This window comes from Lagenorhynchus albirostris, chromosome 1 (genome assembly GCF_949774975.1).
Source record: "Lagenorhynchus albirostris chromosome 1, mLagAlb1.1, whole genome shotgun sequence".
In the NCBI taxonomy this organism is placed as follows: Eukaryota; Metazoa; Chordata; class Mammalia; order Artiodactyla; family Delphinidae; genus Lagenorhynchus; species Lagenorhynchus albirostris.
In genome coordinates, this window is record NC_083095.1 from 182,357,679 (window position 1) to 182,634,815 (window position 277,137).

General features: G+C 41.0%; 2 protein-coding genes across 2 annotated transcripts; both read left to right on the top strand.

The window, feature by feature from the left end:
- Positions 1-12,600: 12,600 nt before the first annotated feature.
- On the top strand, positions 12,601-197,339 carry MYO3A (myosin IIIA). The gene is made up of 35 exons (XM_060164931.1): positions 12,601-12,623; positions 13,493-13,579; positions 26,941-27,125; positions 29,736-29,870; positions 44,415-44,519; positions 45,124-45,223; positions 56,668-56,744; positions 60,527-60,672; positions 63,408-63,473; positions 66,759-66,914; positions 94,927-95,026; positions 96,584-96,700; positions 97,927-98,031; positions 98,139-98,222; positions 102,390-102,592; positions 114,353-114,451; positions 114,558-114,672; positions 121,190-121,316; positions 125,000-125,210; positions 126,985-127,132; positions 138,786-138,939; positions 140,315-140,403; positions 142,395-142,524; positions 147,907-147,986; positions 148,432-148,509; positions 151,063-151,268; positions 157,244-157,355; positions 160,136-160,298; positions 161,899-162,022; positions 163,937-164,849; positions 166,603-166,747; positions 184,825-184,931; positions 191,156-191,196; positions 192,549-192,692; positions 197,222-197,339. Exons 3-35 carry the CDS (start codon positions 26,958-26,960, stop codon positions 197,337-197,339), a joined length of 4,866 nt encoding a protein of 1,621 aa, XP_060020914.1. The 5' UTR covers positions 12,601-12,623; positions 13,493-13,579; positions 26,941-26,957.
- Positions 197,340-202,172: 4,833 nt separating this feature from the next.
- GAD2 (glutamate decarboxylase 2) lies at positions 202,173-268,070 on the top strand. The gene is made up of 16 exons (XM_060121388.1): positions 202,173-202,248; positions 202,872-202,931; positions 203,127-203,276; positions 204,303-204,536; positions 209,120-209,210; positions 209,747-209,859; positions 213,718-213,833; positions 226,987-227,066; positions 241,857-241,911; positions 243,267-243,383; positions 245,554-245,618; positions 252,201-252,279; positions 255,403-255,552; positions 261,863-261,970; positions 262,285-262,374; positions 267,897-268,070. The coding sequence occupies exons 1-16, from the start codon at positions 202,173-202,175 to the stop codon at positions 268,068-268,070; spliced, it is 1,758 nt and encodes a 585-aa protein (XP_059977371.1).
- Positions 268,071-277,137: the final 9,067 nt, after the last annotated feature.

The window sequence follows — 277,137 nt, forward strand, 5'->3', positions numbered from 1 at the left end:
ATGAAATTTTGCCATTTGCAAAAACACGCGTAGACTTGGAGGTATGCTAAGTGAAATAAGTCAGAGAGAGAAAGACAAATGTTGTATGACATCACTTACATGTGGAATCTAAAAAATACACACTAGTGAGTATAGCAAAAAAGAAACGAACTCACAGATATAGAGAACAAACTAATGGTTACCAGTGGGGAGAGGGAAAGGGGGAAGGGCAAAATAGATATAGGGGATTAAGAGGTACAAACTACTATGTATAAAATAAATAAGCTACAAGGATATATTATAAGGCACAGAGAATATGGTCAATATTTTATAATCACTATAAATGGAGTATAACCTTTAAATATTATGAATCACTATGTTGCACACCTGAAATGCATATAACATTGTACATCAACTATACTTCAATATAAATAAATAAATAGGTAAGTAAAATAAATAAGGAAATAAATGGAAATATTTCGCACGATTATAGAGTCCTTCAGCTACTCCAGAACATCTTACTGCTATAGTTTTAAAACCTCTCTCTCTCTTTCACTTTGGTAAGCTTGCGACTTACAAATCTGTCACTACAGGAAATTTAGTATTGAGCTAAAGGTCTACTTTTAATTCAATAATTAGGATGTAAAACTTAAATATACCTTTCTTTCTGAATATTCCTTGACTCTGTATGCCAGGGATATGTATGTACATATTATGTAATGTGTTTTGTGTCCATGGCATTTTAGCAGGAAGCGTGGCCAAGCAAACCTCCTATTTCTGGTATAAATACGAGTCTCAGAGAAGAAAATTTGGTCCCTTCCTATTTCAGGATTGAAGACCAACAAAATGGTCTCCTGGGGAGACTATTTGTCAAGTTTCCATTTAATTTCTTGGTTCTTAAGAAATCTTCAGTTTCCTCTGAAGTTTTCTCTTCAGGGCAACCACAATATATAATAATGTTTCACATTTTTTATTGTGACTTTGAGAATGGTTTCATAAATGCTATTTTATTGGGTCTTCACAAATTTCCTGCAAAAATATGTTATGACTGGGCTTACCATTTTCATTTTACAGATAAAGAAACTGGGTCTGTGTGCCCATGTTTAACAGCCAGTAAGTTATAAATCCAGAGTAGAACTAGAGTCTTGAAATTGCATCAACTTAAAAAAATATATACGTGTGTATGTATGTATATATACGTGTGTACACATATACATATATGTATATATACATACCTATATGTATGTATGCAATATAAATATATTTATGCAAAATAAAATATATATTTATACATAAAAATTATATATACTCATATATAACATATATACACATGCATACATGCAGACAGACAGGATTAAACAACTGCATTTGAATCCTGGTTCCATCAAGAGCTCCCCATAGAATTGTTAGAAGGAAAGAAATAAGAGATTATGTGAGGAAGCACTTAACTGTAAATCACCATAAACGACAGCTATTAAGTTTTTCTATCTGCTGTTCAATGTGACAGATTAATATTAACCACTTGAAGACAGGAGCCATTCCGTTTGCTTCTTTTCTGTTCATCAGGGAACCTAACACAGTGTTAAACCCATATGGGCAATATTAATAGGGCATAAATAAATAACTCCTCATTGAGAACAATCACAGTATTAATAAGATGACAAAACATTTTAAAGAGAAAAAAGATGGATAAAGTTTAAAGAAGAGGGAAAAACAAATGGGACACTGAGGGTTATGCAGGATGGATTGCCCATGGAAAATGACCTCTGATCAGCTTCACTTTGCCTTTCTCAGATGCTCATTCACTACCAGTAATGATATCAATCATCTCAGACCTGGGCAGCAGCTGGCATAAAAATGATTTTGAAAAAAGTGGGCTGTGGTAACCTGGATCAAAGCGTCAAGTATAGTTTTTTCTTATATTTACTTTCAAAAAGACTCAGATGATCAGATACTCAATGCTCAATGTGTTTAAGAATCAGGAAGATGGTTCACAATCACAGAGGAAGAAGAAATATGTCACCCGGATAAGCATATATAACTATTAATGTTCACTTACGTGAGGCTCTGTGTTGGACCATCATGCCCTGTAGTGACCTCTCTGGTTGTGTCGACAAGGTAAATGGGCAGTTGACATTCCCTAGTGGGAACAATAATAGATTTAGCTGAGCAGTCTTTTGTGAACTTTGTTTGCTATGTTTTTCTGTTTAATTCACCCAAAGTGGAAGCCAGAAATGTCCTCACTGTAGGCTTCTCCTAATTCACACAAAAGGAAGCCTGGGGGTCCCAGATCATTCTTCCTCCTCTTCTCCCTGTCTTTTCATCCAGTCATTTAGTCAGTTGCCAAACAGAATTGCCACCCTGTGCTGAGGCATCGAGGACACAAAAATGAATAAATGGTGATTTCTGACTTTGAGAAGACACATAAACAAAAATCCTAATGCAATGGGCTCAGAGCTGTTTTAAAGGTACTCTATGGGAGAAAATAAGGTTCATGCTTCAGGGGTGTTCAGGGAAAACTTATGGAAAGCCACTTGCACAGGGCAAGACGTATGCGCTTAACATCTGCTATGTATTTTTTTTCTAAGGTAGATTGGCACGTGATCTTCAGTATTTCCTCTTCTATTGGCTTTTTTCTCTTGCTTTAACTCTCCACTAGCTTAAAAAACGCCTTTCCTACACTGCTGCCTCTCTTCCTTTTTTTTTTCTCATCTGACTTCTTATAGGAGCCTCTACTGGCTAATTTTTCTTCTTTACTATCCATTTATTCTAAAAATATTTGTGACCTTGAGTGAGATAGGAATCATCCCAGCATATGCGCATTTGTTTACATATACACACACACTGTGAAATACATCAAATAAACAAAATCTTTTGGAATACCTACAATTGTGTATATGTGTAAGTAATTTTAGAGCTATTTAGTGAGGACAGTGGCAAAGCATTCCCGAGGACTTTCCTGACCTGCTTTGCAGAAGTACTTTAATCAAACCATGTTCCTTTAGGACCTTCTTGATCAAGTATACTTTTAAAGATGTCAAACTCCCCGGCCTTGCCATTACCAGAGTCAGTCCCCTGGAGACAATCAAAGTTTATATCTTAATTTCCAGGACAGGTCTAGAATTGGATCTCTTTCCAGGAGCCAGAGAGTCAAGTAACATTTGCTGTGGCACTTGTCCAGATGAGTATAATGGGCCATGGAAATAATCTTTCATATCACACTCACCAAAAGATATGCTATCTCTTTTTTTAATTTAAAGACTTTTAAGTTAGGCTCCATTCACAATCCTTTTTGGAACAAATGTGTATCATTTCATTGGTGATATGCTATCCCTGCAGACAGAGCATGACCCTAGTAGTTTTAAACTTATACTTAGCAGTCATGTTGAACGTGTGAATTACAGTCACCACTGACACACTTCCATGTAAACTAAGAAATACTTTGAAATGGGTAAAGCACTATTAGGACATGATTTTTATTAGGGACACCTGGTTGTATTAGACTATTCTCAAGCTTATTTCCACAGCTTTTCTACATTTTTTTCTGTTTATTCATATTTCTAATTTTGTCTCATTTCTGAATTCAACATATTACTGTTACATTCTTCGAAATTATTGAATGAATAAAGTTGGTGGATTACTAAAAGATTATTCACATTTTAAAGTTCTTATTGTTAAATGATCAGATGTGAACAAATGAAAGGGTCGTAATGCCTGATCTTTTCATTTCTTAGTCTCCCATTTATCTCAAAACACTGGTCTTGAAGCAATTTTTCAAACTGCATTATTAGAATGTCAAACATTATTACAGGTTTATTTTTTAAGTGAATGGGGTCCATAGTCATTCTAGAGCTGTAATATAGCAAATTCTGAAAGAGTTTAACACTTTCATATACAGTGTTTTGTTTTAAATATTCAAGTTCTATGTTGAACAGTGAAAGAAAGTTTATCTTGTCATTTTCAGAGTTAAATCAAGGAAAGAAAACATAGTAAACGTTTGTTCTCTGAGAAGCTTAGAACATTATAGAATCAAATACTTGCTTTTTCCTATAAGAAAGATAGTGATCTCCATTTTTCAGGTGGAAAATTGAGAAGGAGAGACACTTTTGCCCAGTGTTTCTAGGTTTGTCAGCAACAAACCCCATCCTCTGCAAAGTAGTGAAACTGGTTATGGTTGTATTTAGTTTTCCTCAATTTCTGCCTCAACATACTTCTCTTTGGAAGGCTCCGCAACTTCCAGATCCTAGAATCGTTCACTTGAATTTAGGCTCACTACAAGCATCCACGTTTTTCAACCCTTTTCCGCTCCCAACCCCACCATGAAGACTAAGCAGTGCTGTGTCCCACACCCTCTCAGGTCCTGTTCTCTGCTAATCAATCCAATAATTTTTAATCAGTGATAACAACTTCCTCTTTAACACACTTCCCAACAGCCTCCAGTTTCTAGCAGTGTGGAACCATCCAGGATTTGGAGCCAGAGGATCTGAGTTTGAATCTCCTGACTCTTGAATAATCCAGACCTCAGTTTCCTCACGTGTAACATGGGGATAATAATACTGACCTCACGGAAAGGTTGTAAGGATATGTGAAATGAATTACATAACTGCTCTTTACCATTAACAGCTAATATGCATTCTATTGAGAGCCTGGAATGACTCACACATTGCAAAGAATTTCGGATGCATTTATAAGTCAGTGGGAAGATATTTGGGGGTATCTTGGAAGTTTCCTCCCTTTCTAGGCAAAAGCAAGCCTATGCATTAAAAGGCAATCAACCTCACCTCCCGTCCGTGGGGATGGCTACTCAAAAAACCCAGCACTTAACAAATTTTGGAGAGGATGTGAAGAAACTGGAACCCTTGTGTACTGTGGTGGGAATGTAAAATGGTACAGTCTCTGTGGAAAACAGTATTGTTGTGTCTCAAAAAATTAATAATAGAATTACCATTTGCTCTAGCAATTCCTCTCTTGGATATATACCCAAAAGAATTAAAAGCAGAGACTTGAGATTTGTACATCCATGTTCAGAGCAGCATTATTCACAGCAGCCAAAAGGTGGAAGTGTCCATCAATGGATGAATAAACAAAATGTGGTATACGCGTACAATGGAATATTATTCAGTCTTAAAATGGAAGGAAATTATGACATGCTACAACATGGATGAACCTTGAGGACATAATGCTAAGTAAAATAAGCCAGCCAGGAAAGGACAAGGGCCATATGATTCCACTTATCTGAAGTAACTAGAGTAGCCAATTCATAGAGACAGACAGTAGAACAGTGATTGCCAGGGGCTGGGGAAATGCGGAATGGTAGTTACTGTCTAATGGGCACAGAGTTTCAGTTTTACAAGATGACAAGAGTTTTGTGGATAGATGGTGGTGATGGTAGCACAACAATGTGAATGTACTTAATGCCACTGAACTGTTCACTTAAAAATAGTTAAGATGGGAATTTTTATGTTATGTGTATTTCACTATGATTTTTTAAAAAAAGGACAATCAACAAATCTGGCATGTCAAAGTCCCCCATTTCTTATCTAAGCAACTGTTTATAAACAAAGTGTCTAAAAACAAAGAAATGCCATTAGAATTTATTATTTTAGGCAACTTTTTTTTTTTTTTTGCCGTACGCAGACCTCTCACTGTTGTGGCCTCTCCCGTTGCGAAGCAAAGCTTCAGACGCGCAGGCTCAGCGGCCACGGCTCACGGGCCCAGGCGCTCCGCGGCATGTGGGATCTTCCCGGACCGGGGCACGAACCCGCGTCCCCTGCATTGGCAGGCGGACTCTCAACCACTGCGCCACCAGGGAAGCCCTAGGCAACTTTTAAAACAAGGCAAGTCAGCTACACATCTCATGCTCTATACCTGCTCAACTACATATACATTGCTTCTCACTACCTGGGTCCACGACTTATAAACAGTACAACCTTGGGTTAGTTACTTAACCTCCCTTTGCCTTAGTTTCCTCTTTTGCAAAATGGAAATGCTCATTTCTTTACAGTTGGGTTCTTGTGAGGATTCAATTAAATGGTGAATGGAAAGGGCCTGGTAGGCATATGGCACAGGGAGTGCTTCCGATGTTTGTTTCCTTTTATAGATAAACTCATTGGAATGAGAATTAATTATACCCTGAGGGTCACAATTTAAAAAGATCAGAAGGACAGATATCTATGAAAGGGAGTGAAAAACCACATATTTGGTGGACTTGAAGGGAAAAATACGTGGGAGGACCTGGAAACATTTTTAAACGTATTTCCAAAGGTAGATTTTGTTCTTTGTTTTTGTTGTTTCTGTTGTTTGTTTGTTTGACATTTACTCTGCTGGTTTTCCTGCTTTCCAAAGCTATCTTGCACAGAATCTACTGCCCCCATTACACTAATTCGTAGTGTGAATATTTTAACAAGCTCTGTGGGGTTACTTTACTTCAGCTTTAGCCAAATGTATAATTTAACACCACCAAGACAACCTGCTTCACCTCACCATTTGAGGCTTCTCCGCCTTGAATTAATTACATGACAAAGAATTTTGCAATGTTCTGAAATCAGAAATTAGTTTGTAATGCAGAAGACAAGGCTGTGTCTACATTTCAGCTTCAGGAACTCTCAAAAAAGAATGACATTGGGATTTTTATTGGGGTTGCTTACATCAATGGGAACAAACTTCTTCCATAGATGTGTGCATTCTGAACTCCTGGCCCGTTCATTAACTGTTGTAATCACAGGGAAGGGTTATTATATCACTAATCAGGAAAAGCTCACCCTGAATCATGTTTGCCTAAAACCTCTATTTCACGGTCATTAAATGATACTTATGTAATCCTTCCATGCCATTTAAAGAAGAGAGCTGTTGGAGAGATCTGTGGACCCTGTACTATGTGTTCTTGCCTGAGAGGGTCACCACATGGGTGTGCTATCAATGTAAGGAGGCTTCCTCCGAAGGGCTTGAGTAATACAGCCCATAGTTTAACTTATTGTAAAGTTGGGGTTGCAAAGCAGAGGCAAGAGTCAGGAAAACGCCGGAATACCCTAGGGTGGTGAAAATCTAAATGAAGTCAGTACCAGTGTGATTGAGGTAAGGCTACGTTTGAGAACTAATTTCACTGGGCTGCAGTTCTTGCACAGATGTTTCAGGGAGGTGTTTCTGAGGCTCTGAATGCCGGCAGGAGCCCTGTTCCTTCCCTTACCTGCTCTCCTGAATCTCTGCACCAGTTGTGCTGGGTTCGCTTACAAGGAGGGGTCTGCCTCTGTCACGTCCATTCAGTTCCTGCTTCCTCTGAGCCCCTTTGCCCGGCACTGGACAGGTGGGTTAAAACTGGAATGAGAGAGAAGAGGTGGGGCTCATTCTTTAATTTCTGTTTGAGAGTAATAAAGATGACATTCTACCCTGAGCCACAGCTCTTTATGTCTTGTTTCTAATTGGTTGGAAATAAAAGTCCCTAAATCTCTGGCAGAGTCTGAGCATCTCCTGCATAAGAGGGGGGGAAATACAGGGAAAAATAACAGTAGAGAACATATCGTGAGATGGCAGAAAACCAGTCCAGTAAAAAGAGCTTACGAGCAGAACAAAGTAACATAGGAGACAAAGGAAAGTAAACCCTGCCCTTTCTGGAGGTAAAAGAGATATGAACCTATTCTAAAAGGGAGAGACTTTGAACATTCTAAAAAAGCTGTATCTTATGCCTAATAATTACTTACATGTCAGACACACCATGTGGAATTTAGAATTGTTTCCATCCCAAACCCACATCTCCTTCTGTACTTCGGTTTCTGGGACCACAGCTCTCTAACTAGTTGAGGGATAGCACTGGGTCTATGTGAGTCACCTTGAGGCTAGACTTAATACTTCATCTTATCTCCAGCCTACACCATCCCTCCTGTGGTTTTACTGAAGGCTTCATAGAGAAGAGGGTTCTATTCTTTCACCCTTTGGCAAAATGTAGTCAAATGGCTCCTGAGCTTCTTAGTTCTTTCCCCAAACATTTCATTCTACTCCGCAAAACAAAACCCTCAACTGACCGAAATCAACTTTCCTAGAAAACAGTTATGCAACCATTTCTTATCACTCAAGCACACTCATGGCGGGGGGTGGGGGGGTGGGGGGGTGGGGGGGTGGGGTGGGGGGGTGGGGGGGTGGGGTGGGGGGGTGGGGGGGTGGGGGGGTGGGGGGGTGGGGTAGCAGTGGTGGGTAGTACGTGTGTCCTACGCTTATCAAGGCATTCCTTCGTCAAAAATAGATCTCTCAGGGAGCAAAGGGGAAGGTGTGGACTGCTAACAAAAAGAAGATTCCCTTTTGTGTCATCAGACCCAAGGCAAAAACCTCAGTCATTCCAACTCTTTTGTCTTTCTGCCACATTCAGTTACAAAATCTGGCCATCAAAAATCCTTAGTAGCCCTCAAAGTCACCTCTTCTTCTCTGTCTCACCTATCAGATTGTGGTATTCACGATGGAAATGTCTTTAATTAATTCCCATGATCAAATACATCTGTGCTCTTTGGTGTAGCATACGGGGCTTTTGGACCAAATGTTAACGCAACTTCGTGTGCCCGACACACACTGAGGCCAAACAAATTGAAACATCGGAGTTTGGGGCAGAGAAAGGTTCACTACAGGGCCATGCAAGGAGACAGGTGGGTCATGCCCTAAAAGCCCCGAACTCAGTGAACGGTTTCGGCAAAGCGCTCTTAAAAGCCAGGTGAAGGGTCCCGTGTGTGTGCGATCAGCTTGTGCGCCACTCTGATTGGCTGACGGTGAGGTAGCGGGGCGGTGTCTCAGGGGTTAACATCATCAGTCCTTAGGCTCCAGGAGGCCTGGGGGCTGTGTGCTCTTGTCAAGTAATTAACATCTTCCACTTGTTGGAGGTGTGGGAGTGTGGGGGTGGGGGGGGAGGGGTGGGGCTGGGGCTGGGGGGCGTGGTTCACATCTGCAAAACCACTCAGGAAATGTGCATCACACACTACCATCTAGGTACTTCAGAGAGGAGCTCCAGCAGAGGATGCGGGTGAAGGCCTGCCTCCTGTTCCCCCCCACCCCCGGAAAGCCCCATGGGGTGCTGCTCCGTTACACAAACTCCTCCACATTGCAGCTTTATCTGCCATGCCTCTCCAGCCATAGGCATTTTGTTTCCCCCAGGACTTTTTATTGCTGCACATACTCCTCTGTCTGTCTGCTAAGATCTCCTTTCCTCTGTCTACCTAGTGATGAGCTCCTATGCAGCCTTACGCCCCAAACCCAATAACTCCTCTGAGAAGACTTCCCTGACTACCCTCCCTTCCCCTTGCCCTTATTCAACCCCTCAACCCAGACCCACATAGAATTACCTGCTTTCTCCTTTGTGCTTCCATAGCCTCCTACCTATCCCTCTATTGCAGCACTTACCTATATATGGTCTTCTTTAACCATTAAAGTCCTGGTTTCAATGCACTTTTCTTTTATAGATTAAAGATATGAACGCTGTTTGATCTGTGGCACCTATTTTTTCCAGAGTATAGTTTCCCTTTGCAGGTTTGTTGTTTTTTCTCTGTTTTGGTTGATGGTTTTAAGGGACATACCAGATTTCTCAGTTAAAGTTACCAATAATTTTCCCATAAAATTGTTTTTAAACATAAAATGTTTTCCCATCCAAATATTTGATAGATATTACATTTAACTTTAACTAGGCTTTTGATTTTCTAACTTTAACTTAAAAATATTTATTTTTGTCTGTGTTGGGTCTTTGTTGCTGCACGTGGGCTTTCTCTAGTTGCAGAGAGCGTGGGATACTCTTCGTTGCGGTGCGCGGGCTTCTCATTGCGGTGGCTTCTCTTGTTGCGAAACACGGGCTCTAGGTGCGCAGGCTTCAGCAGTTGTGGTTCACGGGCTTAGCTGCTCCGCGGCATGTGGGATCTTCCCGGACTAGGGATCGAACCCATGCCCCCTGCATTGGCAGGCAGATTCTTAACCACTGTGCCACCAGGGAAGTCTCCTACATTTAACTTTTTAATCCTTATGGTATTTATCTTGTGCATGATATGACACAAGATCTAATTACGTATTTGCCTAAAAGCTAACCAACTGTCCTAAAATCATTTACTGAACAAAGTTTTTCTCCTATATTGCTTTTTATGGCTTTGTATCATATGTAAAGTTCTCATATCTGTTAGCAAGTGCTTTTGGACTAGTTAATCAGTTGTGGGGTTTTTTTTTTGAGACCGAAAAAAAAAGCTCAGAGTGAGAGTACAGAATCTGCCTGGCTATTCAGGATGAATAGGAAACCATATTCATTCATTCATCTTAATTCATTCATTCATTCATATAAGATGAACAGGAAACCATATTCCTTCCCAAGGGCACGTGTAGCTGTAAAGGGTCACAAAAACCATCTCCTCTGAGTGCCTACTGTTTTCTTACTCTTTGGAAAATCCTGTTCTCTGAAGCCAGAGACTATCAGAAAATTCGATTTTTGAGATTGTAACAGTAAGAATGAAACATCCCAATCTTGCATGGAGGTTCTAACTCACTCTGACACAGAGAAGCAGACTTGATTACAATGTAGGTGCAGAGCTTCAGGTAAGGTGTTTCTGAGTGCGACATTCTACATTTATCCACGGAAACAGGACCCTGAGCTCATTTTGCAGTCCAGACCTCAGGCTGGCCCCTCTACTCCCAACCCTTCTCTGCTTTGAGCCGATCAAAACTTCATCTCATGGTTTCTCTGGTGGCCGGTCTCCACTGTTGGTGCCCAGTCTCCACTGTTACAATGAATCAGTCGTAGGGCTACAGGTTTTGTCCTTGATGGTCTTAGGCTGCTGACTGCATTAGACACACTGTTCTCTTCTTGAGTTAGTGCCCTTAATTATTATAGTTTAATAATATGGGTTTTTTTCATTGTTATCAGAAGGTTCTCAAACTTTTGGGGTTTTTCAAACCCTCTTTACACTCTTAAAAATCATTGAGAATTCCAAAGAGCTTTTGTTTGTGTTATATTCATCAATATATACCATATCAGAAAATTAAAACTAAGAAAATAAAAAATATTTGTTTCTATATTAATTTTAAAAACTAGGAAACTCATTACGTGTTAACATAAATATCAATAACATTTTTTATGAAAAATAATTATATTTTCCAAAACAAAGGAAATTTAGTAGGAGAAATGGCATTGTTTTAAATTCATGTTAATTCCTTTAATGTTTGGCGTAACAGAAGACATTTCTGCTTCTGCATTCAATCTGTTGTGATATCACATACTATGCAACCACTGGGAAACTTCACTGTATATTTGTGAAAGAATGGGAGTGAAAAAAGTGAAGAAAGTCTTAATATTGTTATGAAAGCAATTTTGATCCTGTGAACCCCTTGAAAGAGTTTCTAGGACCCTAGATACCCCCAGACCATAGTCTGAGGACCACTGGTCTTAGCTATTCTAGCTTGTAGTTTCTCAGATGAAGTTTAGAATGTTTTGTCTCTTAATTTGGGAGGCAGTAATTATGTATTTAAAATCTTGTCTTCTCACTGAAGGATATTCTATGACTCTCCAATTATAAAATACTTTACAGATGATTTCTCGATTTCAGATCTCCCACCTTTCTCATTTTTTATCATCCCTAGTTATTTTGTATTCTTTGTTGCTATTGTGAACGGGATCCATTTTTCCCACTGTATTTTAATTGGTCATGGTTGGCCTCTTACAATTTTGTATGTGGCCATTTGCTTACTCTTTATTAATTCTTATGTTAAATCATATATTTGGTATGATCTAGTTTTTAAAGAAAGAACTAGAAAATTTGAATGTTTATATAATGTTAGTATTGATACGATATTCTCAATACTCTGAGATATCATCACATATTAGATGAAATACACGATATTCTGAGAAAAACCCACTGTTCAAGTTCTAGATTTCAAAGGTATTTTATGAGGAAAATATCATAAATATGCTGAATGCCCTTTTGGCATCTACTCAAATGATCGTGTTTTTTCCTCAAGACAGATGCATTGATTAAGACTAGATGACGCCTGTTCGGTCTTCTAGAATTCTTCGAATTTTGGGGCATCGCGAATGACAGACCCATTTAGATTATTAACAGAATCAAACGCCATTTTTGTCGTTCTCACCTTTTGAAGGAGAGGAAGGCATAAGCATGCCCCAAATGTCCCTTAGGCTGTTCAGGGAACCTGGCCAGCACAGACCCGTCGGGTGAGCTCAAGCTCAGACAGAGAGGACCAGCCAGAGGGTTGGTGATTTAACAGGCCTCCTCCCTAAGGCAGAAGTTCCTTCGCAGGCCGCTAAAGTGACCTGGTATCTGCGGGGGAGACCTCATTAGTCATTCTCCCTCTCAATTTCAGGGTCTGAGCCCGCTGGCCTCGAGATGACATCCTCGTGGCACGAGCCCCACGGAGTTTGGGGTCCAGGCCAGGGAGGCGCGGCCGAGCGCCATGAAGCCCCTCGCAGCCTCGGCCGCCAGTCCCGGGCACTGCGAGGAGCGCGAGGCCGACAGCGCGGCCTCCACTCCCGGCGGTCCCGCGGAAAAGCGGCACCCGCGGGCGGGAGGAAAAACGCTCTTCCAGAGCCTGGCGAGGGGCCGCCCCCTCGAGCGCCCCGCCCCCGGCCGTCCCGCCCTGCACGCCCGAGGGGTGGATGGAGACGCCGGCTTCCGGCGCAGGTAAGGGTCTGGGCCTCGGCGGCGGGGAGCCCCGGGCCTGGCGGCGTCGTTTCCCCGGCCACTGGGGGCGGGTGGGGCGAACGCGGGGCTCCGAGAACCCCGCGTCCACCCCGGAAAACCGGACCAGGAACGGGAGGGGGGCCCGTGGGAACCGCGCGCCTCGTCCCGACCGAGTCTCGGGAACCTGTGGCCCGCGCCCCGCCGGCTCAACCCGAGGGAACGCCTGTTCAGGGCTGATTTCTCTGGCAGCAGGTCGGTGGAGCTGGGGTCCCTGCCGCTCCAGACTCATCTCTAAAGTTTCTTTCTTAAGGAGAACGTGCAGACAGGAAAGAGCATTGTGAGATTGAGAAGTAGAGAAATCCTCCCAGAAACGATGTCATCTCGACTTGCTCGCCAACAGCCCTGTTCGTAGTAGTTTCTATTTGCACCTTGCTAGAATTTTCCTACGAGAAATTAAAAAAAAAATTAAATAATATTGTATTATTGGGATGATTGTTGGCTATAAGCCTTTAAATAGACACTGTAATGGTCCTAAAATGAAAAAAAAAAGATTTTTGAGAAAATTTGAAAACCCAAAGAATCCTTATGGGTTTTGTTGTGTCTGGAGTTTTCTTGATTGAATGCGTGCCCTTAAAGCCTCTTAATTTTTTTTTTTTTTAATTCTCATTGGTCCGTAACTTTAGAGTTATTTTATGCCTGTGCAGAATGTGAGGTGTTCCGTGTTACTTGTGCAAATAATGCTACACCTGAGGAATAAATTATCGTTGAGCCATACTACCTAAACGTTTCTAGGTTCAACTTCTAAATACTTTCCACGGATCCTTGATGCTTATCCTGTAACACCTTGACTTGTTTGTTGTGTGTTACAGGCCCAGGATCACAGGTGCAGTCTGGATACTTACTCTGTGTCATGATATCCGAACATTATTATGCATTCTTTTCAAGCTTTGCTAAAGGTAGGTGATAAAGTCGACAAGTTTTCTGGATTTGCTGGAGCCTAAGTGCCAAGTTTTGACAGATAAATGACGGTGCATGTTATTCATGCCGTATTGATTTTTATTATATTATAAAAGATAATTGTTTTCAAATGGGGAAATTTAGAAATGTATAAGATTTCAAAGATAACTTGTTCTTTATGAGTATATTGATGTGATGTCTAGGCATGTGAAAAATTACTCTCATTTGTCTTAGTCCTTTTTTATTATTATTGTTGGGAACCAAAAAAGCACAAAGTAAAAGATTCAATGTGGTGATCTTTAATACCAGACTATATCTATTTGGAGAGATTTTGGTCAGTCACATAAGGAGTAACATTGTTCTGCACTTCCTTTTTCAACTGTGTCTTTACAGCTTATTTTTTTTTGTGCAAATATTCTTTGAAAAGTAACTTTTATCTGTCAAGTCCAAACTATTTGGAAATCCATTAGTTGCTACTAATAGTGTGATAAACAAACAGATATTTGAAAGTGCAGATATACTTTAGACTATATAGACGTAAAGTATGTACAGTTTTGATGTAAGAATGTTTGATCATTTTAATAATTTCTGCAATGTCAGTGCTGTAAACTACTTCCTTTTTTTTTTTTTAACCCAACAAATGAGGGTCTCTTCATCAATTTTTTCCCTGGATTTATAATTTGAAAGATTGTATGTAAAAAACTCCCTTTCCTTTGCATAGGAAACAAACTCAGTTATTCTTAGAGGGTAAACAGATTTCCATTAGACTTTCAAACTAATTCACGGAAGACCCCTTACCACTTTAAGGACACACAGGGAGTCAGGAACCTCAAGTTGGGAAGCATTACTCTTTAGAACTGAAATCATCTATCACTGAACAGCGAATTTCTTTTTTTTTTTAAATAAATTTATTTATTTTATTTTTCGCTGCGTTGGGTTTTTATTGCTGCACGCGGGCTTTCTCTAGTTGCGGCATGCGGGCTTCTCATTGCAGTGGCTTCTCTTGCTGTGGAGCATGGGCTCTAGGCACGCGGGCTCAGTAGTTGTGGCGCACGGGCTTAGTTGCTCCGCGGCATGTGGGATCTTCCCGGACCAGGGCTCGAACCCGTGTCCCTTGCATTGGCAGGCGGATTCTTAACCACTGAGCCACCAGGGAAGTCCTCAAATTTCTACTGTGGACTTTGACCTGGTTTGTTTCTTGACTCTTGCATTTACCAGCATTATGACCTTAAAAACTCTCTAATCTTCAGTCTTCTTTTCTGAAAATGGGGGTTATAGTAATGCCTTTCTGAAAGGGTTTCTTATAAGTGTTAAAAGTTAAATGACATAATGCATGTAAAACTATAAGCCCTATAGGTACCTGGCATCTGATACACAGTCAGAAAAAAGCTAGACATTGTTGTTATCTGTTTTTCCTGATGTCCCAGGGTGATTGCATCACGTGGATAGGTTCTTGTTTATTGGCCATTTTTAACAAAGAACACAAAACAAACCTCATGTAGAAGTCACAAGCTGATATAGGTATAAAGGCTGAATTTGGCTGAATTTGCTATATTTATCTGGGTCAGCTTGGTACTTTAAAATAACTGACTACTTTACGACTATTTACCAATGGTTTGTAAAATTTACGTAAATTCCCAGAGTCCTCGCTTCTCCTGAAAAACAAGAGGACCAGGCAGGGTGGGGCTTGCAGCTGGCAGCGCTGCAGCCAGGATGTGGCCGCCCACTTTGGATGGGGCACACACTTTCCACTTTGCCACGATGCCTCTACTCCCTGCTTTTATTTCATCCAGGCGTGCTTCACTCATATATTTTACCTGCTTTGTCCCTGCAGACATCTCAGTTTGTGATTGCTGACTCAGAAGATATCCCTTACTAATTTGAACAGGTAATTGTGTGGCCAAAACTATAACCCAGCTTGCATCCTTGAAAAAGGAGGCGAGTCATCCTGTATTACAATTTAAGAAGCATCATTTCCTCATAAAACTCATTTGATACTTAGGTCAGCTCTGAGAATTAGTTCAAACATGCATTATTATTCCAGTTTACAGCTGTGGACACTGAAGTTTATAGGTTTGTACCAAAACTTAAAATTGTGTTTTGATGACTTAAAGTTTTTGGGGTTCTCACTAATGCCACTTTTTAAGTAGGGGGAAATTTTCTAGGAATTGATAGCCTTTCTTTTGGTTCTAGTGTTTAAGCACGTACTTTTATCCCAGTAATCGCAGAATGAGAAAATGAGTGGTGGAAAGCAGGATACATGGCTAGAAGTACATCTTGTTTCCCTTCTCTACAAAATGCTTTTAAGCAAATTGAAGGGAATAAAACATGGGTTATGGCTCATTCAAAGCAGACCATACATATAACTGGACAAGGTTTGTTTTAAACCAAACTTTATTGCCTGTGTTATTGGAAAGCTGGAAGGGATGTGTGACCGATTTATCTGGTCTGTAGTTCAGCGAGCCCAGAGATTTCTGTGAGCCTGTGTTTTAAAGTTCTGTGAAAAAGGAAATACTTGAAACTTGCTTGGTGATTCAGCCTGGTGTCTCTGGAAGGTGAGTTTACATGGCAAACTCACTTTTCTCTAGGCTGCTTTTAACCAGCAAGGCTTTATTGCTTTCATAATCATACCAGGAGAATAATCTACACAATAAATTAAAATCATGCACAGTTCATTTGTGGGCATAATAACTGATGATATGTGACCATGGCTGAGAGAAGTTCAGCCAGCCATGCACGTGGTTGGGGAAGCATCTCGGCAAAGACTACAGGAGGTCCTGCAGCAGCAAAGAGTCTACAATGTTCTAAGACTTGTCAGAAGGCAGCTGAGGCTGCAGTCACTGTGAGTGGTGAAGAACATAGGTTGAGTTTAGGGAGGTCAGAAAGGATCCGAAGGACATGGTAAGAATGTGGATTTTGAAGGATTTTTAGCGGGAAGATAATGTCGTCCAGCTTCTGTGTTGAGATCCTTCTGGCTGCTGTCTGTGGAGAGAGACAAGTTCTGCAGCTGCCCTGTTGATGTTCCAGGATTTCTCTTTCATCACAGACAGGGGCTGCTTTTGACTCTAACTTAAACCATATGTGATGCAGTTTAAACAGCTTGGCAGAAGTGCATGCATAACGGGAAGGATCTTCCAGTAATATTCTACAGAAAAAAGTGAGAATCGCAGTGTTAAAATGTTGCTTAGTTTTGAATAAAGCCACTTGCTACTTAGTGTGTTTTCTCTCATGGGTGAATTGCATTTTCATTGAGAAATGGAGTTCTCTGTCTATATTTTGGAAAAGTTAGCAATTAAGCTGATTAAAGTTTGTGTTATATGAGAAGAGAAAATGTGCTCATGTTCACTTATGAAGCAATTATCCCTAAATTGGGTTTCTAGCCCATTCTACTGATAAATTTGATCATTACCTCTAAAGTATTAAAAGATACTTAGAGTGATTTTCTGGTGTTTAAGAACTTAACGTACTCTCCTTAGTGATTATATGAGTTAGGAATTGAGCGTTAAGAGTTAGAGTATGAAGGCCCATTAATGCAAACATTCCAAGAAAAATAACTTATTTTTCTATTCTTTCCTTCTCTAATATTATTTCTAGGAAATTGTCCATTTAATCTGTTTTTAAGTTTCTTGATATAAAATTATATCCTTTTATGATCTTTTTAGTCTCTGCTGTAATTTGTTAGTCTTTCATCCTTAGTACTGTCCATCTGTGCCTTCTCTCTTGTTTGGTTTTTTCTTGATCAGTCTTGATAGAGGCTTGTCTATTTTTAAAAAATTCTCTTTGAAGAACTATTATATTTATCAATCCTCTAATTTGTCTTATTCTTTTTCTGTAATGTCTTTCTTTAATTTCAACTCTTATCTTCCTTTTTTCTACACTTTTTGCTTTTATTTTGTAATTATATAATTTTTAGCTTTTCTTCCTTTGTAATAGAAAATTTGAGGCTGTTTTCCTCTGTGTACTGTTTCAGTTGTATCCCATACATTCTCATGAGTAGTATTTTTATTATTATTCAGTTCTAAGTCTATTTTAAAATGGTCATTACATCTCCTCTTTGGCTCTTAAATTGCTCCTTTTAAAGTATCCAAGGGTATAGGTTTTTAAAAATTTATCTAATAGTTGTTGACTTCTTACTTAATTACATTGCAGTCATATGTGCTCAGGAAGCGTATTCATTATTAGACACAGGATTTCATGTGTATTCAGGATATCCATTCAATTTTCTTTGTTAATTGTTTAAATTTTATTTATTCTTAAGAAGCTTTTTCTCCACTTGATCCAGAAATCACTGGCAAGGTGTGTTAAAATCTCCCACTAAAATTGTGACTTTCTCCATTTTTCTTTGTATATCTTTCAGTTCTTATTTTACGTATTTTGGGCCTCTGTTTTGAGCGTTTATATTTTCTTGGTGAATTAAGTCTTTGATTATTATGTAGTGATCCTCTTTACCTCTAATAAATATTTTTCCTTAGAGTACATTTTGTCGGATGTTAATCTAGCCACATCACTTTCTTTTGTTGAATATTTACATGGTACCATTATTTTATTTCCAGTCTATCTCTGTCTGTAGTTTATGTGAATCTCATGCAAACAGCCAGAAGCTACCGGTTTCTGTCTTTTGACTGGTGAGTTTGGTCCATTTACAATTCTTGTGATTACTGACATATTTATAATTCTTTCCACAGGGCTATCTTATGACTTCTATTTCTTCTGCTTTTTTAATGCTTCCTTTATTCTTTTTTCCTGAGTTTTTTGATTGAATGAGTTTGTTAATATCACTTTTTCTCTTTTAATATTATGCGTAGTATTTTGAGGGTCTAGTGTTTAAATATTTGACATGTATATCTTAAAGTCTAAAGTTATTATTTCTAATTGCCTCTTTAACTATATGAGGAACTTAACATTTTAAATTCTATCACTCTGCTTTTGATTGTTATTGTTCATTTTTGTCTATTATTGTTTCTTACGGTCAGTGTTAGTTTAGATTTACACACATGTGTAACAATTTATTTACTGTTTTTGGCAGTTGAGACCTTCCTTGTGAGACCATTATCATTCTTCAGAGACATCCTTTAGAAGTTCTCTTTCTTAGGGGTCACTGTCATTAAACTCAATTTTTTTTTTTTGGTGAAAAATATCTTTAGTCTGCCTTTGATCTTGAAGGATACTTTTGTTTGTTCTAGATTAACAGTTATTTTATTTCAGCATTTTGAATATTATACTACTGTTTTCTATTGAAATATCAGCAGTCACTCTAATTGTTTCCTTCTATGTGTAATATATCTTTTCTATTCAGTTGGTTTTAAGAGCTTCTCATTGTCTTTGGTTTTCTGTAGTTTCATAGCAGTGTATCTGACTGTGGATTTTCAAAAAAATTTACTGAGCTTCCTAAATTTGAGTGTTTATACCTTTCACCTGTTTGGGAAAACTTCCAGCCACTGTCTATTGCTTTTTCTCCATTCTCTCCTTCTCAAACTGATTAGATGCCTGTTAGACTGAATCAGTCAGGAAAACAGAATTAATACCAAGTAGTTCGACAGAGGGAATTTAATATGGTGCTATGGTCTGAATGTTTGTATCCTCCCCAGATTCATATTTTTAAATCCTAACCGCCAGGGTAATGGTGTTGGGTATGAGGCCTTTGGGAAGTGATTAGGTCACAAGGGCAGAGCCTCATGGATGGGATTAGCATTGTATAAAAGAGACCACAGAGAGTGAGCTCCTCCCTTCCACCATGTGGGGTTACAGCAAAAAGACAGCTGTCTAGAAAGAAAATGAACGCACACCCAACACCACATCTACCAGCACCATGATCTTGGACTTCCTAGCCTCTAGAACTGTGAGAAATAAATGTTTGTTGTTTATAATCCACCCAGTTTATATTGTTTTTGCTAGAGCAGCCTGAACAGACTAAGACATATGGGGGATTAGTTACAAATGTTTTAGGACAGGGGTCCCCAACCCCCAGGCTGCACAGCGGGCGGGGAGCGACAGGCTAGTGAGCGAAGCTTTATCTGCCGCTCCCCATTGCTCCCCATCACTCGCGTTACCGCCTGAGCCATCCCCAGCCCCGTGGAAAAATTGTCTTCCATGAAACCGGTCCCTGGTGCCAAAAAGGTTGGGGACTGCTGTTTTAGGGTATCTGAAAGCCAAATGGGACCATGAGGCAAACTAAAAGTTAGCAGTAGCAAAAAACTGTTGTCACGCCTCAGGCTCTAGAGTTACAGCAAGGAGATAGTCTTACCAGAATTCAGAAGCTGAGGCCATCTAGAACCATGGCAAGTCTGCTCTACAGGAACAGAGACCTCTGGGGAGATACAGCCACTGATGGAGACACCACAAAACCCAGAGGAAGCAGAGGAGAAATATCCTCCTACCATCCAGCCTCCTGCCTGGCACTCTCACTGACAGCATCTAGCAGGGGAGGAAGCCAGTGGGACAAGGAGTTTGGGAAATACAGTTTTGAGATGTCAGCCCCCAAGATTCAGGACACGGAAGGTCATGCGTGGATCTGAGAGCAAGCAGACCATTCTGCTCTCCCTTCCATATCTTTCAGTTTGGCTCTCCTGTTTTTCTTTACTTTGTTTCCCTGTACTACATACGGAGTAATATTTTTATTGTGGTGAAATGTACATTACATACAGTTTACCCTTTTAACCATTTTAAAATGTGCAGTTCTGTGGCTGTAAGTACATTCATGTTGTTGTACAACGATCACCTCCACATCCACCTCCACAACTTCTTTTATCTTCCCAAACTGAGACTCTACCTGTTAAGTAATAATTCCCATTTCCCTTCCCTGATCTCCTAGCAACCACAATTGTACTTTCTGTCTGTGAATTCGGCTCTTCTGGGTACTATGTGTAAGTGGAATCATACAGTATTTGACCTTTTGTGACAGGCTTTTCTTTTCACAACACATAAGGCCTTCTAGGCTTTTCCATGTTGTAGCACGTGTCAGAATTTTCTTCCCTTTTAAGGCTGAATCACATTCTATTATATGTAATCAAACATTGTATTTATCCATTCATCCACTGATGGACATGCAGGCTGCTTCCACCTTTTAGCTGGATGTACAGATAGCTCTTTGAGACCCTCCTTTCAATTATTTTGGATATATACCCAGAAGTGGAATTGCTGGATCATGTGGTAATTCAGTGTTTTTCTGAGGAAGCACCATGTCATTTTCCACAGCAGTTGCACTATTTTACGTTCCCACCAGCAATCACAAGAGTTTCAATTTCTCCACACCCTGAACAACACTTGTTTTTTGTTGTTTGTTAATAGCCATTTTAATGGTTGTGAAGTAGTATCTCTTCATGGTTTTGATTTGCATTTTCCTAAGGATTAGTGATTCCATATGCTGATTGGCCATTTGTATATATCTTCTTTGGACAAATGTCTGTTCAAGTCCTTTGCCCATTTTTAAAATTAGGTTATTTTGTTGTTGTATTGTAGGCGTTCTTCATGTTCTGGATATTAACCCTTTATCAGGTATATGACTTACAAATATTTTCTTCTATCTTGTGGGTTGTCTGTTCGCTCTGTTGATGGTGTCCTTTGAGGTACAAGAGTTTTTAATTTTTATGAAGTCTAATTTATCTATTTTTTCCTCTTACCTGTGCTTTGGTGTCAGATTCAAGAAATCACTGCCAAATTCAGTGTCATGTAGCTTTTCCCATATATTTTCTTCTAATTTTTATGGTTTTAGCTCTTATATTTAGGTCTTTGACCTATTTTGTGTCAGTTTTTGCATGTGGTGTAACATGAGGATTCAAATTCATTCTTTTGCTTGTGGATTTCCAATTTTCTCAACACAAATTGTTAAAAAGACTGTTATTTCCTCATTGAATGGCCTTGACAGTCTTGTTGAAAATTACTTGACCATATATGTAAGGTTTTATTTCTGGGCTCTCTGTTTGATTCCCTTGGTCTATGTGTTTGTCCTTGTGGCAGTAAAGCACTGAGTTGATTACCATAGCTTTGTAATAAGTTTTGAAAGCAGGAAGTGTGAGAGACCTTTAACTTTATTCTTCTTTTTCAGTATTGTTTGGGTTATTGGAAGTCCTTTGAGATTCCATCCGATTTTGGGATGGATTTTTTTTCTATTTATGCAGAAAAATCTCATTGGGATCTTGATAGGGAGTGCATTGAATCTACAGATTGCTTTGGGCAGTACACATAGACATCTTAACAATATCATCTTACAATACGTGAACACGACATGTCTTTCCATTTCTTTGTGTCTTCTTTAATTTCTTTCAGCATTGTTTTCTAGTTTTCACTCTACAAGTCTCTCACCCTTCTTGGTTAAATTTATTCCTAAGTATTTTTTTGGTGTTATTATAAATAGAATCACTTTCTTAATTTCTCTTTTGGGTTCATTGTTAAGTGTATAGAAATTCAACTGATCTTTGCATGTTGATTTTGCATCCCATAACTTTCCTGGATTCATGTATTAGTTCTAACAGCCTTTGTGGATTCTTTAGGGTTTTCTACATATAAGATCAAGTCACCTGTGAATAGAGATAATTTTATTCTTCCTTTCCAAGTTAGATGCCTTTTATTTATTTTTAATAAATATATTTTATTTTTGGCTGTGTTGGGTCTTTGTTGCTGTGTGTGGGCTTCCTCTAGTTGTGGCGAGTGGGGGCTACTCTTTGCTGCGGTGCGCGGGCTTCTTGTTGTGGGGGCTTCTCTTGTTGCGGAGCACGGGCTCTAGGCGCGCGGGCTTCAGTAGTTGTGGCACGTGGGCTCTAGAGCACAGGCTAAGTAGTTGTGGTGCACGGGCTTAGTTGCTCCGCAGCATGTGGGATCATCCCGGACCAGGGCTCGAACCTGTGTCCCCTGCGTCGGCAGGCAGATTCTTAACCACTGCACCACCAGGGAAGTCCCATATTTCTTTTTCTTGATTGCTTGCTCTGGCCAGGACTTCCAGTACTATGTTGGATAGAAATGGCAAAAGTAGGCATCCTTGCCGGGATGATACTTACAGAGTATCTCCTGTGTGCCAGTCATGGTTTTAGAGTCTTTGGGATACATCAGTGAACAACCTGGATAAAATGTTAGCCCTCGTGGGGCTTACATTCTATAGCATAGAAAACATAATAAATAAAACATAATAAACAAGAAATAATATAATGTGCAAAGAGGTCATAAGTGTTACGAAAATAGAGCAGGGTAAGGGGGACCAAGAGTTGGGAGGCAGGATGGAGTGGAGGACAGCAGCTTGAGATTTTAAATAGGATGGTTAGGGTAGGTCTTATTGAAAGGTGATGGCTGATGTAAGACTTGGAGGAAGTAAGCCATGTGGCTTTCTGGAGAATGAGCATTCTAGACAGAGGGAAGAGACAGCCCAATGCGAGATCATCCTGTGTATGCTGTGTATTAGAATGAGCCTGCAGGCAGTCTGATTATTTTAGTAAAGAAGAATTAAGTGCAGGTTTACAAAAGCAGTCAGAATAATTGTTGAGATGAGTGTTAAGATCCTGAAGTAAGACACATTTTTATTGTATTATGGTCTTTTTTTCTATCATGAGAAAAACCTCAGTAGCTCAATATATAATAAATCAACTAAAAAAGGTGATTTTTCCTTTTAAAATGTAGCTTTGTGAGTACCTTTTCAGAGTTATGGTAAATACATAGATCAAAATACAGTGTATATATATATATATATATATATATATATATATATATGTCAAAAGTAATTCTTTAGATTACATGATCATATAATTAAGAACAATTATATGTTTTAGTTTTATGAGGTAGAGAATTATTTTTTTTTTATTCTTTGGGTGCTGAAGACTAGAAAAAATATAAACATTGCTATGTTGAATGCAATTTACTGTAATCATTAAATAGTTGTTTACTAACTGTGACATTTTATTTTATTCTTAAAGAATAAACAACTGTGTATTTGAGAAGTGTAGTTTAGGAGTCATAAGGCTTGTTTCTATTCTAATTCTTGAAATTCTTTACTGTTTAATTCTGGGGAAGTCTTTTTAGTGTTCTTTTGCATAAAAGTTTTGTTTGTTTTAAGTGGGACTTAACTAAGTGCATTCAGTTTCCAAAATGGCTGTGCATTTGTCATTTTGTGATTATTGTTTTATAATGTAGCAGTGCACTGCTTTAAATATTTGTCTTATTATGAACTGTTAAAGAGGAAATTCTATTTTAGATAAATTCCTGTTCTTGTTTAATGTCCAGCTCTAGTACTGCTAATTTCTGTATCTTTTCACGATACTTCAGAATTAATTGCTTCTTCACCTGGGCAACCATAGCACTTTATGCCTATTTCTGTTACCTATCACTTTTCATAATATAGTTACATATTTATTTATCTATCCACAAGTTACCTATCTTTGTATCCCCAAAACTCTAAAATACTTTGCACACATTTGGTGTTCAGTCGATTTTAACTGAATTCATATGCCTGTATATTTAAAGACCAACAGTTAATCCCTAATATTAAAACAGCAGAAATTAAACTAGTGTTCAATAACATTGCCACTGAAAAGGCAATATTCCATAAAATGAATGGTTTTCCTGGTTGAAAACTCCTACTTCAGGCATTTAATAAGACTTAATTTGGTCTTTTGGTCTAAATTTTACCTTATATGGATGGCATAAATGCTTATTTGCATGACTCAGGTAGCTAGATGTAAAAAGTAGTTATCTTGCGACTGATTATGAAATCACTAAAGTGGATGATTATTACTGATTACCTCCTACTTGTTCCTTTGCATTTCGGATCAAAAGCACAAATTTCTTAAGGATTAAGTGTTGTAAGAACTATTCATAAGTGTGTTTTTATGTAGTGATGTAAGCACTGTTCATAAGTGTGTCTTTATGTAGTGGTGTAATTTTCAGCAGGCATTCATAGCCATTTACTGGATGACGTCCCCTTAAATATAATGAATCAGAATATGATGCTTATTTTGTTTAGATTTTCAAATTCTTTTCAGCTCCTCCTAATCCTTATTTCTCTCTCCCATTTAACAACTTTTTTGGAAGAACCATATTGATTCATTTATTCTACAGCTATGTATTTAACATCTACTATATGCCAGGCACAGAGTGAGGCACTGTAAGATTTGTAAGTGCACAAGAGAGATAAGATCTCAGTTCTCAGAATTAACAGGTAAACAAATAAACAGGTAAACATTTGCCCATTTAGCGAGCATTTACTCATTGTCTGCAATGTGTTAGGCATCATTCTGGGAACTGTGGATACAGCGGTAAAAATAACAAAGTCTGTACCCTCTGTAGCGTACATTTTGATGGAGGAATAAAATATACAGGGAAGACATTTCTAAAAATGTTATATTTGAGCTGAGATATGATGGATGAGATGGAACAGAAGAAAAAGACTGAGGCCAAACAGCAATTACTGATGATAAATAGAATGAACTCCTCGTGTTTGATGCGTGTTGGTTTGTAGTTTCTGAGATAAGATTAAGTTTAGTAATGCTTCCATTTTGTCACTTAATTATTATTATTATTTTTTTGCGGTACGCGGGCCTCTCACTGCTGTGGCCTCTCCCGTTGCGGAGCACAGGCTCCGGACGCGCAGGCTCAGCGGCTATGGCTCACGGGCCCAGCTGCTTCGCGGCATGTGGGATCTTCCCGGACCAGGGCACGAACCCGTGTTCCCTGCATCGGCAGGCGGACTCTCAACCACTGCGCCACCAGGGAAGCCCTGTCACTTAATTATTAAATGAGGGCGTCAGTTGGGAAATTTTGTGGGAGGCGATGGACAGCAAAGAGGGAACAGTTTGAGGAGAGAGAAATTTGAGGACACAGATCACTGTGAAATAGTTGATCACCCCAGAGAGAAGAGAATATACAAACCAGGGAAGTGCAGTAGAATTGCTGGGCAGCATTGAGGGTCTACTTGCAAGTTTCTTATCCTGAATTTAAAGTGAAACGATACAGCCTAGTTGTGTGGTTTTCTCTAGCTACAGGCATAGGTGTGAAGAAGATGCAGAGTTTAACCAGAGTTGGTTTCTCAACCCCAGGAGACTGGTGGCGGAGAAAGAGAAGAACTAGAGTGCTGAGGGCATTTGCAAGGAAGTGATAATAATTCAAGCTGTAGAATTTATGCTGGGGAAGGAGAAAATGAAGAGGGAATGAAGACTGAAGCGATCTGATGGATATAAAGAAAGCGAGGAATCAATGGATTGGTGGATTAAATGAAGTTGAAAGTTGTGGTCAGACAAGTGAATTTCATGGGCTAATATTAGTATGTAATATTAACACATTTATTAATAGATGTGTTTCTATGTGTATGCATACACATACAAGCACAACTGCATCAACTTTTTTTTTTTTTTGGCATCAACGTTTTAACATCGAAAAGAGGGAGGTTTTGCACAGATAATTGAAAAATTCTGAGGACCGCTACAAGTTCTGGTTTCTCCTTCTGTTCCTTTTTTTTTTTCCTTTGTAATTTTATAGAAATGGTTGAATGTAGTATAAGGGGAACATGAAAGGCTAAAAGCTTTACTTGGGAGATCTTATCTTAGGTTATGTATAAAATCTCTTCAAAAATCACTTGACCTTATTGGCCATATTCTCCTAATTATTTCAGCATTGTGCCAGGTGCTGGGCATACAGTCATATCAGGTCAAGGTGGGTTCAGAGTGGTCTTGGAGTGCAGAGGTGGGCACGCAACCCAAATGGGATGGAGAGTGGGCACCTTTGGAGGGAATGACATCTAAGCTAACATCTGAAAAGATAAGTAGTAGCAAAGAAACCACAGAAGTGGGAGGGAATAGTGTATATGAAGATCCTCAAGCAAGAAAGAAATGAGCTGAGGGATCCCAAGTGGCTGGTTTGTAGTGTCTGAGGGAAGAGGTGTTGAGACATAGGAAATTAAGCAAGGGCCGTATTTTAAAGGACCTGGTAGTTTATATGAAAGAAATTTCATCCTAAAAGCAGTGGGGACCGATCATTGGGTTTTATTTACATAGACCAGTGATACAAAACACAATCATTTTAAAGTGTGGGACTTGCTTTGATGGAGAGGTGGAATTTTATCATCTCTAAGGTTCATATAAAGCAGTAAATCAAAATGATTTAAATATGTGCCTCTTACTTTAATCTGAAAATAATTAGTAGCAATTAAAGTGGAACTGTGTTAAACATGGAAAGCCCTGCTTACAAAGCATTATTAAACTCATATTCATTTGTTTGCAAAAAAGAATTGAAATTAAAATTTTTCCATGACTCTCAGTACATTTGGTTACTGCTGTGTGTTTTCCATATCAGTGAAAATATTAGATAATTTCCCGTGAGTTTATGTGTGCCATTTAATATCACCAATCAAATGTAGATGAAACTCTGTGCTTTTTCTCTCCAGTGATTTAAACTTTTAAGATGCTTCCATTAATTGGAAAAACGATCATCTTTGATAACTTTCCTGATCCTTCTGATACATGGGAAATCACTGAAACAATCGGCAAAGGAACTTATGGAAAAGTTTTTAAAGTGTTGAATAAGAAAAATGGCCAAAAGGCAGCAGTCAAAATTCTGGATCCGATTCATGTAAGTCACATTGTTTTTTTTTTTTTCCTGCTGAGTAACTTTTAAAAAAAATCTGTATTAAACAGTTAAAAAGTCTCTAGGTATCTTATCTTGATTTATTTATCACAATGTCAGTTACAATTTGAAGAAAATGTTTTTAAAAAAAAGTCTACTTGTTAGAGGTTCCTTGTTTATATGCTTAACATATATAATAAGGTACAATAAATACTTGATATAAGAATAAATATGTAATGCAAATAAGTATATAAATAATACAACTCTCAACAGCTCAACAGTTGATTTAATTTTATTTTAGATTTCAAAGTGTTGTCAGAATACAGATTTATGGGTCTAGAAGTAATCCTAAAATATCGTCTGTACCAGATCTCCTTTTCTTCCTGTGTTCATTTAGGCTTCAGGCAGAATTCCTCTTATTCCAAACCAGAAATATTTTTTAAATTAAATTTCATTCAGAAAAGGGAAGTTAATTTTCAGGTTTACTTAAGTGTTTCCAGAGCAGAAATGATGTTCCTTTATAACCAGGGTGAGGTTCCTTGTGAAAAATTGAATGTCCTGGTCAGTCCACATGGCCTCTTTTTCAGCAGTGCCCCAATGGGCTCCTCCTTTGCTTTTCTGGGGAAATCCAGTTGTGATGAGGGAAACTCGTCTTTCTTTGCCTTTAAGAGCATGAGGAGATGGATGAGATTCTTCTTTCTGGGAGTGAGAGCTGGACATTGGGGAGCATTTTCAGCTACTGGGACATACGTAGCTCTCCCCTAGCACCTGGGGGGAGCTAGAATAAGCTCAGTGATCCCATAATCCCCAAACCTCTACTGAGAGCAACTTCTCCAATTACTCAGCTCTTGCACACATGATGGGAGTGCTGTGTGATGGAAATGACGTGATGTGTGTGGGGAGGGCATCAGAGTCCTCGTCACCACTGTTTCGCTCATAAACTGTAGGACTCTGCAAAAGGTCTGCCCCTGGGCCTCTGTTCACCTTGGTGTTGCTCTTTCTTTTTTGATAGTTTATTTCTGGTAAATCCATGATAACTACATAGTTTCATATATCTTTCAGCAGAGGAGAGGGAAGGTGGGGTTTCTTTTCAAGTAGTAAATTAGATACACTGGAGGGAAAAAAATGAATAGCACTGTGACCAGGCTTCACTGATGCTTCATGTGTTCATGTTCCCCTGTTGGAAAGTTCTTACCATTCAAACTGAGGGAAGAGAGACACAAATTAGGCTGTACCAAAGTAACCGTACCTCTGGTCTTTGCAATTATGGGTCTGTCCTTTGGTCTTCACTGTTAAGGGTTGAGGTCCATGGTGGCGAGAGAAAGGGCTCCAGACTGATCCCAATGTATCGCCCCATAATCAGTGTCTCTCTCCCATTCCTCTGCTTCTTTGTGGACAAGAACAAGTGGCTTGTGAATACATGTAGCCGTTATTCTTTCATAATCTACTCGTGTTTGGTAGACTGCTAACCTTATACATCATGTCTTGTTCTATTGCTTAAATGAAACATGTAGATTCATAACTACAGTATGAAATGTGTTCTTTTGCTGCTGTTATTCTTGTCACAGTACCTGTGTATTTCCCTAAGAATTCTTTATTTACTCTCATTCATCATGCCACAAGTCAAATAAAAAAGATTTATAACCAGAAGATTATAATCTTAATAAAATAAATTTAGATGCACCCAGGCATTTTGCAGAGTGGCTTTTTTAAAACTTTTTATTAAAAGGGTCTCACTGTTATGGATTTTGAACTAATAATCTTCTCTCCAAGGTAGGGAGGAAATGAGCAATACTAGAAGGCAGTAGGCTAGTCCTGGATCTCACACAAACCAGCTCCTGTGACCCTGACTGCCCTGAGCTTTAGTTTCTTCCTCTCAAATTAGAGCTCTGGTCTGAAATTCTTTCCAGCTCTCTGATTCCATGATTCTGTCTTAAAACAGTGTGGACATTAAATGTTACCGTAAAATATTAGAAGTCTTTTTCTTATTTATGACTCTGTGACTTGTTTCATGTATATGTGATTTTCCTAGATACATGACTAAGTACCTAGTCACGTTTGCACTTTTACTGATGGGATAACAACCTATTCTACTTCTGGGGAATGGGCCTTTAGCTAACTAAAGGCTGTATGCCAATTTATGTAACTTTACTCTTTCACTTTTTTGGAAAGGTAGGAGTTCATTGCATGTATGACTAGCTTTTGATAGCCTTCGAATATCCTGTACTTCAAAGAAACAAAATGAACCAGCTAAAAGTTTTCATTTCAAATGAATGGCTTTGCCATCGAAATAAAGTTAACACTACAAAGAAAGGAACATCATCTTAGGTGGTTCTCCATATGCGTTTCTTTCTCATTGCACACAAAAATAGCCTTTTATTTATTCCTTTTCAACGAAATAAATGTAATTAGAGATATATATGATTAGCAGGAAAATCACAATCTCTCCCCTTAAGCAGTGTAATGAGAAGTTTCAATACATAGTACTGAGTGCAGTAAAAACTATTCTGACCTTGCTTTGACAAAATAAAATTCTACATTTGGTAGTCTAAATTATTTCTTTGACTTCATTCATGTTTTCCTCACCGTTCTCTCCCCATGACTTTTTGAAACTAGGATATTGATGAAGAGATTGAAGCAGAGTACAACATCTTAAAAGCACTTTCTGACCATCCTAATGTGGTCAGATTCTATGGCATGTACTTTAAGAAGGATAAAATAAATGGAGATAAGCTGTGGCTGGTTCTGGAGGTGAGTGTTTCAACATTATTTTACATGTGGAAATTTGCAGTGTGGTCTTTTTTTTAAATAAATTTATTTAATTTATTTATTTATTTCATTTTGGCTGCGTTGGGTCTTGGTTGCTGCACGCAGGCTTTCTCTAGTTGCAGCGAGCGGGGGCTACTCTTTGTTGCGGCGCGTGGACTTCTCATTCTGGTGGCTTCTCTTGTTGTGGAGCACGGGCTCTATTCCCGCAGGCTCTAGGCGCGCAGGCTCAGTAATTGTGGCTCGCGGGCTCTAGAGTGCAGGCTCAGTAGTTGTGGCGCACAGGCTTAGCTGCTCCATGGTATGTGGGATCTTCCCGGACCAGGGCTCGAACCCGTGTCCCCTGCATTGGCAGGCGGATTGTTAACCACTTCACCACCAGGGAAACCCCTGCAGTGTGGTCTTGGAATGACTTAATGTTTATGTAACATTGACCCCGTAAAGCAGTTCTAATATGTTCCTGGCTGGTCATATCCTTTGTAGAATGTTATGCCCAGTTCTGGTCTTGCCACCTTTAGAAACATGGGGAAATGAAAGAAAATTAATTAAAGATTAAAAGAAAATGTTTCACGACTTCCCTGGCAGTCCAGTGGTTAAGACTCCGCCCTTCCACTGTAGGGGGCACGGGTCAGATACCTAGTGGGGGAACTAAGATCTCACACGCTGTGTAGACCAAAAAAAAAAAAAAACACAACAATAAAAGAAAATGTTTCCACAATAAAAGACGAAAGAAACCAGGATTATTTTTCTTTCAGAAGAACATGTTATAAAGGGACTTCACTATAATTTTTATTTATTCATCCATATTTTATTCAACATAACACGTGACAGAGGCTCAGTGCCAGGTGCTATGATATGAGAGAAAATTAATGTACCTGAGGCTTCATTAGACAAAAATGGCGAGCTGCTGATTTCTTCTTCTGGCTTCACTGAATACTAATGACATAAACTACAGAACCAGGTACGGTGGGTCCTCCATATCTGTGGGTTCCACGTAGTTGGATTCAAACACCGTGATCCGTGGATACGGAGGGTCAACTGTATTTACATTTATAGGGAAAAACCTTCCTAGAAATGGTGTTGAATATTGAATAAGTTGCCAGAGGGAAATTATGGAGTCTGCCTTTTCAATTTCTGAGAATAGGTTAGGACAATTCTCTCTAATGCAGGAGTACTGGAAGGTGCCCCACTAAGGTAACTGCCAGTCATAGAAGAATGTAAGAATGTGTTTCTTCTGATTTTCATTGAGTATTTTTATTCAAGGTGAAGTAATCACTAATTCCAATAAAATTTATAAAAATTTTTAAAAGCTGCTCTTGTCAAACTCAGGGCTAGTAAAACCTTTATTTGTTCACCTTAACAGCATCTATTTATTGTATTCACATTATTTTATTTTTTTAATTGAAGTATAGTTGATTTAGAATGTTAGTTTATGGAGTAAAGCAAAGTGATTCAATTATATCTATCTATCTATCTATAGATAGATAGATACACTCTTTCTCATATTCTTTTCCATGTGGTTTATCGCAGGATATTGAACATAGTTTACTGTGCTGTGCAGTTGGACCTTGTTGTTTATCCATTATATATATAATAGTTTGCATCTGCTAATCCCAAACTCCCAATCCATCTCTCCCCTGCACCCCGCTTCCCCTTGACAACCACAGGTTTGTTCTCTGTGTCTTGTATTCACATTATTTCATTAACATTTGATTTATTCTGTTTCTTTTTTAGAATGTGCCATTGATTTTCCTGCACAGTAATCATTTATAAATTATATTGTCTCCATACTTTATATTTTTTCTCTTATGGTTTTTAAACAAATCTATAAGTAGTGATCATTGTAGAAAATACTTGAAACTATAAAAAGAACCACTCTTACCTCTGAACATATTTCCTTCATCGTTTTTTTTGTATGTTTAAAATGATTGACAATATTATTTATGAAATTAGCGTATTTTTCCGGTTCATATAATTTCAGATAGACTTAATCATTTTTATCTTTTTAAAAATAAATACATTCACTTGATTAATAAAAAGCAAGTAGAACCAGAGGGCTTATAATACAGAACAATATTAGTGTAGATCCAGGTTAGTGGTGCCACCCTGTCCTGAGCAGGTAGGTCTGTGCTTTTGCTGTGTTGATCGCTGTACCTGGAATAGATGGCCGAACTTCTCTACTCTTTCATTTCCTAATCCATATTCTGAATTTTGGCACGATTATTAATTGCACCTCTGGAACCCTATGCCCTCCTGCTCCATTCTGGAGGTCTGCCAGGTATCTGACCTCTGATATCTCTCTGCTGCTCACCTGGGTGTAATCCACCGTTTCTGGATCCCTTGGCCTCCTCTTTCCCAGGTTACTTCTCTGTTTCACACATCATGTAGTTATGTGCCTTGCTCCCGTTATCCATGCTACTGATGTCACCAGATCTTGAGTCCATTCAGTTCAGTTTTTCTAAGGAACAAAACCCCCGTGTGTGTGTGTGTGTGTGTGTGTGTGTGTGTGTGTGTGTGGTGCTCAGGCAGGCTCCTGGATGTTGATATTTTGTATGTTGGGTAAGAGGGTGTCAAGTCTTGATGAGAGACCTCCAAGGGATCCCTTTTTTCTGCCCCTCCCCTCCCATCTCCTCCACTTTCACTCTTACCTTGCCCTGTCCGGGTTAATCTGCTCAGATGACCTCAAAATAGCCCCCAGCTAGCACTTCAGTTTGTGGCTTCCTCTGCATTGCTCAGTTACCACTCAGTCATCTGCACGCCATGTTGAAAAATTTTGTTGTGATCTCTTCTCCACTTCTCTCCCTTTTTGTTCTGTTTTCTCTTGTGGTTTTATACTTTTTTATTCCTTTACTAGCATTTTAATGGAGATTCACATGTGAGAGGAAATAAATGTATATGTTTAATCTGACACCTTTAATTGAACCAGAGTCTTTCAAAATTGTAAAATAGAATTTTCAAGAACCTTCTCAGCTGTGCATTATTTTATAGAAGTTTAAAAAAAATTTTAAATAACCAGTTGTGTTCTTCAAAGGTAGGCAATTTATTATGATTTCAGAATTATTTTGTATTTCTCAGTTTAGTTCAAGATAGCTTTATAGTTTTAGTTACATCATGCATTAAAACAAAGCAAAACTTTTACTCATCTCAACATAATTACCTAAGTAATAGAATATAAATTATGAACTTAAACCATTTTGCCTTAAATTAATGGTGAATTGTAAAGAATTTACTTCATATTTGTGTTTGTGTATTTGAGATGCGATGCTCTGCAAATCCTTAATACAGTCTTGAATAAAATTTTGTATATTTATATCCTTCAGAACATTTTCAGTAATGCATCTTTAATTTTTTTCCTTGTTGAATCATTGGAAAATTAGCATTTGAAGATACAGGTGTTCTGCCTAATGTAGGCCTAAATGCGCAAGGACACAAGGTACAGATCTTTGCCCAGAGTTTAAAAATATTGAATGAGATCATTCACTGTCTTTTATGCCTAACAAATTCCTATTCTAATTATATTGTCATTTCTCAGTATAATCACTTGGAGTTAGGTGTGAGTTGGAGACTCCAGATCATACTTAAATGTTCTTTTGAGAGAGCAGAAAAGATTGATTAAAATACTTTTGGAGCATCAGGTACAAGCAAAGTGGCTTCCTGATATAATGAATCAGCAGAGACTTAACAGCTTCTTTGAACTTTGTCCTTATATTTTATTATCAGATGGAGGTATTGGAAATATCCCTAAAAGGCTTGAGAAAAAAGAATAAATGGTAATTTATTAAAATAGTATTTCAGGAATCTGACCTATTTGCACTCACAAAGTGGGGGAAAAACACAGAGAAAGCAAGAAGTTGGCAAACTGTATGTAAGGTAATTGATTTGCACATATGCAAATTAGACTAATTATATATACACATAAGTGGCTAGATGTACAATTACCTGATTTATAAACATGAATGGTGCAGGTGCTGCTTTAGAGGCACTTTCAGAAAATTGGCTTGTGGCATAAATACTTTATTCTACAAAATGACTACTAATTATACCTCTTATCATAATAAAGCCCCAATAAATTATTCTGCATGAGGGTAAGGATGGCCAAAGAGGGGCTGTGGTGTTACCCAGAGAGTCATGCTAACAGTGCTAGACTTCTGATGTGACTCTACATAAAGAAGGTGTGTCCTGGAGGGGCTGAGCCATCAGTAATATCCCTCGTTATCATCCTGGCATGTGCCGGGGGCGCCGTACCAGCTTAGACAAACTCCTGCCCAGAGGTTTTTCATCTTGAAAAATCATTTTATTTATATTTCGATCCAGATTTGAAATTCTAAGAAGGGGATTACTTGCTCAGATTTTACTGGATAGTCTGTTTTTTCTGTTATTTAGTTGTGATTTTTGAATTACTGCTTTCAGTTTGATACAATTTTTCTTCTTCCTGTTTTTTTTCTTTCATTTTGTTACACTATAAATTTTTGAGCATTAATGATATACAGGCCTCTGTTTAGGAACTATTTCCTTCTAAATTCTTTGTATATTCATTTTCAAGACATAGAGAAGAGCACTAGTTGCTAGCTCTCTGAAATTCCAGTTACACATTTGTAATGAAACTACCTAAGAAGAGAAGGGGTAGAAAGTTTTCTTTTGTGGGAACTGATTTTTTTTGCAAAATGTCTCTGGGAATTTTTATTGTTACTTAGTATTCTAGGTTTTCCTAATGATGTCAGCATAAAGGGAGAACTGATGTATTTTTTTTTTTTTACTTATGCTTCATTTTGAAATACCAGACTTATATTAATTTTTGCTTATTGCTGTCATATCTCTTGACTGACCTGCTTTGTAAAATGTACATACCTCTTTTGCTTAGTGTTTCCGTTAATTCCTAGCATCTCCTGTGGAGGATCAGGGGCTGGATGTAGGCGGGGCTCGGGGGAGGTCGCTAGGTTTCTGCATCTGATTATCACTAAATCGGGAGACTAAAAAACAGAGTCAAAATTGAGTTAAATCAGTCTGGTATTAAGCATTTTCTACTGATGAGCTCGAAGGGCAAAATTGTAATTTACCCTTTCTTGGTTCGCTGGACAGCAGCACCTTAAGTACTTGAGGAATACAGTCTTCTGTCTCAGAGTCTATTTGTCTAGTATGTCCTCAGCCATAGTGGCTGTGAAAAGATGGTCTCTGTCATTGTGTGTGTGTGTGTGTGTGTGTGCGTGCGCGTGCGTGCATGCATAAGTGTCTAGGACTAAAGTTTATTCATCCAGTCATTTATTAATTCCATAAATATTATCTATTACTTTGGGCCAGGCATTTTGGTAGGTTCTGGGCATTCAGTGGAGAACAAGACAAACTGTCATCCTGGGGCTTAGAGTCTAATGGTGCAGAAAGACGATTTAAAACTAAATAGACAAATTAAATAATTACACATTGTTATTGATACTATGAAGAATATAAATGGGGTGCTAATAAAGAATGAAAAAGAAGACGCTTTACGAAAAGAGAGGCGAAAGAAGGCCTAGCTGAGTAGGTAACATTTTAAGCCTCCACCTGAAAAAAAAAAAAGCAGGACACTTGTGGTACCTTTGTTCTTTAATATATATTCCAGATACTCTGATAAGGATCATCCCCATCTCAAACCCACTGAAGCAGAAACTCCAAGAATGAGTTTTAGGAAACTAGTTTTTTAAACAAGTACTAAGGTGATTCTTATCAAAGGAAAGTTTGGAAAACACTGCCAGAGCTTCTCAGATTTCAGCGTGCATAGAAGTAATCTGGGACTTCTGCTCTGGCCATGACAGTAACTTGTATCATTGCGTGGCTGTACCATAAATAACTAGAAAACGGCATAAAATATATTTTTAAAAACACAACAATTTTCAAACACTGGGAAAGAGACAGCTTAAGACTGTGACATTGAGAAAAGGAAATAAACAAGAGGAACACTACAATTATCCCATCTTTAATCTTGGAGGCAGTTTCCAGACCACGGGCATAAGGAGGACATTCCCAAGGAGATCACAGCTATCTTGCTGAGCTGAAAAGATTGGGAAGGCAGAAGTTGCTGGAATTTTCAAAGAAGGGAGAGTTAAGCAGGAAAAACGCTCCAGAAATCTGCATAGGGGTTCCCTTGAGTCTTTTACTGAAAACCAAGCTGGAAATGTATAGGGCAAGATTTCAGGCAGTTGGGCAAAGAACAATTATTAGGGTAAGAATTACTGAAAAGCAGTAATCTGAACAACTGCTGGAGTTCGTGCAGGGTTGAGACATGCTTGAGTTCTGATCAGCCAAATTGGGGAATCTTTGTTGAACCCCTGAGGCACTTAGTAGAGACCCTCCAGAAGGGTTATACGTTAAAGGAAGGGCTAGACTCACCCTAGAATAAGAACTTCCCTTGGCCTCCCATAAGAAGTTCAAAAACAGGGCTTGAAATGTTCAGGTTGGTCCACAAGTAGATTAACTGCCTGACAGAACAAAATTCAACATTCATTAAGGGAAGACAACAAGATCTGAACATTCAAATGTAAAATTAGTCATGTCCATCATTTAATAAAAAATTATTAGATATGTAAAGAAGCAGGAAAAGGTGACCCATTATCAGAATAAAAATCAGTCAAAAGAATCAGACCCAGGAATAACCAGGATAATGGAATTAGCAGATAAGGACTTTAAAACAGCTATTATCACAGCGTTCAAGGATTTCAAAAGGAAAACATGAACATAATGTTGAAAGAAATGAAAACTATAGAAAAGAGTTGAATGGAGCTTCTAGAATAGAAAAGTACAATATCTGTAGTGAAAAATATATAGTAGTGAGTTTAACAGCAGCTTAGACATGTGGAAGAAAAGATCAGTGAATTTGAAGACCGGAAAATAGAAGCTGTCTAAACTGAGCACAGACAGACAAAAAAGGGAGAAAGACCCCTGCGACTTATGGGACATTATCTAGTATTCTAAACTGTGTGTAATTTCAGTCCAAGAGCAGTACAGGGGTGGGGTGGGGGGGGCAGAGATACAGTATTTAAATAAATGATGGCTGCAATTTTTCTGAATTTGGTAAACACTAAAAAGTCACAGATCTAAGAAGCTCAAAATCCCTCTTGTAGGATAAACAAAGAAAACCACACTAAGATATGTCACAAACAAGGTGCTGAACACTAATAATGAAGAGACCATTACAAAAGCACCAAGAGGACATGTAGGGGTCAGAGAGAAGCGTGGTCACTGATCTGTCCTCCAGTGCAGTGGAATGGTATATTTAAAACATTGAAAACCTTTCAACTTAGAAATCTGTATACAGTGAAAATGTTATTCATTAATGAAGGCAAAATAAAGACAGATGTTTTCATCAAAGGAAAAGAATTTACCGTCAGAGACCTGCACCATAAAAATGTGGAATAAAGTTTTCAGGCTGAAGAAAAATGACTTCATATAAAAACTCAGACCTGCAAAAAGAAATGAAGAATATTATCCATGGTAAATATAAAGATAAATAAGAACCTTTGTATGTTATATTTTTTAGTATCTTTAAAAGAAAAAAATCACTGTTTGAAACCATAATTATGATTATGGTTTGTGGGGTCATTACATGCAGAATTAAAATGTATAACAACAATAGCAAAGGGACAGGAGAGGAAAAATGGAAATGTACAGTCTTAAGGGTCTTACATTACTTATGAAGTGGTATAATATTATTTTAAGGCATACTGTGTTAAGTTAAAGATGCATATTGTAAACGCTAAAGCAACCACTAAAAATAAAATGAAAAAGTATAGTTAATAAGCCTATAGAGGACAAAATTAAATACTACAAATATTAGTTGTGTTCTTAAATGTTACTTCATTTGCTGTACACCCTTACAATTTCCAAAGACTTTAACTCATTGTTTATTTTTATAATTTTCACCAGTTATACTGGGGAATGAGTCCACAGAGTTCTTCACACTGTCATTCTGGGGAAAAAAATGAATCCTATGAAATCTTTAAGAAAGAAATAATCAGTCTTGTTGACTCATTTATGAGGGCAACATTATACTGACGAAAGAAGACAAAGATATTACAAGAAAAGAAAATATATTCTGACATTTCACATGAACACATTTGGAAAAAATCTTTCTCAAAATATTAACAAATTGAATCCAGTAATATATAAAAATGTTAATATGTTATGACTGAATGGGATTGATCCCAGGAATGCAATTTTATTAAAACATTAAAATAAGTTTGTTAAACATTAAAATTTATTGCATCATAATTCACTGTATTAATGGAATCAAAGAGAAAAAATCAATAAAAACGTGTCAAAATTCAACACCCATTTGTGATAATCTCAGCATTCTAGGAATAGATGGAAATTTCACCTAACAAAGTGCATCTACCCAATTTCTTATGAAGTATGCAAAAAAAGTTTGGACTCCTTGCAAAAGCATATATATAATATGTTTAATATCTTTTTTTGGGGGGGAAATTCAAATTAAAACCACAATGAAGCTATAGTACACACCCACTAACATGACTAAAATTTAAAAGACTCATAATACCCAGTATTGGTGAGGTTGTGGAGCAAATTGAACTTTTACACATTACTTCGGCAGTGTGAAATGGTGCAGTTACTCTGCAAGCAATACAGCCGTGTCTTATAACATTACACCCACAGTTACCAAAAACTTCACGTGTAGGTGTTTGCTAAAAATTGGTTTCTATAAAACGACTCAAACGCTTTTATAAAATGAGCAAAGTAAAAACTAGAATGAGTGTTAGAAAATGAGAGTTTCTGCTTTTGTGGCCTCACATGGGATATGGTCAGACTAAGCGAAGCGTCTTAGAGCATTCTTAGAATAAACAAAAAACAATGAAAAACAGCAGAAGTCAGAAATGCCAACTGCAGAAGTCAGTAGTCCTTTTCCAGAAATTCGAGTAAAAATCTCGTATCTCTCCTAACACAGTGAAGACAGAATACATTTTGAAAACTTATAAAAGCTGTCTTTGGAAGTGAGTTGTAATGATCTGTTCAGAGAATATCATCCCTTTTGATTTAGGTTATTGGGTTTTTTTTCATGTTTGACTGCAGCCTAGGGAGAGGATTCATTCTCACTGTTGCTCTGTCCTTTCATTAGTGTAGCTCTGGCTTAAGAAAATTATGCTTCAATTTTGTTCAGTGAAAGAACGTTAAGGCCCTGTTGTAGCATTGTGCTGCGAAGCTACACTTAAGGGTTTTCTGGTCCCCTATTACAAATCCCCCTTTTAACCTATCTTGGTGATTTAAGAATTGCATAGGGTTAATATGATGCAATTCATTTCTCTGGGTGCAGTTCTTTTTAAATGGAAACATAATGGTCATTTTCATTTTTTATGATCTGTTGCTTAATTCAACGTTTGCATTTCCTTTAATATATTTTAATCCTTCACATTCATTTAAAAACAAACGTACTAAAGTTAATTGTTTTTCACTTTATTCATGTATGAAAGGCATTTTATGCTAATTGAACAAAAGTAAATTTCATCCTAGAGCATATTTGAAATGTTGCTAATTCTAAACGAGCATTTAGAATATTCATGGTGATATCTCATCTTGGGCATCTTTAGGAAGAGGTCAACCACAAGTTAACTTGTGGTTTATTGACATTTGGTCCCTATGGTCTGTTTAATAATTTCTTTTTCGTTTTAATCTACCTCTTCTTGAAGTTTCATTCAAAAGACCCCTTTCCATTCTGAAAATTAAACCACTATTCCTGCTTAGGCAGCAGCCAAATAGTAGAATAATTAGTTTCTAAGAAGACCCTGTAAGGGGTCTGACATAACTTGGAGTAATTTTCTTTGCTCCTTCATTATTAGTTTAGGACCTTTTCAAATATTCTTGATGTTAGCAGCTAGATTTTAAAAAATTAATAGATTTTATTTTTTTGAACAGGTTTAGGTTTATGGAAAAAATGAGTGGAAAGTTCAGAGAGTTTCTATAAATGCCCCTCACCGAGTTTTCCCTGTTATTAACATCTTGCGTTGGTATGGTACATTTGTTACAGTTGATGAGACAATAATGATACATTATTGTTAACTAAAGTCCATAGTTCACATTAGGGTTAATTCTCTGTGTTGTACATTTTACAGATATTTTAAATACTTTATTTTTTAGCATAGTTTTACAGTCACAGAAAAATTGAGAGGGAGGTACAGAGATTTCTCATATGTCCTCTGCCCTCACACATGCATAGACTCCCCCATTATCTACATTTCTTACCAGAGTGGTACATTTGTTACAATTGATGAACCTACATTGACACATCGGTACCATCCAAGGTCCACAGTTTACATTAGGGTTCACTCTTGGTGGTATACTTTTTATGGATTTTGACAAATAAATAATTACCTGTATCCACCATTACAATATCATATGGACTTGTTTCACTGCCCTAAAAATTCCTCTGTGCTCCATCTGGTCATTCTTCCCTTTCTCTTCCCTGAACCCTGTTAATCATTGATCTTTTTACAGGATCCATTGTCTTGCCTTTTCCAGAATGTCATATAGTTGGAATCATACAGTATGTAGTATTTTCAAATTGCCTTCTTTCACTTAACAGTATACATTTAAGATTACCCTATTCCTTGTGTTGGTAACTAGGTTTTAAACCCAATTCAGAGTCATATTTTCTGTTTTCTGGGTACCTTTGAATAATAGAAAAGTGTTCTGTAATAATTGGGCATCCATATATAATCCATACCTAACACATGTACAAAAATTAACTGAAAATGGATTATAGACCTACCTATATGTGGAACCTAAAACTATAAAACTTCCTGAAGGAATTGTAGAAGAAAAATTTTTTACCTTGGGTTAGGCAAACATTTTCTTAATATGACATAAAAAACACTTTACGTAAAATTTTTAACATGATAAATTTAGAACTTCTGCTTTTCAAAAGACACTTAAAATAAAAGGTCAAGCCACAAACTGGGAGAAAGGACTTGTATCCAACATATATAAAGAACTCTCAAAACTCAATAATAAAAAAAAATTAAAAATGAACCAAAAATTTGAACACTTCACCAAAGAAAGTAAATGGATAGCAAATACATACATGAAAAAATGGTCAATGAAATTAGTCATTAGACAAACTCAAATCAAAATCACATGAGATCCATTTAGAATGGCTTTTTAAAAAGTCACAGTGTCAACTGCTGACGAGGATGTGGAGCAACTGGAACTCTCATTCACTGCTAGTGGGAATGCAGAATGGTACAGCCACTTCGGGAAATAGTTTAGCAAATACCTAGAAGGTCATACATGTGACCGATAGGACCCAACAATTCCCAACAGCAATGAAAACCATATTCATGGAAAAGCCTATTACGCAAATGTTTACAGTGGTTTTCCTTATAATTGCCAAAAACTGCAAACAACTCAAAAGTCTTTCAATTAATGAATGGATAAACAAACAGTGGTTTATCTATTCAGTGGAATACTCAGCATTAAAGAAGGAATGACTAACATTAAAATAGCATTAAAGAAGGAATGTATAGCAACAAAGATGAATCTCAGATTCATTGTGCCAAATCAAAGGAGCTAGACTTAATGGGCTAGCTCCTTTGATTTGACTCAATCCGCATGACATTCCTGCGAAGACAAAATCATAGGGGCAGAAAAGAGATTAGTGCTTGCCAGGTACTGGGGAAGAGGTTTGACTACAAAGAGACAGGAGGGTAGATTTTTGTGTGATGGAGTTCTATATCTTGACTGTGGTTGTGGTTACATGACTAATATGTTTGTCAATACTCAGAATTGTATGCTAAATTGGGTGAATTTTATTGTATGTAAATTATGCCTCAACATACCTTACTTTAAAAAAAAACTAAAGTGTATATCACAAAGAATCCTGTATTCTCAACTTTACTAGTTAGGGAAAATAACTATGTCAAAGAAATATCGATACCAGAAAGTGGTATTTGAACTTCTTAGTGCAAACTCTATGATCGCATTAGTTCTTTTTCCAATTTTTATTTTATTTCCTGCACATTTCTTTTTTTAAAAATAAATTTATTTATTTATTTATTTTATTTATTTATTTTTGGCTGCGTTGGGTCTTCGTTGCTGTACCTGGGCTTTCTCTAGTTGCGGTGAGCAGGGGCTGCTCTTCGTTGCGGTGAGCAGGGGCTACTCTTTGTTGCAGTGCGCGGGCTTCTCATTGCAGTGCCTTCTCTTGTTGCAGAGCACAGGCTCTAGGCACGAGGGCTCAGTAGTTGTGGCTCGCAGGCTCTAGAGTGCAGGCTCAGTAGTTGTGGCGCACAGGCCCAGTTGCTCTGCAGCATGTGGGATCTTCCCGGACCACGGCTCGAACCCATGTCCTCTGGCATTGACAGGTGGACTCTCAACCACTGCGCCACCAGGGAAACCTTGTCCTGCACATTTCTTTATGGCTCCTTTATTCTCCCTGTAAGATCCTAGCTGTTTACTCTTGAATTAACATAATAGTCAATCACAGAAGATGCAGCAAAGAGGCCACACTTTGGAGACATAGGAAAAGCCAGTCACCCTGCAATGAATTTTGGAAATTTAAAAACTGGTCCTAAAACTTGGTTCTTTTAAATAAGTGCTCTGCAATTTAAAGGACTCAATTTCTTTGCAGTCAATTTTTTAAAAATTAATTAATTTTTTTGGCTGTGTTGGGTCTTGGTTTCTGTGTGAGGGCTTTCTCCAGTTGCGGCAAGCGGGGGCCACTCTTCATCGCGGTGCGTGGGCCTCTCACTGTCGCGGCCTCTCCCGTTGTGGAGCACAGGCTCCAGACGCGCAGGCTCAGTAGTTGTGGCTCACGGGCTTAGTTGCCCCGTGGCATGTGGGATCTTCCCAGACCAGGGCTCGAACCCGTGTCCCCTGCATTGGCAGGCAGATTCTTAACCACTGCGCCACCAGGGAAACCCTCTTTTCAGTCAATTTTGAATAATTTTGTGAACTAATCTTGCTGGGCCACAGAGGAGGCAATGTGACCCTGTATTCTGTTGTCAGGACAGCACACTCTGCTTCTTATCCAGTTAAAAGGTGTTCCCTTTTCTGCAGAAGAAAATGCTGGTTTGGGAGTGCTAGGGCTGCACAGATTCCTATAGAAGATGAAAGTTTTCTTTGCATGTAGAAAGACACCAGTTACAAAAGGAGTTGCATCTAAGTGTTCATTTGTGATTTCGTGTTTAGATTTTAAACACACTTACAAAAACAATATTACACATGATGGCTAGATCGACCAGCCAGCCCAGACCTCCTTTTGGGGGATCATGACATGTCATGATTAAATGTAAGACTGGACTCTAAAGTCAGGCTGTCCAAGTTGAGATCTTAGCTCTGTCACTACTGTGTGATCTTTTCCAAGTTACCTTAGCATTTTGTGCCTCACTTTCCCAATCCTTAGTACGGAGATGCTAATAATTCCTATTTCACAGAGTGGTGAGATACACAGATAATGCATGTAAATGGATTAGAAATGTGCTAGCTTAAAAAATGTGCCCAACACAGCTGTTATTATCTAATCTATAATGTATCAGAAGTGTTAAGGCATCCAATAAAATCTAATCACTGTGTTAGAAAAAAGTTTGAGAGAAAATGTGTTCAGTATTTTAGATGAGGGTGTCAGGAATACACTTCCTCTCACCTTTGTTTTCTACCTCCGTTTTGGTCAGTAGAGTCAGGGAAATGCCAGGCTCTTAGTTTGCAGGCACTGAGGTGTCAGAGGAGGCCCCATAGTTCAGGGTAAGGGCAAGGAGACCATGGACCAGAGCCCTGGGGGGAGAGACAGAGCTGACAGCAAACGCTAATGGATCAGACATTAGGGGATCACGGGGTCAAAGCTTTGTTGGGACCATTTACCTAGTTATCTCCCCTCTCATGTTCCACTGCTAATGTCAGTGTTTGTCTCTTCTGAGAGTGCACAGCCTGTTTGAAAGTTTACTGTGGGACTTCATGTTACCTAACTTCAGAGAAACCTGGATGTGAAAAATTCCCCTACCATGCCCCTCCCTCTTGTTTGTCTCTACTCTTGGGAGGTGTGGAGGGAGGAAGCTAGGGAACATGACACTTAAAACAGTTTTCGAAAATAGTATTTGTAACCCTTACTTCAGCACACTCTGAAGTTTTACCAGAAGGGAGGTATGTTTTTAAATTAATGCGCATATGAAACAGTATATAGCCATGGATTGAGGTCACATTGCACTATTAATTAAACTATCAGGAATCAAGAATGCCTTTAAGCACTAGATCTTAAAATTTGAGACTGATTTATAGAATCATAATTCGTTTCCTTAAATTTAAAAGCCAAGCCCAGTGCTTCTCCAGATTCTCGTCTAAAAATTAATTCAAATGGAAACTGTGTTCCAGTAATTAATTGTACACTAGTACAAGTTTATATCTTCATTTCATTTATGAAACCATAAAGATGATGGGAATAATTGTTCGAAACAAAAAATTAGGACAGTTTTGTAAAACGTTTTGAGAAAACCTTTTATAGCAAGTACTTAAAATGGCATATCATTTTATTATCTATCTTGAAATATTCTTTTATAGCTGTGCAACGGAGGATCAGTGACAGATCTTGTGAAAGGATTTCTGAAGAAGGGCAAAAGAATGAGTGAGCCCATAATTGCCTATATTTTACGTGAAGCGCTGTTGGTAAGGCGGTTTAAATTGTTCGCGCATTAATTAGGAGGCAGTTCCAGTTAAATAAAAAGTGAGGATCCTATTTTTAGCAAAACATCACTACATTAGTATTTATCGATGCAAGAGTAAGATGCAAAATGTGAAATGTTTAGCATAACTAATTCCTTTTTTCCATTAGAGATCTACCCTCCTTGTGTCAACAGAAACCTGAGTTTTGATCTCCTAGGTATATTTCTGAGATTATGGTAAAGGTAGATAATGTGTATTTTTGCTAATAGTTAGGTTTTTATTTGCCATTGTTTATTTATTTATTCCTTTAAGAGCCATTATTTCAAATGAGTGTATAGAATGTTTTCTTATGTTGAGATCAGCACATTTTAAATAAACTATTTGCTAAGGGCTAAGGGGTATGCACTGGTTTTCTTGAATTTTTATATAGTCCAAAGTGGAAATGATATACTTTGATTTGACTAACTCAATGTGAAACATTTAAGAACCTTTGTTAATTTTAACGTGTGGTGTGTTTCCTATTGATTTTGTATAAATGCATCCATCTGAAAAATGTGTTTTTGATGCTTTCTCTAAAAGTCACTATGTATTTATTTCCCACTTCTAGGGACTTCAGCATTTACATAACAACAAGACTATCCACCGTGATATAAAAGGAAATAACATCCTATTAACCATCGAAGGCGGAGTTAAACTCGTAGATTTTGGTAAGTTTTGTTTGAAATGCATGGATTTGGGCCGCAGAATGACTCGTATGATGTGATTTGATCATTTTCCGTCAGCCTTGCTTTGTAGGCATTGAAAGAGAAAAAACCAGTATCTCATTGAGGTAGGAAAGTTGCAGAGATTTGAAAAAATTTGGCAAATGAGAGATTCCCAGAAGAAAGAGTGACTTCTTTCAAGTCAGCCATCGTGTGCCTGTAATGCTCCTGCAGCAGTATGTGTGGTTGATCCTCTGAAACAGACGGGCTCCACATAATCACACTGAGTCTAAATGGTAAAGCCCACGGCCCTTACTACTGATTGCTTTCCCGATGGGCAGGTGCCCAAACCCAGGATTTTGAGACATGAGGAGAAACCTTCAAATGTCTCTGGGAAAATGTTTTCCCTCCTAAGAGGGCAGCACAAGTAAAGATGGTCTCTTTCTTGTTTTCCCTCCTAAGAGGGCAGCACAAGTAAAGATGGTCTCTTTCTTACTTACTTCTCTTTCTTACTTCCATGTCTTATTGTATTGCCCGCAGCCACCTTGTTCTATCCTGAGGTGTTCCATCCCAAGTGGAAAGGCAGCCCTGCGAGACGGGAAGAAGGAGGGTCCTTGGTGACATAGTCCAGCCACTACATCAACTGACTTTGAAACCTCCCCTATCTCTGGACCTTCTGTCATGTGAGATAATACATTTCCGTATTGACTGAGCCAATTCGGAGTGTCTGTGTCAGAGCCAGAGGCACTGTAGCTGATACCTCGGCTCCTCCTTTTCCAGTTGTGACAGTGATATCTCCCCCGTCTCACTGGATCCCCACTAACACACGACACCCGTGAGAGCGGGTAGCATTATTCTAGGACATCTCAGTATCCTTGCTGTTCTCCCCTTCCTGCACTCAGGCTGGGTAAGGTGTCTCTCCTTGTGCTTCTGTACCCTGTATATTTCTCCATTTCTGTGTTTATCACATAAGATTATGATGGTCTATTTGGTCTTCCTATGTAGATAAAGATACTTAGGCTCACGGATAGACAGGGTCATTAAGAGGCGGGACTATGTCATCTTCTATTTTGTAGACCTAATACTTTGGGAATAGTAGCTTAGTGAGTAATAGTTGAATGAATGAGTGACTCTTCCTTCAGTTTGCATTTTGGAAAATGAAGCTTAGGGAAAGTAATCGACTCACTTTAGAAATTCATTGTTTTAATCCCAGTATGTAGCTCTTTAGTGATCTGTCTTCACCCAGGAATGAACTTCAGAGCATCTAGACAGGAACAGTTGAATAGCGTATCTTTCGAACGACCACGTATTTTTTCCCCTCAGCTGAGCATTTGAAAACTACGGAGCAGCAGTGAGCTTGGCAATGAAGTCCTGGTTAATAACTGGGATGCAGCTAGTGTGTGTTACTAGTTGAGTTCAGAGCTCTGCATTTGAACAATCTGTCCGGGTTAGGATGCTAATGAGAACTTGTGCCTGAAATTCTAAAAAACAACAACAAAACACTCTTCACTGCTCCATGGACAGAGCCATGACTCTCTTCAGACAATAATTTTGGCTCCGGTCTTAACAGACCCAAATGGAGAACTTAATGTTTAACTTGAGATCTCATAATTCTCTTGCTCTAAAAAGTGGCTACAATATATAGAGCCCAGATGAAAATTGTTAAAACAAATGTAGGTAAACGTCTTCTTCAGTCACACACAAAAAAGAACTTGATAAACCAGTAGCTCTGAGAAAGGCAACTTCCTGGGACACCCTCCAAAGTAATCCAGAGTAAAAATATACACCTAGGTAATAAATAAAGTGGCCTTTATTATGATATCTTTAGAAAGTAGTCATAATGTAGAAAGCCGACAAAACGGGAGCTTTGGTTTTATATTAATTAACTTAAAGACTTTACTGTCAGCAGCAATTAGAGAAGAGGGTCAGTTGCCTATTAAATGTGTCCCTGGTGTCTGATACTAAAATGCTATTATTTGCATATGAAAGGATGCTTATATTTCTGTTCTCCATGGTAAGAGGACATGGATTCGATTCACCTAGGATGGTTTAAGGTTTTCATATGAATTAAAACCCGAGGATGGGGGTTCATACATAGTGGAGCTTCTCAAGGGCATAAGGAATACAGTGTACTGAGCCACCAGCTGCAGAGCCAAACTGAAGATCAGGGTCCTCAGTTTATGTTTAAATCAGATTTTCAGAGAATGCCACAGCTGGGAGTAACAGAGTTTAGAATATATTTTTATTTGGATTTCTCTCCTCATAAAATGTGCAGTGGGCTCATTATTGGGTACTGGAGATCTGTACTCGGATGGCTGCCAGTCCTCTAAATGCTCAGATGGAACCCCAGCATCTCACCCATTCCCGGGGATCTGCTTCATATCGAGAGTTTCTTGCCTTAGAAAAAAGTCCTCGGTGTCTGTTTTGTTGCTCAAGCTAGAAATCTTAGCTTTTCCTTGAGCTTTCCTTTGTCTTCACCGCCCACATCTACCATGCGTCACAAGGCTGTGTCTCTGTTATAAATTCCCAGGCTCCATCTTTATCTCTCTGCCCCAGTCCTCACCGTCATCTCTGACCTGGGCTCCTGCGGCCACACTTTACTAACCCCGCTGCAGCCGGTCTCATTCCTCTCCTTCCAGACTGTTCCCCGCACCGCAGCTCTGGCTCAGCTGACCCTGCCACTCTCTCGCTCAGTATCTTGTCCATGGTTTGTCAGCCCTCCTTGGGGAGGGCTGTGCGCCTTGTGATCCTGTCTGCTGGCCCAGAGTAAAGCACTGAATGATTAACACCTTTTTTTTGCCCCTTGGCGCACAGCAGGGACCCCCTCTTCCTATTACCTGTGAGCCAGGTCAACTTCTTTCAACCTCTTAAATGTACCACCGTCTTTCTCAGTCAGGGCTCTTAACACATGTGTTGGAGGAAGTTCTTCGAAATTGGTTAACATGCTCTTCTCTTGCTTATGCAAGAATGTGACCTTCACCCCAGTCTGCCAGAAGCATCTCTCTGTTTGGGGCGGGGGGGGGGGGGTTAAGATTTGTTCCAGAAGGAATGCAAGAAAATGACTGAGGTAATATTAAAAAATAGGAATGTGTAGCAAGACCCGGGTTATCTCTTGAGAAAGATCTGTCTAAATTGCTTTATCTTCTCTTTAGCTTATGCAGAGGGAAATTCCAGGGATCCATCGTAGGGTTTTGCATAAGAGAGAACAGAAAGAAGAGGGAAACCCTTTCCAGTTCTTGGGTAATTGTGGAAAGGTGAAACAGAGAAAGAGGCGGGACAGTGAGATGAGCTTTTAAAAAGTGAAGGTGACAACGAGGGTGGAAAGGAACTCTTACCCTCACTCCTCCCACCACCATCATTCTGAGTCCCAGACAAAGTCCCCGCAGAGTCTGCGCCAGTCCAGACTGGTGTGATCACATCGTCCTGACGCAGAGGTGTAGAGTGATTAGGTACAGGAAGCACTCAAGCTAAGCTTCTCCAAACCCCTTACCCCCTGCTCCCGTTAACCCCCCAATAACTGAAAATCTGTCTGGGGAGTTTCTAGAGGGGGCTGCTCAGGATGGGCGGCGAGGGGCAGAGCCCAGATCACCTGAGCCAGGTCTGAATAGGAGTCACAGCCAGACCTCAGAGCATTGTCAGCCCCAGCTGAAGCCACCCTGAGCCTTTGTCTGCCAGGAGGCTCTACACAGGTAGCCCTGCCTGCGTGAGAAGAGGCCACAGGCTCACTGGATGCAGACCCCATCAGGAGGGCCAGGGGGCCCCTAGCAGGCAGGCAGACAAAGGAACATGGCCCCAGAGACCAGAGACCGACCACACCCGAGGACCCTCCCTCTTCTCCCCACCACAAGGTCTTATAAGCCATCCCTCATCCTGTACAGACAGTACCATCTTCAGGAGAGAAGAAGGAGGGGCTCCATCTGAGAGATGGAGCAAGCACTTTCATTCAAGAGAGACTGAACTCTTTCTAAAAGGACTTACGGTTTCGATCTGACTAAGCTTTACTTCTCCCAGCCAGTGGGTAGGGACATAGGAGAGCCCATGATAGTTAGAGGCAAAATGAAGAAATCACAATGACAGTTCTCTTTATGTCTCTAAGATTTACGTCATTGAATTTTGTGACCGGTTACAAACATGATGCTTTCCCTGCATGGAAACCTCCCCTCACCCCTGCACCCAGCTAACTTCTGTCTGCCTGGCTGAGAACTTCCCCAACACCCTATCCTTTCTTTTTTAAAAAATTTGTATTTTATATTGGAGTACAGTTGATTAACAATGTTGTGTTAGTTTCAGGTGTACAGCAAAGTGATTCAGTTATACATATACATACATCTATTCTTTTTCAGATTCTTTTCCCATTTAGGTTATTACAGAATATTGAGCAGAGTTCCTTATACTGTACAGTAGGTCATTGTTGATTATTTATTTTAAATATAACAGTGTGTGCATGTCAGTCCCAAACTCCCTAACTATCCTCCCCCTACCCTTCCCCCTGGTAACCATAAGTTTGTTCTCTAAGTCTGTGAGTCTGTTTCTGTTTTGTAAACAAGTTCATTTGTATCATGTTTTTTTAGATTCCGCATATAAGCGATATCATTTGATATTTGTCTTTCTCTGTCTGACTTACTTCACTTAGTATGATCATCTCCAGGTCCATCCATGTTGCTGCAGATGACATTATTTCATTCTTTTTAATGGCTGAGTAATATTCCATTGTATATATGCACTCTGTCTTTTCTTTAGCCAAACAGTTATCACACTTGGTTGTAATCATGTGTTTAATCTGACTACCTTCGCTGCTAAGCTGTGAGCTTTGTGATGGCTCGGTCTCTGTCTGGCCTGTCGCTCTGTGCCTGGAACCAAGCATGGCACTGGCGCATCGGAAGTGCTCAATAAATACTCTCGAATGGGTGAGTGACCGGGAGGCAGGATCTTCCATGTAGTTGTGTGACCTTGAGAAGGTCACTTGAAATCTCCAGGGACATCAAGTATGAAAAACAGTCTCTACCTCATACGGTTGATCACTGTGGAGAGTAAATGGGATGATACAGGTGAGCTACGTAGTATAATTATTGACACTTTATAATTTTAAAAATCTGAGCTATTATCATGAAGTAATACTGTCACCTCGCCCCAGCTCAGTGTTGTATGCATAGTAGGTACTTGATAAATAGTAAATAAATACTTCATTTAAATATTGATAGTTGCTAAATATTGAAAATCTGAGTTCCCCAAATAGGTGCGTCTTTCTGTTTAAAAAAATACTAGCCCTTTGCTAGAGTCAACTGGATATTAACTTTAAATATCAAGCTATTTAATTACAGTAAAAGTAAGATTCAGTTTGCTAATGCTAGTTATGAGTAGAGCCTTTAAGAAAACCTTTTGTTTCCTTGCTAAGTGGGCTAGGCTTTTACAGAAAACCACCAGCCACCTCAGAGAATAAAAAGACAAGTGAGCTTGCAGATATTATAAATGAAATACATTAGCAGTCACTGGTGTATGATCAATCAATAAATAACACAGCCTCCCAGGAGATAAACCCCTTTAGGCAAGTCAACTAATGTCTGAAAAAGCAGTCCGCATTTGGAATAGAAAATGAAAGAGAGACTAAATTTAAAGGGCAGTACTCCGTTCTCATTTCTACAGATTTCTCTCTGGGGATCTTCATTTCTAATAGAATAGTTAACATTTCAATACCAAAGTACAGAATGTACTTCTTGTGACTTATTTAGACATCGTTCTTATGACAGATTATTTTATGGCTTTCAGTCTCTTATTACCCACATGCTCAATTTTAGACCAAATCCCCAATGAATAATGTAGGTCAAAGAGAAGTTGTGACTTATTTATTAATAACCCACTTTTGTAGCATCCAGTGAGGCAGGCACACCTGAACTTAAAAACTATGAAGTTCCCTTCATTCCTTCCTTTCTTCCAGAATAATTCAGAACAAAAGGCATTTGGTGGGCCCGAGAAAGCATGGGAGTCGGGGTGCAGCTCAGCAAATGGTTTGGACCTGAAAGGGGTGAGGAAGGTGTCCACGCTGGGAGGGGAGGGGCAGTGGTGGCTCGGCTTGGGGCGTTGAGTCCCCAAGGAGGGGACAAAGAGAGCATTTGTCTATGGGGATGGTGGTGACCCCAGTCAGGTTGTCAGAGCCTGAGCTGGATAAGTGCGTCTGCATAGGGGTCAAAATGGAGGCAAGGGGTTGGTTACATAAAGGGGGCTTGATACCATCTGGAAATATCCTGAGGACAATGGGAGCCAGGTTTCTTACTGTTAGAGATGAGAATTACAAATGTGGAAGGGAGAAAACTGAACCCCATGATGTTGGAGTGGAATTGGAGGTGTCAGTGTGAACTCATGGTTTTCAATATGTAGAGAGGCATATGAAAAGAAATGTAATGTGATACGTGTGTGTGTGTGTGTGTGTGTGTGTGTGTGTGTGTGTGTGTACAGGTTGTCTGGCTATGTCCACTAAGAGAACTTGCAAGCTTGATGCCCCAAGAGCAAGCACATCAAACACCTAGCTCTCAGTTTTTAAATATAATTCTCCACTAATAGTAAGCAGGCATTCTTGGAGAAAAGCTGATTTTTAAGGCTGTACAAGATAAGCCTGGAACTTAATGTGCCAAAAAGTGAGGAACTGCCCAAAGAATGATGGAGACAATGTCAAAAGGACACAGAAGCCAAATTGAAGTGATTCTCACTGACCAAATCTGGGACAGTTTGAGCATCAAAATAATGATAATAATGATGGTAACAATGATGTCCATTGAATAAAGTAGAAATCCATTAATTCATACTTTCGTACGTACACACACAAATAGATGAATGGGAAAAAAGCTAAAGCTTTTCTTTATAGAAGAATGCCAACTAATGAATATAGAAGGAATAATGAAAGTTTAAAAATTATCTTTTGGCAACCATCATAGTAATAATTAATTCATCCAAAAACTTCAATGGATGCTGAACTAGTGGGTTAAGTTTTGATTAAAAATAGGATATTTAGATAGTCTCAAAAAGCTCTGCATAAAATACTTAATTACAAAAGAGAAGGAGAAACTTTATAGGCGAGAAGCCTGGCAGACACAGACTTAAGTAAGCAAAGTGAATACAACTACTGATGTGACAACTGGAAATCACATACCACCTGATAGGATACAAGGAGAAGACTTCCCTTCCATGATATTCTTGCCAAAAATGTAATCTTGAGGGAATATCTGACAAATCTAAGTTCGGGAACATTCTACAAAATAACTAGCCTGAAACTGTAAAAAAAATATCAAGGTCATGAAGTTCAAGGAAATATTAAGGAACTCCTCCAGATTGAAGGAGACCAAAGAGACATGACAACTAAACACACCATGTGGTCCTGGATTGGATCCTTTCATTGTTAAGTATATTTGGGACAATTGATGACTTTTTTTTTAACAAATATTTCTTTATTTTTAATATTTTATTTTATTTTATTTAAAAAACTTATTTTATTTGTTTATTTTAGGCTCTGTTGGGTCTTCGTTGCTGCACACGGGCTTTCTGTAGTTGTGGCGAGCGGTGTCTACTCTTTGTTGCGGTGCGCAGGTTTCTCATTGTGGTGGCTTCTCTTGTTGCAGAGCATGGGCTTCAGGCGCGTGTGCTTCAGTAGTTGCGGCACGCGGGCTCAGTAGTTGTGGCTTGCGGGCTCTAGAGCGCAGGCTCAGTAGTTGCGGCGCACGTGCTTAGTTGCTCTGCGGCATGTGGGATCTTCCTGGACCAGAGCTCGAACCCGTGTCCCCTGTATTGGCAGGCAGATTCTTAATCACTGCACCACCAGGGAAGCCCGTCCTGTTGCCTTTTAAAGTAATTTAAGTCAGTCATTCTTGAGAGAATTTTGCATTTTTCTACCTTCTTAGCTAATTTTCTTGTGGGAATTTATGTTAAGTAAAAAATGCCATTTGTCCTCAGGAAACTCATTTTTCTCTCCAGCTAAAGTTTACTAACCTGAAAATGAGCACGTTAGATGTTACGACCATTAAGTTGCCTTCTAGTTCTGAAGTAGTTGGTTGTGTTGGGAAAATGATCTTCAGAGTTAACAGTCATTGCAGAAGCATTCAACAAACATTCGGTCAAGACCTTCCTCTGTTACTCTTTCATAGGTGTGTGTCCTCTTTTTAATGTGATAATTATCCAATATTCTCAGACTCAAGGGTTTCTTATTCTACCTACTTGCATTTTTCCTTTTTCACTTATTTTGAGACTTTTTGTTTTTCCTTCTTCACATTCTGGGCTGAATTTTTCTTGTTTCCATTCAGTTTACAGGAGCCAGGTGTAAAACAGTCTTTCTGCAGGATCCCAAAGGACTCTAAATATATGAGACTCCAGTAGCATTGTAATTCATTATCCCAGATATCATGATGTGCAGAAATATCCATAACTTATTATGAAATATTCATAATAGTTATTATTTTAGTATCATCCTTTAAAATTATCTTTATACATTTCATAATGTGTATATTAGTATACACATTTATTATATTTATTTATTATTTATTTATACATAATGTGTATATTAGTATACACATTTATTATTTATTATTAGTATACACATATATTACTATACTAGGAAATATGTAGAAAATAGTCTGTATCTGTATCGAGTATGCTTGCTCAGAAGTTTCTTATTGTTTGGAATGTGTGATCAAGAAGTTTGGAGGCCAAACTTTTGCTTTAAAAAATTCTTAATTCGTATTAATATAAAACCTAGTAACTCTTAGACTTTGTAAAATCATTATTATTGACCATTACCCTTGTTAGTTTGCTCCTTTATATGTAAAATCATTAGGTTCTTGTATCAGAGTTCCTTGATTGTAAGCAACAGAAACTTAACTCTGACCAACTTAGGCAATGCTGTGGCAAATGGCACTGAGTGGCCTACAAAGCCAAGGGAGAAGCTGGGCAATGCAGCCTCCTAGGAAGGGGCTCTGGCATCCCTGGACCTCCAGAGCAGCATCACCTGGACCTCCAGAGCAGCATCACCTGGGCTAATCCTTAGATCCTCAACACTGGATGACTCACCCTAGTCACTGTAGTCTAGTCAGCCTAGTGTCTCCAGCTCAAGATTCACATTTCCAAGAAGTCTGAATGGTCTGTCTTGGGTCCTGTGCCACACCCTAAGACACTCTTCTTATCCTCCTTCCCAATATATTTCCTGTGGAGTATGGAGGGATGGTCCTTTCCTGACATCCATATCTATAATTTCAGACGCCAGGGCATGACTGCTTGCTGAAAAATGCCAATTCTAGCGATATCATATTTTCTTTATCTTCAGAAAGAAGAAAAATGTATCAAATGATTAGTCTAAAGTGTCACTTTCTAACCAAAAACTTTCGATATTTTACTCAGTTGTGGTTTTTTCTACCCCCTTTACATTTTGCTTAAATGATGTTTGAATTCTTAAACTACTTTATGAAATTGAAACAAAAATGTTCACCGAGGGTCAAATATAATTTTCAATTTTTTCATAAATAATTATAAGCCCTTAGAATAAATTTTAGTAGATTTATAATCAATTTTAAGTTAAATTTGTTTTAAAATCTATTTACTTTTCCTACTTATATAAATAAATTACTGATACTATATTCTGATACTATAAAAGTCAAGCTTAATCATTCCTCCCTTTAATTCATGGGAAAAGACAAGATAAAATGTTTAGATTTATACTTAAGTTTTCTGAAAGGTGAAATACCTGGAGTAGAGATAGAGGTAGAGGATGCATTGGGGAGAAATGTGCGTTAAATGTTTACTCCCTTTCTTCAGATCATGTGTTAGAAAATATTCAAGGGAGAACCTTCAATCACAGATTAGATAATTTCCTTTGAATTTCAAAACTGATTTCATGGGGATATTTTTTTCTGTCAAATAGATAAGCTTTTTTAGAGGCAAAATGTGAAGGCCATAGATGAAGATTCCACTTAGGACAAGATTAATACATTAGTGGAGGAGCTCCTTGAGGGACGAAATTAATATGGAACCAAAACATACTGCCTAGCCCTCTGCTCAAGTATGTTTCCACCAGTGAAATGCCCTTTTGGCTGAATATGGCCTTTGAATTTCATGACAAAGTATCATCTTGGAGGAATCATCTTGAGGGAATCAAATATATCCAATTTTAAACCTCAATTAGTACCTTTGTTCTACTTGGCCGATAAGATAAACAGCTAGAGCCTAAAACAAATGTGACGCCGGGAGGTACTCTTCAAAACAGGGACATCAGGGAGTTCAAGTCCACGACTTGGGGATAACCCATCAAGTCCAGAGCAGGTCAAGGGAAGCAGCACCGTGCAGCCAGAGGAGCAGAGTAGGAAATGGGAGGAGGGAGACTGTGCTCTGGATTGTCCTGAGTCCCTTATGATTGTATCTGACCAGGTGGAATTAATGAGATGGCATGATTGAAATATTTGGTTATGCCTTTTCATTGTAATCCTTCTGTGTATAACTCTCTAAAGGAAAAGAACTGATTCTGTTGGTGGTGTTGGTTTACATAGATGTAGTTAATTTGAAATTTCCGGTCAGGTGTGATTTGTCCCAAGTTGACTGATGGAAAAGAATTTTATTCACATTCACAAGTCACCTACTGTGTGCATACCACGATATAAAACATTCTCAAATTCACCAGAATTTAGTAGTGCAGAGAGGGAGGTGGGAGTGGAGAGAGCCTACCATTCAAATCATAACTACGTGCCAAAATATGCAATACAGGCAAGTAGTTTAAAATCTAGAAGGTCGGGCTTCCCTGGTGGCGCAGTGGTTGAGAGTCCACCTGCCCATGCAGGGGACGCGGGTTCGTGCCCCGGTCCGGGAAGATCCCACGTGCCGCGGAGCGGCTGGGCCCGTGAGCCATGGCCGCTGAGCCTGCGCGTCCGGAGCCTGTGCTCCGCAACAGGAGAGGCCACAGCAGTGAGAGGTCCGCGTACCACAAAATAAATAAATAAATAAATAAATATCTAGAAGGTCAAAAGATACAGAGGTTAGTATGACGAGGAGCAGATTAAGTCAGCAAGGGGGCGCTAGAACTTGGAATGGGGCTTTAAGCCTGGGTACGTCTGGATATGAGAAGTAGAAAATAGGAGGACCATTGTGTATCTTGGCTATGTAGACACCCTGACTTAGGATACTTTAAGGTGAAGTTCAAGTCCAATGGCTTGAACTTCAGTCTGTTTTATATATAGTAGTTGGCATCTGCTAATCCCAATCCCATTTTACAGATCTTTAAATTAACTAAGAGTGGGGTAAAGTTTGTGTTTGATCAGAGCTCACAATATGTGGAATCCAAAGAACTAGGGTTTGAGTCCTGATTCTATCCAAACTGTAAGGGAACAGAATTTTAGTATTAGTTTGTAAGCAAATTTGTTGCAGTTGGAATCTCCTTACCTGAGTAATGAATGCAAGAAGTAAGTCTCGTCTCTTCCTTCCAGGCGTGTCTGCACAGCTCACCAGCACCTGGCACCGTCGGAATACATCCGTAGGAACGCCCTTTTGGATGGCTCCTGAGGTCGGTTAGAGTTTTGAGGGATGCAAATGTAACATTTGATCCTTTCTGAGTTTCCTTTCTATGCATACTCTAGCTCCATATGTGTTTTTGGAATATACTAGAAGAAAATGTCAGTTGTGTTGTTTTTATGTGACATAGTTTCATGTGTGACGAGGGACATGGGAGATAATAGATGGCCTGTGAGCAAATATGTGAATAAATGAGGGATTGAATGAATGAGTCACAAGAGGTAAAGAGAAACTACAGTTGAACAACACAGGTTTGAACTGCGGGTTTGCTTATATGCAAATTTTTCAATAAATATAGTAGCTGTATTTTCATTTTACAGATTGTTTTCTTTTTTTATTGAAGTATAGTTGATTTACAGCGTTGTGTTAGTTTCTGCTGTACAACAAAGTGATTTAGTTATACATGTATATGTTCTTTTTCCTATTCTTTTTCATTTTAGGTTATTACAAGATATTAAATATAGTGCCCTGTGCTATACAGTAGGACCTTGTTGTTTATCTGTTTTTATATAGTAGTTGGTATCTGCTAATCTCAATCCCATTTTATAGATCTTTAAATTAACTAAGTGTGGGGAAAAGTTTGTGTTTGATCAGAGCTCACAATATGTGGAATCCAAAGAACTAGGGTTTGAGTCCTGATTCTATCCAAACTGTGTCAGCTTCCTGACCTTGGGTGAGTCATTTATCAGTTCCTCTGTTTTTGAGGCAGAGATAACAGTACATGGATTTTCGACTGCTCGGGGGGAGGGGAGGGGTTGGAACCCCTAACCCTGTATTGCTCAAGGGTCAGCTGTACTTGCAGCCTTAATTTTTCATTAAATATACTTTTAATTGCTTAGCATGCATCTCTCTTAATGATGTTTAGATTTTGTTTTTAACTTGGATAGAAATATAAAAATGCCTGTCTTTGTTTAAGATCAGAGTCAGGCCTATTAGCCTGTGTTGATAGTAGCTTCCCATGTTGAGTCACTCTGCTTAGGGCCACATTGCACTTCAGGAGATTCTTTTCACCATCATCTTTGGGAAGTTGTAGAGAAACTGCTAAAATAGTGGAGGAAAAATGTTTTCTAGAGTCACATCTTTTCTCCACAGTCACTGTTAATGCCTTTAATCCTTTTAATTATGTTCATCAGTAGAGAACATATGTTTGAAAGCTTTCTGTGCAACCTTTGGGAAAAGCTCTGCTATTTACCTACAACTCTAGCGAGTGAAGGGAGGAGAAGTAATTCAAATACTACATTAATATTGCAAAATCGTAGAATTAAATTTGCTTGAGGATTAAATCGTGGTGTACTGTTCCTACTTTAATACTAATTCAATTACTACTCGCAAAAAAAAAGTTAAAATGTAAGCGTAATGTAAAATATGGAGAAAGGATAAGTTAGCTTAAGAAACTTTAAAAAATTCCAATGGATTCAAAAATTTTTTGAACAGGGAGAACATCTTAGAATAAAAGTAGAAAGTATAGTTATATAAGCAAAAACAAAATTGAATAAGAGTATCTCAAATAAAAATGCTAAAAAAATTGAGTAAGAGAATCTCAAGTGAGAGTTTCTTCAGTTTGTTCTGATATATCACTGTTGTTTTAAAAGCTTATGAAAAATTTTCAGAGTGAAAAATTAATAAAATTTAGCTATAATACCAAGCTTTGCATCTTACCCACATATATGATTAATTACTATAAAAATACTATAATATATAAAACTAAATGTTTAATATTAAATAATTAATCATCTAGCTTTATATTTTCATATGTTAATTTATAGCAACAAAGCCAGTATTATATTTTAAGTATGCCATTTATTAAAAATAATTTTGATTAGTAGATCTTGGAACCAGTATATGAGGAAAAGGAAATATTTTGATCTATCTAAAATTGAATTACCAGAATAATAAATAACTTAATAATTAAAATTTATACTTCTTACTATGCAATTACTAGACAGGCATTTTACTGATAAGTCATTATTTATTATTAATAAGCCTACTGTAGCACAAATAGGGTTTGAAAGTTGTTTCCTGCTCGGCAAACTACTGGATATTATCTAAAAGAGAAAGGTTCACTGTGGTCTTTTCAAACTGTCATATAAATATATGTTCAAGATTTTGTGCATATTATATGCATCTCCCTGTAATAAGCATTTTCCAACTTTTGAATGATTGGCAATATTTCAATAAATTTCCACTTACCTAGAATTGTTGAAGAATGTCAAATTGCTATGAATTAGAAAACAATAAGGTAAACAAAATTGTTCAAATTGATTAGCAGTTGAAAAGTGAAATTCTTGATTTGACATTTTTTCAGTTAAATTCTAGATCAAAGGTAGCATTTGTTGGTTACGTAAAGCCATCCTTCCCAAACTAGAGTATGTGTGTTTCACAGTGAAGGGGACAGGAGAGACAGTAGCTGTGCTGGGTGACCATGTAACTTACTGTCCAAGCCAGGACACTTTGGAGACTGAAAGGGGATGGTATTTATAATGACTCTAGGGAAGCGAGCATAAACCTAGAACATCATGGGCAAATTGGGGCATAAATTCATCCTCTGTACCAACACAGGGTTTTTTTTAATGTGTTAAGCTTGATGTTAAGTAGAGTCAGAAAGATGAACTACATTCCAGACAGGACCTTAGATTCCTTTCATTTTGCATATCATTTCATAGTACTGTAGTTAAATGATAAAACTCTAACCTGCCATCATCCCCAAATCATTTTTTGTCTTGTGAGTTGGCATTCACAAAATGTAAAACTTTTTAAAATATAAAAAATAGTTTTAAAAATTTAAAGTTGAATTTTCTTTTTGTTATCACTGATGTTACAATTATTATTTGCAGCCTGTCTGTATTTATACTTACACATTTAAAAATAAATTGTGAAGTAACTGTGTAATAATTCTTCTATGTTAACACTATTTCATGATACTGCAAAAAAGATGCCCCCCTTTTTATTCTTGTCTCTTAGTGACATCCTTTGATTAGTGGCATTTTTAAAAAGCTGGTTGTAGCTTTACTATTTAGTGTGCTCCCAGATAACTGCTGATAAAGCCTTACCAATGTTTATTTTTATCCAGTTTATTTTCCTCTTATTAATGGCATAAGCCTTTTTGCATTTCTCCACACTTGTCTCATTCCTGCCTTCTAGTTGTCAGAAAAGATTGAGACCATTTGACTAGACTGCTGTCAAGCTTATTGTCGCGGGCCTCTCATGTTGCAGAGCACAGGCTCCGGACGCGCAGGCTCAGCGGCCATGGCTCACGGGCCCAGCCGCTCCGTGGCATGTGGGATCTTCCTGGACCGGGGCACGAACCTGCGTCCCCTGCATTGGCAGGTGGACTCTCAACCACTGCGCCACCAGGGAAGCCCCCTTCCTTCGCTTTTTATTTGTTAAAGATGTAATCTTTATCTTTGCTGAGATGAATGACTCTGTTCACTCATCAAATGTTTATCAAGTGACTATCATTGCACAGGTGTTAGCTGTGTATTTGATTACATCCCTTCCCATGGAGGACACTGTTTCAGTCCCCTTTCTGTTTTGCATTTTCAAAAAGCTTTTTTCATAGGTTTCTCCTCATACTTGCAATCCTGCTAAGATATTCCCTGTTCTCAGAAGAAAACTACTGCTACTAATTATCATTTGAACTTTTACTCCCCTGTGTTACTGCCTTTGCTCGGAGCTCTCAAACCTCATCAGTTTGAACACTTACACATTGTTCTAAGCATTTTGCTACGTGCTTGTTAAAGTCACAAACTTCATTTTTCTTTCATTTTCTACTAGGTGATTGCATGTGAACAGCAGTTGGATACAACTTACGATGCCAGATGTGACACGTGGTCCCTGGGGATCACGGCCATCGAGCTTGGGGATGGAGATCCTCCACTGGCCGACCTCCATCCCATGAGAGCACTCTTCAAAATACCAAGGTCAGGGGGCTCTCACACTGGGTCTGTCTGTCTTCCTCTAGCCACTGAGTGCTCGTCAAGCTCCTCGTGGAAATACCCAGATATATTTCAGCAGGTTGGGAGCAGAGTGGCCTGGAATATCATGCTGCTGCTTCCGAGACACTCTTTTTGTTCCATAGTTTCATTTCCCTGGTCTAAGTCAAAGAGCTTTCTCTTGGTACTAAGTGTGTCTTTTTTTCTTTGGCAAGGATTTGCGCTCAGAAAACAGCAGTTCCTGCCACGGTTGATCCATTCCCAGATTCATCAGGGAGGCTCCCTGGTCCACAGTCAGTGTAACAGTGATGTGCTTCATTTCACTCTATCAATCTAGTAATTTTTTTACTACTTGCTAATACTTCCCTTTGTTTAGAACTTTAAGATAATAGTATTAAGAAAGTTAGAAATAAAATTTATTGATAAAGTAATGATTTCAAATTTGTTAGTGTTTTGAATATATTAATATGAGACACTAAGAAGAATAATCTCTTTGGAGCCAGGAAGATGCTTTTCTATGGAGACCCCTCCCCTTCAATGTGTGTATTGACAGACTTTCCCCTGCTGATCTTATCACTAATTAAACACTGTTTTATATATGCTTTGGGTAGTTCCTAGATATTTCAGAAAACTGATGTGAAAAAAACTGCCTCTTTTTATTATGAATGTGTCGTCTTTTGAAGACTTTCTTAAGGATTTTGCTTGGTACCTTAATTTTAATGAAATGCACACAGAGAGGGCCTGTGGTGACAGGGGTCCAGGGCAGAGAAGGTAGTGTATGTTACAGTTTGTTACCACATTCTGCATTAAATAAATTGTGTGGTCCTAATGCCTATAGAACACTGAATAATATGTACAAAGCCCTGGTGGGGCGTGGTTCCGGTCCTAAAGAAATAATGCCAATATGACCTATTCATTTCCAAATAGATCTGTTTGGAATATTTCACATGTAGTTAAATTAGTATAGGACCAAAGCATTTGAATTTGTTTTTAACTTTACCTTGGAATTTTCTGTCCTGTCTATATGTTCTGAATTATAATACCTTAGAGATAGATCATCCTTTACATAACAATTTCAATGTATCTCTCAGGTCTTACTGTTTGTAAAATATATTGCTTACTTGGTAAGTGGGGAAGCAAGATTACAAAAAAGAGCAGAGGGACTTCCCTGGAGGCCCAGTGGTTAAGACTCACTCTGTGCTTCCACTGCAGGGGTCGCAGGTTCGATCCTTGGTTGGGGAACTAGGAACCCGCACGCGGCGCTGTGCAGCCAAAAAAAAAAAGGCAGAAAACCTGCTCTTTACCAAGTCAGACGTTTCATTAAATTTGAGGAAAACAAACAAAAAAAATCTGTATATCCTAATTCCTACTGTCATTCAATATGTAAGATGAAGCACTATTCTTCCTGAGCCATTTAAATTATGGTCTAAATGACCATAGTTAGCCTAGTGTCACTGCTCTTGGTGATGGTACCACATGGAGGAAGGATGCTACTGTTGATACATATTGTACCTATGGGCAAGGTGCTTCTGGAAGCTGCACCATCTTAGTTATTTCTTATTACGTCTACCACCAGTATTTCTCTGAAATGGAATTCTGAGAATACTGACTGTAGAAATGAGAAAAAAACGGGGGATCTGAAAAGCTACCCGGTTCTGAGTGTCCTAAAATCATCAAAACCTTGTTATACTCCAAGAAACCGATAAATCTCTTAGAAAGGAAAATTTCAGGAGAACAAGAAGCAAAGCAAGATTGTTGCAGAGAAGAATTACTTCTTTTAATGTGCAAATCAGCAACCTTCAGATAGTCCTAGGATTGTAAAATGAGCTTGAGGCGTGATCTAGGGTGGATGAGTAGCTGTACTTTTCTTTAATGAGCCTGTACAGACCGTACATTAATTTTGTTATAAGCTATTTAAGGACTAATGCAGAGCTGAAGACAAAGTATTTCCATCCCACTAATGAAAACAAGGAGCTGTTGGAATTAACATAAAGCAGCACTTCAGCAAATTCAACTGTCGTAGTTGATCAGTGTTGCTTGATTACAGTTAGATCAGCCTCATTTTCAGATGATGTTCCTTTGTATTCATGAATATACCAAAAAAAGAAAAGATTCGTTTAGCTTAAAATGAAAGGAATTAATAACAGAATCTTCTAAGTGGCATTCAGAGCTTTACTGCTAATCATATTTTCCGGTTCCTTACTTGTGTAACCTTGTTTCTGGCCCTCTACCCAGTAACAACAGAACAAGTCGTAAAGGCATTCTACTATAAAGGCCCCTCTATACTGCAGTTTCCTCCATATTTCGAACACTTCTTTCAGGTCACCTCTGTGTATCCTGAATATTCCTCAGAGATTTCTTCTGGACTCAAAAGAAAAAATCTTCTCCCGAGTAGTCATTGTTTCTATTCGGCTAAGTATTTATGTTTTCCTCTAGGGCTCTCAGTTCAAAGCAAGAAGCTTCGTTCAAAGAAGAAAAATTATTAGCTAGAAAAAAATGTGTCATATATTAAGTGCTTTCAGAGAAACAAGGAAACTGTCACTCCATATAGAGAATGATTAAAAACTAATTATCTGTCTTTAAATTGGAAAATGATGGTAATGCTTCATTATACCTGGCAGAATCTTAATGCAGCAATGACATTAGTCTGGCTGGCTCTGCCTCTTAATTTTTATCGTTACTGACCAGTGTGCACAATCCAACCTTGTATCTTGTTTTTCTAGGAATCCACCCCCCAAACTGAGGCAGCCTGAGATATGGTCAGCAGAATTCAATGACTTCATCAGCAAGTGAGTAATAATAGAGTCTTTTAAAAGAATTAACGAGATCCCGTCCTGCTGTAACTTTGAGATGTGCTTTTTATAACAATTCCTCTGTGCTTCCGAATCTCCTCCTTATCTATTAAATAGCCCCAGAAGTTTCCATGATTTTCTTCAAAACAAGCATTTGTAGCGTCTTCTGAATGTTCAGTGAACCCATTATTATTCTGATAATGATCTCAGGGTCTTGTTCATTCACTTATCGATAGCTGTGCTTCTGCAGACATTGCATCGTCCATGAACCTGTTCTTCTGTCCACCTGCCCTTTGCAGCCTCACCCTCAGCATGTCCCACCTTCTCACCCATTGTCTGTTCAGTCCGTTTCTTAGCCCTTCATTTATCTGCATCGCTAATTCCCATCACAGGGAAGTTGTCATTGCACTTGGTGAGTCAGATAATCATACAGATAAAATGCTTATATGTTTGAAGTTCACTTTTAATTTGACAGATACTTAGTACAAGTGCAGTGCCTCCAGACAATTGACTAGAAGCTGTGAGTCAGCCATTTCTAAATCTGTCCATGAACTTTTTTCACAATCTTTGTCATGACTTCACCTTGAGAAAATAAGGGAAGGGATGACTGCAAGTTGTAAATGGGAGAGAGGGGTCATTAAGCTTTTTTTTTTTTTTTTTTTTTTTTTTTTTTGCTGTACGCGGGCCTCTCACTGTTGTGGCCTCTCCCGTTGCGGAGCACAGGCTCCGGATGCACAGGCTCAGCGGCCATGGCTCATGGGCCCAGCCGCTCCGCAGCATGTGGGAGCTTCCCGGACCGGGGCACGAACCCACGTCCCCTGCATCGGCAGGCAGACTCTCAACCACTGTGCCACCAGGGAATCCCGGTCGTTAAGCTTTGATGTGTCAAAGCTCACTCAGAAAATGTAAAGAGGGCAAAAAAGTAGAGGAACCGGTCATCCTTGTCCATACTGCTATCACTGGTTTTCCTACCAAGAATATCTGCTTGTTTCTATAAAGAGAGTTATTTAAGGGTTATGAAAATACAAGAAAGATCAATCATCTGCTTTTTCTTTTAGTTTTTTTTTTTTTTTAAAGAAGATGTTGGGGGTAGGAGTTTTATTAATTAATTATTTATTTTGCTGTGTTGGGTCTTCGTTTCTGTGCGAGGGCTTTCTCTAGTTATGGCAAGCGGGGGCCACTCTTCATCGCAGTGCGCGGGCCTCTCACTATCATGGCCTCTATTGTTGCGGAGCACAGGCTCCAGACGCGCAGGCTCAGTAGTTGTGGCTCACGGGCCCAGTTGCTCCACGGCATGTGGGATCTTCCCAGTCCAGGGCTCGAACCCGTGTCCCCTGCATTAGCAGGCAGACTCTCAACCACTGTGCCACCAGGGAAGCCCTTTTTCTTTTAGTTTTCACTTAAATAGTGTTTACTGAGTATGTACTATGCACTGCAGAATAGTTAATAAACTGCAGTCGAATTTCACAGACCTCTCAGGAGAATTGTTGGTAGGTTTGAAGGGCTCCCCACGATTCATAACCATGCCCCGTGTCCGCAGATCCTTCCGCGTGGATCCTCAATGGGACTTGGTGACTTTGACACACTCGGCACAATTTCACCTCTGAGCAACATTTCCTGGTTTCCCCCAAGCAGTTAGGACTCTGCCCTGCGAGCTCTCCTGTCCTTTTTTCCTCTCCCTCTAGCAGCATTTCCTCTTTTATTTCACAACCTGTTTAGAGATCTTTCTCCCTCACTAGCCAGTAAACAACTCCAGGGCACCGAATGTGCCTTACTTGTCACTGTAACTCCGGTGTCTAGCAGAGTGGCTGGTACACATCAGCTATCTGATAATGTTTTACCTGAATAAAATAACCTCCTATGTGACTAAACTCAATACGTAGATGTGAGTGCTGCAGGTGGCAGAAATCGACACATTCTCTGAAACTAAATGAAAGCTAAGAGCACTTGTTCTTATTTTCAGACATTGTCATCCTCATTCCTTAGCATCTTTTAGCATCCCTGGGTAGTATCTTTTTAGGTAAGCCCTATAGAATAAGTTGCCAAATTCTCATCCCAGGGGGATTAACAATGCAGATGAGAAATGGCATGGGTCAGATCAGGCATGGGTTCCTTCTTCTTTTTTCTTTTTTTCTACCCCCAAATGACAGCCCCACTCTGACCAGTTTTCTCATAATCTTACATCCTCAGAACCTCAGGGTTGGAAGGGTATGCAGAGCGTAAATCTGTCTTGAACGTGTGCATCGAGGGGCCATCCAATCAGTAAACCCCTAATAAAAATAATCCTACTTCCCAATGTGGTCCTTTCCATCTTTGATAAGCCTATCAGAAAGTTCTCCCTTATACTGACCAGAAATCTGTGTCTCTCTTCATTCTCCCCATCGATCCTAGATGTTTTTGTCCCTTGTGACTGAAAGCTAGTCTAATCCCTCTTCCAAATATCTGAAGACAGTGGGTTAAACATCCAGTGTTTGCTCCAGTGTTCCTCCTGTGATGCCGTTTCAGGTGCTCTCACCTGGTTGATCCTATCAAGAGGTGTGGTACGCATTCGTACTTCTCCTGGAGGACCTCAGAAAACATCCACTGGCATGGGATTTAAACATCCTCAGCACATAAGCCCTCGCAGATGGGTTAGCAGTTTTATCACATAGGAAGAAATAGATCAATTGAGAAACCTTTAAAAGCATTAGGGGGGCTTCGCTGCTGGCGCAGTGGTTGAGAGTCCGCCTGCCGATGCAGGGGACGCGGGTTCGTGCCCCGGTCCGGGAAGATCCCACATGCCGCGGAGCGGCTGGGCCCGTGAGCCATGGCCGCTGAGCCTGCGCGTCCGGAGCCTGTGCTCCGCAATGGGGGAGGCCACACAGTGAGAGGCCCGTGTACTGCAAAAAAAAAAAAAAAAAAAGCATTAGGGAAGGGAAACTGAAAAGTTTGTTTTAATTCTAGATAAGCATTAAACCTGTAATGACTACATTGTTTATCTTTAGCTACTGACTTGTAAAGGAGACTTTGCAATGGGGACTGAGTTCAGTTATCACTCTGCAGTAATGCTTACTGGGAGGCTAGGGAAGGGGAATTTAGTTGGAAGTTGATATCACTACGGTGTAATCTCTCACAGATTAATTCATCATATTACAGTTCTAACATTGTTTGAAATGTGCTTCCTGGGCTGAGCGTCGATGAAGAACATCATTCCATTGTGTTAGAGCAGTTTTTAGGACTGTGAATGATAAATGCAAAACTCTAACTTATCTAATAATGGCATGTTCCTTTCTGCCAGTGCAGGTGCTTGACTAAAGATTATGAAAAGCGTCCAACAGTGTCAGATCTTTTACAGCATAAATTCATTACTCAAGTTGAAGGCAAAGATGCGATGTTACAAAAACAACTCACGGAATTCATTGGTATTTACCAGTGCACGGGAGGCTCAGAAAAGGCCAGGTAATTAAATAGCATCTTGAGTCCAAAATCCAAAGATCATCTAAAGAGTCTGACAGTTTTATAATGCAATGGTTGTTAAGGTGAGAAAAGAACTCGCTGGTTTAATGATTTAAATTCCCTGGTTGTGGTTTGGAGATAAAGCGGTATTTGAATGAAAAGTGAATGTCACATGTTGAGTTGCATCCTGATATGGTAAAATTACTGGCAGCATTTTTTTTTCTTTCTGTTTGAATTTTATTTTATTTTTTTTATACAGCAGGTCCTTATTAGTCATCCATTTTATACACATCAGTGTATACATGTCAATCCCAATCTCCCAATTCATCACACCACCACCGCCCCCCACCGCTTTCCCCCATTGGTGTCCATATCTTTGTTTTCTACATCTGTGTCTCAACTTCTGCCCTGCAAACCGGTTCATCTGTACCATTTTTTAGGTTCCACATATATGCGTTAGTATACGATATTTGTTTTTCTCTTTCTGACTTACTTCACTCTGTATGACAGTCTCAAGATTCATCCACGTCTCTACAAATGACCCAATTTCGTTCCTTTTTATGATTGAGTAATATTCCATTGTATATATGTACCACATCTTCTTTATCCATTCGTCTGTCCATGGGCATTTAGGTTGCTTACATGACCTGGCTATTGTAAGTAACACAGCAATGAACATTGGGGTGCATGTGTCTTTTTGAATTATGGTTTTCTCTGGGTATTTGCCCAGGAGTGGGATTGCTGGGTCATATGGCAGTTCTATTTTTAGTTTTTTAAGGAACCTCCATACTGTTCTCCATAGTGGCTGTATCAATTTACACTCCCACCAACAGTGCAAGAGGGTTCCCTTTTCTCCACACCCTCTCCAGCATTTGTTGTTTGTAGATTTTCTGATGATGCCCATTCTAACTGGTGTGAGGTGATACCTCATTGTACTTTTGATTTGCATTTCTCTAATAATTAGTGATGTTGAGCAGCTTTTCATGTGCTTCTTGGCCAATCTGTATGTCTTCTCTGGAGAAATGTCTATTTAGGTCTTCTGCCCATTTTTTGATTGGGTTGTTTGTTTTTTTAATATTGAGCTGCATGTTTATGTATTTTGGAGATTAATCCTTTGTCCGTTGATTTGTTTGCAAATATTTTTTCCCATTCTGAAGATGTCTTTTCATCTTGTTTATGGTTTCCTTTGCTTTGCAAAAGGTTTTAAGTTTCATTAGGTTCCATTTATTTTTGTTTTTATTTCCATTACTCTTGGAGGTGGATCAAAAAAGATCTTGCTGTGATTTATGTCAAAGAGTGTTCTTCCTATGTTTTCCTCTAAGAGTTTTATAGTGTCCAGTCTTACATTTAAGTCTCTAATCCATTTTGACTTTATTTCTGTGTATGGGAGTGTTCTAATTTCATTCTTTTACATGTAGCTGTCCAGTTTTCCCGGTACCATTTATTGAAGAGACTGTCTTTTCTCCATTGTATATCCTTGCCTCCTTTTTCATAGATTAGTTGACCATAGGTGTGTGGGTTTACCTCTGGGCTTTCTATCCTGTTCCATTGATCTGTATTTCTGGTTTTGTGCCAGTACCACATTGTCTTGATTACTGTAGCTTTGTAGTGTAGTCTGAAGTTAGGGAGTCTGATTCCTCCACCTCCGTTTTTTTCCCCTCAAGACTGCTTTGGCTATCGTGGTCTTTTGTGTCTCCATACAGATTTTAAGATTTTTTGTTCTAGTTCTGTCAAATAATGCCATTGGTAATTTGATAGGGATTGCATTGAATCTGTAGATTGCTTTGGGTAGTGTAGTCATTTTCACAATATTGATTCTTCCAATCCAAGAACATGGTATATCTCTCCATCTGTTGGTATCATCTTTAATTTCTTTCAACAGTGTCTTTTAGTTTTCTGCATACAGGTCTTTTGTCTCCCTAGGTAGGTTTATTCCTAGGTGTTTTATTGTTTTTGTTACAGTGGTAAATGGGAGTGTTTCCTTAATTTCTCTTTCAGAATTTTCATCATTAGTGTGTAGGAATTGAAGAGATTTCTGTGCATTAATTTTGTATCCTACAACTTTACCAGATGCATTGATTAGCTCTAGTAGTTTTCTGGTGGCATCTTTAGGATTCTCTATGTATAGTATCATGTCATCTGCAAACAGTGAGAGTTTTACTGCTTCTTTTCTAATTTGTATTCCTTCTATTTCTTTTTCTTCTCTGATTGCCGTGGCTAGGACTTCGAAAACTAGGTTGAATTATAGTGGCGAGAGTGGACATCCTTGTCTTGTTCCTGATCTTAGAGGAAATGCTTTCAGTTTTTCACCATTGAGAATGATGTTTGCTGTGGGTTTGTCATATATGGCCTTTATTATGTTGAGTTAGGTTCCCTCTATGCCCACTTTCTGGAGCCTTTTTATCATAAATGGTGTTGAATTTTTTCAAAAGCTTTTTCTGCATCTATTGAGATGATCATATGGTTTTTATTCTTCAATTTGTTAATATGGTGTGTCACATTGATTGATTTGCGTATATTGAAGAATCCTTACATCCCTGGGATAAATCCCACTTGATCATGGTGTATGATCCTTTTAATGTGTTCTTGGATTCTGTTTGATAGTATTTTGTTGAGGATTTTTGCATCTATATTCATCAGTGATATTGGTCTGTAATTTTCTTTTTTTGTAGTATCTTTGTCTGGTTGTGGTATCAGGGTGATGGTGGCCTCATAGAATGAGTTTGGGGGTGTTCCTTTCTCTGCAATTTTTTGGAAGGGTTTGAGAAGGATGGGTGTTAGCTCTTCTCTTAATGTTTGATAGAATTCACCTTCGAAGCCATCTGGTCCTGGACTTTTGTTTGTTGGAAGATTTTTAATCACAGTCTCAATTTCATTACTTGTAATTGGTCTGTTCATATTTTCTATTTCTTCCTGGTTCAGTCTTAGAAGGTTATCCCTTTCTAAGAATTTGTCCATTTCTTCCAGGTTGTCCATTTTATTGGCATAGAGTTGCTTGTAGTAGTCTCTTAGGATGCTTTGTATTTCTGCAGTGTCTGTTGTAACTTTTCCTTTTTCATTTCTAATTTTATTGATTTGAGTCCTCTCCCTCTTTTTCTTGATGAGTCTGGCTAATGGTTTATCAATTTTGTTTATCTTCTCAAAGAACCAGCTTTTAGTTTTATTGATCTTTGCTGTTGTTTTCTTTGTTTGTATTTCATTTATTTCTGCTCTGATCTTTATGATTTCTTCCCTTCTGCTAACTTTGGGTTTTGTTTGTTCTACTTTCTCTAGTTCCTTTAGGTGTAAGGTTAGATTGTTTACTTGAGATGTTTCTTGTTTCTTGAGGTAGGCTTGTATAGCTATAAACTTCCCTCTTAGAACTGCTTTTGCTGCCTCCCGTAGGTTTTGGATCATCGTGTTTTCATTGTCATTTGTCTCTAGGTATTTTTTGATTTCCTCTTTGATTTCTTCAGTGATCTCTTGGTTATTTAGACGTATTGTTTAGCCTTCATGTGTTTGTGTTTTTTACGTTTTTTTCCTTGTAATTGATTTCTAATCTCATAGCATTGTGGTCAGAAAAGATGCTTGAAATGATTTCAGTTTTCTTAAATTTACTGAGGCTTGATTTGTGACCCACAGTGTGATCTATGCTGGAGAATGTTCTGTGCGTACTTGAGAAGAAAGTGTAATCTGCTGTTTTTGGATGGAATGTCGTATAAATATCAATTGAAAGTGTAATCTGCTGTTTTTGGATGGAATGTCGTATAAATATCATTTAAATCTATCTGGTCTGTTGTGTTATTTAAAGCTTGTGTTTTCTGGTTAATTTTCTGTTTGGGTGATCTGTCCATTGGTGTGAGTGAGGTGTTAAGGTCCCCCACTATTATTGTGTTACTTTCGATTTCCTCTTTTATGGCTGTTAGCATTTTCCTTATTATTGAGGTGCTCCTATGTTGGGTGCATAAATATTTACAATTGTTATATCTTCTTTTTGGATTGATCCCTTGATCATTATGTATTGTCCTTCTTTGTCTCTTGTAATTATCTTTATTTTAAAGTCTATTTTGTCTGATATGAGAATTGCTACTCCAGCATTCTTTTGATTTCCATTTGCATGGAATATCTTTTTCCATTCCCTCAATTTCAGTCTGTATGTGTCCCTAAGTCTGAAGTGGGTCTCTTGTAGACAGCATATATATGGGTCTTGTTTTTGTATCCATTCAGCAAGCCTGTGTCTTTTGGTTGGAGCATTTAATCCATTCACGTTTAAGGTAATTATCGGTATGTACGTTCCTATTCCCATTTTCTTAATTGTTTTGGGTTTGTTTTTGTAGGTCCTTTTCTTGTCTTGTATTTTCCACTTAGGGAAGTTCCTTTAGCATTTGTTGTAGAGCTGGTTTGGTGGTGCTGAATTCTCTTAGCTTTTGCTTGTCTGTAAAGCTTTTGATTTCTCCATCAAATCTGAATGAGATCCTTGCCGGGCAGAGTAGTCTTCATTGTAGGTTCTTCCCTTTCATCATTTTAAATATGTCATGCCACTCCCTTCTGGCTTGTAGAGTTTCTGCTGAGAAATCAGCTGTTAACCTTATGGGAGTTCCCTTGTATATTATTTGTCGTTTTTACCTTGCTGCTTTCAGTAATTTTTCTTTGTCTTTAATTATTGTCACTTTGATTACTGTGTGTCTCAGAGTGTTTCTCCTTGGGTTTATCCTGCCTGGGACTCTCTGCACTTCCTGGACTTGGGTGGCTATTTCCTTTCCCATGTTAGGGAAGTTTTCGACTATAATCTCTTCAAATATTTTCTTGGGTCCTTTCTCTCTCCCTTCTCCTTCTGGGACCCCTATAATGTGAATGTTGTTGCGTTTAATGTTGTCCCAGACGTCTCTAGACTGTCTTCATTTCTTTTCATTCTTTTTTCTTTATTCTCTTCCACAGCAGTGAATCCCACCATTCTGTCTTGCAGGTCACTTATCTGCTCTTCTACCTCAGTTATTCTGCTATTGATTCCTTCTAGTGTATTTTTCATTTCAGTTATTGTGTTGTTCATCTCTGTTTGTTTGTTCTTTAATTCTTGTAGATCTTTGTTAAGCATTTCTTGCATCTTCTCGATCTTTGCCTCCATTCTTTTTCCGAGGTCCTGGATCATCTTCACTCTCATTATTCTGAATTCTTTTTCTGGAAGGTTGCCTATCTCCACTTCATTTAGTTGTTTCTCTGGAATTTTATCTTGTTCCTTCATCTGGTACATAGCCCTCTGCCTTTTCATCTTGTCTGTCTTTCTGTGAATGTGGTTTTTGTTCCACAGGCTGCGGGATTGTAGTTCTTCTTGCTTCTGCTGTCTGCCCTCTGGTCTGGACTTGCTTAGTTCTGGTGACTGGGAAGTCCAAGATCAAGGCACTAGCAGATGTGGTGTCTGGTACCCACTTCCTTGTTCATGGAGGGAGAGAGCTGGCAGCATTTTTTAAACAGCCTCATCAGAACAAATAATGTAAACTGCAATAGATGATTAGTATTGGCTTATATTTTCTTGCATTTGTCTCCTCTTCTGTGAAGTAAGATATCTTAGATTTGAGATTTAAAATTGAATGTAACACTTGAAATAGTTTTTTACACTATTATTTTTTGGTATCATTTTCCCTGGTTCAATTATATTCAAAAATCATTTTCAATATTTTATTTATACTTCCTATTTTGATTTTTAATGATCTGTTATGTATAGTTTTTATAATATTGAATATGTTTACTTATAGATAGTATATATGTTTATTTTAGGAAATTTAGAAGCTACGCAGACATGTACAACATAAAATCAATCAATTATAACATTTCAATCTATAACCTTCTAGTATCTTATGAATGGAAATACATTTAAAAACAAAATTGGAATATATGTGTCCTGGAGCCTGCATTCTTTTCACTGACTAGCAAATACCCATGTCTTTAAATATCCTTCTACCACAAATTTAAAAATTTTTAATTTTTTATTGGAGTATAGTTGATTAACAATGTTGTTTTAGTTTCAGGTGTACAGTAAGGTGATTCAGTTATACATATATCTATTCTTTTTCAAGTTCTTTTCCCATTTATGTTATTACAGAATATTGAGCAGAGTTCCTTGTGCTATACAGTAGGTCCTTGTTATCTGTTTTAAATATAGCAGTGTGTACATGTCAATTCTAAACTCCCAGTCTATCCCTCCTTCCCACCCTTCTGCCCTGGTAACCATAAGTTCATTTTCTAAGTCTGTGCGTCTGTTTCTGTTTTGTAAATAAGTTCATTTGTATCATTTTTTTTAGATTATGCATATAAGAGATATCATATGATATTTGTCTTTCTCTGTCTGACTTACTTCACTTAGTATGAAGATCTCCAGGTCCATCCATGTTGCTGTAAATGGCATCATTTCATTATTTTTAATGGCTGAGTAATATTCCATTGTATATATGTGCCACATCTTCTTTATCCATTCATCTGTTGATGGACATTTAGGTTGCTTCCATGTCTTGGCTGTTGTAAACAAGGCTGCAGTGAACATTGGGTTGCATGTATTCTTTCGAACCACGTTTTTCTCTGGGTATATGCCCAGGAGTGGGATTGCTGGATCATATGGTAGTTCTATATTTAGTTTTTTAGGGACCCTCCATGCTGTTTTCCATAGTAGCTGTACCAATTTACATTCCCACCAACAGTGTAGGAGGGTTCCCTTTTCTTCACACCCTTTCCAGCTTTTATTTTTTGTAGACTTTTTGATGATGGCCATTCTGACTGGTGTGAGGTGATATCTCATTGGAGTTTTTATTTGCATTTCTCTAATAATTAGCAGTGTTGAGCATCTTTTCATGTGCCTCTTGGTCATCTGTATGTCTTCTTTGGAGAAATGTCTATTTAGATTTTCTGCCCTTTTTTTTTTTTTGCGGTACGCGGGCCTCTCACTGTTGCGGCCTCTCCTGTTGCAGAGCACAGGCTCCGGACGTGCAGGCTCAGCGGCAGTGGCTCACAGGCCCAGCCGCTCCGCAGAATGTGGGATCCTCCCAGACCGGGGCATGAACCCACATCCCCTGCATCAGCAGGCGGACACTCAACCACTGCACCACCAGGGAAGCCCTCTGCCCATTTTTTGATTGAGTTGTTTGTTTTCTTGATATTGAGCTGCATGAGCTGTTTGTATATTTTGGAGATTAATCCCTTGTTGGTCGCATTGCTTACAAATATTTTCTCCCAATCTGTACCACAAATTTTTTAAATTGCTGTACAACATTCTCTTGCATGACTATTCAATGATTGATTTAAATAACCCCCTATGATTGGGCATTTAGGTTGTTATTCATTATTTTTAATTCTAATAAGTAAGTAACACTGTAATGAATAGAGTTGTATACAAATCTCTTACTACTTCTGTAAGATAAATTCCCATAGATGGTATTGTTAAGTCAAAGAATAGTCTTTTGTAATTTAAGTTTATTCATGAGAATCCTATTAATTGCATGTCAGGAGCATATCGCTGTTTAGGGAGCTGGGAGAAGTGCGTACAAAATAGGGCATGACCTAAAAAAGCAGTTATATTTGAATTCCTGTTGTGGTTTAATATATTTAATTCCTATTTCTTTAATGCCTACTATGTGCAGGGCATTGTATTAAGACTTTATATCATGTGATTTTACAACAACCCTGAGGGAAATGTTTTATGATCCCCCATTTTCACAGCAAGAAGAACTGAGGTTTGCAGAGGCTAATTAACTTGTACGAAGCTGCACAGGTAATGAATGACTTAGCGGGGATTCAGATCCTAATCCCAATGACAAAGCTTTATTCCCATGAATGGCCAATGATTGTGGCCAATTTTGAGTCCATGCCTAAGTGAGTTTACAGCCTTGCTCGAGAGACCTTCAGTGAGGAAAAATTTAAGTTGTGAGTGGAATAGAGTGCCAGAAAGAAGGAACTGGGCATGTAGTTTCTAGGGAGGAGGTGGTTGGTTGTGGGCTCGTAATGCCCATCTTTGTGTCTTTGTGTGGGTATAGCTCCACAGTCTGCAGCAATCCCATCCTTCCCAAAGCAAATGGACAAACAGCAAGCAAACAAGCAAATAAAAAACAGAGATTGAGGTGTACCAATATTGTATAGGGTATCCAATGTCAAGAACTGTGAAGGATCTGAGATTTTATCCTACTTGCAAGCTAATAAGTTGACCTGCCAATTTCATGAATGCTGGCAGAAGAGACCCTTGATCAGAGACAGAGGCCTTTATTATGCACAGTTAAGCCCACAGCATGAATTTTACATTCATGTTGGTTGTCCTTGCCCTGTAAGTCCTAGGGGTGATGTGGAGTGGCCTTGGTAGATGGTGTATACACAGTGGGTTTGCCTCACAGTTTGGGAACCCTGAGCTTGAGAAACTATAATCTTTTAAAGGGATTGCCAGCAAATCTGCCTAAATTTTGCCCTGGAGCAGACTTTATCTTTACTATTCCAGACAGCAAACAAAACTTCCATGTGTCCTGGAGGGAGACACTGTCTTTGTTTATATGTTTGTATAGCAAACATGGCAAATATAGTCTAGAACAAAAGCTAATACAAGAGGTGAAGAAATGTGAGAGACTCATGGAGAATTGCCTCCCAACATTCAAGCATTATAAGAATGGTTGAACCACACAGTATTTAGATTAAAAGCCTGATGCTCTAAGTTCTAGTGATTAAAAGAAATTATTGACAACTACTATATATCGGACACTGTGTTAGCCTAAGCTCAATACTTCTGCTTGAGTCACAAAATATATTCTTCTTTATCCAGTTAAGAATTCAGAATATGCTTTCAATATGAGAACTCAAGTCTTACTCAGTTATGGAAAATTTTCAGTCATTATTCCTTTAAATATTGATCCTCTCTCATCTTTTTATTTTCTGCTCCTAAGAGATAAATATTGGAATGTCCTAATTTATATTAACTGTCTTATAATTTCTCTTTCATGTTCATCATCAGTCTATCAATCTCTGCTGCATTTTAGATAATTTCTTCAAAATTATTTTCCAGTTCACTAATTTGCTCTTAGACTAGACCTAGTTAGAGCTATCCTACGTACTGATTTTTCATGTCAATATTTCTGTGTTTTTCATTTCTAGAATTTCTCACTGTTTTATTTTTTTAACCATTTATTCTTTCATCATATCTGACTTTTATATCTGGCTGTTCATATCTGGCTAATTTCTTTGTCTTTTTTGTGAATGTAATTCTTTCTTTTTTCTCTTGATCTTACACTACTTAGCAGTCATTTTTTGATTTGCATTTTAACAAGATTGAAATGTCCTTATGAATGAGTTCATTTGTTTCCTCAATATGTGGTTTCCTTCTGTGATTTAGAATTTTAGTTTGCTCTCCCATCTTTATTTTTTTAAATATTTTATTTATTTTTAAATATTTCTGTATTTTCTTTATTTTTTTGGCTGTGTCAGGTCTTAGTTGTGGCATGTGGCGTCTTCGTTGAGGTGTGCAGGATCTCTCGTTGCAGCACATGGGCTTCTCTCTAGTAGTGGTGTGCAGGTTTTCTCTCTCTAGTTGTGGTGCATGGGCTCCAGGGCACATGGACTCTGTAGTTGTGGTGTGCAGGTTCCAGAGCATGTGGGCTCTGTAGTTTGTGGCACACGAGCTCTCTCACTGAGGCGCATGAGCTCAGTAGTTGTGGCACGTGGGCTTAGTTGCCCCACGGCATGTGGGATCTTAGTTCCCCAACCAGGGATTGAACCCACATCCCCTGCATTGGAAGGTGGTTTCTTTACCACTGGACCACCAGGGAAGTCCCCACTCTCCCATGTTTAATAGGTGATGTTTTGTTTTGTTTCTTCCCCTCTTTTGGAGGTTTTGCCTTTGCTGTAATCTAGCTTCAAGTGCCCCAGTCCAGAGCCTTTCTGTCCATCATGACTTTGAGGATATTGCAGATCTAGTCACTGAGCCGGTATGAAGTAGACCCCATGTCTCTGCCCTGTCCTGCCATCTTAGGTACCTGGTTCTATAAACGGAAGAAGGTGCAGAATTTTTTCAGTCTTCTCTCTCCAGGCAAGGCACACATTCAGTTCCATTCTCTCCACCAAGCACAGGTCAGGGCTTTCGTTCTGCTTCCTTCCCTTCCAGGCCTATTCTGCCTATTTGTAGTCCTGGACTTCGAGTCACCTATGGTTTCTGCTCTCTTACCCAGTGTGTGTCTCATCCATTAGGTCCACCATAATGCTCACCTGGTTTTAGAGAATGTCTTTGTCATTTTAATTCTTTTAAAAAATATTTTAAAATATATTTTATCTTTCAAAAGTGAATGTTTGGAGGGGGTGGAAGTGGAGCTGGAATCATGAACCCACAGCACCATTTGAGCACAGATCTGTGACCTTATAGGAGGGGGAAGGAAAATGCTCTCAGCATTTTTATACTAGTTCCAAAGTGTGAGACACGCTCAGGGAAGTGGAAAGAGGGTCTGGGATGCTGCTGGTACCACCTTAGGCAAAAATAACGCTCTTCAAGATTGTGCAAAATTATTTGATTTGTCATAGTTTCTAACATCGATAAAATTGATCCACAGCCCAGCTGTACTAAATCAATATACCTAAATCTAAGCTGACATTTGTTGGTATGTGATACTAACCTTTGGAATTAGATTGATGCATGTGCTTGGCAGGATAAGTATTTTTTTATTCACTATTCAGTTTTAAAGTTGACTTTCCTGTAAATTGAGTACAAACTGAGTTCTTTAAATTTCTTGATGGTGGGGAGGGGGTGGTGTTGGAAGCTAGTGTGGAATGAAAACAAGAACGCTGTCTTCTAAGTTAAGGCCTGAACAGAACAAACAAGTCACTCAAATAACTTAGCTGTTCTGCGGAATCAAGATGCGTATGAATATAGCAGCCACTCCTATGACAAACTCCTCAGCTGTGGGGACGCATTTTTCATAGGAGTTAAAATTTGTGATGTTAGTATGCAGGCTGGATCCGTGAACAACTTGAATTATAAAGTATTTCCAAAAAAAAAAGGTTTACTCTTGAATCCGGATTTAAAAATACTCAATTATCCGATTTAATGGGAATAGGTAAAAGTCATTTGTAATTGAAATGTACTCTTCAGCATTCTTGACTAAAAACAATACATGCCAACTTAAGAAGAAAAGCAATTTTGTGAAAAATACTGGGTGGCTCAGAGAACTGAGAGGGAGGCAGAGAGGCAGGCTTAGAAGCAAAGGAAGCAGGGTGCCTCAAATATCCTTTCTTAAGAACTACCTGCCAAGAGGCTGGCACTGAGACCCACCCCCAGCCCTGTAACATTTCCTGCAGCAAAGCAGCACTGGGTTCTTGAAAGCCACAAGCGCCTCAAAGGATTTGTAAACTCACCTTGAGCTTTGTGCCACTCGCTCGATGTTCTTAGTTCCCTACAGAACCATTGCTCCCCCAGGCTGAGGTCACAGGCCCGGCTGTAGGTGAAAAACGGAGTGAGAAACACTAGGTCCTCCCTCACTTCCGGTTTCCAGGTGAGAGGCAGAGTCCTTCCTCACAGCATTTCAGAAGGAATTTCACCCCCATGGAGGAAAGGTGTTTTTAGCTGCTGAAGCAATGAATACCCATTATGTGGAATATGCAAACAGGATCCTAAAATTCTTTTATATACCTTGAACATTTACCTACAAATATTATTTAAATAATGATTTGCGTACCTTGTAAATAAAGGAAAAACCTAGCCCGGTATCTACTCGACTGATAATAAATTCCCAATTAAAATTCCTTTTTATGGGGAGTTCCCTGGCAGTCCAGTGGTTAGGACTCAGCACTTTCACTGCTTTGGGCCTGGCTTCAATCCCTGGTTGGGGAACTAAGATCCTGCAAGCCACGTGGCATGGCCATAAATAAATAAGTAAATAAATAAATTAAATTTCTTTTTATGGTAGTTATACTATATATTAACGTTATCTTTTAAAACTTTTCGTGTTTTATATATATACAAAGCAAAATAACTTGATACCCTTAGTATTGCTAGTGGCGATTATCTTTGATATGTATAACTTATGTTTTACATGTAATTTTATGGAAGCAAAAAGGAATATTTATAAGAATTTAGTAACTCAAACAGTTATTTCTTGGGCCAAAAATAATGGCTGTATTTGTGGTGCTGCTCTAATCATCCCACTTGTCCCATATATGATTTTCAAACCAAGATATAAGGCAAATTTGAGACATAGCTCAAAGGATTAACAGACGAAAGACAAAATTTAAAAACTGTCTAACCATTCAGTGCTAAAGTGCCTGGTTCAGGCTGTCAATTCTTTATTTAGGTGTGGTACTTTATGTAATATACATTCACTAGAATGGGATTTTGATTTTACAAAAAAAAAAAATGAAAGAAGGAAAGCAGAAAAATCAATAGGAAGTAACAATAGGGTTCTTTCAGTGCGATACAGTGCACAACCCCACGTTACTTTCTGTTTTCTGGGCAAGATAATTTTCCTCTAATGGCTGTGACTATGTCATGGTGAGAATTATTCACCCTTTGGAATGTTTACTCCTTCATACACAGGACTTCTCGAAAGCTATCCTGGCTGCTCTCATAATAACTCCTTTTAATTCCCATCTCCACATGAGTATTTCAAAGATGCTTGCTTCAAACTCAACCTGTCCAAAATGGAACTTAATGCTGTCCCACCCCCAATTAGTTCTTTGTCCCCTTTCTTTTTAGTAGTATCACCACTCATCCCATTATGCCCACCAAAATCTAGGGATTATCTTATCTTTTCTCTCCTACTTTGCATTTTCAGTCCATAGCAAGGCTAAATTTCTTACAGCCCCACTCAACCCCTTACCAATGGTGATACAGTTCTTGCTACCATAGAAATGATGGATTGAGACAACATTCACGTTGTCTCCGTATTAATTGAGGCCATTGTATAAAGCTCTGGATGAGGTGTTACACAAGGGTCTGACAGCTGAAGCAGCTGTAGACTCCGTGCTCTGAGTTGTCTGTCTTGGACAGACACTGCCACCAGCTCATGCCTGGATGAGACCTTTTCTCCTAGATTTCACACAGATAATTCTTTGCCTCCTTATTTTGACCAAGATACTGAAAAAGGTCTTCCTTTTTAATTTAAAAACAGCATGTAAATAACTATGACACAAAGTAGGAATTTTCAATCCCATAAAAGGAATAAAAATTATGTCCTGGGAGAGTTTGGAAGAAGCCGATAGTACTTCCACTAGCAGGGACAGGAGGGCTTATCCAGGAAGCGGCCTTTAATCTTCACTGCAAGGGAGAAGAGGACTTAATCCTGTGAAAATAGAGTTACCACTGGATGAACATTATTGCTGGAAGGAGCAGCCTGAGCAAAATCATGAAAGCAAGGAGATATGCTCACATTTAGTCAAAGCTGTAAGGAGGAAAACTCAGAAACGGGATTGGAGAGACGCGCAGAGACCAGACCGCAGAGAGCAGTGAAAGTCAGGCTGAGCAGTTTGGCCTGTGTTCCTGACAGCCCCGCTAGGGTGTAGCCCTACGTCACCTGTGTCCTGCTGTGCACCACCCTGTCATTGGTTCTAAAAGGTAAACTGTGGATACACCAAGAATAATTTTGGATGCATTTTGCTTTTCTCCCATATTTCTTCCTAACTTTAAACTATCATTGTTTTTTCGAAGATGGGGGAAGTTGGTCTGTCCCCATTATGTTTAATTATCAAGGCAGTTAGTGGCTATTGTTTGGATATTTTGAAATGAGGAACCTATTGACATATATACTTATTTGTATTTTTTTTTATAAAATTTATTTATTTATGGCTGCATTGGGTCTTCGTGGCTGCGCGCGGGCTTTCTCTAGTTGCAGCGAGCGGGGGCTACTCTTCGTTTGGTGCGTGGGCGCTTCTCATTGCAGTGGCTTCTCGTGTGGGGCACGGGCTCTAGGCATGCGAGCTTCAGTAGTTGTGGCACACGAGCTTACTTGCACGGTGGCATGTGGGATCTTCCTGGACCAGGGCTTGAACCCGTGTCCCCTGCATTGGCAGGTGGATTCTTAACCACTGGCCACCAGGGAAGTCCCTATTTGTATGTTTTTGTGGGATGTTTTAATTGGTGTGTGTGTGTGTGTGTGTGTGTGTGTGTGTGTGTATGTGTACGCGCTGGTGGGCACATGTGTATGCATGCTTCTATTCTAAGTACATTTTATTTTGGAAAATTCTAATCTTAATTTGGCCAAAATAAGGGGGTGAAGGAGTTGTCCATGTGAAATCCAGGAGAAAAGGTCTCATCAAGGCATGAGCTAGTGGCAGTGTCTGTCCAAGATCAATAACTCAGAAAGAGACTGATGAAATTCTGGGAATGTAGTAAGGACCCATCTAGGACCAGGAAATTTAGCAAAGAAATGATCACTTCTCCTTCCTCACCTGAAATATTTCCTTATGCCTTTCTTCACCACTTCCCCTTCTGGATAAGCTCCTAAATGAGAGCTAAATAGCTTTTAAACATAATCTCCAAGAATTTTATAAGGAATTGAATTTATAAGGATTGAATCAGCACTCCCTGGAGAGAAGACCGTTATGAGCATGTTTGTTCCTAAGTAGCAATAAATAAAGGAATTCAAATAAACAGGAAGAGGCAGTTGCTCACAAATCTTTTTTTTTTTTTTTTTTTACTATACCCTCTCCTTTTCTGAGTTCTTTAATTATTCTCTTGGATAGATAAATTGCATCATCTCATGGTTATTTCCAGAAAGCCTCAACCCCTAGCTTCTTGCCTGTTGAGATTGAAGCCTAGTTTAGTTAGGTAAAGTATACTTAGGCTAGCGTTTCTTTTCCTCTAAGTATTACATACATTGTTCTACCATCCCTTGGGCAGAGTGTATTGCTGCTGAAAGAACCAAGGCAGTGAGATTTCTCCCTATGCTCATGACGGGTTGCTTCTACAGGGTCTCCATAAGGCTTTCAGTAGTTTCACCCAGCTGTGTCTTCGGGTCAGTCCTTCCGTATCGTTTTGCCTGTACCCTGTGGTGTGCGGGAGCTGACTGCCACTGGCTCAGGAGAGCAGATGGGATCTTTGTTCTTTCCTCTAGTTTTGTGTGCTCAGACTATACACTTACCACATCTGTGACCTCAGTCATGTATATTCTGCGTCTTGTTGCTTTTCTGTCATGACTTTCCTCCATTTCTTTTCTGAATTCAACTGACTCAGTTTTTATCTGTTGCGTTCTTATCTCTTCATTAAAGCTTTGTACCCTCTCCTGAAGATTTTTCTCTTTTAATGAGACATCACGTAAGAAATGTCTTTGAGGGATGGGGACCTTTTCGTCTGGACTTTTCCCATGATTCTTTCTTATGGTGTATGCTCTTCATCTGTCTGTTGCTTATAATCCTTAACTCTTCTCCTCCTTTTTTTAAACTACAAGTATGTGGTGGTGAATCTCTTCTCAGGTGGGACTGGGGACAGCTATTGTTCTAGCAAAACAAAAAGTGGGAGTGATGGAAGAATGATTTGGGAAGGCTTAAGCTGAATTAGGTTGATTCTCTTGAACATCTTCTTGCACATCTCCCCTCAGTTTTGAACCTTGAAGAAGTCAGTGTACAGGGCCACTAGGTGGTACGAGCCCAAGTAGCACCATTCACATTGTATTCTCTGTGGCTCACAGCACAAACCCATTCATGACTGTCATTCTCTATCATAATGAAGCAACTGTCTCTTCTCTTACCATCATCCTGCCTCCCCCTGGCCACTGGCCACCCCTCTGCTGGACAAGTATGTGATAGGTCACTGTCCCATGGTCTTCTCCACCCCGTCGCTCTTTTGCATGTTGACCTGGGTCTCATCAGGACCCTTTCCCACTTCCGGCATGGCCCACCCATGCCCCCAGAACTGATAGCTCCAGGCAAGGGCTCATCGGATAGGCTTCTCAGGGCTGTGCTTTTTTATTTTAAGTGTCTGTAGTTACTGACTGAAGTGTAAATAATTATGTGTTGGTTCTCAGCTTCCGCTCTCATTTCAACACAAATTTCACAGTATTTGACAGTTGTGCTTTATAGATTGTGGTTTGGGCCTGTGGCCATTCCTGTTTCTCATAAAGGAGACTTTTCTCAACTTTCCATTCTTTTTGTTGTTTTGTGAGTCTTAAGGGAAGGGAACAATTACTTCACCCTGTGATCTTTAACTTGAAGTAACTGTCACTCACTTTCTTAGTAAAATCGGACAGGGTATGATGGATTAGAGAGAGTCCCAATTTTTTGACAATTCTTGCATGAAGAGTTGGAGTCTGTGTTGCCTGCCCTTGAACCTGCCATTTTTTGTGAGTTCCTTGGTCAGTAGAAGATAGCAGAAGGAATGCTATGACATTTTTGAGCCTAGACTTGCTGAGGAACACTGAGCAAGCCCAGCCTGGCCGGCAAGGACTCCATGTGCTGAGGGGGCAGCAAGGGTTCCCAAAGTGACCAACGGGTGTCAACCACTGATATGCACCTGAACAAGAGCTGAGTCACAGTGGTGTCTGGCTGAAGCAGGCTTGTCCACGAACACTTGTGAGACATAGTGATGGGGACTTTCTAGGCCACACGAGTCCTACATTAGCATGTGCAGTCAGTGAGCAAGAAAAACTTGATTGCTAGTGTTAATGACCCCTACTGTAGCCGTAAGTGGAGTGCGACAGGCCGCACTGCACAACTCCTGGAGACACCGTTCATTTCATATTCCATGTGACTGCTTTCACCCCCAGGCATGGAGGCACGTCATGAATGATGCCCTAGAGTTGCACCATGTGGATTGTGGATCAGGAGCCTGGGAAGATTCTGAATGCATTTGTTTGATCACCCAAAATAGATTCCCGTCTGTGATACTAGCTATGTACATGGGATGTCAGCACAAATAAAGAATTGGATAGAAGGCTGTCCCTGGTTCATTGTTTATTATCTAGGTCCTAATTTAGTTTGAAAAATTTTGTCCTCCTGAGGACTTCCACATAAAAATGCTTTCAAGCAGATCTGTATGAGGATGAAATCCTGGGATGCTTCTCTAAAGTTCATGTGGTTAATTTATTAGTCGTTTCTTTAGTCTTTTCAACATCTTTCAATGGAAGATTGTTCTTCATTAGTATTTAATATTGAAATATGCTGATTCCTTAGAGAGAAATCTAAATTTTATCAGATGTTAGGTCCACTTTACAAATTCTGAAAGCTTATATCAGATTTGCAAATTCCTGTAATGTTTCCAGTGATGTTCTAGAAATCATTAATTACTTGAATTATGGCATTACCCATTTTTAGCTATTTTAAACTGACTCAAATCCTTACTTGTTCTTAAAATATTGTATTTGTACATATATTTCTTATAATTTTATAATTATCATATTTAAAGAGGCCCCTGAAAGTGATCACATTGGATTTCATGGGATAAAATGCTGAGAATACAACGAGCATATGCACTTAAATAGAGCAAAATATAACATTTTTCTAAAAAGAACAAAGTTTCCTGAAAAATTCTGGATGTATACCCTTTGGCCTTTTTCTTAAAGGCAATAGTCTCTAAAAAAAATTTATTCTAGAGAGAAAAAAATTAAAACCTAAGGGATTATCAAGAGCCTTGACCTACATTTAAAGGTTGCAAGAAATACTGCAATATCCCTTCTCTCTTTTCTTTCAAATTAGCAATAGCCTAGGATTTGACTGCATCTGTTTTTGGTATTATTACTGTAAAGAAAAGACACATTTTTATAGGGTTGAATTCTGCAGTGCCTCACAGGAGGCAGGACACTGAATAAAGATGATACTAATTTTTTTGCAGGAAAGTGAGATGCACAGATTGAGTAGAGGGCAGAGCGACTGTTTTCTGCGAGTGCCTTCACATTGTTAGTCCTCTGAATACATTTTTGCTCTCATGTCGAAGGCCTTAGACATTGAGAGTAACTTCCTGGACAAATTTTGCTTTAAAGTAGCTAAATCTTTTAACCATCTCTTTGTTGGGGAAAAGGAGAGAAATATTTTTTAAAGATAGTAGTCAAGGTTTAGAGCAGAATATTGCAGCCTTTGAGTAGAATTCAAAATGACATGCCCCTCATTCCTTACTGCCAGGCATGTAAAGGTTTATCTCTGGCTGTTCAGCTGCCCTAATCTTGTTTGCTTCCCCGTTTAGTTTTGTAATCTCTGCAAAAAAAAAAAAAAAAAAAAAAAAAAGATTTTGGTTCACTTTGAAGTTAGATGTTTATGCATTTATTTAAATACAGCTGGGGTTTTTTTTAAGTGAAAAATCTGATATCACAATCCCCCGTGTTTTATCAAAAAGAAGGAAAGAAAGGGAAATAAATAAATAGCTACCTATGGCAATTCCAGTCTTGGGAATAGAAATTGAAATAGAATACTATGACTTCATGGTTGATTCTTATATAGATCTGACTGTACCACAAGGTCCCCTCAAAAAATAATATATATCTATTAAATACACATATAAGTATGTATTTAATATATAAATATATAAAATACAAATACATACACACACACACACACACACACACACACACACACACACACACACACACACACACACACACACACACACACACACACACACACACACACACACACACACTACCTGGGCAGCCCAGCCTAAAATGTGGGTGTTGTTCCCTGCCCATGGATGAAAATGTAATTCCCCTGTATTTATTCAGATAGGGTGGAGAGGTCATGTATTCTGTTCGGGGCTAGTTACATTTGATATGCCAATTAAACAGGAAAGCAGAGTTATCAAGTAGGCAGTGGAATATAGGAGTCTGGGCTTCAGGGGAGAAGCCCATGTTGGAGACAGTGGTTGAGTCATTTGCTTATAGACGTATTTGGTTCCATGACACAGATGAGGTCACTGAATGTGAGTGTTTGGGAATTTAGCATAGGGAGAGGAGACAGAACAGGTGATTGAGGGACTGTGGCCCTCCAGGTAGGAGAAGCAGGGGAACGTGGTCTGTTGCGAACCACATAAACCCAGTGTTTCAAGGAGAGAATGCGCAATTCTTCTAAAGAGCGCTGCAAGTTTTTTAAAACGGAGTAGTGCTGAATTTGGACACACCAAGTTCTTTCGTGATCTCGCGGAGAGTCCTCTCAGCAGGGTGGGGTGGAGGGCATCCCCAGTTGGAAGAAGTTAAGGAAAGAGGTGAGGTGAGGAAGACATAAGGAATAGGAACTACTGTTTAAGAAGCTCAGCTGTAAAAGGAGGAGAAATGGGGCAGTAGCTGGAAGGCATGGAGAATCAAAGGAGAGATTTTTTTTTAAGACGGGAGATACTAGAGCACATTGTACGCTGACGGGGGAGAGGTTGTGCCGCCGATGACAGGGGAGCATCACAGCAGTGACCCTGGGGGAAGCAGGTGTACGAGCACAAGCCCAGAGCAGGGAAATTTATCCCTTGTCACCAGAGAGGAAGGAGGCTGGGAGGGTAAGATGGCACAAAGATGAAATCCTGTCGACTTGTTTAAAAACTAGGTACGTATAAAAAAGAATAAAAGGAAATATCAAAATGTCAACAGTGGTTATATTGAGGATGTAGTTACAGGTGACATTTTTTTCTTATACCTTTTGGTATTTTTCAATTTTTTTTAAAAAACAAAGTATACTTTTTGTACTTATAAAAAATTAATGTAGTAAATGTAATTGTACACTCTCCATGACCCTTCATGCTATCATTCCTTGAAAAGTCAGACTATGTGAAACTCCTCAGCCATGTTTTTGTTTGTTTGTTTTTCTGTTTTTGTTTTTGGCCGCACCACGTGGCTTGCGGGATCTTCGTTCCCCGACCAGAGATTGAACCCGTGCCCCCTGCGGTGGAAGCGTGGAGTCTTAACCACTGGACCGCCAGGGAAGTCCCAGCCATGTTTGTTCTTAACCAGATTGTTTTGCTGTACTGATGTTTGTCTTACACATACTTACAGTGGCACTAATAACTCTACACATTGAAGGAACTATGCAGCAAGATTCTACTTACAGAAACTGTCTCTTCCCTGTTCTCTTACTTGTCTCTGAGCTAAGGGTGAGGAGAAGAAAGATGTCAGGAACTCTTGGCAGATGGAGGATCAAATACTCTTGCAAACACCGGTGTCAGTTTCATTTCAACATCTAAAACCAGGTCACTCTAAAATAATAACACACAGAAAAAAAAAAGAATAAATAAAATAAAATAATAGCACAGAGGAGTCACATTCACAGCAGAAACAGACAAGATTTCTCAGTGGGAACATTTTTCTTCAGCCGCCAGTTAACTATATGTGAAAGAGGAAGGGCCCTGTGAATGAAAAGAACAATCAAAAGCGTAGCTGAGCTGGGTGACGATGACATCTGTCACTCCAGTCATCGCCAGAGCTGATCTGCTCATCTGGCTGACCCGGCTGGCGTGTGCTCCTTCCCCAGCATCATTTCAAAACTGCACGATTGGCCAAAGGGGTCAAACTGCAGATCCATAAAAACTAGTCTTCCAGGGCACACCCGTGAGAGCCTGTATGCCCACTGGTGTTACCAGTTGTGACTTTGTTAGTGGAATTTAAAGATGGTTAAGGAAACTAAAAGAAAACCATTGATGATATTTCTGTGTAACAAAGGATTTCTGTACTACCCCAGTGGCTCCCGAACCACCTTAGAAGACGGAGCGTGATATTTACCAGAGAATATTTAACCAAAGTGAAAGCAAATAAAGCTGTTGGTTTACAGCAGTACAACTGAATGGCAAGGATAAACGTTTAACAGGGAGCAGCAAGAGTTGTTTCTTTTTTCAGTGTGTAGAACTGAAATACAAGTGAAGCTGTACTAACCACCCCTGAGGTATTTGTGACCTTTGACAACACAGAAAGAAAATATTTGTAGTCTGAAACTGTGTCTCTCCAGTAGGATGGAGTAAATGAAAAATATAATCTGGTTAACAAGCTGTACTTTTCACAAGAGGACAAAAATCTTATTGGAAGGATTCTGACTTTGCCTTCTCCAAGTCTCACAGAAATTAAATATTTAATAAAGTAACATTGGAAATTAATTCTGTAAAATGAAGGCAAAAGGAAAATGTAAAAAGTGTAAAAGTATCTTGAAAGATAGGGTAACGATAAAGATTGGACAGTTTCCTTTGACAAATAATTATTTATTCATTCATTTATTCATCCTGCACATAGTTATTGAGTACCTACTATGTCCCAGCTACTCTTTTAGGTGCTTAGGCTACATTAATGACCAAAAGAGACATGTATCAGTAAGAAGATGTAAAATATTTTCACAACTGATGATTCTTTTTATTTTCATTCACAGAATACACCTTAAAAATAGTTTTTCTTAATCATTCATTACAACCTTAATAGCTTTTAAAGTGTTTAACTCATGAAAAAGAGCTTTTATAAACTAATTTATGCACCTGAATTAACTCTGCATGATTTGTGTAATTTCAAAACCCTCGTGGAAATGATCTTTTTTGTTTATAATTTATTGTTAACTCTTCCATCAGAATGTGTGTTCCATGTGAGCAGGGACTTTATCTGTTGTCTTCATAGCTTTATCCCAACTCCTAACAGTGCCTGAAACATATTAGATGCTCCAGAAATTTAAGTATTTGTTGAATGAATGAATGCAGTAGTGGATGTTGAAACGTACAATTTAAGGCTCTACCTAGTGTGTGTGTGTGTGTGTGTGTGTGTGTGTGTGTGTGTTTAGGGTGGGAGAAGTCTAATGAATCAGAGCAGGAATGGAGATATCATATTAATAACTGGGTTCATTGAGTTTTTGTGAACACATCACAAACTTGTTTACCTCACTTTTCACAATTCTTAGAATTAAAGGGAATTGGAATGTTTTATTTAACTGCTTTTCTCACTCTTACACCCTATGATCTTATATGTGGTCAATTGTGTAGTTTTAAAAATATTAAGTATTCTTGATGCAACTAATCATGCCACTTGAGGGAGTATAAATGTGAGTCCTTCACTCATGCTACTTTGTCGTGACAGCTGTAACTGCCTTTTTAAAATTTTTTTTGGCCCCATTGTCTCTATTATGTTTAAGACCCAACAAAGTGACAGCAATGCTGACAGTGCTTTCTAGAGCAGTCTATTGTGATGGCTGTGTCCAGCAGTCATTGGTGATACAGAAATACAGATACGGGAGAAATGTAAATAGGCAGTCCCCATGACCAGGGGACTTCTCCAGTTAAACTGACCTCGTGGAGAGCAGCGCTGAACTCTGAAGCAGCGGGAGATGGGAGGGGAGTGTGCTGGTGCCGACATATGCCAGACACCATGTGCCTTTTCACCACGTTCCTCCAGCACCCGCCTGAGCACCAGCTCTGTTACCTGTCAAATCAGCCTGAGCACTGCAGTGACACAGGGAGGAGAAACAAAGAAAGGAAGAGTTGTTTGCTGATATGGTGCCCATTTCCTGCTGAGATGCTACCATCAGGGTATACATAGAACTTAATAATAAATACAGTGAAGTCCTTCAGAATCAGTGATGCTCATGGATCCTCCGTCAGCAAGACCTGGGCCCACATTTTCTCACTCCCTGCTTTGCTGAGTTCAGTGTCATGTGTTTACAGTTCATGCTCGAGGAGGGTAGAGGGGTCACCTCTGGGACAAAAAGAGAGTGAAGACAACAAAATATGAAATAAATAGAAATTAAATATATAATTCAATATAAATATTAAATATAAAATATAAAGTAAATGAGGATTAAACCTGTGATCATAAAGGCAATAATAATAATAATAATTATTAGTAACCAATAATAATAATAATAGTAACCATAGCAGGCCCTGAATGAATCACTTTACATGTATTATTTAATCTCACAACATCTCACAACATTTATCTGTTGTCTTCATAGCTTTATCCCAACTCCTAACAGTGCCTGAAATATATTAGATGCTCCAGAAATTTAAGTATTTGTTGAATGAATGAATGCAGTAGTGGATGTTGAAACGTACAGTTTAAGGCTCTACCTAGTGTGTGTGTGTGTGTGTGTGTGTGTGTGTGTGTGTGTGTGTGTGTGTGTGAAATAGCCATTATTATTTCCATTTTATTTCTGAAGAAGCAGAGTAAATTCCTTGCCCAAGGCCACATGGCTAGTCAGTGGTAGGGCCACAGCTGGAATAATAGTAGCAATTATATATAAGGCATTTCCATATGCCCATTTTAAATGAGAGTTTGACAAGAAATAATCCATTTTGCTTATCCTCACAAAATCTTTTTTTATTTGATCTGAGCATTCAGATTCTAGAGCCCAGCCTCTTAACTGGGTGTCAATAATTCCGTGATCTAAACAAAGGAAGGGATTTGTATCGCTTCAGAAATAACTTTGGATCTTCTCTATAACCACCTCAGAATTCAGTTCAATGTAGGATAATTTATCAGTCAGCCTCTGTTCCTCACTGGCTTTATGGCCATTGTTGCTGCCTGCTTGGCCACTCCCCATATACCTTAGCCCCTCTACTCTTTAACTGGAGAGGAATCTAAATAAAGGAGCTATGCTCTAGAATAGGGCCAAAGCATCTTCTCAAGTCCCCTGATGAAGTCTTTATGAATGGTAAAACCTAGTTTTTCTAAGTCATGGAAAAGGACTTTTTTCTCTTCAGAATGAAGCAGACAGCCATACGCTACAATAGTATACCTATCAGTACACAGACTTCGGTTGACAGAGAATTCCAGGGTTGGAAGAAGCAACAGAGATTATATGATTCAGCTTTTTAAATATTGTTAGTCTAGGTAAGATTATTAGCTTCCAGCATTTTTTGGTGATAACATGTCGTTTTTAGGAAATGGTGATAGTGATCAATTTATCTTCCCAAATTAAAAGAGACAAGCCTAAAACTTGTGTGTTCAATACAAGATTGCTATCTTAGTATCTCATGGTATCTCATATTCAGTGTTCTTTGAGTTTCAAGAGTTCTTGATATATTAGACGTATTAATTCTTGTCCATCATACATATTGCAAATATTTTTCCCATTTTCTCTTTTACTTGTGTTTTATTATACTCATATTAAAATTGTATTGTCAGATCTCTTCCATTTTTTAATTCTCCTTTCTATCTTCTTGTACTTACAAATTCCATCTGTATCCCATTACTACACAGCCGTTCTTTTGCATCTTCTCCTAGAACTTTTATGATGACATTTTAAATCTATGTTTGTTAATCCATCTGGAATTAATTTTCACATAAAGTACATGATTCCCAAAATTTTAACCAGCTGTTCCAGCACAATTTCTTGAATTTTTTTCTTTCTCTACTAATTTGAAATGCCACATTTATCATCTAATATGTTCTTAGAATAGATGACCCTGAATTGCATTCGCTACTTGAAGTTTAACTTTTCTTGGCTTTCTTTACCTAGTGATAATGTTTATTTCTACAATATAGTAAAATGATTTTTTTCTTTACTAAAACATGCTACTCCACCGTATTGTTTCCACACTCTGCCCTTTGATTAAAATATTGCGTTGGCTTCCCGTAGTGCCTGGAGTCCAGCCTCACCACGGACCACTGTCCCTCCTGCTGTTTCAGCTGCCGGGCTCGTGCCTGAGTCCAGGCTCCTTGTCACCATCCACTCCTTGTCATTCTCCAGGAACAGTCTTTGGATGCCAAATGGACCCATAAAAACAGATGGAAAATTCAGGGCTTCACTTAAATTAAAGACATAATTGGATATCTTTCTCTGTTTTCTTAAAAATCATATGTCATATGAGTTTCTTTGGAAATAAGGGGATACGAAAGATGATTCTTGTCGAGTTCAGCAAATGTGGAAACCAACTATGGGCAAATCCTGTGCCAGAAATTGTGGGAGATATGCATTCATTCAACTAATATTTATTGAGGACCTACTGTGTTCTCAATCATCTCCTTGTTCCAAGGACACAATGGGAAGCTAAAGACACATAGTCTTGTGTATGTTGGAGCTTGTATTGTAGTAAGGGATTCAAATATTAGCTAAATTATCTACACAAATAAGCGCATAATTATACATTTTTGTAAATGCTATAAAAATTATTATGGAAACATCTAAGAATCGCAAGTAGGAGTAAAGCACTGTTCATATTATTAGATACAAGTCCTTAATCAGATATATTATTTGCAGATGTTTTCTGCCAGCCTGTGACTTCACTTTTTATTCTCTTAACAGTGTCTTTTTTTTTTTTACTTTATAAATTATTTATTTATTTATTTATTTATGGCTGTGTTGGGTCTTCATTGCTGGGTGTGGGTTTTCTCTAGTTGCAGTGAGGGGGGCTACTCTTCGTTGTGGTGCATGGCCTTCTCATTGCGGTGGCTTCTCGTTGCAGAGCTGGGGCTCTAGGCACGTGGGCTTCAGTAGTTGTGGCACGTGTGCTCAGTAGTTGTGGCTCACGAACACTAGAGTGCAGGCTCAGTAGTTGTGGTGCACGCACTTAGTTGCTCCATGGCATGTGGAATCTTCCCAGACCACGGCTCAAACCTGTGTTCCCTGCATTGGCAGGCGGATTCTTAACCACTGCACCACCAGGGAAGCCCAGGAGTTTTTCATTTTAATGAAGTCTACCTTACCACGTTTTTCTTTCATGGATGATGTTTTGGGTATTGTGTCCATACACTCATTTCTACACCCAAGGTTATCTAGCTTTTTTCTCCTATATTTTCTTCTAGAAGTTTTATAGTTTTGTATTTTACATTTAGACCTATGACTTACCTATTTATTTACTTTAACATCTTTATTGGAGTATAATTGCTTTACAATGGTATGTTAGTTTCTGCTGTATAACAAAGTGAATCACCTATACATATACATATATCCCCATAGCTCTTCCCTCTTGCATCTCCCTCCCTCCCACCCTCCCTATCCCACCCCTCTAGGTGGTCACAAAGCACCGAGCTGATCTCCCTGTGCTACGTGGCTGCTTCCCACTAGCTATCTGTTTTACATTTGGTAGTGTATATATGCTATGACTTAGTTTAACTTAATTTTTGTGAAAATTTTGTAAGTTTAGTGTCTAGATTCTTTTTTTTTTTTCTTCTGCATGTGGATGTCCAACCATTCCAGCACCATCCTGAGGAACTTTACAGTCTAGTAAAGGGAGTAAGACCTGTACACAAGTGATTGACTGAAATGACTTAACTCAGATGTTCGTCCAGAAGGATGTACAGAATTATGCTGAGGGTTTAAAACAGGTGGCATTTGAGGTAGACTGTGAAAAGTTTCATCACACAGATGGGACTGAGGAGGAAATTAAAAGACAAAGGACAAATCTTACTTATTTTTAAAATCTCACTCTGAGTGCAGTGTTGAGAAGGATATCAGAGGCAAAGGTGGCAGCAGGGAGGCTGCTGTGGTGTGAGATGAACTGTAGTGGAGGTGATGGTGTTGAGAAAGGTTTGGTTCTGGATTGGATTTGATGAAAGAGCTGAGGGGATTTGTGCATGGGTTGCAGGAGGAGTATGAGAAAAAGTCAGGAGCCAGGGGTCAGGCTGACAAGCAGACGAATGGATCACCATGGGCTGAGATGAGGGTCGTGGGCAGGAGCAGGTTTGGGACATACTAAGTCAGCCACCTTCACAGCCAAGTGAAGCGTCGAGTGAGCAGCTGGGTGCTTAGGTCTGGAGACGAGCAGAGCTGTCAGTGCATGAGTGGTATTTAAAGTGATGAAATCAGGAAGTACATGTTGATAGACAAGAAAATAGCTCTAAGGACCAAAGCTTGGGAGACTCAAAAATGTGACAGTAGGAAGATGAGGAGGGACCAGAAAAAGATACTGAGATGGAGATGCCAGTGAGGTAAGGAAGAGAATCAAGAGAAGGACATAAGACACCAAGACAAACGTGTTCAAGAAGAGTTTGTCAAGTGCTGCCAGTAGGTTAAGTAAAATGAGGACTTAGAACGGACCGTGGGACTCAGCAATGTGAAGAAGGTCACTGTTGTCCTTAATGGAAGCTGTTTCCGTGGAGTGTGATGACAGCCTGACTGACATGGGTTTTCTTAATGGGTGGAGTGCAATTGAAGAAGTTAAGTATAGATCATTCTTTTGAGGATTTTTGCTATAAAGCAAGGAAATGGAATGGTAGATGGAGGAAACAAACTCAAGGACAGGTGGTTTGTTTGTTTCTTTTGGGGAAGATGTTATAACAGTCGAGAGGGAGAAATGAGTGATACAGGAGAGAAAGAGGACCCAGCAGGAGTGATATCCTTGAGTAAGTGAGAGGACATGGAATCCAGCGCACAAAATGGGATTGGCCGTAGGTAGAGGGGGGACCATTATCAATAGTGACTTAATTCTCTAAGCAATGAGAAACCATTACAGTTTGGTGGGTAAGTGGTATGATTCTTATGCTTTGTAATCTGCGTATTCCTTCCCCTTTCACTAATGGACAGATTCAAATGCATAACAGTCTGCCCAAAAATAAACACTGAAAATGCAGTTATGCTCAGAATAGAGTGGGTTTCATGTCCAGAAAAGTTGAAACAAACCCTTGTGTTTACCTCAGCAACTTCTCCAGACCTCATGTCAGATCAAGATCTTTACGCTGTTTTTGAAATTGCTGAAATGTTTCACTTTGAAAGTAAACTTCCTAGTACCTGAAATCAATTTTCTGCATACATTTTACCTCTTAAAAGTCCCCAGTGTGGCTTATTTTGTATTCCTCTTAAATTCTGCTGAATAATAATTTTTCAAATTATCATTCCTTGACTACCAGTGGGCTAACACTACCTCAGACAAAACTGGAAATCTAATGAGTGAAAATCGCTCCAACTCACCACTTTGTAAGAGATTAAGTCACACATCGGAATTTAGAGGAAGCTTTAAAGAATATTATATATAAGGTAGTTCTTGATGGAAATAATGAGCTCTTTTGATCATCCATGAAGTAAGTTTAATGTGTTGCATTTTCCCAGTGAAGAGGAGAAGACAGATCAAATGCATGAGGCTGTTTTCTGGTAAATTGTTATCGTTGAATTTAGCAAATCAGCTTCACAGATGTTTTTCAGTTTCTTAGTATCTAAAGTTGACTTTTACTATGATTAGTAGTAAGTTCTCAAATCAGAAAGGGTTTTCTTTTTTATTGCTCCTCAGGCATGAACGTCTTTACACCAAGAAAAGTAACTTCAACAGATCTTTAATTTCCAGCCTCAAGGATGTGAATGATTTAGCAACCCTAGAAGTTTTGGATGAGGTAAGAAACTCAGCTTAATTAAACTTAAACATTCTGTGTATTTAAAAAAATTTATGGAAGTGGTTTGAGGAGGAGGCTCTTTGAATAGCATCTGTAGGTTTCATGCTTTCTTCATCTCTTAGCTTCCTGATCATCCCTCCTGTCTTCAGTTTTACTGTGTGTAACTCACGTTTGCAGATCTCTCCGGCCTGGTGTCAACTTTTTCTTCTTTTTTATATTCGAATTACAAAAGTGCTAGTTCCCACAAGCTTGAGTTGCTTAGGTCCAAGACCCCTTCTTCCCCTCAATTCTCCCCAGGAGTCTCAAAGGGGTGATTTGCTTCCTACATCACCATCTCAGTGGCAGGACCTAAAGCCTCGAAGATACCTTGAGAGCCTGTCTGTTACCATGGTCAGTGGACCCCTCGTGGGATCACAGAGCCCACCTTTTCGGGAAATGAATTCTGCTTGAAACTTCTTATCCCAGTGACCTCAGAAATATTTCAGGCATCTCTCATGAAGGTACCAGTCCAAGCCAGTAAATTATAGTCTCATCCTCTTTTTCCTCATCACCTTTTATTTCAGATAATCACATCATTAGAGAAATAATAAGGCTCCTTTTCAGTAAAAGGTTGGGATCACTACCCTGCCTGATCCACAGGCTTTCCTTTTTTTAATACTTCTGATACATTCCTGAGCATTTTGCTTAAAAATGTCGCAAATCAGGAGGCATATTCTGAACTGAAGTAGTCATTTGGTAAATTTGGGGTTGCATAAACAACTCAAGTACTTCCTCAGAATAATCTTTCTTGAGAACATCAAACATCTTATAATCAAATAGTGTTTGTAAGCCAGAGATTGCCAATACCTTTATGAATCTTTGTGTATCAGATTTTCCAATGATGTGAAATCCTAAGCTTGTGGATTATAAAGAAGGCTTTACTAATCATATTGCTGGCCTACGTATTAAACACTGGGTTGGTTTGTTTCTATGGTCTGTGTTTTATTTTTTTGTCTCTTTTTTGACCCAGGATCTTTTGTGCCATATACTATAAATGATGATGTCTGGCACTGTTAAAATTGATTCCGTGTATTCATATGATTTACCAATTGTGGAAGTTACTTTTCTGTACTTTTTACTCTGCCTCAAAGCCAAACATTTAAGCAAGGGAACTAAGACATTCCACAGAGCCATCGAATAACCTTCATTTGGAATAAAATCATGTTCACTATATCTTCTCTTCCCTTTTCTAGTGTTCTTTCTCTTTACTTCAACTGCTGCATTTACTTACTTCCTTGAAAGCATTGTGTATATATAATCCCTGTAGCATATAATATATTCTGTGGAAAACACAGGTAACAATGACATCCCTCTACAGCTCTCGAAAGAAAAGAAAATACCCAGCAAGGGGAAGGATAGTTGCTGACCGGAGGTTACACTTCTTACTCTCAGTAGATCTATTTCTTTCTGATCCTTCCTCCAGATTCCAAATGTTTTATTTCTTATCATTTACTTTTAAAATGATAATTGACCATCAGTCATTTTTAACAAAAAGAGATTACTTTTATTTCGTTATAGAATACAGTCTCAGAGCAACTTGAGAAGTGTTACTCCAGAGATCAGATTTACTTCTATGTGGGAGACATACTCATTGCTCTTAACCCTTTTCAGAGTCTGGGTCTTTATTCCGCAGAGGTATGTGGTGTGGCTTGTACACATTTTCTTACTTTGTACAAAAACTTATACTCTTCAGGTATTTAAATTAATTTAATTTAATTTTATCTAATCCTTTGAATAAACAGTAAAATAATTATTGTTAAAACGTAGAGATAGGAAAAAACAGAAGATGAATCGATCTGGATGCAGTTTGTGGTCTTTGTGTGAGATATGTTAATTACTTCTTGTCATTGGTAATTGGTAACTGGTCCACACTACATATCGTATCAATAAACAGATGCCTAAAAAGTATAGACTTAATGTCTACCTCTGAACCAAGTATAGGAGAGTCAATAGTAAAATTACATTGTATATGTAGGTACTGTATACTTAATGGCTATAAAACTCATCATTATGAGTTTAAAAATTCCTTCTGGTTAAATTTTTAATATCAGACAATATGTTTTATGAATATAAGCACATAATTATCCATTATTCACCCCTAATGTTTAAATATAGAATAGTGTTCTGGAGTTAAGCTAGGCTGTTTTTCATTTTCAATTAGATCCATACTCTTCTAGCTATTTGTGTACTCTAGAATATTATGTTGTATTATAATAGTATATTACTCTAGAATAATACTGTGCTTAATATAATTTTTTGTGTGAAAAGTATGTAATTCTCTCAGTCTCTACCACTTTAAGATTTACAAGAATAATGGCATATTTATGAACCTTGACCAAGTTTTAGAAGACTGGGCTTTAGCACAAATTCTGCTATCAATTAACTATGTGATCTTGGGCAAAGCAAATGAGAAAGTGTATGTTAAATGATATGAAAGGAAAAAAGTAGTGATCGTATGTCATACATTATTATATCCAAGGAATAGTCAACAAAATGATACCTGATTGTCTTATTTATAAAGTATCTGCTTATTTAAGGAAATCATAGTATTTTGAAACTTTAAGTTCTGCTTTGGAAGTGGTATGCACTTCCAAAAGAGTCTTCTTTTAAATACCACTGCCAAAGTGATGTCATATTATGTCATATCATTTTTCCCTGTTGTTTTATGTCAGACTTTTATTTTATATAATTGTCCATGATTTGTGCATGTATGTGTGTATGTAATATGGATGTGATGTTTTGGTGGTATGAAGCTGTATTTTGATTCACCTTTTGCTTTAAAAATTAGCACTCTATCTGTAAATAAGTAGGATTTAAACAAAAACAAAAGCCCTACAGCACATGTTCTTTTTAACCTTTAGCATTCCAAACTGTATATTGGAGCAAAGAGAACTGCCAATCCTCCTCACATTTTTGCCATGGCTGACTTAGGATACCAGTCTATGGTAACATATAATTCAGATCAGGTAAGGAGAGTTTCACATTTTTAGAAATTCTCCTCTTAGTTTCTCGTGTGTCAGCTGAATTTTGTGAGGATGAAGTCTTCTTACAGTTTCCTTTTCTCACCGTGCAGTGCATTGTTATTTCTGGGGAAAGTGGTGCTGGAAAGACTGAAAGTGCTCATCTCTTAGTTCAGCAGCTGACAGTGCTTGGAAAGGTATAATTTAATTTTTCTCTGTCCTAACAGAAATATTTGTTATACTTCAGAATTTAATTTAACTGATTAGGTTAATATTTACGAATTTCCACATTTAATAATGCACAGAAATTATAACACACTTGTTGTCCTTTGTGAGTTTAAAATATAACAATATAAAGAGCATATGTTTTGTTTTAAGCAAATTCTAACTTTTCTCACTCTTAGTAGGCAAGGCTTTATAGAGGTGATTTTCTTTCTTTTTTGCCCTAACGTATTCTCTGAATGCTTTCCTTACTTCTTCTCCCTTGGTTACCAGCAAGATAAAGGGGAGTCAATATACAAAAATTAATTATATTTATATATTGTATACATACTAACAATGATCAGTTTAAACTTAAATGTATTATTTATATTAGCACCATAAAACATGAACTATTGAAATCTAGATCTTACAAAACATGTAAAAGATTTGTATGCTGAAAAATAGAAAAAGTTGATAAAAGAAATCAAAGAAGACCTGAATAATAGGAGAGATATGACATGTTCATGGATTAAAAGACTCAATATTATTAAGATGTCAATTCCCCACAGATTGATCTATAGATTCAATGTAGTTTACAGTAAAAATCCCAGCAGGATTTTATTTTTTAGAAATTGACAAATTGAATGAAAAATGTATATGGAAAGGCAAAGGAACTATAATAATCAGTTTTGAAAAAGAACAAAATTGGAGGATTAATAAATGCTACCTGATTTCAGACTCACTGTAAAAGCTGTGATAGTCAAGACAGTGTGTTATTAAAGAAAAGATGGTATACAGATCAATGGAATAGAATAAAGAATCTGCACATATATGATTTATTGATTTTCAACAAAGGTGCAAGGTCAATTAATGATAGTCTTTTAACAAATGGTGCTGGAATATGTGCATACAAAAGGATTGAACCTTACTCTAGACCGCACATACTTTAAAAAATTAACTTCAAATGGATCATAGACCTAAAGATTAAACCAAAAGCTATAAAATTTCTAGAAGAAAATTAAGTCAGTTAACTTTGTTTTTTGTCATTTGGGGTCAGGCAAAGAGCTGTTAGATGCAACATAAAAAGCATAATCCATAAAGGGAAAAGTTTGATTTCACCAAAATTAAGAACATTCTGTTCTCTGAATGATACTGTTAAGAAAATGAAAAGACAAGCTACAGACTCAGAGACACTCTAATAAAAGACTTGTATCCAGAAGATATATTTTTAAAAACTCATAAAATTCCATAATAAGAAATCAAATAACAATTTAAAAATGAACAAAAAAATTGACTAGCCATTTCAGCAAAGATGATATGTAAATGGCAAAAAAAGCAAATGAAAATATGATGTTCAACACCAGTAGTCATTAGGGAAATGCAAATTAAAACCACAGTGAGACACCATTACATAGCCATTAAAATGGCTAAATTTTTTTTTTAAACCTGACAATGCTAAGTGCTGGCAAGAACATAGAGGAACTGAATGAAACTCGTGTATTGCTGATGAGAATGCAAAATGGTACAGCCACTTTGGAAAACAGCTCAGGAGTTTCTTAGAAAGTCTAACCATGCTTATCATACAACCCAGCAATCCTACTCCTAGGTATTTGTTCAAATGAAATGAAAACCCATGTTCATACAAAAAAGCTACAGACAGATAATTTATAGGAGCTTTGTTCATCATCTCCAGGGAGTGGAAACAACAGAACTAGGAAATGAATAAACAAACTATGGTACATCCATGCCATGGAATATTACTCAGCAATAAAAAAGAATAAACACTGATACAAGCAATGAAGCTCACTGGAAGAGATTTGGATAAATCTCAAATGCTTTAGACCAAGTCAGAGAAGCAGATTAAGAAGACTACATGTATGGTTCACTTGCTGTGTCATTCTTGCAGATGTAAAACCGTAGGCACAAAAACAAATCAGGGATGTTCAGCAGCTGAGAGTGGAGGGAAGGGTTGCAAAGAGTAATGAGACAATTTGGGGGGTGATGGGATTGTTCTCTATGTGGACTATAGTGGGAGATTTATGGTCGCATATGTTTGTAAAAACTTTCAGAACTATATAAAGGGTGAATCTCTATGTAATTTTACCTTAATTTTTAAAAATGGGATGTTGAGGATAGAGACTTGGTTTGATTTTCCAAGTAGAGTCCTTGAAATAAGATAAATCAAGAATAATGTGTTCTCATTAGGCTAATGGCTAAAAAAGAAAAATCATTGTGTACAACTTATCCCTGCGAAAATGTTTATAGTGATTTGCATAGTTAGAAGTAGAGTCATCTTAAAATTTTTGCTGTCACAGTGATTATAGGAATCTTGTGCTACAAAGCACTGTGGGTACAAGGCCAGACCCAACCACTGTATATATAAAAGGGTGCCTCATGGTGTCAAAACAGCTGCTTAATTGAGTCTAATTCATTGTCAGAAGAATTTCATGTTCCTGTTAAAAATCAATTGACTGGTTATATGTTTTCCATCATGGGTGTGGGTATGGAATAGAAATATACTAGTAACCAGGCCTGTGACCCCTCAGAACTGGAAGAGCCAGTAGAGGCCAGGAAGGGGGACCTACCTCAGGGCTGTCATCTCAATCCCTTCCCCATCCCCTTGCCCATCCACTTCCCTCTCCTTACTTCTGGGATAAGCATCACTCTACAAGCTTTTAAGTTCACTGAAATAAACGTCATTTTGGAGAGAGTTGGGATGGTGTGTGGCACGGCATACTCTCCTGGCGTGGAAGAGTTGAACACCTGAATAAATTTACTCAGGGGCCTTTCGCACGGGCCTTTGCTATTCTTTCTTGATTTGTGAAGTCAATAGAGGCTCTCGTCAATAACGGATTAACTTGTACGAATGTTGTTTTGTGGATGTCAGCACATCTAACGTTTATTTAATATCTTTATCTTGTGCTAGATCTAAAAATGTGACTTGATATTAATTGGAGACGGTGATATAAAAACAAAAGAATTCTACCCTTATCGGGACTGAGTGTGTCTTTTAGTTATTTCCTTGGTAAAGATTTAGCAGATGCAAAAATGGTATGTTTGGTGGATGGAATTTACCTTTGTAATACACAGTCTTCAAAACCTAACGTAGCAGGGCACTGCTACCTAATACAGGTGGTTGATGTTTTCTCACCTTTTCCATGAGTGCAAGGCCAGCCCCAAACAACATTTAAAAAGAGTCAATGATCCCAATTCTTGCTCCTCTCTTTTCTCTCCCCTTATTGCCTCTTTTAGAGGATATCCAAAATCCTTATATGCCCTCAAAACCGCACTGTAAATGCCCCCTCGGCCCTCCCCAAATTCTAATGTAGCCTATGTTCCAGAAATACCTGCTGCTCCTCCCTTACATAAACATTTCCGTACCTTTAACACAGCTGACTTCAGCAAGGTATTACACTGAAAATAATCCACTTGATCTGTTTCTACTAAGATGTGAATGACTGATACCTCCTTAAACCTCTAAGAGGGGAGATGCCTTCTAAAAGAGGTTGGTTGTTAACCCAAATAAATTTTCTGGTGGAATTTCAGTTTAATAAAGTGGTAAAGAAAAAACCCCCAACATGATGCTTGTTTTGGGGAAGGAAAATGTGAGATGGTGTAGGAGAAAATGGAGGGCCAGCCACGTAGGCCCGCTGGCCTGGACCAGGGATCCACATCTCCCTTCCACACAGCCGAGCTGTTCTTGATTTTCACAATTATTCCCTCTCCTCTACTTCTGAGTTCACACGTTATCTTTACTCCTCTAGTTGCAGGTTTGACAGCTTCCATGGAAGCAAGGGAAGTTGGTCCACAGCTTTGGGGATCTTGTGGATGGGGACCCATATAGGTAGAGGAGGAATAACAAAGTTTGAGATGTACCTCAGTATGCGTAGACTGCTTATAAATTGTGTTTGTAAATCAGGAACTTAACAGAACTATATTTGAATAGAAAAAGTGTAAAGGATCTCTTCGCTCCTCTAAGAAAGGAAGTGAGTGAATGTACCAGCAGGAGGGGAAAAATATACTAGGTTGTAACTTCTGGCAACAAACCAAGAAGATGCACTTGTATGTTTACATCTACATAAAGTGCTTATCAGAGAAGAGACATTCCATTCTATACAAAATTAATTTTTTACATTTTTTTAATATCTTGACATTTTCTCTAGGCTAATAACAAAACCCTGCAAGAGAAGATTTTACAAATGAATAATTTGGTGGAAGCCTTTGGCAATGCCTGCACTATTATAAATGACAATTCCAGCCGATTTGGAAAATACTTAGAAATGAAATTTACCCCTTCTGGGGCTGTCGTGGGAGCACAGATTTCTGAATACCTTCTGGAGAAATCCCGAGTTATCCACCAAGCCATGTAAGTTCATGTCACATATTTCCTATTTTCTGGGAAACGTAAGCAAAGATGATGCTTTTGTTTTAATAATAAAATGTCTTACTCATTTAACAAAATTTCAACAGAATTTTATTGATCGTCTACAATGTGTGAGGCATTTACTGTTGGAAGCAGAGATGCCTCAGCACTGTCTTACTCTCTCATATGTTACATCCAATAAAGGAGTTAATACATAGCCTAAAGTTTATGAAAACAGATAGAAAGCCTAAGCCCATCGTAGAGGTACTAACAGGATAACTTAGAGTAATTTCTTAAGTAGGAGAGAATATACTTCTCTACACAAAACAAGTATGAAATTTAATTAGAAATAACAGTCATTTTTTTTCTTTTAAGTGCTGGTATATATAAATAGATCTTTGTATTAATTCTATGCTTCCCAATGTTTATACACAAGGGACCAAAAAACAAACAAACAAAGGATTCAGGAAGGGGCTTTATTGTGTGTTCTTTTTCCTGCCTGCTGATAAGCCACCAACACCATATTCTGGGAAGTTTAGGTTGAGTGAGTTCTTTTAGGTGGAGTGAGTTCTTTTAGGTTGAGTGAGTTCCTTTTAGGCTGAGTGAGTTCCTCAGTTTGTAGCTGAATGACAAAACTTTTCTCCTGTCCTCATGATTCCAAAACATCTTTGTTTGTTGTTCTTAGGAAAAAACTAATCACAACATGGAATTTGTACCCTGATCTTTATATTATTTTTTTAAAAGTTGTGGCAATTTAGAGTCTTCCAGTTTTCTTATGTTGATTTTATGCCAAACATATCTACATTATTGTAGTTATGTGTTGTATGTTAAATTCTCAGGAACATAAGCTTCCTTTATGTACAAGTACATTAGTATTTAATTATAAGTGCCTTCAAATTTGCTGTCATTCAGTTTATGATAAATTGTGAATATAAGTTGCTTGGAGCCGACCTCTGAGCTCAGCCTTCAGTGTAGAAATTATCCTTTGGTCTTCAGTTCCAAAAATGTCAGGCATGACTTTTAGGCAAATGTGGCTTTGAATTGTGGCTCCCTGACATGTAGTCCACCTTGGGTAAGATATTTAAACCTTAAAGACCCTTATAGGATCTTGTTTCTGCAACCTACTGTGTTTTAGAATTTGAAATGCTTAACCTCTCTGCACCTCAGTTTTTCGTTTTTAAAAAGGAGTTAGCAGTGGTACCTACCTATTAAGATCATGCCTGTAAAGTATTTAGTGCAATGAAGAGCACATAGAAAAAACCCCATGCAGTTTAAGCCCTTATTAGCAGTAGTAGTGTCGATAGTTGTGTGAAGATTAGAAATAACATCTCGCACAGTACATGGGACACTGACAATGTCAGTAAATAGCAGCTCCTGTTATCAAGGTGTGCTGGGGCCCAGAACTTAGTGGGCATGTATGTTAGTGCCTTTACCACCCATACCTGGAGGAACCTCCAGGTCTTATGCAAGTGTGGAGACTTTTTTTTTTTTTACATCTTTATTGGAGTATAATTGCTTTACAATGGTGTGTTAGTTTCTGCTTTATAACAAAGTGAATCAGTTATACATATACATATGTTCCCATATCTCTTCCCTCTTGTGTCTCCCTCCCTCCCACCCTCCCTATCCCACCCCTCTAGGTGGTCACAAAGCACTGAGCTGATCTCCCTGTGCTATGCAGCTGCTTCCCACTAGCTATCTATTTTACGTTTGGTAGTGTATATATGTCCATGCCACTCTCTCACTTTGTCACAGCTTACCCTTCCCCCTCCCCAAGTCCTCAAGTCCATTCTCTAGTAGGTCTGTGTCTTTATTCCTGTCTTACCCCTAGGTTCTTCATGACCTTTTTTTTTTTTTAGATTCCATATATATGTGTTAGCATACGGTATTTGTTTTTCTCTTTCTGACTTACTTCACTCTGTATGACAGACTCTAGGTCCATCCACCTCATTACAAATAGCTCAATTTCATTTCTTTTTATGGCTGAGTAATATTCCATTGTATATATGTGCCACATCTTCTTTATCCATTCATCCGATGATGGACACTTAGGTTGTTTCCATCTCTGGGCTATTGTAAATAGAGCTGCAATGAACATTTTGGTACATGACTCTTTTTGAATTATGGTTTTCTCAGGGTATATGCCCAGTAGTGGGATTGCTGGGTCATATGGTAGTTCTACTTGTAGTTTTCTAAGGAACCTCCATACTGTTCTCCATAGTGGCTGTACCAATTCACATTCCCACCAGCAGTGCAAGAGTGTTCCCTTTTCTCCACACCCTCTCCAGCATTTATTGTTTCTAGATTTTTTGATGATGGCCATTCTGACTGGTGTGAGATGATATCTCATTGTAGTTTTGATTTGCATTTTTCTAATGATTAATGATGTTGAGCATTCTTTCATGTGTTTGTTGGCAGTCTGTACATCTTCTTTGGAGAAATGTCTGTTTAGGTCTTCTGCCCATTTTTGGATTGGGTTGTTTGTTTTTTTGTTATTGATCTGCATGAGCTGCTTGTAAATTTTGGAGATTAATCCTTTGTCAATTGCTTCATTTGCAAATATATTCTCCCATTCTGAGGGTTGTCTTTTGGTCTTGTTTATGGTTTCCTTTGCTGTGCAAAAGCTTTTAAGTTTCATTAGGTCCCATTTGTTTATTTTTGTTTTTATTTCCATTTCTGTAGGAGGTGGGTCAAAAAGGATCTTGCTGTGATTTATGTCATAGAGTGTTCTGCCTATGTTTTCCTCTAAGAGTTTGATAGTTTCTGGCCTTACATTTAGGTCTTTAATCCATTTTGAGCTTATTTTTGTGTATGGTGTTAGGGAGTGATCTAATCTCATAGTTTTACATGTACCTGTCCAGTTTTCCCAGCACCACTTATTGAAGAGGCTGTCCTTTCTCCACTGTACATTCCTGCCTCCTTTATCAAAGATAAGGTGACCATATGTGTGTGGGTCTATCTCTGGGCTTTCTATCCTGTTCCATAGATCTGTATTTCTGTTTTTGTGCCAGTACCATACTATCTTGATTACTGTAGCTTTGTAGTATAGTCTGAAACCAGGGAGCCTGATTCCTCCAGCTCCATTTTTCATTCTCAAGATTGCTTTGGCTATTCGGGGTCTTTTGTGTTTCCATACAAATTGTGAAATTTTTTGTTCTAGTTCTGTGAAAAATGCCAGTGGTAGTTTGATAGGGATTGCATTGAATCTGTACATTGCTTTGGGTAGTAGTGTCATTTTCACAATGTTGATTCTTCCAAGTGTGGAGACTTAACTGGTTCTCAGAACAATCTTTCGTGCTCTCATAACTGTGTAAGACTCCGTCCTTCAGGTCTTTGGGGAATGTCCACCTAAGACGCTGAATTATTGGGATTTAGATGGGGCCACAGTGTTGCACAGTGTCAAGGGCACCATCGCAGCGGGTTGCCTGGAGTTGTGTGCTGCAGTGCCATCCATGTAGAGTATGATGTGAGCAGTACTCTCAGCAGCTACACAGTGAGGCTCTGGATTTGTAACCATACAAATAATCTCATTCATGCTTATTGAACTATTGCACCATATAGTCCAGGAAATAGCACAATTAGGATCGTATTTTAGGCATACTATTAAGAAAGGAAGCTTATTTTCAGCTGGCCTAAAGGATTATAGTTTTACAACATTGTTTATTGGGGAAAAGTATTCCAATTTACTATCAGGTTGAAATATATCTCAGTAATAATTCAAGTACATCTGCCTTATAATTCTTCCATTTTTCCAGGTTTTTTTACATCTGTTTTTTTACTTTACTTAATTTGAATTGCATTGTTAAATTCTAGAGAAGCTTTTTTAATGATCTTTAAAAGTGAAAATATCAGTGATGTAATAGAAGGATTCTTAGTAGGCCCTTTTTAAAATGATAAATATAAATGTACCCTATCATTCAGGAACTGGAAGGAAAGAACCAGTTCAGAGGGTTTAACTGAGAGGACTGTTTACAGAGGTAGAGGGTATTGAAGAACCAAGAATAAACGGTGAGATGCCCACAGATGAACAGCGTTGAGAAATCATTCCTACACCTGGGTCTGAAGGGCAGAAGGAGGGACCACACTGCAGAGCCTGGTGAGAAGTAGGGCTGTGGAGGACTGCTGCCTGTCGGGAGCTGCTGCCTAAAGGAATATGGTCGTCCCTTTGTGTCTGCGAGGGATTGGTTCCAGAGCCCTCTGCCGTATCCGCGGATGCCGAGTCAGCCCTCTGTGTCCGTAGGTTCCACATCCACAGATCCGGTTGGTTGAATCCGTGGATGTAGAACCCGTGGTTGTGGAGGGACAACTGTACAGCTACTGGGAGAAAGAGAGCAAGTGAGGGGAGGAAAACCTCGACCTCTTCTCCCTCCTTCCAGCCTCCTGCCTGTGCTCCCTGTTGACTGAACCCAGCTGGAAGCCAGAGAGCAAGGGAGCCCGGGAACGCCGGTCTGTAGAGGTTAGATTTGGGGGTCACAGAACAAGGCAAAGAAGAATGAAGAATGGATCTGAGGTGGCAGAGAAGAATCAGAGTAGACAATTTTTTAAAAGAACTTACCCTTTCTTTGAATGGAATAAATTCGTTTCTTCTCTTTTTTTGCCTCTACTCATGTCATCCTACCCCCATCTCTGACCACATTTAGTTTTATACTGATGGTATTTCTCATGTTGCTGCTGTCGTATAAGTTGTGACTTAAAGCCTTTCCTAAATGTAGATGATTTTAAAGAGGAAACTTTAAAAAGAGGCTACTCACTTCCAAGAAGAAAATGAGCATACAGAAGTCAATGCTAGAAAATGCTCATAAATATAAATGATTTGCTGTTTCACTGCAGTTTTCTCCAGTTACTGCAATTTAGTTCAGCAGGCATTGCTTGCGTGTCTCTCACATGCCCAGCACTTTCCCAGACGCTGCAGGAGACATCAACCAAATGGCAGATGTGTGCTCTCTGCTGTGGAGAAAGAGAAAATATTATTTATGAATCAATTACTCTGTGTCAGGCACTGTGCTGGGCATTTCACCTCCATAATCTCTCTTAATTCCTTAAGCAATATGACAGGGGTTATTGCCTATTTTCTACAGGAGGAAACAGACCAAGAAAATTATAAGAAGTTGCCTAATGTCAAAAAGCTAATAAGTGACTGAATTGGGGTTTGAAGCCATGTCTCTCTGACTCCAGAGCCCACCATTCATTCATTCATCCACCCACGTGGCTAATATTTACTGAGTACCTACTAAGTGCCAGGAGCTGTTCTAGGCCCAGGAGCTATAGAGCCGTAAGACAGGATTCCCGTGTACAGCAGCGCATGGTCTCCCAGGAGCCACACATGCTTTGATCCAGAGCTTGCTGATCACCATCACCGGCTGGTTTCTGATCTCGCAGGAAAGTAGGCAGTGAGTTCATCTGCGGAGAGTGAGCAGGCAGACGGCAAGGGTCGGGGCGGATCGAGGAGACTGGATATGCTGGAGGAGGGAGTCCTGGAGGAAGGAGGTGTAACAACCAGGACACGCTAGAAGCACTGTTTCGTGAGCACTTCATGGGGCCCTATGAATGCAAGGCTGCGCTGCTGGCTCTCCACGCCTCATTGCAGGTCCCTTTGTCGAATATTCCAAGGTTTCACACGGGGGGTGAGTCGCTCCCTGGTGAGGACTTTGTCGTAGATTTGAGGTGTTAGAGGCCTTGTCTGCACAGTGATCCCCAGGGTCCAGGGCATGTGAGACAGCCTGGAGGGCCTTCCTGCAAATGGCTGGGTGGGACCCCGAGGAAGCATTAGAGGCTCCGCAATGGGGTGGGCTGGAGCCAGAGAATACAATGACACTTGAACAGTGGGGGGTTGAGGGGCGCCGACCTCCGTTGCCGTCAAAATTCTGCTTATTATGCAAAAATCTGCTTTTGACTTTCCTCAAACTTAACTCCTAATAGCCTACTGTTAACCAGAAGCCTTACTGATAACCCAGTTAATACATATGTTGTGTATTATATGTATTATATACTATATTCTTATAGTGAGTTGAGGTAGAGAAAAGAAAATGTTATTAAGAAAATTATAAGGAAGAGAAAATACAGTGAAAGTACTGTACTGTCTCTACTGATGCCATAAGTTTATGTCGTCTGTTTACAAGATGAATCATCTGTCAGTACCTACATCAGTATTGCCTTAGATGATACAAAACACTGTAGGTGTTATACTAACACTAAACATCAAAAAGGAAAAGATAATGTGAAGAAGAAATTCATATTTACTTACAGGGACAAGGATTCGTGCATTGATAAGGAAGAAGCAGCAGTGTGGTTGCCTTATGTCACCTGGTGTCATTGATACAATTGCTTCACCGTAGCCCAGCCGATACATTAATGAGTGAATCTTATAAAATTTTAGGGCATATTACAGCCATATTCATCATAGAGTAACGGAAACATTGGTACATTTTTTAGAAAACTACTTTGTGTTGATAGGCTGATACGCAGCTTCTCCAATTACGAGAGAGAGGCATGCTGTACAGTAGTATAATTCTTTGAAAGCAGAGTGATAAAAGAGTAAGAATAGTAGCACATTGTTAATTTTATATTAACTGTCACTCCCCTTATGCCTGTAAAGATAGGTTCTCCACTTTAAGTCTTGCACATGATATTCTACATACAATTTAAAAATATCTATTGAAAACATTTGCATATTAACGGACCCACACAGTTCAAATCCCTGTTGTTCAAGGGTCAGCTGTACTATCTGGTGACTTGCTGAGCCCCTACATTTGTTCCCAGGCCATTCTGACCTGGGAACCACTAATCACACGAGCGTGTGTGGGATGCTATGGAAGATTCTCTGTCTTTAAGGATGTAGTTAAGGCAGAACATGAGATGGGTAATCTTTGGAGGTGTCTTCCTTTCCTGTTCCTTTAATTGTCTTAATTGTTTATCTACCAAAGATCAGTATATTTCCTATAGCGTCTCCAGGTCTTGTCAAATTACCATCCTCAGTAAACTGATAATTAGAGAGAACACCACGAGTTATGCGTGTCTGCATATATGCGTCACTCCTCTAATTGTGCACTGCATCATTTAAGCATTAGAGGTGTGACACATAGAGCAATCAATGTGATTTCATTTGCACAAAGCAAACTAAATTATATGTTGTGCCCGTCTTAGAGGAATTTTATTATTTTGTGGTGAGAAAAGGCAAGAACTACACTCTTTGTTTTGTTCTAACCTTGCTTGTGTACAACGCTCATGTTCATCGAAGTATTACTAGTGACTGCCACAAGTAATGGCTGGGGGCGTAGAAGGTACGAACACAGCCAGCTCTAAAGGATGCCACCATCCTCACTTCACCATCTGAGCCTGTGATGCCCTTTTCCTGAAATGCTCGCCTGTCTTTGCTTCCATGACTGGACTCTTCTCTGAGTTTTTCTTCTCTGACTTAGATTTATCCATCCATTCCCAAAATGTATACTTATCAAAGATCTGTTCTTGGAGCGTTTCTCTTTTCTCTATATATCCTCACACTTAGAAATTTCTTCTGACATCATGGCTCAATGGGTAGCTCTGTGTGATTGACAGCCAAAGATGTACCTCTTGCTGTCTGCCAAGTTCATGTGTTTTTTTTTTTTTTTTTTTTTTGGCTGCATTGGGTCTTCGTTGCTGCGCTTCTCTAGTTGTGGCGAGCGGGGGCTACTCTTCCTTGTGGTACGCGGGCTTCTCATTGCAGGGGCTGCTTGTTGCAGAGCACGGGCTCTAGGTGCGTGGGCTTCAGTCGTTGCGGCGTGTGGGCTCAGTAGTTGTGGCTCGCGGGCTCTTGAGCGCAGGCTCAGTAGTTGTGCTTAGTTGCTCCGCGGCATGTGGGATCTTCCTGGACCAGGACTCGAACCAGTGTCCCCTGCATTGGCAGGCAGATTCTTAACCCCTGCGCCACCAGGAAAGTCCCCAAGTTCATGTTTCTCATTTCCAACAACCTGGTTATTTTGCTGTCATCTCGAATTCAACTGAATACAGGCACACCTTGGAGATATTGTAGGTTCAGTTCCAGCCCCCTGCAATAAGGTGAATGTCGCAATAAAGCAAGTCACATGAAGTTTTTCGTCTCCCAGTGCATATAAAAGTTATGTCTTGGGCTTCCCTGGTGGTGCAGTGGTTGAGAATCTGCCTGCTAATGCAGGGGACACGGGTTCAAGCCCTAGTCTGGGAGGATCCCACATGCCACGGAGCAACTAGGCCCGTGAGCCACAACTACTGAGCCTGTGCGTCTGGAGCCTGTTCTCCGCAACAAGAGAGGCCGCGATAGTGAGAGGCCCGCGCACCATGATGAAGAGTGGCCCCCGCTTGCCACAACTGGAGAAAGCCCTCGCACAGAAACGAAGACGAAACACAGCAAAAATAAATAAATTAATTGAAAAAAAGAGTTATGTCTACAATATATTGTAGTCTCTTATGTGTGCAGTAGCATTACGTCTAAAAAAACAACGCACATACCTTAATTAAAAAATACTTATTGTTAAAAAAAATGCTAGCCATCATCTGAGCCTTCAGCGAGTTGTCAGTTTTTGGCTGGTAGAGGGTCTTGTCTTGATGCTGATGGCTACTGACTGATGAGGATGGTGGCTGCTAAAGGCTGGGGTGACCGTGACCACTTCTTAAAAGGCAATGAGGTTTCCCTCATCGATTGACTCTTCCTTTCATGAACGATTCCTCTGTGACCTGCGATGGTGTTTGGTAGCATTTTACCCACAGTGGAACTTCTTTCAACATTGGAGTCAGTCTTCTCAAACCCTGCTGCTGCTCCGTCAACTAAGTTTGTGTCATATTCTAAGTTTTTTGTTGTCATTTCAACAGTCTTCTCAGCATCTTCACCAGGAGTAGATTCCATATTAAGAAACCACTTTCTTTGCTCGTCCGTAAGATGCAACTCTTCAGCTGTTCAAGTTTTACCATGAGAGTGTAGCTGTTCAGTCACATCTTCAGGTTCCACTTCTAATTCTAGTTTTCTTGCTATTTCTACCACATCTGCAGTTACTTCCCCCCCTAAAGGCTTGAGCCCCTCAAAGTCATCCATGAGGCTTGGAATCAGCTTCTTCCAAACTCCTGCTAATGCTGATATTTTGACCTCTTCCCATGAATCATGAATGTTCTTAATGGAACCTAGAATGGTGTATCCTTTCCAGAAGGTTTTCAATTGACTTTACCCAGATTCATCAAAGGAATCACCGTCTGTGGCAGCTATAGCCTTACAACATATACTTCTTAACTAATAAGACTTGAAAGTCAAAACTGCTTCTTGATCCATGGGCTGCAGAGTGGATGCTGTGTTAGCAGGCATGAAAACAACATTAACCTTGTTGTCCACCAGAGGTCTTGGGTGACTAGGTGCATTGTCCATGAACTATAATATTTTGGAAGAAACCTTTTTTCTGAGCAGTAGGTCTCAACAGTGGGCTTAAGTTATTCAGGAAACCATGTTGTAAACAGATGTGCTGTCATTCAGCCTTCGTTGTTCCACTTAGAGCAGGGGTCCCCAAGCCCCGGACCGTGGACCGGTACCAGTCCTGTTAGGAACCGGGCCGCACAGCAGGAGGTGAGCAGTGGGCGAGCGAGCGAGGCTTCGTCTGCCACTGGAAAAATTGTCTTCCGTGAAACCGGTGCCTGGTGCCAAAAAGGCTGGGGACCACTGCTTTACAGGGCAGAGTAGATTTAGCATAATTCTTAATGGCCCTAGGATTTGCAGAATGGTAAATGAACATTGGCTTTAGCTTAAAGTCACCAGCTGCATTCACCTCTAACAGGAGAGTCAGCCTGTCCTTTGAAGCTAGGCATTGACTTCTCTTCTCTAGCTATGGGAGTCCTAGATGGCCTCTTCTAATACAAGGCTATTTCGTCTACACTGAAAATCTGTTGTTTAGTGTAGCCACCTTCATGGATGGTCTTAGTTAGATCTTCTGGATAACTTGCTGCCGCTTCTGCGTCAGCACTTGCCGTTTCACCTCGCATTGCTGTGTTATGGAGACGGCCTCTTTCCTTAGACCTCGTGAACCAACCTCTCCCAGCTTCAGACTCCTGCAGCTTCCTCTCCGCTCTCAGTCTTCACAGAATTGAAGAGAGTTAGGGCCTTGCTCTGGATTAGGCTTTGGCTTAGGGGAATATTGTGCCTGGTTTGATCTTCTGTCCAGGTCACTAAAACTTTCTTCATAACGCCAGTCAGCCTGTTTTGCTTTCTTACCATTCACTGGAGTAGCACTTTTAATTTCCTTCAAGGACTTTTCTTTTGCATTCACAGCTTGGCTGACTGACTGTTGCAAGAGGCCCAGCTTTCAGCCTATCTCAGCTTTTGACATGCCCTCCTCACTAAGCTTAATCATGTGTAGATTTTGATTTAAAGTGAGAGACGTGCAACTCTTCCTTTCACTTGAACACTTAGAGGCCATTGTAGGGTTGTTAACTGGCCTAATTTCAACATTGTCATGTCTCAGGGAAGAGAAGAGGGAGAGAGATGGGGAAACGGCCAGCCGGTAGAGCAGTCAGAACGCACACAACATTTACTGATGAAGCTCACTGTCTATATAAGATTGTCTGTAGAGCCTGAGGTTCCTGGCTCCCCAAACTGGTCACAACAGTAACATCAAGATCACTGATCACAGATCACCGTAACAACTGTAATAATAATGAAAAAGCCTGAAATATTGTGAGAATTACCAAAGAGAGGCGAAGTGAGTCATTGCTGTTGGGAAAATGGTACCAATAGACTTGCTTGATACAGCCTTCCCACAAACTTTCAATTTGTAAAAGTCGCAGCATCTGTGAAGCACAGTAAAGCCAAGTGCAGTAAAACGAGGTATACCTGTACTCATTGTCCAAAACCCATTTTCTTACCTTGGTCCCTATTTTTTGGAAGGGCACCATCTTCTCTAAAGTGGAAGAAGGAAGAGGGAGACTGAAACTGTAAGCCAGGAGAGAACTTCCTGATCTTGGAGAGGAAGTGTGGTCCATCTCAGATCGCTCCAGAGCAAAAGGAAGACAAGGGAAGGAGAAGCAAGGGTCCCTGGGGTCCTAGTATCAGTAGTTATGTTGTGGAACTTCCTGAAACAGGGACTCACTTTGTGGTGACCCACACTCCTTAATTGTATTCTTCCAGTGTCTTGGAAAGGCTATTTACATGTAGAACCACAGAGTCGTGGAACTTGAGATTCGTAAGGAACAGGTTTCTCTGCAAGTGAGAAGACTGAGCCCCAGAAGGACCGTGTAGCCAGGTGGTTAAAGACGTGGGCTTTGGAGTCAAACAGCCCTGGTTGAATCCAGTTTGGCCATCCAGTCTGTGATCTGAGGGTGAGATTAGTGTCCCCTCTAAGCTTCAGTTCCCTTGTACGTGAAATGAGAGGGTCATGGCAGGTAAATGAGATACTGCAGCACCTGCCACAGCCTGGCACGCTCTAGTTGTTACTTGTTTCTTTTTCTGTTGGCTCCTGCTGGCATGTAAACGATGAGAAGTCAGGGTGTTTTGACTGCTTGCTCCAGCTGTATCCCCCGTGTCTAGAAAAATGCCTGGCGGACACGCAGATATCCGCTGCATGACTCAGACAAGTGCTTAGCAGAGTGTGCAGTCCTCTGACAGTGGTGGTCGAAAATAGTGATGGGTCACAACCACAGAGGGTCAGAACCCAGTGTTCTGGGAAGTGCTTGGTGGCGCTTACAGGCGTTCTGGTAATTATATTGCCAAGAAACTTTAGCGATGAATAAATGTTCTTACTAACCACCTTCCTGAAAATGGCTTGTTTTTTTCAGTGGAGAAAAAAATTTTCATATTTTTTACTACATCTATGCTGGTTTAGCTGAAAAGAAGAAACTAGCCCATTACAAATTGCCGGAAAATAAGCCTCCCAGGTAACCCAGCAGCTTGAACTTTCGTAAATAATGCTTCTACTTTTCACTTAATCACTCATTTCACTTAATTTCAGATTTTCACCTGTCCTTTCTTTTTTTTTTCCAGATACCTGCAAAATGAGCACATCAGAACAGTACAGGACATGATGAATAATAGTTTCTATAAGTCCCAATATGAATTAATTGAGCAGTGTTTCAAAGTCATCGGTTTTACAATGGAGGTGGGTATGGAAGACATTTGAACCTCTTTAGGAAGTGTCTTTTTGTCCTCGCTGATGGTGAGAGTTAGCATTTATTGAGTGGTCCATATGCCAGATATTGTGCTAAGTGCTTTACATGGATAATTTTTAAATTACTGAAATGACCTTATGAAATAACTAGAATTATAATTTTTACTTTATACATGAGGAACCATGTCCTTGAGATACAACTGAATTTCGTTTTGTTCTTAATCTTTTATTTTACTTATATTTGCATCTCCCACATATATATAAAATTTTATGTAAATGCAGAAATGTGATCATGTCACACATTCCTTTTTAGTGCAGTTTTCTTTTTCTAACAACTTTATTAAGATATAATTCACATACTGTACAAATCAGCCATTTAAAAGTGTACATTTTGGGGCTTCCCTGGTGGCGCAGTGGTTGAGAGTCCGCCTGCCGATGCAGGGGACATGGGTTCGTGCCCCGGTCCGGGAAGATCCCACATGCCGCGGAGCGGCTGGGCCCGTGAGCCATGGCCACTGAGCCTGCGCATCCGGAGCCTGTGCTCCGCAACGGGAGAGGCCACAACAGTGAGAGGCCCGCGTACCGCAAAAAAAAAAAAAGTATACATTTTAATGACTTTTCATACAGTCACTGAGGTGTGCATCCTTCCCCCAATCACTTTGAGAATATTTTCATGTTCTAAATTTTTCACTCCAGACGAAACCTGCTAGTGATTAGCAGTTCCTCCTCATTCCCATCCCACCTCTGCTTCTGTCACTGTACATCCGTTTATTCTGGACATTTCTCATGAATTGAGTGAGGCAATATGTCACCTTTTGTGACCGGCTTCTCTCATCTGACATAATGTTTCCAGGGTCCATCCGTGTTGTAGCATGTGTCAGTACTTCATTTCTTTTTATCGAGGAATAATATTCCATTGTATGGATATACCTCATGTTATTTGTCCAGGCATCACGTGATGGGCGTTTGGGTTGTTGCCTCTTTTCGGTCATTATCAGTAATGCTGCTGTGATCACCCGCGTCTGAGTTTTCGTGTGACATGAGTTTTCACTTCTCTTTAGGGTATCCCAAGGGTGGAAGAGCCAGGTCACAGAGTAACACAATGTTTAACCTTTTACACCAGACTGTGTTCCAAAGCAGCCGCACTATTTTACATTCCAACCCGCAGTGTATAAAGGTTCTGACTTCTCTCCATCTTCCCCAGCACTTATTATTATCTGTTTATAGCCATTCTAGTGGGTGTGACGTGGTGTGTCACTGTGGTTTGGGTTTGCATTTCCCTAAAGGCTTATGATGCTGAACTTCTTTTCACGTACTTATCTTTTCAGGTAATTTATCATTTACATATCTTCTTTGAAGAAACATCTGTTCAGATTCTTTGCCAATTTTTTAATTAGGTTGTCTTTTTATTATTGAGTTGTAAGAATTCTTTGTATTGTAGATACAAGTGTCGTATGATTTGCAAAAATTTTCTCTTTTGTTGTCTTTTTACTTTTTTGATGGCATCCTTTGAAGCCACATTATCTGTATTATTGATTTCACTTAAAAATATTTTTATTAACGTATTAATTTGGTTTCTTGTGTTGTTCTTTTTCTTAAGGAGAATACTTGGTTCCTCTGTTTCTTCCTTTTCCTTATTTAATAATGAAGGTATTTAAGGCTATAAATTTATCCCTGAGTAATAAAGATTTCTTTCTTTGTCCTAGGTTGTTCTTTTAAGTTTTATAACAAAGTATCCTGTTTACTAGGGATTCCTGAAGGTTTTTAGAGAAGCTTTCAGACTCTGCTCTTAGTAGTTTACCGTTTGCTGTGTTGATTCAATCCTACGATAAAAAGAACACTTCACTCGGAACATGAATCAGGCTTCTAGATGAACTCTTGCAGGAAAGTAATGTGCAATTTGTTGGATTTTAATTTCATTTTCATAAATGACACTCCTGCAACTTGAAACTGTTAGTGTGTCTGCTTATGAAGTTTACTGAAATCTTGGGTTATCAAATCTCTACTAAGAGCCCGAGCTAAAAATAATACCTGATTCTTCTCCAAAAGTTTGGAAAATCTTATCAGCAGGATGTAAAGTGTAGACCTGCTGATAGAAGTGACCCTTGACAAGAAGCATCCAAATCATGTGCCGTGAGGTTATTGAATCTCATTTTGCAGCGTGTTTTTCAGGCACTGTTGCCTCCCTTCTAAAATGCAAGGCTGTCAGCGATAACCTTTTGTCCATTTGACGCATTTGCTCACCAGAAGTTAATATTTCTAAAGCTGTACCTGTTCTCAGAATAGAGAAAAGTTTGCTGCTAAGTGCGTTTTCTCCAAATACGGAGCCTCTGCTGTTGACAGCTCTGACGACGTGGTCTCCCAGTCTTGACTTCTCTTTGAAAGCCTTTGACTTTACCTTGGGTATCCTTGCTGCAGGCCTGAGGGGAAGTATTCTTAAGACCTTGACCTTTGACCTTAGGGAGTGAGGTGTGATCTCTGCCAGCTGGGTGAGGTTGGAGAAGCAGGACAGATGAATGACTTTTTTTTTGCCTTGAAATTAGGGCCTTCAGGAGAGGTTTAAGTAAACCAGGGTAATCTGTGTCCATCAGGAAACATTTCAACTTCTAGAGTTAATTTTTCTGGTGTGGGCTTTCTCCATAGCCAGGAGGAATTCAGATTTGATGGGGAGACTTCCTACCTGGCTGCCTTTACAGCCCCAGAATTTAGAGTCCTCCTTGAGTTCTGAATAAGCTTTGCTACCAAGTTTCTAGATGAGCTGGTTGTGGGGAGGGGTGGGTGAGAGCTGTAGGAGCCATAGGGGACCTGGCGGGCTGCTTTCAGGACCAGCTGAAGCAAAATAACTACTCTGGGGACCAGAGAAGAATTATTACCATGACTTCCCAGTTTTTGCCAGAAGATGGAGAATTTTATGGACCAGAGAGAGAAGCATTACTGTAGACTCATGGGCAAGCCAGGGTTGAATGCATCCTTAGGCAGATACTCTACTCACAGGAAGTCTTGAGCTAAAGTTGAGTAACTTTTTGATTTAGAAGTAGAGACTCCAGCTTGATCATCTTTTTTTCTGAGTGATGCATTCCTTCCGTAGATTCTTGGACCCTGGCTGGAACTTTGGCTGTCTACTCTATAAGCTGCAGCTCAAATCAGGAAACTCAGTGGTTCTGTGGTCTCTAGGCAGAAAGGAGATGATTGGGACCTTCTCTCTGTTGATGCATTAAATAGCTTTAGGCTGTAAAATGGAAAAAAAGAATCCATTGTTTGTTAAGATTTCTGAGGGTTTTTAGGGAAGCTTGCAGACTTTGCTCTTAGCTGTAATACATTGCTATGAAGAACTTTCTGCAGGTGAGACACATGCATGGTTCTTAAAGGGCCAGTATATAAATCTTATTCCCCTACTGCACTCTCACAGAAGAAAAAGAAGAAGAATAAGAAGGAAGAGGGGGAGGGGGAGAACAAGAAGCAGCAGCAGCAGCACAGGTTGACAGGGTGACGGGATTGACGAATGAGGACAGGACAATTCGCTTGATCAGTAAAAGCCTTTGCTGGAGAGTTGGGAGAAAAATGATGAGGCCAGCATAGGAGTTGAACAATTGAGAGAGTACTAAGCTTATAGAACTTACTGTGGATATCTCATGTGAAGAGTGGAGTGGTATGTGCCCCTTTTTTAGCCGTGATGTCTGGGGTGGTGGACATCATGTGACACTGAAAACTGCTGTCAACCTTACCTGACTACATTTTGGGAACAACACCAATCTGAACTCTACCGTTTGGAGTCAGAGATGACCCTAATACATTTCCTAATAAAATAGATATGGTTATTACTAGTGCCGTGTGTATGTAATTGGTTCAGCTCTGGAAGAGGAAGTCCCTGACTCGGATGGCATGAGTTTCAGCCATATTCCAAGTGACATATGACTGCCACCCAGAGATTTCAGACAAGCCATGGGAGACACTCCGGGGGATTCCACATGCCACCCTGTTCCAGACTTGGTCCCGTTCATATGCTCTGATTCTGAGGTTCCAACGCATCGTTGGTGACCACCTGGGTCTTTTGCTCTCATTCTGGCTCAAAGGACCAAGATCTTGCTCCCCCTGAATGTTTGAGCACAACATAAAAGCCAGCTTAGCTGCATCAGGAGTAAAAATAGGATATTTGCTGCTCCGGTGGGCTGGCATGATGCTCGTTAAACTTGGCTCTACCCCACCCCGAGCCCTTCCTGGCTGTGGGCGCATCTTCCTCACTTCCATTTGCCAAAATTCAAATTCAGATCAGCCTCCTCCCCTTCTGTTGCATCACTTTCCCTCTCCCTAACCTCCCTCCAACCCTGCCATCACCCACAGCTTGTACCTATGGAGACAAGTTGATTTAAGCACTAGCGGGTATCCTGGCTCTTAAAGCAGAAAGGGATGCAGTGAATAAAGAAAAACACAGCATCCACTCCTGTCTCCAATCCTTGGTCCTAGGCTGAATGTTGCTACCGGTAGATGCCCCTTTGGACTGCAGTCTGGCTCTGTTGGTTGCCTGGTTGGGGGAAAACAGGAGAGGCTCATTGGATCTCAGAGCACCCTCCAAACGGGAAGCGTGTTGTACGCCACGCAAGCAGATCCTGCTGCCGACCCGGGGCTGGGCCCCTTTGTAGTACTTTTCCCTGCGTTACGTCAGCAGAAGAGCTTATCTCCTTACCAGTTCCTTCCCCCAGAGGTTGCTGTCTTAGAAGTAGGGAACCATTTTTAATTGGTTTGTTTATTACTTCCAAGTCCCAGTCGTTAGAGGCAATGTTTCACTTATATTTGCCTCAACTGCTTTCCATTGCCTGGTAGAGCAATGTTTAGTCACATTAAAATGAAACCAGTCTCGCAGTTAGCATCTAGTGACAAACATATTTCATTTATATAAAACTGGATGTTCCAAATTTAAACATATTTAGTGTTTACTGAACATCCAAACATAGAGCTTAGGTTAAAGGAAAACATAACATGTTTCTGGAGCTGAAGCACAATCACTGCTAAATATCTTGTGAAGACTTTTAGTCCAGTTCAAGGTGACTCTCCTAGAATGTGCTGGTCTCCCCGCTAAAAGCAAAGCCTCAGACTGTTAACAGGGCAGACTGTCCCGCTTTGGAGACAGTGGAATTAAACTGAGTAGGTGTTTACTTCCTTTTTATCCCACTAGTGATTTTTTTTAATGTCATCTCACTGGCTTGTTTGGATTTTTTTTTTTTTTTTTTTTTGCGGTACGCGGGCCTCTCACTGTTGTGGCCTCTCCCGCTGCGGAGCACAGGCTCCGGACGCGCAGGCTCAGCGGCCATGGCTCACAGGCCCAGCCGCTCTGCGGCATGTGGGATCTTCCCGCACTGGGGCACGAACCCATGTCCCCTGCATCGGCAGGCGGACTCTCAACCACTGCGCCACCAGAGAAGCCTTGGATATGTCTTTTGTCCATAGCTGCTTCAGTTTCACTTTGGAAAGAGGCAACTTGCACAATCAAGTTAAATGGCTTGATTTTCACATCCTTTAATCGCAGCTTGCTGCCTACACATTTTACGGCTGCACAATTTTGGTGACTCTCCAATACAGAGAGTGTCTCTCTCTCTCTCTCTCTCTCTCTTTCTCTTTCTCTCTCATTCTGTCTCTCCCCCCTTGTCTTTCTCCGGTTGGTGCCAACAGTACCCATGGTGTAGGTTTCCCTTTCAATATTTCGGGGTTTACAATTTACTTGTACATTTGTGATTCAGCACAGGCCAGGCAAAGTGACAGGCAAATCAAAATCAGATATTCTCTACAAATAACACAAATTGGAAAACTCTTAAAACTTTTCAAAACCCATGATTTCCTAAGCCACTTTCCTGCCATAGTTTTAAGATAAATGATTAGTAGTTTTATGAGTCAACTCATTTAAAGGCAGTTTTTATCGCGTCGTGACAGGAATTTTATTTGTTTCCCTTTGCACAAAGTCACAAGTCTTTTGTCTAAGATGAGAATGCCTTTTTTTTTTCCTGCTTTAATTTTGCTTACATTTCTTATAACAGTCTAAAATCACAAGCTAGTACATTTTCTTTGGATTATCAGTTATGGCTTCAGTTGTGATCAAATAATATTTGTGAAGTAAATTTTAAAGTATTTAAAGCATCACACAGTGTTGAATTTCTATGAAACACTTTATTTTTAAAAATTGGTTTTAGTCAGCATGGGAGGGGCATAAAATTCCCTTTTAGTTAGTCATTTGGTAATAATTTAAAAATGATAATTTGATACCTAGTTGTCTTCATTCAACATACATAAAAAGTTACAATTCTTGAATGCCATAATTCAGCCAACATCGATGATTTGAAGAGAATGAGAGGACCAGGGAAGCCAGTTGACTTCTCTTAGTTTGACATCATAGTCTGTGGGATAACCTTGTTATGCTGGATCCTAAAGATTCTTCCCCAGTCTGTTGGCAGCCACAGGCACTGCCTTGCTGTACTCAAGGGGAGAATGATGCTAACATTTCTGTGCTGTGTTTCAGCAACTTGGAAGTGTATACAGTATACTGGCTGCAATCCTGAACGTTGGAAACATTGAATTTTCTTCTGTGGCAACCGAACACCAGATTGACAAGAGCCACATTTCTAATCATGCAGCTCTGGAGAACTGTGAGTTTTATTATCTTGCATTCAAAACTGAACTCCTAAAAAAAGTCTGATGACATACTGAAAGTGTCACATAGGGATAACTTCAAGCAGTTGTACTTTTTTGGAATCCTAAAAATGAATACTCAGATTCAATTTGTGTCAAATGGAGTTTTCAAAGTCCACTATTTAAAACAGATCTTCATGGCTACAAATTAAGTAATTACTGTAGAAAACATTTCTAAAGGCTAGGCTTTCATGATTATTTTAGGAGCTATTTACATTTCAATGTAAAAACACAGAAAGCGTAATTAAAATTTAGCAAACTGATCTGAAAAAGAGTTAAAGTTGTTATTGTGATAACAATTTGGCATCAGTATCATTTTATAAGTAATAAAGACCTGAATATTTTCGTACTGGATGGATTTTTTACACGCATTCATCTTGGGTTGATTAATTTCGGAGTCATTTTCTATGCAAGAAAAGTACATCATGGTATTTGCTTCAAATCAGCTTTTCTCTTACTGGCAGAGTTTGATGAATTATTTTAATAATTTAAGGTTTCTCACTGATACCATCCAGTGGCAAAGTTTTTTAATTTAGAATATACCCTAATTTTTATTTTTAGTGTTGTCATATGCCTCCACAATTCCAGATTTGTTAAAGTTTCATTCATAACCTAGGAAATAATGTTATAAAATTTTGTTTATATATTTTTTTCTGATTTATACTTACTCAGGAACAGAATGATAATTTAGGATAATTTCAGAGGGCCGCCCTGGTTTGGATCTGTCCCCAAATCCCCATCATCTCCATCCCACCAGCTTGGTAATACAGCAGAACAAGCGTCTGAGGTTGGCATGTAATGATTGGCAGGTACCTGGAAACCTGTTCTGGCTTTTCATATATAAGGAAAACTTAATTGGCACATATGATATTAGGTTATCAGAAGTGGAAGGAATTGCCAGAAAACACCAATGATAAGATTCAAACCTCACCATCTGATCATAATTACAAGAGTTATCAGCAACCAACAGAATGAGTTGCAATAGAGCTATGTCGTAAATATGAGTACACTTAGAAACTACCGAACTGAAAAATGATTTTGATGATTGGAAACCCATTTCCGTATAGCAGGAGACAGTCATATGGGTCACAGAAGGTTAATATTAATATGAATATAGTTAAAACTAATTAAAGCACTCATGGAAAATAGAAATTTTACTAATTTACATTAAAGTGATTTGTAATTAAAGTTACAAGGAATTATCTCCAAACCAGGGCCATGTTTCCAGATGATTTTACAGGTGCATGGTTTCAATCAGGCACCAGTTTTGTCCATTCTATCCCAAAACTCTCTCCCAAATATGACCTCTTGTCTTTCTCTCCATCATCATTATTCTCATCTAAGACACATCACCTCTCACCTGCACTAAGTGACCACCCAGTTGTTCACTGTGCGTTAATTCTTGAACTTTTCCAGGTTGTCCTCCACAGTTCATTCAGGAACCACTTAACACATGTATCCGTGGTGTCTCTCAGCCTTCCTCTCCCATCCTTGTGCCTCTCCTTCTCCCCCTCTATCTTCCCACTTGTTCTTCTTGATTAGCTTCTCATTCCCTCTGGATAAAGACCATCAAGATGAGAACTTTGTCTTAAAAGGGGTTCTACTTAGCAGTATATCCCCAGGTAAAACACCTGGCATGTAGTAGATGTTCAATAAATAAATATATGTCAAATTAATGAATAATGGGGGAATAGAAATAGACATACCAGTCAATAGGAGACATTATTCAGAAACAGAGCAAAGTAGAATTACCAGAAAGGCATTACAAATCGCTAGGGAATCAGTGTTGTAGGGACAAGCAACTGGCCGACCATTTGGAGGAGGGGGAGTTTGAATCCTTCTCATACGCCATATACCAAAGTGTATTCCAGATGTCTATCAATTTAAATGCAAATAAGTAAATAAATACATACATACATAAATGTACAGGACAAAATGCATTTATATAATCCTGAGATGAGAAAAGACTTGAAGGACTTTATGTGCAGAAAACCAAGAGCAGAAATAATTTTTTAAGTGGATATTTGACAACATAAAAATTAAAGCTTTCATACCAAAAAAAGGAAAATAAATTAAATTGCAATGCAAATGAAAAATGAGGGAAAATACTTGCAATATATATATCAAAGCATTATTCGCTTTAAACTCTTATAAGTTGATTAGGAAGAGATGAATATATCAATGAAAAATAGGCAGTTTACAAAATAAGAAAATGAAAATGTGGCAGTTTACAAAGTAAGAACCACAAATCACTAATAAAAATATGCAAAGAAGAAAGTATTCAGCTTTGCTAGGAGTCAAAGTGAAAGAAGAAAGCATTCTTTTTAAAAATAATAATCCCTGGTGTCCATGAAATTGTGTTGAAATTATTTACCTTTCATTTGGCTGGTAGGAGTACAGTTGGTTCAGAGTTTTTGAAGAGCAGCTAAATAGAATATATCAAAAGGCTTAGAAGTGTTTATATACTCAACCAATTGCTGAATTTAGGCAGTTTATGCTAAGAAAATAATACAAGACAGAAGCACAGATTCATGCCCAAAATATTCATCCTAGCATTCTTTACAATTGTGAATATATGGAAGCAACCTAAATATGCAACAATTTAAAAATTGATATGTTATTATATATGTCAGAATATTATGCAGCAAATTAAAATTATATCAACAAACAGTATTCAACAAAATGGGAAATGCTTAAGCTATTAAGGTAAAATGTATGTGCAGAATAGCGGTAATAAACATGCCTAGAAGGAAAGAAATGCAGAATGTTTTCTCTGAAGGTAGGATTTGTGTATTAAGCTTATATTACTTCTACATTGTGAAAAAATATTTCGTTTAAATAAGGTTCAACAATTTTAGCAACATAACCAAGAAATATCTTGTCCCAAGTGCTAAAACTAAATTTAAAATGTTCAAAATATTTTAAAAGGAGAACGACTGATTTGAGAAGTCAGCCTATCTGTCCTGTAATAGTTTGGGTTAAGGACGTTTATTATATGCAACAATGAGTTTTGTTCACTGAGTTAAAATTACCTGTGATATTTAATTAAATATTAAATATTTGTTCGGGCAATAAGTTTTAACAAACTTTAGTCATTGGCATATATAACTGAAAAATAGTAGTATGATTAAAAAGTATATGAATGTCAAGACGTTTTATGCTCGTTTGTTTCCATCTTGCAGAAGTTACTTAAAATGCATTTGTTTGGGTATATCTCTGAAGTCTAGGTAACTTTACAATTAATTTCCATGTTTTGAAAATGTGTCTATAATAATGGCATCCAAATGATAGCAGAACTGTTCATTATGTTTTTAAATATTTTAACATAATTCAGTGAAATTGTGTTTGGCATCGCCTAAACCACCACTGGTTTGTGTGGAAGGTCACTCTATCAGCCAGCTCAGTTTGGGTTGTGCTGTATCATACAACAGCCTATAGCTGACCAGTCGAGATAAGCGGAGAAAGATGATCTAGAAGAAACACAGGGCTCCTATTGAATAGGATATTCTTTTTATATTATAAAACCTTCACATGTTTATTTCATGTCATTTGAAGAAGGTGAATTAAGACATTTTCATTCTCTGGGAAATGACATCATTGTCATCATATCTTCTAACAACACATGTTTATTTATTTTTAGCTGCTTCTTTGCTTTGCATTCAAGCAGATGAGCTACAAGAAGCTCTCACCTCCCACTGCGTGGTCACTAGAGGAGAAACCATCATACGACCCAATACTGTAGAGAAAGCTACTGACGTCAGGGATGCGACAGCGAAAACTTTATATGGACGCCTGTTTAGTTGGATAGTCAATTGCATTAACAGCTTATTGAAGCACAACGCATCACCCAGGTAAAAAACTTTATAGAACTTGTTCCCCAAACGTCAGGTGATGTAAATCTGTTTTCTAATTTACTGATTTGTCTGTGAGTCCCTTTGAAAATGTTTCTAATTGGTGTCATTTAATTATTAAACTTTTGTTTCTAGTTTAAGCTCTGCTTTCTTTCCTAATGGTGCCACTTCATTGCATCAGGTAGCTATAAAACTTTAAAACTGCTGGGACACAGAAACTGTAGCAACATGAATAAACATAATAGAAAGTGATTTTTTAATGTGACTTCTTACTGTCAATTTATATGTTCTTTTAATTAGAAGGTGTACTGTGAAGCATATACCATTTTTTACTTGCAGAGAATGTCTATTCAGCAGTCCTTTGTCTTTGTTTTGAGGGATTGAATTAAATTTTCAAGGCAAAGGAAAACTTTCTTTTCATAGTTTAACTCTCATTATAACCCAGCAGGGGTACATATGATCTTCAATGAAATTTGGTTAAGAAATGCTGTAGATAGCTAATAAGTGATAGAGCAAGATGTGAACAGTGGTGTTATCTGACCATAACAGATGCAAAATGCAACTTAAGTCTCCAGCCTGTCTAGTTCCTTATCTGAAATCGCAGCCACCGTTGAGTGCTCTCTGTACACCAGGGATTGTGCCGAGATATATCCTTACATTTACATCCAAAGCTTTGTTCTGCTATAAATTATATATTCTTTAGAAATTGGTATGTGAAAAATATGGTGGATTCCTACCTTAAGATCACCTCTTTCACACTTGCTTACTAAGCATAAAAGACCATTTCATATACATTTCAGGGGTGTAGGTCACTGTTATTTTTCCACTAAAATACACACCACACCATAGTAGCATTCAGACTATCCAGGAGAGTTAAGAACGTCGAGGAATAACGTTCTTAAGTCTCTCTCCCTCAAAATTAGTGAACAGAGGTAACCATTGTGGAGGAGCAGGGCAAAGTTGCATCTGGAATATTGAATTGTGAAATAGTATTGAATTGTATTTTAAATTATTTCATTATGATATAAATTAATATATATTTATATCTTTCTCCAGGTTACTGTTCATCCCATATTAAAAATTATGAGTGGATAATTAAAAACCAAATAACAGTTCTTTAAAATAAGTAAAATATCTTTAGCAGGATGTTTTAATTGTCCTAAAATGAGAGACTAAATACTCTTTCACTGAATTTTTGCTTTTCTGGTATGGTTTTTACTGAACACATTCATACTATATTCTGAGCGCTGGCTAGGTTTTCCCTGTGATTCATGACTCTAGGAGTAGTTTCTGTAGTACAAGGAAAATATTATACTGTCTACATATTAAAATGAATGCTACCTAGTTAATGTTCTGTGGAGGGAAACTTTTTCAATTAAGAAAATTTTTGCACGGACATATATACACTACCATATGTAAAATAGATAGCTAGTGGGAAGCACAGGGAGATCAGCTCAGTGCTTTGTGACCACCTAGAGGGGTGGGATAGGGAGGGTGGGAGGGAGACGCAAGAGGGAGGAAATATGGAGATATATGTATATATATAGGTGATTCACTTTGTTATACAGCAGAAACTAACACACCATTGTAAAGCAATTATACTCCAATAAAGATGTTAAAAAAATTAAAAAAAAAAAAAAGAAAAAATTTTCACTCTATGTCCTGGTAGTAGTTTCTTAGCTAAATCACAAAAGTGACTCTGAGATACCCTGCTTTGAATTACCTCCTAAGAAAATAAATAAGAACTCAAAATAATGCCTCTTCAATCTTCCAGTGGGAATGATGATGAGCTAAGCATTGGCATTCTGGATATATTTGGCTTTGAAAATTTCAAAAAAAATTCCTTTGAGCAGCTGTGCATTAACATTGCAAATGAACAAATTCAGTTTTATTTCAATCAACATGTGTTCGCCTGGGAACAGGTAAGTTGAGGTGCTTTGTTATATATAGTATAGATGCATGCAGTGTGTGTGTTCTGTGGAGAATTGTACTATGAAGCAGGATCTAAATCATAGATTGAAAGCCTGAAACATTTAATAAAGACCAAAAAAAGATTTCCTTTTCTCCGTGCTCATTATAAAAACAAAAACAAGCCCAAAGGCTGGTATGAATGTAGTGTGTCTTGATACGTGATGCTGAGTGTACTCCACCAAAAATCACTGGACTCTTCTCCAAAACTTAGCACGTCTGAGTCCTTGCAAACAAAGAAGTTTCCTTTGGAAATTTAAGTAAGCAGATGTGTCTAGCTCTTTCTCTTTCTGTAGACTGCATAGCTGAAATTCTGTTTGAAATGTAAATATCCATCTAAAATGCATTAAACTTCAGAACTCCAGTTGCTAGGCAGCAGAACGCAAGATAATGGATTTGATGTAAATGCCATGAAACGGTAATTTTGTCACAGTACAATGTGTAATAATGATTCAGCTTCAAAAGTCAGAAACTCACTTGCATTGCATTTGGCAAAACGTTAGTGTTAAAATTATTTAGTTAATCAAGTCTAAAAGAAATAGTAGTATTTTATATCATTTAGTGTGCTATTTCTCCTTTAAATAATATTAAATTGTTTTGTGTTTACTGATTAAAACTGAGGTTTTTGTTTAAATTTGAGATAAATTAGAGGTACATGAGCCTCTTTTGCTTCAAAATATTTAGCCTTATTGCAAATTTACTTTGAGATCACATCTTGAAAACAGTGGTTGCACAAAAAATGTTTGGATTGACATTTCTTAGGTCAAAAAAGGGACATAAATTTAAGATTTTATCTGTGTTTGCACAGCTCTCATCTACCCCAGATTCTTGTTCATCACATACTCATTCTCTCACCCTCTCCCTGTACCCCTTCTCCACTCCTCTCCAGTAGCGCCATCCTTTGGCCTAGTTATATGATGAAATCCTTTAAAGTCTTTAAAAACAGAGCCCTTCTCCAGCCTGCTATGTCTGCAGCCATAGCCCTCCCCCTTCCCTTCATAGCCAGGCTCCTTGAAAACATATTCAACCTTCACTGTAATGTATTGATTTCTTCCCCACCTGGGTACATTGAGTCCGTAGTATCTGGCTACTGGAAGGGCCCTTCTTAATCTCATCACTCATTAGTAGCAGAAATATTTTAATCTCCACATTACTATTGTCAACCCTGTTGACAGATTCCTGTTTCTGGAAAATCCCTCTTTTGTCATCCCTAACACGCTTTCTGTTTCTCTTGCTCTCTGATGGGTTCCTCCTTTACTCTTCCTGCACCAGCCCATAGATCAGTGGTTCTTAACCCTGGCTACATATGTGAATCACTTGGGTAAAATCCCAGTGCTCAGATCCTATCCCAGACCCATTAAGTCAGATATCGTCGAATGAGATCTAGCTATCACTACTTTTCAAAGGTTCCCAGTCTATTCCAATGTGCAGCCAATTACTGCCCTAAATGCTAGCTCCCAATGGGTTCCATTTTTGACCTCTTCTTATATTCACTAGGAAAGAATCTATTTCCAGTATTTCAACTACTCCCTAAATGCTAGGGATGCTTCAGTCCTCACCTCCAGCCCATGCCTCTCTCTAAACCTCCCCTGATTAGGACAGCTTCCAGAACTTTATCCAGAATTGAACCCATCATCTTTCCCTCCCACTTACATTCTTTCTTAGAGAATGGCATCTCTATCCACCAGCTTACTCAAGCCCAAAATGTTATGTTACATTTCATTTCTCATTTCTGAAATCCAAAAAATCAATGAGACTTATTCTTACTCCTCCCTCCCCTATGGTCCAGTAAAAACATTTGACATTTGACATCACAGTATTTAGTTTCCGTTTTTGCTCTCTCTCACTAGGCTGAAGACTCCTTGAGGTCAAGGATTGTGGGATTGTGTATTAATTCTTTTTGTATCTTCAGAGCCTGACATATAGCAAATGCTCAATAAATATTTATTAATCAACGTCATCTTGCTTTAATGACTCACAGTGTTCACAGAATCCATTCTAACCAGAAATTGAAATAAGTAAATATTTTTTGGTTTGGGCTTTTTGATAGGGATCTATTAGGATTACTTGCTTCATGGGACCAGGTGTGTCTTTGTGTATTTCCCCATCTGATTAATTAACAACTTGTGTTAGTAGACTTCTATTATTCTTCTCTTTGGGGGGTTGAGGTTAGAACCTGATTTTATTGGAACTACCCTTTAAACCCGTGTACATATCTTTCAATAATCATTCGCTTTTCACTTTTTTATAAAATTGTGTTTACAGTTCACTTTGATTGATAGCCTTGAACTTCATTCATCATCCTAATGCTCTTAATTGTTTTGTCTTTGGGCTTGCTACGAATGAAACTACTCTAATATGGCTCCTTTAAAAATATCCTTGAGAGGCTTTCCAGACAAAACAAAGTCAAAATTGCCGCAACAAATTAAAAATGTAACTAGGATCCAAGATTATGCAAAGCACTTTGAGGAATTAAGGCCATTCCCAGTCCTTTCAATTGCCTTCCTAGGGTAATGACCCAAGCATCCCTACTTCATAATCTTATGGACCAATCATTGGCAACTGAGTGATCAGGTCAGTGAATCTGTGATCTGGTGGACACAGGAGTAGTCAGAGATTCTGTTGGTTTTAACGTGTGTGCGCACCTGTTTGGGTTTCTTTTTCTTTCACTCTGTCACTTACGTGTGAAAGCAAAAATTGTAACTGAGAAATGCTTATGTAGCTGTATGTATTAGCTACCACAGATAAAGAGAGCACATTTACACCAATTTCTATACATAAGAAACAGCTACTTAAGCCAAATAATTAATTAAAATCATGGTCACACTTCTTCTGGTCAAATGTAATCATAGGTTTGACCTAAGAGCTCCTTTGCTTAGTAAAGCTGTTATTGCTTATCAGGAAGACGTAATGTTCTCAGTTTCATGGACATACAAATGATCTATCCAATCTGAGCAAGACACAAGCCTTGGGTAGCGTCTACACAGGTGAAACCACTTCTGGTTCTGGTTTAATCAACAAATATTATCTTTATCGTCAGTCCTACAACATTGGGACATAAAGTTTAGCTAAAGGCGTTTCCTGTTTTGCCCCAGTTCTGTTTGCATGTGATGTACAGTAAAGTTGGTTATGAAGGTATTTTGAATATCATTTTCCTATTACTTTCTATTAAAACAATAATCAATAGACTATAGTAAAACATGTTTAGTGAAAGACTTTATGACAGTGACCTAATCCATAGTTTGTTGAGTGGATAGTTTTGTTTCTCAGAATGGTTGCCTCCAACTAACCATTTGTATACCTTTTGAAACATATTCCTAAGTCTGGGAACCTCATTTTTTTAAAAAAATTACTTATTTATTTGGTTGCACACAGTCTTAGTTGCGGCATGCAGGCTCCTTAGTTGTGGCATGCAAATTCTTAGTTGCAGCATGCATGATCTAGTTCCCTGACCAGGGATCGAATGCGGGCCCCCTGCATTGGGAGTGCAGAGTCTTTTCCACTGGGCCACCAGGGAAGTCCCTGGGAACCTTATTTTTAACTCACTGGCAGCTATGCCTCTTTTCTTCTCAAAACCTACATTTCTATGGACATAAATTATATTCCTCGTAATCTCAACCCACAACCAAGAGCATCCAGAACTTGCATCTTTTTTCTCCTTACTATCTAGATATTTAGAATGTCTAAGACAGTAAGTCTAGAGTAGTATTGTTTTTCTAATGTGTATAATATATAGCTCCTGAAAATTGTCTGGTTTGATATTTCATTTGAAGCTAATATTTGAATATAACATTGGAAGCTTCCATACTTTTACAGCACTAGAAGGACGATTTGACTTTAATAAAATTTAAAGGAACAATTTATGTCTGAAAACAGTAGTTTGAAAGTTAGATAATAATCTAGGTCCCCTCCCCTGCAAATAGGTGATGAGGAATATGGTTGTAATCTTTTAAAATTCAAGACTCAATCAAACTCTGCTAAATAAGTTGCAACTGAAAAGTGTATACTTTTCTGTCAACTTTATTAATTCCACAAATAGAGGATTCATATTTCAGCCTTCCCTATTTGATTTGTAGAGCATTATTTTATGCACATTGTTTACTTCCATATTTTTCAAAAAGCTTTTAATTAGCAGCTCAAAGAGCAGCAAACAAGCCATCGCATTTCTAATAAGGGAGGCATCTTTTCGAAATAGCCCTCACACTGAATCTCCATGGTAATTTGTAGCCAAGACTTTGCTTTTGTTGGGTTTGTTTTTGCTTATTTTCTGGTTTTCTTCCATATGAAAGGGAGCTCAATGAACACTAACGATGGATTAGTCCCTGGGCATGAGTTTGAATTGGAATAAATGCCATTGTTCTTTAGGCCCAGAACTCATGTATGATACTACAAAGCATTGCTCTAGAATCCTGAAGATTCACTCTACTTCCTCATATGCCCATCTATACCTAGGATAAGCTTTCTGATCCATTAGTGCAGCACATTTTTCTCACTGTTAACTGAACTAAAGTTTTTTGGTTTTTTTGTGGTTTTTTTTTTTTTTTTTTTTTGGCTGTATTGGGTCTTCATTGCTGCGCGAGGGCATTTTTCTAGTTGTGGCGTGCAGGCTTTTCACTGTGGTGTCTTCTCTTGTTGCAGAGCACCAGCTCTAGGTGCACAGGCTTCAGTAGTTGTGGCACACAGGCTCAGTAGTTGTGGCTTGCGGGCTCTAGAGCACAGGCTCGGTAGTTGTGGTGCACGGGCTTAGTTGCTCTGCAGCATGTGGGATCTTCCCAGACCAGGGCTTGAACCCGTGTCCCCTGCATTGGCAGGCAGATTCTTAACCACTGCACCACCAGGGAAGTCCCTAAAGTGTGTTTTTAAAATGAGCTATTAATATTTGTTTTGCTAAAATATAGGCATACATGTATATACATATATAATTTATATATGCACTCATGGGTTTAAAATTAAAAGTCAGAAGTCATCTTATAAGCAGGAAGCTATTTACAGCACGAAATGGAAACAATAACTGCAATTATGGCTCTGGCTTCTCACAGAAACTGATGTGTATGAATTTTATCTCCAGCTGTTCATATCCTAAAGTATAAAGCTTTTGAGGATTTGAATGTGGGCTCCAACACATAATTTGTGGCAATTACAAAGAACAAAGATTCATTCAATTACATAGTATCTATCCTTGCAACGTTTTTTATCATCATAAAGTAAAAAGAATCAGTCATCTGGTAAAAAAATATGTGGGTAATTCGAAACAAACCCCTTATAAATGTCTTCAAATTGTTTTGCTTGCAAAGTGTGAATTTTTATCTTATATCCAGCTTTCTTCCCTATTGCACACGCCATATGTGTGTGATGGTGGTGGCATTTGTCTTATGTGAGCTCTCCAAGGGATAAAGGCAATTTTACAGGCATTTTCCTTAAGCATTAAGACAGCTGTACATTTAAGAAACCCTTGGTATGCAATAAATCTTCCTTTATAAATGCTTGGCCAAGTTTTAGGCTACTGTTTGAGATCACACACAAATGTTCCTTAAACTTCTCACCTACTAAGTGAGCATGAAAGCTGGTACCCAAATGAGTAGATACACGTGGCACATCCCTGCAGCATCTCCTGGCTGTGAGCGGGCCACCCTCCCTCTCTGGCTCCCGTAGGCAGCCTCCTGGGCTCCTGGGTCCTCCCCGTCCCTCCCTCAACACCCATGCTGCACTCAGTCTGCTTCTTTTCTATCAGTGAAGTTGGCCAACACCCTGAATGTGATGTGAGGATTTGTGGTACTTATTTTGACAATTTGATAATATTTTTAAAAATCTTTTAATTATGATTAAAAATAATTTTGAGTGAAATATACAGTGAGGAGCATCAATCCGTATACGGTTACTATAGGAGCATCGATCCGTATACGGTTACTATAGGAGCATTGATCGTATACGGTTACTGTAGGAGCATCGATCGTATACGGTTACTGTAGGAGCATCGATCCGTATACGGTTACTGTAGGAGCATCGATCCATATACGGTTACTGTAGGAGCATCGATCGTATACGGTTACTGTAGGAGCATCGATCCGTATATGGTTACTGTAGGAGCATCGATCCGTATACGGTTACTGTAGGAGCATCGATCCGTATACGGTTACTATAGGAGCATCGATCCGTATACAGTTACTATAGGAGCTTCAATCTGTATACAGTTACTATAGTTTTCTACATGTAAGATTAGAACATAGCATTGACAAACTGAAATAAAATTTTTTGGTAAAGACATAGACATGACAGTAAAGCAAAAATAGTTTAAGGTGAAAGAGATCCCGGTGTATAGAAAACTACATGTCGTCTGAATTCCTAACTGAAATTCCTCCTTATCCTAAACCAATACCTGTCAATAGAATATAAATTTGTAAAATCCTTTATGGCTTTTAAAGACTTTTCAAGGTTAGGTACCACATACAAAAAGTGACTAGATGAAACTTTTCATCTCAAAATGTATATATCTCTTTTTCTGAAAAAGGAAGCTCTTCTAGAGAGCATCATTTAAATCTCCTTTCTCCAAAGTTCTTAAATATATGTAAAATATAACATGTATATTTTATTAGGAATTATGCAAAATACTTTCTCATTAGTTTACTTGTCAAATTCTGAATTAGTGACCTGTGTCATTTCAAATGAATGATGATCAACATTCTCTTTGGCTTGCTATTAACGTAAAAATGAACGAGACCATTGATATCAGCTTTGAATAGAAAATACCGAAAGAAATAGATTTCCAATCATAAATTTTACTTAACATCAAGAGTTTAGATTTTTACAGCATGCATATTTACCACTGTGCTTTCTTCATTTTTAGTTTTTTTTAATACTTAGCTACTTCAGTAAAATGTTATTACTAAAAATAATATGTATATATAGAAAGAGAGCAAATGATAAAGCAAATGCAGTAAAATGCTAGGGATCAGGGAATTTGGGTAAAGGGTACATGGGAATTCTTTGTACTGTTCTTGCCCCTTTTCTGTTAGTTTGAAATTATTCCAAGATAAAGAGTGGCAAAATTTCTTTTTTCACTATAATAAACATACTCAGTGCGCCTCGAGTACTGATAACACCCTAAATCCTAGATTTTCAACCTATAAAGCCTTTCTCTTAGAGTGAGTAACTTCTCAATGATTTCTTTCCACGCAGGGAGTATTTTCATGAGTGTGTACACTCATGAGAAGTTGGTGAGTAGGAATTCTTTTACTAAAAGACAGGCGTCAGGGAATAAACGTGTATGTGGCTTCTTCCCCCTTGTAAATGTTCTGTCAACAGAACGTTTATTCATTTATTCATTAAGTTTCACAACACAGGCAGTTTTGGCAGTCTGAAATGTTAGAACCAGAAGAAACCTAAATAGATCATTTATATTTCATAGATACAATTGACTCCCTGTGACTTGCCCAACGTTCCAGGCTGGTTAAACAAAGCCAGGGCCGGAATCTGGGTCTTCTGATACCCATCCAGGATATTCTCACGAACAAACAAATAAGCGAAGTTCAGAAGAAACAAGGAACTTACAAAGTATTCTCTTGTACAGAAGAAAACATGCTCCATCTAGTTGAAGGAAGAAAGAAAGAAGGAAGAAGGGAGAGGGGAAGGAGGGGAGGAAAAAGAGAGAGAGACAGTATTTTCACATGAAAGGCCAAGGAGAATCAACGTAAGTCTGGAAGGAAGGAGACTGGAGAGAACAGTAACACTGAGGCAGGTGGCAGTGGTGACAGAGACTGTGACAGCCAGAGAGCTTAGAGACCACCTAACAGGAAGGATATAGACCTAGGAGATGGAACAACTGAAAAAGAGAATATAGCGAAAGCAAAGAAATCCTAGGATGTAACTTAAAGGTTGGAATGGAAAGGCAGAGAGCATTCTTGCTACGCTCTAAAGGGCAGGAACTCTACCTTTTTCATCTTTATTTCTACCTTCCCCAGTCCCACCTGCCCCTGAATATACACATGGCAGGTGCTCCACAAATGTTCAAGGAATTTCATTATGTAGCATTGTCTGCAACGATCTACACAGAGACGGTGCCACAAACCTAGGCGAACTGCAAATACCATCTGATATAAATCCCATTCATTCTTCTCCCATGACTTGAAGCAGAGAATCATTAAAAAGTGGACTAAACTTATAAAAATAAGAGATAGTGATTTATGACTTGAAACAGCAAACACAGGAGAATAAATATTGAGGATCCTCTAAACCAACTGTTAAAATATTTCCAGATTCTAAAATACCTAAAACTGTGGAGCAGTGTCAGGTAATGGACTTACCTACATGAGAAGGATATGACTTCATTTCCCAGGTGCAAGTTCAGTGTAAGACTTCAGTGTGCCCTGTTACTGCATATACCCATCTTGCATGAAAGAAAATACCATGTAAGCCAAACTCCTTGATTGAAACCTTGATTTCAGGAAGCTCTTTTTGAAACTTCAGACTTAGCCAAAACTACCGGATGGTAGTAAAAACATATTCTCCAACAGTAAAATGATAACGTGGTGCTTTGGGGGGATAGGTAAGACCTGTTTATCCTTTACATGATGATGCAGTCTGCTAGGCTGCCTATATACTGTGTATACTTGAAAGTTCCTAAGAGAATAGATCTTAAATGTTCTCACCAAAAAAAAAGGTAATTATGTGATGGGATGGAGTTGTTAGCTAACTCTACGGTGGTCATCATTTTTCAGTATATAAGTGTATCAAATCAAGACATTGTACACCTAAAACTTACACAGTGTTCTGTGTCGATTCTATTTCAATAAAGCTGGGGGAGGAGAAAGAAGGTAATTTCCCAGGAAAGTCACTCAGAGCTTCATTCATTCATTTGTAATTTATTTAACACACCCAAGTCTCCCTAGAGACAGAGGAAAAGGGTACAGAGGGGAATAAAAGTTCCTGTCCTCATGGAGTTTTCATTCTAATGAGAGAGAGGGAGGATAAGTGAAAATGCTAGAAATACTGTGAAATAATTTAAAGCATGGTGGCTGGGACACGGCAGGGATAGAGAGTGACCAGTGGAGGAATGGGTATTGCTGGATCGACCAGGAGACGGGGAAGGGGCTCTCTGAGGGGGTGAGACCTGAGTGATACGCGTGGAGCCTTTACTGTGTTGGTGATCCTTGCTGAGCAGTCCACGCTTGCATTTTCACCTGCCTTAGGAGCATGTGGAAGCTTGCAGCCCTATCAGTTTATGGTGGCCACCCTCCCACGCTGCTGTGTGAGTCTGAGGACTCAAGGTAGTAATCTCAAATCCCTCCTGGCCCAAAGTATTTAAACTTGTTGTTGAGGCCATAGCTGCGGATGCATCTTCCATAGGCTTTCTTACTGCTATGTCCTTCCACGCCTCACACTCAAAGTTCAATGCAGAACAAGGAGATCTTGTTTCAGGCATGAGGTTTTCTAACACCCACGGCTTCTCACTTCCTTTCTCCTTGATGTATGCTTAAAATGATCCCTTTTTCAAAAGGGAATTGGGGGCATCTCAACAGAGTAGGGATTATATATGTTAAACAGCTCAGCTTTACTGTAGTTAACAACTCTACTCATCTGCTTTAAATGTATTTGTTTAATGTACAGGACATAGAGGACTTTCTGAGTAGTTACATGAGCTACATTTCTCCACATATACTTAAAAACAACTGAACATTTCGAAATCATTACGGCCATAAAAATACATAATATGTTGTTTTAGGCATGATAACTTTACTAAAAGCTAGTGCTTTGTGAATCCTGAGTAACAGCATTTTTTCTCCATTGGTTTGCCTGGAGATACTAACGAGTATCTTAAAGGTCTAAGCCCATTGTTTTCCAAGTTACTCTGCTCTGTATGACCTGCCACCGAAGCACTCCGCGGATTTTGACACAGGCAAATAGAAGTGACAAATGCATTGATTTAGACCATAACCTTGAATGCTTTCCATAGAAAATATACAAAACCTCTTTTGAACTTTGCAGTTGCCATTTAAGCTATGATATGCTGTCAGCATAATGTGTCTGACAGTCACGTAATTCTAGGTCTGTGTACATCTCCCAAGGTTACCTTCAAGTGAAAAAGCTGTGAGACTTCAAACATTGTTTCCATTTTTTGTACTGGGTAAACTGAATGTCTTTCAGGTGATCTAACTTTTAGACCAGGGGGTTCTGCCTCATTTTTACATATTAGATTTTGTTTTATTTAAAAATATACATTTACTTTTTTTCCTGGTGACACTCTTGACTGTGATTTCAATTTTATAAGGCCCCAAAAGCAGAGATTAAAACTTTGGCTTATGAAATGCCCCACCTGCCATTGGCTAAATTCATCCATGAAGATCCCAGAAATAAATTCTCTTTCTCTGAACTCCTGTAGTACATCGTACCTAGCATTTATCTATCCTGTGTTACCTTGCATTTTGGGTATTTATTTACAAAGCTAATCACTCAAATTTTATCTTAAATTCACTGAGGACAGAATTTGTTTTAAACAAACAAAAAAGAATTTGTTTTAAACATCTTTTTATCACCCATCACAGTGCCTTATTATAAGGTGTTCAATGAAAATATTTAATGAATTAAAGAATATATTAAAATGGTAATGGAAGTAGCCTGTAACTTTCGTTTGTGAATGGTGCAGGGCATTCTTCCCCAGTCAGTAATTATTTGATACACTTCCCCAGTAATAGTTGCTTTATCACCTGAGAAAATGGGGGGAACCCTCCATGTAAGCATCACTACAAGTCCGAGTTCAGAGGTCGTCTATGTCCTGTCTTTTACACATTGCAGCACTGGGGGTGAGGGGGACCCAGTATGAAGGCAAAAGTCATAGAAGCAAAGCTACAGCACAATTCTTCTTGTCCTTTTTGTAAAATAGATCATCAGTATCTATGTTGTGCTGGTACCAACATCTTACAGTAATTATTGTTTTTATTTTATGCATTTTATATCATACTCCACCACAAATGATTACTAGTGATTACCAGATATTATTACCTTGTTAGATGGAGATTGTTACTTCTGTTTAGTAGATGAAAAAACAGAAGTTTAAAGAGGAAGAAAATTCCAAAGGACTATATGGCTCGTCAAGTGGCAGAGCCCGGATGGGAACCTACGTGTTCTTGGTTCTCCAGCCATTGGTTGTTCCTGTGACCCACAGCCGTTCACCCCAAACAATGTAAATGTCATCATGACTGAAAAACTATGTTCTTGAGCGATCCAGCATTTCTGAATTTAGATAAAAGGCTTAAATTGGGGGAAGTGTAACCCTAAGATATACCTAATTAATATTCTATCAATTCTGTAGCATGATTTTATTACTGCTCATTAACAACCTAGTCTCCCGCATCTGGAAACCTTGAGATGCCTGTAAGTCTAGTATAGAAGCTAGAAACTTTTTATTACTACCCTGAGTATCGTCAGTGCTAACTTTAATGAACTGGTACTTCTGGGGAGAGAGAAATAAAATGATACCCTCAGTTTAAGGGCAAGGTCGTAGGGAGTAATTTTTTATCATGTGCGTAAAGTAGAATTTTAGGTAGTTGCTGCCAAGTTACATATTGTTCACAAAATTTTAAGTGTTTCTATACATCTCATGTCCCGTTACAGAATGAATACATAAATGAAGATGTGGATGCTAGAGTTATTGAATACGAAGATAACCGGCCTCTCCTAGATATGTTCCTGCAGAAGCCAATGGGTTTACTGTCCCTCCTCGATGAAGAGTGCAGATTTCCCAAGGCCACCGACCAAACTCTTGTAGGTGAGTTTTAAATTCAGTATGTCTACATAGTTTTCATGTAATACGGTCATGTAGTTATGAATGACTTAAAAAAATGTTTTTAAATATCTAGTAGAGTATTGCTGTGACAAAGCCTGCATGTCTAACTTTGGGGAAGAGGCTTTGGATCTAATACCTAGACCAGTGAATGTTTATAATAGGGTGAAATATTTAGTGATGAATTAAACAAGTTTCAGTATTGGACTTCTCCTTATATTATGGTAGAGCCCCAATCATAGGATTTTATGTTAGAAATGACCTTAGTAATTATCCAGCCCAAAACTAGAAATTGGAGGACAGGGCAAAAGGACAGCTCCAGAATTGGAAATGAGATACCTAACAGGGAGGAAATAAATTCATCTGTGATGTTCTCGTCATTTATCTGACTCACTGATTGCCTATTCTCTCCTCTAGTTGGACGATACTAGATGGAAAAGAAAATAACCCCAACGTGGTGGGGAAATCATTTCATACTAGTCCCTTGATTTTGATGTTAAAATGTACCTTCTAGGACATGAAATAACAGAGAACTTGTGCTGGTAAAACTGTTGTAGACATGCCTGTATGATCCTATTGTGTTTCCTATTGTAATCAGTAACAACCTATAGCTCTTCTTATAAAAAAGAGAACCAAAATACCAAATTTCTAGGCTCATGGCTTCACATCCAGCTGTGTTTCACAAAGCTCTCTGGACAATCTCAAGTACTTAGTTTCCTTCCTCTGTACCAGTGGTTCTTAAAATGGGGTCCCCAGGCCAGGAACATCAGTATCCCCTGGGAACTTGCTAGAAATGTTAATTTTTGGATCCCACTCCAGACCTGTTGAGTCAGAAACTCTGGGGGTGGGACCCAGCAGTCTATTTTAACAAACCCTCCAGGTGATTCTGCTGCTTGCTAAGGTTTGAGACCTGCTGACCTAAATCATATTGGAATGGTAAAATTCATGATCTCAAGTTTTGCCTTACCATTTATAATTATATTACAAATCTGCTTGTAATAACTATATAAAATTTTCTGTGTTTGTTCACTGCACATTTTCCATTTTATGGTGAAAGAGATGATTCTGTCAGTTGGTTTTTTGTTTTTTGTTTTTTGTTTTTTTTGCGGTACGTGGACCTCCCACTGCTGTGGCCTCTCCCGTTGCGGAGCACAGGCTCCAGACGCGCAGGCCCAGCGGCCATGGCTCACGGGCCCAGCCGCTCCGCGGCATGTGGGATCCTCCCGGACCGGGGCACGAACCCGTGTCCCCTGCATCGGCAGGCGGACTCTCAACCACTGCGCCACCAGGGAATCCCTCAATCGGTATTTTTTGAGGCCCTCCTACATGCTTGATATTGGAGTTAAATTTTTTTCTACAGAAAAATTTGAAGGTAATCTGAAATCACAGTACTTCTGGAGGCCTAAAAGAATGGAAGTTAGTTTTGGAATTCACCATTATGCAGGAAAGGTAAGAACTCTGAAACATTATAACTGAGTTTCTCTTTAGTCTTTCATTGAATAATAAGGCCACGAAAATTATGGCCCAAAATATTTATAGATGCCTGTAATGATATAAAGAGTACATCTTTCTGATCCTGAGGTGTGGCTTGGCATGTGGTTGGCTGCCAATGGGTACCTATTTTTTTCTTCTTTTAATGATAGCTGAGAACCTTTTGTATAAACTGCCTTCTTCAGACTTGAGTTGCTTCTCTGTCCATGGCAGCCTTTGTCTTTCCTCCTTCCCAACAAGAGAAGGTACCAGGCTGGAGGTACGGCCAGATCCCTGAGCTGATTAATTAGAATTAACTGATGGACTGTCATGCAGTCAGAGGAAGCAGTGTTTATGCATTGGTGGATACACTTCCTACACCAGAGCATACCTCAGATATGCCATCCTACATATGGAAAGAAACCCAGGAGACAGTTTCTTTCCCTTCTGTAGAGAATAACAGGTCTTTCCCTCACAATGATGTTATAAATATTGGAGGACTAAGAAGATATTCAAATCAAGAAGGAATTCATAGACATATACAAACAAAATAAAATACCGCAGAACCCTGAGCGTTCTAGTCTAGTAGAACTTCTGTGTCAGTCAGTAGTCCAGACTTTAGTCATTGAAAACAAAATCTACCTTAAATATCACAGTTATAACCTTTCTCATGATTTTCAGCATGTGATTTTCCAAATAAGCCTACTTTAAAATATTCGTTAAGAATTTCCTATGATCATTTTATCCAGTTCTTTTAAGATTAATTTATTTATTTTTGGCTGCGTTGGGTCTTCGTTGCCGCGCGAGGTCTTTCTCTAGTTGCGGCGAGTGGCGACTACTCTTCGTTGCGATGCGTGGGCTTCTCACTGCGGTGGCTTCTCTTGTTGTGGAGCACAGGCTCTAGGCACACGGGCTTCAGTAGTTGTGGCACGCGGGCTCGGTAGTCGTGGCGCACGGGCTTAGTTGCTCCGCGGCATGTGGGATCTTCCCGGACCAGGTCTCGAACCCGTGTCCCCTGCATTGGCAGGAGGATTCTCAACCACTGCACCGCTAGGGAAACCCTATCCAGTTATTTTTAACAACTGTATTAGTCTTTTGGGCTGCCATAACAAAAATACCACAGGCTGAGTGTCTTAAACAATGGAAATTTATTTCCTCACAGTTCTGGAGGCTAGAAGGCCAAGATCAAGGTACCAGCACATCTGGTGAGGTCTGTCCTGGCCTGCAGACAGCTGCCTCCTCCCAGTGCCTTCATATGGCCTTTTCTCTGTGTACGTAGGAGGGGGAGAAAGAGATCTCTGGTGTATCTTCCTCTTCTTACAAGAACACTAGTCCTGTGGGATTAGAGCCTCACTCTTACAGTAAACTTCATTTAACCTTCATTACCTCCTTAAGGACCTTGCTTCCAAAATACAGTCACATTGGGGATTAGATTTTCCAATGTGGAGGGACACAATTCAGTCCAGAACAACAGCCACATTGGACCATCCTACAAACATCTTTGGGTTGCACTGATCTTTAAAAATCTTAAAATTATTTAGAAGTGCCAGAAACACACACACCCACAGTGTATTTAGACCACACTGCTCCTGAGTTTACTGCAGGTGAACCAGTTATCACAGAAATGAGAACACCTTGGGGGCCCCAACCCTCCAAATAGAGAAGGGAGACCCACGACATTGCCAACATGGTATAATAAATGGGAGGAATCAAACCTCTTTGATTATTTCAACCCAAATACAATCATTATGACACAGATTTTTCTCTGAAAAGATATAATGTAAGCCTGGAGAGGTTCACTTTTCCAACCGAGTTGTAAGGGACTACCTTTGTAAATCCTTGTGTACCTGTCACTTAGCGCTAAGTAAAGCTCTCAATAAATACCTATTGGTGATGATAATGATGCTGCTGATGAGGATGAGGGTGATGACACTGACTGTGACAATGATGATAACATGCTTTATCAACAGGTCATCTATAACGCAAGTGGGTTCTTAGCTAAAAACAGAGACACCCTCCCAACTGATATTGTGCTACTTTTGAGGTCGTCGGAAAACAGCGTAATTCGACAGCTAGTCAGCCACCCTCTAACAAAAACAGGTAAGCCGAGGCAGTTTCCTTCCATTTTTCTTGGTGCGTGAGTTGGTTTTATTTTTACAAAGAAGCTAGGTTTCCATTAAAGAAAAGTTTTGAATTACTCACCAGAAAAGACGGTGGTGTCCTAGCTGCTCACTAAAAGAGTACCGTCACCTTCAGAGAGTTCAGAATTACCTGCTGTGTCAGGAGTGGGCAACATTGGATGAGCCTTTGAGATCCTACAGGTTTAGTGAGTTCTGCCTAATCGATTAAAAAGTTGTGTGCCTTTTTCCAACCAACCATATAATCCTTGCATTTGCTCTTAAGTAGAAAAAAAAATGTAGTTTGGTCTTTTTCTTTATTGGAGTTCAGAATTGTTCTCTGCACTTCATTTTTTATAGTTTGTTGATGTATAACTGACACACAATAAAGAGCATATATTTAGACAGTAAAATATGATGAGTTCTTGACGTACATAGATGAATTTTCTGCATCTATTGAAATTATCATTTGTTTTTGCTTTGTTTTTGCTTTATATCTATAAATATGGTGAGTTACATGGATTGATTTCTGAACGTTTTACTGACTTTTATTCCTGAGAAAGTCTTTTTTAAAAATGTTTATTGAAATATAGTTTTTTTAATATTGGAGTATAGTTGATTAACAATGTTGTGTTGGTTTCAGGTGTACAGCAGAGTGATTCAGGTATACTTATACATGTATCTATTCTTTTTCTAGTTCTTTTCCCATTTAGGTTGTTATAGTATATTGAGCAGAGTTCCCTGTGCTGTACAGTAGGTCCTTGTTGGTTATCTGTTTTAAATATAGCAGTTTGTATATGTCAATCTGAAATAGCTTTAGAGTAGGTTGTATCTTTTAGGAAAATTTTCTATTCAATCTGTGCTGTCAAATTTATTGACATAAATTTGATAATATCTATTTAATCTATGCTGTCAAATTTATTGACATAAATTTGACAATAACCCCTATTATCCTTTGAATGTCTGTAGATCTTGAGGTTATATCAGCTCTCTTATTCCTGATATAGATAATGTATGTTCTCTCTCATTTTATTCTTGATAGATTTTCTAGACGTTTATCAATTTTATTGATATTCTCAAAGAACCAACTTTTAGTTTCATTGATTTTGTCTATTGAATTTTTAGTTTTAATTTTGTTGATTTTTTTTTTTTTTTGCTTTTGTCTTTATTGTTTTCTTCTGTTTCTTTCAGGGTTTATTTTGCCTTCTGATTTCTGAGATGAAAACTTAAGTCATTGATTTAAGAAAATTTCTTCTTTTCTAATATAGGCATTTATAGGGGTTATTTATAAGTATTACATTTAATTTCTAAATATATTGGGATTTCCAGGTATATTTTTGTTATGTACTACTAATTTAATTTTGTATTGCTCAGAAAGCATACTTTGTATGATTTAATTCATTTAACTTTATTGAGACATGTTTTATGGCCCAGAATATGCTCTATCTTGTTTTATGTTTCATTTGCACTTGAAAATAATGTGTATTCTGCTGTTGGTGGGTGGAGTATTCCATAAGTGGCAATTAGGTCAACTTGGTTGATAATATTGGTCAGATCTTCTGTATACTTACAAGTTTTCTCTCTCCTGGTTCTCTCAGTTACTGAGAAAGTAGTTTTGAAATATCTGACTATAATTGTCAATTTATCTATTTTTACTTTCATTTCTATCAGTTTTTGCTTTATGTACTTTAAGGTCTGTTATTGGATGCATAACATCTAGAATTGTTATATCTTCTTGATGAATAGTCCCCTTTATTATTACTAAATAACTCTTTTATGTCTGGTAATATTCTTTGTTCTGAAATCTACTTTGCCTGATATTAATAGGAAGACTCCAACTTTCTTATGATTAGTAGTTAAATGGTGTATCTTTTTATGCTTTTAACTTCAACTTTTTTTGAGTTTATATTTAAAGTGGGTTTTTTGTAGACAGCATATAATTGGGCCTTGCTTTTTTAAATCCAACCTGATAATCTCTGCCTTTTAATTGAGGTGATCAAACAATTTACATTTAATGTGATTAGCGATATGGTTGGGCTTGACACTCTCTTGCTGTTTGTTTCCTATTGGTTACATCTGTTCTCTCCAGGCTTCATTGGGTTCCTCTCCCTGCATTGCAACATAAACCCTCTGGACAGAAAGCTGGAGTAATCATAGGGCTCACCTCATTTGTTTCCTCTCTCTCAGGGATCAGTGTCCTATATTGATGCAAAAATTGTTGCTTCATGCAAAAATTGTTGCTCCTAAACAAATACTCCATGATTCCACTTATATGAGGTACTGAGAGTAGTCAGAATCATAGAGACAGAAAGTAGAATGTTGGTTGTCAAGAGCTGGGATGGGGGGCATGGGGAGTTAGTATTTAATGGGTATAGAATTTCAGTTTTACAAGATGAAAAGGGTTATGAAGATTGATGGTGGTGATGGTTGCACAACGTTATGAATGTATTTAATACCACTGAATTGTATACTTAAAAAGGTTCAGATGCTAAATTTTATGTTATGTCTATTTTACCACAGTAAAAAAATTGGAAAGAAAAAAAAAACTGTTCCATAGACTTCGTATGTCTTTTTAGTTGTTTTAGGTGAGAAGGTAATCCAGTTTGTGTTACTTTATCTTGTTCATAAAAAAAGTCTTCAGTTTTGACTTTAACAATTGTCTACCGTAAATCAACTATACTCCCATAAAAATTTTAAAAAAAGAAAGCCTTTGAATGTTAGAAACAATATAATTGTATTAAAGCTCCAACTTTGGAGCATTTAACACAAACAGATTGATGCGGCTCTCCCTTGTCTCATATTAACTCTAAAAGATGATATATATTATAAATATTCTTAATAAAGTGAATTCACATAAAGATAGCCATCTCTTTTTGTATCTGCCAACAGCATCTACGCATCTAATTTCATGTTTTCACCCTTATAAAATATGCAACCAGGTTCTCAATACTATGCCATGTCTCCTGACTTTCAGCAGAACAGTGTCTAGTTGGCCAGGGAGGAGAGCAGAACTCTATAGTCAAAGGTGTTTCAGTAACTCAACCTCAAAGCTATCAAAGGTGTTTGGGGTTTACATTCAGCTAGATGTGTACACATATAATAATAATAACAATGACAATAGATAACTTTATTTAGAAATTGCAATGTGCTAGTCACTGTACTAAGTACTTTCATTTACTTCTAAAAACAACACTCGGGATTCCCTCGTGGCGCAGTGGTTAAGAATCCGCCTGCCAGTGCAGGGGACACGGGTTCGAGCCCTAGTCCAGGAAGATCCCACATGCTGCAGAGCAACTAAGCCCGTGCAACACAGCTACTGAGCCCGCGTGCCACAACTACTGAAGCCCACACGCCTAGAGCTTGTGCTCCGCAACAAGAGAAGCCACCGCAATGAGAAGCCCACACACCGCAACGAATAGTAGCCCCCGCTCACCGTAACTAGAGAAAGCCCGCGTGCAGCGACAAAGACCCAACGCAGCCAAAAATAAATAAATTAAAAACAACACTCTGAGGAGGAACTGCTTTTACAGATGACACACTGAGACTGGGGAACGTTGAGCTGCTTTCTCAACATTACCCCGCTGAGAAGTCTTAGAATTAGGCTTGAAAGCTCAGGTTCGTTGTTTCTACATTATGCTTCTGCAAGATTCTAAAATAACCATGGCCCTTGGCATGCAAATATGAAATATAGTTCGGCCAGCATTAGGGGGAAATACATAAGAATTGCTGGCAGCTCAAATCTCTAGTTTGTTTTATCACAGGTTCGTTCATCAGGTCAACTATAGATGCAAAGAGGATACATTTCTCTGAAATTAAGATCTACGCTAATTTTAGTTCTTGCTGGTATGCATAAATGAGTTTTTGAAAGGCTCTCACTTTATCTTGTTGTTAAATAATTTTATGGTTAGTGTGTAAATTTTGTTAAAGGGAAATTAGTAATCTTTAAATTCCCTCTAGTTGTTTGATTTTCAGATAGACTTAAAATTTTACTTTATGTTTGCTTAATATTAAGTAATGATGTCTATTAAGCAAAGGGTCTGTCCTAATTCATGTGCTTCTAGCACTTTGTATGTTCATCAGGCTTCCAAGAAATCTCCAAGTCTATGATCACTTTTTCTCCCAATTAAATTATTTTTTTAAAACTTTCCCTGATAATCCTAAAAAAAAAAAAGAAAGAAAGAAAAAGAACAGTAGGCATACTTCCTGACGCTGCCCCTCTGACGGTCATCAGTTACTGTCTCTGTCCACTCAGCTCTGTTCAGCAAGAGTCACATTTCAAGAGGGAACCGTGCCGAATGCAGTTTCAGCCCCGCACAAAAGTCACCCCCCCTCCCAGCACTTTTCCTGGGGTGATGAGGGAAAGGGGATGAGAGCAGAACAGGGCGCTGCCAGCCGCACCCCAGGCAGGGCTCCTTCCTGCACCCTCATCTCTGAGCCAGCCTTCTGCCGCCACAAAAAAAATGTGAGGAATTTGCCAAAATATGTAGCCTCATTGCCTGCAAGAATGAAAGAGAAACAATCTTCCTGAAGTGATACGGAATTCTGGAGATATTTGGAACATTCCTACTAGGATGATAAACTCTTGGCTCGTGGGTTAGTTGGTGTACTGTGCTTGGTGGGAGGTGGGCAACGAGTGAAAGAGAACTGACATTTCCAGGCACCACGGGCTAGACACACCGTCACCTGTCATCAGAATCCTGTGAGGTAGGCGTAATTATCCACGTTTTATGGACTCACACTGTGACTCAGAGACTAAGTCGATGATCCACAATTTAAACACTACGGCTGGTATGCAAACCCAGGTCTTCCTGGCTTCGAAGGACGTAATCTTTCTCACTACACTGTGATTTTCCACAGCCTTGGGTTGTGTACAATTACAGAGCCCTAGCACCAGGCATATATTTCTGAATGTTAGGTTGAAAACGTCCTTTGCCCTCAACCACACTTGATTTGCTTATAACCACTTCATGTGAATTAATGATCCATATGATTTTTAAGGCCCATTGTAAAGCTTACATTTGCACTAAAGAAAGTCTCAGATGCTATTTAGCACACACACACAAAGAAGCAAATTGCTCCCTTTATCCTAATCACCCCATATCTTGTAGCAATTAAACGGAAATCCAGCACTTACCTCTCCTTTTTCTATTCCCTAAGCTGGAGTGTTTTTCTGAATTTAAAATTTGTTATACATTTTCAAGTAATATTATTTTATTTCTAAGTGTCTCAATAACTAGTTAACCAAGCACGTGAGTATGAACATTGCAGGGCCAGCAATGCTTATTTTAACATTGAAGTAAATGGAGGAAATCTTCTACCATTAAGGATTCTAAAAGGTGTATTAATTTTATCTACATTCCCATAGGTAATCTGCCATATTCTAAAACTAAAAACATAATGAACTATCAAATGAGGACTTCAGAAAAATCAATCAACGTGACAAAGGTAAGGAAATGTATTTTTCATGGCAGTTGAGTCTAAGAATCTAACCTTTACAATGGAAGTATTTGTATGATAAGAGTAAACAGCCTTTCCCTTCGTTTTCTCCCTTTGATCTTTCTTTTCTACTTAAACAGATACTTACGTTCATATTACCGCTAGTCACTAAGATAATCATGCATTTCTGATATATTCCTAACTCTTCATTTATAGCTAGTTTTAATGTTACTCTAAGACCAACTAAAAATGTATTAGCTAAGGTCAGAGATACATTCCAGGCAAAACTGATTAAAATCCCAATGAGACTGGCAAAACAATTACCTTAAAATTAAAATTCAACACTTTGTTATTTTATGTGTGTGAAGGCATAGACTAAGGAAAATTCCACGTGCTCCCTGTAGAGCATAAATTACAATAGGTGCTGAACTATCGCTGTCTTTCTGGGTCTTAGGGTGAAACTGGAGAAGCCGCCCGTCACGCCAGAGAGACAACCAACATGAAAACACAAACAGTTGCTTCGTATTTTAGAGTAAGATATTAAATTATGTTGTGTGTGCTTAGGCATGTTATTTATTCTAAATGGGAGTTACAGATTAAAAGTAAGTAACAAATATCAGAGTGCTATTAGCAAAAGAGAATTTGTGTTGTATTTCATTTACTATCTGTTAGATACACGATATGTTACAGTGCATTCTCAAAAACCTATGGGTTGGTTTACTTTGGTATTTTATTGATGAAATTATTGTATACTAGGTCAATCTTAATGGCGGTCTGTAGCTTGGTTACAATTTGTCCATAGAACCAAATACATTTTCACTAGAATAAAGCCTAAAAGGGTTTGAAATTAAGTGGTATGAAAACCATCAGCCCTCCTTCCCACCCCTGAATGATCTTAAGGTGGACAGATGGGACAAGGTTGAGCATCCACCTCCACTCCACGTCTCCCTGTACCTAGACGAGCTGAACACCTCGAAAGAAAAACAGAACTGGTGTAGGCACGGGACAAAGAGAAGGGACACCAGGGAAATACCAGTAACTTGCCAAGGAAGTGAGTCACTGTGTCCTTAGCATAGGACCAAGGTGACCTTTCTTCCTTGGACAAGATAGGAGAGAGATAGGAAAGAAAAGAAGCACTTCATTCTCTCTGTGCCCTGGAGAACAAACTCTAGATGACCCTGCCTTCATTATTGGTTCCAGTTCTTGTTTATCTCTCTGATAAAATCATACTAACCAGCCAATGAAAATGAATAAAGTACCACCTAAAATTTAGAAATTTATTAATATCATGTAATGTGGGAGAAGGGGAGGAAATGGGGTTAAATTTACTACATGTTCAGTGAATAAATCCAGTTCCCTAACAGAGTCATGAAATACTTTTAAAAATAACTGGGTAGCTTTATTAAATATTTCTCAAGTCCTAAGCTCGTAGCAGACAGTGTGTGCTTAACATCTTTGAGTAGCACGTAGTGCATTTATATGCTTAATATCTCGTTTGCTGCTGGTACATCCACCTTACAGCAGGCTGCAGCACAGCTGAAGGACTGAAAGTATTTACGCCAGATTATTTTTGTCTTTAAGTGAGTCATCCAAGACCATTATCATACCACTGTTGTTGACATCAAACAGTGTGTGTATGTTCCAGCCATGCATTCATAAAATCGTTTTACACCTCGGGCTGCAGTGAAAAGGGATAGAAGGCAATTCCGTATAGTATGTACCATATTTTAAGTTATGTTTCACTCTGCAGAGGAGGATGAACATGATGTAATACTCTGCCTTGGTCCCTAAGGAGCACCAGTGCCTAAATTGCAGGGAGCTCTTGCTCAGCATGCCAACAGACACGTCTATCACCTTTCTATCTCTAGTGTCTGGCAGATGTTTGCAATGATGACTCACAGATAAATGTTATGAACAGGGCCCCAAAGTGGCAGACCCCAGCTGTTTGAAGAAGCTCACAGCTGAGTGTCGGTGCCCAAGAGGAAGCTGTGCAAACCCAGTGCTTTGTCAGTTGCCCAATTCCAGGATTTGGTTTGCACTGGCTTTGTAACCCAGGCTTTATATTTCCATCAGTAAAGGAGATTCAGCCATCAACAGCTGTCTATGTTCATACACTCGTTACCTTGCCAACAATCGTAATCCCGGTCTTTGACATACTGGTTGGTTGGGATTTCATTTTAGTTGAACCATGATTATCCTACTGTGTTATACTTGGTTGTCCAGCAATTGGCTGCTGTTTTAATACGGTATTGCTGCAGAAGACGGTTTTCATATCTATGTGGTTAAAATATTTCTAAAATTAGAAAATTATCAAACTAGAGCAGATTAGAATACTTAAGTGGATTTGCTTATTTTTATAACTGTGTCTTACGTAGTAAAATGCATTAACTTCTCAGTCCTTATTTTAAACTAGGAGGTGATACTCAGAGGGATTAAAGTGTTTACTTTCGTACTTTCTACAAAAAAAGAACTAGACAAGGAAATTAATCATATAAGGAGGAAACCAGATTGTGTGCTAAATTTTGTAATTTGGCCAGTTTCCCTGAGAGGATATAATTACTTCCAAACAAGCTATATCAAAAATAATTTCGTCTATTAATTAAAGTTGCCTTAAGAATTCACAGGCAAGGGCTTCCCTGGTGGTGCAGTGGTTGAGAGTCCGCCTGCTGATGCAGGGGACGCGGGTTCGTGCCCCGGTCCGGGAAGATCCCGCATGCCGCGGAGCGGCTGGGCCCGTGAGCCATGGCCGCTGAGCCTGTGCGTCCGGAGCCTGTGCTCCGCAACGGGAGAGGCCGCAGCGGTGAGAGGCCCGCGTACCGGAAAAAAAAAAAAAAAAAAAAAAGAATTCACAGGCAACCTTTTCATAGCTAAGTTCCTAGTTATTGCCTCTACATTTTTATAAGTAAATATGTATTTTTAAAAATATACTATCAAGAAAATATTTATTAACACATATATCCCTCATTGTGAATTACTGTGTAACTCTCAGTTTTCAGATTTTATTCTTATAATTAAAAGAAAGACCTGCGAGCTCATAAGTTTCTGAATGCTACGCTGGGAATTTTATTTTTGTTGCATATTATAGTATTCTCTGATGGATTTGTTATCTAAAATGGTGGTCGGCCAACCTCACTTTGTCCGCTGCATCAAACCAAACAATGAACGTCAGGCAAGAAAATACGACAAAGAGAAAGTCCTGCTCCAGCTTCGCTACACAGGCATTCTGGAAACAGCGAGAATTCGAAGGCAGGGATACTCACATCGGATACTTTTTGCCAACTTTATAAAGCGGTATGTGGACTTCTTTTTAGTTTCCATGTACAGTAAAAATTCTTGAGAAGAATGATAGGAAACAGAAAGAGAATCACGCAGGGGTTCTAGAAAGGAGGCATTTTGTTCACGAAAATGATTGTGTGTCGAAAGAGCAGGTAACTCTTAACTGGGGCTGGAAATTTCTGTTGTCAGCTGAGAGACCCAGGTCAGAGACAGGATGACAGAGGGGCCTGAGATTCTGTTCTGGGGAGCCGGTTCTCATCTTAGCTCTGCCACTTGCTGGGTGACCATGGGCCGGTACCAGTGATCGCCAATGAGGGGAGACTTTGACCCTCAAAAAACATGTTAATGTGTGGAGACATTTTCGGTTGTCACAACTGGTGGGAGGGCAGGGTGCTGACGGCATCTAGTGTGTGGAGACCAGAGATGCTGCTAAACATCCTAAAATGCACAGGACAACCTCCCCGCCCCCAACAATGAATTATGCAGCCTAAGATATTAACAGTGTCAAGGCTGAGAAGCCCTGGCCTCCAGGAAACCTCATTTTCCTCATGACTGCCTGATAGAGTTGTTACGAGGATCGAGTGAGATAGTCTCTAAAGGGGATTTAGAAGACATACAGAAGCAGTTAGGTTTTAGGAGTCCTTCTCAATGTTCGAGATTAATGTAAAATGAATTAAGTTATGTATTAAATGTATATGATCAAGTGACACACTAGTGGTGCTATAGAGGCTCAATATCTTATATATTTAATGTTTGAAATGCCCATGTTTCTGATACTTATCAATTCGATGATTTAGCCATTAAACTTGAAGTTTCAGTTTTCAAAAGTGAAGTCTATTACAATTTTCAGGTAAAGCCTAGCATTTGAGGAAGTCTCCATAGGTAACATTCTCTGCCTTTTTTAAAGAGTGTACAAAGTAATATTAAGAATAAAACAAAGTTCTGTGATTGCACAATGAACTGTGCAATCACCAAAAAACCACAAAACATTGTCTTGTCTGTGTCAAACATTCTTTTACTTGGGGTAACCAAGACCCTTTCTAAATGAAATGAGAATTCTAATTCTTTTTGCATATTTTCAGCAATTCATGGTAATTTTTGATTTTTTTTCTTTAGAGACCTAGGAAAGGAAAGAAAGGTATTCATTTGAACTGCCTTGATAGAAAGAAAACCCTACCACATTTTCATGACAGAGCAAAATTACAAAAATATAGTGACTTTCATATTGGTACCTCTTCTGTAGTAGTTTAAGACAGACTTAAAAACTTCAAGGTTTAGAGTTCAGAAGTACAGCCAACATTTAATCATTGACTTTACTTCTCACAGAGCAGACCCAATTTTATATTCAAAACTTAAGAAATAAAAAATACTGGAATTTCTTATTGGCCAGTAGGTAAATTCTCCATTCTGTACATGAAAGCAGGTAACCCAAACATTCTTGAGTTTCAAATTTCAAATTAAAATTTGACCTTATTATTATACTTTTCATTTTTTAGGAGAAGAGTTCATCTTTAACTTGCTTAACTATCAATATAGGTAACATTAATATATTCTTAATATAAGTACCCTTAAATTTCAGTGACTTTTTTTAATATACAAGGCACTGTGCTAAGTATTGTGGAAGACACTGAGTTTTAAAGCTTGCTTGATCCTCAAGAGTTAACAGTCCAGTTAGGATTCTCAGAGCTGCAGACTTAGAGGTTAATGAACAATGCAGGGTAATAAATACCAAGATCCAAAGGGATGGTACATAGTGTAAGAGTTCAGGGAAGAGAAAGATGACCTCCAAGAAGGCTGATAAGAGAGAATATCAAGAAAGAGTGCTAAACAGGGATCTGATGGTGGGCATAGTTTATGGAGAAGACAGGAAGGGGCTTTCTTGGTGTACAGGTTGGTGTTCCAAAGACTAGAGGGACTTGGATTAGACTGGCTGAGCAGTATGTGTCACTGACGTGACAGACATTATAAAGATGGGATCAGATGGGCAAACCGATCAGGTAAAGTTATAAAGAGAGAGCCTTAAATGCTAGACTAAACTAGTAGTTTCAAAACTATCTACGGTTTTACAATATGGCCCGTAGACGAGCTGAGCTGATTTTCTTGACGATGTTGTACTTGAAGGTAACTTATTTGGAAGGTCAGAGGTGAGAATAAAATTTTAAATATGCTTCCAAGTCCCACGCTATTATAGAATAGCAAATTACTACATGATAAATGAAGAGGGGAAAAAACTAAGCTTATGGAGAACATGTGAATAACTGTTCTGAATCTAGGGAGCTCCAGAAAGAAAAGGCTAAGCCTTTTCTCTGTCACTAATTTGAAAACTGTCATCCGAATTGGCTAGACTCTTAGGAAGGCAGGACAATTTGCAAAGGCCCTGTGGAGGTGCAAATAGGACTAAATAACCCTCCTCTGTCTGGCTTAGCCTTTGACTAACCCTCCTTGTAAGATGCAAAATTCATCAGACCCTTTGTCCATTCTGTTGTAGATAAACTCTTCTGTTTTGTGACAAAGAAATAATCCTTAAGGAAGACACATAACATGAACTTACTTTGCACAAGACACTGGGTTTTTACTGTAGTTACTTCAAATGAACCCTTATACTAAGAAGCCACTGAAGTTGGCTCTATTTTCCCACCAGGCACCTATACACAATGGTTTGGCTTTCAGAGCTCTAAAACAAACAGAACTTAACGAAGGAAGTAGTGTAGTGAAGGAGGTAAGTACACATGCTTTGAAATCAGAAAACCCAGGTTTGAATCCCAATTCTGCCACTTACTAAATGTGTGACTTTGTTCAGCGTTACTTGAGTAACGTTCAATCTTCAGTCTTCCCATCTGCAAATAAGGATGATGATGATAGTATCAATATCTACTTTATAGGTGGTTTTAAACAGTAAATGAAGTAATATATATGAAGTTTGTAGATAGAGCCACATGTCGACAATACATAGCAGCTATAATTATTTTCATTATTATTTTTGCCTCAGCCTCAAACTCCCCGAATTACTTACAACCTACTGTGCTGTGGTCTAAAATACCACAATGTACACCATGAAGCGAACCCATAAAAAGCAAAGCAGAGTCAGTATGTTGGATTTAAAACGAGGCACAACAAAGCACAGGTCTGGGGCTTTCCTCCATAAGCTCATCTGGTGTGCCTAAATGTTTATTTCCACAGCAAGTCCCAGAGACAGTCCATGAGTCACTCAACAAGCATTTAATTTCAGACCCACTATGTTCCAGTCCTTGAACAAAAGGTTAACTCAGATCTTAACCCAAAGATTCATAAAAGAACCTCTGACGTTAAGAAACTCACAGTCCAGACTAGTTGTGGGAACAGGGATCTGATTATCTACATTATCATACGATGTAACATAAACTCCAGGAGGCCAGGGTGTTGGTCTGCCATGTTCACTGCAGTGTCCCCAGCACTTAGGAGGGTGCCTGGCACATGCTGGGTGTTCAATAAGTATTTGTTACACAAATGAAAGAGAGTGGATATTTTTACTAAAAGTGTGCAGGTCTGGGAGCATGAAGTAGAGCTGGGGGGGAGTGAGGAGAGAAGGGGGAGACTTCTTAGATTATAGTAGAAATTCAGAGAAAGCAGATAATCATAAAAGTAATATATATTAGAACATCAACATGTATTCATTTTTCAATCTTTTGATATAGGCTTATTTTTTTCTTTGAATAATGTCCACTAATCAGAGTTTATTGACTCTTTCTTACATAAACTGTTCATAATCCCTTATGTATGATTTCCATTCGTATTTCTTGAGGGGAAGCAAGAAGTTAAAGATAACTCCTGAAACAATCACAGGGCTAAATATTCCTTGATTCTTATGATTCTGCTCCAACTTCTGGAATGGCTTCATCCACGTTTAATGCCATAGTTTTTTAGAATAATTACTTCTTTAGAAGGTCTTACCAAAGCATTTGATGCATTTTTCGAGAAAGAGCCCTCTGGCTTTCCTCACTCACGTTTCATCAGTTTATCTGATATTTATTTGAATAACTCCTCACCAAGTGAATGAACAGGTTTGGCAGCAAACACAGCTCCCCTGGTAGGAGCAGAAGCGCCCAGGCACACTAGGCAGAGCTGCTGCCCACGCACCCCAAGTGTGCAGTGGACATCAGCCGGTGTGTCTTACACAGGGAAATAGAATGTTAGTCCAGTGGTCTATTCACTGAAGATTTGTTAAAGAGCGTTTCTAGAATATTGAAAGAGTAGGTCTTCTTTGAGGGAACAAGGAGTGAGGATGGAAGGACATACAGGCACAGAGGATGACACACCCAGAAGCATCGAGCCATGAGCAGATGTGGCCCTTTGGCATAACTGTGAATAGCTTTCATGACTGGAGCTCAAGATGTCCGTGGAAGATGGCCAAGGGTGAGGCTAGCAAGGCGGGCAGGGATACAGAGCAGGAGGGGGCATGCAGACTCGTCATCATGCGTGGTGGCCAGTTTTAAAGACTGCCTTTCAGGAGGTGTGACCTCTGCATTTCCTGCATTGTCACACTTCCCAGCTCACATAGTCACGTGGCCTGCCCAGCCTTTGAAAGCACCTGCTTTTGCCGTCCCAGCTTAGAACTTGGGAAATTCTCGGACACTTTCAAGTCAGGAAAGGACTTGATCAGATTTTCATTTTATTAAGATGATTCAGACAGAGCTGTGGACATCGGCTAGGAAGCGGGGAGGAGGGCGTGAAGACGCACATAGCCAGTCGGGAGGTGGTTTAAGGTAAGGGCAGTAGGACTAGAGAAAAAGGGATTTCAGAGAGGCTTCTAAGCTTGTTGGATACACCGAGTGAAGAATAGGAAAGAATCTAGGATGACACGCAGATTTCTAGCTTTAGTACTTTAAGAAGGGGTGACATCATTCACAGAGATAAGAAGGAAAAGGTGAGGCATTTTGCTGAGTCTGGAGTGTCTGTGGGATAAGCAGGTGGGGATGTGGGGTAGGCAGTCAGAAGTAATGTGTTCCCAGTTTATGGAAATAGGGCTGAGGATGTATGTAGAGCAGTCATCACATACAGGGAACAGTCAGAGCCGTGCATGTAGACGTGACGCGTGGAGAGAGCTTAGAAAGAAACAGAGCACTGTAGAGCCCTAGCATTTAAGCAGCAAGTCGAGGAGGCATGTCGAGGAGACTGAAAAGGAGGAGGAGAAACGGGGGAGGGGCAGGGTGGGCTGGGAATCTCAGGGACACTCTCTCAAGACGGAGAACTACAGAAGGAACACTTAGGATTAGGATGGAAAACAACCGGCTAAGGCTTTATCACTAAAAGATCATATGCGATTAAATGAGATCCCAGGAGTGGAGGAGTGATGGGAAGTAGGGAACTGGAGACAGTTATCCTAAACCATCTTTCTGTTTGTCCACAAAGCTAGTGGGGGATATGGAAGCATTTCAGAGGAGAGGCACTCGGGGATTGCTTTGAGCTAAGTGTGAGGAGGCTGGAGAGAGAAAGGGGATTGAAAATACACAGAAGAAAAGAGGAGGAGGGGCAGGAAGAGATGACATCTAGAACACAGGCGGATGGGCAGTATCTCCTCCTCTCTCATTTCCCTCCTGCATTAAGCCCTTACTCACTTCCTCCCCTCAATTGTTGCTGTAATGCGGGAAGTTCGTGTAGAATTAAACTCCTTCATCCAATTTGAAGATCAGCTCCCAGTGTTTTTGTGAAGATGAAAAAAATGAATGACATCTTTCCCTCTGCTTCTGCCACTGTGGTCCTTCTGCTTTTAGTGACCAGAGAAAGGTTGCTTTCTAAAAAATATCCAGTTAATTTTTTTTTGAACGACAGAGTTTTGTACGGGGTTTTAGTGTTGTGTTGAAAAGCATCACTGAAGTGAAAAATAATGCTCAAATTACACAAGTAGTCAGTCTGGAATTCAGTTTACTGCACAGTTGTTCTAAGAAGCCCACCAGGCTCCTGAGACGTTAAACTTTTATGAAATACTAACCAGCCCTCTCTCCCATTCAAAGGTACCACGTTCTCTGTTACAAGTGGTGTGAAGAACCTCCACTGAGCCCTGACACCTGTGCCACCATTTTGGAAAAAGCTGGTCTTGATAACTGGGCTCTTGGAAAAACAAAAGTAATGTTTTCATATAATTTTCAAGAAAAAAATTCATACTTATGGTGGATGTACTGAGAATTACATTTTACAGTGATTGAAAATATCATGGCTTTTCATGTTATAGAATCTTTAGCTTGAAATGGGAAGAAAATTGATAAAGTCATAGCGGTTTCCTTCTTCAGCAAAATTAAACACTTTGCTCTCGTAAAGGTTTCTTTTAAGAAATTCAAGAAAAATATATCTTGAAGAGCTATCCAAAAAAAGATGGAAGGGATGACTCTAGAAAACAGACTTTTATATTTTCTCTGTTTTATCAGCACCAAATGTAGTCAAAAAGCTGTCGAGAATCATAATGATTTCAATAGGATTCTGTTTTTCTTTATTTTCCTAATTCTCAAATCTGCTTTTGTTGTAAACTTGAAATTTATCTGGAGTGAAATGTTATTACTAGACGCACACTATAGGTGTTTGGATATTGGTGTGTTTATGTATCAGATCTGAGAGCCTGTGAGAGCTTAGCTTATTTAATCCCTTAAAGCAGCGGTCCCCAGCGTTTTTGGCACCAGGGACTTGTTTCGTGGAAGACAGTTTTTCCGCAGATGGGGGGCGGGAGGAGGATGGCTCAGGCGGTAACGGGAGCGGTGGAGAGCGGCAGATGAAGCTCCGCTCGCTCGCCTGCTGCTCCCCTCCTGCTCTGCGGCCCGGTTCCTCCTGGGGGTTGGGGACCCCTGCCTTAAAGAATGAAGTACAAAATCATAACCTGTTTCGAATATGGAAGTAAGATAGGTGGCTTCTTGGAGAAAGGATGCATTTACTTCTCAGATATCCTCAGAGCATTACAAACAAGATGGGGATAAGGAGATAAACAGGACCAGGTCCTGGGAGTGCACTAAATGTATCACTGGGGGAGGATGGAGAAGAAAATCAAGCTAAGGCAAAGAAGTACTCAGATTGACCACTCAAGGGTAACTGCTTTCAGCTCTTCCACAGATGTAGACTGACATGCCGCCCTTGCCAAGAAATCTATATTAGCTGTGGGAAGTGTGGGACAGAATGTTCATATGTTCAGATGAACAGTTAGGCCTGTTAGTTACCTCTTTTATATACAGTAGTGTGTATATGTCAGTTCCAATCTCCCAATTTATCCCCCCCCTGCCGCCACCGATTTCCCCCTCGGTAACGATAAGTTTGTTTTCCACATCTGTGACTCTATTTCTGTTTTGTAAATAAGTTCGTTTGTACCATTTTTTTTAGATTCCACATATAAACAATGTCATATGATATTTGTCTTTCTTATAACTGATTCACTTTGCTGTATAGCAGAAACTAACACAACATTGTAAATCAACTATACTCCAATAAAAATTAGTTTAAAAAAAGAAAAGTTAGGCCTGTAACAATTTAAGGAAATTTTCAAAGTGTTTATCTTATACGGAGTGTCCCACATATTCAGTAATCCATATTTACTTTAGTATTTAGTAAGGGGAATTCCTGAGCATTACAAAGATATGTTTTTTATTCACACCATTTTCTTTCAGATTCTCACAAGAGTGAATTTTGTCAGGCTGACATCTCATGATTTATGGTCTGAAACACATGCCTAACTTCAAATGGAGTTTTAACTTGTAAAAAGGCCCTTTGCAGTTCCAGTTTTGCATGATATTTAAGCAGCATTTTAAAGCTATTTGTATTTTTCCACTTCACCTTTTCCAATTCATTAAGATGGATAAAAGTGTTCAATATAAGAACATTCCTAATGCTGTGCAAAAAAAAATGATGACCTTTTTAGATAGATTGAATTTTAAATGAATTGTCGGCAGTAGAATAGACTAAATATATTAGCATCTGGAGTCCTGTAGAAATTAAAACTAAATTCAATCAAAACCTGTAATGCTAAACTGTTGGCCCTTGGTGCCAGGCTTCTAAGTGCTGAGAGAATTCTACAGTCAGGGTTACCAGGTCTCATGACTCAGCTCTTAAATTTGAATTCAAGTGACTTCTTAGTGGATTCAATAAACTCTCTTTGAGGTGACTTTCATTAGTAAATTTAGCCATTAAAGGAAAAAAAACATACCTTCCTATTTCCTGGGAGTGGTTGAAAACTCTTAGTTGAGAACAGCTCCGAGCCTTCAGGCTCCCCTGTTGCTCCGATTCATTTTGATTTTAGAATCATCAAAAACCAGCCCTCCTATCTTCACAGTGGCTGCTGGGTCCGGTGAGAAGGTTGTTCATTCTGCATGGAACCCTCTCTCTGCCTTACTCTCTCCACTGACAACACTGTGAGCCCCTGCAGGGCAGTGCCCCTGGTTTGTTCACCTTTGTGTTCCAGCACATAAGTACATAGAATAGGTCTCAGTAAACATTTGGTGAATGAACTCCTCTAACTATAATTGTCCTCTCTCTTACAAATAGATTTGTAAGATTTTTAAGTTTGGGAAGTTTAATTATCTCTTCTTTCAAAAAGCATAAAAAATTAGCTTTGTCCAGAGTATCTGATGCTAAAACTTTAATAAAAGAGCTTGGTATTCTCCACTCATATTGGCCTATCCAACAAAACCTAGGTACCTGTTGCAAATAAACAGTATGATTGTTAAACTATATTCCTTCTCAAAGAGGGGTTTTCTTCAATCGTAAAAATCTATAATGTGATAGCAACATCCAAGCCAAAGAAGCAAAAGATAGTGATTTCCAAAATCGAAAAATGTTTAGAATATAATCTAGTCTTCAGAGCACAGCACATGACTGTTTCACGCCTGCACGCCGTAGTTTTATTTGTGTTTTATTTTAATTCCTTTAAGGTGTTCCTTAAGTATTATCATGTGGAACAGTTAAATTTAATGCGAAAGGAAGCCATCGACAAGCTTATTTTGATTCAAGCCTGTGTCAGAGGATTCTTGGGTTCAAGAAGATACCAAAAAATACAGAAGAAAAGGAAAGAGAGCGCTATAATAATACAGTCAGGTAATCACTCAGACCATCTCACCGTGTAACAGAACATAATGCTGTGTTCAGATGTGTGCATGAAATCAAATCTTACTTACCTCCAATTCTTATGTCGCTTTCGTGTTTAATTCCAAACTCTGTTACCTTGATACTTTCTCTGTGCTAAATCTGAATGATTGTTGTAGTGACTGACACTTTTAATATCTGAATAAATGTTTTGTTTTAAAGAAAATTTTCAAATTTTCTGTCACAATGAAACACAATTGACGTATTGTGCAAGATACAGCAAGTGACTGAATTAATTGTAGATCTCAAGAATCATATTATTATAACCCATTGGGCAGTAACATTTTCCCTACTTTATTCCAAAGGTTACACTTGCCATAATTTTTGACAACTTAATGAAATCTCACTCTGCTAAAGGGCATCCATTTCTTTCTGTTAACTGTAGGGAAATAATATTTATAATCATATTTCACAAGCTTTTATTAAATGTATTAATATACTTTGGATTTCACTTTCCATTTTTCTATAAAAAGCTAAATTTAGAACACAGCATGGCTTAATACAATATCTTTCAAAAACTTTTGACTACATACCCATAACAAACAATGTATTTTACTCTGTAACCCGATATACACACATGCTACAAGCACTGCATTCTGATACTTTTCTATTCTGGTTTATTCCATTTAATTTCTAGTTGTTAGATTTGGCCCACTAAATCGATCTTATGATCCACTATTTATTTGCAAGCTACATTCTGAAGAACACTGATGTGGTGGGCAGAGTAGCTGACTGACATTCAAAAGATTCAGTTCAAGGTCCAGTTCCAATCCGTCAGTCCGTAAGAGCTCATCATCATCTTTTGGAATTTCAAGCCCTTCACTTCTCACTGGGACATCAAAAATGCAAACCCTGCAATTTGGGATTTAATTCTTTATCCACAATTCCAAACTTCATAAAACACTGAAAAAAGAGGTTTTTCATAACTCATTTGGAAGTGAAACATGACCTAATATTCACAGTCCTTTATTCATCCCACTTGGTAAGAATTGTATGTTTTTCTGGAGAAACATTCATGTGTTTGACTATGGAATGCTGATTTACCATGGGGAATTTTACAGAATATATGTTATTTGTTCCAAATTACTTTTCTAAAAATTTTTTTTAAAAAGTTTAAGTCTGAATTCTGAAATATATCTGGCTCCAAGAATAATTGGCCAAAAGGTTCAAACCATATCCTTAGATAATAGGGGTTTTCTCCCATGAATAGCTGGACATGGCAGAAATAAAAGAAACATAAGCATTAGCAGATTTTAAGCAAATGGTGAGTACACGTTGTCTTTTTCATCAACTTAGCTCATCTCTATCATTTTAGTTTCATCTTAATACTCCCCTTAATACGAAAGTTACTTCAATTATTTTCTTGCTAAAGCTTGTCGTCTGGAAGAGTCTTCTTAATGAGTCCCATATTTTTTCGAACCTGTTCTATTTGGAATCTTTAATTTCATTTTCCTCTTTGGCACTGATGGTAAAAAGCCATTTGTTTCTACCCATTGAAGTAATGCTTTTTATTTATTATAATTAACACTGCTCTGGGCCTTATATGTTTCAGCTGCAAGAGGACATCTAGCCAGGAAACAAAGGAAAGAAATTGATAACACGAAAAACACAGCAGTAAAAACCATTCAGACTCAAGATCAGGAATTTGACTACAAGAAAAACTTTGAAAATAAAAGGTAAAATAATGTTCATTCTTATACCATCTTGACAGTATAGATTTTTCACATCTGGAAAGTCACAAAATAAAGTCCACAATGAACAAGATGTGGTACACATATACAATGTAATATTTCTTAGCCATATAAAGGAATGAAATAGTGCCATTTGCAGAGACGTGGATAGACCTAGAGACTGTCAGACAGAGTGAAGTAAGAAAGAAAAAACAAGTATCATATAATATTGCTTATATGTGGAACCTAGAAAAATGGTACAGATGAACTTATTTGCAAAGCAGAAATAGAGACACAGATGTAGAGAACAAACTTATGGATACCAAGGGGGGAAGGAGGGGTAGGATGAATTGGGAGAATGGGATTGATATATATGCCCTACTATGTATGAAATAGATAACTAATGAGAACCTGCTGTATAGCACAGAGCACAGGGAACTCTACTCAGTGCTCTGTGGTGACCTAAATGGGAAGGAAATCCAAAAAACCAGGGGGGAGATATATATATATATATATATATATATATATATATATATATATATATATATCTGATTCACTTTGCTGTACAGTAGAAACTAACACAACATTGTAAAGCAATTATATTCCAATAAAAATTAAAAAAATAAAAGTCCACAGTCTGTCTCATACCTAACCAGGTTCCTGACAGTGATGCCTCAAATGTCAGCGACACCCCGTGGCCACTTTTGTGTTCTTTATCCTATTGGAGAGTTTGTTGTCATTTCACTCAGATGACCACACTTCCCTCCTCAAAGAAGATCTTATCTTCAAGTTAAGGGGAAATCATTCCAACTGTCCTTTCAAAAGGGTATTAATAAAGGAACAACTGTGAAATTTTGGCCAACGTATCATGAACAAGATCATGAACCATAGCAGGGACACTGCTTTTTCTTGAATTTTGTAAGATATTTTCTGTGATCCGTAGACTTAGAGCTTATCAAAGTACAGCATGCAACCTAGTGAACATACCCTACTTACTGGTCTCAAATGTAGATATAGTTTCCCCATCTCCTTATTGTAGGTACTTTGTTTGGAAAAGGACGTATCTTTTTTTTTTAATTTCCTATTTAATCTTAATGTCTTGAAGCTGAAACAAATTTAACAGCCAGTGGTTTTTCACCATTGTATATAAAATTGCTAGTTTACAAGAGAACATGACACTTTAATAAAATGTAAAATTAAGTAACCAACGTTTTTCTTGGCTCTAAAAAGCAAAATGACTTCTTAAAGAAACAAAAGGCTACCAAGAGATTCAAAGGTTTCTGCTGAGCTACAATATGTTTTAATAATCTAGGGACTCAATGAGCGTATTTTTAAATGTATGCCCTCACTAACTGAACACCCAACATTATGTTTGTTCCTACATCACCTTCTAGCTTTTTATTATTTTAGCTCTTCTCAAATCTTTCAGAATTGTGACAAATACTAACAATTGATGGCTATCACAGAAAATTATGAAAGAGGAAAATGTGTTTTTTTTCCTTGTCTTCTTAATGTAATAAATGTACTATAATCATCTTTTCCCACTACTCTGTACCCTCTGCTACTTTTGGAAGAAATACAATCCTGAACGAAGCAAAAAAGATAATTTCTTGGAAAAGGAGATATCTTGAAGTGATTAAATTCCTAGGATTTTGATACCTCAGTAAGTGAAATTATGCTAGGATATTTCTCACCCTAATTTGAAGCTAGTTTTCTCATTATTTGAGTAGCCATCACAGTTGTCACTAGAGAGGACATTTCGGGGGAAATACTCAATTATTGTGACTTGATAAGTCTTTATTTTGAGCTTTTTTGTCCCTTTTGCTTTGCTCCCAACATAATGTAACATGTGCTATTGCCAAACAAGGTAATAAACTCTAGTTTAGTATCATATATTCCGATGCAATATATTTTACACAGGGAATCCTTTGTGAAGAAACAGACAGAGAATGCAGTCTCTACTAATGAAACAGTCATTCCAGCTCCAAATAACAAGGGGAATACATCTGTAGTGAAGACTTCTACTTTCAAAGCTGAGGGGGAATCCACGAATGCTATGGAAAGTAACAACAGAGGATATCAGACCCCGAAAAAAATGAACAATGTATATGAGGAAGAGGCTAAGCAAGAATTGTATCTGGTGGGGGACCCTTGGGCAGAAGTAAACACCAATAAGAAGTATATGAAAGACTTGGAAGAAAATAGTAAGATAAGGAAAATGGAAAAGGAGGACACTGTGGTCCAGAATTATTATCAGTGCTACACAGAGGAAAGGAATTTCGAAGACTCAAAAGCAGCATATCTAGAAAGGAAGGCCATATCAGAAAGGCCAAGCTACCCAGGATTTTGGTTAGCGCAGGAGACCTCAGCTCCTAAGCAGCCTTCTTTTAAAAAAACTTTAGAACCTAGTCTTAGCCACAGGTCGGTTTGCCAAGATGCAAATAGCAAGGAAAAAGAAAAGAAGACGTCCGTGGTCACCCAGAATGCCCCAGTATGCAGTCATCAGAGGAACCCTGTGAGGCATGGGATGGTCCAAGAGAGGCAAATCGAACCGGCAATGCAAGCCCAGGAAAAAGAAGACAAAGCAGCGGTGTTCATTCAGAGCAAATACCGGGGCTACAAGAGGGGGCACCAGTTAAGGAAGGACAGGATGTCTTCTTTTAAAAATCAAAAAGCGGTTGCAACACCGACAGAAGTAGCAAGAAACACTCACACTTTGTATTCCCATCCCGCAAAATTTGAGGAATACTGTAACATCAGGATGAAGAGCGTTAGAGACTCAAAAGCAATTTCAGAAAAAGAAGCGTGTGATTTGGCAATTTTTTCAAAACAGGTATGTAAACGAACAATTTGTTTACTAGTACAGATCTCTGGGAACTCCACGATAACCGAGTTAAACAGACAATTGATAACTGATATATTGTTTCATCTGTTTTTATGAGACTGCAAACCTTTTCAATAAAACATCTCAGGGACAGTGCTATTCGAATAGCCATAAATTTTTGTAAACAAATTTCGATGATAAAAATAGTATAAAATGCGATGGAAATCTTATGTAGTTAGGAGACTAGTCATTGGTTTATATAACCTACTAAAATGCTGGCATTTGACAATGCAAATTTCCATGTATCTGAGATCTTCCATTATAGCTGAAAAAAAAAGTTTTCAAAATCCTCTAAAGTCTATGCTTTCTGTACCCCAAATTTTGAGAAGACATAATTAGGCATCAGAATCAGATGGTAGCATTACTGAGCATATATGTAATGAAGATGACAATCTATATGTTCCGTCATGGCCATGAGGAACCATCAAGAAAAGCCACAAAGGAAAATTCCCTCTTGGAGAATATCTCGTGCTATTGGTAGGCGTGTTTCAGCTGTTTCTAGAAGGGGCAGTCGGCTTTAGGGCTTCTCCCAGGTGTACATGGAACTCTGATAAATTAGTGCTATGGAGAGATCACAGGCCCCTGTCCCTGCCCCACTCTGGCTCTTTCTCTCTTTCTAGGTGTTTGACCTTGAGAAAATCACCTTATGTGTTAGCACCCTTATTTTCTCCTGTGTAAAGTGAAGGATTTTCACTAGGTGGCCTCTAAAATGCATATTATAAATGAATATGTACTATCAGGTAGTCAATAGTGTATGAAATCATAGAAGAAATGTCATAATGGGTTCAAAGAAGGATCACCTATTACTGCTGAGTCTCTAAACTCTGCCTTTTGTCTGACGGTGGCTAAGCCTGCAAGAAACACAATAACTGCCCTTGGACACCCCCTGAATGTTATGAGTGTGGCCCAAACATCTCCAACCCCTAGCTGGTCATAGATCTGCCATTGTTTTATTTAGTCCCTTCCTGTTCTACTTTTTTTTTAAGCACATGGAAATATTGAGTTTGATATACAGGCGGTCCTTCCCTTCCTTGTGATAAATCTGCTCACTCTAAAGACCAAAGCAGAGATTAGGACCCTGACCTGCCAAGCAACTGCCACATTCAGGAGATGCAGAATCGCCTGGCATCCACCTACAGCTGGCAAAACCACCGTGGGAGTGGATTCGGTACTCCCCGGGAGCAGAACTAGGGACAGAAGAGCAGGAGCCCCACCTTCAACCTAGCAGGGCAGCCGTGTTAACAGACAAGGTAGAGGCAGAGGGGCCAGGATGGAAAGAGGAACCAGGAGAGAGAGGGTAGCGCTGAAGTCAGGCGAAGAAGCCTGGACAGGAAAGGAGGGAGGTCAACACAGTCCCAGTCAGCAGAGGGGCTCCTCAGGATAAAAGCAGAAGAGCCACGGCGGCAGAATGCTAAGGATGGAAGCCAGATCTTAGGGACCCTGGGAAGGAGTTATCAGGAGAGAGTGCTTCTGGAGGGTCATATGTTGGACAGTTTGTGAGATGGGCAAGTAGCGCAAAGGGGGAGGTTTTTTTCAAGTGAGGACTTTATCCGACCTTGGTACGGGGTCAGGGTGAGTCCTGGAGAAGAAGTACATGGGAGCCCCAGGGGGAGCGGTTCAGGAATTGACCAGACCCCGGTGTACCTTGGAGCTCACTGAATTCTCTTCCTTGATCTAATCTGCTGTGTGACCTTCTTTTTAGATAACAAAGCTATCTGAAGAATATTTCATTCTGCAGAAAAAACTGAATGAAATGATTTTGTCACAGCAACTGAAGCCTCTTTATCTGGGTGTCTATCCTTACAAGCCAATTACTAGACGAGTTTCTTCTCAGCAGTGCATCTCAGGTAAAGATGGGTAGAGTTGGAACTTCCCGAAGGGACAGGCAAAGCCAGATACGTTGTTTATTAGTTGTCCACCTTTATTCTGTAGCAGATTTGAGGTGACAATGTTTTAACTGTCTTGGCAAGAGCCTTCATTTTATTTCATTTTTTATAAGTAGATACACACTTTTCCAGAGTATTCCACATACCCCCTACCTTTTTTGATTTCATTCTCCTCTTCTTTTCTTTTCTTTTTTTTTTTGTGGTACGCGGGCCTCTCACTGTGTGGCCTCTCCCGTGGCGGAGCACAGGCTCCGGACGCGCAGGCTCAGCGGCCATGGCCCACGGGCCCAGCCGCTCCGCGGCATGTGGGATCTTCCCGGACCGGGGCACGAACCCGTGTGCCCTGCATCGGCAGGCGGACTCTCAACCACTGTGCCATCAGGAAAGCGCTCCTCTTCTTCTCTTTTTCTTTTCTTTTTTCCCTTTATATACACTTTAACTAGAACTTGGCATATGTCGCCAAAAGGGAGTAGAAAGGGATGGAGTTGGGGGAGGTTGGGGAGCAGGGTGCAGTGTGGATAAGCGGGAGCAAACAAGTGAAATATATCTGTTCCTTCTGTCAAAATCTGTATGTTAAGTAGAAGGTGCAAATCTCCATTCAGATGCACAAACCCAGATGCACTATTACATTTTCTTCTTATCAGCCTAAGTCACTGTCTGCCCACATTCACTAAACTGGTGGCGAGTTCAGACTCAGGAATTATCAGACCTCCCCTTCCCCAGGGCTGTGCAAGGGCCCCGGGGCCTTATATAGCCACCAAAGGATCAGGTAAAGCCTGTAGTCACTAGTTAGTTGCCCACAGGTACTGCTGTGACCCTCATCTCCTAGCTGGCCTCACGATCTCTACAAGTCGTGAGGCTCTGCTACTCCCGTTCACGCAGGAGACGCTGGGAAGCGGGTATGCCAGGAGTCTTACCAGGTTTGCACACGCTCCCAGTAGCCCTCCTCCCTGCAGCCTTACCACCTCCCCAGGGGCGGCCACCCATGGCCCTGCTGGGCCTTGTCTGGGAGAATCTGCATTTATTTTCCTTTGGTCCTTATTTCTCGGAGGCCCTCGCCCACTCAGGGCACCAGGCCCCACCTCTGCAGTGTGTTTGGCTCTTACCAAAGGCAGGACCACCGCTAACCTCAGGCAACTTCCCTGGAAGTCCCTTAGGCAGGGAAGGACTAAGATGAGCCCGGCTATTTGTCTGATACGGGAGGAAGGAAAAATAGCTTAATGTTTCAATCAGTTATCCTGCCACATTGTTTTCAAGACTTGTGTGAAGCTTCAAAAACAGCAACAACAAAAAACACTGCCACGAAGTGTCCACCCTTCCCAGCCCTGCTGCTCCCAGGCCCTGGCCCAGACCTCTTGACGTGAAGAAGCAGCCTGGCAAGTCAGAGTCCGGAGGCCCATTAGTTTGAATGCCACCGATGCCCCCTGCCCAGAGGCCTGCTGACCGGCAGAGCAGAGAGGGGCTCGGGGGCTTCAGCCTCCCTCGTGGCTGTGTGCGCAGAGGCCCTGGTGAAGGCGGGGCAGTGAGGTGCTGGAGGGAGCTTCCGGGTAAGCAGCTCAGCCCAGGGCTCAGCAGGAAGCAGGGGGTGGAGGGGAGCCGCGGACGCTTCCTGGAGGGGAGTGGAGGCCACCAGTGTTTTGCCACGACCTGCACTTCTGACCATCCAGGGAGTTTTGTGTGTGTCGTGTGTTGTGTATGTGTGTTTACTGAAAACGCTTTAAGGTGCACAGCGTGATGATTGGAGGCCCACATACCTGGCGAAATATGACTGCAGTCAAGCTAATTAACATATCTTCTTCTCACATAGTTGCCTTTTTTGGCGTGTGTGATGAGAGCACCTGAAATCCACTCTCCTAGCACATTCCCAGGATTCGGTACCGTATTATTACCTGTAGTCACCGTGCTGTACGTTGGATCTCTAGACTTATTCATCCTGCACACCTGCAACTCTGTCCCCTTTGACTAACATCTCCCTGCTTCCCCCGCCTCCCCACCCCTGGTAACCACCATTCTGCTGTCTGCTTCTAGTGTTTGACTTTTTTAGATTCCACGCATAAGTGAGACCATGAGGTTTTTCTTCTTTCTGCACCTGGCTTATTTCACTCAGCATAATGTTCTCCAGGTTAATCCATGTTGTCCCAAATGGCAGGATCTTCTTTAAGGCTGAATAATATTCCTCTGTGTGTGTGTGTGTGTGTGTGTGTGTGTGTGTGTGTGTGTGTGTCACATCTCCTTTCTTCACTCATCTGTTGCTGGACACTTAGGTTGTTTTCCCTATCTTGGCTATTGTGAATAATGTTACAGTGAACATAAACATATCATGTAAGGTACTGATTTCATTTTGGTGGGATATATACCCAGAAGAGGGATTGCTGGATCATATGGTAGCTCTATTTTTAGTTTTTTCAGGAATCTCCATATTCTTCTCCATAATGACTGAACAAATGCACCTTCTCACCAAAGGTGTACAAGGGTTCTCTTTTCTCCATATCCTCTCGCCAGCATTTGTTTCTCTTGTTTCTTTGATAATAGACATACTGATACCTGTGAGGTGATACCTCATTGAGATTTTGATTTGTATGAAAGCACTCTTTCATATACTGTTGGCCATTTGCATGTCTTTGGAAAAATGTCAATTCAGGTTGTTTGCCAATTTTTTAATCTGGTCGCTTGGTGTGTGTGTGTGTGTTTGGCTGTTCAGTTGCATGAGTTCCTTATTTTGGTTATTTGGATATTGTCTGAAATATATCCAGTATGTGGTTTGCAAATATTTTCTCCTATTCTGTAGGTTGCCTGTTATATCTTGTTGATGGTTTCCTTTGCTGTGCAGAAGCTTTTGAGTTTGATGTAGTCCCACTTGTTGATTTTTGCTTTTATTGCCTAAGCTTTTGGTGTCATATCCAAAATATTACTAGCAAGGCCAACGTCAAGAAGGTTTTCCCCTATGTTTTCTTCTAGGATTTTTATGGTTTCCGGTCTTACGTTTAAGCCTTTAATCCATTTAGAGCTGATTTTCTTGTATGGTGTAAGATGACTCCAATTTCATTCTTTTGCATGTGGATATCCAGTTTTCCCAGTGCTGTTTATTCTTTCCCCATTATGTATTCTTGATGCCCTTGTCAAAATTAGTTGACCCATATATACTTGGGTTCATTTCTGGGCTGTCTATTCTGTGCCATTGATTTATGTGCCTGTTTTAATGCCAGTACCATACTGTTTTGATTACTTTAGCTTTTTATTTAGCTTAAGATCAGGAAGTGTGATGCCTCCACTCTTCTTCTTTCTCAAGATTGCTTTGTCAGGGACTTTGAAAAGGCCTAAAAGCAGCAGAAATTTACTAGAAAGTCAAAATAGTTCACTTCATTCTTCAATGAAGGCCAGCCTGGCCAACATCTGAATTTTCCCCTGTCCCTGAGAGTAGCAGAGGAAGTGCCTGAGAGAGGGCCTGAAGTGGCCTGAAGACACAGAGGGGTCTGGGCAGACCTGACAACCCAGAACCAAGTAGGAAGGGAGGACACTGGGAGATGCAGTGGCCCGGGGAGAAAACAGAAACCCAGAATGACTAAGTTTTCTCAGAAGACACTAAGAAAATGGAAAGCAACTGAGTTTAACTAGGATTCGTTAACAGTAACGTCGTGCTAGAAAATCGAAATGAGCACTAAGAGGGAGGAATTAAGTCGAGTTTTAGGAACATCAAGTGACATTTTTGTACATCTGAACTGTTGTACATCGTGACCACTTAACCCAGATGAAGTGGTGGCTGAGACAGCCAACAGTCTTAAGCAAAGGTTAGTCGGTAGATGCCCTACCAGGCGGGTGGATGCGTGCGTGGTGACTGAAGCCGTTGAGTAGATGAGATCATCCAGGAAATCCACCTACGGTGAGAAGAGAAGAGAACCAGAGCGTGAATCTAGACGTGTACGGGTCAGGTAGAGAGGAGCCAGCAAAGAGGACCAACCAGAGAGGTGGGAAGGACATAGGGAGCCCAGTACTTCGAAAGCCACAGGAAGAGGGTTTTAAAGATGTCATGCAGGATGGTGCAGGTTGATGCTGACAGAGCAAGTGGGGAGAGAACTATAAAATATCCATTGAATCTCCTATATGTTAACAGTTACTTACAACTTCCCCTAACGTTTGTGAATAGACACAAAGGGAAAGGGGGATGCTGATAATCACTGTGCTGCTTCTGGGAGATTCACCCTCCGATATCTGCCGGGTTTTGTCATCAGGTGTAGTCTATGTTCAGGTATTTTAATGATCTAGGCAGCTTTTTAAAAAATTTCTTGAATAGTTTATAAAAGTTCACAGTAAATATAGTTCAAAGAATTCAAACTGAGGTCACAAATTGGGCCAGATATTGCTTGGTCAATATTTAATCCCTGCAAGGGATCTAGATTCATTATTGTACCTTTGGATGTGCTTATTTACCTCAGGAAAATCAAACTCCATCCTAAATTTCTCTGTAAACCAGCCTGGGTTTGCCAATCTTCTGACCACATTTAAACCAAGAATTTCCACCACCTGTTCCCTTTTCCTCCAATTCTAGTGATTTTCCCAGTTATACTTACATACCTTCAGACATCACAAACCCCACACAGGTATTCAGATGCACACTTATAGGAGGGAGTAGATTATCAGTACCACGGTCCATGTTTACTTATCCTCAAGTTATTTCATGTAGATTGGTTTTGTCTTCCTCAGTCAGATTTTCAACCCTTGCAAGCAGGACCATGCCATGTACTATATGTTCATTTTTCTGTTACCCTAGCACACTTATTCATCACACTGTAGACATTTAATAATGGCTTATTAATTGGCTGGAAAGCTGTTTAATTTCCTCCAAGAATTATATGTGGAGCAAAGTACAGTGGCCAGTGGAGCAAAGATTTAAAAGTTTTGTTTTTATTAAAACAAAAAAATGTCGCATTACATTCTTTAAATGTTTATTTGTTTTTGTATGTTGTATGCTTTTAAACTTCTAGTCAGGGAAGGCCTTATATTGTAGAAGGCCTAATGTATAGAGGTCCTGTCTCCCTAGATCATCAGAATTGCTAACCCCGCAATTTGGAACCTCGCAGTGCGGGCAGCTGCCAGCCCCCGCAGAGGCGCATTTAGCCGATATGCTGTGGAACCTGCCAGCGGGGGTTCAACAGGCCGCCGCTGCAGCACTGACCTTCATGGCAAACCATACCTCCCCATGAAGAATTTCACTTGGAAGACCAAATCAAGCTAGTTTACAAATAATTATGTCACTAAAGTAAGCCTAATAGTCACCTGAAACTTTCGTTATCTCATGCTTCTCAAAAATCTACAGGCATCTTCAAATCATTGCTACACCCGACTTCGTTGTAACAACTCAGTCAGCCTTAGCTGGATTACGTAAAGTGACCTGGGAAAGCTTCTTACCTATTCTGAAGAAAGCCCTAGACCTAGAGGGCTGAGATAGGGAGGGTGGGAGGGAGGCTCAAGAAGGAGAGGACATGGGGACATATGTGTGCATATGGCTGGTTCACGTTGGTGTACAACAGAAATAACATAGTACTATGGAGCAATTATGCTCCAATGAAGATCTATTTTAAAAAAAAAGTACAAAAGCAAATTTTTTCTAGAGGTCACTTTGAAAATTCATCAGGGTATTCTAAGTTATATTCATGCCTAATGGTCGTGTGGTGAAAACAGTGAAGGGGCCAGTAATATATCTTGAATGTATGATTATCTGGTGGTTCAACTTGATTTAAAGACAGATTAAGAGAAAAGGAGCACAGAATCGGCCTGGGCTGGATACCTGTTGGCACTGAGTGATGTGTACAGGGAGGTTCATTCTGCTATATTCTGTCTGTTCTTTTCTGCTCTTGTGAATGTTTGAAATTTTCTATAATGAAAGATTAAACAAACAAAAAAAGCAAGCCCTAGAAAATGTGGATAATAAATGAGAATAATTAAGTTTTCAACTTTATTTTAACAAGCTGTAACCTTATTTTATAAGGTTCTCTCTCTGTGAGACATATTTTTTAATGTGCGAAAGTGTCGAAAGTAAAATAATGTCCAAGTGAAAACTGAGGAACTAATTAAGAAGTTTAAAAATAAAATTAGGTAAGTACACGAACTGCTTGTTTTATATCTTTGTTTTGATAATAATCATTATCAATTGAAACTGATAGGAGTTAACTGCACCTGCATTTTCACTGAGAGGAATTTAGTACAGGATTTGTATAACTAGAGTGCGGCCATCTGATCACAGAGCCTATGCTGTTGTATTCAGAAGTATACGATGACATTGCATTATTTCAGTTTGAATAATGTGCAGAGTTGCTCCTTTGGGGGGAGGGGGCGTTTCTTCTTAACTATGGTGCACCTGGCAATTGTGTTGACCTCTGTGAAGAGAAGAAAAAGATTAATTGTAGGATAAATATACCCTAGTAACACAAAAGCATATTTTCTTTCTCTCTTTTTACAAAGAAGCTGTGACTGTCCAACAGGCTGTAATTTTTTTAATGGGTTGCAAGGTTAACAAATAAGGACATTATGATAATTCCCATGCTTCATTTACATAATACCATCAGTAAATTCAACTCTAAATCAAAGCAGTCCCTTGCCATGCATACATACAGTAGATATAATGAAAATGCTTTCAGAGTAAATGTCAGAAGAAAAGAGCAATCTATTTATTTCTAAATTCTTATGGCATCTAGATTCATGCAGTAGTCCTAATATTTTCAGTTATTATGGTGCAGATTTGGTATTTGTTGTAAGGTATGCCTGTCAATTTACCATTGTAATGCTGGCCCTAGAAATGCATTTTGCAAACTACCCAAGAATACGTCTGCACGTGTACCTGTAAACATATTTATAGCCATGTGAAGACCAGGTAGCTCAAATAATGTTGGGTCACATACTTTATAGGAGTTTTTTTTTCATTAAGAGTAGAAAGTAAAGAGAGATCAGAAGTTATATTGCTTTTCCTCCCAACATACCTCTGATGATCACTTATCTTCTTACATTTATTTGCTACTATTCTCTCTTCATAAGAAATACTAATTCCCCCCAAATCTTTCAAAAAACGACAACCTTCAGTATCCAAAAACAAATGATTTTATTTATACCCTTACAATTCAGTGAGTATCATTTATTTTTAGCATTTCAGTTATATTAAATACTAACCATAAAAGCAGTTTGCCATACATGGGTTTACACTCTGAATTATCAAGTGTAAATTATTGATTTTGATGAGTTAACTGACTTAATTCCAACAGAATAGTTGACCTAGAAGCATTAAATGGAAATAGTTAAATTTTTTGCACTCAAATTATTTCTTCTCATTCCACAATTTTTATCTATTCTACACTACAGAGAACACGGAGCTGCCATGGAAGCAGGAGGGCAATGAACAGTATATTTCCCCCCAACTTCCCATTAAATTTCTGATTAAAAAATGCACGAAAAAAAGACTAACCATGTCCTCAGCAAAGGAAACAGTTTTTTCTTTACATATTTTGACATCATATTACTTAGCTATGAGATCAGTTCAAAGGGAAATTACATAGCATATTTGACAAAATAATATAGTCAACAAGGTAAATTCACATGGAGTTTATAATTTCATATCACATAGAGAAAATACCTTCTTAAATATCTAGTGTATTTTTAAAATTTTCTTACAGACATACTGGGCTAGTCCATAAACTCCCAAATATCAGAACTGAACCAGATTACATTTTCTGACCATGATGCAATTGAGATAGAAGTGTAAAAATAAGTCTTAAAATTAAGAATCAGTATGAAATCTGAGGTGAAGCAATTATAATTAGAGTTATAAGTTATTTCAAAATAATAAAAATGAGAATAGCTATATATAAAAACTATGAATGTAATGCAACCAGATCTATATTCATGGGAAAATTCAGATCATTAAATGTTTTCATGATTAACTGAGAGAAAATAATAAAAAAAGGATGTAAAGTAAGATTTCCTTTTTTAAAAAAAAAAGGAGAACAAGTATTTTTCAGCCCCAGGAAAAACACAAAAAGAGAAGTAATTTTGATAAGACAGAAATATACCAGATATCTAAATGAAGCTAAAATAGTATTTTTTGAAAATAAAACAAAATAGACTAATTACCTAAAAAAGAAGCCACAAAAAAATAGAAATAAGAACAGTATTATAATAACTATAGTTGATAATGTTAAAATCTTGGCATGCTATGAATGCAATTTCACAGAGACAAATACGAGGCTAAAGTGTAAATTTCTGAGAAGACATAGTCAGTACAATGATGTGTCTGTCAAAGAATTCCCTTCAAAAAAGTGTTCAGGAACTCACAGTGTTTTAGACAAGTGCATTCAAAATTCATGGAACAAGTAATTTCCATAGTGTGTGATCTGCTTGGGAGAAAAAGAAAAATACAGAAAGTCACCTATTTTATGAAGATCATCTACCCTAGAAGCAAAGTCTGACAAATAACCTTTTAGGAAGAAGGAAGGGAGAGGAGGGAGAAAGGAGAGAAAAAGAAGAAGAAAGCTATGGATCAATCTCAGGGATTTAGAGGTAAAACTCCGAAGTATAGTACTAGCTGATTGAATGCATATTACATTAAAAGACTATCCAGATAACATATCAATGTAACATAATATCCAAAGTTCAAAAGAAAAAAGCCATCTTGATAAATGCTAAAACAGTTTTCAATAAAATCTAACACTGAGTCCTAATGAAAAGCAAAACTCTTACTTAATTAGAAATAGGAGATGCTTTAGCAATATAAAGAGTATACTTCTTAAATCAATTGTCAACATCATAATAATGGTAAAACACTGAAAGCAGTTCCTTTAAAAAGCAGGATGAAGGTAAGGATGCTAGTAACAACACTTTTTTACGTTATTAATTTGGGAATTTCTAGCTGAAGCAATAGGACAGCAACAGAAGTTTCTGAAAAGCATGATATTGAAAAGAAGAAGATAGGATTATAGGAGTATTAGCAGACAACATGAATTTTGACAATAAAAATGCAGAGAATGAACCAAAATAATGATTGGTACTTGTAAAAGAATTCAGCAAAGATACGTAGCTTTCCTATAATAATTTATAATGGGAAAAGAACATATTGGAAATAAGAGCAAAAACAAATAGAATACCTTGAAATAAAGTTAGCAAGAAAACCACAGAAAGATAAAAAAAAAAAAAAAGCAGAGGTGGACAGTGGAATGACCCACTGTGTTTCTGGATTGAAAGATAAGAAAATGTAAACATATTCTAAAGTTGATTTCTAGGTTAAAAAAGTTGTGTTCCATTTCTATGAGATTTTCTTGAGAACTTAATGTCCCTAGATATCATTTGTAAATTTCAGGAAAAAAGAATAATTATAAATGAGGTCTTGCCTTTTAGATGGTAGAACAAATAATATAAAGCTACCATTAAAACCATATGCCTCTGTTACGAAAATCAACCACAGATTAATGGAACAGAGCAGATAGCCCTAAAATTGACTGTAGTATTTATAAAAATCTGTCCCCAAAAGATATACAGCAAACCAATAAGAAATGGACATATAATGCTTAAATTTTTCTGATTTGGGGAGAATAAATAAAACAGCCTTACCTTATACTGAATACGCCAGTATTTACCAGATATATTAATGATTTAAATGGGAGGAATAAACCAAGAGAAACCAGATGATATGAATTGACCATTTCACAGTCTCTGCTTAGGAAATGACAAAGCATAAGAAGTAATAAAAAGCATTACAAAGAAACACTGTGGTCGATTTGCACTGTGTAAACGTTAAAACCTAGACATTAGAAAGCCTCATTTAAAGTTAAAGAGCTACAGACAAACTGGATAAAATATAGAGAACGAGTGGAAAAGTGGTTAACATATGTAACATAGAAAGAGCTCTTATAAATCATTAGGAAAAACACAAACACCATCCATGGAAAAATGGACACATTGATTTATTTATAGAAGAACAAATGCACATGGAAAACAAGCATATATATGATTGCCGTGGAAATTAAAAGTATAAATTAAGTTACTATTTTTTACTCATCACAATGGCAGGGATGAACAAATATTTAACGGTGACAAGAATGTGCTAGTTTAATTATCCTCAAACGCTAATGGTGAGACTAAAGACGCAACGTTTCAAAAAGTGATTTGGCAAAATATGTAAGAAAGCATTGAAATCGTTTCTGTCACTCACCCAGTAAGCCCACTTACGAGAACATAGCCTAAGGAACTAATCAGAGCTGAAAGAGAAAAATTACGTACATGGCCAAAAATAAAATTAGACAATAAGAAAATGATTAATAAGTAATGGCACATTCATATATGGAATATAAACAGCCCTTCAAATTCATCTTTCATAGAAGAACCTTAGCAAACTGCTAGCTAATCTAACTAGGGATACAAGACTGCAGAATTGGAATGGGAATCCTGTAAATGCATCAGCTTAATCTTCCCGCGTGTCAGGGGGTTCACTGACAAGAGCATCTATACAGGGCTCTAGAGAAGCCGAGAGGCTGGTGGAGGGAGGGCCAAGTGCTTGCTCTTCAGTAGAGTGGACACTCTCCATCCCTCCCTACCTTGGACCTTCAGAGTCCATTCTGTACAAAATGAAGAATCTGAATAATGTTCCTGCAGCCTATACAGGGCTTCCGCACCAGGTGGGAGAAGACTAGAATGCCATCTCCAGATAAGTTATCTTTGCTGCCAGGCTGTCTTGTGCCACTGAAAGCTGTCTTGCCACCTCCTGTGGCCATGCCTGCGACCAGACATGTCCTTATAAGGAATAGTAGCTTTTTAAGAATATTGGTGTATTTCACCTTACCTTGATAAGAACCACCTATCTGTTACAAAGTATGAGTGGGGCAGGGAGGTGGGGGGAGGCCAGAAACAAACTGAATGTTGCTTGTTTAAAATCAGGTAGTATTCTTCTATTCTGTGGTTTTTACAGGGCAATTTGAGAAAGTAACTGAGCAGTGAATAAATAATTTTCCCAAATTTGGCTCTTTGGAAAAAAAATTAACGTAGGTTTTCACCTCGAGCTATATACCCATATATTTTTCAGATAGAGATCAATATGGTCTTGAAAAACAACCAAGAGGTAATTGGGGGGCTCTTAAATGCCACCCCTGAATTTTCCTTATTCTCCAGTCAGGTGAGCCTGTAGTTTTGTTGTTTGTCTCCATAGTTCCATGGACGGTCGTACACAGGATACATGCTCACAGCTCAACATGACACCCAGTAGGTGGCACTCTCAAGACACTGTCAGCGTCACTGTGTGCATTCCCGTATGCTTCTCATAGGGCGCCCCCGTTTATGTATGCTAGATGGCTGGGGGTGAGGGAACAACCTAACTGCATGGACCAGACGAAACTAACTAGCCTCTGAGGACTAATCCATTACCTGTGCCCTACGGGGGTGACGGAAGAAAATGGCAGAAACACAGTGAGTATGTCCAAGAGACAGATGGTGGTCCAGAGGGGACGTCTGTGGGTCTCACCACACAAATAGAGCTGCATTATTCTCCTGTTTCTTCTGTGAGACAGGAGGGGCAGGCTGGGGGCAGCATCTTCCCCAAACCTAAGAGTGTAATTTATTGAAAAACGAAATGCTCAGTTTTCAAGGTTCTTGTGCAAAGTACTCAAACCAGAGTGGCAGAAAGCTTGAAGCCCATGAGCTGTAGGATAAGGACAGGTGGGAGTTGGCTCTAGGGCATCGGTGTTCAGTTGATAGGAAAAGAAGAACTAAAGGAATCACTTGAGCAGTTCCGAATGGGGCTGGAGGCTGACAGCTCCCTGCTTGCTGAGAAGATCAGAGGGAGCCTGTGAGCCAGACCACTGAACACTAAGGCATCCCTGAAGCGTTCAGGACACTCAGAGCAGACTTACAGCTCTTCACCTCAGGAAAACTCAAGGGAACACAGTGGAGTAAAACAAGTGGTCCAATTCAGGGCAACCATGAGAAGTGAAAATATCTCTGGGAACGCAGAGCATGAGGCAGTGCAAGGCAGAGAGGAGTGCAGAGGGACTGAACTGTCCACACAAGCTCAGAACCTGCGTCCATTTCTGTTCAAGAGCCCCTCGCCTGGCTGAAGGGCAGATGAGGTGAAAGGCAGACAGGTTGCGAACCTGACTGCGGTGAACCTTGCCTTTAACAAATAGCAGTGACTATTCCTCCCTTCTAAGATTTCCTCTGGGTCCCTATATTGCTTAAAGTTCATGACTGTCCATTTGTAAGTGGGAATTTACAAAAACTAAACAATTGATTTCTTAAGGAAGATATTACAATAACATAAGTGCATTTCTGTGCTGCTAATATCCTATTTATACATGTGATACTTTTGCAAATTATACTCTGAATGTTTACTTAAGTAAAATAGTATAATTATGATTAAAATGAGAATAATACTGAAATTCAGTTTTCTAGAGCAAATATTGGCAATGAGTTTTAAATCTGTCTTCTTCTGAATGCAAAACGTTGAGATGTTTTTCCTTTCATTGCATTCCTGATCAACTCAAATGCTTAATGAAATTATTACCAGAACTACAATATAAATAAATACTTTACCTTCTGGCTATTTAATATAGCAGCAACCTTTACCAGTTAATACGTATCATGCACATCATACAAAATAGTCACAAACCTAATTTTGCTATTGCCAGCGTTGATGCGCTGCTGGTAATTTGTGATTATAAATGTTTATGTCACTTTTGTAATTAAGGGGTTAGAATGACGTTGGCAGGCAGTGTTTGTGCTCCCCCAAAGGAACAAAAATTTAGAGGGCAAAATAAACTTAACGCCTTTCTGAAATATTTGTATGCTGAAAAGCTCACAGGCAGTTTGCTCTTCAAAAATACAAAATAGCCTGGGGAAATTTAATCTGAACAGTCAAACCCTGTTGAATACATTCCTCAATAATTTTCACTTACTGGCTGCCCACGTTACGTGGCCATGTCTTAAGGGAAGACACCCTTTAAGAATATTTAGCATTATCCTGGTGAAGAAAAAAAGCCAATTTTGCAAGATATAAGAATTAATTGGAAATTCTGAAAATTCAACACGTTTTGGGATTTTTTTCTCTCTGTAGTATGCACATGCCCTCATGCATATTTATAATTTTACATAAATGTGACCATACCGTACACTCCAGGATTCTTTTGAATGCAATATTTTTTTCATTTTCTCTTTTTTTCCTGTTTCTTCCCCCCTCCCGCCCACCGCCATTCTCCCTCTCCAACCCACATTGCTCTCCCCATCAAGGAAGCTCTTATAAAACATGTGCTCTTTTATGTCTTTTGTAGATGTGCATAAATGCCCTTACAGACACATACAGATATAGAGATTTTTTGTCATTATTTTATTATGCATCTTGCTTTTCTCCCTTACTACCTGAGCAGGAATCCCTGCACATCAACAGGTATAGCTAAAAATCATTCTTTTTAATAGCCATATGGTATTCCATATGAAGATCACAATAATTTATGTAACCTTTCCCCTATTGTTAGGTATTCACTTTGTTTCGATTTTTTGCCACTATGAAAAATGTTGCAGAAAACTTCTCTGAAAATGTCCTTGTATACTGATGATATTTTTATGGGATAAGCCTCCAGGGGTGGAGTCGTTGAGTTGAAAGGCATTTTGGGTTTTGATAGATTGCTTTCCTAAAAGGCCCTAAGAAGATGTTTCCTTCAACAATTTGTTTGAATTCACTTTTTCTGACATCCTGTCCAGCAGTGTTATCCTTCTTTTTAATCTTAGCTAATATGCCTGGAGTAAAATGATATTACACTGTTATTTTAATTCATATTGTCTTGTCTGCTGACAAGCTCATTTGCCTTTCATGCTTGGTGGCTTTTTGGATTTGCTCATCTTGAACTTGCTGCTTACATCTTTTGCTCATTTTTCTGTTGGTCTGTATTTTGTAGTCATTTGCCACCTTTTTATGACTTCTGAGTTCTAGTGAAGACATTTGTACCCCTAGATTGTTCATGAAGTCATGCAGATTTCCTTTCAGGATGTTTGTGGGTTCCTTCATTTACATTTATCTTTGAAGAATCAGGATTTATTTTTGTATCTGGTGACAATAGTGATCCAGTTAAGAAAATTATATTGAGTGTCTGCTCTTCACTTAGCACTGTGTCTCTAAGCTAAAATGGATTCAGTTAGGCTTTTTAGCATCTCCAAACACCTACCACCTGTACATATCCAGTGAAGAAGCATGAGGGCATCAGATCCTAAGGTATAATGCCCACCATCCAAAAACATATGGTCCCACTATTTTTTTTAAGTCATAGGTAAAAATAGTAAGAAGTATGAGATTAAGTGTTGCATTATTTTGCTAGGGCTGCCATAACAAAGTTCCACAGACTTGGGGGATTAAACAACAGAAGTGTTATTTTCTCACAGTTGTGTAAGCTAGAAGTCCAAGATCAACGTGTTGGCAAGTTTGGTTTCCTCTGAGGTCTCTGCTTGGCTTATAGATGCCATCTTCTCTCTCTGTCTCCTCATGGTCTTCCTTCTGTGTGTGTCTGTGTCCTAATCTCCTCTTCTTACGAGAACACCGAGCATACTGAATTAGTGAGGCCACAGTGACCTCACTTTGAAGACCCTTTCTCCAAACACCTTCATATTCTGAGGAACTGGGGGTTAGGACTTCAGTGTATGAATTTTGAGGGGACACAATTCAGCCCATAACACGTTTCAAATAAATTGCACAGCCTGTGAGTACCATTGATGTTCACGTGAGACGGAGATGACTGGGCCATCTGTGAAAGCTTCACGGAAGAGGCGGAGATGGAGACAGGCATTGAAGGATGCTTAAGATTTCAGTGAGGCCATGAAAAACCTTTCTATGAGATGAGAATAAGCAAAGTTACAGCTGTAAACGTGGTGTGCTGGGGTTCCAGTTAGGTAACGAGGCTGACCAGAGGAGGTAGTTCATTTTGGGGGGAAGTGGGAGATAAATTGGAATGGCTGAGATTGCAAGTAACTTGGATTTAGGAGAGGTTTCGGTTTAATGGAGAAGGAAAAGAGCATCACGAATTTTTGGAAAGTGGAATTTCGTCGTGGTATTTAAGGAAGGAAAATCTGGTTTTCATGTGTGAGATAAAGCACAGGGCGCATTAAGACGCTGCCACGGTTGTTAAATGAGCAGTTTAGCCCAGGGTGGCAGCAAGGGTAAGCAAGAACTAGTGGATGAGTATTAGGCATTTTAAAAAATGTGTCAAGAAAGTTGACAGAATTTGCTGATTGCCTGCTTCCAGGAAACGAAGAAGAGGAATTAGGCGCGGGTGACATCAGTATTACAAACCTGGGGCACAGAAATACAGTGCCATTAAGGTCGTGGTGTACAGAATCTTAGATGGAGAAGAAACATGACCCCTGACTCACCTGAGTCTGAGAGTTTGAGATGCACGTATTCAACAGGGGTAGGAAATTAGGGCCGAGCTCTGGTGGATGAGAGGTTCTAGCCGAGTTATGGATTGGGAAGTCATCTGTAGGGGGTCATTGTGCAAAGTACAAGGAGCTGGGAGCACCATGATTCATTCCAGGAGGCAAAGGATTGTTTACGCATCCAGCAAACTTTTATTAAGCACTTACTATGTGTCAGGCATTTCCTTAAGTGCCAGGAATACAAAGGTAAATGAGATAAGGTGTCTTGCGCGCAGAAACCTCACCCTCAGTCATGAAGGGAAGGGGTGGTCGATAACGTTAAATGGTCATGAAGTCAGAGATAATGACAGAAAAGTGGCCTTTGGCCTTGGGCAGTAAAGTGGTCACCCTTGACTGTCTAGAAGGCAGGTTCTATAGAGTCTTGGTGATAGAAATCAGATAGAATGGCAACATTTGGTGAGAAAATGAAGAAAGAGCAAGACTTCCTTTATTCCCAGAATCTGTTTGTTTTTCCCTTTCGTGGCATTTATTCAGGTTCTTTGCCACCTTAAATTTAATTGCTATTATAATAGTAATAGTCTGATATTTTAATTCAGACTTTAAATAATATTAAAGTCAAGTTAAAATTTAGTCCCTGGTCACCTTTATGTTTCTAAAAACATAACTTGATACTGTATTTTAATGTTTCTTGCCATTCAGACTCAAATAAGATATATAAGTGCATATGACCAGTACATTTAAAAATAATAAAACTTGGCAAGAGCCAATAAGAACTGTTTAATAATCAGCCCTGGGGCTTCCCTGGTGGCGCAGTGGTTGAGAGTCCGCCTGCCGATGCAGAGGACACGGGTTCGTGCCCCGGTCTGGGAGGATCCCACATGCCGCGGAGCGGCTGGGCCCGTGAGCCATGGCCGCTGAGCCTACGCATCCGGAGCCTGTGCTCCACAACGAGAGAGGCCACAACAGTGAGAGGCCCACATACCGCAAAATAAATAAATAAATAAATAAATAAATCAGCCCTGGGAGAGAGGATAAATAAGGAGAAGGAAAATAATAAAAGACCACTGTTTTTGGTGGTGGCGAGAATTCAGGTTTTAGCATCTTTCCTTGCGCCTGTGATGGTCTAAGACGGGATTCGGCTAGGGCTCCGGTATCTGGATTCCCTCCACCTCCTATGTCTACTCCTTTGGAGGAAAAGGGAGAGAGAGAATGGGAGATGAACCTCCAGGGATTGGTTGGAAAAGTACTTCTACTCCTATCTATAACTGATCTCTATTAACGTGGTCTCATTAACAAAGATCCCGTTTTCTTTTGTTTTATTCTAAAAAGGACGGTAACGAATGATTGTCCTGGTTTGCACTGTTCCATGCCTTACACCACGATGACATACTCCCAACTAGCTGATCTACCTTTGTCATCCAGCAATTTCCCATAAATTTTAAAATGAATGAGCTGGATAACGTTAGGATATGAATGCTCTTGTGATAAATACGTTCACACAGTGAGCTGGGGCTGGGACTAGAAAGTGAGGCATCTGTGAGTCTCCCTCCTGGTTGGAGCGGTCTTACGCTGCCTGTCACGGCTGCTCACACGTAGTAAGTGTGGAGCATTCATTGATTTGATTAGATTTGACTTGATCTGATTAGAATCGTTTGGAATAATTCAGTTCCTCTGTGTGTTTCTATCTCTGAGGATTAGGAATTATTGTTGCCCCATTATTATATGCAATAATGATCCCTTGATGCCCTTAAAGTCCGGCTGAGACATGTGTGCTCAGATATCTGTTGAAGGTAAGCCATTCTCCAGTGAGCACCCATACCCTACTCCCAACCCAACCCTGATATATTTATCACAAATGCACTTAGGGGATGAGGTGGTCAAGAATCACGAAAAATAGACAGAAATGGTTTGTAAGCGGCCTATTAACTCTGTAGACATAAGGCCACTTGTAACAAAAGCACTGACAGCAAAGTGTGAAGATCCTCAGAAACTCTGATGATGTTGCCGCAGGTTTGAGGACTTGGCTCTATCAGAGAAAGAACAGGGAGAAGAGGACAAACCTAGTTCTTTCTTGGCCAAGGATTCTAAAGTCCGATCTGAACATTCTAATAGTTTGAGATTCTAAATATTGGTGAATATCTGTCCAGCCTGCAGTTGAGCTGTCTCTTGATTTGGGTCATAATATGAGGTGGTACTTTAAAAATGAAGATCATGCAGTGTTTGGATGGATGGATGGATGGATGGATGGATGGAAGGATGGATGGGTCACTCTGTAGTGCCAGTGACGGGGAGGCAAGGAGACAACAAGATTCTATGAGCATAATCCTCCTTTCTAGAGATTTTACGGCAGCTTTGTCTGCTCGCTCCATCCACTCTCAGCTGCCATTCCACATTATCAAACTGTGCGTTTCTTTTCTTCCCCGTCTTCTCTTCCCCTTAACTTCTCAAAATCCTAGACCACTGGACAGTCGGAAGGAAACACATGATGAGGAATATAATAAGGGTTGGTGGGGGGAACAAAGGAATTTCCTCTTTCTCCCAGTTTTTGCCCCAGGTGTATGTATATAATTTGTCGTTTAACACAGACGGTAAACAGTGCTTGATGCTAGCCTTTGTAACTGAGTGCTTGTTTATGATCGCCTTCCTTGTAGGTATCTCCAGAGGAGAGGGGCCAAAAATACTGAGACCTCCGAGGCGGCCCCGGAAACCCAAAACACTAAATAACCCCGAAGACTCCACGTACTATTCTCTCCTACACGTAAGTGGCTCACTCTCATTCTTAGGTGGGAGCCGTAGCATCCCCTAACAGCGCGGAAACTGACCACACTAGTCCTGTCAAAAGGGAGGGCTTTGCAAAGGAGGTGCGCCTGTTTCTGCTTACCTGCCCCTCCCTTGACTGACAGTCTGGGCACTTGGCTGTCCGCCAACCCCTCGTCCTCAGGGTCCACGCCTCTCCCGCAGTCCTGTAACCCCTGTGCCCTCCCACCGTTCTCTCTTCTGGTCCTGTAATCTGAGCTGCTGTGCAAATATCAACCCAGAAAGAGAAGGGCCTCACAGCAGGAGCTCTCCAGGGAGGAACCTTAGTGTAAATGGACCGGGAGAAGGAAGGGGGAGGAAGAGACGTTTATTGAACACCTTTTAAATCCCAGGCCTAGAGAGAGGTGTGTTCACACACATGGTGAGATCGAATCTTAGAGCCTGGAGGGTGGCATCCCCATCTCACAGATCAGGATTCTGAGACACGGATAAGGCACCTGTTAGCTGTCAGGGCCATTAATTGTACTGAGGTCTTCTGGTTTCCCAGCTCCCGTTGACTCACGGTGAGCAGCCTGGGAGCTCTTGGCATCACCCCTGCCAGCCTGCCCTTCCTCTAGGTTCCTGTTCTCCGTGAATGCCACCAGCATCTGCCTGGTTACCTAAACCAGCAAAACTGCGAGGCATCCCGAATCTTGCCTGCTGATCAGACACGCTGAAGTGTGACTCCTCCCCACAAAGGCTCGCTCTGATTCATCTTCTGCTTCTGGCCTCACGGCAGCTACCCTGTTTCAGACCGTCTCATTCCTTACCTGGAGTAGTTCAGGCCCCACCTAACTGCTTCTAATCGCAGCCTCTGCAAGCCATACCAGAACATTTCTCTAAACCATAACTTTGATTGTGTTCCTCCCTGGAGAGTCCCTTTAATGGCTCGGCAACTCCTCCTGCACCAAGTCCAGACTCCTTCGGCCCCGTGCCCACTGGCCAGAGTTAACTGCTGGGACCTCTGCCAGTGCGTGGCCTCCCACGCTCCTGGGCCCTTCCGTTTACAATACTTATTCCCCCTCTCGCTTCCTGCTGCCACAGTGAAGACAACAACAACCTCCATGTCCTTGTAGAGCCCAGAGAATGTTTCCCATGAGTTGCAATTAAATTTCCCACCTCCCCGGCCATAAATGAAGGTTGACTTTCAAATCAACCATCTCCCGGTCCTCTCCCTTCTCTCTGCTGATTTCTCTCCAGTGTCTTTGGAAGGGTCCTCTTCCCCTTGGTGTTGCCTAGGGTTCAATCTTAGATTCTCTTCTCATCTCATTGCCTTCGGACAGTTTCATCAGCTGCCATGACATCAGTTTCTCCTGATTCCTGAATCCTGGTCTCTGGCTCAGACTCTCCCTCTGACTCCAACCTCAAATATCAGAGTACCTAGTGTTTGTTTTACATATTCCACGTGATGCACGAAGGCAGTCATACGTATATATACATTCACCTATATACTATGGGCAATACACACACACCTCCCTATATGCTATGGGTATGTACGCACACACCTCCCTATATACTATGGGTATGTACACACGCCTACCTATATACTATGGGTACGTACACACACACCTCCCTATATACTATGGGTATGTACACACACCTACCTATATACTATGGGTACGTACACACACACCTCCCTATATGCTATGGGTATGTACACACACACCTCCCTATATGCTATGGGTACGTACACACACACCTCCCTATACACTGTGGGTGTGCACACACGCACCTCCCTATACACTGTGGGTGTGCACACACGCACCTCCCTATGTACCATGGGTACATACACACACACACACATACACACACCCTTTTATTACTATGGGTACATATGCACACATCTATATACTGTGGGTACATACACACACATATCCATCTGAAATACACAATTAAATGGTTTTCAGTATAATCACAGAGTTGTACAACCATCACCACAGTCAATTTTACTTATTTTTAAATTTATTTTCAAAACAATTTTAATTGAACTATAGTTGATTTACAATGTTGTATTAGTTTCAGGTATACAGCAGACTGATTCAGCTATATATATATATATATAGCTGATTCACAAATGAGTCCCTGCCCCCAAGAAGCTTACTTTGTCATTGTACTGTTATTTTAAAAATGAATATAAATTGTTTTCATGCATCTTAATTTATCAGTGACTGGAAACCTTTTTATAACCCTGGGTCTTGAAATCTGTGGCTTCAGTGAAACATAGAAAACTAGTGTATTATTTGAAGTGAAAACACACCATGGGTTCATATTTATCTGGCCTTTACCCAGATTGGGGGTGTTACACGTAAGTGAAATTTATAGCTGTGATGGAGCCCTACCCCCTTTAACCATCAAAGCATTCTCAGTACTTTTAAATGGTTTTCACAAACATCCTTCTCAAATACATTATACTGCACATTTTAAAGCTTTTCTTCATGACCCAGGTCACTGTAGTGAGCAAAAATGTTTGTACTTTATTCAGAACTATGCTTATCAGAGAGGCTCCCTGACAGCCGTATCTAAAGTAGCGCCTGTCTCTCTGTATCTTCCTGGCCTTACTTAATTTTTCTTCACAGCAGGTATAGATATGTATCTGCTTGTCTCCTGGCTGACTCTCCCCTGTGGACTAGAAGCTCCAGGAAGGCAGGGACTTTGCTCACTCTTATGGCCCCACTGTTGCTCGTCATGAGACTGTTTGCTAAATAACACACGACTTACTTTAGACGAGGCTCTCAGCTGCCGAGCTGTGGACAAGACACCCCTCCCTCATGCTTGCCCGACACGAGCAGCTGTGCTGACAGATGTCTCACCTGTTAATATAGCTTTCGTTTCTCCTTGGATGCCACCACTTAGGGTGGTCATTCCGACTGCCTTAACATCAATACTAGCTCTCTTCTATGATTTGATGCTCTTAATCTCCTACATCTGGGGAATGTTGCTGTTGTCGTGTCCAAAATAAGAGTAAGCTGAAGCTTAGAAACGTGGCTGTGGAGGAGAGAACATCAGCTGAACACTCACGCCCCATTGTCACGGCGTGTGGTGTCTGCTCTAACACGTAGAAGCTGTGCAGCCATCAGCAAAATGACTCCATGCCAACAGCTTCCTCAAGAAGTGAGTAATGGACCCGTCACATCACAAGTCCCTTCCGGTCCCATTATTTTTCTGGGGCCTTCCCTCAACCACAGCAGTAGGTTGTTTGGCCACTTCCAGGTCCCTTTTTTGTTATGTCTATATTTTGGCTACCCTCTTCATCCTTGTGAAGGCCTCTGAATACATTATATATTCGTGTATTTCCAAAAGGGAAGTAAGACTGTGTCCGCCATGATGTAATGGTGAATTTTAAAGTCTTACGATAAAATGTATTTCTTTATGTCAGGTGGGAGGGAGAGGGAGTGAGATGCAGTGACTGAGGAATGGCTTCTTCAGTCCTCTGAGCTCAGACCTCTGTTCTTTCAAAGGCCTCCTCAAGAAACATCCTCACTGGATATCTCCCCCGTAAGTCATCTCTGTTTCCTTGTCTTTCTCTCTTCTTTACTCTAGTTTGATAAGAAACGGCCATAGGACATTTGCTTCTTCTTTTGCATTTAAAATCTCAGGTTTGTAATTTGTCATATCAAAACTCTGATTGCAAACATCATTGGTCTTAGTAATTCAGGCATATCTCGTTTTATTGTGCTTCACAGGTACTGTTTTTTCTTTTTTCTTTTTTTTACAAATTGAAGGTTTGTCACAACCCTGCATTCAGCAAGTCTATTGGCACCATATTCCCAACAGCATTTGCTCACTTCCTGTCTCTGTGTCTCTTGGTAATTTTTGTAGTATTTCAAACCCTCCAATGGCAGTTTTATGGCATTTCTAGCAATAAAGCATCTTTAAAATAAGGTATGCATTTGTTTAGACATAATGCTATGGCACACTTAATAGACTATAGTAGAGTGTAAACGTAACTTTTATATGCACTGGGAAACCAAAAACATTTGTGTGACTTGCTTTATTGCAGTGGCCTGGAACCAAACCTGCAGTATCTCCGAGGTGTGTGTGTAAATGCTCCTACTATAAAGTCCTGTGTGATAAAATTCATATTAAGTCCTCTTCCAGGAAATGCAATATCCTCCTTCATGATCAATAATGCCATTTCCTACATCCCTTTAGCCCTAGAGCCTAGGGGACTGAGAGACAACTAAATGTGAAGCTCTGTCTTAACGCTCATTTCTTCCTCCCGCTTTGTTCCTTATTTACAACTCCTATTTTATTACCTTGATTACATAAGTGCTTCTATTATAAACCATCTTAAATAATTTTTGGAAAAATATATCATTGAATTACATTTCATTACACTATTCTAGCACAGGCAAGAGTGAAATAAGCCCAGACAGTATTTACTCTTCTGAGAATTCCTGTAACTGAGAACCAGCTTGTACACACCGTCTCCCAGGTGGAAGTGCTGATCCAGAATAAAAAGGGGTCCTCGCCAGGGTGGAACGTTATTTGATTCTTGGTTGTAGGAAGGGGATCTCTGTTACTCAGCATCATTTTGGATTATAGAAAATGGTTATCAAGGACAAGAGAGACGTTTCTTTCAGATGATCAAGGAGGCAGGACCTCTTCTGTTAAGGCAACCACCACAGCAAACACCACCCTGCTCCCAGGGATCATTAACTGAACTGCTAGGGGCCGTTGTGCTTATGCTGGTAATAGCATTATTTGTAAGCACCTCCTAGCCTAGGGCACTGTGTCAAGAATGTGAAGTAACAGGAAGCGGGAAGGACAGGAATGTAATTGGTGTCCTGCCCCTTACATTGTTACTTCCTGAATGGTCCACTCCCAGACTTGATGCAGGAAAGCATTCATTTCCACCTCATCCACCCACTAAAATACCAATGATAAGAATAAAAGGAACTATGAACTATTTGCCTCATCTAACATTTTAAGTTATTACAAATGATAAGTTATGAGAAAACTTATGATTCAGTATGTCTAAGGATAACTTGGGAAAACCCTAGATATTTACAAACCATTATTATTATTATTATTATTTTTTTTTGCGGCATGTGGGCCTCTCACTGTTGTGGCCTCTCCCGTTGCGGAGCACAGGCTCCGGACACGCAGGCTCAGCGGCCATGGCTCACGGGCCCAGCCGCTCCGCGGCATGTGGGATCTTCCCGGACTGGGGCATGAACCCGTGTCCCCTGCATCGGCAGGTGGACTCTCAACCACTGCGCCACCAGGGAAGCCCACAAACCATTATTAATTGACGTTTTTATTACCTTGCACTTTTATGGTGCCACCCAAGTTGATACTTGCATTAGGGTTGCCACAATTATAATATCTTAAGCTTGTTCAAGGTGAGTGTGGTATTTGTTTTCTCAGCCTAAAAGACATATATCTTCTTTTCAACATGTAAATATAGGAGTTCAAGTGCATTGAGCTAGAACACAGTGAAACACATGACTAATGTCACAATACAAAAGAGAATACTGCTTTATATGTAAGATTAAATGAAATACCACTTTGTTCAAATTGAATTACTGATTAAAATATATCTAGTTATTTTTATACTTAAACATTCTAAAGTATGCCGTGATACATCAAATTTCCAATTATGAAAAAACATTTTGCAGTGAACATGTGTCATCCATGCTGCTACTTTTATGCCATAAGTGGGCTCCTATAGGTTAATGAAGTCAGATTTCCATTCTTCTGTGTCCTGTTGCAGCTGCCCTAAGTATCCACCCATCTGCTTTACCTGCAGACAAGGATGACGTCAAAGCAGCCTAATTAACCTGCCTAAATACAACTACATTTGTGATAGAGAGATAGACTTTCCAGAAAGTCTGACATTTTGTCCCCATTTGTAGGTAGATACACGTTATGTAATCTTGTGTAGACTGGTCACCACTGTGTGGTAAACTCTTTTTTTATATGGGATGCAAAGATTAATTTCATTCTCGGCCTGGTTAAAAAAAAACAGCAACACAAATTCATAATTAGTAAAATTTGAGTAAACGAAAATTTTTAATTGAGTAAAATTTCTTTAGGTTGTAAATATATTTTATCCACTTGCTTATTTCTAAATCAGCTTTATAGGAATACGTTTATATGTTAATACTATAGTAATATATAAATTAATCCTATTAAGATCATAATATGATATAGAGTCTTTTTTAATTATTCTATTCTGTTTAGAAGTCAATCCAAGAAGAAAAACGAAGATCAAGGAAAGATAGGTAATTATTATGTCTAACTTTTAATGTCATCTTCTCAAACCAAAATATAACTCCATATGTTCAAATTATGATTAAAAACCACCCATTTTATGTGGATAGATTTTGGGAAGTAGTGTGCTCTCAATACATTTATATTATACATATGAGGTTTATATGTAATTTATAAGATCTTACCTATCGGAAATATACTGAGATAACACAGTGCAAGTTATTTACTGAGAACTCAAACAGTTTTTAATAAATTGTACCGTCCAGTATGGAATTTGCTTTTCTTGTCCCATTAATATGGTTTTGATTGAGCAGTTTGAGCATGCTCATGTTCATGAACTTTCTTTCCCCAAACTCTTTGTACTTTTTTGTTCTTCAACACAAGCTAAATCACTTTTTATAATGTTTATGTATTTGTTAGGAAGATGAGGTTTATGTCACCTGCGTGTGTGGCCCACTTCTATTCACACTATTCCCCTTTCCCTATAACATTTCAGCCCACCAGTGCTTTACTCTTTTAATATTATACTCTTTTAATATTATATTTCAAGCAACGAATTTCCGGACAGTGCTCAGAACAATCGAGGGTTCTTCTATTAAGCATGAGTGGACACAGAGTTCCGATTTATGAATCAGTGGCATTCTGAAAGTTCATTTATAGATTGGTATCTTAACTTGAAAATCACTTTTCCCCAAAGTGCTGTAACACCCGGTAGTTTTTCAGACTGACACCTGTTGACCTTAGATGAAGTTCCATCAGACCAGAGATACCGAGTACCACAGGAACCAGAGTGCAGGTTGACTAGATCCAAGAATGAAAATGGTTGAGGACACAGCCCTGTGTGTGTGTTGTGTGCAGAAATTAAAATCAATCCCCTAAAGACACATGGGTAGGGAGGGACAGAAGGTTACCTGTGAAGGAAGTAAGGTAGGATCATGACACATGATGTGCCTCAGTGGGCTGATAAAATTGGGAAGTGCTTGTGTTAGTACATAAAGGCCAGCTTTCCTCATGGTGGCCCAAGGGTCAGTTGTGAGTCCTGATGTAGACTGGCCAAGTGAGCATTATAATCACCGGCTATCTAGTAACTACTAGTTTTGTGCCAAGTTGAACGTGGTAGAACTTGGAAACGCTGTCCCAGCAGCTAATGCCCTCTTAAAGGTAAGAAGTGAGGGGTTTGTTTTTCTTTCTAATTTACGGTATATACTGTTTTTGCACATTTCAAGACCTCTCTCATTCCTGTTGACATACATGTGTTACTGCTTAATTATCGTAAATACTTTAAACGAAGAAAACAAGTATCTTGTAAGTTTAAGTGAGTAGACAGCTTGATACTGTGGTGTGTTTATGTGTTCATTTGCAGTCAGGGAAAATTATTAGATTTGGAAGATTTCTATTATAAGGAAATTTTGCCCAGTCATCCTGGACCAGAGGAACACAACCTTAGTTTAAGAGAACGAAGACAACAGCAAGAACTCCAGAATCAATGTTTTAAAGCTGATGAAAGGTAATAAACGTACGTTGAAGTACAGCATTTTCAATTTTATACTCACCATTCCATTTCTAAAGCATTTTCATTTACGTATGGACTAATGACAAAGCGTTCTTACTGAGCATCGCGTCTTATGATTGATGTGTTGTTTAAAAGTAAAATCATAAGGATTATGGTAAGGTAATCAGACATCCTAGTTTTTCTAGCACAATCCCGGTTTTTACCTGTTTTCTTGGTGTAATCATCAGAAGCACTCCCTTTTAAAAGTTGTTTGGTTTGGATGATAAATTATGTGGTCATACTATATAATTATAAACAATATCTGTGTTTAATAATATCCAAAACCTGTGTTTAAGCTCTAACCAGTGTGATTTTATTTACTTATTGGTTTCTCGATTATGCTGTGTAATTTCTCAGAATCAGTGATGTCAGACCAAAAACAAAAAATTGAGGAGAAATATTCATACAGAAATATGTATTTTGGATTTGATTTTCACTTTGCCACCAACTTTGTTTGACATTTAACTTAAACCATTTGTAGCTTACTTACTACTTTGGGAATGTTTTTTTTCTTTCCCCAAAAAATTCTTTGTAAAGTTTTGAAATTGAGGGCACATAATAAGATGGACATGTGGTACATGAGAAATGCGAGCAGTGCCAGGCAATGAAAAGCTGTTTTTCCAAAATCCTAAGTGAACACCCTGTCAGCCCAGGGCACGCAGGCCCCCCACATAGCTGCCTCTTGTACAGTGTGCTGTGTGGTTAAGAGAAGAGGGTTTAGAGCGAGATGGTCTCAGATTTGGGTCCCGATTCTGCCACTTAGTAGCTGAGTGACCTTGCCGTGTTACTAGACCTCTTTAAGCTTCCGTTTTCACATCTGCAAAAGGATTTACTAGTTGCCTCGCCGTGTTGTTGGAGAGATTAAATGAAACGATGAATGCGGGGCGCTTAATGCGAGACATGGCGCCGGGGAGGTGTTCCATAAATGGTGGCTGTCATCATCTTTATTTGCTTGTCCAGAACTATGGTTTCTGCCCCTTGTCTCCAAAAGAAGATGTATTCTTCCATCTTGGAGCTTAGAGATGTTCTGGTCCAACCACAGAGTTCTATATGGGAGAATTACCAAGTGCCCGAGAGATTAAGGGACTTGCCCGAAGTCCCACATTGAGTGAGTGAACTAAAATCCAAGGGCTTTCACTCTTTGCTCAAATGGCTTCTCACTGACGCACCCACTTCTCGTTTTAACAAACCAGTCTGCCTCCCCTCAGGCGTGTTCTCCCCTCCCCGCAGCGGCAGGCGCACATCTGCTGTGAACGTGTTCACTCCCTGGTGTTCCAGTGGCGTCTCTGGATGTCAAGGCAGTTCACTAGACTAGGAGCTGGGAGCTCACCTCAGCGGAGCGCTCGCGGTGTGCTAGGCTGTGCTCTTATCCTGTTACCTTTGCTCTTATCTCATTTAACCCTCACAGGAGCTAGCGAGATGGTTACTCTCCTTGCCCTATTTTACAGATGAGGAAGCTAAGCCTGCTTAGTTTCATACTGCAAACAGTCACCTAGATAATAAATGATGGGGTTAGAATTTGAACATAGGCCTTTGTGAATTTAGAGCTGATAACTTTTAGCACCCACACTGGGTGCTTGAGGAGGGAGTGATGCGGTCGTGTCCAAGATACGATCCTTATATCTGTCTCTGAGGATCTGAACTTGAGAGAGAAAGGATTCTTATCTAACCATGCAGACAGGTAACTCCAAGGTGGAATATTTCTAAACTAAGGAAGACTAAAGAGACAAAACAACCAAGTGCAGTAGGTCAACCTTGATAGGATCTTGGCTTTAAAATAGAAAACAAAAACAAAACAGAAAAACAGCTCTAAAGGACCTTTTGGGACAATTAGAGAAGCTTCAGGCCAAGCTATATGTTGGAAGATGTTATTGTAGAAAGAATATTTTATATATCTTATTATATATATTAAATTATGATCTAATAAATATTATATATTTATCCTATATAGAAATATATAGTACATATTTTATATAGATACTAATACATTATTCTGATAAAATATTTATATATATTATATAATACATACTCTCTCTGTATAGTGTACTCAGATAAATAAATATATATATTTATCTGAACATAAACACACACACACACACACACACACCCACACACACCACCCAAGTACACCAGGAAGGTATGAGCAGGTCTGGGAATCAGGGACAAAAGCAATGATTATTTGAGTGTCTCATGAATTTGAATGAATGAAAGCAAGTGCAAGGTAGTCAGTGATAACATGGATGATTGTCCTTGTAGCTAAGACCAAACCTTCCCTTTGTGCACTGAATTCTAGTCCTTCCATGTCCACCAGAACATTGTCCTGCAACTGTCCCCTCTCTCTTCTGCACCTTGAACGTTTGTTCTCTTTACCAAATCATTTCTGACAATCTGCGAACATGATCCAATTGGACGCATCATAAAAAGTACCCTTGACTCGATCTGGAAGTCATCCTTGACTTTCCAGAACACCTGTATTCCTGCTCTTCATTACAGCAGAAGAGTAAATAGATGGGCGAGATCCTACCTCCTCTTGGGCCTCTCTTTCCATCCTTTCTTGAGCCACCATACTCAAGTTTCCATTCCCATCACTCCATGGAAACTGTCCCTGCCAAGGTCACCATATCCAGTGATGATTCTCAATCCTTAGCTCACCCTATCAGCAGCATTTGACACTCTTTCTTTAAACGTTTTCTTCATTGGCCTCCAGGACAGCAGCTCCTTCCCTTGGTTTGCCTCCTACCTCACCCTCTGCTTCTCATTCTTCTTCGCTGATTCCTCCTCATTTCACTGATCTCTCAACACTGGAGAGTCCCAGTCCTTTGTTTGCATCATCAACGCATACTCTCATGACCTTAAATGTCATCTATTTACCTAAAATTCCCAAACTGAAATCTCTAGCGTAGGTCAGGGCTTATATATCCAACCGCCTATTCAGTATCTTCTCTTGAATATCTTCTCTTGAATATCTAGTAAGTATCTCAAACTTAGCACAACTGAAACCAAAATCTTTATCTCCCCCTCCCCCATGAGGGGCTTTCCTGTAGCCTTCCCCATCTCGTTAAATGGCAACCTCACTTTTCCTATGGTTTAAGGTAAAAACCTTAGAGACATTCTCGATTCCTTTCTTTTACACCCCACGTCCATTCAGCAAACTCTTCCAGATTGACCTACCAAGATAACTAAAATTTGACCAGTTCTAACCTCCACAAGCCTAAGCCTGCCAGTCCTGCTTAAGACTCTTGCAGTGTCTCTTAACAGGCCTCCTTACTTCCACGGAACCACTCAACTCGGAAACCTCCAGTTTGTCTCTTGCTCTCTCTAAGTAAAATTCAAATTCTTGCCATGGTCTCACAGCTCTATGTTGTCTGTCACACTGTCCCCTCATTCCTCCTGCTCTCGTCCCTCACTATTCTCCCCCTTGCTTGCCCCATTCACGCCGCAGTGGCCTCCTTGTTGTGCCATGAACACAATACACACCCTCATCTTGGGACCTTTACGTGGGTCTTGCATCATCCTGGAATGACTGCCCTTCCCCAAGAGATCTGCCTGACTCTCTCCTCCCGTTCTTTCAGGCCTCTTGTCCAGTGTCACCTTATCAGAGACACCTGATCACCCTCTATGAAATTGCTTAGAGACACACACACACACACACACACACACACACACACACACACGTCAGCCTTTCCCCATGAACCTGCTTTACTTCTCTGTAGACTCTGTAGACCTCCCGCCCCCTGGTGTATTGGAGCTGTCCATGGTCCTCCCCCGCACTAGACGGTAAACGCTGGGAAAGCAGGGACTTGTGTTCACCCATCGCCTACCCTGGTGGCTGGTGCTTCGTAGGTGCTCTGTGAATAAATGAAAGAATGACTGTAGCTGCATTTTAGGGAGCCCCCCACTTCCCCAGGCAAGCTGCAGACCCTAAAGGTAAACGTTGGCAGGGCTTCCCAGCAGTGGGTTCAGGAAGGTGACCCAGCAGCCTCCTTGACAACGTGGAAGCATTAAAAAAGCTGACAGGACCCACTCCTTGCGGCTAACAGAGGGGTGGGTCACATTTGGGGGCAGCGTTTTAAGGAAACAACTGAGCAGTTGCAAAATGATGGTTGTCTGTATAGGCACCTTGAGTTTCCTGTTTGACCAGAACGTACTAAAGTGTTTGTTTATTGGTTGTGAATTTATTTCAAGCCAAACCAAACTCACCTCTCTGAACTACACCTTCTGATGCTTTACTTAGCTGTCATTCAAACAACCGGGTTCCACCAGGTTCCACCAACCCTTCTGCTCCTCGCTCAGGAGTTTTGAAAACCTGCTGAGGCGATGTCGCAGATCCGTTTGGTCACTGCCCTGCTGTCTTGAACGTGCGGTTATGAAACGCCCGCAGTTTGGTGGGAGGTGTGGGAGGAGGACCCGCCTGACTCGGGGTGGGCGGGGATGCGCGGCGCGCGGTGGCGCCGCTGATGCTCGGCCCCGGGTCTCGCTCGCAGGTGCTGGGCGGCGGGGGACCGCGAGGAGGAGGAGAATGGGCCCACCGCCAGCCCCTACGACTACAGGAGGCTCCTGCGCAAAACCTCCCAGCGCCGGCGCCTCGTTCAGCATGTGTAGCCCCGCTGCTCGGCGGCCAGCGCCGTCGGCATGTGCCCGAGACTGCGGAGCTTGCCGGGGCCGAGGCGGGGGATCCTCAGGCACTGCGCCATCAGGCGCTGGGGCCGCAGCCCTGGCCTTGGCGGGGGCTGCCCGCTGTGCTCACCCCTCGAGTGTCCGGGCCAGCCTCTGGTGCTCGGAGGGCGGAGAGCCCTTCGGACGCCGCGTCTCCGCGCTCCCGCATCCTCCACTCCCACCAGCCGCCGGTTTGGGCATCCCTGGCCCTGGCCCCCAATGTGTCTCTTTGTTCACTTGTTTGCGACTCCTGTGGACCCGACTGCGCCTGAGCTCTCGCCGACCCCTCCTCTCTCCTCTTGGGTAACTTCACAGATTTCGTCTTTCTCGGAAACGGCTCTGCCAGGCCCGCGGCGTCCTCGCTGACGGGTTGAGTCTGTGAGGACAGAACAAAGCCGGGGCGGGGGGCGAGGGGTGGCTTTGAAGATGAACTTCATCCCTTCCCTTGGTCATTAAGGTTATTAAATAAAGGAAGTGCCTTGGAAATTTCGCGGCTTTTGGGGCTGGTCCGCTGGATTCCCCCTTGGGCCTTGGGCCCAGGCTCCTGCTGTCCGGCTGTGCTGGTGGCAGGTGGCAGCGCCCAGGGAGGGAGGGTGCGGTGTCTTCGGTCTCCATCAGCGAACAACGCCCCTCCCCCCAGCCATCCCAAACTTACCATCTAACGTAGAACCCCGTAAGTGAGACACAAACGTGGCCTCTAGACAAAGTTCCAAGTCCAGCAACACAGCGCGCTCGCTCACACAGACTCTCTCTCTCACCCCGCACAGCCCTCCCAACCGAGGTGTCCTCCTCTGGCCCCGCCTATAAAAATTTTAGTCCCGCCACCGAGCTGAACGGTCAGATTTTTAAGGTTCTCCTAGTCTGCAGATCTGGGGCCGTCTCCACTGCTCTGGATTTTAGTGTATGTAAGACGGAGAGGAGGGCGGTGGGCAGGCAGCCTTTTGCCTTCTTCAGTCGACTGCATCTTATTTAAAAACCCAGGTTAAGCTCTTCTATGGAAGTGACGCCCTTTGCGTCTACACAGCCCGGAGAGGGTGATGGAAAGGGGTGCGGTGGTATCTTGGACGGCGGAGGTGGGAGCAGCGTTTTGGCTGGAAGGGGGCTTGTCTCTTCTGCCGGCGTCCCCGGCTCGTGCGCCCGCGGCCCCGAGCCAGGGAACTTGGGAAGAGTATTCGAGGGGAGAGTGAGGGCGCGTGCAGCTGGCCGAGAGCGTTAGTTGCGCCACTCGCCCGGTGGGTGGTACGGTTGTCTCCATCCCAAACAGTTGGCACGGAAAGGTCCCCAGCGGTGACGTGGACAACCTCTTCCTTTCACCAGGAGGACCCGCGCAAGGGGAAACCTCCCACTGCGGCAGGGCTGAGCTCCGAGGCCAAGTGCGCTCAGGCCCCGGTCCGTAACCTGGGTTCACGCCGCGGCCTCCATCCGGAGCGAGGAGCCACCTCCGCGGTGTGGACCGTCGGCACGGCTGTGCTTGCGCCCGGCCTAGGCACCCACGAAAGCAGCGCTGCCGAGCACCATACCCTGGGGTGGGCGATGGAGGGGGACCTGTAACCTGAGGTGGCCCGGCCCCCTCGTCCGCTTCTCACCCGTCCACCCACCACCAAGAGGCCTTAGGGGGAAAAATGAGCTCTGCTTCGTGGCCGGGCCTACTCAGTCCAAGCTTCCAGAGCGGCTCCTGCAGGCCAGAGCCTTGGCAGCCCAGCCGGATGCTGGACAGAGAGGCAGTTGGACCCCTCCCTAAAATCCATCCCTCCTCCCCCACCTTTTTAGGTGGGACTAGAAAAGAGAATAGCAAACACGTGCGGTGAACGGTTGCAATGTTTTTGTTCTCCTTTTTTTTTTAAATTTCTTTGTTTTCTCTCCTTTTTCCTTCTCTCTTTCCATCTCTCCTTCTTTGTCCTTTGACACCTAAGCGCTGGGAGGACACCAGGGAAAACTTGTAGCGCGCACTATTCTTCGGCAGGCCTGCAACGCAATTTCTGGGTAAACTACGGACAAAAAATAGGTCAGCCAAGGAAACCGGCCACCTCCGGCGGCCCCTGGCGCGTGGCTTTCTCTTCCCTTACTCGAGGAAGGGCCTTCGAAAGCTCTCCCCAAGCGCTGGCCCGCCTCCCCTCCCCATTCAGTGGCTGCCTCCTTTGAGAACTAATGATGGTAATTATTACCTCCCAGAGCTCTTTTGTTATCTCCAAACCCAGGCCCGAGTGAGGGGGGAGTGGGCTCTTTTTCGAGATGACAGTCTTTATAAAGCAAATTTTCGTCTAGGCTGGGCCGGCGTTGAGGAAAGACAAATCAGATACCGCGTGTATCTGAAGAGGGTGTGTTAAATAAGAAACATAAAAATACCACCATTAGATTCAAAATACCCTGGAGTTGCGGGATTTAATGCGGTTTAAACAGTAGGATTTAAAGTCATAGCGTTAAAAAAATCTATTAAATTCGGGCTTTGTGATTTCTCCCTTTCTCGTATTTTAATCCGTTTCTTTCTTTGCGGCTTTGTGTGTGTGTTAAATACTTGTTTTAAAGAACCTTTTGGTTTTTGACCGCTCATTCATAGCAGAAAAGTTCAGCAACTCCAGCCTTGCTGACTCGAAGCGAAACGTGTGCAGGATTTGGTGTGTGTTTAAACAAAGGACGGGTCTCTCCGGCTCGCATCAGCGCTGCTGGAGCAGCAGCCATGGAGCTGCTCTGCCAGCGGCGCGGACGGCCAGCCCACGAAGTCCTTACCCCCCTGGAGTTGTCGCCTGGATCCACTGGAGCACTGGAGCCCGGATCGCCGGAAACAGGGGTGGGATGCAGGCCAGGGTTCGTGCCAACCGCGCGGCCACAGCTTGACGCAGGCTTCTCGGCACGGCAGGCTCTGCGCCAGGCCTAAGGCCGGACCCGTCCAGTGCCCTTCCCCGCTCCCACGCCTGGGCTCAGGTCCGGAGGCCACGGTGCAGATCCTACGGATCCTCCAGGCTCGGGCACGTGCCCCACGGCCCATGGTCCCCGGGACCCATGACGCCCTCCCTAAGCGAGGGTCGAGGGATGGTAGCCAAGACTGAGGAGCCATGGGTCTCTGCTTTAGCAGCAGCTTTGGTAACGTGGTTCTGAGAGCAGAGAAAGAAAGTCCCGTGAACACAGTGGAAATGAGAAGCGCTCGCCCAAGGGGAGCAGCACGCTGAGGAATGCTCCGCGGGAGGCCGGACGCAGCACTTTCCCAGCCACGGTCATCCTCACCCTCTCTCTGCGCACCCAGGAGCTGCAAGGCAAACTTGACACTGATCTTAACTGCCAAGGGAAAGCAACGCGAACTCAACAGGCCCCAAATTCTCAAGGCGCCCTCCCTTTGTTTAACAGCTTGTAGAGAAAGGAAAATGTAAGAGAGGAGAGATTATGACTTTCTCAGGAAAGGAGAAACCCCTTACCACCAAGCCTCAGAAATAGCGAAACTCCCGTTTCCCCCCACCCCACCCTATCGTGAAGATTCCCTTGGGGGATCAGGAGGGCATTGATTTGAGGCCCTCTAAAACGAGGGCCCAGCAGGCCATGCCTTCTTTCCGCCTTTGGACAGCTCAGATTGCTTACTGGAAACTCGGTGCACGCTTCCCACGCACACACCGATTCCCGTGACACGTAAGCAGCGGGCCCTTGCGCGCCTCCGCAGGCCAAGGTCACCAAATGACCTGATCCCATCCCCCCATCGGCCGTCCACCCAGCCGGCTCTAGCTCTCTTCCCAGTCCCCTTCCAAGAAGTGTGCGTTCATTTCTCTGCCCAGGCTGAGGTCCTTGGTGATAGATTCCAGCATAGATTTTAATTGCCTCAATCAGCAGTTTTTCTTCCCAGCCGTCAGTCAGAACCTGGACGGTGGGTTCTGCGACCACGCGCTCCGAAGCTCAGGAATGGTGCGCCCCCGGGGACTGCGCGGCTCAGTAGGCAGGCATTAGGCTCCCCTAAGGAGCTGAATTGAGCCCGTCAGTGCATAGATGCCCTTCCCCCACCGTCCCCTCCCCAGGCTCGCGAACCGCTCCCGATTCCGATTCTGGCCCGGTCGCCAGGGGTCCCGGGGTCACAGCGACCTCAGCACCCTCTTGGAGGAAGGCGGCGCGGGAATCGCGCCTCCTTCCCCGCAGCGGGAGATAGACCTCAAACAATACACCAATCGAGGCAAATAGAAGACTGTCTCGACCACCCTTCCCGCCTCGCCAAGGTCTCTGGTCTACCCCTGCTGAGGCACGCGCGCTGAGCCGCGTGAGCACTCCGGACAGCGCACCCGGGCCTGCGGGGGCAGCCGGCACCCTCACGCCTCACGCACGCCTGCCACCCACTCACTCTGACTCCAGCTCTGGCGCACTGTCTGCCTTGCACTCTCAAGGTTCAGCTCCCTCCCTCTGCCGCTTTTTCTTCCGCCGTCCCCTTACCCTTCCCTATTGGGCTCCCTCTCCTTCAAAATCGCTCCGGCGCTCCGGGCTTTCCCATCTCCTGGCTGTGAGGACCCCGCAACTGCCTTCTCTGTTCAACCCCCAGAGCTTTCAGAGCGTTGCCACGTCTCTAAGCTCTAATCCCAGCACACACACACACGCGCGCACGCACCCGCAGACACGCACGTTTCCTGTCCCTGTGTGACACCCACCCTCTGCGGGGCGGCCGCGCCGGTCCGCGCGCGGTGTCCTCATCCCGCCACACACACACGCACACTCACACACACACACGCACGCGCGCGTGCAGGGCGGATCGGAGGGCAGCTCGCCGACAGTTCGCATTCGGAGGCGTCCTGCTCCAGCCTCGCAGAGCCGATGGCATCTCCCGGCTCCGGCTTTTGGTCCTTCGCATCTGAAGATGGTTCCGGGGATCCCGAGAACCCTGGCACAGGTAGGAGAACCGGGACCTGCAGGAGGCGAGCTTTGCGGGTGGACTGGGGTTTGCGGGGCTGGGGAAGATTGAAAGAGGTTTTTCCACTTGCAGTGGGAAACTTCGGACGCTTAGCCCTGCCCTCGGGGTGTGTCCCTGATGACCCAAGAGACCAAACCCCCCACAGGCTCTTATCCCCTGGGAAGATGCCCAGAGAATCTCTGGCCCTTTCCGCTGAAGTCTGGGAGAGCCCCCAAAACACGGCGGCGTCTCCTGGACACCGAACTCGCGGGCCTGAGGCACTGCCGCCATCGTCGTGTCTGGACCCTGGAGAGGGACGGAGTGGCGGTGGGGAAAAGAAAAACTGGAAAGGGGGGAGAATTCTCTGCCTGGAAGGAGAGCCTGTGAGGAAATGGACAGCCTCGGTGTCTAGGAGAACTCGCCCAAGCGAGGCAGGAAGGGGACTTTGCCCTAACCGAGTGGCACCTCCCGCGCGCCTCCCGCACCTGCCCGCTGTGCGGGGCCGCAGGCAGCCTTTCCCGGACCCCGTTGACGTTGACGTCGTTCACAAAGAACGAAATTTCACACGTCTTTCTGCTTTTTTCTTACGGCCTCGCCCTCCTCCTGCCTGTCTTTCCTTGCAGCGAGGGCCTGGTGTCAGGTGGCTCAGAGGTTCACGGGCGGCATCGGAAACAAGCTGTGCGGTGAGTGCCGGTGCCCGGGGGAGGGAGGCGGACGTGGCCAGGCGCCTCGGAGCCCGCGGGGGGCAAAGGCACCTTCTCACCTCCGCATCCCATCGAGGGTCGGAGATTCTTGATTTTTGGCCGGGGACGGGCGGGGTGCTGGGAGCCGGGCCGGCGGGCGGCTGACTGAGGTCCGCGCTCCGTGTCCTTGCCCAGCCCTGCTCTACGGGGACGCCGAGAAGCCGGCAGAGAGCGGCGGAATCCAGCCCCCGAGGGCCGCCTCCCGCAAGGCCGCCTGCGCCTGCAACCAGAAGCCCTGCAGCTGCCCCAAAGCGGGGATCAACTACGCGTTTCTACACGCAACAGGTAAAGGCGCCTCGCGGGGCCCCCGGGAGCCTCTGCCCCTCGCCGTGGCCCGCCCACCGCGGCCAGGAGGGACCCCGCGCCGGGAGCCTGAGCCGGGGCGTCGAGTGGAGGGCGGAAGCGGACCTTAGGAGAACCTTAAGGCGACAGCGAGAAAGGCTGGGCCTGCCCCCCTCGGTCCGACCCCGGCCTCTGCTGGGCGCTGGGCGCTGGGCGTCCGCGTTCTAAGGGAGCTCCGGGGCCGCGGCGCTCTCGGCCGGGCGCCGCCCTCGGGTCTGCGGTGGCCGAGGCGCCCGCGCGCGCCCTGGCTCCAGGTCCGCTCCTCGGTGCCGCTGAGGCCTCGGGTGGGACGCAGTTTCCAGTTCAAAATTTCTGAGACTTTCTAGGTCTTTATATCGCAAGAGTAATTTGTAGCTGTATTTTCACAGGAGAACGATTCACGTGAGACCTGCACGCGGTTTTACTCCCTTGCGCTTACACACGCGGTCACCCAAATATGCGCGCGCGCGCACACACACACACACACACACACACACACACACGCTGTCTTTGGAAACAGTGGGCTTTCTTAATAGGCCAGAGATCCTAACATTGCATGATCCATTTTGCCTGATATGCCCAAAGGCATTCCTCAAACATTCCTGACTTGAAGTGTTTCCGTGATCATTTAAGAAGATTTACTGAGAAATAACATTTAGCGGGAACGCCGGGGAAACAAATGAATGGAGGCATAGTCTCTTAAAAAAAAAGAAAGAAAGAAAGAAAAAGAAAAGAAATAAGAAAGGAAGTAAGCAAACAAGTTATGAACTGAAATGCAAGAAATAATTTGGGGTAGGGAGAGGAATTGGAATTTTTTTCATTCCTTCATCTTTGAAGAATCCCTCCTCTTTAAAGAAAATGCTCTCGTTTTCAGAAGATTTTTTTAAAACGTAGTATCTCTCGATTCAAAGAGAAATTGTCAGCTGGCAAACTTGCCCTGGATAGTTTCATTGTAAAATTAAAATGTGGCATTTTGATTCCATTCTTTAGACCTGCTACCAGCGTGTGATGGAGAAAGACCCACTTTGGCATTTCTGCAAGATGTTATGGACATTTTGCTTCAGTATGTGGTGAAAAGTTTCGATAGATCAACCAAAGTGATTGACTTCCATTACCCCAATGAGCTTCTTCAAGAATATAACTGGGGATTGGCAGACCAACCACAAAATCTGGAGGAAATTTTGATGCATTGCCAGACAACTCTAAAATATGCAATTAAAACAGGTATTGTCCAATCAGAAATAATAAAGCTCTTTTTTCTTTTAAAGCTTTACTTTTTTCTATAAAAATGTTTCATTTTATGGAGTTAGTGATAATTTCAGATTTACAAAGTTATTTTTGTCATTTAAGAAAATAGTCATGATTAGAATGATTAACATCAATAGCACCCTTTGCTGTTACTGTTCATGCTTGTGAAGTTGATAATGTCAGAAACGTCATCTAAGTATAAATCATCAGATCTTACACTGCATTTGACCATGGAAATTAACCACTGATGTAGAAGCAACCATTTGTCAACAGAGGCCTGTAGAAATGACCGAAAATAGAGAAAGAAAGGGAATCTCGAAATGAAAGAGCAAAAGGCATGATCCAAACAAAAGCCCAAATACCAGTGCAGTGCTGGTATTTCCTTGGCATAGAAAGCATCAGAAATTGGACAAACCATCCATGTAATGGTTGAAGCAGCAGGATAATGTTTTGGCATTGTCTCAAATGACCAAGACTTCGAATTTGAACTCCAGGTTTCCTCTGTTCTTAAATAAATGTACACAAAAGAAAACAGAATACAAACTAGCTTAACAATTCAGCCATGTTCTACAAGGATGTTCGTGCTTCCTAACCATTCTGTATATATGACAAAGAAAAAAGGGATAGAGGAGAATCAGATATCCTTAAGGGCAAACATTTTTAGTCTATCTTGTATTTATTGCTTTTTTATAGTGTTCTTCACACTCTATCCATTTTATAGCCCCAGGTGTAACATTTATGTGGGTGCCCTCTAAGCTTTTATTTTATCTACACAAAGTCAGCTGTTCATCTCCCCAGGTTTTGATTACCCCTTCGTTTTCTACTTTGCCTCTAATCATCCTGATACATGGTGGCACTACACTTCATTAAAGCAATAAAAATAAATGTGAATGAACTTGGGGGGAGGGGAGATCTTGTGGATCTAAATTGATTTTTAGCCTTAAAAAAGATTTGCTAACAAATAAATATGTAAAATATCACAAAATGTTAATTTCCCTAGAAACTTAATCTTTTTCTTTACAAGTTTTGAATTACATGAATTATCAGTATCATTCTAATCAACAACAGGTTTTAAGAATGTTTGCCGTGTGACCTTTAGCCCTTTGTTTTGTTTTGTTTTGTTTTTGCACGTTCTTTTTACCAACAGAGAGGAAAGATATGCATAAAAGCCTTAGGAAATTGATTTCCCGTACTATTATTATCCACTTTTGTGAAAGTGTAGGCTTAGAATTAGATACATAGGGAAAATAATTTAACTCGGAGATTTCTATCAGACTCAATCTATGGAATATGAATTTTGAAGACTTCTTAGATTTCATTCTCAATTATATTCAGAGAGTCCACATGATGTGTGTACTAGGTACTAAAGATGGTTTTTCTTCCAGATTTTCGTGTACCTGTAGGTGCAGACCTGAGCAATGCTTTTAGTTCATTTGTATTTGATCTATTCCCCAACCTAATATTTAAATACATTAACAGTAAATTGCTGCCTATTATTTTGATTGTTACCAAGCCAAAAAGAATCTATAAAAATGTTTCACGTCTTCATCCTTAAAAGCTGGTGGTGTCTGAAATGCAATTTAAAGAGTTAAGATAATGGAAGTTGTAGGTCAATGATAGTAATAGCTCTGTCTGTCAGTGTTCCATTTAGTGTCGGGAAAAGATGGGCCAACTCAACGCTTAGATTTTGCCGTAATGCTTGTGAAACTGTTGGTCAGTGTAGCTCTAATGCATTTTATTTAAAGGTCAGAAAAAGCATGATTGAGCTGGATTTCTGACCAAGGCGTATCAATATTAATTCAGTGTCAATATTCTTCATAACATATGTAGTCTTCCGGTCCTTCCCCCCCCCCCCCAATAGCATTTCACGTAATTAACAGCTGTCACCTTCCTTTTTGACTGGCAAGTTTATAGGTTTCATGCTGTAACTTGTATTTGACAACTAGTACTATTTAGGGTCTGTGAAGCAGTTACCATCACTGCTACCATTAGGTGTGCTAATGCCCCTCAGAAGATTCTTTTATAAAATGCATGTTATCATCTGCTTCCTACTGAGAGTCTTTAACCTAATTTCCACTTGGACTCCAGGCTTAGAGAGAAGTGAGGGGCAGGGGGGAAGTCTTCATGCATTGTTAAAATTACCTCTGTAAGGAATGTTGCAAAAGAAAACTGAGAAGTGCAGAGAATGATAAAATTCTGGAATAGTTAGCGTTTGCTAGGGTCGTTGGGTTTGCTAGTGGTGGGGTGGGGTGGTGGAGGGCTTAATCTTGTCTTGAATCTCTGAACTCAGCCATGAGACAAAGGCATTGAAGCATCAGTAAACCAGGCCATCCTTGGGTGTGTGTCGCGGGTCCAGATAGAGCAGCCTGGACCGACTTGGGGCCCCTTCCCAATGGACACCAGGGTCACAGCTGCCTGCGGCTGGCTGTTCACAGAGTCTGCGCGTCCTTCCTGGCTCATTTGCTCATCTGTGGGGAGTGGTCCAGAGGCGGGAGCAGCTCTAATCTCTGGTTTCAAACTCGCTGTCTCTGGCGGCAGCGCGTGGCCACCCGACTCCTTGGCCGGGCGCTGGCTCACAACATGGGGCCGGCGGGGGGTGGGCAGCAGCAGTAGCGGCTAGGACAGCAGGCAGGCAGGTCTCAGGGAACCCTGCCTGGATTCGGCGGCAGCCTATACGTTCATGGGAAGCGAGCAAATACAATATTTCTGTGGAAATCAAGAGGACACATTGTTGTGATTTGTCAAATCATCTCCCTGCGTGTTTCCATGTCGTTATCAGTGAATGCAGATTTTGAGGCAGGAGAGATTTAGGTGAAATAGACCAAGGTCAAAAATTTATGGAAGAAGGAAGCCAAGCAAATGAAGCATCAGAGTTCTTTCCACAGTTTCCCAAAGTCATCGGGTGAATTGACCTTCTGATTACCTGGGGCACAACACATATCTTGGGATCCCTCTCAATTTTATGCAGAGGTTTTCATGCCAACGTTTCCATAGAGTTAGTGTGTGATCACAGATACCAGATTTGTCCAGAAAATGCATGTGAGTTGGGAGAGTTGATTAATGGATAGATTTGCTAATCCTTATTAATTTCCTCGCTTCAAAGAAATGGCTTAGGGAAAGAGGGATGAAGGGGCCTCAGGAGGGAGAAGAGGGCTATGATTTCAGCTGTGAGCGCTAATGAAATGGGGAGCAATGAGGCGGAGAGGAGTAGCAGCGAGCCTGTTTCCCTTTCTGTGGATGCGCAGACTGACGGGGTCAGCATCAGAGCAAAAAGCTTGAAGGGCACCCTGCAGGGCCAAAGGGAGGTAAGACAATGCCGGAGAACGAGCCAGAGCTGCCCAAACCCCAATCTCTTTAAGATGTGCTCTTTCCCAGCTCCTATCTCTTCTCGGGGGTCTCATGGTCTGGCCACATGCCCGCAGCTGATAAGAGAAACGCTCTGGTCCTGGTCCCGAGATCAGCTTTGTGTTGACTTTTGTCTCTGCTTTCCCCATTGCCTTCCTTTATCTTGTTTTGTCCATGCTGGCATGGGAGACTCTCACATCCCCAGGCTTCAGACAGGCATCCAGTAAGTGGCAGATGCCTTTTCATCAGAGGCTATTTCCATAATCGTTAATCTTCCAAAATTTTTGCTGCTAAACAAATCACAGATTTATAGATAGGCTTGTGTGGGGCAAGACAAGGAAGTGGAATTCTAATGAGATCTTTACAATCACATTTTAAGTAATAGCCTCAGGAGTGTTTGCGTGTCAACCCCTTTAGAGAGTTTTAGAGGAATCCAGGAGTTAATTAGATAAGCCTGGCTAATAGACTGATCAGTCCATTGACTATACCTTCATGTATCTTGTTGACAAGACAGTGATGTTGACTGTATTTAGCTTTATTTTGAATTGCAACTACGAAGGAGCTCTGTTGTTTATGATCGAATATTCAGACAGAAAAGAATTGACAATTAGGTCTGTTCATATCATCTTTAGACAGTCATCACCTTTTGAGTCCAGGGCAAACCACTCAATAGACTGTCCTATTTTCTCATTTTTGCCTTGTCTTTTCTGATCATCAGCCATTTGTCACTGATATTACCATGGATGTTAGCATGCCTGGAGGATGTCATGGTACATGACTGATTCCCAGGACAACTTCAACGGAAAAGGAGTTTTTAACAGCACAAGTGTAAACAAGAAGTCGCCTGTCTTTGAATAGCTTTGGATTGCACCGGCATTTGAGTTTGCAAATATATTGAAAGAATGCTAGAAAATAAACTAGTGTCCACATTGCAAATCACGATTATTTTTTTTTATAGGGTATGTTTAAAGGAAGATTTTTAGAGTATGTTTTAAGAAATATCAAAACCCAAAACAGTTTCTCTTGTTAAAGGAAATGCTCCTTTGGGATGTGTGTGTGTGTGTGTGTGTGAGTGAGAGAGAGAGATGGGTTTCTGAGTATGCATTTCCTATTACTGAAGGATCTTTCAAGGTTCTTTAGCAGAGAAATCATGTGTTTCGGAAGCATTTATTTTCATCAGATTCATCCTGATTCTGGTGTTCTGTCTAATTCAGGGCATCCCAGATATTTCAATCAACTTTCTACAGGACTGGATATGGTTGGATTAGCAGCAGACTGGCTGACATCAACAGCAAACACTAACATGTAAGTAGCTAAACGTGTTTTTGTGTAATCCAGGGTAATTATTAATGAGATTCCATAATCTTTATTCTACCTCTCATGTGAAAAATCTCTTTTTATTAAGTAGCCCCTAAAATAGTGAGACGAACTTCAGAGGAGTATAGATGTTTACTTTAGCTTAAAAGATAGTCCTGATATATCTTTCATGCAATCAAAGTTATACACCATGTTTTAAACACCAAAGGGACATTTTGGGGCATGTTGGATTTATAATTATGTATAATATGAGAGAGCAATGGGACCGGACGTTGTCTTTTAGATAGTGTTATAATGTTACTCTGCAATATATTTATTCACTGTGATAAATGACCCTTGCTCATTAAGCCAATGATTGAAGCTCTTGACTTTAGGAATATAGAAAACTGAGCAAAACATTTTTCTCTCTGCCCAGTGCTATAATGGTAAATTGTTCTGTAGATTGAAATTGTTCTGTAGATACTGTAATGATGAATTATTCCTTTGAGTTACAGACATAAAATGTGGCCATTACTGCGTTTCAGGTTCACCTATGAAATTGCTCCAGTATTTGTGCTTTTGGAATATGTCACGCTAAAGAAAATGAGAGAAATCATTGGCTGGCCTGGGGGCTCTGGCGATGGGATATTTTCTCCTGGTATATGATATTTTAACTTTTCTTTGTGTTTTTTTCTTCTGGTATGTCATGCCTTATTATGAACCTAGAAATGATTAAATATCTAGTCTGTGTTTCTGCATTAGGTTAAATAGGCTATATACTGATCAAAAGAATGAATGTAATTAAGTGCATGTGACCATTGACCACACCTCCGAGCCAACTACACCATGCTTGAATATTAACTATTTGTGTTCGAAAAAAGCATAATCAGCAATGGTATTAACCCAGTACTTCTACTGTGATCCTACACATAGGATATGGATCATGTGGAACAAAGGAGGAAAGACTCCTAACAAGGGAATTATAGAATAAGGAGAATTCACTCTCCCAAGCATCAAGGAAAGGAGGAGTTTCTTAGAGCTAAGAGAGAGGGTGACGATTTCTTCAAGAGGTTTCTCATTCTTTTGCTTCTTTATGATGTCATTCAATCTTCCCATCCTGCCTTTTATCACCAGCCATTGCATTCTCAGCTCCGTTATTTACACCTCTTCCAGCCAAGAAAATCAACCTGAGACAGAAAGTCCTGCTTTTGGTTCCTGGGTCTGTGTGCGTGACCTTGGTTTGATGCGGAGATGAAATAAAAGTTAGGAAGGCAGTGGGAAGAGAGAGAGTCACTGACCCGTGGAAAGGAAAGCTGGCGTGCAGACTGTCACCTCCTCAGCGGCAAGAGAGGGGTCTTCAGAATGGGTGTTACTGCCCCAGGGCTCACCCCACTGGGGAGGCCAGAGCCACACCAGCCATTGTGTCAGGCAGAGCAAAGGCCAAGTTGGGATCCCTCTTCAGCAGATCTACAAAGACAAGGGGGTGATGAGGGAGAGAGAAAGTGAAGGGGAGGCAGAAGGAAGAAATGACGATGAGTAACAGTGGCCTCAGGGCCAAGTCTTAAATGAAGCAGCTTTATCTGCGAGCTCAGATCGGCTATTTTATTTTCTGGTTTTAAAGCCGTAGCATATGTTTTCAGGGGCTGAAGGAAGATGTGTTAGTTAAATGAAAGGGAAAATTTGCCTTTTTTAATTTAAAGTCATTGAACACCAGCTGTGATAAATTTTAAGCTAGCTTTATTTTGTAGGGAACTGAGTATTTAGTGTTCCTTTGGAAAACCATCCCCAACTGAGGGAAGTTTGTCATCATTAACTGGAACTGATGCTCTTAAGGTGTTTTTTCGTGAGGAACTAGGTAGGGTACAGAGATCAACATTGTTTCTACCTTTATTCTTCCCTCTCTTGTAAGATCGGTTGTGTGATTGAGCTGTCCTGAGGCAACCAGGAGCACCTTGGGCTCTCTTTTAATGGTTCGCAAGAGTGGGAAGAGAACGGCTGCTCCGGGTGGCCCCGGAAAAGGTGGCTAAGGGGGGTTGGGCCAGGCCTATCTTACCTGGCTGGTCTTGGGACCCACCTGCCCCAGAAAATACACAGCCAGAGAAAGACTCCTCTTTGGCAGCTCTGCTAAGCCAGACATGGACTAAGGGCTGCCACCCTCATCAATGGTGGGGAACGATCAGGTAGAAGAGACTAGAACTTGATCCTGAGGCCCCTTCCTTAGATCCTGGAGACCCACATGCTCTGACCTCGAGGTGGAAGCCGTAGATGCCAGGCTACAGTGTAATGCAGACCTTGCAGAATCAGAAGGGGACAAAAGAAAAGGTCATCAGCAACCTGTTTCTGCCCTGCTTTCTACAAGGCGTTACAGAGGAGAGATGGATCACAGCATCCTTACTTGTTAATGGATGCCTTTCTGGGTAGCATCCAGCCTTATTCCTGGGGAAAGGGTCTTATGATTTAAGGGGTGGACATAAGGGAAATCCCACATCTATGTGCCTGAGACCTGAGAGTCCCATTGCCTGGGACTAGACATGAAGAGTTAGGTCTGTGCTTGAATATATAGCGCAGCCCAGTGTCCTTACACCTCCATCTGTAACAGCCAGAGGCGACATGCTTCATGGAAAGTCCTTTGAGACTTCTAGAAGAAATCTGTTTACGGGATGTAACCCTCATCCGGGACCCAGAGGGAACTAGAGAACGTCACCGCTCAGGGAAACCTTGCACAAACCTTTTCGTACCTAACAGGATTTTCAGAATGTTTCGGGTCTTGCTTTTGCACCCTTTCTCTGGGAGATTCCTGGGAAAGAAGAGCACGTAGGGCTCATGCATCTGTCCTCCTGCCTGTGTGACACAGTGCAGTCTGCTCTGTCCAGAGACCCAGGAGCCTCTTCATCCCTCTCCGGACAGCTGAACCTTTAGATGGAGAATGACAGAGCCATGAGACAAAGAGTGGGAAGCAGAGTGGGACTCCCTGGACAGTTGTCCTGGGAAGTGCACTCTCTCTGTGTCCATCTGCCCCTTTTTCTTCCTCTCTCCTTTCTCCCCAGCTTCTGTGAAAAGAACTAGGGCAGTGGTTCTCAACTGGGAGCTATTTTGTCCCCAGGGGATATTTGGCAGTGTCTCTGGAGAAATTTTTGATTGTCACAACTCATTTGGGGACGGGGGGCATGTAGTCCTACTGGCATCTGGTGGGTAGAGGCCAGGGATGCCCAGGGAAGCCCCACCATAGGGAATTATCCAGCCTGAAATACCCCTGAGTGCCAGGATGGAGAAACCATGAGCTAGAGTGAAACTTCCTTTAAAAGCTGATCCTTTGCCCACCAGCATCCTGCACGGTCAGGCCTGCTCAGAGCAGGCTTGACCTGGATTCTAGTTGTTCTGTGTCTCTGGGGTCCGGAAGAGGTAGGGACTGCCCTCATTCTGACTGATGACAAAGCCAGGCTCTGGGTGACTACTGCTGTTCTGCCAGGTTGCCTGCTTGCATCAGAGCCCAGGGCAGAGACAAGGCAGAGTCATGGCCCTGCGTGGGCCATCCAGCTTGGTACAGAGAACCCTCCTCCACAGCCACCAGAAGGGAAAGGAGCTCAGAGAACTCACGTGATGGCAGAGCCCGGGCACCTCCCCCTGTGGGTTGGGGGGGCTCGCTGTGGCTTCACTCTGCCTCGTGGTCTCACAGCTCCCACATCAGCATATCCATGTGCATTCGCAACGATCTGTCTTTTACCTGGTTAGCAAAAATCCTAAACTTTCCAACAATCCTGGGGAGAAGCTCACTTTCCTTTGCTTGTCAAATGAAACTCTGCTTATAAGATACAGATCTTATGGTATGAAATCCTTGCCAACCTTAGGATGACACATGAAGAGTAATTCAGTATGGACTTCAAATTCCCTTTGTTGTGTATTTTCCTATAATGATGAAATTGTAAGCATTAAAATTATATTTCAATGATGGCATTGAGAGGGAAGAACCATTTGGGGGGAATTAACGGATGAATATGATGAGATGGGCTTGGGTGTTTATCCTCATCCTATAAGGACTGTTAACAGTCCACCTCATTAATAGCAACTGATTTCTCAGTCCAAGTGCAAGGCATTGCATGAGCTGAAATGAAAAGAAATGTCCTCTCCAAATGTCCTCTCCAATGATATAAGTTTATCACAGGCCTAATGCAGAATGACCACACTGTCAAGCCAAGAAGGAAGGCAACACTTTTTAAGTTCTTAAAAGCCTCTTCAAAGGGCTCCTAGTAAGAGCAGAGTCAACTGCAGTCCCCCAGTGAGAGTTGGGTGTGGAAGGCTGGCATCCATCCTAGAGTTGGGCTAAATGCTCCTTCTCTGGACCCTCTTAGCTAGTGCCTTTGAGTCTGTGGATTCAACTCAAAGGACAGCCAGTAAGAAGGTATTCTCCTGTGTCCAAGGAGGACTCTAGGTCAATGGAAATAAGGAATGTTGCTTGCATGTGAAATGATGACGTTGACAGTGACTAGAAGAGGTAACTTTTTGCTCTGCCCTTTAGGTGGCGCTATATCCAACATGTACGCTATGCTGATTGCGCGCTTTAAGATGTTCCCTGAGGTCAAGGAGAAAGGGATGGCTGCGGTCCCCAGGCTCATTGCCTTCACGTCTGAGCATGTAGGTGTCAACGTTCTTTCCAAGTTTAAGGTTATATTCCTTAAAGCCCCGGTTAAAGGGATGGTATTTGGAAATACTTTACCCCATGGTTTCTCTTTCCAGAAGATACTTCTTGGGACAGAATGAGGGGAGAGATCGGCTGGGTGGTAGAATGGGGTGAGCTGCTTTGTTTTTGAAATTCAAGAAAATGCTCAAAGAGAAAGCAGAATGCTTTCACCCCTCATTCCTTTACTTACTTCTCTGTAATAATGTCACATTCTGGGGCAATGGGAGGAGGAGAGAGGGTAGAGTAACTGTGAACTCATTGCATCATCAATGCTGTGCCTATGTAACTCAAAACTCTCAAGCATCCCGTTGATACAGTCTTTCTGTTATAAAGTTCCGATCAGGTATTGTACCCTCTTGGTTCCTTGAGACGCTTTTGCGGCTGACTTAACCAGAGGTTTCATCACTGTAGAGAAATGGTCTAGTGACTGTCGTATCTCCTCTCTGGGCCGGATCTGTGTCAGCCAAGCAGAGGCTCCTGTCTACTGCCAGGCTGCTGTCCGGGCAGGACGCTGAGAGTTTGGTGCTCCCGGGAATGGTGCTTCACATTCCTTCCATGGCCTTTAAAGAGTTAATGCCGTCGTTCCTACTACCACTGAGGCACTGGAAAAATGGCCCATCCTGTGCACATAAAGGAAGCCAAACGGCTTTAGCCTGCCAAGCCACCATCTTTCTCGCATGTGCCAGGGCAATGCAGCACGCAAGTTCAAAGCCACGGAGCAGCTGTTTGAGCAAGGTCTCGGTGCCAAACTGTCCTGCCACATGTGACCTGCGGGGAACCAGAGTCTGTTCTTGACAGGTGTTCGTAAGCATCACCTGCTGCGTAATTCCTAAGATTGTTCCTTCACGACATCTGCTTCAAGGTAGCCTAGAGTCTAGGAAACGATTGCCTCAGAGATCGAAAAGCCTCTGAGGGCCGGGGAGCTGGGAGATGGGGAAGGACTCAGATCTACCACAGAACTTTTCTTTTTCCTATTTTAAGTGGTGTGTGTGTGAGTGTTCATAACAAGGAAACAAAAGGCAGGTACCGGTGGGAAGCCAGTGAATACAATTCACCACCACTCCACTAGCCGTGGAATTAAAGGAAACGAATGATTCCTCCTTAGCGTCTTTAGCATCTTGCTTTCAGTCACGTCATAGCATTTTAATTTAATGCCCTTCCTCGATTTATAGGCATCAAATTTAGCAGCCTCTGATGTTTTACTTTCCTATTGCTGCTGGAACAAATTACTACAAACTTCACGGCTTAAAACAACATGAATTCATTATCCTGCCGTTCCGGAGGTCAGAAATCTGCAGTGGGTCAGGCAGGGCTGTGTTCCTTCTGGATACCATAGGAGAGCATCCATTTCCTTGCCTTTCCGGTTTCTAGAGGCTGCTTGCCTGCCTTGGGTCAGGGCCACTTCTTCCATCTTCAAAACCAGCAGCAGCAGGTCTTCCAGTCCCCTCGCCCCCGTCTCTGACCTCTGCTTTCATCTCCTTCCCTGGCCCCGATTCTCCTGTCTCCCTCTTTCTCTTGTGATTACACCCTGGTAACACAGGATAATCTTTCATCTCAAGGTCCTTCATCACATCTTCAAAGTGCCCTTTGCCATGTATGGTGACAGAGTCACAGGTTTAAGGGATTAGGATGTGAACATCTTTGGGGGGCACATCATTCATGCTACCAAGCCTAGGTCCCCACCATGAGATAACTCTCATTTCTCAGCTTCTCCATGGGTAGAAAAGTATAAGGTAATTTGCCTTCCAATTACGATTTCCCTAAAGTGGATTTGGATCCCTAAATAGTTACATGTACTGTATTCTCAGACCAAAAAGCCCAGGTGATCTTATATTGGCATCTTCTTCCTTTGGTTTCCGTGCTGTTTCCACATCCTGAAATGAGGTTGACCTACCAGCAAGTTCCTTGTGCTCTCTGATTTCTGCACGAGTTTCTTGGGCTCAAGTTGGATGTAAGTTCACTCAGCGTTGCTCAGAAAGTCCAGGTCATATGATCTGAGGATAATTTTGCTATGCCTTTGTTCCTTGATATTGTCAACTTCGATCTCTTTCTCCATTTTCCAAGAAAAGAAAGGTGATTCAGAAAGAAATGACTACGGCAACCATTCGATCCTCCCGCCTCCTTCTGGTATTTCTATCTGTGCCCGTAATTACGGAAGAACATTTGAAAATTATGAACCTAAAGTACCAGTCGTTTCTGACTCAAAGATTATTTTGACAGATGAACTCTCCTTCCAATGTACAAAACCTTATATCTGATTGCTGTGGACCATTTCCAACTTCTAATAGACAAAAGTTCATCTGATTCAACCCTGTGGGCCCGGCAGAACAGAGATTGTTCTCAGCATTTTTTTTTTTAAATGAAGAGGCTGCAGTTAGCTAGGTAGGTAGAGCCAGGATTAAGCAGATTTCCTGACTCCCAGACCAGTGAGGGCCCTGCCCCAGCTACCAGTGCAGAAACCAGATTAAGAGATACAGCGACAGAGTTTTATAAACCACAGATCATCAATTGCTTTAACACTTTATACCTTCCCGAGTCAGATTTCCACCAAGAGCTTTTTTCTTTACGTGAAGGTGATGCTCAACTGTTCCTTCTCCATGCCCCCGCCACACACACACACACAAATCCTCCTTGATACCCATAGGTTGGGCTGGGAAGGGCTTTTAGAGCTTGATTTAAAGAACTCCCATGTCTCCTGGAGCACTTGATCCAAACCATTCTGGACAGATGAGCCCTTAAAAGTGAGTCCTGCCTTGAAGCTCCAAGTTAAGAGGCAGCACAAGCCCCATGTCTAGTTGCTGCTGGGCTCCAGACCTCAGGGCCATTCGACCCTATTCATCCTCTAGTACAGCTCCTTCTACCTTCAGGCCAGGCCAGATCTTTCCTTAGTCTTTTCGGATTTCACAGTCACTGTTCCCACCAGCCCCAGAAATAGATCTTCCCAGGCTAAAGAAAGAAAATTGCCAAGTCCGTTCTCAAATGCCTTTTCTCCAGGCCTGTTTCCATCTCTGCGTGGAGGTTTCCTTCCTGAATCCCTTGACCTGCAGGGAGAAGGGTGATGGGGGGGCTGCTGTGTGGATCCTGTGGGGAAAGGGGAGGCCAATGGCCAAGGCAGGAGCTGCTTCAGTTACGGTCTCTCTTTATGCTCTTGGAGAGTTTCCAAGGCCCAAGACTTTTGGAGAATCAACTGAGAGCCTTAAAAAACACTTCCCTCTGGGCTTCCCTGGTGGCGCAGTGGTTGAGAGTCCACCTGCCGATGCAGGGGACGCAGGTTCGTGCCCCGGTCCAGGAAGATCCCACATGCCGCGGAGCAGCTGGGCCCGTGAGCCGTGGCCGCTGAGCCTGCGCGTCCGGAGCCTGTGCTCCGCAACGGGAGAGGCCACAACAGTGAGAGGCCCATGTACTGAAAAAAAAAAAAAAAAACAAAACACTTCCCTCAGTGCCTGGGACATAGGGAGCTCTACATAAATATTAGGTAACTTGAAAACAACAACAACACCTTGTTTTATGGATGAAGAAGCCAAGCCCCAGAGGTGGAAGATGTCTTGCCCAAGGTTTCGTGTCCAGTCAATGGCAGCATCAGCTCTAGAGCCTCAGTTTTCCAACAATCCCAACACTGCTCTTTCAGCTCCTAGGCTGGCGGACCTGATCGCCGCTCTAGCTGGCTGTTCTCCATTCACTTGAAGCATCTTTTCTCAAATCCTGTTTTCTTCATGTTGGTTATTCTAATGCTAATACAGTTTCCTCATCTATTGAACCAGGTCCAGTTACTGTCCTTTCTCCTATTCTGAGCACAGAGTTTATAACTGGATGTGGTTAGCGCCATAGAGATGAAAATGGGGTTGAGAAACTGTCATCTTCCAGCACCCAGCCAGAAACTTCACATGTTCAGAAAGCAAAGGGTCATCTTATGTTTTCTAGCTGACACTTCACTCTGTCTCTGCCACATCGCACAAAGCTACCCATCACTTTTCCGGCCACCAAAACACACTAGAACTTTCCCTAGCTGATAAGCAGGGCAAGCTGGGTTTGTTTTTTCGAATCGAACAGTTTTCTTGAAATTTGCATAGGACTAAATCAAACAAATAGTATTGCGATGAAGAACAGAAGAACATAAATCACTGAGTTGAAACAAGAGATAGCGTTTATGAGTTAGGAGCTCCAAGATGATTTTCCTCCAAAATGTAGAATGACAAAATTGGAAGGGATCTTAAAGATTATATGGTTCCGTACTCATCCTTTGCTGGAATCTCATCAAACTCAGCGATAGAAGAGCTTGGCAAAAATTAATCTGATGACTTTTAGGTCCTGTCTTGAAAGGAGGTTTAGAGGAAAGCTAAGATCCCAGCTCAGTAATTCACATCTCTCTCTCTCTCTAAATCTTCTGAAAGCCCCAATCGTGAGCTTAATTCCAAATTCCTCTTATTTCCTCATGTGACACAAGCTCTTCCAGAAATAACTTCAATGAAACAGCATAATCGCATCTAGGAAAAATGTTCCTTATAATCACAGCAGACACTGGGATCTTTCAGGCAAATCACCATAACTAACTCATTCCACTCTTAACACGCCGGGCTCAGCTCGGGTCCACGGCTCCTGGAACCCGTCACCAGTGTTCTGCTGAGGCCCCTCGTGACCTCAGCCCACTTCCATGGGGAGGTGATTCTCATCATTTGCCTTAGAAAGATGTTTTCATATAACCACACTTTTTGAGAGGGTTTCAATTTCCAAAAAATAGACGTCCTTTCTGTTAAAAACAAAAGCAAAAAGCAAATGGTGACCCAGGCAGCTTGGAAAAAGCTCCCATGTCATGCTTCTCATTAGACAGAAACACCGACCGAACTTTCAGTAAGTGAACTAGTGAACCGGATTCACTTCACCCCCGGCACCCCATCCTCCGCCTCTGCGTTCCCCCCTCCTTTTCCTTGTAGGGTCCTCATCACCCCTGTGTCATCTTCTCTTCTACCCAATCCCATCAGAACCTACTCTTAGGAAAGAACCTGAGAGCCACGTATATGATTGTAAAAGCTAAGTGTTGCCTCTCCTGGGGGTATTTTCACTGCAATAGGAGACAAAGGAATGAGGAGACATTCTCAAAGAGCAGGCATTGTACTGTCAGAGAAGAGACAAATAAGAAGAGGACGGTCACCCCTCCAAGTGCCCCTGAGGTCACATTCCTCATCGGTTGGGTGACTCTCCCTTGCTCCAAGTGCCAGGTCGGGAGTCACTGGCTAGACCTATTTTTCTTCAGGTTAGTGGACGGAGCCCATAAGCTTTGGAATGGACTAGAAATGATGATAGGCCCTGCTCTGCCACTTTCCAGGACGTGACTTTGGATTACCTACTTCATTTCTTCCTCATCTGTCCAACAGGGATTATAATACCCAGCTCATGTAGTTGTTGGGAGGATGAAGTGAGATAATACAGTACCTGGCCTTTAGGAAACACTCCGCAAATGGCAGCTAACACTGCCCGTGTAACCAGCCACCCACTGGTGTCCCGATGGGTAGAGAGCTGAACGTCTCCAGGAGGCAGGATGAAGGCTTATTTGGGGCCAGTTATTTTCTTAAGATGGATAATGGCCCCTCTCCCAAAATACGAAGCAATGCCCAAGGAGTCACAGCTGTGGGAGGGTTTGGATTCTCTATTGTTACTTGTATGATTTTGAGATTTTTTTTACATGCTCCAATATGGCGTATGTTTATTTTAAGACATAAAGTGAATTAACATGTAATTTAAATTTAATTTTGTTTAATTCATTAACAAAATTCTGCTCAAGGTACCCAGAGAGACCTGAGGATGGCATCACATTAGGCGTGAGGCTGGAGGATTGGAAGGGCCACAACTTTGTGAGCATCTGTTGATGCTGGGCGACCTGTAGGTCCTTCCCATGCAGTAGCTACACTTCTCACACCAACAGGAGAGGGATTCATCCTTGCAGCTGAGCAAACAGTGGTTCAGAACGAGAGAATAACTTGACTAACTAGAGCCAGGTTATTTTATCTCAAATGACCTCTTGCTTTTTTAAAAAAAATTTTTAAATTGAAGTATAGTTGATTTACAATGTTGTGTTAATTTCTGCTCTACAGCAAAGCGATTCCATTATATATGTAATCTTCTTCATATTCTTTTCCATTATGGTTTATCACAGGATATTGAATATAGTTCCCTGTGCTATACAGTAGGACCTTGTTGTTTATCCATTCTCTATGTAATAGTTTGCATCTGCTAATTCCTAAATCCCAATCCATCCCTCCCCACCTTCCCCTCCTTGGTAACCACAAATCTGTTCTCTGTCTGTGAGTCTGTTTCTGTGTCACAGATAAGTTCATTTGTGTCATATTTTAGATTCCACATATAGGTGATACCATACGGTATCTCTCTTTCTCCGTCTGACTTACTTCACTTAGTGTGATAATCTCTAGGTCCATCCATGTTGCTGCAGGTGGCATTCTTTCATTTTTTTTTTATGGCTAATGTTCCATTGTTTTTATGTACCACATCTTCTTTATTCATTCATCTGTTGATGGACATTTAGGTTGTTTCCATGCCAAATGACCTCTTTCCACTACACATGTTCATTTCACTCTTCTCAGGATCCTAAAATCATAGAAATAATTGCTTTCATGTGACTGCACACATGCTTAGTGCTGGTGTTCATGCTTGTCACCACACATGCCCGTTGGGTCTGCTTAATCCTGGTGCACCCATTCCTTTCTTTTAAAATATACTTAGGGCACAAACTCACACCTATAGCTTTGAGGGAAAGTAATAAGGTAGCAGCTTCACAGAAATGCCTTGTGTGCAGATCCACATCACCTCTGACTCACATGGAGGCTCTAAGAACGTGGCGGGCAATCCCCTGCCCTCCAAGTCATGATCATTAGAAATGAATGAGGCGGTCTCCCAGAGTACACGCTTCTCTGTACATCAGATGCTTTCCAAAGCAGGGTGCCCTTTTAGACCATTTGATGAGCAGAAGCAAGAACAAGAGCTACCAGCTTCTCTGAGACAGTATAGGAGGCAAACTAGGGGGTGCCGGGAAGGGGTGTGGAGAAATAGGAGGACAGGGAAAGACTATTGGTCCCGTCATCGATGATGGGGGAGGGGGCTCCAGGGTATGGGGAGAGGTCAAAGGAGCAGATTCCGGCTCTTTCATAGGTTGGACTTCAAGATTTCCTTGCTGGGCATCCATGATGTGTAATGATGCATAATCCATCCGCCTGTGTTCTGTGTTCCTACACACACGTGCCATTCACTCCATCCACAAAGGGAAAGGCTGTTGGTACGAAAGGATCAGATCCAAGGATGATCGATAGACCTTAGAGCTAAGAGGTAAAGGTTTGATGGACTGTCAGAGAGTTAGGAGCTGAGTATTCCAGCCTAGTGTGTCCTTTTTCTTTGTTTGAAGTCTTTGGGTTGCTTCTTTTTCTTTCCCCCAAGCAGCTCGTCTGGTTAGAAGGGCCTACAACTGCTTCCTGCTTGGGAAGGACCCCATGGGAGGCTGTCTGGGGTGGGTGCCAAGAAGACCTCTGGACATGCTTTTATTTTATTTTATTTTTGTTGTTGTTTCAACTATTACACTTTATTGTAATTATTACTATCATAAGTGAATATGCAAATATCCATAGAACAATTTCTTTTTAAAAAATTTTTATTGGAATATAGTTGATTTACAGTCTTGTGTTAGTCTCAGGTGTACAGCAAAGTGAATCCGCTATACATATACATATAGCCACTTGGATGTGCTTTTAGAATAGGCCATAGATAAGAGGCACTGGGGTCCATTTAGCCCACCATCATCTGGCCCCAATCACCAAAGCCACACGTCAACATTGCGGCCAGAGATTTATGGCAACAAATAGTGGATATTTCCCTGAACTTGTTCTCTGCGCACATGGTCAAATTCAACAGATGCTTGTTAACTATTTCAACAAAGTCTTCGCCCTCGTGCAGCCTATCCTAGTAGGGGAAAGACAGTAGGCTAATAAATATCTACTCTCATGTCAGGTGGTGACAAGAGAGTGGCATGGTAATGGCCTGCTTTGCAACATGGTCGTGAAAGGTGTCTGTGGAGGTGATGTATAGGAGAGACCTGCATCAAATGAGGCAGGGAGCCACATGCATAGATGAGGGAAGGGTTTTCTAAGAAATGCAACAGCAAGTAAAAAGGTCCAGAGGCAAGAACAAGTTTAGCAAAGCTCACAAAAGACCGGGAAGGCCACTACCACCAGGTAGAGAGCAAGAGGGGAGGGGACGAGGGAGAGGAGGTGGGGGCGACAGCTGGCTGCGGAGGGCTGTCTTGATCATCTTTGTGTCCCCGGAGCCTCGGACGCTTTCCCTGAAACCCTGCGGCCCACAAGGCAGCTGAAGCTGAGCCTCCATTAAATATCTGGATGTGACCAACAATGGCTTGAAAGAATGAAGGCGGCTGTCTAAAGTGCTTATCTCCATTGTAATGGAGGAGGAGAAACCGCATGGCAAGAGACCGAAATGCTTTGTCTCAGAGCCTTCTACCATTCCCCTTACTCTCCCACCATGCCTAAAGACGGGAGACATTTATTGTCCCCATTAAAGAAGAAAGATCCCTAGGCATGTTCTCCAGTCATGGGGATGGGTGGGACGGGCCCTCATTCTCACACCTTCTTACTCTGGATAATCTCATCCCACTCAAGCCCCAAAACTTGCTTCTTTTAAAATTACAATTATTCTGTAACTGTAAAATCCCATGTTTAATTGCACCCAGTTAAAATACCAGCTGAATTATGTAGCCCATATCAAGATTACTTATATTTTTTAAAAGATGGAGAAATTAATCTTCACCCTTGAGTTTTTCATTTAGTGTAAAATAAAAATCATATGGGTTTTAAGGTCTGTTACCCTTGAATAGAAACATGATTTAGTCCTAAGTAACCACTAGATTCTATCAGGGGTCTATGGTTTGTTTTCCAGAATCAGGGTGGGGGGAGGGGGCTCTTCGTTAACTCATCCCCCAGCCATTCCATTGATGAACAACTGATCATTACAAGACCCCTGATGATTTGGGGATGCGACAGAATCCTTGTAGCTTCCAATTTGTGTTCATGGTTTTACCTTCTGAAGTCACCCGGCGCGCCTACGCCCATCCTGGCGCAGCCCTTCAGATGTGAACCCGCCATGCCACGTGTCCCTAACGCCCTCTGCTTGTGACCAAGCATCCTCTGAGCTCTCTCTAGATACCTGGTTCCCAGGGTCCTCAGCCTCCAGGACGCTGCCCTCTGCTCTGATTTATCAACACGTGGTTCCATTAAACATGGTGCCAAGGAGTAAGAATGATTCTCCTCACATGTTCTCACCAGCACAGGGAGTCCTGCCACTTAAGCTGTCTTCACGTTTCTTCGTCCCTCGGAAGTGTCTTTTTTTTCCCACTCAAGTGCCTTCTTTCTTGGTCCCTGGCTATTTATGGATAACATTTAGCTATTTCTCTGCTCCCTCTCCTGAAAACGTAAACAAACTCACTGTTTGGTACCTAATTTTCTTTTTCACTCCTTTGTTCCCCATCTTGAAGCTTCCTGTTCCGGCAAGTGTTTTTCCTTTAGATGTGCGGCACTTGGTATGGTGATCCATTATCCTAGGTAATTGCTCCTCATTTGAGAATCCCCATTCTTCCTCATTAAAGGCCAGACAAAACTACTTCCTCGCATCGACCGGGTGCACCAGATCTCTTACTTAACCCCCGGGGGCCATTTAGCTGTTTAGTGCTGTCAAAAGTTCAGGAAGGAAAAAAACAGAAACAAAACCAATGAATCACCAAAGTCATAATTAGTAAAAGTTTATGGTACACATGTTACCAAATCCAAGCTCAGTCTGCTTGCTGCAGGACAGGCCAATAATTGGGAGACGAGGTGTTGAGGCAAGGAATGGTGACTTCGTTCAGAAAGCCAGGTGTCTGAGAAGATGGCGGATTAGCAGCCCAGAACACCAACTTACTGGGGTCTGGATGCCAGTTTCTTTTATAGAACAGAGAGGGAGAGGGGGTGAGGAAGTAAAGTAAAAAGGCCATAAGTCTTGCAAAACATCTCCTGGCTTGGCCAGCATTGGGGAGGGGATGTGTTAATTTCTTCTTTTCTGTAGCCTTTCACAGGTGGGCAGGGTCAGAATGTCTCCCTGTGAGCTGAACAAAGGCGCTTTAGTTTAACATTCAGACAGAGGGGCAGGGTCCCTGAGGCAGGCCATTATGTATGCTTACAGTTATAGATAGCATCCTTTTATTGATTACAGTAGCAAAAGCAACGAAAAGCAAAGGTTGAAGCAAAAGAAACAGATCCAACATGGAGTCAGATTTTGCTCTTCCCTGTTACACACATACCAAAAAGACAGTTTGCAAACCATGAGCGCTCCAACCAAAACGTGGAAGGAGACTCAGAGGTAGATTTTACAAAGCAGCTTATATAACGTGGAGGCAGTGACTGTTGATTCTTCCCAGTGATTGGTTACAATAGAATTTTCTTAAATGAAAGGGAATTGGTTAGTGGTTCTCTCATATGAATCGGGGGGAACAATTTAAGTCTCACGATTTTCAGAGGCGTTAAGTGAGAAGTGACCCAGGTCAAGTGAGCCTCACTTGTCTTGCAAAATCAGCTAAACTCAGCTTTGCTTCTCTGACTAGACTGGTTTTGTCTGCTCAGGGAATATTCGAGTCTCCGTTTGTGTTTGATTTAGCAGTGCTTACAAGCTCATTCACTGAGGGGCCTAATCTGGGTAGTGAATGCTTGCTCAGTGGGGCAGCCGGCACCTCCACTCTGTGCCCTCCTGGCAGAAACAGACTTAGTGCTGTTTTCCCCCGAGCATCTTCTTTCAGGGGTGGTCCAGGGATCCAGTAACTATGTAAGAGAGAACACTTTTTTTTTTTTTTGGTGGAGGAGTCATGCATCTTTCCAATTAAGCTTTCCTAGTTCCCAGGTATCTTCCTAAGGATTCTGCATGTTGTCTTCCTAAGGTTGTAAAATGAGACTAATGATCCTTTCCCATCTCTACTCTTAGCTACACGGGGCTTTTAGAGCTCCTCTACTCAGTGCCTCATTTATTGGTTTATAGTATTGGCTGCTGTTATAAATGTGATTTCTTCTTGCTTACTAGCCACACCCCCTAGACATATGCATGTTAACAGTTCCTAGGCTGCATATTTAAGAATTCCGAGGAGCCATTGACATATGTACACTATTGATACTGTGTATAAAATAGAGAACTAATGAGAACCTACTGTAGAGCACAGGGACCTCTACTCAGTGCTCTGTGGTGACCTAAGTGGGAAGGAAATCCAAAAAAGAGGGGATATATGTATACATGTAGCTGATTCACTTTGCTGTACAGCAGAAACTCACACAACATTGTAAAGTAACTATACTGCAATAAAAAATAATTTAAAGAAAGAAAAAGAATTCAGAGTCAAAAGCAGGCATTCGAGGAGAGTACACTCTGGAACCATTTAAAATTCCAGTCAGCAGCCCTTTGGTGATGTAAATTGAGGAAGCAGCTCCCCTTTTGGAAAGCTTAATGATCTGTAGTTAATAGTAAGAGGCTGCTCACAGATGCAGTACAGCTGGGCGAGGTTAGCCCCTCTCCACTCTCCAGATTGCACAGTGATTACAGCCATCGAGATTCGGATTCTTCCCCGGAATCAATAACCAAAATCACAAACAAAGATTCAGTGGTGGCCTGTCAGGGTGGCCTTTCCGCGGGCGCTGTTTGCCAAGCCAGTGACTGATGCCTCCTTCCTGATCACACCCTGGGCTGGACAGTCATCTCCACAACAGACAGCCCCTCCAATGAGTCTGGGATGAAGAGTGCTGGATTTCAGGCCAGCTTCTCTTACTTGAGTGCACACAATTTCACTGAACTCTAGAGAAACTGAATGTAATCTCTGGGTAGGGAAATGTCAGTCTGGGAGCCATACAGTACACAGCTGCTGTCGCTGTGTTCTTATGCCTTGTACGTGAGATTGGCGTAGGTTACTATGTGTTGGGGTAACAGGTTCTTGAATAATTTCCAGGGTCTTGTTATCTTCATGCAAAAGCCCAAGCGAATTCAACAACAACAAAAAACCAACCAACCCCCTTCAGAAAAGGGCAAAGAACTTGTATAGACATTTCTCCAAAGAAGATGTACAAATGGCCAATAAGCACATGAAAAAATGCACAACATCACTAACGATTAGAGAAATACAAAGCAAGATCATAATGAAGTAGCACCCCACACCCATTTGAATGACTATTATCGAAAAACAGAAAACAACACCATTGACAAGGGTATGGAGAAATTGGAACAGTTGTGCACTGTGCGTGAGAAAGTAAAATGGTGCAGCCTTATGGAAGAAAATAGAGCAGTTCCTCAAAAACAGTATTACCATATGATCCAGCAATTCCACTTCTGGGTATATATACCCAAAAGAATTAAAAGCGAGGCTCAGGGCTTCCCTGGTGGTGCAGTGGTTGGGAGTCCGCCTGTTGATGCAGGGGACACGGGTTCGTGCCCCGGTCCGGGAAGATCCCACATGCCGCGGAGCGGCTGGGCCTGTGAGCCGTGGCCGCTGAGCCTGTGCGTCCGGAGCCTGTGGTCCGCAATGGGAGAGGCCACAACAGTGAGAGGCCTGCGTATCACAAAAAAAAATAAAAAATAAATAAAATAAAATAAAAGCAAAGGCTCAAGGAGATATTTGTACATCCATGTTCATAGCAGCATTATTTACAATGGCCAAAAGGTAGAAGCAACCCAGGGGTCCGTTGATGCGTGAATGAAAAAACAGATTGCTGTGTATACATAAAATGAATGTGATTGAGCATTAAGAAGGAAGGAAATTCCGAGACATGCTACAACATGGATGAACCTTGAGGACATTGTGCTCGTGAAATAAGGCAGTCACAGAAAAATAATTATTGTGTGGTTCCACTTACATGAGGCACTAAAGTAGTCAGATTCATAGAGATAGAAAGTAGAATGGTAGTCACCAGGGGCTGGGGAGGGAGGAATGGGGAGTTGTTGTTTAATGGATACAGAGTTTCAGTTTTGCAAGATGATCAAGACTTAAGCAGATAGATGGTAGTGATACAAATGTACTTTCTTTTTCAGAGCCATTTTTCTCTCAAGAAGGGAGCTGCAGCCTTGGGCATTGGAACAGACAGTGTGATTCTGATTAAATGTGATGAAAGGTGAGCATGAACCTGCAACCCTTGTCGGTTAGCAGTTTGCAAATTCTACACATGCATCTCAAAAGGACTAAAGTCCAAAAACAGGCAATGATTGTAGAACAGCAAACCTGCGTCCATCCCAGCTGCTGGCCTTTGCTGTTTCTTTTTCACTCTTGCTTGGAGTCCTGGGACATTGTTCCTCCATGCCGCTAACGCATTCACAGCCTTTGACTGAATCAGAACCTTGTTAAATCAATCAGAATATTCTGGGGCTTCCCTGGTAGCGCAGTGGTTGAGAGTTCGCCTGCCGATGCAGGGGACGCGGGTTCGTGCCCCGGTCTGGGAAGATCCCACATGCCGCGGAGCGGCTGGGCCCGTGAGCCATGGCCGCTGAGCCTGCGCGTCCGGAGCCTGTGCTCCGCCACGGGAGAGCCCACAACAGTGAGAGGCCCGCGTACCGCAAAAAAAAAAAAAACAAAAAAAAACCATTCTGCACCAAGAAGGCGCAGAAGGACGTTCGTCACCTGGGCACTTAAGCAACAACCAGCAGGTTGAGAACTGATTTATGGAGGTGTCATCATTCCAGGCACCATAGATCGTGTGAACTTGATGGAGTGATTACAGGAGGGGGGACAGTTTAGGGAGCAAGAGGTAAATAATGCCCCCAGCAACTCATCAGCTCAGTGCCTGAACCAAAGAGCTCTCTTAGGAAACATCCGTCTTAATTGGCACCCAAACGTTGTAGGTACTCTGGAAAAAGGTGGAGGGGAGGTTAAAATATTAATATAAGAAAATATATTTAGTCTTTAAAGGATGGAGTAAGAAATTCCACTAAATTAAAAGGATGCCACCCATTTCACCATTTATTTATTCATATATATTTATTAGACAGACATTTATGACTGCTCACCACGGCACTAGGCTCTAGAATAGCATAAGGTGTAATCCCAGTTCCCTGACCGTGTATGGCCTAAGTGGGGAGATGTAGTAACGTCAGAAGGATGGCAGGCTCACCTGAGGTGGAGCAGGGGAGGTGAAGTGCTGGAACTGACAGGAATTACTGACTGGCCGGGGAGTGTGCAGGTTGAGAGGTGAGTCGAGGGGGAACGCCAGGCTTCGGGGCTCACCAGCTAAGCCCTCGCGGTGCTATTCTCTGAGGCAGAGAGCCCCGCCGAAGTGAAAAGTTTAGATTTGGAGCTGCCGAGTGTGAAGAGCTTATGAGAGGAGACGTCCAAGTGAGGGTGTCAGGTAGGCAACTGGGGATAGCAGCCTGGATGTCAGAAGGTGTACAGTGGGAGCCACGCAGAGTGGCCTGGGAAGGAGCTCGGGAGCCTCCCCATTTCGGGGACAGGCAGAGTCAGAGGGGCCCGCAGTGGAGACTGGGACGCAACAGCCACAGTTGTTGGAGAAGAATCAGGACCCGGGGCCATGAGGGCCACGGGCATGTTTCTAGAAGGAGTGGTTAACAGCAGCAAATGCCACCAGTAGATGAAACGAGGGTCGACAACTGCCCCTCAGCTTTCCTGATGAGAAGGGGGCTGGCGAGTCTGGCAGGAGCAGCTTCAGTAGAGGCGTGAGCGTGGAAGGCAGTTTGCAGGGGGTGGAAGGGTGAGGGGAGAGGAAACGGAGATGGAAGGCAGACGTTTCTAGAGGTGGAGCCGCGAAGGGTGGTGGTAGGGCAGAAGTTGGACGGAGAAGATGTCGAGTCCAGGATGGTTTTGGTTTGGTTGTTTTCAGGAAGGGAACTCAAGGTGTATCTAACTGTGCAATGAAGGGTCTGCTAGAGATGAAATGTGAATTATATGAAAAAAAAGGGATAAAGTAGCCAAGCTTTCATTTCCTTTGTGAGTTCCTTATTCTTCTGGCTAAAGTTATGTAGGATCTTCCTCTCAAGAGCTCACAAGAAGTCTGAAATCATCTTACATTATAAAATGGGAAGGAGACAGAGGGGGAAGCAGGAGTGGTGATGGAAGGGCAGGGGCGAGGTTTAGGGAGGGCTGGCGGGGAGCGGAGGGGGCAGGGCTCCGGGCTATTGCTGCGCTGACCACCTGCTAATGCATTTCAGTCGGGAAACCCTCAGAGTTGGAAGGGTTTTTGGACATTTATTCATCCAGCCTTTTTTTTTTTAACTTTGTATTTTTGTGAATAATTTCAAACAAAGAAAAATTACAAGGATAGTAACAGGAACTCTCATACACCCTCACCCGAATTCACCAATTGTTAACATTCTGACATAGTTGCTTGATCACTCTTTCTCTCCATGTATGCAATTTAATATTACATGTTGAATGTAATGAATATTACATGCATACATTATTTGTATATTACAGATATAATTTTTTCAGAACCATTTGAGAATTCCTTGCAGACATGCCCTTTTTACCCCTTAATACTTCAATGCGTATTTTTTGATAACAAGGATATTCACTTACATAATCGCAGTCCAGTTATCAAAATCAGGAAATTTGACATTGACACAAGACTATTATTTAATCTATACACCCTATTCAAATGTCATCAATTGTCCCAATACTACCCTTCGGAGCTATTTTTTTTCCCTGTCCAGGATCGCAGATTACACTTAGTTGTCATGCCTGTTTATTCCCCTTTAATCTGGAACATGTCCTCAGCCTTCCTTTGTTTTTCATGACATTGATATTTTGAAGAGTGTAAACCATTTATTTTGCAGAATATTTCTTAATTTGGCTTTGTCTGACGTTTCCTCATGGTTAGATTCAGGCGATGCATTTTGGGCAGGAATTCCGGGGAGGCGATGCCCGTCTTTCTCAAGTGCATCTGATCAGGAGTAATGTCTGCTTGCCTATTGGTTAAGGTGGTACCTGCCAGGTCTCTCCACTGTAAAATGACTATTCTCTACTTTGCAGTTAATAAATATCTGTAGGGGATGCTTTAAGACTATATAAATATTGTGTTCCTCCTAAAACATTCGTTTAGTAGTTTAGCATCCATTGATGATTCTTGCCTGAATTATTATTATGATGGTTGCAAAACAGTGATTTTCTAACTCCATCATTCCTTCTAAGTTTACTAGTTCCTTTCATTCTACTGTAAGGAAGAACTTTCCTTTCCCTTTTTCTCTCTCTCTCTCCATCTCTCTTTCTCTGTCTCTGTCTGTCTGTCAGTCTATCTGTATGTCTCTGTTATTTATTATCAGTATGGACTTACAGGTACTTTAAGAAAGTAATTCTCTCTAGCATTCTCTTCCATTCTCTTCGATTTCTCCATCGCTTGCTCCTTTAGGGTTCCCTTTCACTTACCTAAGTTTCTAGTAAATTGCTGTTAAACCTTACAGAAAATAAGTCTGACCAAGATATGTGATGCCTGGTTGGCACACGGCTAGAAGAGTCACCAGCCTTCCTGAACACAAGAGTTCTGTTAGCTATTTTGATTAACACTTGTATACCACAAAAATTAACTACTTATGCTTTTGTATACATTTTTAGTTCTTTCAACTTATCACTTAGCTTTGTCAATTACAGTTACATTTCCCTGCTCTCCTGAAGTACCACACTTTGCCACACAACTGATGTAAACAATTGAAAGTATAAATAATCTGGGGTCATTATACTCTTTTATTAAATTAGCTGAGTTGTGGCCAGTGCCTGGAGGCAGTAGGGAAGCTAATTAACTTTCTGGTCCTCAGGGAGCTACTGAGAGCACTGTAATAAGATAGACTTCACCCTGAATCAATTATTATCGCTCAGGGCTGTGGGGAGCCCCCTGAGTGTCATATCTCCTATGGGTTTGGATGCAGAGAATTCAGAGATGCTAGCAGTGTCTGTGCTTCATTACGTGCTATATCAGGAAGGATTCTAAAATAATACTAGCTGACACATACGGAGTGTTTATCATACGCCAGGCACAGTCCTAAGCACTTTACACAGTTGCTCTAATTAATTCGTTTATTAGAGACACAGAAGTATGTTCCCTCACATTTCCCTGGTGCTGACATAGCCTGTGAAGAGTTTCTATATACACAGTCGTCTTAAACAGTATGATGTGGTCTCCTTTCTCCATTTGACTCATGGTCTTGGCAGGGTGTGACAGCTCCAAGGTCACATAGCTGGGAAGTGAAGAATCAGAGGTTGGACTCAGAAGAGAACTCCAAGTGTTCAACAATTAAGCATGGTCCCTTCTCTTTTTGTGTTTTCCATTTTTTTTTAAGTTGTGGTAAAATACACATAAAATTTACCCTCTTAACCGTTTTTAAGGGTACAGGTCAGCGATGTGAACTACGTTCACATTGTTGTGCTACCATCACCGCTTTCTATCTCCGAAACTCTTTGCATCTTGCCAAACTGAAAGTCTATACTCATTAAAAACTTTCCGATCTCCTTCCCCCCGGCCCCTGGCAACCGCCATTCTACTTTCTGTGTCTATGAATTTGACTGCTTTCAGCACCTCACTCCTTTTTGTCTTTTTGTGATTAACTTGTTTCACTCAGCACAATGAATGCCTCAAGGTTCATCGTGTTGTAGCAAATGTCAGAATTTCCTTCTTTCTTATGGCTGATTCCTCTGTTGAAGGACACTTTAGGTTGTTTCCTAATCTTGTCCATTGTGAATAACGCTGGAATTCACATGGGAGTACAGATATCCCTTTGAAATATTGATTTCATTTCCTTTGGATAATTACCAAGGAGTGGGATTCATAGATCACATTGTGTTTCTACTTTTAATTTTCGAGGAACCTCCAACCATACTGTTTCCGTTGTGGCTGTATTAATTTACACTCCCCCCAAAAGTGTACAAAGGTTTCCTTTTCTCTACAAACTTGCCAACATTTGTTTTTTCTTGTCTTTTTGACAATAGCCATCCTAACGAACTGTTAGGATGTAACTAATAGTAACATGTAACTGTATGTGTTAGCATACAGTATTTGTTTTTCTCATTCGACTTACTTCACTCTGTATGACAGACTCTAGGTCTGTCCACCTCACTACACATAACTCAATTTCGTTTCTTTTTATGGCTGAGTAATATTCCATTGTATATATGTGCCACATCTTCTTTATCCATTCATCTGTCGATAGACGCTTAGGTTGCTTTCATGTCCTGGCTAGTAAATAGTGCTGCAATGAACATTGTGGTATGTTCTCTTCTTTTACTCTCTTTGAATTATGGTTTTCTCAGGGTATATGCCCAGTAGTGGGATTGCTGGGTCATATGGTAGTTCTATTTGTAGTTTTTTAAGGAACTTCCATACTGTTCTCCATAGTGGCTGTATCAATTTACATTCCCACCAACAGTGCAAGAGGGTTCCCTTGTCTCCACACCCTCTGCAGCATTTATTGTTTGTAGATTTTTTTTTTTGTGCGGTACGCGGGCCTCTCACTGTTGTGGCCTCTCCCGTTGCGGAGCACAGGCTCTGGACGCGCAGGCTCAGCAGCCATGGCTCACAGGCCTAGCCTCTCCGCGGCATGTGGGATCTTCCCAGACCGGGGCACGAACCCGTGTCCCCTGCATCGGCAGGCGGACTCTCCACCACTGCACCACCAGGGAAGCCCTGTTTGTAGATTTTTTGATGATGGCCATTCTGACCATGTGAGGTGAGAGGAGATATCTCATTGTAGTTTTGATTTGCATTTCTCTAATGATTAGTGATGTTGAGCATCCTTTCATGTGTTTGTTGGCAGTCTGTATATCTTCTTTGGAGAAATGTCTATTTAGGTCTTCTGCCCATTTTTGGATTGGGTTATTTATTTTTTTGTTATTGAGCTGCTTATAAATTTTGGAGATTAATCCTTTGTCAGTTGCTTCATTTGCAAATATTTTCTCCCATTCTGAGGGTAGTCTTTTCATCTTGTTTATGGTTTCCTTTGCTGTGCAAAAGCTTTTAAGTTTCATTAGGCCCCATTTGTTTATTTTTGTTTTTATTTCCATTTCTCTAGGAGGTGGGTCAAAAAGGATCTTGTTGTGATTTATGTCATAGAGTGTTCTGCCTATATTTTGCTCTAAGAGTTTTATAGTGTCTGGCCTTACATTTAGGTCTTTAATCCATTTCGAGTTTATTTTTGTGTATGGTGTTAGGGAATGTTCTAATTTCATTTTTTTACATGTAGCTGTCCAGTTTTCCCAGCACCACTTATTGAAGAGGCCATCTTTTCTCCAATGTATATTCCTGCCTCCTTTATCAAAGATACAGTGACCATATGTGCGTGGGTTTATCTCTGGGCTTTCTATCCTGTTCCATTGATCTATCTTTCTGTTTCTGTGCCAGTACCATACTGTCTTGATGACTGCAGCTTTGTAGTATAGTCTGAAGTCAGGGAGCCTGATTCCTCCAGCTCCGTTTTTCTTTCTCAAGATTGCTTTGGCTATTCGGGGTCTTTTGTGTTACCATACAAATTGTAAAATTTTTTGTTCTAGTTCTGTGAAAAATGCCATTGGTAGTTTGATAGGGATTGCAATGAATCTGTAGATTGCTTTGGGTAGTATAGTCATTTTCACAATGTTGATTCTTCCAATCCAAGAACATGGTATATCTCTCCCTCTGTATCATCTTTAATTTCTTTCATCAGTGTCTTATAGTTTTCTGCATACAGATCTTTTGTCTCCTTAGGTAGGTTTATTCCTAGGTACTTTATTCTTTTTGTTGCAGTGTTCTTTTTGTTGCAGTGGTAAATGGGAGTGTTTCCTTAATTTCTCTTTCAGATTTTTCAGCATTAGTGTATAGGTATGCAAGAGATTTCTGTGCATTAATCTTGTATCCTGCTACTCTACCAAATTCATTGATTAGCTCTAGTAGTTTTCTGGTGGCATCTTTAGGATTCTCTATGTATAGTATCATGTCATCTGCAACGAGTGATGGTTTTACTTCTTCTTTTCCGATTTGGATTCCTTTTATTTCTTTTTCTTCTCTGATTGCTGTGGCTAAAACTTCCAAAACTATGTTGAATAATAGTCGTGAGAGTGGGTAACCTGGCAGCGGCAGGCTGCACAGGCTCCTGGGAGGTGAGGTGTGGATAGTGACCTGTGCTTGCACACAGGCTTCTTGGTGGCTGCACCAGCAGCCTTAGCGTCTCATGCACATCTCTGGTGTCCACACTGATAGCCGCGGCTCACGCCCATCTCTGGAGCTCGTTTAGGCGGTGCTCTGAATACCCTCTCCTCGCACACCCCGAAACAATGGTCTCTTGCCTCTTAGGCAGGTCCAGACTTTTTCCTGGACTCCCCCCTGGCTAGCTGTGGCGCACTAGCCCCCTTCAGGGTGTGTTCACGCCGCCAACCCTAGTCCTCTCCCTGGGGTCTGACCTCCAAAGCCCGAGCCTCAGCTCCCAGCCCCGCCTGCCCCGGCAGGTGAGCAGACAAGCCTCTCAGACTGGTGAGTGCAGGTCGGCAGCAATCCTCTGTGCGGGAATCTCTCCGCTTTGCCCTCCGCACCCCTGTTGCTGTGCTTTCCTCCGTGGCTCCGAAGCTTACCCCCTCTGCCACTCACAGTCTCTGCCCGCGAAGGGGCTTCCTAGTGTGTGGAAACCTTTCCTCCTTCACAGCTCCCTCCCTGAGGGGCAGGTCCCGTCCCTATTCTTTTTTCTCTGTTTTTCCTTTTTTCTTTTGCCCTACCCAGGTACATGGGGAGTTTCTTGCCTTTTGGCAAGTCTGAGGTCTTCTACCAGCATTCAGTAGGTGTTCTGTAGGAGTTGCTCCACAGGTAGATGCATTTTTGATTTATCTGTGGGGAGGAAGGTGATCTCCACGTCTTACTCCTCTGCCATCTTGAAGGTCCCCCTCATCTTCTCCATTCTTAGCACATGTTAATATTCATCTCTTCAATTTTTTTCACCCAGTTGTACCTTAGAATTATTTTTCTAGGTTCCCATGTCTTTAAAATTCATAAAGCTCTACATAGAATTATTTTGTAATATTAAAATATCTTTATAACCTTCTTTCTCATTTCAAATGTTACATTTTCTCTCTTTTTTATTAGACTAATCAGATATTTGTATATTCATTCATCTTTTCAATGTATGAGCTTTTGAATTTATTAATTTGGTTTACTTTATAAAGTTTCTAAATCACTGAAAAAACTTGTCTCATCCTTTCTGCCTACATTGTTTGTTGTTATTTTCCTAGCTTCCTGAATGAAATATGTTTAGTTATTTTTAATTCCCTGTTTAGTTATTTTTAATTTCAAAAGCATGTCAGGCTAAACATTTTCCTCTGAGAATGATTTAGGGTGCTTCTCATATTTTTATATGCCCTATTCCCATGTCATTAATTTTTAATGTTCTGGAAGTGCAGTTTTGATTTCCTCTTTGACTCGAAAGTTATTTAGAATAGCCAAGCATGGTTTCTTACGTGGTAAATTGAACTTCTATTTTTTTTTTTTGGCCACACCACAAGGTACATGGGATCTTAGTTCCCTGACCAGGGATCGAACCTGCGCCCCCTGCACTGGAAGCGCAGAGTCTTAACCACTGGACCGCCAGGGAAGTCCTTTGAACTTCTTATCATGATCCTTTTCTTCTCTGTACCAACATGTCCAGGGAAGAGGAATGGCAGTTTGGGGAGGAGGAGGGGTGATGAGAGACCACCAGCATCCCTTCCTGCCCACACAGTTTCCCTCGTCATCTACCTCCCTCTCAGCCCCAATGTTAATTCCTAGTGGCAGCGATAAGGTTTCATATTTTCATATGAAAATAACTCTTTACTACATCATGGTTGGGGTCCTCAGTTGCCCATCACTCTAGGGAGTAAGTATAAGTCAGTGCTTTTGGAAAATGTAAAATTTTTTTTGTATAGTTGATTAACCATGATGTGTTAGTTTCAGGTGTACAGCAAAGTGATTCAGTTATACATATACATGTATCTATCCTTTTTCAAATTCTTTTAATTACTAGAATTAGACACAAAAATCACCAAAAACATCCTGTTCCCATATCCTGACCATAATGCCAAGGGATCCCATTGTGCATATTGGAAGACAAATCTTAAAGGAGAAAAATACAGTTCATTATTATAACGTTCCTTTCCCGAATCAAACTCTATTTTAAAGGGACCAAGGAAGTTCACTGTTTATAATTATGGTAAAATTTTTTTGGCGAAGGGCTTGATTTTGTAATGCCAGTACTTCCTGAATGATCTGTTTTGACCGCTGTTTATTATTTTATCTTACGAGCCCTTCCTAGGATAAGTTATCACGTGGGTAGCAGCCGTGTGGACACACATGGAGCTCTTTTCCCCAAGGTGGTCCCCGAGAATGTTTTACCGTATAATTCCTGCAACACTTTTTTTCCAAGTCAATCCATGCAAATTGTCAAGTCACCACACAGTCCAGGCAATTTGAAAATTCACTTCAGTCCATGAATTCCCCTTGCTTAATCTACATGACAATCAATGTTAAAGAAATAGTCTTGCTAAGCACTGACTAGTTAAAAAACAAAAACAAAAAACTAGCAGTTTTCTGTTACTCCTGTAGCCTTTGGGGGCTACATAGAACAATATCATCTAAGGATGATAGAGTGATAAGTTTTAGCGGGAGGGTCTATGTTTTTCTTATTTTACTAATCAGTACTAACAGCAATACGAACTGGGATGAAGGAACTACTCAGTCCACGGGGGGCTTCCAAGAGACCACAGTGGAAATACTACCTACATCATTACAATTCTAGGACTCAACCTGAAAGGTTTCTTGTTAAGTCAAGGTAGCAGGCATTTTTTGATAAACCCCATAAACGCTTCGGAAGACATTTATTGTGCAGCACTGAGAACCCCGGGATCTGATGTCAGAATACAGCTCTAAGTTTGAAATCTGCCCCTACTAACTGTGTGGCATCCTGCAAGTCACACAATGCTAGTACTACTAGTAATAACAATGAGACTAACATGCATTGACTGGTTACTATATGCTAGGCAGAGTTTTATACTTAGTGCTTTACAGTGTTTGATATTTACTGTGTCATTCAATCCTCCTGTAAACCTTGTGAGGGAGGTACTAGTAATATCAATTTATAAATGAATAAACAGCGGAACTGAATTCTTCAAATACACACAAGTAGCATAGGGTCTGGAGCGGAAACCTGGTTACTGTCTCCACATTCCAAGCTTTTAGCCACATTCATCTGCTTCGATGAGCCTTAGTTTCCTTATCTGCAGAGTAAGGACAGTAAAAATTCTCTTGCGGGGTTGGCACGAGTGGCAGAGATCAGGAGTAAGGGATAGTACAGGGACCGCTTCTAAAACTGGTAATTCGTTATCACTGCTGGGGCTGCTGCTATCAACAGTGGTCGTAACATTAGTCAATTTCTAACGCGAAGGATCACGCATCCTTTCTTCTTTGCACACAAATCTCTGTGAACAGAGCCAAGCTCTAAGCACTTAGGAAAGGTTGGTAGAATTATTATAGTTCAGCAGGGCCAAGGAGCAGGGCCACCCAAGGCTCAGGCACCCGATTTGTGACCATTTGGATGCCTGCCCAGAGATCTACATTCCCCAGTAACGTGCTTCTTCTGGTAAGATCGTTCTTCCCATCGGAGCCACGGGAAGATAGCCATGCATCTGCGTCCAAAGTCCGCACACGGGGTAATCTGTGCCTTTTGCTTCTTTGCACAAAGAGAAGGTGCTTCCAGCTGGCAGCTCTGGCTGGCAGTGTGGGATTTTGCCCAGGCAACTTCATGAAGTTATCTGACCCTATAGCATCACATTAATCTTTTTTAATTTTCTTTTTTTTTTTTAATTTATTGAGGTAGCATTGGTTTATCGTATTTATAAAAGTTTTACGTGTACAATGTAAGGTTTTGACTTCCGTATACATGACAGTGAGAGCATCATATGAATTTTTAAAGACTGTCACAAAATCAAGAATCTCAGTGCGAAACAGCCACATCCGAAGCAGCGGTCTGGCTCAACAGTCCTCACTTCAATGGCAGTTCTTTCTTAAACACTAACACCTAACAGAGAGAGCATCGCAAAGCATCAGTCACAGCTTAACTGGGCACTTAAAGGCTGCATGGGTAAGCGTAAGAGATATGCATTTTTGCTATGGAAATACCTCTAGACCAGACATATGTGATGCAATAGCTGTTATCCAAAGCTGCCCTGCACCAAGACATGCTTGTCTGGAAAAGCCAAGACTGCCAGACAGCTTCTAATCCTCAGAGGAGCCTGCTGGCTGTCACCCGGCTCTCTCTCCCTCCACAGCACGCGGGCAGGCGGGGATGCACAATGCCACTTCCGGACCTCGCTGCCCTACAGCCGTGATGGCTCAAAACCCTGGGTCCTGTGGAAAGTGCTTGGCTAACCTGTTACACAATTATTGAAATACCTACCAGGCTAAAACTTCCATTTCTAAAGCAGTGTTTCTCAACATGTGGACTTAGGTCTGCCTGTGTCACCATCTCCTTGTTAGAAACGCAGATTGCTATGCGTGTTTGTCTATTTGCTTGTCTCTGTTTGTCTCCCTTGTTAGCGTGTAAGCCCTGGAGAGTAAAAGCTGGCCTGTTTACTGTGGTGCCCCAACCCCTAACAGTGTTTGGCACATAACGAGGCCTCAATAAATTAATTTGTAGAATGAATTGATTCCTGGGCCCTATACCTGACCTCCTGAATCAAAATCCCTAAGAGCACGGCCAAGGAATATACATTTTAAAGACATACACAGATGACTTTTATGCATGCTAAATTTTACAAACCATTGTTGTAAAGTAATTCATCCAATTCTAATTGGAGAGATGAAAAGTTTTGTCTCCAGGGGCCCCCATACTAGCGGTCTTGTCAGTCTCTAAGGTAAAGTGAACATATTAATATAATCCTAGGGGGAAACTTTTTCCTTCTACCCACATACCTCCAACAGATGTCGATCTGCCACCCACAGTGTGCCAGGCTCTGGGTTCCTAAGTGGACAGAACAAATACGGGCTTGGACGGCCAAATGCCTGGCAAAGTCTGGAGCCTACCTGTTAAGAGCACACCCAGAGCTTTCCACTCTGCGAGAAGCGAACACTTGGACTTGATTATTTGACAAGGCTGTCCCTTCTCCCTGCCCTGATATGGAAATGGGACAGACTGTATGTTCATTACTGTTTTCCCGGCAGGTTTGAATGACACCTCCGATCCATGAAAGCCAGATATTATCTCAAAGGATTTATCTTATCTTAAAAGACAATATAACCTTTCTAAAGAGGTTTCCTATATGTTTGGCCCTTTGAGTTTGTTCTGGAAGCTTGGCATTTTCTTTCTAGGTAAAGCCAGCCTTTACCTGGTCCTGGGCCATCACACAGGTGACTGTCTTGTCCTGTTTCCTCATTTGAAAAATGAGACAATTAGACTAGAACGAGGTCTAGAGCCCCTCGCAATTCTGATGTCCCCTAATCTGTTACTTCTCCATGAGGTCTCACTGCCTGGGCTTCACAGAATATCCAGATGTGATTAGTGAGCAAACAGCGATTGTCAGGCCAGTCTCCCCAAGACTCTCCAAGGCAGAGAAGGTTAGTTGTGGTAGACTAGGTAACATTTGGGACTTGCAAACAATTTCTGAGAATTCTCTCTCTCAGTTTCTATGTTTGCCTACAAAAATACTACGGCAATTTTAATGCACTTAAAACTTGATGTAAAAGGTAAATATAAGACCTGAATGTCCTCTGAAATTTGAACTTTTTGTTTCTGTCACGGTGGAGCAAGGTGTTTTAGCACAGCCAGATCTAGGAGAGGCCGAAAAATCGCAGCTTTGAGGGACGCTCCCAAGCCAAGCTGCGAAGTATAGGGAGACACGTAGGGCATGAAAGGGCCTCCAGAGCCCTTCCCCCAACCCCGCCCCCCCCACAAAGCCTGCCCTTCCATTCCCTCTGTCCCTCCTTCAGAGGCCCATCTCACAGAAGTTCCCCAAAGGTGGGCTGCTCTGAATTAGAGTCATACCCTCAGCACCAAATTTAATGCCCTTTGTTCCACTGCAGCCCAACTGACTCATCACTGGTGATGTGTCCATTGCCATTGCCAGGTAATTGCATTTTAACTGCCTTTCTTTGGAAAACAGCCTCACAAAACTCAGTGGTTCTCCATGCTTTCAGACCCAATGTCTACGTTATATGCCAACTATTATGTAATACCTTCCTTGTTAGCCTGAAATGAAAATTGTACAAAATGTAACTTACCTACTCACTGTGCCCAAATTAGTTTTATAAAAAGGAGCAAGGTTAGGGGCTTCCCTGGGGGCGCAGTGGTTAAGAATCCGCCTGCCAATGCAGGGGACACGGGTTCAAGCCCTCGCTCGGGAGGATCCCACATGCCGCGGAGCAACTAAGCCCGTGCACCACAGCTACTGAGCCTGTGCTCTAGAGCCCACGAGCCACAACTACTGAGCTCGCGTGCCGCAGCTACTGAAGCCTGCACACCTAGAGCCTGTGCTCCGCAACAAGAGAAGCCACAAAAATGAGAAGCCCGTGCACCGCAACAAAGAGTAGCCCCTGCTTGCCGCAACTAGAGAAAGCCTGCACAGCAACGAAGACCCAACGCAGCCAAAAAAAAAAAAAAATTAAATAAATAGATAAATTTTTTTTTAAAAGGAGCAAGGTTAGAGAAGTAGTTTATAATAAGACAACATATTTCAATAGGTAAATCTTAAGCGAGACCACACTAGAAGCTCTAAAGGAGTAGCCCAAATGCTTGCTCTGTGTCTAAATCTATATCTACCTAAAGTCACAAGGACCACCACAAATGACTATAGAGCTAGTGACACATTCCAAAACCTCACTTACTGTCCCCTAAATGCCAGTAGCCTCCCCAACCATTTATTGTGACAAACGCCTCCCCATCATTTATTTTTCCAAATTGTCTTCTACAAACCTAGATCAGTGGCCCAGATGTGAAGAGTTTAGCCAGCTTAGCAATGTCAAGAGAGCTATTTTAGTTTAGACAATAGTTCACAGCCTCCAGTAACATGCAGCTACTCTGTCCTCTGCCTGGTTTTTTTCCCCAAAATTTTGGGGTAGGAATGTCATAACGCATAATGACAATCTCAACAATAAAAGCTAACATTTATGGAATACTTCCCATATGCCAAGCGCTTTAAAAATTTTTTTTGCATTTATTAACTCATTTAATCCTCATAACTCCATAAGTAATATTATTATCACTGCGTTCCAGGGAGCATAATAATACGCACAGGGAAATTCAGTAACTTGGCTAAGATCACACATCTAGCCACATCTAACTTCTCGTAGAAATCAACTCCTTTGACTATTATAATAGTGAGGTTTTATAGTAAGCAAAGTACTATCTGTGTTTCTATTTTAGGAAAGAAACATTTCAGAGATGAAAGGATGTTTCTTTCTCCAATGCCTGTCTGCCTCTTTGACATTTGAGTCCATGAGTTCTTGGCCTGCTTTGTGCTTTTAGCCCTTGGAATGTAATTAGGTAGCTTTTGACAATATTTTCATCCAAATGATTCAGAGTGGATTTTCTCTTCTTGGCGTTTCGTCTCTGTGTGAAATTGCAGGTCCATTCACTGGAAGATTTGGAATGCAAATCTTCTTCTGAACTCTGCTCTCATTGCCAAAAGTCTTGCTCCAAAGCAGGTTTGTTTTAATCAAATTAAGAAATGACCTAAAAAGCAGGCTGTGTGCAGAGTGGAGAGACATGTGGACAGTGGGGTCGGGCATCTCCTAAACGTGTCAGAAATACAGTGCAGCATCATTCAGGGAGGAAATGCCTTTCTTTCTGGAAACAACCGAGGAGTTGTTCTAACTGATCATTATTATCAATGATTTAAGGTTGGACTTCTACCCTCCTGTGGCTCCTTGTAGAGACGACAAAGGAAATTATTCAAAGCAAACTTGATATACTTATTTTCCTTTCAGGGGGAAAATGATCCCATCTGATCTTGAGAGAAGGATCCTTGAAGCCAAACAAAAAGTAAGTTTTTGAAGGGAGCTTTATCCAGCCCATAACAAACTGACGGTATGTATTTCTGTTTCCATCCAGTAGAGAACACATTTTTGTTTTATTTTTAAAAGAGAATATGGAATTTTGCATTGTCATTACTTATTTCTCTGAGTGATAGGCTCTGCTTTGAAAAGGTCTAAGTTACTGAATAAATACCATACACAGTGGTACTGTAACAGTTTCCAAAGGATTTTTCTTCCCACGTGATGAGAATTGGCACTAAACAGACACATCGGAAGGACTGTATTCACAAGCGGAAAATCCCAGGAAGCTAATGTAGCATATGGGAGTTACTGTGTGTGGTTATTTGAAAAAAGCCAATATTTCCTGCCTAGACACATGCTGGTGTGTTGGCCCTTCAAACACCTTATTTTTCAGGAAGCAATTCAGTACTTTTTTTTAGAAGTGACAATTTCTGAAGACCTGCTAAAAATTCCTACAAAGCTCTAGGAAGTCATTTACATCCCTGGATGGTTCACAGGCCAGAGCTTTTAGTAGATCTAATCTACAGTTCCTAGTTCAACGATATAACACACGAATTGTACTATTAGGATCTCAGGAATAATTATTAATTTTCATATGCCCTTTTCCACCCTACAAAGTGGAACCGCATCCTTTCCCCTTGTTCTGGTACTGGAACCACTTCGAGTCACATAAACCTTTGCTGCCACCTAAAGACTGACTCTGTAACGTCAGGTTCCATCATGAATCTGAGGCATTCTTGGGCCACCTTTCAGCAGTGGCCTGTTATTTCTATCCATTTTCATTTCGCCACGGCCAGACAGACTGAGCCAACTTAGACAGATAAAAGTCATGGCTTACTGTTTAGCCCCAAGTGGATCCTCTCCTTAAGACTGTAAATAGGAATGATGGGCTGGTTAGAGTCCTTCCCTTTGTCCTCTGGACTGCTCACTCTGGCAGATTTAGTACGTTCAGAGGCCCTGTTATGAAAAAGGAAGATTAGAAAAGTAATCGGGCGTGGGGTAGGGAAGGGCAGAAAGTCTCCCTGGAATATATCAGGGGTCTGTGGGCACCACGAAGCTTACTCACCTCTGAGTCCAGTGTAGCCTCTTCTGAGAACCAGAAGTCTATTCTCATAAGGCAACTGGCAGGGCCAACAGAATGGCCTGGAGAACCTAGACCCTGGAAAACGAACATCATTCCTACTAGGCTCCAAGGTGTTGTTAATCCTCCTGATGGTTCCCAAAATGCAGACGTGTATGATAGGAGGAGAATGGCCACTGTCTTTTTTTAATCAGCTTTTTAAAAGGATCCTTTGACCCCCCCCCCATTTTACAATATTTGGGGCTCTCTCATTTGCACAGGGATTTGTCCCTTTCCTTGTGAGTGCCACGGCTGGGACCACCGTGTATGGAGCATTCGATCCCCTGTTAGCTGTTGCTGACATTTGCAAAAAGTATAAGGTCTGGATGCACGTGGATGTAAGTATCCCATAGGGACTGCCACTAAAATGTCCTTGCACGTTTTTTCACCTGGAGCTCATGGAATGAAATGTATTCTCTCTATTTTTTTACTTTAGGAGTTTATTTTCAGGATGGTGATAGTTAAGCTTTTAAAAATCGCAGAGACAAAGTAGTACACAACTCGCACAGGACATAACATTCGCTGGAAGCAGTCTGAGGCTGATTATGCCTTAACTTTCCCAACAGGATAATATTCTTATTTCTATGACCAGGACCTGAGCTGCGCACTTAGTTCTCAATTCATTGGACCATAATGTCCAAGGAGGAATATGGCCTGTGTACACACACACACAGTCACACACATGCAAAGCTTACTTCCCTATGAGAATGGTCCAAAGAGTAAATAGGAGTTGCATTTATATAGGAAATCCAGTGGATGAAAAAATTCAGCTCAAGTCAGAGACGAGTATAATCAAAGAGGAAAGCGGACTTGACAGCTTGCTAGGAAATATGAATCCAAATTTCCAATTTGTTATCTTGGTCAGCTAGTAAGATAAACTATATATGAGATGTTTTGACTGCAGGGTTAGTCACACCAAAAAATAATGGAGATGCACCCATCAAGACATTTCCAAATGAAACAAAATGTCAACTTTTAGAAGGACAGATTAAAGGGATTAAAGTTTAGACTGGTATGACTCCAAGTGTGGCTCCAAGATCAGCTGCTCTCTGCAAACTGTTTAGGCCCCACCGTGAGATAAGGAATCAGTGCCGGATCATCTCTAAGCACGATGCTTGGTTCAGCTGATGTGTTTTCCATTGTGAGACTTTCTCGAAGCAGGAAGCCTAAGTTGATTTACATTCTGGTGCAAGAGGCTTATGTTATAGAGTAGACCGTTTTCAGTAGATCATTTTGGCTTTATAGTAAGCATTCAGACCAAATTAATCCCTCTTTCTTAATGAGCAGAAAACCTCCAGAGGCTAAGTTAGGTACATTTCCATTACCCCAGAGTTATCCTGCGTCGCAGTTTCCAGTCTTCTTTTCCTTCCCTGATTCACAGTGAGTTGTTCTTTAGCCTACCAGAGACCCCTTTATTTCACACATGAAGACACTGAGAAACGGTTGACAGACCCCAGTACCATCAGTGACCTGGGTCTTGGAACTGGACAGCCTATGAAACCTCACTAGCTGATTCGGGGAGAGGATTATCCTGACAGCCTTGAAAGCAGCAATGTGTGTCCCGAGCCAGCAGATGCAGTGGGCTCTCCTCCAGAGTTTCTACTTAAAATAGAAGAACCAGTTGTATTAGCTTTCTTTGAAACATATCAAATTTACCACTCATTATCCTTACTGTTTATAATTCTATAATTAAACTGGAAAAAAATCTTAAAATATTACACATTTGGAAAATTGGATAATTTTTCAAAGTGTAAAAGGACTGAAATTACAACAGAGAAAAGAATGCAATTATACCCAGTTTTTTTCTTTAAAATTATCCCAGGATTATTTTTACACCCAAAGAATGTTAACATTTTCCGATGAATCTCCATCTTTACATCTTATCTTTGAAGGAGATCATTACACCAATTCAAATCTTCAAACTTGAGAACAAAGTTCTTTATTGCTCAACTAATTGGCTGATACAAATCTTGCCTGCTTGCTTTTTTTTTTTTTTTTTTTTTTGGCTGTTAGTTTTGTTTTGGCTTTTGGTTTATCTTATCCAAAATTACACATCAGTAAAATAGGCTTGGAAGGTGTCTCCTCCCCCTGGAATCATGCAGACTTGTCAAAAAGAGTTTTCCTTGCAACTTGAAAGCAGTTTAAAGGGTCCCAGCCCATCTTATCTACTCTAAACTGTGGAGATACTAGGGCTTCTAGTTCTGAGATTATGAGCTTCACTAAGACTGAGTGGTGGTGATGGGTTGGGGGAGGATCTCTCTCCTTCTCATGCAGACTGAGGAAATGTTTGGCCCCTTACTTCCATAGAAATCTGAGGTGGAGCCTGAGACCTTAGAATAGCCCCCCAATTTAACCTTTGGAAGTCTAGTGGCCAGTCTCCAAGTTACCTGGGGTTGAGGCTGTACCTTTCACCCTATGCAATGCTTGCTGTTCCGGAAGACACCAAACTCTAGAAATCCAGGCAATTAAAAACACTGCCTTTTTTTTTGTATGCTCTCCCTTTTCCAGGCAGCTTGGGGTGGGGGATTACTGATGTCCCGGAAACACAAGTGGAAACTGAGCGGCGTTGAGAGGTACACACATTTTTCTTGCTAACAACCTAAAGTGTGAAAGCTGAATGTGAAAAGCAAATTACACCCAATTTCCAAGAACTGTTGGTGTACAGATGAGCCCATTCTGTGCAGTGCCTGTGTGCCTTATGTGCTCATGTATGCATGAATATTGTGTGTAGACAACGAAGAAATTAAATCCCATACCAAGTGACCCAAGTGGAATGTTTCTAACTGGCCTCCATGGTTGGCCAGAGGACTCAGGAATGACCTTCCTGGGGTCTCTGAACCAACTACCAAAACTGTTTAAAACTTCAGGCCGTCCACTGTTTTCTAGGGAGATATACAGCTTTCATGTTTCATGAGAGGATAATATCCGCTGCTTTAAAGAAACCGGTAAATAATTTTGTGAAGCAAATAAGCACATTGTAATTTATCAGCGTTGAAAGAGGAGTTTGGGGTTTAACATGGCCCCTTTACTTAAAGTGAAACCTGCCTGTGATAACATGATGTGATAGTTTCATCCCCATAATAATTTTTCTGGTGTAGCTCTGTTTGATGCTGCAAAGCACCTTTTATTCAGAGACTAAGCAGTAGACCATTGAGAAAAGCCGCAAAATACAAAGGAAATAATTTTTGATTAGCGTAAAGCCTACTCAGGCCCAAAGGAAAAAGGAAAAGAGATACGGAATGCAAAATCAGCCTCGGCCTTTAGTTCTGACCCACGTGCAGAGGGAGCTCAGAGTTCCTGGTCCTCCGCGCACAACATGGCAGGTCAAGGACAGTGGTGAGCTCTGACACTCCGGGCAACTGAGAAAGCCTGGATTCAACCAGGGCTGCCCATTGCCCACTGTGCCCTGCCCAGTAGCCAGATGCTGCCCAGGAAGAGTTTCCCACTGGCTCTGCCTCTGGACATCTTGGCACAATTCCTGTCCCAAGGCGAGAAGAGAGGCTGGTGGAGCTCAGAAGCATCTGGGAGCACTGGGCAGGCAGGGCAGCCAGGCCAGAATGAATGGCAGGGTGTGCGGTGTGACATCCAGGCCCACCCACATGTAGAGAAGCCGCGGCTGCGGAAGGGGGGCAGAGGCAAAGTCTGCGGCACTCTGCCGCAGTAGCGGAAAGAAGGCCGGACAGGCCAGCCCAGGCCCGGGTCGGCAGGGTTGTGTCTCTGAGTCTGCTGCCTGCCCTCTGACTGCAGGTGTCAGTTCAGGTGTGAGTGGGTGAGGACAGGCACGGCCCCTTCCAGAGGGAGCCAGCTTTAGGTCTCTGCTTCTGGTCCATTGGGCTGAATTCCTTTTTTTCATGAAGATCCGCCTGAAACCAGAAGCTTAAGGACGAGGCAGTGAGCTAAACAGTGAGAGAGAGGGAAGAAGAGAGAGCCATTCAGAAGGTGCCCGTTCAGAGGATCAGAACAAGAATTCAATTGACGTGCTATCGAGAGAAGTGGCCTGGACACAGAACCTTCTCGTCTTTGAGTCCCTTTCAATGGAGCAGCCCAAAAAGTGAGAGGCTGTTACTGTACCTTTCACACCAGCGGTGGTGACTCCAAGTGCTGACGGCCAGCCGTGGAGCCCCCTTGACCAGTGATTACCTGAAAGCTCGCTAACTCACCGACCCGGGGCCTTGGAAAGATAAACACCCATGTGCTTTTGGACTAAAGACTAAAGACTTGAGAGCAAAGCTTAGAACATTCGTCATGGGACATAGCGTCCTAATTGCCGCAATTCTTGAAACTGTGTTGTAAGTAAATCTACTAAGTGGAATAGCCAAACAGGTAGTCTTTTTTAAAAACGAGGGACCGTCGGTCCTTCCCTGGCGGTCCAGTGATTAGGACTCCGAGCTTCCACTGCAGGGGGCACGAGTTCGATCCTTGGTTGGGGGGTTTGAGCCGAACCCCCTCAGCCATCCATTGATCTGAGAGAATCCATCTCAGTGACTCGTCAGCGACAGGCACACTTTCTTTGGTGGATAAGATTGTAAGGCCACGGGACACCCCCGGCCATAATGTGCGTGGACACACGTTTAGGAAAGAAATCTGCCTCACTTGAGATGTTACGTTTCTCCAAGCACTAGGACTCTCTCTGAAGTGGAGGAAATCTGTGGTCGATTCCTGTCGCCAAATCCAGAGGTGGACCAGTGGTCACAGGGATCCCAGAGTACCGTCCTCATAACAAAATGGCACAAGCACCCGGAGCCCTGCCTGGCATCCCCTTCGAGAGCCAACCCAGTTCTCAGAAAGCACCTTTCTTCCCTGAAAACAGTGTCAAGCTATTTAGGGATGCTGTGGCTGAGAGAGTGCCCGGAGCCCTGGCACTCCAGAGCGTGTTTCCGGGTACCGTCAGGGCCCCTTCTTTAATCCCTCCTGGCAGCAGGCTGCTGTGTATCTGGAAGAACCCGTTGTTGTGGTCCACTCTCAAGACTTTCGGGCCAAGCTGAAGGTTCCAGCCCAGATTCTGCCGAATTACCAGTTATTACCCTCACTCCCACCCTTGAAACTCAGTTCCCGGACCTCTGTCATAGGCAAGCCACATCGCAAGGCACGGCGCGGGCACAAAGTCAAGTACGACACGAAGCCTATCTTCAAAGGGTTTAGAATCTAGCAGGGAGACTGCAGTCAACCATGGATTACAATTCAAGGCAGAGGAATTAAAGGCTCAAGAGACCGATCATTCCTCCTAACCAGGGTTATTAGAGGAGAGGAGGTCTTCCCCCGGGGGTGGGCGGTGGAGCCTCCTCAGGCAGAAGTGGAAGAAGGGCGTGAAGGTGAAAGAGCAGGGGCACGGAGGTTTGAGCGGATCCTTGGTGATAGTTCAGACAGGTCTGGTTGGAGACTGAGATGGATTCGTGGCAGTGACCAGGGAGCTAGCGGAGGGCCCAAAAGAAGTCCTGCCCGGTGAGTCTCAGCGCGGGGCCTGGCCGCAGGGCCAAGTCCAGATCACCGTAAATCCCCGAGCTGAGCGTCACTGCTGTGTGAGCCATTATTACGCATGGAGAGCGTTCTGTTTCTCAGGTTGGGGAGAAAACCTGGAAAGGCCCTGCCCTGGCAGCCATAGTGCGGCTCCGAGGAGAGGAGTGGCATTACCTGCGCTTTGGATTCAAGAGGAGAAGGAGGCCAGGACTGGCTAGACCCTGCTGGGCATCACAGAGGTCCAGGTGCAGGAGGCAGCGGAGGGGAGAGATGCTGAGGGTGGGAACCGGAGCAGCCGCAGCAGCAGCGAGGGAAAGGAGGACGTGAACCCAGGAGAGCTGCGTTATCAGGGGCAGGATGCGTTATCAGAGACCGGCTCTTCAGTGTAATTGGAAGGACCGCTGCTTCTGCTTCCTTCCCTTGCTTCTGGAATATCTTGTGTGTGTATAGAAAAGTCGCACTCCAGTTACACTAAGAACACCAGGTGTTACAAATGCTGAAGCACGATTTGCAGCTAATGCTTTTTTTTTTTTTTATGCCTTGCTGTACTTTCTAATATTTTAGGAAATTCCAGAGAGTTTCCTCTTTGACAGATTTTACAGTTTTGTATATCATGTTGAAAAGCGTGAGGGACATTTTTTTTGGATACGTCTTTGATTGAGCTAGCTTTAGCTTGTTGCATATATCAAACTGCCTGGGGAACTTTTTCAATATGCATATACCAGTCACATCCCAAGGAAACATTGCAGACTCTCCAGGGTTTTGAGTGAATACCTGTGGCATTAGGTCATGGTTAGAGCAAGGACCCTGTGTAGACAGGCAATGGCTTGAATCCCACTTGCTGGTTGTGTACCCTTGGGCAAGGTGTCTCTCCATCTTTAAAACTGGTACAATAACAGTATGTACCTCACAGGGTTACTGTTGTATGGATTAGATAAATTAGTCCATCTGAATCAATTAGAGCAGTGCCTGTCAACAGTAAATACATAGTACATGTAGTTAGTGTGTGAATACTGAAAATTTTCCAAATGATTCTCATACACACACACACAAAATCTAGCACCAAAGTACTACAGAATAAAGTGCTTCATACAGAATTAAAAAAAAAACCTGCAAGGGGTGATATCAGTAGAGGGAAAAAAAGAGAATGAAACCAAAACACTAAGGTTTGGGAGCTGGACGCTTGGGAGGAAACGGGTGCAAGGAATCGAGGTCCAGGATAGAGGAGAGAGAGAAGATCTGAAGGATTGAGAAGGGAGCAAGTTAACGAGTTTGCTTGGGATCTTCTGAGTTTGAGGTGCCAACGACGGCCCTGGGATATGTCTCAAAACGGCCCTAGGGGCTCAGCTCTCTCCAGCTTACGGAAAATCACAGAGGACTGAATCCCACGGCAAAGCATTTTGAAATGAACCCGAGGCTGTTTTTCCCAGGTTGCTAACATTTCTCCAGTGAACGAATGCCCTGTCTTTGAATCACTCTGTGCGTCTTTTTGCGCCTTCATGATGCAGCCCCTCTGAGAGAATTCAGTGACCGGTCGGTGTGAGTCTAGGCAGCTTCTAGTCTAGAAAGACAAATGGGCCGCTGCAGAGAAATAAACACCCTCGGTCAGAGCCGTGGAGAACAGCTATCTTCTTCTCCACCAGGTGCCATTACTGAGAAAGCTGCGTTTCATCAGGATCAGGCGTCTAGCTGTAGAATATGATAGAATGTACAGAATGACAGTGTATGTGTGCCCAGTGTCACAAAGCTCGTGAATGATAGAGTTGAAATCAGTAGCAAGAGCCAACCTTATTTGATGTTTACTGTGCGTTGGACACAGTTATAAGCCCTTAACCCAAACAATTTACCATTATTCTCCTTTTAGACACAAGGAAATCAAGGCACAGAGAGGTTAAGTAACCTGCTTAAGGTCGCACAGCTAGGAAGTGATAGAAGCTGAATACAAACTCGAGCTCCCCTCCCTTAACCACTATTTTCCTACAGCTCAGAGCCCAGGTTTCTTGACTCCGGGGTCATTCTAAAGAGCAAGGAGAAGTTTTCCTAGAAGGAGCTTTTCAATATCAGTTTTGTTTTTTTTTTTTTTAATTATTATTCCTGAAGTCTTTTAGTCCACCATGCAGGCGTGTAGCCATCTGGCCATGAACTGCCTTCGCTTCTGTCCCTGATTCCAACACATCTGACAGCCAGTGTCAAAGCTAAAGAAAGACCAGACAATGAGCTGGACTATTCATCCATTCAGATAAGATCCCCAGGCCAGTAAGTGTTCTCTGACTGACCAGCGATGACCGCCATTCATCAGCTGGATGAATGGGATCTTTCCCAGCATCTCATTTCTTCCCAAGGTTCTCACACCTTGAGTGCCGGGAACGGGGTGAGCCCCGGTCTGTTGCTCAGCCAGGAGAGGGCCAGCAACGTGCAGCGCCCTGGAGACAGCGGCCACGGATGGTCCTACTACTTTCCTTCCTCCCGTGAGTCTGTTTATGCCAAGGTCGCGTTCCCAAGGCTCTTCCTCAAGGATTTTCCGTCTCTCAGAAGACATGCGCAGAGACTCCTGTGAAGAGAGCTGCTTTCCCGGGAGCTGGGGGAGGAAGGGGTTGGAAGAGCACAGCGGGGAGTTGAAGAAGGCTGCAGAGACCATACTTGATCGACCTTAAAGAATAAGTGGGATTTAACCAAGTGAAGCAACGGGAGATGACATTCTAGGAAGAGGAAATAGCCCTAGGAGACACAGGAGCATGAGCATAGAATTTTCTGAGAACAAAACGTACTCTGGTGTGATGGAAAGTGGTACGGCAAACTGACAGGACTCAAGACTGGCCCCGTGGCCTGGGGTCACCTGTGTGGACACGTGAGCCATACCCCGCAGTTTGGAATTTAGGCCGGAGGCAAAAGGAAAGAGGAGAGGGCCGTAAACAGAGCTAGAAAATAACTATGGTACCGGGTGGAGGATGAAATGGAAACCAAGCACCAGTTAAGACAATATATCCAGATTAAAATAATAATAATAATACTTATTATTAAAGGACTCTATACCAGGACTGTGGTTAGGCTTTTCAAATAGCATAAACCCCTGAGCTGAGAATCGCTGTTACTGATGGGAGAGCATTCTGTTTATCAAGTATGTTGGGACAAAATAGATTGAAAGCTGCTGTAGGAGCCGTAGCTCATCTCCCCCGCGGTCCAGAAGGATATGTCTGGATGAGACAAGAGATGGAAGCAGGGGATGAGCTAGAAGCTGTTACGAAAGGACACATTTGAGACATTTGGTAGTTGACTGAATGGGAAGAAGGAGGAACTAGGTTGGGAAAAGAACAAAGTTCAGCTGTGTCATGAGCCATTGCTCTGAGCTCCAGGGCAGGGCTGTTGTGTCGGAAGCAGGGACATGGAGGCACATGAGGGCCCCTGCCTGGTGCCCTGCTCCATGGTGACCACAGGAGGGCCCCTGGACTGGATGATCCCAGTCACTCAGAGAGGTTCTCAGACCACCATGGAGGCTGAATGGACATACTAGCCCTCACCTACTGTCTCTGCAGACAAAGAAAAAGTTGTAGATTGAAGAGTCCACTTCTCGTTTTGTAAATTAATGTCATGCTGGAGTCTGAGCAACAGTGCCAAGAACCTCGAGCTCTGTTGCCCATCACAGGGTCCTCTGTGCCCGTCACGGGTGCCACCCTCTTAATGTGATTTCTTTCCTTTAGGGCCAACTCTGTGACATGGAATCCACATAAGATGATGGGTGTCCCTTTGCAGTGCTCTGCTCTCCTGGTTAGAGAAGAGGTATGTCTTTCCTGACTCGTGGCCCGGTCCATAGGTGGGGTTGTATAGAGTAAATGTGTGTAGTGACAAAACCAGCATGATCTTACAGGCTGGAACAGTGAGCCGCATCCACAAAAAGGGGAGATTGTTAATTAGGATAATTGTAAGGACCTGCTTTTCTGTCCAAATATAGGATGGTTGTATTTTGACAAGACGAGACAGGCGTGTTCCATGAATGGCTAAATTGTTGTACTTGTGAAAAAGGCGTAGGACATTAGGTTGTACTCTGCAGGGTCAACAGAGAAATACCATTCAAAAAATAGTAATGGGATAGAAGAGGTGGAGCTTCAGGACGAGGCAGGTGGCAGTTCCCTGCTGCCCTTTGGTTAAACCACACCTGGAGTGGTTTGCTTAGGTCAAATCGTATAGGGAACCCCGTCAAGCTAGAGCTCGAACAGTGAGGAACATTAGTTCACATGGAGGAGAGGTGGTTGAAGGAACTAAAGATGTTTCGTCTAAAAAAATTTAATGTAAAGGGCCGACAGGAAGGCAGCCTTTGCAGCATAAATGACTCAAGTGGGAGAGATTCGTTTTTGCTTGGCGCTCCAGGGAGCTGGGTTAGTAACACTGGATGGTACAGCTTTGATGGTAAAATCCGAATTACCATGATTTGAGGTCTGACTTGGGATCAGTAAAAGGAATGCTTTTCTGAAAATTAAGCTGCCCAACCGGTAATGAATTACTTATGTAGGAATAAATTCATCATCAGGGGAGGTGACTGAATGGACATTGGGCAAACACTTATTAGTAAGAGAACAGAGAGATAGAAGGGGAAGGAATAGGAACTTCCCTGGAGGTCCAGTGGTTAAGACTCGGTGCTTCCACTGCAGGGTGCACGGGTTTGATCCCTGTTTGGGGAACTAAGATCCCGCATGCCTTGTGATGTAGCCAAAAAAAAAAAAGGGGGAGGGGAAGGAATGCTATAAGATGGTATTAAGTACTCTGTGTTAAGAGAGTTCTCGGTTTTCAAAAAGCGTGGGATATATTAGCTTAAAGAGTTAAAAACAAGTTTCATTACTTTAGGGCATATCAGAGCCTTCAGTTGCTGATATATATTATAAATATCTAAAACGAAGGTATTTATGATAGTTTCCCAAGTTTACTTGACCAGGAGAATTTCTTTGATGGCAACTGTTTCACAACCAGCAGCTATTCACGTATTTTAAATAGTTTAGGATATAATGGCTCAGAATCAGGACACTGTCTCACCTTTATGTGACTTTTACTTATCCTTTTGTACAATGAGGCTGGCGCTGTCCCACCTTCTAGAGGTCATGTGCTTTGCGTTGCTTTTCCTATCCCAGTAGAAGCTGGTCTGGTCTGTCCATGATTCCGCACTCCCTGAGCGGTCTCCCTTAGGACTGATGGCACCTAAGCACGAGCTCGCATGGCTGGGGGAAAATGGTGCTAAGTTTCTGTGACCGTGAAACAAAATACATGCACCAATTGCAATTTTCAGTCCGTTGGTCTTCGAGTCCAATTCAATGTCATTCTACTGCTCTATTACAATTACATTGTATTGAATTTCTACTAGTCTCAAGAAAAAATTACTTAATGAATTTCACTGAATAAGAAGGCCAGACTACAAGACTGAGCCCAGTTCTGTTGTCTACCATCTGGACACTCGGTCTGGTCTTTCAGGACCTAGATCAAATTTTAGTTGCCTTCTGTTTTAGTTTGGAGAACTTTTAAAAAGGGCTCTCACTTCTAACTTCAACGAAGTGATCACAGTTGAGTCTTTTCTTCTCTTGTCGTGAGTCACGAAAGAAAAAAGTAAATGCCAAAGTTTCTGTAACATCACAATCACACTGTGGATAAGCAAAGCGTCAAAGGCTTCCTGTGGTTCGAGACAAATTGCAGTGTGGTGAGGAGACTAATGATGCTGTTTTAGTCAGAGAACATGATTCATTCACTGGTCTTTGGAATAGTTCAATCACTTTGCCACCCATTTTCCATAGTAAGCTCGTGGTGCAAGGGCAAATTAATGGTAATTGACAATGAAACTTTCTACTGTAACTACCATTAGCAAATGAGTATGAAAACACAGTGCTCGGGCTTCCCTGGTGGCGCAGTGGTTGAGGGTCCGCCTGCCGATGCAGGGGACACGGGTTCGTGCCCTGGTCTGGGAAGATCCCACATGCCGCGGAGCGGCTGGGCCCGTGAGCCATGGCTGCTGAGCCTGTGCGTCCGGAGCCTGTGCTCCGCAACAGGAGAGGCCACAACAGTGAGAGGCCCGCGTACCACACACACACAAAAAACAAAAACCCACAGTGCTCAAGCTTTAACCACTCTTGAGAGAGGAGTGTGACATCTGAAAGATTCCCTGTTGAAGACCCCAGAGTAGCAATGCCTTTATTTTTTTAGATTTTAGCTTATAAAAACGATAGCAATGAACTGTCTTAAAAACTATGATATCCATAAGGAACTTAAACCCTTATAGCTAAATGATAAAGTACTTGAACTAAATATGAACGAAACAATAGAAGAATCACACCAATAATATTTTACAAAACCAAAGAGTTTCCAAAATAGTTTGCTTACAACAAAACCAGAACATCAGGATATTCTCCCAATGAACATTATACTCTGATTGATTTTTTAAAAAATAAATGCCTTCTCACTGAAATTCGCCTGACCTGGATTTACATCCCAACTGTTCCATTTCTAGGTGTAATTTACAGAGCAGCTTACATAAAGTTTTTGAGATTCAGTCTCATCTGTAAGATGGGAATTATTAATAACCAGCTGCAATAAAGGGTATTGTAAATCTTAAGTCAAATAATCAACAAATTTTAAAAAAGATAAATGCCTTCTCTTAAAAAGGAGAGTAAAAGTACATATATGCCCTGTAGTTAACCTCTGGTGACAGCTGACCCTTAGCCATTTATCCTATAGACTTGACCTATCACAACAGCCCATCCTGTCGAGATATTGGCCTCATTTTTTTTTCTCATTTGATTCTTTCTCCAGGATATTCAGTGCCTCTTTTATTTTTTTTTAATTAATAATTTCCATCACAATGTAAATCTAATAGAATACCTAATAAAGTCAGCAGAGTTTCCTAAGTTTTCTCCTCTCTTCTAGGGATTGATGCAGAGTTGCAACCAGATGCAGGCCTCCTACCTCTTTCAGCAAGATAAACACTACGACCTGTCCTACGACACTGGAGATAAGGCCTTACAGTGTGGACGTCACGTTGATGTTTTTAAACTCTGGCTAATGTGGAGAGCAAAGGTGAGCACGCTGGGATCGGCTGAATGTCGACTAAAAACAGACACTATATCTGGTGACCCTTATGATGACATGTTAAAAATTGATTTGCAAATTGAAAATTATTTCCCCAAGATTAAGTTTCTTGAATCCTAGCTCTAGTTATCTACACGGACAAGAATATAAGAAAACCCATTGAGTGTTTTCTTTCTTTTAAACCTAATTGCTTCTGATGCTCACTCATCTAGAACACCAATACCTGTTGCTTTGTACGGCAGAACCTCTGGATCCCTAAGAAGTGCTTCATTGTTGTTCTTGTCCCAGCTCTTGTTTTTTACCCAGTGATTGATCCATTGGGCAGGTTAAATGCAGTCTTTTTGTTTGGAGAATAAAAAGGAAAAAGAAAAAACCCAGCACGATAGTTTATTTTTGACATTTCACAGGGTAACCTCTAGTTATAAAGCTTTTTTCAAAAACTCTGGAACTACCTAGTGACCTCTTTTGGTTCAGTTTCTCTGTTTACCTCAGAATTTAACGGTAGATGATCACCCCTCTTTCAGAAATGGAACTCTGTAACTAATGGTGTGCGCCACTGGCTGGACCTAATTATAGCTTTCAAAGAGCATATGTGTGCAGTTAAATGTAAGCAGGCTGGAAGGGTCAAAGATTCTATTTTTCATTTTGGCCAGATTCCTAACTTACATGTCACAAATCAGTGACCTTCCACCTGGTTTCATTAATCTCCCACTGGAGGCAACAGCCAGAGCCAGCGGGGACACTGGAAAAACCCAACTGCTAGAAAAATCCAACTGCTAACATAGTACGTGAGAGAAACCTGACAAAGGGAGAGATGAGAGGGAAGCTGGCATGCCCCGAGGTCCTGTGTGTTTGGGAAATGGTCCACAAATTTGGCTCTCAGCTTTCTAAGTAGCCTACACAAAGAGGTAACAGGTTCAACACCATAGGAACAAGCAAATAACTTGGTCTGCTGCATGAGACCACCGAATGGGTCCTTCCTCAGGTCTGTGTAAAGAGGTATGGCCCACGTCCACAGCACCCAGTCCATATGCCGGTGTTTATAAAAGTGTTCAAAGCAAACTGAATCGACTCAAACAGTTCAGAGAGGCGGGTGGCTAACAAGAAAAAGAGGGGGCTTGGGAGTGAAACAATGCAGTCAGCAACTATCTCATGGAATCTTCTTTAAACCCATCCTGGAAAAGGGCAGTTTAACTAGAAAGACTGTCTTAAAAACTATGATATGGACACATGCCTTTTGCTCAATGCACAAATAACTCTTAGATGGTTTCCGAGGATGGCTAGACTACATGGTCCTCAAACAAGCCTCCATGATGGTATTTGCCCCGGCTGAGTTTTCTCTAAGTATTGCTAAGGATCAGACAGCTACCTGGAGTGAGGCCCAAGGTGAGTGATGAGTGAGGTCAAATCCCTTGAGCTGGGCAGGGGACCCCTTCCCTTTCCTCTTTTGAAAGTTGAGAGCCTGACAAGGATAGGTATCTGGTCCCCACCGCCCAAGGCAAGACTCATGCGGTAGGCAATAACACTTTCATTTGGCAAAAATAAATCAATCGAGAACGTAGATTATTGGTGTACTCTCAGGCTGGTTTTTTTTTTTTTTTTTTTGCGGTACGCGGGCCTCTCACTGCTGTGGCCTCTGCCATCGTGGAGCACAGGCTCCGGACGCGCAGGCTCCGGACGCGCAGGCTCAGCAGCCATGGCTCACAGGCCCAGCCGCTCCGCGGCATGTGGGATCTTCCCGGACCGGGGCACGAACCCGTGTCCCCTGCATCGGCAGGCGGACTCCCAACCACTGCGCCACCAGGGAAGCCCTCTCAGGCTGTTTTAAAACGAGCAGGTTTTTCATTTCATTGATTTGTGGGAATTGTAAAAGGACAAAGGTAGACATCCGCTAGTACGTTGAAGCGAGCTTGGTCTCTAAACATTGTCCAGTATCACTCTTTTTGTCTCTTGTTCCCCTGGTGTTTTTATTAAAATGATGATCATTAGCTATATTTATACAAAAATGTTTCTGACACTGTTCATCGGTTCCTGCTGCTGCTTTTCCATCGGAAACCTCCCTGCCAGTGTGGTGCAGCCGGCTGGTTCTCAGAGAAATCACTCGGAGGACGTCAGGTGTGAATTAAACAGCAGGACCAAATGAAGCTTGAAATAAAGGCAAAGGATCCAGTTTCTAAAGGGCTGAAATACAGGCACCAGAAGAGGGGGTAACAAGAGAGAGAGAGAAAGAGAAAAATCACAGTGGCTACGTAACTTATGGACACATTTTTTTTTTTGCATCGAAAAATAGTTTAATATTATACATTATCATCTTCCAGAATTTAAAATATTTTAAAGTAATTATTTCATGTACATCATGTTTGTGTAAAGGAATAATTCATTTTCTAACATTCATATATAAGGTGTGAACAAAAATGAAGACACACTGATAACTTGGTAATTAATGAAAGTCAACACATTATTTATGCTTAAAATGCAGAAATAGATGACAGTGAAGAATTACAAGTGAGAATTTGAGTTACTTAGAAGACGTGGACACATATTTTTTTAATTCCTTACGCAAACCCTTAAGTGTCTAGACAGCTAAACGGGAAAAACGTTCATTGTCTTTCAACTTAAAGCTGCCTTTTTAAAAAATGAAGTGATAATAATTATTAAAATAATAAGCTCAGCCCTACAGTCCACATCAAGGGTGAGGATAATTACAATCCAACACCCCTAACCCTGTAGTAACGCCAGACAGGGCAGGAGAAGTACCTACTCCTAAGGAGAGCCGTAAGAGAGTTGGCCATGTCATTCTATTTTGCATCTGCCAAAGCAGTACAGTAAGTCCTCTACATACGAACCTTCAAGGTGCAAACTTTCAAAGATGCGAACGTGCCTTCACATGTCCAGTCACGTAAGTTAGTTCACGTGTCTGGTGTACCTTGTCACGTGCATGCATCCTCTACAAGTGGTTGTGCTTTTGTGTACTTTACTGTACAGTACTATTTTCTGTGTTTGTTTCTTATGTATTATTTGTTAAAAGTATTATAAACCTTTTACAGTACAGTACTATATAGCCGATTGAGTTAGTTGGGTACCTAGGCTAACCTTGTTGGACTTATGGACAGATTGGACTTATGAATGCACTCTCGGAACAGAACGTGTTCGTTTCTAGGGGACTTGCTGTAATGAGGAGGAATGCGGCATTAATCAGCAAACCCTCTGTTATCAGCTACACCTGGAGGATACAATGTTCCAGTGAATCTGCATTTTCTCCTTAGTAAGATAAACCACATGAAAAATATTGACCTAAGTATAAATTACAGTTCTTTCACCGGTTGATAGAAAACGGAGCTAAATGCACTGAAGAGGGCCGTCATGTTAAATCCAAGACAACTTGACTGGAGCAGATTAATGCAAAAAAGAAAATATTGAGCCTCCTGATGTGGGATGCTAGGAGGTGTTCTGGATGGTGGTATGATCTGTAAGCCTTGCACTGGCAAAGACACTGTGTCTGCCCTCAACTCTGTTCTTATTGGGTAGACCATTTATTTTGTCTGAATTTTATTAGAGAATCCTAGGACTTTAACCTCAGTGGTTAAAACTCACGGGTAGACATTAAAAAAAACCCCAAAAATCTTAAAAGGAGTCCCCTTTTTTAGGCCTGCAGTGATGGCTTAATACGTAACTATTGAGTTTTTACCGTAAATCTTCGTGTTTGTATATGATTATGCAAATTGTCAGATTTCCTTATAGTTTTCTATGATTGGCCTCTGTAATTAAAATGTAGATAACAGAGGGGTTGGCAAATGGCTGAGGGAAAAAAAATAACAGGAGAAAACTATTAAGGGGAATGCCTGGCACTCTTTGCTGAGTGACTGAACGTTCCCTTTCTCTCTAAGATATTAATTTATTTTAATAAGCAGATACTGAGCATCTGTTACTGTGCCTGGCGCTGAATGGGCCCGGGGGCTTCAGTTCTCCAGGCAGGAAAGAGAAGCGCTCCAATGACCATCACAAAGGACAGAACACAACTGGTTATAAAGGAAACACAGACACACCTTGAAGAGTTAAAGAAGGGAGAGTTCAGTCCTAGTTTGGAAGCCAAGAACGATTTATCAAGAGGTGATCTTCGAGATGGGTCGTGAACAGGATGGTAGAATAACTAGGATTTTGACCAGCAGAGCTGGGAAAAGGACATCCCAGGAGGAAGGTCAGGCAGGGGCTAAAGGGCGTATTTTGAGCTAGTAGGGAGTCTCAGTTGACTGAAGGAAAATGAGGGTGCTGCCATCCAGATGAGAAGTGAGAGGGCCTGAGTGGGTGCCTCTAAACCCATCCTGGGTGTGTGGGGGTGAGGGATAAGATAAGACATCTTTCTCCCAAAGCTCCTTCAGTGTAGCCTGATGCTGGGATCCAGCCTTCCACCCACAAGTGCTCCTCTGAAGCTTCAGCTTCCGTCACAGCGACTCAGGTCACGGCGATGTGATGCCTGATAAGGTTTTATATGTGTCTTTGTCATTTTCATAAGAAGAGCTGTGTGGTATATAATGATTCAACAAGCATTTGATAAACGAATGAATTTTGGAGAATCTCCTAAAAACCTGCAAAACCTTGAAAATAAAATATAGGTCTTTTTCCCATAAATACCCCATTTGAAAGGAGGAGCCCCAGGCTTCAAAGGGCACATCGGAGCTCCTGCGTCGCTCCCCCTGTACCTCTTTAGCCTTCGTCTGAGGGGGCAGTCAGAGTACGCCTGAGCGTCCAGAGTGAAGTCCCAGACTAGCAAAGGCTGGAGGGCTCCCCTCCCGTCCATGGTAACCCCACTCCCTTTGCAATATGATCACACTCATTTTCAGAGCGTTCATTTCACCTTGCTACGTCTCTGTGTGGGAAATCAGACAGGCACCGTCATTCCCATGTGACCAGAGAGGTTAGCCAAGGCCATATGGTTGGACAAGGTCAGAGTCATACTGGTCCTGGACATAAACTGGATCAGGTCCATGCGAGATGAAATCCAACTCTAGGCTGGTCCAAAGGATCCAGTTTGGAGAACAATAAACTCCCCTCCCTCTTACCTAAGGTCCATCCCAAGTGGACCCAAACTGCCAGGTCGGCCCAAACCAATCCTAAATCCTTGGCACGCACAGACTCATGGAGCGCAGGGGTGCTGGCCTGAATGGTCAGGCATCAGCTGGGTCCTTGGAGTCAACAGGAACCAGTCAGCAAGGGTGGCGGTCTCCAAAGAAATGAATTTCTGAACGCATCAGACCTCTTTAATGCAGCTTGTTCTTAAACACGTTTCAGAGGTTACAAGTCACTGGCTCTGCCAGACCCCCCTTTGGCTGGGACGATGGGACTGTGTTACCAGGAAAGTGGGCCCATCTCATCTGTATTACAATTGCTTCCTCTAGACGCCAGCTTGGATTAGTCACTGGTAGGCCTGTTCTAAGTTCCTGGGATGAGCATTAGCTGTTTCTCTAAGCTTCCCCCGAGCACTCCACAAATACCAAAGGAGTTAGGCGTAAAGCCGTGTTGAAAAGTAATCCCCTAGTGTGTCCTGTTGTCAGTTAAATAGTTCCAGTCCAAGGCTGTTGTGTTGTTTTTCCCAAGTCCAGATCCTGGGCTTCCAAGAGCTGGAAACTAAAAGACCTCTGTGATAATGTTCACCCATTACAGACAGATGAGCCATTTATCCCCAAAGGAGAAATCTAACAAGCTTTGCAGAATGACGGGCTAACAAAGGTCTGTGTGCCCCTCAAGAGACTGTCATCCGTTCGTCCAACAGATACTCATTGAGCACCTACCCTATTCGTTCTATAATGGGGGGTACACTGGTGAACAGAAGTGGGGTCTGGAAATGACAAATTTACCTGATGGGCAGGGACTAAGCAGGCATCCTGGCGGTGGGATGTGTCTCTGATGACGCTTCTTATCCACAAGAAAAGGATAGCCAGCCCTCCGGTCATTAATGACTTCCATGATGACTCCTCTGAGCGGCAGAGGCAAATTTTCCCCTGGAGTAATCAAAATAATTGCCTGGGGAATGGAGGCCCGGAAAGAAAGGGATTGTGCCACGGAGAGCGGTGATGGCGAAAGGGAACAAAAGCACCTGACGGGGAGAGCATTAGAGGAGAGATGATTGCCAGGAAAGCCTCTAGTAACACAGTCTTATGTCAGGAAAGTGCTGGCGCAGAGCTGAGACCGAAGGGGCAGAAAGGCCACCAGAGTCCAGAGAGATTCGTCCCCGCATCTCACCTGAGAGCTCGCCCACCTTTCTCAGCCTGCTAAGCCTTCTTCTTCTTCTCTCACTTAGGGGACCACTGGGTTTGAAGCACATATTGATAAGTGTTTGGAGCTGGCGGAGTATTTATACAATATCATCAAAAACCGAGAAGGTTATGAAATGGTGTTTGATGGAAAGGTATGTATTCTGATTTCTACAATCCTCCAAAGTTTAGCCCATTCCAATTCTTATCACTAGTATTTTTTGATGTTAAGAATGTACTGTCCACGTAAGTGGGACCATTACAAAGGAGAAGCAGGGGTGAGAGGGTAAAAATCAAACTCACAAAAAATAACTCTGTATAATGGTGTGAAAATCAGGCACTCCAAAGGTGATTACAAATGTGAAAAGCAGGACTGTATCCGGAAGGTGCAGAATAGATTTGAAATGTCCTTGGAATTTTCAAACTTGCCAGTTTGGGCTGAGCGTGAATCTTACTTTCCTTTTCGTAGCCTCAGCACACAAACGTCTGCTTCTGGTATGTACCTCCGAGTTTGCGTGTTCTAGACAACAATGAAGAGAGAATGAGCCGCCTCTCTAAGGTAAGGACGCGAGCTCCTCTGATCTGTACCTCGGTGTATGTAATGCACCTTTCACGTGCATGTCATCCTTATGACAGATGTGCATGTCATCCTTATGACAGATGTGCATGTCATCCTTATGACAGATGTGCATGTCATCCTTATGACAGATGTGCACGTCTTTAGGAGAAATCACCCTCAGCCTTAGTCAATTCAGTAATTCAGAATTAGAAATGAAAACATTAGAACACATAAAATATTAAGGTTAACTTTTGTTCGCTTGTGTCAATAGTTTTTCAGAGTTTCAGAAAAGTTTCTTACTAAGTGCGAAACCCTTAAAACACAATGTCCAGGGACCAGTAAAATCTACACACACACACACGCACACACAATCCCAGAGGGAAAAGCGCTAAGGTGAAATAAATCATCTGCACTGTCCAATATGGTAGAATAGCTACATGTAGTTATTTAAATCTAAATCAATTAAAATTAAATTCAACTCAAAATTCACTTCTCAGTCACATTAGACACATTTTAACTTGTGACTCGAGACTAATATATCAGATTGTGCAGACAGAAAACATCTGTGTGGTTACATAAAGCTCTCTTGGTCAGTACTGACATAGACCCAAAATGGGAGGAAATGTGGAGTCTTCTGGGCCACAAGAGAAGTTAAATTCTGGACCTAACAAGGCAATGGAATTACTCTTTGTGGCCTCTTGCCCGCTACAGGGCTCAGCATACAATAGGCACTGAGAAATGTCTGTTGAACTAACGTGCCATTTACATATTCCAGAATAGGGAAGGGAAACACACTTAGGAAACCTACTAGTGGATCACAGACGTCTTCCCAGTGCACACTTTGGCTTGAAGACAGATATATAGGTAACAAATGGTTATCACTAAAACGAGCCCAGCCACAGCTTCATGAGGGAGGGAAAGACGAGAATCTGGTTGGTGCATTTTCTGCTCCAGTCAGGACTGTGAGTGTGCAGATGGCCCACTGCCACTGAGGCGAAGTGGACACAGAAGGCCAGGGGCACCATGGGGACAGGACCACCATGGGGACGGGACCACATACAAACGCATTAGACCAAGGCAGGAGGCAAGGAGATGTCCTGCAGGTGTTCATCAGACAAGAGTCCCAGGCGGCATACAGTAAGTCCCCTACACACGAACCTTCAAGTTGTGAACTTTCAAAGATGTGAACGTGCATTCCATCGTCAGGTGTGAGTGAAATTGCAGCTTGCCCTCCGTCTCCTGTTGCTAACGATCCTTCAGCTCTACCGTCTCCCACCTCCTCTCCCTCCTCCAGTCAGTAACTCTTCTTGCCTGTTCACTCAGTGCCAGCCCCTGTATGCCAGCTGCCGTACGGTACTACTATACTTTTCAAGGTACTGTACTGTAAGATTAAACATGTTTTCTTTATTTTTTGTGTTTGTTTTTTATGTATTATTTGTATGAAAATTGTTATAAACCTATTACAGTACAGTACTATATAGCTGATTGTGTTAGTTGGGTACCTAGGCTAACCTTGCTGGACTTACGAACAAATTGGACTTACAAATGTGGTCTCGGAATGGCACTCGTTCGTATGTAGGGGACTTACTGTGTTGGTCACCTCTTGTATTTCTGGTTCTTTTTCTTCTTCATCATCTTCTTGAATTTTAATTTTTATTATATTTGATCATTATCTGCATCTCTTCTATCAGATTTTATAGTCCTATACTGACTGATGGCCTTTCAGAAGGTCAACAGTGGATTTAAAAGTACATTGGTAAGGAGAGACAAGATAGGGGTAGGGAAGTAAAGAAGTACTAACTACTATGTATAAAATAATAAGCTACAAGGATATATTGTACAGCACAGGGAATAGAGCCGATATTTTATAATAACTATAAATGGAGTATAACCTTTAAAAATTGTGAATCACTGAAACATATATTATAAATCAACTATACCTCAATAAAAAATACTAATAAACAATAATAAAAGTTTATAGAAAGTATTACAAAAAGTACATTGGTAGGGCTTCCCTGGTGGCGCAGTGGATGAGAGTCCGCCTGCCGATGCAGGGGACACGGGTTCGTGCCCCGGTCCGGGAAGATCCCACATGCCGCGGAGCGGCTGGGCCCGTGAGCCATGGCCGCTGAGCCTGCGCGTCCGGAGCCTGTGCTCTGCAGCGGGAGAGGCCACAACAGTGGGAGGCCCACGTACGGCAAAAAAAAAAAAAAAGTACATTGGTAAAGAAGTAGATTGGCCTCATATATAAAGTGACTTTTTTAAAGCCTATGTTATTAAATGTAATGGGAAATTGGTGAGATTTTAATGTTTTCAAATATCTTATTTATGGTTATTCTGCTTTTTGATTTTTCAAAATTTCTCTCAGCCTTCCATGATGTAAAAACAAAAAGGTTTTGTAACACATAGTGAGAAATACATTTCTGTGGTATCTTTGTGAGATTATTTCATGATGCTTTAATCTGAGCCCTCTTTGGAGGAAACAAATGTGGATTTAAATTATGGAAGAGTTCCCTGGTTATTATTTTCTAAAGGATTGAAAAAGCTAATGGCACAAAGGATACAATGGTACCCTCAAACTCTTAAGGCATCCCCCAAAGAGCTCTTGTTGATTGAGCCTTCAGTGAATTCTTCAACATGCAGCCCCTTTTTTCCTGACTTCCTTTATTCAGCAAAACCAAGAATGTGACCCCCAAAAAAGAGTCTAGAAAAAAATTAAAATGCTATATACTCGTCAGAAAAGTCAGATTCTTATTTTCCTTCTTAACTTGTAGTTAGTGATCATGCAGTGAAGTAGATGTTCCGTGTTCCTGCTAATTTGAGTTCGGCAGCATTTTCTGGAAGCAACCAAAAGCCATATGTATTTAGATGGCTGTGATTTCTGCCAACCCAGCTAGCTTTAGGAACGGGGGGGGGGGCGGGGGGGCGGTTCAATCTTACTTTCTGCCAAAACCTGTTTGGGATGATGGCTGTTACCGTCAGTCTTTGGACTTCTGATCTGCATTTATTTCAAAAATTGGTGTTGAATGTTCTTAATAATTAATCCCATTCCTGTGTATTCTTACTTGGATTGCCTATGAAAACGAAATCAGAATTTAATTCACTGAGTAAAGCATTATCACTGTTTTATCAGTGCTAAAGAGCAAGCACGATTTATTGCACAAATAAAACTAAGGAACAGTTATGTGATCTTTTTCCTTAAATTCCTGCAGACACATGGATTTGGAATTCTTTTTCTAATCTGGGATTTCTCTTCCCAGGAACACACTGACTTGCCACGCCTCACAGCACAAAGTGATACATTTCATGTCCTTAGGCTAAATTATTCTAGTAGATCCATTTTCAGAACTTAATCCCAGTCTTGAAATATTTAAATTATTTTTTATATATATTCCCCGGCATGAGCCTGACGCCCTGCATACATCGTTAATCCTTTGGGTGAAAGAGGATCAACCCAACAGGAACATTCCTCCTCACATTACCTCCTTGTGGAATAAGGAAGGAGCAGAAGGGGATGTAAGAATGTGTTCATCTAGAATCAGAAAATCTCATTGTTGGAATCATCATCCACATTCATTTTTAAGTGAGGAAATTAGGTTCAGGATGTGAAGTGAAGGTGAAATGAACATGAAGGTCAAGTCTGGCTTTGGCTTTGGCTTTCATAACTAACAAATAATTGGTCCTGATGGGGAACCATGTTGATTTTTCACACTGAGTACTTTGAGGATTAAAACCTCATTGCAAACCAATGATTATCTAAGTGTTGATATTCAAAAGTCACATGTTTATAACACCATTCTATTTGAATCTATCCTTCATTTAAAATGAATACAACTGTGATAGAAGGCATAGTTCCCATATTGAACTGAGTTGCTGACTATGAATATCTAACATAAGTCTAAAGCTTCCCTCACATCTACATTCCTGGTTAGGTATTTGCAGCAACGAACCTAAAAGATCAATGTTATATTTACAAACTCCAGTGGTGAAATATGTGGACAGATGCTGCATACAGCTGGACATAATTTAAAATGTATGCCTCATCCTAGGAGCTCTTCCTCTTATGCCACTTTTTATAGTCAATAAGGACTCAGGGAGCCCTCCATGTGCACACAGTGCTGTCCTGATAAAAGAAGTGAAGGACACTGTCCCTGCCTTCCAGGAGCTTACAGTTGAAGTACAAAGATGAAGTGTATTTTCTTATAACTGAGGGGATGATAGGAAATTAGAATATAGACAGAATCTATGGATAAGGATCTTGTACTTACAACTTAGAGAAAGTATGCTAATGGACTGCAGAAGTCAGGAAAGTCTTCCTAGTGGGTGTAGGACTGTGGTGGAGCCTTGGAATCTGCATAGGATACAAACTGGAAGTGAAAAGGAGTTCTAAGCAAATAGAACAAGTGTGACATGGTGAGACTGAGGACCAGTGTGAAGGGGTAAAAATATGTGTGGTACATCCAAGGGCTATTGAATAAGTAGGTCTTGTCAGAGCTGCAGATTCATTTGGGTGGGCACTGGATGAGTCCTCAGAGCTGGTGACAAAAGGCATTTGTGCTGAACTGGAGTTTGAACTTAAATTCATATACAATAGAGGACCAAGGGCTGTAACCATCCATCTGGCATAAATGTGGTAAAATTGTGTCTGTGATCTGATTCTGTAATGTTAAATCCTTGTGGGTGCAGCTTTTTGCCTCAGCTGATTCTTCATGATTATTAGGTAATATATTTCAAAACATTTTATAAACTGAGTTAATGCAAAAGGAGAATAAAAAGAAACTAGGAAGCTTTAGGGTCTCAAGAAGGAAAATAGCGTTAGGATCTCAAAAGTCTGCTTATTTTCACACATCACTTGATAGTGAGCCTTACATCTTGGTAAGATGAACCATGTGAAGTCTGTGAACCATGTATTACTTCCAATGAGGGGGGAAAAAACCCATCCCCCAAATGTTGTATTGCCAAATTCTTTAGCCTTGGAACCAACATCAGATTCTTCTTGGTCTCCCAAAACACTAAGTAGAAAGTCAAGATGTCAAGCTCCTAAGAAACAAAAAAACAAAAAAAACTAGGGCTTCCCTGGTGGCGCAGTGGTTGAGAGTCCGCCTGCCGATTCAGGGGACACGAGTTCATGCCCCGGTCTGGGAAGATCCCACATGCCGTGGAGCCGCTGGGCCCGTGAGCCATGGCCGCTGAGCCTGTGCGTCCAGAGCCTGTGCTCCGCAACGGGAGAGGCCACAACAGTGAGAGGCCCACGTACCACAAAAAAAAAAAAAAAGATGTCAAGCTCCTGATGATAGCCTACCACTGATTATTCCTTTTAGCACCTTCGAGATCTTGAAGGTGTTACACTGCTCCAGCCGTCTGATCCCAAGAAAAGTGAGAGGCAGTTCCTTCAAGGGATGACAAATATGGTTCTGATTGTTCAGTTAAAAACTAAAAATGCTACTTGGTATTGGGTTCTTTCATGAAAGGAAGAGTCCCCGGGAGAAACAGTCACCGTCGTGGTCTGGTCTCTTCCGCAGGTGGCTCCAGTGATTAAAGCCAGAATGATGGAGTATGGGACCACAATGGTGAGCTACCAGCCCTTGGGAGACAAGGTCAATTTCTTCCGCGTGGTCATCTCAAACCCCGCAGCAACTCACCAAGACATTGACTTCCTGATTGAAGAAATAGAACGCCTTGGACAAGATTTATAATAACCTAGCTCACTAAGGTGTTTCAATTCTCTAGGTAGACAATTAAGTTGTCACACACTGTGTAAATGTACTTGTAGTTTGTTCCAAAGTAAATCTATTTCTGTATTGTGGTGTCAAAGTAGAGTACAGTTTAAAAATCAAAAACAAACATTGCTCCTTTTAAAAATCCTTTCTTAAGTTTAGAATACCTCTCTAATAATTAGTGAGAAAAGGCTGTGTTCTAATCACTAAGGAAAAGCTTAAAATTGTTACAAATACTTCCCTTACTTTTAATATAGTGTGCAAATCAAACTTTATTTTCACTTCAGAGTAGTAGGGTTGAATAGTGCCAAATTGCCCCTGAATCATAAAAGGTTCTCTGGGGTGCAGTGAAAAGGATAAAGTAAATATAAAATGTATGCTGACAATAAAAAACTCTTGCCTTTTTCATAGTATTAGAAAAAAAAAATTCTAATTTACCTATAGCAACATTTCAAATATATTTAAATACATATAATTTTACAAAAGGAAAATATATATATTAAAAAGAAATCCTATTTTGTAACATATAGATTTTTATTTTATATGGGTTATACAAACTGCAGGGGCAGATATTAAAAACTCAGCCAGATTTTTTTTTCTCTTTCTTTTAACGGAGGCACAATAAAACACTTAGCAAAGTTATTTTGAAACATAGGCCCACAAAATTCTTAAAAGGTATGATGCCTTCTTTCTGTTCATTTTATGACTTATCACATCTCTAAAGTTAGTATTACAAAACAGACACAAAAGGATACTGCAAGTTCTTTAAAATGATTGGTTAGCTCGACAGTAAGACTTACTTCCCATTTAAATTTTCCATCCATTGGACCTTAGTAGACCCGCTCAGTAGGCATGACAGCCATGCTTCATCTTAGACTAAATTAGGGTCATCGTCTCTATTCTGCTTTCCAGTTCAGTCTGTTTAGAACAGAAGGTTGATGCTGGTTCTTGAGATATCTTCCCAAACAGTATTCTTTTATTAAGTCATTTGGATTCATTAGAGAAAATAAAAATAAAATCTAATCAGCCCGAGCAGAGGAATGAAACACACTCCAGATGTGGTGAGCCCAGAAAATTAAACTTGGCCTTAGATCTCTGTGTGAGAATAATGATGTCATCCTGAATGCCACAGTGTCCCTGCCCAGGAAGGAGTCGTTCCCCTCCCGGGTCATTGCTCTTTCCCATTCACTCCCCATTCCGACCCACAAAAGTCTCTCCTGCTAAGCTCCCCGTGACTGGGATTCCCAATAATTAATTTCTACTCCATTAGTGGTTATTTTCCTCTCAGGAAATGAGCTCCTCACCTAGAATTTGGAGACAGCCTCTTAAGACCTTCTTTTATCATCTGTCTCCCATCAAGACCCAAAGTGACCAGACTATGTAGAGATCATATGCTCCTTAGAATTCAAAATAATATTTTAAAAGCATCCTTCTGCCCCTGCAAACCTGATGGAGAGACATGAGCTAACGAGAGCTCCCATAGATATTTATGGTGCACAGACTGTCAGAGTCAAAGAGGTAGTGGACCCATATGTGCAGACTGTGGACGCACATTTAGGAACATTCATCCTTTCTGTACGCCCCAGTCAGAGCAGTGGTCAGGAAGATGGTAGGTGTATGAGGGAGGAAAGAGGACCCCATCCTTCGTCAAAGAGAAAAGGCCTCTAATATGACCATGGGATCCAACCACCTGAAAGCTTCCTGAGCTTGCCCCTACATTCTCTCTCCCAGGTTATATATGAAAACGTTGATATTTGAGATGAACATGGCTTTGGGCCCTCTCTGTCTAGGAAGCAAATGGATTCCCTATGACTATTAGAAGAAAACGCTTTATCTGTGCCCCAGAATTTCATGAAGGAACAAGGCTCCTATTCTAGGCTGGGTCTAATGACCAAGCATGCCTTTCCTTTCTAGAAATTAGCTGTTGAGAATAAGCACACAACTGCTCACCTATTGTGAGCCTCAGGCCACAGACCCCATCTCAGAGGCAGAGACACTAATTATCAAACCCCCCATCCTGCTTGGAGGAGACGGTGAAGCCCAGTGCCCTGATCTGGACAGATCCCTCTCTACTCCGGGATGCTTCTATCTAGGGTTATAGATTCTCTATCAGAAGCGGCTGCTTTTTCACTTGATGGTATGACAGAACTTAAAGGAGGAACATTTGTGCCTGTGTTTGAAGTTCCAGCAAAAGAGTTTTTACCAAGAGCTTGTTTCCCCGACCCCCTGCCCCTTCCAGGTTCATCCCCAAGTTTGCTGGGAGCCTTCCTCAATCCTATGCAGTGAAAAGCTACCAGCCATAACCCAGGGAAGGAGGTAAATAAAAGCCTGATAAGTCCCGGTAGCTTAATAAATATTCTTTAAAGTAAGTTTGTAATCTACTCAAGAGAAAGGGAGGGAGGAAAGAAGGAAGGAAGGACAGAAGGAAGGAAGGAAGGACGGAAGGAAGGGAGATCGTTTTGAACTTTAGGCAAATTCCCAGTGCCAGAGGCCTTTATGTGGGACCATTCTTTACAAATATTAGAAGAGTTTGGCTTTAGCTTTAATCACAATTGACATGGCCATTTTCATTCAGATGGCAACATTGTGTTTATTATTTTTAAATACTTGGAAAAAAAAGTGTGGTATGTCTCCATCGGAGACACATAAATGGTATTGACTTCCTGAACTGTCTCAAGGACGTGAGGAAAGAAAAGGAAATCAGTTGTGTGTGTAACTGTGTTGCCTTTATTATACTGCTAGTACTGTCTCGTCACCTCAGATGGGGTTGTGCACTTTAGATCTGAACTTACAGTGTTGCAAATCAACATGTTTTGCTGTAAAAGCTTGTACAATATATTATTGATGTGTCTTTTCCCGTGTGGTAGCCGTACTGATTTTCTGAGAACCACGTTCGCATCTGTGCCCATAACCCTCTCACCCGCCCTCTCTCTGCTAAACGGTGTGCCCTGCACCTCAGCTCTCACAGGGAATACCCTCGGCTCCGCTCGCTGCTGAGAAATCTCCTTTGAGAACTGTGGGATTTCACAAAACGCAAGGAGGATGCTACTTCAGTGTCTCCGAGAACAGAGGAAACCAGTATGGAGGGTCACAAACAGCCAACGTTGTAGGCTCTGTCCCTGCTAAGATTGGGAGTAGGTGCTACTCCTCAGAATACGGACCAAGAAAGCACGGGTGTAAATATAGCAGCAGGACAAGGAACCCAGGAACCTAACGGCGGGTATCATCTTGCACGTGCCCTCCTGTCTTCAAACGCTAAGTGCAAATGCTGTGTATTGATTAATTACCTGTGCCAAAGTCCTGTCCCCAGTCAGTGTTTCCAAAGGACATTGACATCTCCCCAGCATCACTCCGTTAAGGACAGAAATCAATAAAAACTATAAACACATGGCAACCTGTTCTTCTTACCAAATATAAACTTGTGTATGATCAAAGTGTTTTATGTGTTGTTTCTCTAAATCCAAATAAATGTGTAAACGTGGACGTATCTCAGGCTCTGGATGTGTATTTCCGGCTTTGCAGGCCGTGTGAGGGGCTCATTTCTAGGGAATTGCCTGTATCAAAGGCCCTTCACTTGTCACAGAGCTCAGAGCATCTTTGGGTCTTTGCTGGGAAAAACTCTGTTACTTCCACAGTCGCTTCTGCAGGATATTGCTTGACCACTCTGATTTCTCCTTCAGTCAGACCCAGTCTTTAACAAAAAATGTATGTATTATGGGAAATTTCACGTACACACAGAAGTGGGAAAAATAAGTATAATAACCTCCCACGAAGGCTTCACCCAGCTTCAAAAGTCACTAATTCGGAGCCTGAATCTTGTTTCATCCATCCTTCCCCCCAATCGTGTCCTCCCAACACCAAATAATTTTCATGTGAATCTGTAAAAGATAAAGAATCCTTTTTAACAAGTCCTCAATACAATGATCCCAACTAAAATGATAATAGTAATGCCATAATGATATCAAATATCTCATTGCCTGGATTCTCAGATCTAAAGCAAAACCCATGGACCATGGCCTGTGCCCAGGAAGCCCAGTGAGGCCCCCATGAATTTCAGGACAGCTGGGACCTAACTGTACGCAAGGCCAGTGCTCAATGCAACGCCGTATAACGTACGTGTGGGCTATGCGTGGGCTGTTGTGTATCTTACATTGTGTCGAGTTTATTGCTGGGCCTCTTTGGGTTGTGATTCTGGGAGGTATCACATGTCTGGGGGCTTTCCTCCCGTGCTTTTAGAGGTTAAGAAATGCAGGCAGGTTAAAAGCTATAACGTCATGAGGATTTAACTGGTGGAATGTATCCTGATTTGCCTTATCAGGTCCAGGCTGCCCTATGGGCTTGAGATGCCCTTAAAGGTATTATTCTGGAGTGAAGAGATAGTATTGATACTTCAAGCAGACAAATGGAGGAGAGGGGGAGGGCATAAGAGATGAAGTTTCTGGAAATTTTCAATATTGCTTATAGGGGAACCGGTGGACACCAGCCAAATATAGAGGGAACACCTCGACATTCATGTCTCGGTTTCCATTGTTCCCTCAGGCTGGGAAGAATCTCCCGAAACTCCTCACATCTTCATGGACGTTGTTATAGCAGTAATCTTCACAGATTCTTGTGCGGCTTAAATAAAATGTTAGCAGTTTGTGTGGTGCTTTGTACCCAATAGCGTGCAACAAATCTCGTTATTGTACTAACGCTGGTAATTGTACGTGAATTCTGTAAACCAGCTCTTGCTGTCTCCTTCGGTGCTCAGCGACCTCTGAATTCCCTACTTTCTCTTGGTCAGCAGTATTCGTACGTAACAGGTTGAGGCTGGAAACGTCCTCTCCTGCATTTTCCTCTGCTCGCCCAATGTTGATCATAAGCAGAGTCTGTTTCTCATGCTTCTGTGTCATCACCCTTCCTTCCTGGCCGCCCTCTAGCCACACACATGCCCTGACAAGACTCTCCGATCTCTGGTGCTCTCCTACAGGTAGAAGGCACTCCATCCATACCGTCACCGGCTCTGCGCCTGGTGTGGGACGTGTTCTCCGCCAAGCCCATTTCCTCAGCTGAGAAATGAGGTGGGACCACTTGATCGTCAAAGGAAAGATGTAGGTGGAAGGTGGTTTAAGATGACAGGTTTATAAACCTGGAAGGGTCCTTAGATGCATTCATTAATTCAGCTAACTTTACTGACAGGCTACCATGTGCCACATGTTTTCATATATTAATCCAGCGCCTTTATTTTATGAGTGGCACAGAGAAAGCTCAGAGAAGTATAGCCATTATCTAAAGTCAAACTGAATTCATAGCACAAACAGCACTTATATATACGCCATGTATCTAATATAAGACATATACACACCCACATACACACATATAACCACACAGATCAAAGTGTGTGCACACACACATACACACACACACACATCCATTATAATTTAATGGACTTGGTGGTCCAACAATAAAATTCTAATTTGTTTCAGTTATTGACACAAAACAAAAGCAAACACCAGCTCAGTGTTCAAGTTTAAGGAGGACTGGAGGGGCCGAGTCCCTTCAACACCAATAGTGGTGCTACAGAAAAGCATCTTGTGAATACTTGGTTGGTTAACAAGCAATACCTGCTGAATTCCACCATGAAATGGAGACGCTTGGAAAGAGGAAAGGCCAGGGTGGGGAGGCTGGGAGGCCCTAGGGAGTAACTCTGTGCTCCTGTCACCACCTTTTCAGCTTGCCATTCATTCTGCAACCTGTTCTTCCAGCCCCCAAGGGATTGGTACACTAGCGATGTCCCAGGAAAATGTCAAATAAAAATTGCTCTAAAAGGACAAAATAACTACAAATGGACAATTTTCTGCTATAGAGAGAGCAGAGGATTGCATGTGAAAGCAAAGATGGGATAAAACTTTTGACGTGGGGGGCTGAGAGGGTGGATAGAGATAGACCAAAGGCCAAGGAAGTGAATATATCAGAATCTATCGGGTCACCCCAGATCTGGCCTGCTCCTTCCTGAGGGTGCTATGGCCCTGTCTCACAGCTGGGCTCGCCTAGTCCGCTCTCAGAAGCCCAATCCAAGGGAGCTGCTCCCATTTTCATTAGAAGAAAATACTATCCCTGAAAAGCCCTGACTCGGTTTCACCTTGCCCCCAAAGCCTCCCTCACGGGCCCCCAAGTAAATACACCGCGATTCTAAGGGTTTCATCTGTGTCACCTGCCACTCACTGGCATCCCTGTTGCCTTGAAACTGTTCTCCAGCCATTTCTCATCTTTGAATCTAGTCTTTCTATTTCACTTTGAGGGCAAAGACAGGTCTTCTGATCACAGGCTTAGAGACCTGCAGAGACTCTGAAAGATCGTCCATTCAAAGTTTTGCAAACTCTGGCCCGAGGACCCAGGGAGATGGAAGATGTCTCTAGTTTGGAGCAGAGTAAGAAGTTCACAATGACGAAGGGGTTTCGTACAGCGGAAGCCAGTCTCTCATCTCAGATTATGCCCTTGACGCATTTCATTGTTGCTGTCATTCATTAATGCCCTATCATTTCTAAAATGATAGCAATGATATCTTATTTGGCAAGAGGAAGACTTAGCAACTCTGCTAACTGCATTTTTCCTATAAACCACAAATCTGAGAACCACTAATGCCATGAAATCTTTCCAATTCTCCCCACCCCCAAACTCCATCTCATGACACTTAGCTTTTAATAAATGTTATTTAAATTGACTGGAAGATTTGTAAGCTAGACTGAAAGCTTTGAAAGACTATGGCTAGTGATGTAGTCTACATGTTGTGAGAAGCTACTGATGCCCCAATAATATTTTCATTTTCAAAGCCACACGCATCCCAACGTCTCTTGGCATTAGACTCCTTGTACGTGGTTGCTTGCATTTTATTGCACTTCACCCAGGGAACCCCTTAAAGATATTAGAACCTAAGATCTTTCATGAGATTTCAAATAAACAAGAACCTTCAAAATTAGCCTTTGATAGATGGAGGAGAAGTTGTGACCCTGAAATATCGAAAGCATCTCTTCATTTCACTCTGTTGGCTTCAGAGGAGAGTGAGTTACAGGCTCTTTCACGATCTTGATGTTACCCAGGCTCCAGTGATTAGAATGGCAGTTCTTTTTGTACCTCACATAGTGTTTCCTGGTCCATGATTCAAGCAGATGTACAAATCTGACACCATTTGCCACTGCATGGAAACTGACAATTCTCAGCAACATATATCGAAATGTCCATTGAGGAAAAAAGCACCTGGCTTAACATCTGTCCTTGTTTATTTGAAGAAAACTCTGATTAGAAATGACTTAATAAACTCAGTTCTTTTCTTTATTCTTACCTTCCCAGTTAATTCTTAGAGGAAGTTTGCAGTAGGGGATAGGTAGGGAGATGAGTAGAAGGAGAGAGAAATGAAGCTGCTATTATCATCATTACTATTATTACTACTACTACTACTACTACTACTATTGTTATTATTTTAGGCTGTGCCGCACGGCATGTGGGATCTCAGTTCCCCAACCAGGGATTGAACCCACACCCCCTGAATTGGGAGCGTGGAGTGTCAACCACTGGACCACCAGGAAGTCCCTAAGCCGCTATTATTGTTTTAATCTCTTCATCCCAAAAGGACATCAGAGAGGGTTTTTTTTTTTTCTTCTGGCCTTCCATGAGCTGCAATTAACACATATCTACATCATGGGTATATGTGAGTATTTTAAGACTAAATGATGAAAGAGATTTGTTTTGACTGTAAAAACAATATTACCCCAATGTAGATGAGATTTTTGAAGATGTCCCCATTCCCATACCTCCCCTGATATTTTTTGCATCTGTAATAATAAAGAGATTCCAATTCCCATGCTAACCCAAGCAGCATTGAAATTACCTGCCCAGCGTTTACGATAGACCACCATAGGTGTTCACTGCAGAAGCAGAGGGGTCCCAGGAAAATTTCTTCCTGTCCTTGACATCTACTGAGACACTGAGTCTCATTAGCTTCCTTCCCAGAGACTGCCATGGCCAAATAAACACAAACTTGATTTCGCAGGTGTTACGAGTGCTTGTGAGTACTGTAATTTCAGGAAGGAGGTGGCCTAAAGGGCTGGGTTTGTGATGGCCAGGGAACCTAGGCTACTGCCAGGAGAGATGGGATCTGCGTGCTCACATTTTCATTCCTCCAGCAAGGCAGCTGCTGGAGACATTGCCTGGCCTCAGACGCCAGCGCTGCTACTGATTAGCTCTGTGACCCTGAGCAAATCACTTAACCTCTCTGAACCTCAGTTCCATCTGTAAAGTGAGGACAAGACTAGCACTTACCGCCTAGGATGATAGTGAAGATTCAGCTGAGGAGAGAACCCGTGCCTGGAACACAGTGAATGTTCAGTATGTGTTCGATATATTTTGATTCTGGCCTGCTGCCTGTAAGGACCAGGCTTCCTAGGCAAGCCCTTCATCCTACTTCACTCACCTAGAGAAGATCATCCTGAACGCAGCGCGGACGTGGCAGCACGTCTCCCTGTAGAAAGCCATTCTGTGATTCATCCCCGTGGACCGCAGCCTGGGGACTGAGGCGGCCTCGGCCACAGACTCAGCCTTCCCTTTTGCAGAGAAAAGAGACCCAGGAGGACTGGGCAGGGTAGCTGAGGAGAAAGGAAGAACAAGAGGAAGTAAGTTATCTCAGTGGGGATGAATCATCCAGTAGCTATTTGAACCCGTTTCCCCAGGGAGCATCCTTGCCTCAGACAGGCACCCAGCAGAGTTAGAGCCAATGACATGGGCATCAGCTTTGGCTTCACTGGAATGGCTAACATGCTCACATCCCCAAGCCCTCCCAGTTTCCATTTATACAAGGAGAATGAATCATTGGCCGCACACCACGAGAAGGAAGAGTGACTTGGTCTCCCCAGGCCACTAAAGACTTTCCAGTGCCTCAAAAAGCAAGTAGCAGGGCTTCCCTGGTGGCGCAGTGGTTGAGGGTCTGCCTACCGATGCAGGGGACGCGGGTTCGTGCCCCGGTCCGGGAAGATCCCACATGCCGCGGAGCGGCTGGGCCCGTGAGCCATGG

What these genes read in the sequence shown, in the direction of transcription:
- GAD2 (XM_060121388.1), top strand. Translation starts at nt 202,173, where the DNA reads ATGGCATCTCCCGGCTCCGGCTTTTGGTCCTTCGCATCTGAAGATGGT. An exon ending in CGATGGGATATTTTCTCCTG is followed by an intron (nt 209,860 to 213,717) that starts GTATATGATATT and finishes TCTGCCCTTTAG; the next exon opens with GTGGCGCTATATCCAACATG. An exon ending in TCCTTGAAGCCAAACAAAAA is followed by an intron (nt 241,912 to 243,266) that starts GTAAGTTTTTGA and finishes TCATTTGCACAG; the next exon opens with GGATTTGTCCCTTTCCTTGT.
- MYO3A (XM_060164931.1), top strand. Translation starts at nt 26,958, where the DNA reads ATGCTTCCATTAATTGGAAAAACGATCATCTTTGATAACTTTCCTGAT. An exon ending in CCTTTTGGATGGCTCCTGAG is followed by an intron (nt 56,745 to 60,526) that starts GTCGGTTAGAGT and finishes ATTTTCTACTAG; the next exon opens with GTGATTGCATGTGAACAGCA. An exon ending in AAGCACAACGCATCACCCAG is followed by an intron (nt 125,211 to 126,984) that starts GTAAAAAACTTT and finishes TCAATCTTCCAG; the next exon opens with TGGGAATGATGATGAGCTAA.